The sequence below is a fragment of the Ahaetulla prasina genome, chromosome 2 (genome assembly GCF_028640845.1).
Source record: "Ahaetulla prasina isolate Xishuangbanna chromosome 2, ASM2864084v1, whole genome shotgun sequence".
NCBI lineage: Eukaryota > Metazoa > Chordata > Lepidosauria > Squamata > Colubridae > Ahaetulla > Ahaetulla prasina.
Window position 1 is genome coordinate 228,349,564 of NC_080540.1, and position 288,358 is coordinate 228,637,921.

The window sequence follows — 288,358 nt, forward strand, 5'->3', positions numbered from 1 at the left end:
GACCATTCAAATTTACAATGGTTCTGAAAAAAGTGACTTACGGCCATTTTTCACACAAGTGTTGCAGCATTCCCGTGGTCATGTGATCAAAATTTGGAAGCTTGGCAACTGGCATGTATTTATGACAATTGTAGTGTCCTGGGGTCATGTGATCATCTTTTGAGATCTTCTGGCAAGCAAAGTCAATGGGGAAGCCAGATTCACTTAATAAACCTGTTACTAACTTAACAACTGCAATGATTCACTTAACAACTGTGGTAAGAAAATGGGAGAAAATTCACTTAACAACTGTCTTGCTTAGCAACTGAAATTTTGAGTTCAGTTGTGGTTGTAAGCCAAGGACTACCGATGCTTGTGAGAAGGTTGGAGAAACTGAATGGAGATTTAAATGTTATTAGTCATCAGGTCCCATGTAACGGTTAACCAGTGAAGACAATTCAACATAGATTTTGAGAATATTATCTTTAAGCTGGTCTGGGATAAAAACAAATTCTTGAAAACTGAGATTGGCAATTTTACAAATAGGGGAAAAGTGACTGTAGAAGTAGGTAAATTGCGCTTGACCAAAGTCCTTTAGCAAAAGTTTCCAAAAGGTCCCAAATCCCTGCCTATCTGTCTCTTAGTTCATTCATTCATTCATTCATTCATTCATTCATTCATTCATTCATTTCAAATCGTTCATAGTTTCCCCTACGCCATTTATAAAATCGTAAATTAGACTCATCAGTTTTGGTTTTTTTAAACAAGTGGGTAAAACTCTCCTGGATAGCATACAAAGCTAAAAGAACTTTCTGAGCCAAGGAGGCAACAAGACAATTCAGGAAAGGAAACGCAACAGGATAATTCAAGAACAAAATAGAAAGCAAAGTCGTGCCAAGAAAGGACCACAAAGAGCTGTTTGCAGGCCAGGCAAAACCCAAGTTAGCCTTCCAATTGAGCTAAAACTCACGAACATGCCTGGTGCCTAGGGCAAAATCAGAGAGCATTAAGTGCCCATCCTCAAGAATAATGACACAACTCCAAACAAACACAAAAGATGAGATGGCTGCGCAATTGATGCTGAACTCAGGGTGGAATCAGGACAAGAGATAGAAAGTATTAATCTGGGGGTGGGGGTGGGAGGGAGCCCCCATGGAGTCCAGGATAGCTGAGTCAATTAAGGCAATACAGCACAAACTACTTGAGAAGGAAAGCTGATCTTGGCACAAGCCGTCCTGCCCATTCATTCATTCTTGGCACTTGCCTTTTAAGGAGAGATTCTCTCATTTCATGAGGGTTGTAAATCCTTGAATTCACAAGAGAATGTGCCAGATCCCTTCTACTCAGATGTACTTAGAGGCCACAAATCCTCCCCCTCTGACTGTTTAACAAAGAAGGCATCCTATACACATACAGGAGTGTTAAAAGATTCACCAGCTAATCAAAAATATCAAATAGGTAGAGCAGAGGTCTGCATGCATGAATACACACCTCACATAGGTGTGATTGTGTGAAAGGGGTCAGTTGGCACAGGGGGTGGAAGAACTACATTAACCTGTTCTAGCATGTGCCCTGCAGAGTTCACACTACAAACTGGCTGATACTTGGCATCAACCACATTTAGGCCAATCACATACAAATGATCTTAATTACATAGAACTGAAATATACTTTACCCACAACTCATTTGTCTCTGCGGTAGCACAAAGGCACATTGTTGGTTTCTGATTTGACTAGCATCCAATAATTATTGTGCAGTTTCCCAAAGGAAAATAAATATGGCAGTCGAGGCAGTAATACCTCGGAGGCTGCTCATCTCATCCCATCTGCTGTTTATTTCATTAGCAGAAAAACAACAGCCTAATCGTATATAGACTTCCCTGCCACCCCCCAACTCCTTTGCCTCTTGAAGGAATCTGTCGTTGATGAGTAGACAATATATTTCCCTCAACCGTATCATTATTTTTCAAGCATGACTTGAAATGCAGCCCACTTGGATGGCACTTAGAATTTTCTATTTAAATGGGGAGTCGTTATAATAAATAATTCCAAAACGTATTTCGTCTCACTTAACCATCTAAACCAAAGCTATACAGGGCTGAGTTCCAAAACCTGCTTTTGTTATGCAGCTTTTAATAGAAGACTAATATTCCTTCATTTGCATAGCTACCACCTACTAATAAAGAATAATTTCTCTTCCGAACCTTATTAAATCTATTCTATTGTGAATGAATTGGAGGAGAGTGGGAAACAGGCAATGCAGAACAAAATATCTCCCCCATTAACTAATTTCAGCAACCGGAGTATAATAAATTATGAAGTTTTTGCTTCTTGTGTAAACAATTCATACATTTTCAATGAGTTGTGGAAAATGCTTCTGAATTATTAAGTTCACAGGTGCAGTGATAAGGGAACAAGGATGCATCTACAGTCTAAATATCAGTTAAATCCAAACTGACACCATTTGCATCAATTTGTCATTTTTTATATACATATGTATGTATGTGTATATATGTATACATGTGTGTGTGTGTGTGTGTGTGTGTGTGTGTGTAAATATACTGTCATAAATGGCATTATTTACCTCAATTTAATTCCCTATTGATACAATAAAGCCTCAATTTTAATTGAAAGTGGATCCAGATAAACATTTTTAAGGTTGAACCCAGAGTCCACTAAACTGAAGATTAACCATATATAGGTATATATACATACTGTATATTTGTGGATAGATCCAGTACTATATGGTATTCTGATTGACATGTGTGTTGTTTGCCTCCAGACAACGCAATTAATCTTTTTAAAAAAAGAAAGTTTAGATTAGACTAAATTTTAGATTTCGTGTTATAATATGTACCGGTTATTGACTTAGCTTTGCTACCATTACTTTATTTATTATTAAATTCTTTGAATGTGGATAAAGATGACATTCTTTCTTACCTTTTTACATGCATATTTCATCTTCAGAGGATGTATAAAGAATCCTATTCCTTCTCCCCAGTTTTGCAAATCTCTGTACTGGATTACCTCATATACTTCTCAGGTGTTTTAAGCCAATATTTCTGAAGACCTGTGAACTTCAACTCCCAGAATTCCCCAGCCAGTATCCTATTACAATCTTTCAATGCCTACTAATTGGTTAACAGTAGTAATCTGTTTAACAATGGCCATATGCCAATGATATTATAACTGAACCTTTTTGTCAGAAATGCGTAGGGACTGCTTTTCAATCAATTTTCTCAACAGCAAAGAGGCTTCTGGAATTAATAAGCAGATCTCAGATCTATTGGTTTTCATAGAACTTTATCTGTCTTCAAATTGCAGTGCTGCTTATTAAATTCACCCAACTGAATTTCTGGAAAAGATCTGGAGTTAATGCAAGGATTGTAGAAGTCCTAATATCTATTTAATATATTGGAGTTTTTCCTGTGTGTCTGTTTCTGACTTAACAGAATAACAGAGTTGGAAGGAATGATGGAGGCCTTCCAGTCTAGCCCCCTGCTCAAGCAGGAGACTCTATACCCGTGATGGCAAATCTATGGCGAACACCATTGCCCCAGCTCAGCCAGCTGGTTGTCGGGTTTCCAAGGCATGGATGTGTGCCATTCAGCTGGTCATTGGGTTTCCAGCAAAGCTGGCTGAGGAACTCTGGAAGTTGAAGTCCACAAGTCTTAAAAGAGCCAAGTTTGCAGACCCCTGCTGTTCTGTTTCCCTCCCCCAATACTCCCAACAAAGAGTCAGTGAAAGGCCTCCTCTTCTACTTTATTTACATAGATAAATGTCCTGGCCACGTCTACCCACGGGCCTGCCAAGTTTCTGGAGATAACGAGGAAATTATAGATAAGGCCAGAATTACTCACGAATATATTATTCCCTCCATTGATACAGTTTGCCCGCGCAAATTCATTGCTTTGTCCAAGACAAAAAACCAGGAAGTCCCGCCTCCTATTTATAGTCTCTGCAGATGTCCATCATTCCTTGGCCTTATCCCAACGCTGTTTCTGCTGCGCGCGCCCGTCACGTCTGCGCAGTCTTGCATCACTCCAAAACTGTTCTTGGGGCGTTGCCAAATCAGAAGAAAGCTCCAGAGAATCAGGCCTTGCCGGCCCCTCCTCCTCCCTTTGAGTGGGTGCCAGGGAGGGAGAGGGCCCAAGAGAAGAAGGGCTTGCCAGGTCTTCTCCCTCACTTTCTGAATCATCCGAGTCCAGGAGTCCGGGTCCAGGAACCTGGGTCACAAGACTTGCCCTATACCATTTCAGACAAATGGTTGTCCAATCTCTTTTTAAAAGCCTCCAGTGATGGAGCACTCACAACTTCTGAAGGCAAACCATTCCACTGGTTCCACCGATACATGCCACTTGTCAACTCAAAGAGCTGGTGTGATTTAAAAAAAATGCATAGGTGCCTTTAAAAAAAAAAAAGCATCAATGGCCACTCACAAGATTTACAGGACCAGCGCTAGACAGGTTTTTCTGTGTACCAATCTGATACAGAAGGGACAGAATAAAGCTTTATCTTGAGAGAAAACCAAGGATGCATTGAGAAAACTGCGAATGCTTGCGCGTAAACCTTGTGACCCCGAAGCAATACAGAGCATTCACAATGGCCTATTTCAGCGTTCTGCCCTCTCTCACTGTTGCTTATGGAAGACAGCGTAACATTTCCCTTTCAGAATGACTTTGCGCAGATGAAGTACTGTAGAGGCGGCTGAAAGAGAGTGACTCATCTTTTTGCATTGTGCATTCTTTTGTGACATCCACTCTGTTCTCGCTGTCCCTTTTAGTGAATAGGCCGGCTAGATCTTCATGCGATTCATATTTAATTTCAGCCAATCTTGACACATCAGTCTCTCCCGTTGTTATAAAATGCTGCCTGGCAGCCTCAGGAGAAAGTTGACCCTTGGTTCTTGTTATTGTTCATTCACATTCCTTAGGCAGATGAGGTTTCTGACACACACAAAAATGAAAGGTATTTTCATGCTGGCTCACTTGTTTTTACATGACCATAGGTGGTCCTTGACTTGTGACCCCAAATGGGACCAGAATTTCTGTCACTAAGCAATGCCATTGTCAAGTGAGTCACAACAGATTTTAGGACTTTTTGCCATAGGTGTTAAGTGAATCACCACCAATCTTAAGTGAATCATATGATTATTAAGCAAATCTGGCTTCCCCTATTGATTTTCTTTCTCAGAAATACTGATGGGAAGGTCACAAATGGCAATCACAAGAGCCTGGGATGCTGCAACCGGGATAATTACATGCCAGTTGCAAAGGTCCTGAGTTTTGATCATGTGACCTTGGGGATACTGCAACAGTCGTAAATGCGAGGACCAGCTGTAAGTCACTTTTTTAGCACCATTGTAACTTTGAACAGACACTAAATAAATAGTTATAAATTGCGGATTACCTATATAGGTAGTCCTCGATATACAAGCACAATTGAGCCTAAAATTGATGTTGCTAAGTGAGACAGTTGCTAAGTTAATTTTGCCCCATTTTACGACCTTTCTTGCCACTGTTGGTAAGTGAATCACTGCAGCTGTTAATTTAGGAACACAATTGTGAAGCGAATCAGGTTTCCCTGTTGACTTTGCTTGTCAGAACGTTGCAAAGATTGATCACATGACCTTGGGACACGGAAATCGTCATAAATATGAACCAGCTGCCAGGTATCCAAATTTTGATCACATGACCATGGGGATACTGCAGTGATTGTAAGTAATGAAAAATGGTCTTAAGTCACTTTTTTCAGGGATGTAATTTCGAGCGGTCACTAAATGAATGGTTGTTAAGTCGGGGGGCTAGTGTATATGCTACAGCAGTGATGGCAAACGTTTTCAGCACCGAGTGCCGAAAAGGGAGCAGAGGTGCCAGGCGACATGGCTCCACATGCCACTTTGGGCATGCGTGCCATAAGTTTGCCATCACAGTGCTACAGTATTACATACATCGCTGTTTATGAATTGGAAATGCAGGTTTTTTGCTTAGCTGCATTTGAATCTTGTTTGTTTGGTCAAAGACCATTCATAAATATTTACAGCATTACACCATGAACCAACAAAAGGATCTCGTGCCCTAACAAGGATAAAAAAGGAACTTTTGCTCTTTGCATCCATGCATCAAAAATCATTAAGATTTTCAAAATGCATTGCAGAAATCTGGGAAAACCTGGAAGGATGTTGTGGCTCCAGCCCCCCCCCCCCCCGGCCTGGCCCCCCTGCCAGAGAGTGACTCAGAGAGTGAGGGGGAAGGGCCGTCAGGGCTCCCTTCTGCAGGGCCGGCTTCCCTGGCGCAGCTCCAGGAGCCAGAGGCCAGGTGGAAGAGGTGACAAGTCCTCTGTCTCCAAACCCAGCTGAGGACAATCAGTCCTGGTTAGACCCCAGGTTTTGTAGACAAGAGAGGCGGGAACAACAGAAGCAGGGGTGGGGCAGGCCTAGAAAGTCACTGAGTCACACCCCACAGGTTATAAAAGCAGGAGGGGCTGCTATACTGCTTTGTGACGAACAAATCAAACTGCCTAGAGAGAACTTGAGCTGAAGTGCTGTTTATTTCTGACTTCCTGGTTGACACGCCGGCATCAAGAAAGATAACAGAAAAACCTTGGCAGATGCTTGCTGGGTTGCTGCCAGAGCTGATAGCTGCCGTGGACTCAATTGCCAGCTAATTGAGTTATTTTTCGTGCCTCCCGGACTGAGGTGGGGCAGACAGAACAAAGGAGTTCTAATGGTTTCTGCATGAAAAGAATAGGAATAATGTCTTCTTGGAGACTTTTCCCCAGTAGACCTTGGCTTACGACCACAATTGAGCCCAAAATTTCTGTTCTTAAGCTAGACATTTGTTAAGTGAATTTTCCCCCATTTTACAACCTTTCTTGCCCCAGTGGTTAAGTGGATCCCTGCAGTTGTTAAGTTAGTGACGCAGTTGTTAAGTGAATCCGGCTTCCCCATTGACTTTGCTTGTCAGAAGGTCACAAAAGGTGATCACGTGACCCAGGACACTACAACCCTCATAAATACAAGTCAGTTACCAAACATCCAAATGTCCATGACCGTAGGGATGCTGTAATGGTTGTAAGTGTGAAAAAAGTTCATAAGTCACATTTTTCAGCGCTGTTGTAACTTTGAATAGTGACTTATTGAACTGTTGTAAATCGGGGACTACTTGTACGTCATTCAGAGCAGGGGTCTCCAATCTTAGCAACTTTAAGACTTGTGGACTTCAACTCCCAGAGCTGGGAGTTGAAGTCCACAAGTCTTAAAGTTGCTAAAGTTGGAGACCCCTGATCCAGAGTATTACTGAATGCTTTTTATTGGCCAATATGGTCAGTTTAATGAGACAGTGTCCTTCAAGTTGAGCTTGATTCTCACTGACTTTAAATGTGCTGTCTTCTTGAAAAAGTTAAGCCACAGGAAGGCATTAAATTAAACAGATCTGATATTTAGAGGGAAATTGATTAACGGCCATTCCTTTTCCAGGTATTGGCCTGTGCATATGGAACCGATTTATTGCTTAATGGATTTTACTTTCTTATTTTGTTTCTTCAGACACACCATGTAGAAATGTTTTTCCTCCGATGGAAATTACAATCGTTTTACCATACTTCGACATTATTCATTTGTGTATTTTGGAATGGTTGTTTGCCAGCTCTTCTGGCATTTCTAGAGCAATGATTTATCGAATACGAGATATTTAAGGTAATTAATCAGCAGAGAAAATATGTTTTCATGTCTTCTTCCTTTGGGCTTCAAGGACTATAACAAAACTTGAGCCAGTGGAGGAAAAAGGGTCATCCTGAGCATTAAAATGAACAAAATGCGATGGATATTCTCTATGCACACATATTTTGCACGTACATATTTCTTATTGTTATTAATAATATTAGTACTAAAAATATTTCAAGTTAAGCATTGTCTTCCTGCTCATTACTAAAGACATGCAGTTCATAATACATATTAAAAGTATAACTTTCTTTTTCCTGGGAGAATGCTATGAATGAAGCTATGACCATACTATATATGTTTTTCTCAAATAAATGACTGAATTGCTGTTCCTAATATAAACACAACATAGCTTTCAGCAACACAACCCACTGCTGATGTTGTAAAGTATTTGAATTTTAGGAGGGAAATTTGGGCGGGAAAATGCACGTTGCTGATTGGCTGATGCCTCAGCCAAAATACTATTTAAAGAGGGGTTTTTGCCTGTTGGCTTTTGCTGGGATCACAATAAACTAAAGAGCTGTTGTCACTTGTATCGTCTCCTGCCTCTTCATTGCCCGAACTTCACAGATGTCTCTTGAGATTTGCCGTGTGCTATTACAGCTGTCTTCAGCCGGAGTCATTTTTATAGTTCCCTGTAAACTGACATAACATCCAGATTTTCACCATGAATATATGTCAAACAATTGTTTAAAATAGTACATGTAACATTTGGATGACCAGATCTTCCAAAATGATTATATACACTTGTGAACCTTGTGCTGGATGCAAGGTTAGATTCATGTCATTTCTTTGCAGTGCTACACTGAAGACAGCTGTTCTCTATAAGGATTAAAGTTCCCATCCATATTTAAATTCCCATTCACAGGCCCAGAAAGCCTTCCTGCGTACAAGACACTACATAAATCACTAAACTTTAAATCAGGGCTATCCAACTTTGGCAACTTTAAGACTTAAATACTTCAACTCCCAGAATTCCCCAGTCAGCATGACTGGCTGGGGAATTCTGGGAGTTGAAGTCCATAGATCTTAAAGTTGCCAAGGTTGGACATCCCTGGACTAAATGATAGTCCAGGGATGAACTCGTTGCTCCCATGTAACACCAATCCTGCGCAGTTTGCACTGGCTTCCTGTGGTCTTTTGGGTGCGCTTCAAGATTTTGGTTATCACCTTTAAAGCGCTCCATGGCTTAAGACCCGGGTACTTACGGGACCGCCTGCTGTTACCTTGTGCCTCCCACCGACCCGTACGCTCACACAGAGAGGGACTTCTCAGGGTGCCGTCCGCCAAGCAATGTCGGCTGGCGGCCCCCAGGGGAAGGGCCTTCTCTGTTGGAGCTCCTACGCTCTGGAATGAACTTCCCCCCGGTTTACGTCAATTGCTTGATCTTCGGACCTTTCAGCGTGAGCTGAAAACGCACCTATTTATTCAAGCGGGACTGGATTGAAATTTTATTGGGGTATTTATGTTTTAAGATTTTAAATGGTTTTAAAATTTCGGCCACATTATAATATTTCTTTTTAACTTCTTTTTAATGTTTATATATTGAATTTTTACTTGGCTGTACACCGCCCTGAGTCCTCCGGCAGAAGGGCGGTATAAAAATCGAAATAAATAAAAAAATAAAAAATATGCTCTTGACTTTAAAAATATGTTTGTGAACATGCATTGAATATCAGCCTATAACCCCCTGCAGTTTCTTCTGTTGCTTTAACACCGGTGTTTACTAGGTCACGGTTCAACCTTTCACAAATCTCCCATAGTGACATCTGAAGTTAACAAAACCTTGGTGACCATTGATTTTATGACATCTGTGATTGATCTGAACATACTGTATACAAAGGCATTTGGAGTCATGTGGGCCAAACACTGTCTATCACTCTATCACAAGCACACGCTAGAAGAAAAGGAAGAGATTGTAACTCTTGTGTCCTTACAACTGCCAAGTTCAGGCTGCAAAAATCAGGATCACACTTTAAATCAGTGGTTCTTAAGCTTTTTCTGCACACTTCCCCTTTCTTGGTCTTGAATAATATCATTATCTCCTGCTCCCCCCCAGAAAACCCCTGCTGTCCAAAATTGAATCCTCAATCATAAACAAGCAATTAGAAATTGCTCCACTATCCCACCATAAGTCTGTAATTTTATTACCCCCACTTCAATAACCACATTCTAGATGGCAGAATGTGCCATCTTTTTAAAATCTCTGTTGCCATCTAGTGGTCATCTGTATTTCTGCAGCTCAGATTTTGTAGCTCTATGTTTCTTCATTTCCTAGACAGAAATAATGTGATTCAATATATCAGTTTTATTTCCTGTATTTTCTGATTCTGTATACTGCTGAATTCAGAAATGTTTTCAGCGTAAATGAAACTTGCAATATTGTTAGTACCCTGATAAGAATGAATATTTATGACCCTGAACAATTCCCAATCTCAAAAGGTGCCAAGAAAGGCAGCCGTTATATGCATTATTAGTTAAGCTCATTATAGAAACAGTTGTGGTAGCTCTTCTTAGCAAGAAGCAAATTACAGGAATAAAGTAATAGACAAAACTTATCTATTAAGTTTATTTGTCTGGGCCGGTGAATGGCGCAGGCTGGTAAGGCCTGTTATTAAGAACAGCCTGTTATTAAGAACACAAAGCCTGCAATTACTGCAGGTTCGAGCCCGGCCCAAGGTTGACTCAGCCTTCCATCCTTTATAAGGTAGGTAAAATGAGGACCCAGATTGTTGGGGGGGCAATAAGTTGACTTTGTAAAAAATATACAAATAGAATGAGACTATTGCCTTATACACTGTAAGCCGCCCTGAGTCTTCGGAGAAGGGCGGGGTATAAATGTAAACAAACAACAACAAAAAAAATTTGTGCATGATATATTAACTTTTTCAAATTTTGGTGACATAGCTTTGTAATCACATTACAATGGAATTGAAGAATTTGCAAAAGTATCAGGTTTATTAGTATATTTTCAAAACTTGCAACTAATGTTGTTCCATACCTGTTCTAAAATACAAAGAGAGCTAGTATTTTAAATATTCTGGTAGAAGGCAAGGATCTAAGGAATTCGTCCCAAAGGTGCTTTTCCATGAAGCAACTGTCATGGTTTTTTTTCCTTGAAAACATTTTGCTTTTCATTCAAGAAGTTCCTTCAGTTTTTGGATGAGAGGCAAAATGTTTTCAAGGAAAAATCCAAGAAAATCCAAAAAGCACCTTGGGACAACTATGACCTGAATGATTGAAAATCTCCATAGATATCTAGGAATTCATAGCACTGAAAGCAGTGGTAGGACTCAGCTAGTTCGCACCACTTCGGGAGAACCAGTTGTTAACTTTCTGAGCAGTTTGGCAAACTGGTTGTTGGAAGAAATCATTAGGGCAGAGAACCGGTTGTTAAAATACTTGAATCCCACCACTGACTGAAAGCTCAAACAAACTGCTTAATAATGATTTTATCGCAATACGAAAAGTAAATAAAAAGAAATAAAAATCTGGGGCAAGAAATATTTAAATAACATGGGTTGAACTGTAGCAGCTAAAACAATTTCTTTTTAATTTTAAACTCTTCCAACAGAAATGCCAGAGAAAATATTAATAAATTAACACTTTGACGAACAAAAATTGTACTTCATGGTTTCAACACGAAAAAACTAAGAATAGAAAGAACATATATAGTTCTCAGAAACAAGGAGAATGGGAGTTCATTTTAAAAATATTATTAGTGAGCAGATTTGGGACACATTATTGCCTTCACATTAGGAGAGCCAACTAAACAATGGATTTCATTAATTTAGTGTAAATTGTATGTGTATATTTTCTGGGTTGTTATCTTGCATTCTTGTTCTCCTTCACTTGTAGAATATTAAAGGTAATTAAATAAATGAATGAATTCCAGTGTGATCAATTCTATATCCATCACATTACCAGGTCTGGGCAATACACTTTGTCATGTACCCATTTGGACCATCTCCTCCAAGATGGAGAGATAGATTACAAAATGATCTTGGTCCCAAGTGGAACACCACCAAAAAATCAAATGAATATAAAGATCTGTTGAAGTCTTTGCTTCAGATATCAACACCATTTGGATGCATAAGAAAGCGATAAACCAGCAAGTAAAAGTGATTGGATCTGAATCCAGACTGGTAATCTGCACCTGCACTACAAATTATCTATTTTACCTAATTAAGAGAATGCGCTTCTTGACTTGTTCCAGAAAGAAACTATTCTGCATCTATAAAGGAATCTAGAGCTGATCTTGGGAAGATATGAGAGACCCTTTAAAGCAGGGATCTCCAACCTTGGCAACTTTAAGACTTGTGGACTTCAACTCCCAGAATTCCTCAGCCAGCAAAGCTTGTGGACTTCAACTCCCAGAATTCCTCAGCCAGCAAAGCTAGTGGACTTCAACTCCCAGAATTCCTCAGCCAGCAAAGCTGGCTGAGGAATTCTGGGAGTTGAAGTCCACAAGTCTTAAAGTTGCCAAGGTTGGAGACCCCTGCTTTAGAGCAAGCCCAAAGGAGCAAGTTTTTAAGGCAGGGATGAGTAACAACTCCAAACCCCCAAAATGTTAACCTTAAACTGTCTACTGTTGACCTCACCCTATTCCTGAGAGGTCTGTAAGGGGCATGTATAAGTGCACCAGCGTGCCTACCATCCCTCTCCTAATATTTTCTTTTATTTGTATCCTTTTATGTATTTATAGTTATGTTTATACTTTTACCTGTTATCTTATATATGCTTGATAAAAAATTAAAAATAAAGGCTCTTTATGACCAAGGTGGACTTCAACTTCCAGAATTCCTGACCCAGCAAGATTAGCTCAGGAATTCTGGGAGTTGAAGTCCACAAGTCTTAAAGTTGCCAAGGTTGGAGACCCCTGCTTTAGAGCAAGCCCAAAGGAGCAAGTTTTTAAGGCAGGGATGAGTAACAACTCCAAACCCCCAAAATGTTAACCTTAAACTGTCTACTGTTGACCTCACCCTATTCCTGAGAGGTCTGTAAGGGGCATGTATAAGTGCACCAGCGTGCCTACCATCCCTCTCCTAATATTTTCTTTTATTTGTATCCTTTTATGTATTTATAGTTATGTTTATACTTTTACCTGTTATCTTATATATGCTTGATAAAAAATTAAAAATAAAGGCTCTTTATGACCAAGGTGGACTTCAACTTCCAGAATTCCTGACCCAGCAAGATTAGCTCAGGAATTCTGGGACTTGAAGTCCACAGATTGTAAAGGAACTGTAGTTGCCTGCCTCTACCTTAAGGAGATTTGGGACAGAGATTAAACAGTCCTGAGATGGAAGGAAGGGCGAGATAGAAACTCCCATATCAAATGATCTTAATGCCAAAGCCCACTGCAACTACATAGCAAAAAAGGCCCTAAGAGTTGTAAACCTAATTTTATGCAGCTTCTTTTCTAAAAACTCTACACTACTAACTAGAGCATACAAAACATTTGCCAGACCTATTATTGAATACAGCTCATCCATCTGGAACCCATACCACATCTCTGACATAAATACAATAGAACGAGTCCAGAAATATTTTACTAGAAGAGTTCTTCACTCCTCCGAAAACAACAAAATACCTTATACCAACAGACTTGAAATCCTGGGATTAGAAAACTTACAACTCCGTCGACTTCGACATGACCTGTGTTTAACACACAAAATCATCTATTGCAATATCCTTCCTATAAAAGACTACTTCAGCTTCAATCGCAATATTACAAGAGCAAAAAATAGATTCAAGCTAAATGTCAACCGCTTCAAACTTGATTGCAGAAAATCAAGAGTTGTTAATGCTTGGAACTCATTACCTGACTCCATAGTCTCTACTCAAAATCCCAAAATCTTCAACCAAAAACTGTCTACTATTGACCTCACCCCATTCCTAAGAGGACTATAAGGGGCGTGCATAAGAGCACAAAAATGCCTACCGTTCCTGTCCTATTGTTCCCTTCATTATATCAAATTAATATAGTTGGTGCATATTTTTTTTACTTATATATATATATATATATATATTTTCTTCAAGATATGTTGTTTTATCTATGACAATTGTTTGTGTATACTGTTGTGACAAAAAGAAATAATAATAAAAAAAGAACAAAATTGATTTTATTCAGCCAGTGAGGAAACTGAACAGGCTTTCAACTTTCTGCTTTTCTATTTTAGTGTAATAAAGGCAACTCCTGCTATTCCTGCTTTTACAGGCCTCACTAAGCATGGAGAAAAGGGATGAGGCACTAATCACATGGCTGTCGTTGACATTGCAACCTTTTTGACCCTAGTGCAGGGGTCTCCAACCTTAGTCCCTTTAAGACTTGTGGGCTTCAACTCCCAGAGTCCCTCAGCCAGCAAAGGAACTCTGGGAGTTGAAGTCCACAAGTCTTAAAGGGACCAAGGTTGAAGACCCCTGCCCTAGTGGACTCCTTTGAGGTTACAGAGCTTGCAATTCACCATTTAAATAACTTCATGGCACTTCCTTCCTTCCTTCCTTCCTTCCTTCCTTCCTTCCTTCCTTCCTTCCTTCCTTCCTTCCTTCCTTCCTTCCTTCCTGCCATCTCAGCAAATGATTCTTGGCAGCTCTCAGTTCACAACATATGTTAAAACAATAAAAATAGTTTAAAAAAAGCACTAAAGCATTGTGTGAAAAACATAAAAACGTCTAATTCAAAGTACTTACTTGAAAACAGCTCTCAACACTTTATATGAAGCATCCAGGCCTGAGTCTTATGAATCACTGAAGCGAAATATTGAATTACAGCCTAATAACAAATAAAATTGTAGCTACTCACCTCCAGAAAGGCTGAGATCTAGTCTTAAGGGACTTCCCAAACTCCACTGCCAGGAGTGGGAGGAAGCTAGCTCCCTACAGTTGCACCTTCTTCAGTGGATTTTTTATTTCTAATTTTCCCAGTGGGTTGTTCTAATAAATGCTTTAATTGCATGAATCAACCCTGCACTGCCTTGAAGAGATGGCATTTACTTACACAGATCTTGCCAATATTATTTGTTTTATTCTCCTAGCGATACATCTCAGGGGGAGTTTGCGACGGAGTGATGATCCAACTGAATATAAAGCAATCACAATTTTGCTAGGTGGTTCCTAGCAGAAATCCAACATCTATTCTTAGATGCTGCCTGCCTTTAGGTACACCTATCCAAATGAATCAAATGCACCATTGTGGGTTTCAAATTTTTTTATCACCAGTTCTGTAGGTGTGGCTTGGTGGACATGGCATGGTGTGGTAGGCGTGGCTTGCTGGGCGTGGCAGGGGAAGGATACTAAAAAATCTCCATTCCCATCCCACTCCAGGGGAAGGTTACTGCAAAATCCCCATTTCCTCTCAATCAGCTGGGCCTTGGGAGTCAGAGAATAGATGGGGGTGGGGCCATTTAGAATTTTTACTACTGATTCTCCGAACTACTCAAAATTTCCGCTACCGGTTCTCCAGAACTGGTCAGAACCTGCTGAAACCCACCTCTGAAATGCACCTATCCAAATGGATTTAAAAAATTTACTACCGGTTCTGTGGATGTGGCTTGGTGGGAGTGGCTTGGTGGGCATGGAAGGGGAAGGATATTGTAAAATCTCCATTCTCACCCCACTCCAAGGGAAGAATACTGCAAAATCTCCATTTCCTCCCAATCAGCTGGGACTCAGGAGGCAGAGAATAGATGGGGGTGGGGCCAGTCAGAGGTGGCATTTACCGGTTCTCCGATCTACTCAGAATTTCTGCTACCGGTTCTCCAGAACCTGCTGAAACCCACCTCTGATCAAATGTGTGTGTGAGTTTTTGAGGATTCCAGAATTCTTCACAGGAGAAAATACTACAAAAGAGTGTGAGAAAGGGGTCAAAATTTGCACCGTCTCTGCTATCATTTGGGTTATTATCAATCTTCAGAAAGAGAAAAGGAAAGAAGCAAGTTTATCTCAGAACCAGGTTACTGGGCTCCTCTTTTTTTTAGTATCTTGACTATTTGTTGTACAAGTAGTCCTCGACTTACAACCATTTGTTTAGTGACCATTCAAAATTACAACAGTGAAAAAAGGGACTTACGATCGTTTTTCACGCTTACAACTGTTGCAACATCCGCATAATCATGTAATCAGAATTTAGGTGCTTGGCAACTGGCATATATTTATGATAGTTGAAGTGTCCTGGGAAAGCAGATTCATTTAACAACCATGTTACTAACTTAACAACTGCAGTGATTCACTTAACAACTGTGGCAAGAAGGGTTATAAAATGGGGCAAAACTCACTTCACAATTTGCTTAGCAACAGAAATTTTGGGCTCAGTTGTGGTTGTTAAGGTGAGGACTACCTATACAAATTACTGGCTAGGACAGTGGCCTGATGATTCTTGAGGCCACAGCTGGGGCACCAAGAAAATCACATTTTGTTTGGGATTTTGTGAGTGGTTTTGAATTTAGGAGACGCCCAGCATCATTAAATTCCAGCCTCATTATGTGTTTTGTCTGATTGTTATCGGAAAATACTTTGGATATTTCTCTTGGGGCCTTTTAGGAAGGCTGTTGCAGTTGAACCTTGATAATGGCCAGCACCACTGAGGATTGGAAAGAGCGAATCTAACACTCTGCTGACATTAGGAGTGAAGGATTTTCAGGAAATGACCTTGGAGTTATTGCCTTGGAAACCATGGCAACAGCACCGGTGCCTGCAAAATAATTTCTGGTTTCAGGGTTAGCTATTATACATCTGAGACATTTTCTTGAAACTCTGCAGTAGATTCTCTCTTTCTCTCTCTTTCCCCCACCTGCCTTTCCTCTGTTGGAATTTATAGAGTTTGTGTTGCAGGTTTCCAACTCAATTGGAGATGCCGCATGCCTGGTTCAATCTCTTCCAACTCAGTTTCAAAGGAAAAGGAAAAACCTCTGGATGGAGCTGACAAAATACCCCTTTAACAAATGACTGGTCATTGGTTTAATTAGGAGCCAATTAATGACAAGAAGTGTGTTTTTTAGTAGTTTGATGAGCAGCTTTTTGAACCTGGTAGCAACAGGCAGCAGAGATTTACCTTTAAATACATTACTACCAACCTGTCTTCCATTGAGGACTTGTATACTGCACGAGTCAAAAAGAGGGCTGTGAAAATATTTACAGACCTCTCGTATCCTGGACATAAACTGTTTCAACTCCTACCCTCAAAATGACGCTATAGAGCACTGCACACCAGAACAACTAGACACAAGAACAGTTTTTCCCCGAACGCCATCACTCTGCTAAACAAATAATTCCCTCAACACTGTCAAACTAGTTACTTAGTCTGCATTACTATTAATCTTTTCATTGTTCCTATCACCCATCTCCTCCCATTTATGACTGTATGACTGTAACCTTGTTGCTGATATCCTTAAAATTTATATTGACTGTTTCCCTATGACTATCATTAAGTGTTGTACCTTATGATTCTTGATGAACGTATCTTTTCTTTTATGTACACCGAGAGCGTATGCACCAAGACAAATTCCTTGTGTGTCCAATCACACTTGACCAATAAAGAATTCTATTCTATTCTAAATACATTACGAGATTAAAACGGAAGATTTCTGTCCTGTCTTCTTCAGATAAGCAGCCCATTTTACATGTATAGGGGTACTTTTTCATTTCAAAGTTGCACTTTGAAGTTCACCTATTATTACCAAATCTGAGGATTCAGGAGGTTTGAACCTCCTTCATTAATAGGATTAGCCTTGCTCTGTCACTTTAAGGAAATAAAAAACATGTCCTGGGCCATTAAGAGTCAGTATAGAAGTTGTGCATATTTTCCCACAAAAACAAAGGGATTTAAAATGCAAATTCAGTTTATCATCACTGAGTTAGTGTTAAATATGGAAATGAGGAGGGAAATGAAGCTAAGGTTTCCCTCTGGTCTGTCTGAACAGTGGGAGGACCAGAAGTTTAAATTGATTGGCTCTCGAGATTTGGAGGGAAATTCAAGGGAGCCGAGTGGCTGAGCTGTCAGACAGCACCCCTTTAAAGGGAGCTGCAGAACGGCTCAGTCTCTCTCTGTTACTGAACAAGCCTGAAATAAACAAGTTGTTATCCAGCCGGGAGTTTCTTGACCCACATTTAACAGTTAGAAAATCAACACAATTTTACCATAAGGATTATGCTGGATCATACCAAAGCCAGTGTTGAAATCCAATTTTTTTTACTACCGGTTCTGTGGGCGTGGCTTGGTGGGCATGGTGTGGCTTGGTGGGCATGGCAGGGGAAGGATACTGCAAAATCCCCATTCCCACCCCACTCTGGGGCCAGCCAGAGGTGGTATTTGCCAGTTTTCTAAACTACTCAAAATTTCCACTACCGGTTCTCCGAACTGATCAAAAGTTCTGCTACCGGTTCTCCAGAACCTGTCAGTACCTGCTGGATTTCACCCCTGACCAAAGCCTCATTTGATCCAACCTTGGCAACTTTACAATTTGTGGACTTCAACTCCCAGCCTCTCTATGACTGACTGGGGAATCTTGGGAGTTGAAGTCTACAAATCTTAAAATTGCCAAGGTTGGATACCTCTGGTTTTAGGGATGTCAGATATTTGGCAGATATCACAAAATATTCATCTGCTCAGTGCTATGACGCTTTAGAGTCATATTCTGTATGCTTATGAGAGAGCCCAGGGCAAAAACCATAAGCAGAAAGGAGAGTTCTATTTGTGCATCAGAATGAACTCTCACTAAACAAATTCTATAATGTGAATGAAAGCATATGTAATGTACATTAGCACAAAGCATTTTCCTGAGATAATTAGGTTCTGTTTTTCTATGTTTTTCATTGCCTGGATCAGTTTGTCTATCTGTTTAATTTATAGGCCCGCGATGGTGAACCTATGGCACGCGTGCCAGAGGTGGCATGCAGAGCCCTCTCTGTGGGCACGTGTCATGTCCCACTCCCCCTCCGACGGCCGGGTCTGGGAAGTCTGTATCAAGCGTGGCCACGAAGCCTCTGCAGCTTTGACAAATTCCTGTCAGAGTTCTCGGGGCAGGCAGGAATCCAAGGTGTGACTTCAGCAAACCAGATGAGACTTTGCTTGACTCAAGGAATGCCAAAAAGCAGATCCTTTATATAGGCCATGGGGTGTGGCTCCATGAGCACTTATCCAGGCCTGCCCCTCCCTTCCTTTTGCTGACGTCGGCTCTCCATTCTCCGGAAGCGGGGATCCATTCACTGTGACTTTCCGTCCTCCTGATCTGCTGCCGGCAATTCTAGCACGTGGCTGGCTTCGTGCTCACATGCTGGAGGCGAGGCACAACAGCACGTGTGCCGTTGTCAGCTCCTCTTCTAGGTCCCATCATGCGCATGCTGGTCTACGCGTGAAAATCTGGTCTGCGCATGTGCTCCGGCACGCGTACCAGTTTCATCACTCAGTGCCAAAAAGGTTAGCTGTCACTGTTACAGGCTGTCCAACTTCATAATACAAATGCAAACTATAACAATGATAGTGTACCAGTTCTGGGCAGAATGCAGCCAGACAGAATAATAGAAAGATGAAGGATTTTGTTCAGAGGACTCTGGTAAAGGTAGTCCTTGACTTACAACAGTAATGTTTAGTGACCGTTCAAAGTTACAGTGGCACTGAAAAAAGGGACTTATGGCCATTTTTCACACTTATGACTGTTGCAGCATCCCCATGGTCACGCGATTTACATTTAGATGCTTGGATAGCTGGTTCATATTTATGATGGTTGTAATGTCCTGGGGTCGTAATCACCTTTTGCGACCTTCTGACAAGCAAAGACAACGGGGAAACCAGATTTACTTAATGACCGTGTTACTGACTTAACGACTTCAGTGATTTACTTAACAAATGTGGCAAAAAAGGTCATAAAATGGGGCAAAACTCACTGAACAAATTTGCCACATAATTTTTGGGCTCAGTTGTGGTCATACTTTCAGGACTACCTGTATATATTTGGGGATGGTTTTATTAAGGTGCTGTTGAATTTAAAATTAAGTAAACCAATGTTTTAAAACATCTCCCAGGCTGAGTTATTCCTTAAATTTCTCAAATAGTGTCTCATCATCTCAGATATCTATTTCTGAAGTATATATACTTCCTTTTCCTGAAAGGTTCTATGAATGGTTGTTAAACAAATTTGTATTGTAAATTTCTACCTACAGCTGTTCATGTGGGTATGGGTACAAGCTGGTTCTTCCAGATATAATTCAACATCAGTTTTATATTTGGATTTTTTTAAAAATTTTTTAATTTTTTTGCAGATGGCAGAAGTTGGATGGGAGCCTATGAGAAAAACCCAGGACTATTTCTACACTACTGAAAACACATCTCAGAAAGAGGTAATGGCTAAGGCCTCCTGCGTTGTGGCAAGAAAATGACACACACACGGCTATGCAGTTACCAAAAATATAGCTCAAATTGACTTTTTACTTTTTAAAATTATAGCAAAATGTTATAGCCTTTAAAGTGAAGGTGATTTACTAATTGTAATAAATTAATACATTCTGTGGAGTAATGAATCTGCTGGAGTTTCTTCGGTGATTATTTTATGTACACTATGATAGCTTTTTTTTTTTTTAAGATTCTCCATTTTTCTAAGGAAGCTATGATTTATTGTGTTACAGAGTTCATTATTTGGCACTAAGAGGACAGGATTTGGTAGTACAGATTCCCCTGAAATTTGATACCTCGCTTCTTCCCTCTCAAATTTCTCTCTTCCAGTTCAGTTTGCTTTGTATCCCCCTGTCTGGAATTCCAGTACTACTGGTTATAGGTAGTCCTTGACTTATGACCACAATTGAGCCCAAAATTTATGTTGCTAAGTGAGATGTATCTTATGTGAGTTTTGCCCCATTCTTCCACTTTTCTGGCCACAGTTGTTAAGTGAATCATTGCAGTTGTTAAGTTGGTAACAAGACTGTTAAGTGAATTTGGTTTCCCCATTGACTTCGCTTGTCAGAAGGTCACAAAAGGTGGATCACAGGATCCTGGGACACTGCAGCCATCATGAATATGAATCAGTTGCCAAGCATCAGAACTTTGATCACGTAACCATGGAGACACTGCAATGGTTGTAAGGGTGAAAAACTGTCATAAGTCACTTTTTTTCAGTCACTTTTTTCATTACTGTTGAAACTGTGAACAGTCACTAAATGAACTGTTTTAAGTCAAGGACTACCTGTATTTTCTGCTGGTTTCCAAATAAAGAAATAAGTTTAAAACTGGGACATTGTTCATTGCCTCTTATGCTTATTTATAGACATAAATAGGCCTCCCTTATGCTTATTTATGGAACGTTTCTTCTGGAAGGAACTGATTGCTTTATTTTTCTTTCCTTCTAAACAAGATTTCAAAATTGCATTTCTGCTACAAAGATGCCAAAGTCAGCATAACACATGACAAAAACATATCAAATTAAAACCCTCAGACACGCAACAGCATTTTTGCAAAACCCCTTTTGCCAGATACAAATCAATAAGTAGGAATAATAACATTGATATAATATAATACAAAAGCCAGTGGAATAAAAAGTTTCCAGGGAATGAAAAAACAACTCCTCTAATACTAGCAGAGAAAGATCACAGCAAAAATAAATTCAGAAAATCACAGAACAGTTACACGAACAGTTCTTTTCTAGTTCACTGGAAAAAAAAAAATTTGAAAAAAGAAGGCATTCTGTGGCCGGATGGATATGTACACTGAATTAGAAACTCCAAATTGAATTACTTGTATTAGAAGGTAACTAGGTTTTGAGATATTTTCCCCATGTCAAGATTCTGTCAAGATTCTGTTCACTTTAACTAACTTTATCACCAATCCAGCAATTTCATTGTATTGAGTCATGTGAAGTTTGAAATCCATGGGTGATACTTCACACCAGTGGTGGGTTTCAAATTTTTTTACTACCGGTTCTGTGGGTGTGGCTTGCTGGGCGTGGCATGGCTTGGTGGGCGTAACTTGGTGGGCATGGCAGGGGAAGGATACTGTAAAATCTCCATTCCCTTCCCACTCCAGGGGAAGAATACTGTAAAATCCCCATTCCCTCCCCACTCCAGGGGAAGGATACTGTAAAATCTCCATTCCCTCCCCACTCTAGTGGAAGGATACTGTAAAATCTCCACTGCCACCCCAATCCAGGGGAAAGTTACTGCAAAATCCCATTTCTTCTCGATCAGCTGGGACTCGGGGACCGATCAGAATTTTTACTACCAGTTCTCTGAACTACTCAAAATTTCTGCAACCGGTTCTCCAGAACTGGTCAGAACCTGCTGAAACCCACCTCTGCTTCACACTATATATATGAGATGTAAGGGCAGTTCTGCAGCAGAGTTAGATGCCATAAAATATACGTGGCACCTGTTGCAAAATGTTGAGTGACATCATCCTTATTAAAAGGTTGCCCTTGTGACAGTTTCATCTGTGGAGTGTTTTAAGAAGAGGCCAGACAACCATGTCCTAGGAATGATTTGATTGATTTTCCTGCATATTGCAGAAAATGGGAGTAGATTATCTTGTTGGTTCCTTCCAATATTACATAGTTTTGAATCTGTGAGTCTAGATAGGGCAGCATTAATTATTTGAGGTCTGAATGTGAAAGAGTGAGGCCAGTAAAAAAAAAAAAAGTGTAATGCTGTAGAAAACATGGAAGGGGACCACACAGAGATTTACACACAAAGGTCTCAATAGCAGAAATCCTTGTAGACACAGGTGGAGAACTGACTGGCACATCACAAAAAGAAAACACCGGCTGTTCAAAGGCATGGAAAACGGGCCGCTTATCCTCCCTGGTTCCTTTAAGCAGTCAAGTATACAATCTGAAAATGAAACAGACTCTGGAACCTCAGCCGTTCAATCTACTTACTTGTTTTGGTTTAGTTTTATAATTTTAGTGGCCTTTTTTTAATTTATCTTTTTACTGTTTTTTTTAATTTATCTTTTTACTGTTTTTAAGTCATCCAGAGATGGGCCGCATTTACATTTAATAAATAAATAAAAACAAGCAAATTAAAAACTCCAAAGCAATCTTCAAAATAAAATGCCTAATCAAGGAAGAGAACTGTTCTGATGGCAAGAGTTGGAAGCTTTCCCCCATCTGCTTCTCCGAGACTCTCTGCAGCTCGCACCTCAGCTGCCACTGGGAGCTACACTGCAGCACGCCTCTTTCTTCCGATCCCCCTCCAAGGGACCTGGGACTCCACAGAATCCTGCAAATCAGTTGGAATCTGCTGTGAAAGTTGGGAGAGATCGCTTTCCACAGCTTTCCTCCTTGAAAATGACTTTCCCGCTTAAGGAAGGAGCTCTCTTCTGCCTAGGCAATGATTATGTCAAAGCTAGACAACAGAAGAGTAGAGGAGTTCATTTGTACAGGCCTGATAAAGGTTATCCAGTAACCCTGCCTACAGCCTAATCCTCAACTTATGACCACAATTGAGACCAACATTTCCATTGTTAAGAAAGGCAGTTTTGCTTGATTTTACAACCTTGTTTGCCCCCAGTTGCTAAGTGATCCACTGCAGTTGTTATGTTAAGCAAATCTGGCTTTCCCCATTGACTTTGCTTGTCAGAAGCCGGCTGAGAAGGTTACAGATGGTGATCACGTGGCGCCCGGACACTGCAACTGTCGTAAATACATCCCGGTTGCCAAACATCCACATTTGGATCACATGACCATGAGGATGCTATAATTTGAATATGAAAGATGGTTGTAATATGGCAAATGGTCATGTCACTTTTTTCAGTTCAGTTGTTCACTTCAAATGGTTACTAAGCGAATGATATCTGTAATATTGTATAGCAGTGGTCCCCAAACATTTGGGAACCAGGGATCGGTTCCATGGAGAAAGGTTTTTCCACAGACCGGAGGGAGCATGGTTTTGCATGCTGCCTGCATTCTGCAGATGGGGCTTCACTAGTTTGCGTGGACCAGTTGCTGGTATGCCGCAGACTGGTGCCGCTCCACAGACCGGGAGTTGAGGATCCGAGATGTAGAGATTCCTCTTTGTTAACTTCTGCCATCTTCCTTCTTTTCCGATCTCCACCCCATCTCTGTTCTGTCCCCCTCGCCTCAGTCCGAGCGATGACTTAATTAGCCGGCAACTATCCGCTTTGGCAGCAAACTAGCGAGCGTCTGCCAAGTATCTCTGTTATCTCTCTTGATGCCGATGAATCAACCAGGAACAAACAGTACTTCAGCTCTAGTTAAGCAGTTGATTTGCTTGCCACGAAGTGGTATAGCAGCCCTGCTGCTTTTATATCCTCTGGGGTGTGGCTCCATGACTCAGCACTTCCTAGGCCTGCCCCATCCCTGCTTCTATTGTTCCCGCCTCTCCTGCCTATGAAACCTAGGGTCCAGCCAGGCCTGATTGCCATCACAGGTGTGGCCTGTGGGTGGAAGAGTCAGGGGACGGAGGCCTTGTTATCTCCTCCACCTGGCCTGCCTCTGGCTCCTGGAGCTGAGCCAGGGAAGCCGGTGCTCCAGAGGTAAGTCCTGATGGCCCTTCCCCCTCACTTTCCGAGTCACTTTCTGGCAGGGGGCCCAGCTGGGGGGGCACAGACACAACAATCTCCTTCTTATGAGTGGTCTTTATGTTCAACTGGTACGGAGTCTGCAAACGCTTGTTGCCCACCGAGTGGCTTACTCATACGGTATGGAGACTGAGGTTATCTCTTCAACCCAGCTTCCATATCTTAAAAGTCCACACATTAACGTTGATGACAGGGATAGGATCAAGTCATCCTAGGCAAGGCGAGAATTGTGACTCTGGGCCTCTGTACCAGGGGCCGCCAACCTTGGCAACTTTAAGACTTGTGGACTTCAACTCCCAGAGTTCCTCAGCCAGCTTTGCTGGGTTGCTGGGAGTTGAAGTCCACAAGTCTTAAAGTTGCAAAGGTTGGAGACCCCTGCTCTGTACTAGGCCTTTACTTTGCTCCTATGCTTTGTGCTTCTTCCTTCCTCAGAATGACGGGAAACCACCTCACTGATTTCTAGCAATTTGTGCATACAGGAAGTCCTCAACTTACAACCACAACTGACCCCAAAATTTCTGTTGCTAAGCAAGGCAGTTGTTAAGTGAATCTTGCCCCATTTTATGACCTTTCTTGCCACAGTTGTTAAGTGAATCACTACAGTTGTTAAGTTAGTAGCATGTTTGCTAAGGGAATGTGACCTCTCCACTAACTTTGCTTGTCAGGAGGTCACAAAAGGTGATCATGTGACCCCAGGACACTGCAACCAGGACACTGCAACTGTCCTAAATACGAGTCAGTTGCCAGGTGTCTGAATTTTGATGATGTGACCATGGAGATGCTGCAATAATTGTAAGTGTGAAAAATTGTCATAAGTCACTTTTTCCAGTGACTTTATATTAGTCTTACACATTCTTATATCTCACATTTTACCTTGTGGGAAGCAGATATTTTCCTCATTTAAAAGATGGACTCATTGGGGAAAAGACTATAAATGTAATAAAAATGAGTTTCAATCTGTCATGGATTTAAAAGGATTATTTTTTTTTATTTATTTGAAATGGCATCTGCAGAGGATATGGAGAAAAATTGCAGTTTAAATTCCAACAAATATAATCAGTCACAGAAACTGATGAGCTATTTCATCCATTTTTATAGCTTCTATTCATTCATGGTTTATTGATTTTTGATTTAACTGAGCTATCATTGCTCCCTTATGTTCTTATTTTAAAAAAACACATTCAGCATTATCCCAAAGATTAGTGGATTAGATCTGTGTAGAATTGAGGTAATTAAGTTTTATAACATAAGGACAAAAATGCTGTTTGCAAACAAAATTGCAGAAGTAGCATTAAAAAGAACAGTCCTTCTAGCTAGTGTAAGAGTACCCAGGATTTATGTCTTTGAATGCAAAATTATATGCTATTAAAAGCAGTTTTAAATATAGGAACTGTTTAGTGTAGATGAATCAGGAAAATCTTATTGAATACTTACAGAAGCCCCAATAGGTTTTGTTTTCTAGCATGAATGAAATTGTGAAAACAAAAGAAATTATTTCCTAAATAGCATTCACTAAAACTCTCCCTAAACTTTTATTAGAGGCAGTAAATGGTCAATACCAATAAACTATTGTTTCTGTGATTTGAGGCAATTAATGAAAGTTAAAATCCTCTGGCTCCTATCAAAAAGTTTATGTATACCTAAGCGTCAATTTCAGAGGTTATTCCTCAAGAAAAAATATCCAAATCCCTCCCCAAATGTGGTTTTTCTCACTTAGTTTAGATGATAAAAAAATCAAATATATTTAAACAAAGCACAAAAAGATAATGTAGGAGAAAAAAGGATGCAAGAGAAACTGAATTTCATCGATATGATCTTCCATGAACTCAACAGGAAACTAGAAAGTGTTATAACTCCACCTAATGGAAAAAAGGTGGCAAAAGCTGTCATGAAATTTGTGAATTGTGGTTAATAATAGAGACCAAGGACCATTCATTTTTCCAAGGGGTCACATGAGAAATTGGTACTCTTGTGGAGGGCCGAACCAATAGGGCGGTGAAGGTGCATAGGCATGCACATATATTTGTAAATTAAAAAGAAACCAGTTGTTTTCAAAATAAAAGTAATGCAGATACTTTTATACTTGTATTGTGTGCAGACCTGATAAATGTTATCCAGTAACCCTGTCCATAGCCTAGTCTTCAACTTATGACCAAAATTTTCATTGCTAAGAAAAAAAGCAGTCGTCTTCACAAAAGTACGCTTATTTACATTTGATTTTTAATTTCCAATTGGCCTCATGTGGACTGGACTGGAAGAGTCGAAGGGCCAGGATATGGCTTGGGGCACATAAAATGCCCATGTCTGATATTGCCTTTCAGAAATCAATCAAATTCAACCAGTTCCCCTGCACCTTGCAACATAGACTTGAGTATAGATTAGGTAGCAGCGTGTCAAGCCTGGAACCTTCTTTTACATTGGATCTTCAGGCCTGCCACATTTACTGCTGTGGGAAACTGGGAGGAGGGGATTGTATGGAGCCAGGGTGATACATAGTCATAATAACATTCCTTTCTCAGAGAGTCAAGGACATCTTGCCCTACACCTAGAGGCCTGGAACTGGGAGGCATCTCCAGTTGGGATGGTGCTTTGATTGGACCATGTGATGGACATGTGGGTGCTTGGCAGGGACTTGGACTTTTCTTTGGGTGGGGAAAACCTGGAAGCTTTCAGATTCGGGTTTTCCCAGATGTGCCAATATGTGCTAATAAAATGGAACTTTGAAGAACTTCAAGCCTCGGAGTTTTTTTTTGTTGGGGGTGTTACTTGGAACTCTGACAAGTGGCTTAGTACAAAATTGCTTTATTATAATAATTATTAAAATAGTGTTTGATTTTTTTTCTGTACAGCTTATAGCACTTTGGATTCAAAGAGAAACAAGTACTTTGGAGTTGTAAGTCATGAGTGTAGTACCTGACTGACATTTCTTAAAACAAGCATGCCTTCCTCAATTCACATAGCCAGGGTCACCTTTGCAAGTCTGCTTCATGGAGCTGAAAAAGGGACTGCATATGTGCCCCCTTAATCTCCAAAGCATCTTGTTACTTTCAAAGTACTGCAGAGCCATGCTGCTTAATATTAGAAGATCACATCAATCATGATTTCAGTTCCTTATGGTGATTTAAGGATTTTAAATGTCTGTGGAGATTCTCGGTCATCCAGGTCATGGTTGTCGCAAAGGTGCATTTTCAAGAGGCAACTGGACTTTTTGATTTTTCTTTGAAGACGTTTCAATTCTCATCCAAGAAGCTTCTTCAGCTCTGACTGGATGTTGGGGAATGGAAGGATTTATACTCCTTGAAGACAGCTGGTCAATTGCATTCTTTTAGTGAGTCATTAAGGCTACTTGGAGGTTTCTTTGTGTTTTCAGGATCACCTGAGCGATGCAAATGGGAATGGAGCCTTCTTGGAACTGTTGAAAGGACTATGTTGTAGACTGGAGATAGATGATGAACAGCCCACTCTCAACAGAGGGGGAGAGATACGACATCATCAATTCAGTCAGAGCTGAAAAAGCTTCTTGGATGAGAAGCAAAACATCTTCAAAGAAAAACCAGAAAGTCCACTTGCCTCTTGAAAAAGCACATTTAAGGATTTTCTTTGTATAAAATTTGGGGCAATTGTACTTGTCTTGTTTCGCTTCTGATCCAAGAAACTTCTTCAGCTCTGACAGGATAGTGGGGAATGGAAGGATTTATATGCCTTGCGGACAACTATAAATTTGCATCCTTTTAGAGGGTTGTTGAAGCACTTGGAGGTTTATCTATGTCCTCAGGGCGACCTGAGTAGTGCTCCTGGTTCCTGTAGTGTGCAATTTTTCCTCTGGAAATCCATTCCTACTCCCACACCATTCAAGAGTGTTCATCCCAAATTGTATAGCTAAAAGTCTGTAGAGATTTTCAGTCATCCAGGTCATGGTTGTTCCAAAGGTGCTTTTTCAGGAAGCAATTGGACTTCTTTGTTTTTTCTTTTGGAAACATTTCGCTTCTCATCAATGATGAGAATGAGGATGAGAAGCAAAATGTCTTCAAAAGAAAAAAAAACTTCTTTTCCAATCCTAAGGTAACAGTAGAGGGCTGTATCATTAAGGCAATACTCTAAATCAGAATGTCCAACCTTGGCAACTTTAAGATTTGTGGACTTCAACTCCCAGAATTCCCTAGCCAGCCATGTGATTTGGCAGTTCATTGTGATTCCAATACATCTGGAGACAAAATTGATGCGTTTATCAATGCAGGCTAGCGATGTGTGTTAGGCTTAACTAGAAGAGAGTCAAATCCAGTTATTATTTTATTTCCCATATTGACGCACAAAGAGCTGGATTCGTAGTTCCTGTTCCAAGACTTTTGCATACTATAGATCCATCTGGTGCAATGATTGTATCTGATTGGGAGGCCGTCTAGTTCTCCACACCCTAGTCGCCTTATAAATGGACTACTGTAATGCATTCTACATGGGGTTTCCCTTGAAGACCACTTGGAAAACACAGGTGGTAAAGAATGCAGCAGCATACATAGTTTTGAGCATGGACACTGGGTCATCACTGCTGCACAAGCTGCACTGTTTGCCAAGAGATTTCAAAGTACTACTTCTTTTTACCCTCTAATTATTATATTTTTATCCAGCCTGGACACATGGTCATGCACATCTGATACATTAATATTTAATAAGATTCCCAGGGACTTCTTTTTAAAGAGAGGGCCTACTCTAAAATGGTTTTTTTTTTGTGGCAAAACTAATGTGAAACAAATAGAAACGAAATTCCTTTGTAATCCTCATAAAAATCCTGTGGCATAGGGGAAGATGCAAGATAAGCCAGATGTGCATGTGTGGTTTTGGGCATTTTAAAGCAACATGGATAGCAAATGTTGCAAACCATTGCACCCACCCTCAATCAGTTTTTCCTGTGGGTGGGAGGAAGCTGTCTACAAAGCTGAAGACATCTATTATCTTTCTTTAAACTTCTCCCATACAAAAAAGCAGAGCAGCTTATTTCAGTGATAATGTTGTGTTGATATTATCAGCCAAGATCTTAGAATAGAACAGAACAGAACAGAACAGAACAGAACAACATAGTTAGAAGGGATCTTGGAGGTCTTCTAGTTCTGTGATGGCGAATCTTTGGCATGAGTGAGCCTCTCTGTGGGTATGCACGCCATCACCAGCTGCTCTTCTGGTTTCCGGTGCCAGCTTGCTGGTCTTTGCGGGAGCTGGAGCGCTGGAAAATGGCCTGAAAACAGCCAAAAAAATGGCCCCAAAACAGGCCGTTTTTGGACCATTTGGGGGCTGTTTTCCAGGCCATTTTCAGGCTGTTTTTTGGCCATTTTTGACCCCAAAAATGGCCTGAAAAACAGCCTGAAAATAACCCAAAAACTGTCTGAAAACAGCCCAAAAAATGGCCTGAAAATGGCCAAAAAAACAGGCATGCGCATGCCGGCCAGCTGGACTTTGGGTTTCCAGTGCTCCAGCATGCGCACATGTTCCGGTTTGGGCACTCGGTGCCGAAAAGGTTCGCCATCACTGGTCTAGTCCAAGCCCCTGCCCAGGCAGGAAACCCTACACCATCTCAGACAAATGGTTGTCCAATCTCTTCTTAAAAATTTCCAGTGTTAGAGCATGCACAATTTCTGGAGGCAAGTTGTTCCACTGATTAATTGTTCTAACTGTCAGGAAATTTTGCCTTAGTTCTAGGTTGTTTCTTTCCTTGATTAGTTTCCATCCATTGCTTCTTGCCCTGCCCTCAGGTGCTTTGGACAGGCCCCTTAGCAGAGGTGGGTTTCAGCAGGTTCTGACCAGTTCTGGAGAACTGGTAGCAGAAATTCTGAGTAGTTCGGAGAACCGGTAAATACCACTTTTGACTGACCCTGCCCCCATCTATTCTCTGCCTCCAGAGTCCCAGCTGATTGGGAGGAAAAGGGGATTTTGCAGTAATCTTCCCCTGGAGTGGGGTGGGAATGGGGATTTTAAAGTATCCTTCCCCTGCCACGCCCACCATGCCATGCCCAAGCCATGCCTCACCCACAGAATCTATAGTAAAAAAATTTGAAACCCACTACTGCGCCTTAGGCCCTTCCTGGCACAGTGCCCAGCATGAACCCTGAGTAAGTTCCTGTTTGGCTAAGCGCAAGGACCACAGAGAGCAATTAAACCAGAGTTTAATTCTTTATTTGCTTACATACAAGAGACAAAATTCCTGCCAGCCTAAATCCTAACTACTCTCACCCTAATGGAGATGCCATGAGAGATTTCTATGGAATACCTATCCTTTCTCTTTTCCTACCCAACTTTGGCCTGGATCGCCTCCTTTGCCCCTCCCCCCCTTTTCTGGAATGTGCTTCCTTCTTCCTGAGAAATTGCCTGCTCACCATAGTCCATTGCACTCCCTCCCTTTCCATGGGCATCCTTTCACAGTTCCCCAACACTAATGTGGATATTTCTGCTTAAACCCAGTGTGCCTAACTAATCCAGAAATAACATAATGATGTCACTCACATTTTCTTTTATTTATGGAGCTCAACAATTTATTAAGAAAATGTATATGGCTGTTCAACTCACTCACGGTGACTTGGGCCAATAAAACACCAACACATCCCCACTGCCCCCTGGCAACAACAATCAAACCAACCACTTGATGGGCTCCATATCACTCTGAAGTACCCAATTGGCAACACCATGTCCTGAGGACCTTTCGAAAGAGTGTCAAAGGGGGGACTCATCTTATTTCTGCAGGGATGATATTCCACAGGGAATGAGCCACCATGGAGAAGGCCATTCTTCTTAGTCCAATCAATGGACCTCCTTAATAGAGTGGACTTGTAACATACCCTGCCTCTCCACTCTGGTGGGTTGGGTAGATATAACTGGGAAAACAGGGTCTCTTCAAATAACCTGGCCTAATTGTCTAATTGGAGAAATGATGACTTCCCATTGAGTGTTTGTTGCTTTCAACATGGGATTTTTTAAAAAAATAAAAATTCGCCCAACATTACTAGAAGCAATATGCCCCAAATGATCCTCCCTTTGATGTAGTTTCTTAACAGTTATTCTTGCTGTTATAAAAATCATTTGTTTTGTTTAAAAATATATATTTTATTTTAGTTCACTTACAACTGACAAAGTATTTGTGAAAAGCTCTGAGTAACAACAAAAAAAAAGTAATGTTGAAAAGTATGTAAGATGTAGTAAGTATGTAAGATGTCCCTAAGTACCCATAGGGACACATCTTCTGGAACAGAGCAGCAGGAATAATGAATTGAGTGAGGTTGACCCAAACTCAGCACCTTGGTTATCTCTCAGTACTTGACAATGGAAGTGGGGATCATCAGCGCTGCCTCTTCCTCCCCACACCTGCCCTGGTAAAGAAAAGGAAGGACCCTTGCTTCAAAATTACTGGAATTTTATTTGCCTCAGGCTTATGAATTGCAACCAAAGACATTGTGCAAAGAAAGCAAAGATTAAGTACACTTTGAGGAAAGGTAACAAACCATAAATGGTAGCACAAAAGAATCTGATGAAAAAAGCCATTCATTATACTATAATCGCAATATTTAACAGCATTTTAAATCCAACTTTTTATAATCAAGGGGAAAAAAAGAGGAGGGGGGGAAAGTAAAGTTTACAGTAGACATAAATTTCATGTATACAGTTTAAAAAGCATTTCTTTTTCAAGAGATCATGGAGCATAAACGGAAGCAACAAATGGTATAGGGCGGGCGAGAGACTAGCTACTGTACATTTAGAAGCTATTAAACAAAACTGGATATTATGTAGCACAATGTAAAACAGATACAGAACTAATAAAACTTGGAAAATTGCCTGATGAAAAATAAAATCACCAGTTGCTTTTAATGGCTCCTGGTTAGCAATGCTACAAAAGACTTTTTTTAAATGTTCTTGATGCCAGTTGAGAGCATCTAATCAAATATCGAACCCAGGAATTGTCAAATCATTAGTTAGCTAAATCCAACCCATAGAAATATACTATCCACCCATGTTTCTCCCATCAAAAGGGTTTTTTTGTTTTTCCTTTGAGGCCTTTTTGGTCACAGTATGTTACATTTTTTTTACACCACGAAATATGTTTGTCTGGTACTAACCCTAAAGTTAATTTATAGTTGATATAAATACAGAAGCACCCCGATGCCTATCTGACCAAGTGAATTCACTGGGTGTAAACCGAGAGAAGAAATTTTGTCTTTACGAATATTCAACTGTGTGGATCACTCGTCGTCACTTCCACTTACTTCCGACTGGTCCTAAATGTAAGAGGTACAGGGAAAAAGTTAGAATATTCTCAAAATAAAAATGAGCAAAGGAATGGCAAAAAAGAAACAAGGTGGAAATCTAGAGCTAAGTGGGCATGCAGCTTCTACTGAACTAAATGCATTTGACTCCTGATGACTACTTCAGAAGTATTTTGTTGGGTCCTTATAACTGTCTCAATCCAGAGAGGTACGGGAGCCGCTGAAGGTTATCCATGCCACTAAGCCTGTGGTTAAACCAAACACAAACTTACTCTCAGGCTTTCACACAGGAATGTGAAGGAGATTATACCTGGCACTGTCATTAATTACAAAGTTACTGGATGGAGCTGATCTGCAAGAAGGAATCTTGTTTCTGTTAGTGATTGGAGGATTCAAGAAGCACCACAACTGCAGGATTCAAAGCAGGGGCTGCTACTCCACCTCCATCTTTCAAACAGCCTGTCTTGCAATGCAGGAGTTGGCGGAACATAAAATGGGATTCCTAGTGGAGCACCAAATATTCCTGGCTCCCATTCATTAACAGCAACAAGATTTCCCTTCCCCTTATAAAACGGGATGCCAACACAGAATCAGTTTTGGAGGAAAAGCTAAGAACTGTGACTTGGTGTGTTTTCAGTTCTAGAACTGAACATAAATCCCTGGCTTGGGCTTGTATTTAACAGTAACCCGATTTCTTAATTCCAAAATATGATGTATGTATTGTATATATGTTGCCGCACCTTGGAATAGACTGATTAGATTTAGAAGATGCTTGACTCCAATTCTGAGCGTCATACACTAGTAAGCTGTAATCTAATAAAGCATAGTAAAAATATAACCTCCCGCTCACCTCTATTTCTTACACCAGTGAATTCTTAATACTTAGCTTTTGTACTGACAGACTGAGATTAGAGAGCTATTTATGTAAACTCAAGGCTTGGTCATACGCCATAGGATTTTTGAAAAACACATTGAGATATAATCCCCTGGCTGATTTGCTGTGGGCTTGAGAACTACAATCTATTTTGATGTTCAGGGCAAGCTGCACATCACTTTTGATATTTTGTCCAAATATGCCATAAATGGATAGAAAGCAGACTGCAAACTTCACTGCTTACTTTTTAAAAAAAAAATTCGAACCCCCCCCCCACCCATAATATTAATGTGCAAAGATTAGTATGTGTTAAACCAATTGCAGTGAAAAGTAAAGAAGAGAAAGGAAAAGAAAAGAAATCAGTGATTCAATAAGGCCATACTTACATTTTCATCTTGATCCTCATCAGTATCATCATCACTCACAACCGGTTTGGCTTTGACCCGAACTTGGCGTTTCTTGCCTTTCCCTTTATCTCGGTTTTTGTCCTCTTTCTTGTTTAGCTTAATTTTCACTTTCACAGATTTTGCTGAGAAAGCGGAAAAAAATGTTGAGAACACAAAGGCCAAAATTGATACTCTTAAAACAAACATGTATGTCCCACTCTGTAAGGGATTTCCTCACTATTCCTTTTTCTGTTCCATAGATTTACAAAAATCACAGCTAAGCCATAAAAATATATTACTTAGCTTGAAATAATCTGAATGGTAAAAACTCTCTTTTTATTGTTATTTTACTGGCCCAAATGGAACTTTTTCTAGAACTTTGAATGGCAAAGACAGTCAGTTTGCCAAAAAGGCAGATTGCTTGTTCCTGCTTTTGAATGAAAGACTTACATTCAGATTCTGACTCGTCTTCCTCATCATCTTCTTCCTCATTGCTGTCTTCTTCGCTTTCATCTTCTTTCGCAAGTTTCTGCCGTGCACTTTTGAAGACTGACTGAAGAACAATAGAGTCCTCATAGATCTGGAGCATGAAAGCAAATGTGTGTCAGAAATGCAAGCTGCGCTTCATCAAAACACCACAGCATGGAAGGTTATTTTCTATTCAAACCCACAGAGAGAATGGCCTCTTCTCTCCCTGAACAAGACATCATTCTTCTTACATGCATTTTATAGGAAATAGAAGTGTTAATTTTTTATGCACTAAATTAAGTGAGCTTCCATATTATAGTGCTTTTCACATTTCCAAACCTATTTTTTTATGCCTAAATTATTTAATCGTGCAGTACTAATGCTATTAAATTCTTCCATGGAAAGCTCTAATTAAGATTTAGATTATAGTCTAACTATATATTCAACATGAAATAGGCACAGTCTTTGGGTGCTAATTATGGCAGAAAAATAAAATGGCTCATATTTGCTAGTAACAGAATCTTTATGATATAAACTGTAAGTACCTAAAGTGCTCAGCCATAGTTGCTGTAAAAGGTTATAAAGTATTGCAGTATCCTAACTCCAATTCCCCTCCTGAAAATTCTTTTGGTTTATCCATCAAGACCTTGAATCACCATTTAAGATTTATATCTCTAATGATTTCAATCTAGTTAATGCCAATTGCTGGCTGGGGAATTCTAAGAATTAAAGTCCACAGATCTTAAAGTTGCCAACATTGGACATCCCCTAATCTAGGCCATGACAGAAGGGGAAAAAGGATTTTTATGCACAGAACCTGTGGGGCTAGAGGGAACAAGGACTCGATCTTACAGTCAATTCCTGATCTCTCAAATTTTTCAAAGGATTTTTAAAATTATTATTTTACTTTATCAGCTCATATCACTAAATGACTTAAAGGTCACCTTTGGGGGAAAAAAACCCTTAGTTCTGCATTAGATTACTTTTTTGTACAACTTTATTTGCAAAAGAAGGTTTGAAAATTAAGCTTCCTTCTTAAATGAACTGGTACTATTATGATGATTAATACGACTACAATAACTCAAAGCCATTTTATAGATATGAGGACACTTAACTTGCATTTCAGATGATCACCGATAGTAGGTGTAAACTATATGGTTTATTGCTTTTAAAACTAGTTTGGGATTCTTATTACTTTTAGGCTTCCTTGTGTGATAAACGTGCAAGCTATAGTGCTAAGACTCTAGAATATTCATTAGGAGTGATATAGTGTCCCCACTGTCAATAGCATTGGACAATAGTCTTCTTTGAAGACTGTAAGATTTATAAGATTTCTCTTTGGAATTCAGCATTATTCCCAAAGAATAGCAATGGCAGGTTGAGAACTGGCTATTCTAAATCTCCCTTTTGTAATGCATGTTGGGTAAGTTGCATATAAAACAGTGTTCCAGAGATTCTCAAACTGGTCACTTCAAGGGATAATTTGCTATTTTCTGAACATAAATCTTCCAAAAGTGTTCATTGTGTTCCAGTGTTGGATAACACTCTTGTAGTTCTCCAATCAGTCTAGGAAGTTGAATTGCATTTTTAAACCAAAAAAAATTACCAAACTTTCCGCTACAATTTAAAGAATTAGAGGAACAAATCATTCCCTTCCACACTGCTTTTCAACTAAACAGCAGCAAGGTATAAGATGCTTGATTCTGGGGAAGTCTACATCCTGCTCTAATTTTGCCAGAGTATAACTGCAAAACGAAAGCCGCATGCATATATGCAGTTCTCAGCCCTGCCAGCTTCAGATTCCCCCTTAACCTTCTTTACCCTCTAGGATTGTGTTCTCTTCCTGGCATCATGTGCTCAACTGATGATCTGCAATGCAACTTCACAAGGATTCTGAGGCCTTCTAAAAACCTTGCGAGAAGGCCCTGACCTTCATTCTCCAAATTGTACATGACATTCTTGCGATGTTTTGGAAGACCTGTGGAAAGCTCCAATGCCTTAGAAGCCTTCCAGAGCATTGTGAGAATAAGGTGTGTTATTTGGAGAACTGCAAAAACAGTCTTGGAAAGAAGATTCATAGTCAACGGCTGCCTCTCATAGAATTAGGCTGGTCCTGTCTTCTCAGCAGTGGGAGGAAGATGGCAAAGGTTTACTAGGCATGGCTGTGGCCTATAAAACACAGGATGGCAAGGGCTTTGTGTTGTGGCAGCTGGTTGTGGCAGCTGAGACTGCTGAGGCCGTTGCTGCCACTGAGAAGTGCCATTGTGCAGAGTGGCCAAAAGGGCAGAGATGGGGAGAGTTGAAGTATTCCTGCAGTTATAAGTGCAGATGAGTTGCCCAGTCTCCAACTTTGATTTGACACTACAATGGTTGTAATTTTAACGACTGGGCATAAGTACCATTCATTCAGCACACTGTAACTTTGAACAACTGCTGAATGAATGGCCATTAAGTGAGGATTACTTCTAAGTTGAAGCAGAAAAAAATAGATCTAAAATTATTTTATATAAAATTATTATGCACAATATAGACCTAAGATAACATTTTTAGTGCCAGTATTTCCTACCCACATGCCCACTGAATAGGAGAGTATGACAATCTAGCACCCTTCAAGTGTGCTGATTTCAGTTCCCACTAAGAGTCGGAAGTTGGAATTTCAAATTGAATGGCCCAGATTGATGAAGGGAGCCAGACTGTATACAGCATTCAATGCAAACACACACCTCAATGACCCTAGAATCAGAAATTATTTGACTCAGACCTGTGATCCTTCTAAGTTGAAGGTCTGGGCATTGTGACACAACAACATGACATCCTTCTCCAAGTCACTGAGACTCCGATATTTATGATTACGAATTCTTTCCTAGAAAGAGTAGATTTTTAAAAAGAAAGGGCAGAGAAAAAGATTGAAAAGAGATAAATCTCACGTAAAATTAATTAATTAGCAACATAACTCAGAATAAAACAGATGCAGTTTTGTTCTAAATGATTTAAGTACTATACTCTGTCAACTAATTAAATAGCACGTACATAGCAGCCCTTATTCAGAAAAAGCCAAAACACTCCACACATTGAATGAAGAACAGAGAACAACATTGAATGAAAAGAAATGATACTTGAAATGATACTTCAAGAAACTATGTGTCTAATTCAGGTAAAAATTTATACATGCTGGAAAAATAAAAATACTAGAAGCTTTAGTGGGGCATTGATGTACCTAAAGCTGCTATGTACTACAAGGAATTTAATAACCTTATAAGAACAATATTTATGTTGTTATTGTTTACATATACAGCACAATGTGAGAAAGTACAACATTCACTAAAACTAAATGTAGCTATAATGAAATCCATGGGTTAAATGCCATGTTTTTGCATTTTTTTTGCTCAGTATTTTTTTGCTCAGTAAGAGCAGTTTTTTTTTTTTGCTCAGTAAGAGCAGTTATCTGAGTTTTGTTGGTTATTTTCCATCTCACACACTTCAGCAGCGCAAGTACTACCTTCATTTCAACTGTTAAAGGCTCTCCAATTATAAATTTCAGGGGCCTCTCCAAAATGGGAGAAAGTGATAAACCATTGAAGATAAAACCACTCTTTACTGTCAGTGTAATTTTCCTGATTGAGTAGAAGCTTCAGAAGAACCACCTGCTTCCCAAAAGGCTTGTGCTGGATACTATGTTTAAGATAGCTGAAATATTCTCTGAAGTTGGCTCTTGTTTCATGCTCCATCATTCATCTCAATAAAGGTTTTTAATTAAAAAAACCTTTGAATGTATTATTAATAACCTGTCCATTTAAAAAAAAATCAAACTTCTAGAGCAGTGATGGCTAACCTTTTTGCCATCGCATGCTGAAAGTAGGGAGAGTGCCGGGGGGGGGGGATCGGCATGTTTGTGCCCACATCCATAATTATATGCGCTCTGCCCCCCCCCAAATGTATGTGTGCGTGACTCACCCTGCTTTTGACACCCGATGGTACGGTGGGCCCGGTAGGCCCGTTTTTCACTCTCCCCAAGCTTCAGAGCCTTTCTAGGAGGCTGGGGAGGGCGAAAACAGCCTCCCCCCCTCAGAGGCTCTCCAGAGGCCAGAAAGTCAGCAAATGGGCAGTTTCCGGCCTCCAGAGGGCCTCCATGGGGATAGGGAAGGCAGTTTTAATCCTCCCCAGCCTCCTAGAAAGGCTCTGGAGCCTGGGAAGAGCTAAAAACAGGCCTTCTGGTCTCACCGGAAGTCAGTAAATGGGCTGTTTCTGACATCTGGAGGGCCTCTGTGGGGGTGGGGAAGGCTGTTTTCGCCCTCCCCAACCTCCTAGAAAGACTCTGGAGCCTGGAGAGAGTAAAAAACGTGCCTTTCCCACCCCCACCCCCGGAGGCCGGAATTTTTCCTGACTTCCGGAGCGGAGCTTGCATGCCCACCGATATGGCTCTGTGTGCCACCTGTGGCACGCGTGCCATAGGTTCACCATCACAGTTCTAGAGTTTATGCAGATGCTTTCAGGATCAAACAATCAGACCCATACATGTAGAATTCAAGCTATCTACTTTATTGTTCTTTGCCTATAGTACAGGAATCTCCTCAGGCTGGCAGCTTTCGCCTGGGAAAGGCTCTAAGGTGTTCGAGGGTGGCATGTCAGACCTAGACCTCTTGTGTCAATCAATCAATCTTTAGTATGGTCAAAGACTAGCAAATAAAAGCAGTAAAACAAAAATAGTAAAAAATAAAACAGAGTAATATATTGTGATTGGTGGTGGATTAACAGTGGGCAGTTAAAATTTGCCTAATTTGACATACAACGTATCAGAATTTGGCCACATTCAGAGAAACTACTTCATACTGATCCGATAACCTCTTGTGTTTACATAATGAGTCTAGGCTGATTCCTCGCCTGAGCCCTACTCCCATTTGGGATGGCTGGTCTCCAACAGATGCCTTCAACAACTTGTTAGGCTGTTATATTCTCAAGAATTTGTGTTCAATAACTTATTCACAATTTAATATTACATATGAAGATTCATAGCAAGCAATATTTGTATGTTCATTGTGTACAAATATTTACGTAATAATTTTAATTAATGATAGAAACAAATTCAAATGCAATCAAAGTTATACCGACCTTAATTTTTTTGAAATCCACTGGTTTTCTAATTAACTCATAATATTCTGGGTATTCTTTTCGAGAAGGCAGCTGAATGAAGACTTCACTTAACTGCCGTCCTGAACTGTAGAAAGGAAGGAAGCAAAACATCAATACAGATGAGAAGCAATGCACTGATTCTATTCTCCATGGGCATTCTTAAACCATGTCCTGATAGTGATGAGAGCCAAGACAAATACTGGGAATTTAAACTACCAATTACTAGGGCCCCATTCAAAAATAATTTTCCCTGGGAAATTGCCAGACTTGGCATTTAATATGCAAAATATCTTTTTAAAAATATTTCCAATGCTATTATCATTAAGAAAAGATTCTGCTGTTTGGCATTTCATAAGCATGGTAGCTTCTCAGTCGTAATATTCATAATTTACCTCATGGATTTGTATCCTAGCAGAAACAAATAATCATTTTTAGCATCTGAAGTCACATCCAAACTATCCAGAAACTGCAGGTTTTAATGAATTTCAATGCAAGTGCAGCACAGCTGTACATCTTTATTATTTTGGCAACAGGATGTAACTGCAGACTACAGTGCCAGTCTGGGATATTTTATCTGCAATTCCTTTGCTTATTTACATAACACGCTTTGCCAATAAGCCAGATCTGTGCATGAAACAATCGTAGTCTAACAATTCCTAAATGAAGTCAATTCAGGACAGTCTTCATTCAGTCAAGTTTTGAACTTCAAAAAAAAAAAAATACTGTGGATGAACTACTATAACAGACAAAGCTGATGCAAAAGAGCCAGAATCAGCTGGGTGTTTATACATAGAGAGAGAGAAAGGTGTTTTCTATTGTAGTGTTACTTTGTGAGCTCTTTATGCTTGCTAAAAAGGGAATTCTAGCAACCAGTTTGCTTTAAAAGACAAGAAAAAAAAGGATGGTTCTTATGTTTTAATGTTCAAGAAATATATTATCAATGCAATTCTTTTGCAAGGAGGAACCTGGATTTGCCATAGGCTAGCTTTGTTTAATAATGTTTTCTAAAGCATTGAACAAAGGTATTTTGCCAAAGATACAGCAGTGACTTCCTTAATGTATGTTCTTACACCAGCATCAGAATATTGAATTATGCCCTTAAGGGACAACCCCCCGCCTCCATTGATTTCTGTGCTTCACAAAAAAGATGTTGTATCTATCTTTGTGTGTAAATGTATATAAAAGTTGAAAAAATAAATCTATTAGGCATTCTTCCAAGAAGAAAAATGTAATGGTTGCAATCAAGGATATGCTAAGCAAATTATGATTAATATGCAGGCTAATCCTATTTTAATATGTACATTTCTGTTTCAAATAACATCTTTTAGACATACACATGCATACATAAAAGAGGGAGAGAGATCTACCAAACATAAAAATCACGTTCACTATTTCTCTTTTGGTTGCCTAGCAACTACCAGATTATATGCTGAAGAGCAATAGGACCTGCATAAATTAATGGAATGTACAGAAATATGAGTGGCATTTCAGTGTTATAATTGCAGTGGGTCCCACTATTTTTCCACACAAACAAATAGACTGTGATTTATATATTTATGTGTGTTTGTATATACTATACAAATATCTTGCTATTCCGGAAGGCAATTCTCTTATTTCAAAAACACCTTATGGGATAAAAAGGAATAAATTTGAAGTTAAAATGTAGACGCCTCTCACAACTGTGCACTTAAAGGGCCTATCAGATTATTTTTACCGAAAACTCTGGTAGAATTCCATTATTAATAATTCAGTATCAATTCAAAATTTAAAAAGAAACAAATATGAATAAATATGAAATGTTTATGGCTTTGTAGAGATTAGTCCTATAGCACTATCTAGATAAAGGTAGTCTCCAACTTACAACAGTTCATTTAGTGACCATTACAATGGCATTCAAAAAAGTGACATGACATTTTTCACACTTATGTCTGCTGCAGCATCCCCGTGGTCACATGATCAAAATTCAGACTCTTGGCAATTGGTTCATATTATGACAGTTGCTGTGTCTCTATATCATGTGATCCCCTTTTGTGACAAGCAAAATCAATGGGGAAACAGATTGACTTAACAGCTATTTTACTAATTGAACAACTGCAGTGATTCACTTAACAAGAAAGATCACAAAATTGGTAAAAACTCAACAAATATCTCACTTAGCAACAGAACTTTTGAGCTCAATTGTGGTTGTTAAGTCAAGAACTACTTGTACCTCATCAAAGAGCGATTTTCAGGTTACGCTACACTGATATTGAATGGTATGTTCAAAATTGTTAATTATGATCAATGCATCATTAACTTTCTAGATTTTCTACAGAGCTTGCAATAAGCAAGTATAGAAGCAAAATTCTGAAGCAAAGTTGAATCTAAAATGCACATTTCTTATTTCCTAAGTTCAACAAAGGAACAGCTTTAACAAGTGGCATCTCCGCCTGAGATTTGAGGATTCCCAAAACTATCTTTCTCCATTTTTTTAATACATGCTGAGATGCGGAATAACTGTCCGCATAGATATCCTCAGTCTGGAATTAAGTGAATTCCCAAGCAAACACATCAAAATCTATCAATCTGTGTCAACAATTGGGGAACATGGGATACCTAAACAAAGATAATACACCAAGAATAATACTTTACTACAAAACAAACACCAACACTTAGAAACCACCTGCAATCTCTAGAAAAAATAAAGAGAAAAAAAAGAAATATTTGTTATTGTTATGAACAACCCACATGGATCCAAGCTATTAAGATAGGAACATTATTTTACTAAGTAATAACTTACTCTATGATCTGTCCTCATTAATGTAATTATGGTATTACAAAATTATTTTCCTCATGAGACAGTTCTAGCGTAGATGAGCAATCATAAAAAATTAAATTCTACACTATATGCATTTGATAATTTTGGCTTCAGTTGTATTAACACAGGACTCATATTCTTGTAACCACAATTTGAAAGGCAAAGTCAGACAAGAGACCTGAAATTTACAATCGATGGATAACAGAACAAGGATCTTTTATATCTGAGTCTTATTCCTAGGAAAGGCATGCTTAACAAAGCATTAAATGCAGTGAAGTGTGAGGTGCAATCAGGCACCATTAATGCCAATGGACATCCTATAATAAGAAGGAATGCTTTGATGTATGAAATGTGACCTACTCACTGTGCTAAGTGGAATGAGAAAAAAGAAATGGGGAAAGGGTCGATCCCTATCTTGATGAAGTTGCTTAAGCCTGAAATTTAGTTTACACTGTTCAAAGGTTAGAGAGCATTAGCTACCAAGGCAGTATTTTTGTTCAAAACGTTGCAACATTTGTCCTCTTTAAAGCACTTGTGAAAATTTATTTATGTATAAATATCATATCCTCAGACATTAATGTTCACTGGGTAACTTTGGACTAGTTAATCCACTTCTACCCAACCTCAGATTGCTGTTGGGGAATAAAAATGGAAATAGCAGTAGCCTTCTAAAATAGGTGGAAATTCACAATGGAATGAGACAACTTGCCTCAACCCATTCACCACGGCCAATTTGCTACAATCAACTCACCACAGGACAACTTGCCATGGCCAAGATGCCACAGGACAACTCACTGCAGGACAATTCAAGAATTTGATTTAATTATTTAAAATAATTTAAAACATATTTTAATTTTTGTCATTCACATTTTATTTTGTCCTTCCTTTGGCATCATTTCTTTCATGGTTCTACTTGACTATTTCTTCGATATTAGTGTAACTTCTCCTGTGGCAAGTTGGCCATATCAAGTTGGCTGCAGCAAGTTGGTTGCGGTGAGATGTCTGCGGTGAGTTGTTGAAGAACCTATGTATTATGTCTGAGCAACTGCTTAGACAGTGAAAGTGTCTGAAAGACAACTGAAAGTGACAGTTTATGGGACTTGCAAGGCTGAATAGGTTTTTCTATTTTTTATTTTCTATTCTATTTTTTTATTTTTATCTCAACCTTTATACTTTAATTTTGTGTTCATTATATCTTAAAATTACTGGGCTCTATGCCAATATCTAAATTGTCCCAATATAATACTGCTTAACTCACGTACTTTCTAGATTTGAGGAGAATTATTGGCTGGCAGGTAGGCAATTTTACAAAGTTCCTAACCACAATGAGATCATTTCTTTTTGAGAATTTGGGCTGTGTGCACATATTCCTCTGCAAAGGAAGATTAAGAAGAAAACCAGTTATGTGGCTGTATTGCCTGAAAAACTCTTCTTTCTCCAGTCAAGGCAACTGGACCTTGTTTTTCCTTGAAGACGTTTCGCTTCTCATCCAAGAAGTCAGTCAGAACTGAAGAAAGAAACTTCTTGAACGAAAAGTGAAAAAGCACATTTGGGTCTCTTTCCCCCCCACCCTTCTCTCTTTGTTTAATATAGTTTTATATCATTCACTATATATTTTCATACCATTCTAGTAAACCATCCTTAGTTGCACCACATCAGTAAAGTGATTCATTCATTGCCTTTTCCTATTTTAGCTTCTCACCACTTTCTTTTAGAGGAGTTCATAAAAGTCCATCCACCCACCTCTTTCTCAGACTTCTCCTTCCTCTTGACCTACTCACTCTTTGTTTATTTGGTTTGCGATGTCATCCTTTTGTGGTGTATTACCAAATCACTTCAATAAACTACTTTTGTACTGGTTGTTCAATTTTATACTCAATCCACATTCATTTAGCCCCCATCATTCTTTATCCTATTTCTTCTCCCTTTACCACATAGAATTCTGAAGTACTCCATTGCAACTGTATTCATATTTATATTTCTCACAATACACGCGACTCTCACTTCTAGAAACACTCTCATATAATGAATGAGCAAATGAGCAGAAACAGGGTGGTATGCCTGTTTATTTTATCCTCTTGTAACAGTTATTCCTTTCCGGAGATCACGCACATATTTCTATTAGTGTTTATATTTCTTAACATTTCCATTACTTCGCCCTTCTTTAGTAAAAATTCTACAAACGGACACACACATTCAAAAACATGCTCTTTGTTGCCATTTATGTATAACTTGTAATTGATCACTTTATTTTTCCTATCAAACAGTATTATCTTGGTCTTTCATGCAAGATACAGATTGTCATTGCATCATACAAGCTAATCTAACATTTTCTGCACATTATTTGGGTTCTCAGACAAAAATACATCATAGGTATATAATGTACACATATTCCCATTACCAACCAACACATGTTTAAGACAGCTGTTCCGTATAAATTCATACATAAATACATTAGACAACCAAGGAGACTTCACATCCTTATCTTACTGCCTGCTTCCATTTGCTAGACATTTCATCTATTTTTAAAAGCATACTTCTTTATTTCAACCATATATTACTTATAACATCCAGCAGAATTTTAAACAAAATTTAAATTTTAAACAAAATTCTGCCCAAGTATTTTCCTAGGGCACTTAACAAACAGTCTTTCCAAGTACTCTTCCTGACTTTCCCTTTGTATAGAAGAACAAGCATTATTTCATTCATCAGGCATAGGTGAAATCTTCATGAACACATTAACAGGTTGTAAATCATTCCATAAGAAAACCATTTCCATATTTACTGTATTTTTTGGAGTATAAGACGCACTGGAGTATAAGACGCACCTTAGTTTTTGGGGAGGAAAATAAGAAAAAAGCTGATTGGCAGGTGCCTCCCGGAATACCCACAATCAGCTGTTCCCAGAAGTGAATTTTAGCAACAGGTTCCTTGGTTGTGAGCTCTGTGCCTTGGTTTTTTGTTTTTTTTGTTTTTTTGCCTCTTAAACTTCTGAAACTCTGTTTCAGAAAAAAACTTTTTCTGCCTCTGAAAGCCTCCGAAACAGAGCTTAAAAAAAAAAAGCCTTTAAAGCTGTGTCTGGGGGCTTCTTTTCTGAAGCTCTGTTTGGGGGCTTCTTTTCTGAAGCTTCATTTCTGATGCTTTTTTCAGCCTCTGAAACCTCCATTTGAGAAGCTGGGCAGGGCTACATTTGGAATGTAAGATGCACCCAGATTTTCACCCTCTTTTTTGGGGGAAAAGGGTGTGTCTTATATTCTGAAAAATACGGTAATGTTTCTTCGATTATACTAGCTGCACCGGCAGCCTTGCCATTTTTGACAATTACACATTTATAATTGCCTTTTTATATTTTTTTCTTGAACCCTAATATTGAAAGCATCTGCTTCCTTTCTAGACTTGAAATCTCTATCCTTCATATTATAAACTTCTAAAACACTCTACCCAGCTTTCCCTCAATTGTGTTTCATCATTTTATTTTTAATTCCATTCACTCTTCTGAAAGCTTCTTGTTTAACCCTCTTCACTCACTTCCAAAACGATAGTTTATTTCCATCATGGCAAGTTCGTCTTTCAGTTTCTCTTAACTGTTCCTTGATCTTTTCAACCATGTTCTTATATCCTCATTTTTCACAGAAGTCTCTCTTTTTTTGTGTATTTTTTTGTTCATCTACAACTTATTTTCATTCTCTTCAGCACAAAACATGCATTTCATATTTTCCATTAGTTTAATTCTATAAGATTATTCTGTGGCTTTTGTAATATAATTCTTTTCACTGTGTGGCAAGCAGATTTCACATCCTGCTTTCTTAGCTCCATAACTTTACCAAAAAGTCCCTGACCACTCAGCCCAATTCAGCACAACCAACACAAGCCCTAAAAAAGAATTACACTGCCATACAACATCAAGAATATCTTAGAAACTATCAATAGATTGCTACAATCACATGGAATCAGCATTAGCAACATAAGCCAACTAAAGCCCTTCAAAACATCCTAAGCAAACCAAAAAACTCAACAACCCCAGAAGAAAAACCAGGAGTCATCTACAACATACAATGTAAGGACTATAATAACAACTACCCTTCAAAAAGACCTTGACTTTGTATCTGAATGGTCTAAAACTTGGCAACTCCAAATCTCAACCAGAAAATGCTCTGTCTTACATATTGGAAAAAAGAACCTAAACACTAAGTACAAGCTTGATGGACATTACCTTACAGATGACCCCCATCCTGTTAAAGACCTTGGAGTTTTCATATCAAATGATCTAAGTGCCAAAGCCCACTGCAACTACATCACAAAAAAGGCTTTAAGAGTTGTAAACCTAATCTCGCGTAGCTTCTCCAAAAACACTACACTACTAACCAGAGCATATAAAACATTTGCTAGACCAATTCTTGAATACAGCTTGACTGTCTGGAACCCATACCACATTTCTGACATCAATACAATTGAATGTGTCCAGAAATATTTTACAAGAAGAGTTCTCCACTCCTCTGAATACAACAAAATACCCTATGCCACCAGACTTGAAATCCTGGGTTTAGAAAAGCTAGAACTATGCCACCTTCAAAATGACCTGAGTTTAACTCATAGAATCCTCTATTACAATGTCCTTCCTGTCGAAGACTACTTCAGCTTCAATTGCAACAATACACGAGCAAACAATAGATTTAAGCTTAATGTTAACCGCTCCAATCTTGATTGCAGAAAATATGACTTCAATAACAGAGTTGTTAATGCTTGGAATACACTACCTGACTCTGTGGTCTCTTCCCAGAATCCCCAAAGCTTCAACCAAAAACTGTCTACTATTGACCTCACCCCATTCCTAATAGATCTGTAAGGGGCGTGCATAAGAGCACAAGCATGCCTACCGTTCCTGTCCTATTGTTTCCTTTCGTTATATCCAATTAATATAGTTATTACATACTTATATATATGCTTATATATTGTATAGTTATTTCATGCTTATGCTTATATATACTGTGTGACAAAATAAATAAATAAATTAAATAAATAAATAAATAAAAACTATGTAAGACAAAACAGGCAGAAGACTGGCAGAATGGATTCACGAACACCAGCTAGCAGTCAGAAGACATGATGAAAACTCTAATTTCACAATATATAGACAGATAAGTTTCAATTGGGAAAATGTGACCATTCTAGACAAGCCAAGTCCAAATATGCCAGGGAATTTCTAAAAATCTGGCAATCTGACAAATCAGCCATCAATAGACACATAGACATTAACATCTATAAACTCTGCAAAAGAGACACTCACCCAGCCCAAAAAAGAACAAAAAACAAAACAAAACCAAGCACCTCTCCACTAGCAATCAGCATCGATTAACTCCAACATTAACTTCAGACCAACAGTCAAATAAATAATATAACCCAATCAAGAAGCTGCCCAAAAAATCAACAGTAAACAACTCAACCAAAGACTCTCTAAGACCACCCCCACCAACACTAACAGGGCCAGCCACCAGAACATAAACTGACAGCAAATCCTACTCCTTACTAGCACTGTTGATGTTACCTAGTTAGGGTAATGAAACGTCTGTAAGAAAACAAGCAAGCTCAGAGAGCACCAAGACCCTTTGTTTCTCACTTTTAAAACCTCTCATAATAGAGATTTCGCTCATTCTCTAAACCTTTCAGCATAAATAATCAAATCCATCGTGCTTCCTTATTTATTTTCATTCTTGTAAATTATGCTTTAATCATGTATTTCAAACAAAATTGTTTCCTAACCAGATATTCACTAACCATTCTCGTTCCCACTTGGACCTCTGAATGCTCATAACTTTTTCTGTAATATCTTGTTCCAACCCATCCATTTCATTTAAGTTATCCAGAGAATTTTTTCCCTGGGATTACACTTGTTCAAACAATGAACAATTTTCCCTAAATTCATATTTGATTTTTCCACTGGAGCATAACATGCAACTATCATTATCCTACAAATTACTAGTTTTGTATATAGCCATAACAACCTATATTACAATAATTCGAACCTCTGATTTGCATTTTAGGCCTTCTATTCATAACTAATCCTCCAGCTATATTTCTCTCAATGAACTCAACTATTCCTCTCCATTAGATCATATCAAATGGTCACATGCCAAAAATATGCTGATTTGTCCATCCCTGTTGATTTTCTTTAGGATTGCAGCTAAAACTGGTTTAATGATTTCACAGAGAATGACAGAGTCATTCTTCAACTTGTGAAAACTAAGACATCAATGTACTGATTTATTATTTTATACTATGGAAAATATTATTTGTAATATCAGGCACCTTTAAACATTTATTCAAGTCATTTCACCAGAATTATTGAAAAGTTTTGCCAAAAAGCTCTTATTTGGAGAACTTTACTCTGCTCTACAATAGATCTGCAAGAGTTAGCCCAGTGAGTGAAGTTTTGTTCTCACAAAAACTAGCAGAAATCTCCTGGAAAGCGCTTACTAATTCAACACAACAAACTGAGTTATTTCACTCACAGTTAATTTTTGAGGACTCATACCTAGTGGTACCATTTTTTAAAGTTTCTATGGAAAAAAAGTAAAGTCCAAGAATATCTCTTTCTTAAATACATATAAATAACCTTTGTAATATTATCTCAAAGATGGATTTTGGAGAATCTCAAACAAAAGCCAACTTAAATAAATGCAGCTAGTTTACTCTGGCAAATATCTATATTAATATGAATGTTTTAAATACACAGCATGAAATGTATAAAATAATCATTTATGATTTCTGTGCTCTGTGGTATCTAAGGTCAGAAAACTGACCAAATGACTATGGTCAGAAGACTGAATTAGCAATGAAGTTACTAATGGAAAACAAAGTTCCCTCAATGGCAGTAAATCCATTGTTAGAGTATGTGCGTGTGTGTGTACACATACATATGCGTGCACACACACACACAAGCACTGTCTGTTTCCTTGGGTTGAAATTAGGTTGTGATGTCCAACAGATTTGCACAGTTTATACTGTAGTTTGTACAGCCTTGAACATAACCCAGAAATGCCTGCAACATGCTTTGCCACCAGAGTAGACATTATTTTTTTATTTTCTGAAAAATCAATGTGAAAATTTTAAAATCCACTATATAAACCTACAGGTAAGAGTCATGTATTTAGGGATGTGGTGGCTCAGTGGCTGAGATGCTGAACTTGTCGATCAAAAGGTCAGCAGTTCAGCGGTTTGAATCCCTATTGCCGCATAACGAGGTGAGCTCTCGTTACTTGTCCCAGCTTCTGCCAACCTAGCAGTTCGAAAGCATGTAAAAAATGCAAATAGAAAAATAGGGACCACCTTTGGTGGGAAGGTAACAGTGCTCCATGCGCCTCTGGCATTTATTCATGCCGGCCACATGACCACAGAGACGTCTTCAGACAGCGCTGGCTCTTCGGCTTTGAAATGGAGAACGACTAGCACATATGTGCGAGGAGAACTTTTACCTTTACCTTAAGAGTCATGTAGGTAAACAGAAGGTTTAGCAAATATGTCATTGAAAATCCTGAACCATGCCAATATTTCTGTGTTAATTAAAATGGGTTCTTACATAAGTAAATTTGAACAAAATAAGAAAGGGAGCTACAAGGTTTCTAGTCTTACATTAAAAACCCATGCACTTCACCCTCTGTAGAAGGCTGCTTGAAAGATGCGCAAAGCACAAAACTTTGCTTTTTGCATTATGTTAAGTCCTCAACTTAAGCGGTTCATTTAGGGACAGTTTAACGTTACAACGGCACTGAAAAAAATGACTTATGACCGCTTTTCATACTTATGACATTGCAGCAGCCCCATGGTCACATGATTAAAATTCAGACCCTTGGCAACTGACTCGTATTTGTGACAGTTGCAGTGTCCCAGGATCATGTGATCCTCTTTTGCAACTTTCTCACAAGCAAAGTGAACTGGGAAGCCAGATTCACTTAACAACTTTGATGCAAACTTAAAAACTGCAGTGATTCACTTGACAACTGTGACAAAAAGGATCATAAAATGGAGCGAAACTGCATGCATAGGATACAGAGGTTTTTTCCTAAAAGTTTCCCTTCTTCAACACCCAATTTGACAGAGATCTGTTGAAAAAAACCACATCAGACCTATCTCTAGCTTTTGCATAGGACACTTTGAGGAATACCTCAAGAAGAAAGAACAGAAAGGACCTCTTTGGGCTGAAATTTAGCTGCTGTCTCAAACATTATCGCCCTAGAACTGTATTTAAATGGGGCAGTTTTATTAGCTTGCATCCTAAGAATCATCCTCTTACAGCCAAATATAGGGGATTGGTTCCTTTGCATCCTGCTGTCGTGTCCCACTCCTCCGCTGACGGCCGGGTCAGGGAAATCCGAATCAGGCTTGCCTCTGCAGCTCTGCCCAAAGTCCTAGCAAAGTCCTCAGAGCAGGCAGGAGACCAGTAAGTGACTTCAGCAAAATAAGTTCGACTTTTGCCTGACTCAGAGACTGCCAGAAAGCAGATCCTTTATGTAGGCCATGGGGTGTGGCTCCATGACTCAGCACTCATTAAGGCCTGCCCCTCCCTTCCTTCTGTTGCCTCCGCCTATCCAGCCTTCTGATGCGAGGGTCACTCCAATCAGCTGTTGGTAATAAACCCTCCTCAGGCTCACATGCTGTGGAGGAGGGGGAGGGGTCTAGCTGCTCCGTTTGCCTGGGCATGGAGTCAGGGCTGGGGCCAGGAGGTGCTCCTTCTTCTGCAGTTTGTCTGGGCATGGAGCCAGGACTGGGGCCGGGAGGCATACATTCCTCTGTGTTCGGGAGCAGATAAGAAGGCCCCGGCTGCTCTGAGGGCGGGCAAGACACAACACCTGCCTTGATTTTGCCCTGCTGTTTTCCTTATATTGCAATGTACATATGTAAAATAGCTATGGGCGGTGGGCAGTCCCTCACAACCCTTTAGTGTCCGTGAAGTGTGCCATGCTACTCCAAGATACCATTCAGTTGGCTAAAGCATCATAGCAGTTTCTTCAGTTATGAGAGAATTCCTAAGTCAACGCTCAAATGAAAATAATGCAATTCTATGCAAAGTATCATTCTGCAGTACTGAAGAGCTGTTCGCAGATATGCAATGATTACTGAAAATGTTACCAGCTCTTGAAGAATGGGAGAAGGGCCAATTCTTTTCCCAGCCAAGTGACAGTGTTTCAGAAGCTTCTGAACTAGCCGCACAATTAAAAGACTAAAAATATGTCTCTAAATAATTCTGAGAGAATTTGTTTTTAAAAGTAAAACAAACAAATAAACTTTGTTAGGTGATCCCAAGATTACTTTAAAACGTGTCAGACGAGTCTACTTTCCTGGAGAGGGGATAGAAATAAGTTTTAGAATTCACTATTTGGACCAAGAATAGACAACCTTGGCCATATCCAGAAAGCCACATCCAGAAAGTCTATGATGGGGGAGTCAAGGGTGAAATGGGTGACCTGATTACCTGCCTTGCAAAAAATAAAGAAAAAAAACCAGCATCATCCTTTTGTGTGAGAGTCTGATGGTGACATTGGGGCTACCTTTTAAATTACATCCTTTTCTGTGAACAAACACAGAGCCCAGGGAAGTCTTGATATCTTGCTGGAATAAATAAATTGAAAGAGTCTGACTATTGTGTTCAAGGTACAGTAATATAACCAAAAAGGGCAATTCTTTTATCTGTGTTCTTTGTTGCAGTCTTTATTTTATTTATTTATTTGAACTCTTGTTTACTTCTGCAGAGTTTCCAATACAGAATAATCATCCCATAAGGAACCCACTAAACCTACTGCTATATGCAAAAGTTCCAAGTTTTTCTTTATGAAGTCCCCAGAAGAAGCGTCAACATTCACTTTCTGAAGCACTACTATGAGACAGAGAGATTATTCTTTTACGGAAAGTTTGAAATATGAAACTATTATTTAAGTTGTACATTTTTTCTGTATAACTTTATATAGCTGGCAGACTGCTTATTTTGATTGAAACAAACAAACTTTCTTCTCTGTTTATCCATCCACAAGCATATATGCAGCATGCACACATGTACACACATTCACACTTGCACCTATTTATACATACTACAAATATTTATCTTGAATTCATAAGCAGAGATACAAGAATATACACAAATGTTTGTCTTTCCAAATATGTTTGTGTGTGTGTGTGTGTGTGCGTGTGTGTGTGTGTGTGTCAGTTTATGCATGTGGGTTTGCATAAAAGTTTGCATCAAACATAAGTTTGCATCAAATTTCAAATTTGATGAAGGTTTTATATGAAACATATTTCTAGAATTCTATGCAAGGGCACCTTAATGTCCAACTGTGGCATGATGAAAATTTGGAAACGGCGATTTGTTCCAAAGAAACTAAAATGATGATTAGGAAAAACAGTATCTTACCTGTCCTTATAGTTGATTACAGTATCAATGATGGCATTCATTTGCTTCGTCAGTTTAGGTGGATTGGGTGACAATTTTTCAGCTGGAGGCCTTCCTCTCCTCTTTTTTGCCTTCTCGCCGTCTTCTTTGCCTGAATCCTTGTCCACATTTCTTCTCCTTTTGCGTTTTTTAAGCCGAACCTCCTCTTCCATTTCTTCCAAGTTGCCGTCTTCAATTGCCTATTAATTAGGAAAACAGGAAAATATATACAAATATGTAAAGATGCGTAGAATAAATATATACTCAATGAAGTCTAAATATCACAACAACTTTGTAGTGTTTATGAGCTGAACAGTTTATAAGTTCAAGTTGAACAAAAGAATTTTAGGAACCATCAACTGTCTTTAGAAACACAGCAATACCATTGTTCATAAGTAGTCTGACTGTAGAAAGGAAGGTCAACTCTAAAAGGCATTTGTTGCTGCAACTGTATACACTCAGTTAAGTAATGATCTATTGTACTCTTTAAAACAATTACCCTCAGATATAATTTTTAAGGTATCTTTATATACAGGGAAATTATAACAAAGCCAAACAAAAATTCCTTCAAAATATATTCACACACATTCCTCTTTTTGCAAAGGAGTTTACAAACAATTTCAAAAAAATGTTTCAGTATTATACATCTAAAACAACGTGCTTTTCCTTAATACAATGCCTACTCACAATGCAGAATAGCAAACAATGCATTGTTTGATATCTAAAGAATAGTATAGCATTATGGGGTGAGGAAGAAACAACACAATTCAAACACATTCAAGCAACATTTACTAATTTAAAATTTACCTGCAAATATGAACCTTAAATCACAGCCAACAACACTACACAATGAAAGAATGAAAAATGCTGCAAAACCAGATCTCATTAAAAAAAATTGTTCACACTCTCAGAAATATATATGACAATCAGGGAATTTGAACTTCAACAAAATAATAATAAATAAATAGAAGAAAAAAGCCAAAGATGTGAGTAGTTCTGCTTTACAAACAGCTTAAAATTAACAATGTGTTGAAGAGAAAAAGAAAAATGCAACCCTGCTTTTTTAAAATAAATTACATCAGCCTTTATGATGCTTTCTCAAATCATAAATGTTGACACTGTCCTTTCTGCTCCCCTTTAATACCTAAGATACATGCAAATGTGAATCAATCTTTTTCTGAGCTGAAACAGCTCTAATCGTAAGGCAATTTACCTTCATTTTTCCACAGCACCAAACATGGCTAATATTTATGATCATGTGAGTGTAACAATCAATATACAAAGAGTGATTACATCCCAGACACAATTCCTTTCACTGGGTTATGTTGCTTGCAAAACATTTTGTGAATAAACCTGGTACATCAGACAAAACAGGCTGGCATATTAAAAATGCCAGGGAGATTTCAGTCTCTGTTTCTTATTCATCCTTCGATGTGCAAATCCAACGAACAAACATGAACACAGAATCCTGAGGGAGAGACGCTAACCCAGGCCTTAATAATCAAAAGACAATTTCCACCATGCTTCCACAGCGTTCAGCAAACCACTATGAAGGAGCTTAAGCTCTGATGAGTTAGGTGGGAGAAAAGAGAATATGAATATATCTATACATATCTATATCTATATATGTATGTATATATCTGCACACACATTCATTAATATTCATTTGGCTAAAACAGGACACCCACTACACATTCACAGCAGCTTCCGAAGATTATGCAAAAGAAACTGTTCTGCAAATCTTGGAAGCTAGAAATTCTAATAATAAATACAGCATGCAGGGCTGTCAACAGTTAATGTTATCGCTTCTCCTTAAGCACTCATTTGTACACAGAAAAACACAGAGAACATCAGCTTTTGATGTGTTACACACCTACACATGCCTGCGATGTAGTTCTACTGAATCTTCAAGACGGCAATGAAAAAGGATATTTACCTTACCACTATCAGCAGGCCGGCTATCGGAAATCACAGTTAGTGGGGATAAAATTAACAAGCCAGCAAAGCAGCGAGCTGCTAGTCTCTTCATCAGCTGATCAGGAAAAAAAAGAGAGCTGGGGAAAGGCTATGTTTTCATATACAAGTAATTTTATTTTACTGAAAAGGCAACACTGAAAGGAATGTAGATACTCAAATCTGCCGTTTCATTCTACTACCTACCACAAGGCCCAAAGCCTTCTCCCTTCAAGCCTCTTTAATATTGACAACTACTTATCATATTTTCCTATTATTATTATTCCAGGAATACAAATAAAAAATATTTTTCAGCAGACTAGTTACTGACTCCTGGAAGCATTTTAATTATAGTATCAATATTTTAAAAACCCAGATATATAAATATATCTATATTTTTAAAAAAGCGAAACGGTGAAATCTGTATTTAAGGCTGTATAGCACTCAAGGCTGCTTCATTATTCACAGATAATTTTAATTTACTGGGATTGCTTTAAATACCAATTCCCTCCCCCACTCCAGTAATTTTCTTAACCTTCCTGGTTTAACATGCTTTTGAAAAAAAAAATTAAATTAAACAAATCAAGTGATCTATTTTTTTCTCTCTCTCTGCTCACAGATAAGCACACCACTGGTCTGTTAATTTTCACATGCTGCACCTGCTTGAATTTGCCTCTTCCAATATTTTTTGTAAAAATGATATTGCAATGGAGATTACAGATTTTCATAAATATTTCCATTGTACATTTGTGTGTGTTTTATAATTTTGTGAATAGCATACAAATGCTGCTAAATTATCAAACATGAGTTTTTTAAAAAAATCCAACAATTTGAATAAAAATACATTCTCTGCATTTTGTGAAACCTTTGTGAAAATTCATACATTAGCATTCATCAAATTAAAATGCTGATGCACCAACTTTATAATTTTAATCAGATGAGGTGGTGCCCAATTTTAATTTGTGATTTGTATTAATTACATGAACAATTTAAACCTTTTAAAATTGACAGTAAATGAGCATATGTAGTTTTCTACATAAGTGACACCATTTCATGTAGTTCAGTCTCCAAACCCTATATTTATTAATGAGTCTCAGCAGAATCTACACTGTTTCTCTGAAATAGATGCCACTGTACCTAATTACAAATTTCTATGAAATAGATGCTATAGTACCCAATTACAAATTTTAATAGCACTAACTTTCCATCCAGCACACTGTGAGCAAGTGTCTCTACCTTTTTCTCAAAATCTTTCCCAGATCATTTAATACAGTTCTCCAAAGCTGACTCCAGTGATGTACAAAACTGACAATGCTGAACTTCACTAATATTAATAAAACCAGTCCTAGAAGTACTTATATCTGATACAATGATATGTAACCAACATCAGTGAGACATAGTTGCAGCATACTTCCTAGTTCTACTGTTTCAATGTAACACAAAGAAATCTGTGATGTCACTGTGACAAAGTCCTACTGTATATCTCATAGAATGCACTAAAAAACAGCAAACCATCACTTATTTACTTTTGACTGGAAAGGGATGGAAACTGCCATTTGAATTTTTTCACTTGAGTTCAAAAATGTCTGTAGTTATAGAAAGCACTTGGTTGCAAGCACTAAACCAACCCTACCCTAAATCCCTTCCCTTTTACATTAGCAACCTTTTTGTTAAAATGGGGGAGGCAAAAATGATACCTTGGGTGCTTCATAGTACAAACACACATTGCTAAATTCATCTCTCTTTTTACCTAACTTTATTCCCGCAATACCAATCTCACAAAAGTTGGTTGGTTAGCTGACAGAAAGTTAAGGGATTCCAAATCACATGTTGAAACTTGAACCCGAGTCTCCTTTGCCCAATTCTACATTGGTTTTTAATATAATTAGATTCTCATTTTTTTAAAAAACAGTAATCAAAAGTCGAAAATCCAGAATCTTTCACATTTATGAACTGGTAGGAGCCTATCAGCTATTTCAGGTAGACCAAGTCAAAAACAAATCCCACAAAGACTACCAAAACTCTACTTCATTGCTTTAGAGTACAAGAAGAGAATCTTGGACGTCTGGTAAAGTTTTTTTCTCTCTTTCTCTCCCCAACTACATACCAAATAAAATCAGGGAAAGTCTTGAGTTTCTTTCTCTTACACCTTCTGTAATCTGTCAAGCAATTAAATCACTCCTCATCTTGCTTTACTATACAATACTATAACTTATTTATGTTAGATATGCAAAAGCCACTTTCAAAAATATGGAATATGTTCTCTTGTAATCTAAATATAATCCCCAATCTGTTTTAAATCTATATGTTTTTAATCTAATTTTGTAACATAGTAGTCTACGTGTATTTTATATACCCAGGTGTATATGATATCATCAAGATAGTAAAGGAATTGAAATAGAAATGGGCTGGTCACATAACAAGAAGAATTGATGGTAAGTGGACCAAGGCAGTCATAGAATGGATCCCACTTGATAAAAAGCATCCACAAAAGAGACCTAAAACAAGATGAATCGATGACATCAGCAAGAATTGGGGGCCCAATTGGCAAAAGAAAGCTCAGGATCGTATAGGTTGGAAACATGTGGAAGAGGCCGCCATCCTTCTGCAGTGGACAGATAATGACTAAAATGATGATGATGATAGATCTACATAGAATATGCATTTTAATTATTTTGCTACCTTTTAAAAATATTTATTAGATGGTAGTACTCCTGTAGGTGAGTATAAATAATCAATTTTCCTGAAAGTATACATGATTTGTGATTAGACTATTATGTAATTATTATTATTATTTACTTTATTCATTAAACATGAAACTCAGTGAACATTGAAAAATGCATCATAAATACCATTGACTGGTGCCAATGGTTGATACGGGTTGCTGCCAGCGTCCTAGGTATCAACTAAGTACCTTCTTAAGATGTACTATGTTTCAAGTAGCGCAGTTTTTGTAGTTCCACTGTTGTTATTGCAGGAAGCTGCAATTTGTTGATGTATCTTAAAAACTTCTTGGACATGGTACCAAGTGCCCCGATGATAATGGGTATCACTATTACATGTTTCATCCATAGCCGTGTAGTTTCGATGGCCAGGTCACGATATTTCATGATTTTTTCCAGTTCTTTTTCTTTGACTCTGGCATCTCCTGGTACTGCGATGTCAATAAATTGTACATTTCGGTTTTCGACAACTGTGATATCTGGTGTGTTGTGTTCCAAGTGACGATCCGTCTGTATTCAATAGTCCCACAAGATCTTCACCTTCTCATTTTCTATAACTTTTTCCACTTTATGTTCCCATGACTTTTTAGATACAGGCAAGTCGTATTTTTTACATAATGACCAGTGGATTAATTTAGCAACTCGGTCATGTCTAGCTTTATAATCAGTTTGTGTGATTTTACTGTATTCACATATTAAATGTGAAACAGTTTAGACTTTGCTGTTGCAAAGTCAGCAGTTTGGGTTGTCGGTGGATTTTTGCATCTTTGCTTTCATGGCATTAGTTTGTAGTGCTTGTTCTTGAACGGTGAGTATTAAACCTTCCGTCTCTTTCTTGATGGTTCCCATCTTAAGCCATGCCCATGTAAAATTGTCATCACATTTTCCTTCAATGTTTTTCAAGTTCTGTCCATGCAAAACTTTGGTTTTCCATCTATTTAATCATTTAATCATTTAATAAATTATATTATTATTTTTATATTATATTATTATTATTATTATTATTATTATTATTATTACAGTATACACAGCAAACAAGATAATTATGCTGGATTTCGTATCACAGATCACTAGTCGAACACTTCCCAAGCGTTTAGGACTGCTTGATGTATTGGCGAATTATGCAAGCAGATCCCAGTAAGGTGGCCTTCTGCAGCTGACCAATGGTGATCTTGTCAGCGCCAATTGCTTTTAAGTGCTTGCCTAGGTCTTTAGGCACAGCTCCCAGTGTGTCGAGTACCACTGGAACCACCTGCACTGGTTTATGCCAGAGTGTCTGCAATTCTTCATCTTATTATTATTATTTTATGACATTTTGCTGTGTATACTGTCATTGTTGTTGCTGTTGTTGTCATCATCATCATCATCATCATCATCATCATCATCATCATCATCATCATCAGATTATTGCATTGTTGGTTGCAGAGACAGCCAGTTGTTTAGATTGGATTGGGCATTTTTATCCACCTATAGTATTATTTATTATTAGCACCACCATCAGCAGCAACATGCTATCTTTGTCATAGTTAATGTACCATAAGACATATACAAGTTGTTTTGATTCCACAAGCATACACAGGTAACATCAAATGAAGAAATTTGGCATCTGTTTACTTGTATATCAAATTTCTAAGGCAGCACAATTCCATAAGGACTCTGGGTGATGTACAGCATTAAAAATAGTTTTACTTTGTTGTTCTGAGGCTAAGCACACACTTTTCACATAAATCTCCCAAGCACAATCCCTTGTTTCTCCAGAGAAAGGGCAAGAAAGTCTGACTTCTTCAGAACAAACTGCAAAAAATCTTAGTGGATGGTGATATATAGTCCAGCAATGAAGGGAGGGATAACCCTGAAGTAGAAAGACCACAATTTAATTTTTTAAAAGGCAGCTTCCTATGTGCCTAAGGGATGACAGGAATCACAAGTATTAGCTGAGCTTACAAGCAGCTATTTTTCAAATCATTTTGGATTCACTACTTCTGGAATGCTGCCATGTAGGTCAGTTATGTTATATGGCAGTTATATGGCAAGTAAAAACACTGCTTTTTATTTTAATAGCTAGCATTTCTTTGTCTTTTACTCAGCCTCTGATAAAACCACCTTTTTTAGACTTGTAATTTGGGTTGAAATTCTCCCCATATCAATCATGCAATCTACATCAAGCACCCAATCGACGCCAAGCAACTAAGTCCCAGATGTTCCATCACAGAATGCAACTGACAGGCAAGAGCATTTGGGCATATTCCAAATGACAAAAGATTCTCAGAAGAATTAAAACATTTGGTGAGACAAGGATATAAATCTTCATGGCTCATTGCAAATGTTCATATTTTTGGATTTCAGGATTGTTTAGCAGGGATAAGAAAATGGAAATACAGAAAGAATGCGTTTTCCAACTTCTAGGGATATACAGATAATTCTCGACTTACGATCACAATTGAGCCCAGAATTCCCATTGCTAAGGGATACAGTTATTAACTGAGTTTTGCCACATTTTATGACCTTTCTCACCACAGTCATTCACTGCAGTTGTTAAGTTTGTAACACAGTTGTTAAGTGAATCTGGCTTCCCCATTGAGTTTGCTTGTAAGGTCATAAAAGGTGATCACCTGATTTCAAGTTCACCTGCAACTGTCATAAATATGAGTCAGTTGCCAAGCATCTGAATTTTGATCATGTGACCACAGTAATCATGCAGTGGTCATAAGTGTGAAAAATGGTCTTTTTTCAGCACCATTGTAACTTAAAATGGTTACTATACAAACTATTGTAAATTGAGGACTATCTGTATTTATTCATACGTGATATTGTAACAATGGTTTTTTATATCACAAGAAATTGCATCCACTTAAGAGATGTAACTTATTACACATGATATAGTACACAATCCAAGCAGAAACATTTACAATGCAGACAATACAAATACCACCCTGTATCTTTGCCCAAAAGCTTCCTTGTTTCCTCTGAGCAACTATGTGAACTACTTGAAAACTACTGAACTTAACTGCAGTAACAAAACTTTTTCCTGGATCAAGTTATTTATTCATCAGCCTAATTACAGCTAACAAAAATTTCTTCCCATCAGCAATACAACAAAATGGACCATCTAAAGGCAAGAGAAAGGTTTCTTTATATCTGCGTCCATACACACACAAACAAACATGTAAACAAAACACACATAAAGGAAGAAAATTAATATGAAAATATTTGCATTTGGAAAGACGCCTGCCTGACTTTCTTTGCCTAAAGAAAATGTGAGGCACATTTAAATCCTCTGGTCACTCTGGTGCTCTACATTCCTAGTGCAGAACAAAAGAAATGGGAAAACATTCCTCCAATCCTAATTCATGACTCCTTTATCAACTCTTTAAATTACTGAAAAGGCAAAGTCCCTAACAGAATGAGTATGTTGAAGTAAAGGTAAACTCATACTCCATCAGCTCAAATGTCTCCTTCCCAATCATCCTCTACAGTTCTTCAATGCCATTCAATTTAAAGTTCTTCAGTTCCACTCAATTTTAAGTTAGACGAGCAAGTTTCTACTATTAAATCCAAAACCTCAAAGGTCAGCAATTTCAGTATTATCTGATAGGGAGGTTCCTCCAATTACTCATTCACCTCAGAGGGCAATTTCATTTTATTCTCCAGTTTGTATTCTTGTATCTTATAATTAATACCAAAAAGAATAAATTTTACATACCCTTAACCACTGTTTCTCTGTCAAAGCATCACTATAGTCCACATCCCGACGCTGACGGGACCCTCTCCCAAATATTTTTTCCTCCTCCTCTTCACATGTAAGTCTTTCCACTTCAGCATCGTCTTTGATGATCCAAGATGGCAAATCATCTTCCTCCATCAAGCGCGGTTTGCGTTTTGGGTTTCGAGCATCCTCCCTGCGCCTATCCAGGTCCATTCGCTGGAGAAGTGATAAATATGATATTTAAGAAAGGTGATGGCAAAACAAACGCTGGCTTTATATTTTCTCAATAAAATTATCTGCCATGCATACTTTAGCAAATGACCAACCTTGATTCTGCAACACCACCATGAACTAGAAATATTTGCTGAACAGGAAATGCAATTAAATATCCATTCTAAGAAGCATATCTTAAATATAGTAAGCTATATACATCAGCTGTTCTAATATTGGATTTTAGCCAAAATGCAAGCACTAAGAAACAAGAGGGAATTATCAAGATGACTGAGAAATAGAGTTTCCAGAAGTACGAAGACCCTTCAACAACAAATTTCATTTATTTATATATATTAATAGTTTTCAGCATCAGTTCTTCCACAATAATCTTCTTTTAAGGTAATATCAAAACGAAGAGCTATGACAGCTTTTGCTATCACCCAGCTTTTCAGCAATCTGTTCTATAACCTGATTTCCAAGTAAATTAGGCTACAATTTAGTAGGACACCAATTGTACTCCTTCGCTTTCCTTTTCCTGATTCATCAATTTAGCCGATGCTCAATTTGGCAATAAATGAAAATTGGGAATTTAAAAAGAAATATAAGTTTATTAAGCAAAAAAATATCAAAGCAATAATTATTTAATCTGATTTATTTCCTACCATTTTTGTTTCCATACAATAGTAAATTAAAGTTTAACTACAGTAAATTCTGCTCTTGAAGTTAGGTGCAAGGCAGAGGGGCTTTGGGTGCACACATTTCTGCCTATGTACAAATTAGTGTTGTATACTAACTACCCAAACACAATATGAAAAACCATATGGATATATTCCATTCTAACCATAGTGAAATAATTATAGTCACAGAATTTCAGCCTGGACAATGGAATTATACTTTCAAGTCCTTGTGTATTTCCTACAGCAAATTTTACGAAGAATTTTGACTTCAATTCCTTTTAATCAGCAAAATAATCAGCACAGCGACCACACTGCACACAAACTCCTAATGAGTGTCATTGTCATCAGATGTACACAGAAGTAAATTACAGAATGATATTCTTCTACTGACATTTCTATAGCAACACCACAAATGATGAGCTTATTTTTAAATGTTTTAATCACACACAAATGGGCATTTATATCTCGAAGGACCTCTGTGAAGAAGGCACAGAAGAGGCTGTACTTCCTGAGAATGCCTAGGAAGAGCATCTACTTCTGTCCTACTATTGCAGCACCATTGAGAGTGTCCTGACATACAGCATTCTTGCATGGTATGGGAACAGCTCTGTAGCGGACAAAAAAGCTCTACAGAGAATCATTAAAACTGCCCAGAATATCATCGGGCTCCAACTACCAGCCCTGAATGACATCTTCGAATCTCGCTGTTTGAGGAAGTTGCATAATATTCTCAGAGACTCTTCCCATCCTGCTTACAATCTTTTTGGACTGTTGCCTTTAGGCAGAAGATACAGAACAATTAAAACTTGGACCACATAATTTCTGAATAGTTTTTATTCCAGAGCTATAATTGCATTTAGCAATGAACTAAAGAGCCACCATCAGTGAGCTGTTGGACAGCATTACTTGGTCTGTTGTGTAGATGTTTGGGTGGTTTAGGGGCGGGGAATTTGTGGTGGGTGGGAGTGTGTTTGGGGATTGTTATGAGTGTTGAACCTGGTCTTTGGATGTTAAGTGAATTTCATTGTATGGGTATACTGTATATATACATACAATGACAATGAAGATATTATATTGTATTGTATTGTATTGTATTGTATTATATTTTCCTGAAAAAATGTTTGAGAGTAATATCAATCACCCAGGCTACGACATTGGTCAATTAATGTTTGACATTTTCATTAATAATGAAGGTGAGAGACTCTTATTTTATTGAAAAATATTTACCCAGAACACTCTATGATAATATTACACATATTACTTTTTTCTATTAAAGATAAGACTTTTTAACCCATGTATGTACATGGATCAATAGACTCCTAACTCACTGGGATTATATTAATATCCTAAAATTTTATCCAGTTCATTTTGTCCCTTCTACCATAACATTAAAAGGAAATAGAGGGGACTTTGGAGGCAGGGGGTTGTCTGATTACAAGAGTTCACAGTAGGACACACGAAAGAGGAGGGTATCTCCAATAATTCTGGTGAAAAAGAAGACTCTATCTTAATGTAAAAATGGGCCAGAACTCCCAGTATGGCTACAGTCTGTGTTATTATTAGGCTATACAAGCTACTATATACATCCCAAGTCTATCTTTAATTAACCCTAAAAAATTTATTAGCTTTAGAGAAACTGAGTATGTTCTTGACTTCTGATTAATCCATCAGTCTTAAAGTATTTCCTGTATTTATAACTAATAAAAAATCCATAAACATTAGGTCTCTAATCATATAGAGCCTTTATTTTTAAAAAGAATTTTTTATTACTGTCAATTGTCCAATGTTATTATGTTGGAACGTTCTTTTAATCTGCATATTTTTAATAGTGCTGTATAAATTTAGTAAACAAAAAGTACATAACAAACACTTCAAAGAAGTCTCATTGCTTCTTTACTCTTGCTTTCATTTCTTCTGATCAAGATCTGTCACTAAGAACTATAAGAAAGAGTAAAAAGCAGCCAACGAACAGAACAGGTGACAAAGAGGGACTAGTTGGATTAGCAGCAAGTATCATAGCAGCCTCTTGTGGCACACATAGAGAAATGCATTTCAAGACTAGTTATTCATCTAATAGAGAGATTAGTGTTTTTTAATCCAATAAATAAATAAGTGTATTTCACTCAGGTTTTGTAGAAAGACATAAAAAGAATTAATTTAGTTTATGCTGACTGATATATATTGAAAAATAGCATGATCTACTCATTTGTTTTTCAACTTGGTTAATGTATATAGTTCCAAAATTCACAAAGGGATGAATAATAATTTTGCTAGTTAAAACAATGTTTCAATTTATTCTGTGTTGAAATGCTAGAAAGGGCATCTACACTTATTATTTAACATAAAGAAGCAGTTATAAAATTTGATTATGGAAATAGACATCTTCGATAGGACATAAAGACGCAATTTGTTAGTGTCTTTTTGTTTCATACATTCCTATGTGTTAGGGATTTCACAATTTTCTACCTTAATGAGTTCATCCCTAGATTAAAAAGTGAGCTATAAAGATTATCAATGCAACAATTCAATCCACAATTAGAAACATGCATCACTACCATGAAAAGATCAAATTCCTCTTCATTTCGTGCAATCATCTGATTCAGAGTCTCATCATCAGGAACTTCATCTTCTTCCTAAAGATGGAAACAAAAATGTTTACAATTTTGTTTTCTTTCATTCAATCATGTCTGATTTTCAAGAGTCTGACTGGACAAGCCTGTGCAGTTTTCTTGGCAAGGTTTGCAGAAGTGGTTTGCTATTGTCTCCTTCCTATATTTGAGAGAAAGTGACTAGCCGAAGGTCATCTAACTGCCTTTGTGCCTAAGACAGGACTAGAACTCAGAGTCTCCCACTTTTTAGTCCGATGCGTTAACCATTACACCAAACTGGCTGTGATGACCCGGGGCACGGCACAGAGGCAGCTGCCAGTTCAAACTGCCTCTTTTTTGCTCCAAATTTCCCCAAATGCTGTCACGTTTCTGGCAAGTCCCAGAGCAAAATGATGACAAACACCCACCAACACCTCAAGCAGCCTTTGGCTGCAAGTAGTCCATCCCAGCGCTGTATACACCACGGCTACACAACAATAAAACCAGCAGGGCAAATCAAGGAGTTCAGGAAGCAAAGGATCCAGGTAATTAGTCCAGAAAGCCAGAAAGAATGCAAGCACTCTTGGAAAGTTCAAACGTTAGCACTCAACACTTCAGGAGTTTAGCGTTTGATCCTGACTAATGCCCTTCCCCACAGTGTCTCCTTACGTCTCATTGCCCAGGTATGCCTTGTGAAGAGGGGCGGGGCACTCTTCTCCCGAGTAGCCTGCTCAGCCTGTACTGTTCTCGCCTTCTCTCCATTCTCTGTGCTCTCGGATCAGGAGGGGGTAGTCCTTGCTCCTCACTTGAGCTCTGTTTCTCATGTTCCCTGCTTAGCCTCTCTTGGTCATCCTGCCTCTGTTCCTCCCTGCCTACAAGCTGTCTTATCCTGAAAGGCCCTGGCCTGACTGGCCCTTCCCTTCCCCATTTTCCTCCGAAGCCAATGGCCACCCCCTCAATCTCTGTCCAACTTGTCTTCCCCGCAGATTCAGGCTCCGACAGGGGCATGACACTGATCCTCTACTAGAAAAACCCACTAGGAGTCTCTATTAGAGAATATAAGCATGTGCATATGTGGGTAATCCTCGGGTTACAATGGCAATTGGGATTGGGATTTCTTTCGCTAAGCGATATATAGGTAGTCCTCGACTTATGACCACAATTGAGCCCAAAACTTTTGTTGCTAAGTAAAAAAAGTTCTTAAGCAAATTTTGACTCACTGTACGACCTTTCCTGCCACAGTGGTTAATAATAATAATAATAATAATAATAATAATATTTTAATTTGTATACCGCCCTTCTCCCGAAGGACTCAGGGCGGTGAACAGGCAGATAAAATATAAATACACACAATAATTAAAAACATCCCTTAAAAAACTAATTTAAATGCCCAAAATGTTAAAAAACGTACTCCCCCGTAAAATAACAAAATTTTAAAAACCCATCCAATAAAAATAAAAATCAGGCTAGTCCAGCCATACGAAATAAATAAGTTTTAAGTTCGCGGCGAAAGGTCCTAAGGTCAGGTAATTGTCGGAGTCCGAGGGGAAGTTCGTTCCACAGGGTCGGAGCCCCCACAGAGAAGGCCCTCCCCCTGGGGGCCGCCAGTCGACACTGTTTGGCTGACGGCACCCTGAGGAGTCCCTCTCTGTGGGAGCGTACCGGATGATGGGAGATAGAAGCCGGTTAAGTGAATCAATGTTGTTGCTTAGTTAATAATATGGTTAAGTGAATCTGGCTTCCCCATTGACTTTCCTTGTCAGGAGGTAGCAAAAGGGGATCATGTGACCCAGGGACACTGCAACTGTCATAAATATGAGTCAGTTATCAAGCGTCTGAATTTTGATCAAATGACCATGGGGATGCTGCAATGGCCATAAGTGGGAAAAATGGTCATAAGTCACTTTCTTTTCGGTACTGTTGTAACTTCGAAGAATCACTAAATGAACTGTTGTAAGTCAAGGACTACTTGTAGACATACAGGGCAATGTCATGTGACTGCTGGGGTAACTCCAAAATGTTGTTAGTTGCAAAGTTGTGTCCGACTCATCGCAACCCCAATCCCTTCATTTCTCCAATTTTCTTAGAGAGATCTCTGGTCCTTCCTATTCTATCGTTTTCTTCTATTTCTTTGCACTGTTCATTTAAGAAGGCATTCTTATCTCATCTAGCTATTCTCTGGAATTCTGCATTCAACTGAGGGCATCTTTCTCCCTTGCCTTTCGCTTCCCTTCTTTCCTCAGATATTTGCAAAGCTTCCCTCAGACAGCCATTTTGCTTTCTTGCCTTTCTTTTTCTTTGGGATGGTTTTAGTTGCTACCTCTTGTACAATGTTGGGAACCTCCATCCATAGTTCTTCAGGCACTCTGTCTATCAGATCTAATTCCTTAAATCTATTTGTCACCTCTACTGTATATTCATCAGGGATGTGATTTAGTTCATACCTGAGTGGCCTAGTGCTTTTCCCTACTTTCTAAATTTTGCAACGAGAAGCTCATGATCTGAGCCACAGTCAACTCCTGGTCTTATTTTTACTGACTGTATAGAGCTTCTCCATCTTTGGCTGCAGAGCACATAGTCAATCTGATTTCTGTGTTGACCATCTGGTGATGTCCATGTGTAGAGTCGTCTCTTGGGTTGTTGGAAAAGAGTGTTTGCTATGGCCATCATATTATCTTGACAGAATTCTATCAGCCTGTGCCCTGCTTCATTTTGTACTCCAAGGCCAAACTTGCCTGTTATTCTGGGTATCTTTTGGCTTCCTACTTTATTTATTTATTTATTTATTGTTCATTTATTAGCATTCTAATCCCCCATGATGATAAGGACATCATTTTTTGGTGTTAATTCTATAAGGTGCTGAAGGGCTTCACAGAACCGGTCAATTTCTTCCTCTTCAGCACCAGTGGTTGGGGCATAGACTTGGATTACTGTGATACTGAATGGTTTGCCTTGGATTCGAACTGAGATAATTCTGTCATTTTGGGGATTGTATCCCAGTATTACTTTTCCTACTCTTTTATTGATTATGAAGGCTTTCTGCTGAGGGATTCTTGCCTGCAGATGGTCATCTGAATTAAATTCCCCCATTCCTGTCCAATTCCAAAATACATGGGTCAATGTGGGAAGTAATCAAAGAACCACCTAAGGAGCATGGGGATGTTGCAGGGAGGCTGGAGTCTGAAGGAGTAGTTGCATGTGAGTGCAGGAAGGAGGGCACAGTTAAGTGTGAGCCCAGGGAGGCTGAGGGAAAGAGGCCATGGTGAGAAGGAAGCCATGGTGGTGGTGGGACTTACCAGACTGGCAACTTCCCTGCTGCCTTCCCCATTGACTTGCAATAAGCCAGCAGGGACGGTTGCAAATATCAATCACTTGACTGTGGGATGCTGCAATCATTCTAAGTGGGAGCTAGTTGCCAAATCGCAGTCATGTGACCGCAGGTGTGCCTGGATGGCCAGAATTTAAGGACCCATCATAAGTACCATTCATTCAGCACTGTTGCAACTTTGAATGGTCACTGAACAAGTGTTAAGTGAGGGCTACTTGCGTGTTTTACATCACAAATGGCCAACATTTTAAGGGTTTGATACAGCTTCAATTCAGTTGTGTCTTTTGACTTCAATTTTATTTACAGCTATGAAACAACTGCTGTAACAAGAATAAAGACTCAACTCATAGCTAAAATAAACCTCATCACCTTTAACCAGTAAGTCTCTTGAGAAATGACATATCTATGTCCCAAACACGTGCCACTTTCATAATCCATTAATCAGATTTCACACATCTCTTCTCGCAGTTTGTCAATGGTTAAAGTTAGAGCTATCAAACCTGGGTTGCAAAAATATATGTGGCCACCAGAGGGCTGCCACATAGTATCATAAAGTTTAATGTTTTGCTGCCTTCTAGAGGTCATCCAGGTTCTTGCAGCATGGTTATTGTAGCTCTAGTGAAATACTAAATATCCAACTTCTGAACTGTTTGGTACAAAATAATACTATATCCATAAACTTGGATGTTTAATCTGATCCTTTAAATCATATATCTTTCTGAACAGCAATATTAACAACAGATGTTCTGTGATTTTCTTTTATCACCATTTTGTATGCTCTAGTGAAGCTCAATTTCTCTCCCAAGAAGGAAGATCCCACATCATGGACACATAGAAGAGTGATATATAGCATGAGACAGAATCAGTCTAAGTTGTATCAGAACATACTGCACAATACCCTATTTATTTTATTTTAATACCCTGAATCCTTTGATTAAAAACACTTAAAATTAGAAGATCCATTTGATAATGCTTTCTGTTTAATCAGAAGACTTTTATTATTCAGTTTCTTAACCTTGAAACCTTGCTATCAGGTTTTAAGGAGAATGAAAGGAACCTTGCAGAATGGCCTGCTCCCTTTCCCACTAGTTACATTTCAACTTGTAGCTCTTACAATTGCTGAACAATTCCCAGGAGGTTTAGCCACTTTCTACAACTCTTTCTACAAGCTTGCATTATTAGCATGGCTTAAGGGCAATTGCATCATTTGACAAGCCTCGGATTTCCTTCCACTCTGACAGTAGCTAGCCACTTCTGGGTTTATAGGGATCTGGGGCTTCTGTTCAGAGTCTACCCCTTCTGTTTCTGTTGGTAAAGCCTCACTTCTTTTCCACTTTTGGTGGCGCTAATTGTGCTTCTTCAGCTCTGGCTAAGATTGATGGTCAGGGATGTTCCTGGGCATGATTCAATGTTCTCTTATGAACTAAAGCAAGGTGTCAAACTCGTGTTGTCATGGCATCTTCATGTGATGTATTGAGACTTCCCCCTTTTCGCTAAACTGGGTGTGACGCATCCAGCCTACGGGCCGCGAGTTTAACACCCTTGAACTAGATCATGAATCAGGAATTAAGTGAATAAGTGTAGGGATACTGGAATTGGGAAGAGTAAGAATGCAACATATATCTATTTTTAACAGAGATTTTTGTATAATACCTCATTTTCTTCTTCATGTTCCAATATGGCTTGGAGAAAAGCTCTTCGTTCATGGCTTGAAGATTTTTGGTCAAACATGCCAGCCTGAATAACCTTCTGATCCACGTTCAGTTTATATTTTGCAGCTGCCAAGATTTTCTCCTCGACACTGTTCACTGTGCACAATCGTAAGACTCGAACTTCGTTCTGCTGCCCGATTCGATGAGCTCTGTCTTGTGCCTGCAAGTCCTGTAGAAAATACGTTTGGTACACTTCTAATATTGGAGTAATTGGGCAAAGCAAAACATCATCATCAACATTTTACATTCAGAAAAGCACTATAGACTATGATCAATATTCCTAAATCTAGACCTTCTTATACATTAAGCTCTTCAAAGTTCCAATTAATGAATTCCTGGATCCATAATACAATGATTTAAAGGAAGATGAGTGTCTTGTTATATATACCAAACAAACCAAAAATCTATGACAACTTTGATGGCCTAGCAGACTATTTAGAACAATAGTAATATCAGCTTGCTTTCCTTTGAATAATTCTTTCATCTCTGATTTTGAGGAAAAGCCAAAGATGAAGCAATATGACATTTTATGTGATCAGGCGGAGATATGAAGCTTTTTATTGGCTAATTTGCGGATACTTAATCTCAAATTAGGGGATGCGGTGGCTCAGTGGCTAAGATGCTGAGCTTGTTGATCAAAAGTTTGGCAGTTCAGCAGTTTGAATTCCTAGTGTCGCGTAACAGGGTGAGCTCCCATTACTTGTCCCAGCTTCTGCCAACCTAGCAGTTCGAAAGCATGTAAAACATGCAAGTAGAAAAATAGGGACCACCTTTGGTGGGAAGGTAACAGTGTTCCGTGAGCCTTTGGCGTTTAGTCATGCCGGCCACATGACCACGGAGATGTTTTTGGACAGCATTGGCTCTTCGGCTTTGAAAGAGATGACTACCGCCCCCTAGAGTCAGGATCGACTAGCACATATGTGCGAGGGAACCTTTACCTTAATCTCAAATTGGCTTCATATTTATAAAAACAGGATTAAAATTTATAAAATTCACCTTTAACAAATGGTATTAGTGATAGTCCTTGACTTATGACAGCAACTAGGACAGGATTTTCCCTCACTAAGCAATGCAATAGTAAAACATGACTGCATTGCTTAGTGACATCAATGCCTACAGTCTCAGTTATCCTAAGTGGTGGGAACCATAGCAAATTTTCTTTTGCAACCCACAGCCAAATTGATAGTGGTTGGAAAATAAAATAAAGGGGATGAATCCAGAAAAATTATTTTGGTGGGAAATGCCTCAGCATCCTTGATGTATTTGAACACATTACTATTCACAGAATGCTTTGTTTTATTACTAGTGATTTAAAATAGCACAGGAGAACAATGAATCGTAAATTACCTGGTGAGGATTCCAATCACTGTCAAAAATTATAACAGTATCAGCTGCCTGAAGGTTCAAGCCCAGACCCCCTGCTCTTGTGCTCAGCAGAAAAATAAAGTATTGGGAATTGGGCTCATTGAATTTCTTCAGCAGAGTTGCTCGATCTTCCGACTTTGTTGTTCCTAAAAACAAAACAAAACAAAACAAAAATACTGTAAATAAAAAAGAATTCAGCAATTCCTAGCTAGCAAATATCTGCTCCAGATTTTCACCTGCATTGATCCCAGGATTTAGTTATATTGGGGACTCACCCCCTTTATCTGCAATACAGAATGAATTTGGAGAAGAGAATATATGTTTTTCGAATATACTAACCCAGGGCTGTCAAACTTGCAGCCTGCCAGCCAGATGCCTGACATACCCACACCCGGTTTAGCAAAGGGGGAAAAAAGTCCCAATATATCACATGACGCCACCAGGATGACGTGAGTTTGACAGCCCTGTACTAACCAATAGTTCCGTTCTTATTCTTTGCTTGGATAAAGCTTCAGGAACAACTATTTTTAAAATTGTTGGCATCTTAATTGAAGAATTACAATTGTTCTTGATGAAGAAGCTGACTCTAATGATTTTGTTAACTAATTACATGACAATAAAATCAGCGAAGTTCATTTCTAGGCCATCAAATTTGAAAGCCAGTCTGAAGTAGTGGCTAAAATGTTGGTCTGGGGGTGAGGAGTGCCAGGGTCCAGTCTACTTTCATCCTTAAAAACTTTGGTGACTTTGGACCAATCACTTTCTCACTCTAACCTATTTTACAGTGTTCTTTAGAGGAAAAGGAGGAGGAGGAGAGAGCAGTATGGATGGTGCTTCAAATTCATGAATGAAAGACTGGACATTAAAAGCATTTGATATTGTTGATTCTGGAATTATTTTAACAGATTAACAGAATTGGAAGGGACCTTGTAGGTCATCTAGTCCAACCCCCCATCCAGGCAGGAGACGCTACACCATTTCTGACAGATGGCAGCCCAGTCTCTTCTTGAAAGCTTCCAGTGATGAAGCTCTCACAACTTCTGAAGGCAAGGTGTTCCATTGGTTGATTGCTCTATGTAATATTTAAGTACTGATTATTGATAACACCTCCCAATAACAAGTTCTCAAAAGTGGCTTATTTTATTTACATACTCACTTTCAGCCATTTGTATGCCACCTTTGCTTATTGTTGGGAAACAATGTTAAAGTGAATTACAATATTTTTATGGTTTTTCGCATAGTAAGCAGAGGCAAGTTACTCAGATGTTCAGCTCATAAGAAAGTGAAACATCTACCTGAAGCAAATCCAAGTGATTTCAAGTAAATTTTATTATTTACATAAATTCTGATTGTCCTGAAGAATAACCACACTGCAGGAACAGCTGTTCCCCTTCCCCACAAGTGTCTATAATCAGGAGTGACTCAGATGGGTCAGGTAATGTTGGGCCAGGAGGACAAGATTGCTTTTGCAGTTCACATCTTCTCTCAAAGAGCTGATAGAATCCTCCTATTCAATAATCCCGCTACCACCAATGTCAGCGGCAGTTTGTCTAACTCCCTTTTAGGGAAGAGTTAATTTTTATTTTTCTAACAGTTTTGTTTTGCTAAACATGCTTCTCAGAAATATGTTTTTTCTTCATTTGAAATGTGTTGAAATATGTTTCAACTTCACTTTCAGCCAGTGACCAAATAGAGGGAGAATATTTAATTGAACAGTATTTTATCTTTATACATATTCATATAATCATAACCCACAAAAATATCTTCTGCCATGGAAGATCTGTAGAGACATACTGTAGCTTGTGCAATTAACTTTAAACCTTTTAATAAATTTCTCCCCTCAATCCTTTATTTAGTTAAGAATATCACCTCCTATGATGGAAATAAATGTTAATCAATGTTAATGACTAAGAAGAATCCAAACTGGATCAAGAATATCAAGGGCATTTTAACTTGACAATACAGTCTTTTAGAAAACTGGAGAAATGAATGTAAAAACTTCAGCGGAATTTTGAGATTTCTGTCACATTATTATTTTGAAAGACGGCCTTAAAATAATGAATGGATGAAAGGAACATGATATTTGAAGCATTTGTGATCTTAAGTCTTGATTGTAAGATCCCTGTAAAGTATCTCAACATCATTTATAGGAAGCTAACAAATTGAAACACCATTTCAGAAGCTGACAGTACGGTCTGTTTTACTGTAGTGATAGGGTATCAGAAAATAAAGAATGATCTCAATCACTGAATGACAATGGCAATAAGTAATAAAAGTAAAAAAATTTAAACATGGCTTTCCCAACCAAAATTTAGAGCCTTTGTTACAATAATACAAAATAGACCTTAGTTTATTAACAGCATATTAATTAATGAGAGGTATTCCTATTGTAATGTTTAAATGGACTTTAGATTCAACATGGACATTACCATCAAGTCGCAAGTAAGCAAAGTTTCGAAAGGCAAAGTAATCTTCCATAATAGTCATAAGGGATGTCATTTGACAGAAAAGAAGCACACGATGATTAGTGGCTCGCAACTTTGGTAGAATTCGATCGAGTAGCTCAAACTTCCCAGAAGCCCGATAAAGCTCAGCTCTGTGACAAAAAACAAGAACAAAAAAATCACACAAGAATTACCTTTTCTTGTGTAGGTCTTTATTAACTCTCACTAATCTATCTTCCAAAATTAAACCCAAAATCCAGAAAAAGCAAACAGACTAAATACGGTCTGGAAGGGAGAGAGGGAGGGAGGACTAGTTTCAGAAGGAAAGATATCTTATGTCTGGAAAAAATCTTTAATATATAGTTTTTATTAACAATTTTTTTAACAAAATAAAAGCCATAAGACAAAATAAACAGAATAAAGAAAACTAATGAATGACGAGAAAAAAAATAGTAAAGTAACAAAGTAAAATAAAGATTATAAAGAAGCACCCTTCAATCTCCTTGACAACAATTATAAATACATTTATATTTTACACTCTCTTTTCTCAGGTTGCATCAAAATTTCATTTATTCCCTAGGCTACCCTTTCCAATCTTCAAATCCATAAATTACATGTTTGTCTGAAAGTCTTTTTCACCTAGTTGGTCTGGGGCTTCTAAGAGAGTAAAACTTCAGAATTCCAATATTGAAATACTTCAGTATTCAGTATAAATAGAAGGAATGGAAATTTCTATTTTGTTTGTTATCCACAGATTTTCTAAGTGTTCAGAAGATTGTTTCTTCAACCTCTTCAACTATTACCTTTTGGTAGTTTGGATTTTTCTGAGGACATATTTGACCCTCTATTTTCGTGCTTTACACACAATGTTATTTCTTATTTTTCTAAAATTTGTAGACATAAAAAAGGCCATTTTCTTTGTGTAATTTGAGTGTGACATGACAAACTAATTTAAGCTTATACTTTGCAGTTAATCTCACTTTACCGAAGTGATATATTTCTGAATAAACATATCCATAATTAACTGAAGGACCATCCCTCCTGCTGTGAATCTGCATAGGTCAGCAGAAATAACCCTTCTGAAAATATTTCATAGCGCTATCTAGCATGTGGGAGAGGGCTTTTCCTATGTGACCCCTAGACTATGGAATGTACTGGGGGGGGGGGAGAAGTTTGTGTCCCTAAATGTCTCACAATTTAGGAAATGAGTGGAAATCCATATCCTCCAGCTTTGAAATGTGAATTGAGTAGTATTTTTATTTTTTGAATCAAATTTTAAGCTTCTCTTGATTTTAATTGTATTATTTTATTTTTATGTTTTTAAATTTGTATTGTTAATTGCTGTAAACAGTTTTGAATGTTTAAAGTCAGAAACAGTCAATCAGTGCCATAAAGTTTTCTTTTACTTTCAGGGAAAAAATATGAAACATATGTCTCCATTGGAAACTAAAGGAATATAATAGGGATCTAATGTGCAGTCACGCAAAATTGGGATTTTCCTCCACTTAACTGATAGATCACTCAGTATCTCCAAAAGAGTATCTCCAAAAGAATAGATACTATTCATTGCTATTACTATTGCTTCTAAATATTTAATTGGCTAAGAGTTCTAATAACTTGTTTTCCCTCAAGCTGATTTGCATTTTACTTTTGTCTTATAACTTTTTCTAATATATATGATTCTTTTGGTATTTTGATCTCTAATTATAACATCAATAAATAATGCCAATAACCCTGGGATTTATTTGGCACTTAACAGTACACAGTTTATTAATTTTATTTACTTTATTTATTTATTTATTTAAAGATTTATATTGCTGCCCATCTTAAACAACTCTGGGCGGTTCAATTTCTTTTATCGATATAATATTAATTTGGTGCTTTAGAAGTGCTTCATCATGCCTAGATCATATCTTATTTTAATTTTTTATGTCAACGTATTTTCTGAATGGTTTATGTTTTAATTTGAAACTACCCCATCTATTAATACATTGGCCACAAATAAATGAAAAAAATTACCCATTGATAACACCACTGGAATAGCCCAAATGTTCAGCAAAGGATTCCTGCAAAATGATAACAATGAATTATTTAGCTTTTCCATATTAAAAGTTCCCTAAAATCCATCAGAAGAAATGCTTTACAATGCATAGCACCATGTACAAAACATCTCTTCCAATAATTGAAACATCCACATCCTATTCTAGGCTTCCACTTTGATACCCAACAAAAAACATGGACAGTAAATCAAAGGGAACTACACAAGCACACAGGGACAATGGGAATCAATTTACAAAGCAGCAACATCAACTGCAAAAAAAAACAAAAAACCAGCTTCTGAAATGAACTGAACAGAGGTACTTAGTTCTCACATTGCGAAATACCATTTGAATTCTTCGCTTAGCTCTAGAAATGAACCACTTAAAATGCATAAATTCAGCTTTCTAGTTCCAATTTATTAATGGATTTCAGAAGTTATATTTTTCTTAACATAAATTAGCTGGCAAGCTACATGCAATTATTAAAGTATTGGGTTAAATAAATAATGGGCAACTAATTGATTAAATCCCAAAGGTGCTTTTTCGAGAGGCAACTGGACTTCCTTTGTTTTTTCTTCGTTTCTCATCCAAGAAGCTTTTTCAGTTCTGTAATTGATTAAATGATTGCAAATAATCATTTTCTTGGTAATCTATGAACAATTTTACAATATATGCATTGTGTATGTTTCATAGAAAATAATGGTTCATAACTGGGTATGTATTTGTTTGATTATGCATTTATTTATAATTACTTATTTATAACTTCTATTTATAACGTCTATTTCCATGCCAACCACTCTAATGATTGTACTAACACAACTTTACAATTGCTGGGTTGTCTCGTATTGCTGCAAGTGAATGTGTGGGACATGCACTTCTGTTCTTTTTTGGTTAGATGTGAAGTTGTGTATGATAACTGAACTTGATTTTCAGTTCCTTACTCCCAAATGAGTCAAGGTTCAAAACTGGAATAAATCAAAACATATTGAATTACCACATCATGGCTTTCAAGGAAGCAAGAAGGAAACCAGAAGTCCCATTTGCAATTACTAGTTCATTATATACCTCTCTGCAAAGCAGGAACAAATCCAACTAAGCAGTTCCCCAACAGTAAGTTAAAATAAGCCAGCAATTTTTGCTCAGTGGAATTTACACAATGGAGTTATTTTCCTATTCATGTGATTAAAAAAAGGTATAAAATATTTCATGTCAGTCAGGATGCCAAAAGTCTCTTGACTATATGAAAATGTCAGTCATTTGATGATAGGCATGGAATTTAATTAGTCATCATCAAAGACAAAGTTTCTGATGTCAAGAAATTGTTCAGAAATTCCAACGTTTAGCTGATCTATACCAAAACTGTTTTCAAAAGATCTCACTGAAAGAATAGAAAAATGCTACTTTAAGTAAGAACAGCAACTGTGTAGAATGAAATGATAAGATTAATTTACCTCAATATGTTGGAACATATATGGGTGATTGCATATTTTCCTCAGCTGCATGATGGTATTCATGAGTGTTTTGGCTCCACCTTTTCCCTGCGGAAATGACACAAAGGTAGTTATGAATTAATAAAATCAAATAAAACATTGTTCGCTTAATATATGGCATATTTTCCATATCACCATATTCACAGTATAGTATATGCTTGTTCTAATATATTATCTAGAGCCTTTGAAGGAGATGCTTTGTAACAGAAAAAATTAGTAAAAGAACACTCAACATAACCCTGTGATATTCCCAAATTGGTGAAGTTTACGGATGCTGTATTTGTGACAGCAACTACCAGCTGAATCTTTTTATGAATCTTTCAAAGCAGCTGTCTTCTTCCAAAATCTCATGGCTGTTTTGGAATACATTCTAAAATGTATTTTTCAGACAATTATTTAGGCTTGCTATTTTTTTTTATCCAAATTCTAAAGAACCTTTTGTAAATAGTCATCTATTCGTGTTAATTCACCGTGCTGGTTGTCCCCAGTTTAAAGCATTACAGATTCCCTCCATTTATTTTTTTAATCCACCAGTTATTTACAACAATCTAGGTCTCATATATAAATGAATTCTACTTTTTTTTTTTAGTAATGTTTGATTTTTCCCTAGGTATACTCAAGAAAGCTCAAATCATTTATTTGTCAGAATTCCTTTTTTTGTATAGGGGAGTTTTGTTCTAGAAAAGACAAGATGCCAGCAGTCTTCTCACCTTCTTGTCTTTCTCCGAGCCATCAGTAAGGAGAATTCCCTTGGCTTGCATGTGGCGATACAAAATCTTCTGCAGGGCTGACATATCACACTTTATCACGTATTCAACCTTGTATAAAAACAGACAATAAGTATTAAATAATGCAGCTTTTTCAAAACATTTTAATGAATTTAAAAATATATTAAAACAGGGGTATCAAACTCGCATCGTCAAGGTGGTGTCACGTGATGTATTGCGACTTTTTCCCTTTCGCCAAACCGGGCATGGATATGGCCAGCATGTGACGCATCCAGCCTGCAGCCCACAAGTTTCATAGCCCTGTATTAAAATGTCTGCACTATTAATATTAAAAATTATATTTACATAAAGATTTACAAAACAACCTATTCAAAGTTATAAATAAGAATGCAAGCAAAACTAGATTATGCTGGTTCTCAACAACTGACTTCAGGGAAAAAATAATACAGAAAAGGTTAATTCCCTTGCTACATCACCAACCTATCGCCTGATCTATCCTATCTGTTTTACTCTTACTTATTCCAAAGGTTAATTATTTGTATTTTATTTAAAATGTATATTATTTTCTATATAGTCAATGGAATAATGATTGATGATATTTGGAAGATAATTAATTTCTGAAATTATTATAATCAATAAGTACTATGCTATATTCACATACACTGGATTTCAGCTAAAAGGGCAGCAGGAAAGTTTGCTAGAAAATGTGTAATAATACACTAAAGACACACATATGCACATGCATGCACACATACACACACATTATGACATGGTAAATTGAACCAGCAAAGAACTCAAAAACAGTCTTCCTTTAATGACAGGAATTGGGACCAGTATTTCATCACCAATGGCAGGGCTGTAAAATATTTCCCTTGTGATCCTTAGCAGTGACATCACAATGATTTTGCTGCAACTTTGAGGACTGGCTGCAAGTCTCCTCCTTCAGCAGCCTCATAAATTCAAATGTGACTGAACAAATGGTTGTTAACTGAGGACCTACCTATAGTGTTTTTAAATGGGTGGATCTAGATCTAAATTAGTTCCTATTTTATATTACTGATATTACTGATAGTTAGATAAAGCAAGATTCACAACCAAGCTCAACCTTCTGAAGTTTCAGGCAGAGTTGAATAAGTTCCGACAGAGGTATATCTTGCATCATATGGCCCTGGATTTTATTACTACAAGTTTTTCAACAGAGCTTCTTCTTCACAAACCTTTTCTGGTAACTGAGATTCAACCTCTTTCTTCAACCTTCTTAACAAGAACGGTCTTAGCACTTTATGGAGACGCCGAATAATCAGAATAGTTTCCTCCTCATTTAAATCCACCTAAATGGAAAGATTAAAAAGAGAAAAAACACTTTAAAAACAACACATACATATTTCATTATTTGCAACAATACTACAAAATCAACTGTAACCATTGCAACCAATTATATGTGGGATAAACATCATGTCAATGAAAAACCAGGCTCTATGAACTGGTAGTCAAGCGACACAATCCCAAATCCTTAATCTCTACCCACACTGACACCAAACAACACCAGTTGTTGCCACCCATCATACTTGTGAGTTCATCGAAGCCTGGCACTCCACAAGCAATTCCATCAACGCATTGACTACAATCAGCCTACGAACCCTTCAGAATCCAAATCAATTGCACAGCCAAACAGAGACAGCATCGACCCATAACCAACCCATGCAAGCCCCCCCCCACAAAGAGCACTTCATCTCCCAATGACCCTCACATGATGTAACTTCCCCATCACAAGACTCTCACTGATGACTCACAGCTGACCTATCATAAGACCTATTACAAGACCCTCACTTGATACACCCACACTGAAGCCCTTATAAACAGAAGAACACTGACATTCCCTAAACTCTGCTGAAGATGTTACCTAGCCTGGTAATGCAACATTCGGAAACCAACCCACAAGCTCAAAGAATAAACCTTCACCCTCACCCTCATATTTCATCATTTTTTTAATGCTAACAAACACTTTAAGCCTTCTTATATACCAGTGTTGGTGAACCTATGGCACACGAAACTGTCCCGCGACAAATGTGCAGCTTCACCAGCTCCTCTTCACGTTCCTGTGCTCAAATGTGTGCCGGTTAGCTGGCCATCATGCGTGCGGTGCTGGCAGACCCCAGAAGAGCGGCGGTCCATTGTGCATGCGCGAGCCAGCACCCCAACTTCCGGGTTGATGTCTCGCGCATGCACAATAGACCGCTGCTCTTCCAGGGGTGCCGGCACCGCGTGCGCGATGTCCAGTTGACCGGTGCACGTTTGAGCACAGGAACGCGAAGAGGAGCTGTTGAGGCTGTGCATTCGTCGTGAGACAGTTTCACGTGCCACTTCTGGCACGCAGGCCAGCACGCGAGAACGCCAAAGGTTCGCCAACACTGTTGTATACTAAAAGTGCACTAAGAGTGCATTAATTAGAAAGTTCACTGTATCAATATACTATACCAGTTGCTATAAAACAGACTGTCCATTTAATATAATGTGTTACTATAGCATTTTTAAATAAATTGCCCAGTACCCTTTCTCCAGTCATGGCAAAAGGAGCATTGAACCATTGTTCAAAAGTGCTGCAACTCTTGAAAATTGTTGGGAGGAGAAAATTAAGGAGAGCCCAAAGTTCAGGTAATTTGTTCTGCAATGGTGTTCCAGTCAAGAGAATCCTTCTTGGTGCCACATAATGAGTATTTAGCACTTGAGTCAGCTTACAGTGATGGTTCTTCATTCGATGACCTTCATCTACAATCATATATTTCCACCGAATCTATGGAAATACATAAACAATTGGTAGGAAACTATATTGAGATTCTAACCTATGAAATCATTATGATTAAATAAAACTGAAGCCTTCAAAACTCACATTTCATTTGTATGCAATGAAATGCAATAAGTATGCAATAATTAGTACATATTTTGCACAATATTAACAACAGCCACTAAAATTGGAGTGCATCAAGTGTACCTCATAACGTCCCTCATAACGTCCACCTTCAAAGGCATAGTGGATTAATACAATCCTATTTAATAGACAATAGTCAATAAAATTTAGACTGAATTTGTGTGATTTTATTTTATTCATTTATTCGTAAATTTCTAGGCTGTTCAATTCCAACTCTGAGTGGCTTCATAAAGTTAAAAGAACAAAAGCTCAATAAAAATGAGCAACGTCCATAAAATGACAACTCAAGGGAACAAGAATCTTAGTTACAGCTAGACAGGAGCCTATCCATCCATCCTAAGCCAGTTAACCCTTAAGGATTAAATCCTTTAACTAAAGCCTAAGAGAAAAAACAGGTTTTTAAAGAATGCTCTGATACAAATTTATAAGGGGGATGCTATTCCGTAGGGATATGTGCAGTAATAGAAACACATGATGAGAGAAAATAAAAATACTGGCTTCGCATCCTTTAATTAAACATTTTTATATATGCACAAAATGCAGAGTAAGTTCATCACTGAAAGAAAATTCCAGAAGGTGAATTGATACAATTTAATGCATTCAACTATATAAAAAATATCAACCCAGTAAACTTTAGTTAGCCTCACAGAATATAGCCTCATAGAACAGAGGGCTGAAACTTGACCCATTTATTCTTACTATCACTTTGCAAGAGAAGAGGAACAATGTAAGGAAGTGAGAAACAGAGTCAATGAATGGATGAAACCATACCCTTAATATTTTATTGAGGAATCTTGAAAATCATTATCAGGAGCTTTATGTGTCCAATAACATACATATTTAATTCCAGACAACCTTTTTAGCCCTCCCTTCATGGGCACTAACATTCTCCACAGTAAATTCAACTGACTGAATTGGCAGGAAAAATCTTTCTTAAAACTGATTTGAGAGGATTGAGAGCCTCCCAATTTTCTCTCAACACAAATATAAGAAGAGAAGGAAGTGCAAAAAAAGTGGATTACAGGTAGTCCTCGACTTACGAGCTTTGACCACAATTGAGCCCAAAATCTCTGTTGCTAAGTGAGACAGTTGCTAAGTGAATTTTGCTCCATTTTACGACTTTTCTTGCCAGACTTGTTAAGTGAATCACTGTAGTTGTTAGGTGAGTAACATGGTTATTAAATAAAGGTGGTTTCTCCATTGAATTTGCTTGTCAGAAGGTTGCAAAAGGTAATCACGTGATCCTGGGACACTGTAACCGTTATAAATATGAACCACTTCCCAAGCATTTAAATTCTGATCATGTGACCATGAGGATGCTGCAATGGTCATAAGTGTAAAAAATGGTCATAAGTCACTTTTTTCAGTGATGTCGTAACTTTTCACTAAATGAACTTTTATAAGTTGAGAAATATCTGTATTTTGTGGGGTGCATTGATAGTCTATTTGCAAAGTGCCTATATTGGGTCCCAGAAAGGGAAAAAAAATAGCTTGAAATTTTTGGAAGCTTCCTAAAGCGAACACCTCTCGTTAAAAAATGTACACGCTCTGAAATGCAACAAAGTGAACTGAAGAAAGATATAACAAATTACAGTGGGTTCCATTATTTAATTATCTTTGACAAAATAATTCTTGGAAGTACTGAAGTAATTTCCAAAGAAGGACTTCCATGTTTTAGTGTCTATTCAAAAGGTTTTCAGTTACTGTGTCTTAATGCATAAATGAAATGAAACGGTACAAATTTCAATCTGGTTTCTGTTATCTTTCCACATCTGGAAAATGTTAACAAAGCCCGATTCTCTTTTTCCCCCTTTCACTGTATTCATCTCTGCTCAGAAACAAAGAACCGGAGAAGAGCTGCAGATAAAAATGGAATAGCAGGGTTCCCAGGTAAATGGGATTCAGCAGAGGGATGAGGAGGTGGCTATTCTGCTTGACAAAGAGTAACGGTGTGGAATTTATAGGATCCACAGGTAGCAAAATCTTTTCCCTCACCAGCAATCTTGAAAGGACTCAGCAGGAACAGAGACAGTGAATGGGATGCGAAAAGGCAAAAGCAATTCAGAAAAGCACAGAACTTTTAAAGACAATAGCAATTATGGATATTGTACCTGACCCTTCAGGTTTGGTATAATTCTTGCTAACTAGGAGTGGAGGAAGCCAAAAAAGAAAAAAAAAAGCTAGCCATCAAGAAACGTTTTAAATATAATAGTACCTTAGCAAGAATGTGTTTGTCCTTTATGATGTATTCATATGTAGTCAAAAGAACGTTAAATTTCCCACTACGTAGCTGAGGTACAAGCGATCGGCGCATAGCAGGTGTACCCTGAAAAAAAAAAAAGGAAAAAAATACATCAAGGTGTTATTCACTAAAAAAGGATAATTGTGAGGTGGATTTAAAAAAAGGGCAGTAAAGCATGCCTAATATATTATTAATATTTCCAGTCCACTCAAGAGGAAGCCAAAGACAAAAAGAAACGTGGATTGAATCTTTATATTCAATAGGTCTGCTGTAAGGAGGAAAAACTAAGTTCCTCCTGTCTTTCATTAACAGAACCCCTCAATGAATCTTTTCATCAGTAAGTGATCCCCCACTTGATAAACAGCAACTGGAAAACATTGCTCAGATAGCGGTCTCATGCTGCAGTCAATCTCATGCCTGTCTCCCCAGCCTGTTTTATAACAGCAACTGTAACTAAAGTACTCTGGTGTGGACTAATTCATTATAGGTAGATTGCCATGCTACAATCTGGTATCTACATTATTTATATTTTAAAAAAGAATATGCTAATGTATCGTGATTATGATCGGGATTACTTGGAACACAGCATATTGGAATGAGTATTCGCAATTTTCTTATGCATGTCAATTCCTGAAAGTACTTGTGAGATATTACAAATCAGGGGACAGAGTTCCATAGAACAGCCACACTTTATGACTGAATAAAATTGCTCAGCGAATCTGAAGTTACAATTTTACATTCATATATAAAATATCCAAACCTTGTAAGAAATTTTCACCACAGAAGGGGCCCATTTGTCAAATTCGTATGTCCAGTTGGATAAAGTCCTATATAAAAGATTAAGATTGCAAAGTATATTAAAACTGCATTAAACATAAAATTCTGCAACCTGATGTTTACTCTCCAAGATGCAAGATGTTTAACAAAATGAAACCTGTAAACCATGTTGTACCTCTTCACTGTAACAATAGCTTGCTCTCCCATCATGTCAAAAGTACTGTCTCGGTTTCAGATCAGAATTTGACCATGTTTCTGAAACTGTATTATATGCGTACATAAACTTGTCTAGTCTGTATCCAGCAAACTGATTTTTAGTGGATTTTATGAATTTCAACTTCACTTTTAAGGACCTGTTCACAAAACTGAAAGAAGCAATGACATAACATATATTCCTACTGTATTTTTATGCTTAGATCCTTGCTTCCCAGTTCTCTTTAAAAGGCAGAAACCCCAACTGACACATACAAAAAATGTGCATATTGGTCCTATATAGTCAACATACAAATAAAGCAAAGTGGATGAACTGGGTGTCTTAATACATATACTAACACCCACAGCAGTATTCCTATTTGCATGGAATAGATCAGCATATATTTAATGCAAAGACCAAAAGTGACAAATGAAGAAATTTGAAAATGTATTAGATTAAAAAAATAATCCAGAGTCAGGCCTAGGGAAGAAATTTTTATTTTACTTTTCTTGATATTCCTATTTCTTTTCAAACAGATAATCTACAATTCTACTGCTTTCTCTCCATCAATGAATACACCAAACATATGCCTAACTGTTCAATAATATAATTGCTGCAGCCTCAATAAACCATAACATGGTTCACTGACAAGTTATTTACTCTGATGCAGAATCTGAGCTGATACATTTATTTGGGAGGCAGGGAAGGCTATAAAAAAAACCCTGCAGACATATTGCAGCACATGTATAAACAGATATCAGACTTTAAAGTGGCACTGCTGATTTTAATTAAAATCACCGGCCTTAACAAGAATCTTTTCGAAGTTAACTGCAGAAGAAGATAACTGAGCAAAACTGAGTTTAAGCTTTTCTGTCAAAACCTATTTTACACTAACACTGGATTAACCGCAAAGATGGATTAGTTAAGGAAGAAAAACGATAATCGCTACAATCACCATATGAGCAGCACTGCAATTCCACAATTCTCATTCAGCCTAAGTTAACTGGGACTTTGTAGAGTTGGAGCTCCAGCACATCCAAAAATTGTGGCTGGTGGAAGCTAAAAGATTTAATCAACTCTCCAGAACAGGGGTCTCCAACCTTGGCAACTTTACGACTTGTGGACTTCAACTCCCAGAATTCCTCAGCCAGCATGTGCTGGTTGAGGAATTCTGGGAGTTGAAGTCCACAAGTCGTAAAGTTGCCAAGGTTGGAGACCCCTGCTCCAGAAGAATGTGAGGATCCTCAAAGAAGGACATTTTGGAATCTAAAAGGGCATCATATGCAGCCAATCTCAGGTAAGAAATACCTAATAATTTTCTGTCTTGTGAATAGGAGCTAGCTAGGGTGACTAAAAGATGCAATAAATTTCAATTGCTCTAAGCCATCTGTCCCAAAGGTGCTTTTTCAGGAGGCAACTGGACTTCCTTGTTTTTTCTTTGAAGAAGTTTTGCTTCTCATCCAAGAAACTTCTTCAGCTCTGACAGGATAGTGGGGAATGGAAGGGTTTATATTCCTTGCAGACAGCTGGTCATTTGCATCCTTTCAGACCTCTTAAGCCAGTGTTGGCGAATCTATGGCACGCGTGCCGGAAGTGGCATGCGAAACGGTCTCGTGCCGATTGCGCGGCCTCGCCGGCTTGTCGCGTTGCTGTGCTCAAATGCGCGCCGGCCAGCTGGCCGTTGCACGTGCAATGCTGGTGGATCCTGGAAGTGTGGTGGTCTATCGCGCATGTGCGATGGATCACCGCACTTCCAGGGTCACTGGCCGGCGCGCATTCGGCACGGGACAGTTTTGTATGCCACTTCCGGCATACGGGCCAGCACGCGAGAACGTGAAAGGTTCGCCAACACTGCTCTAAATCATCTGGTTTCCAATCTCACAGAATCATACGTAAGGAAGGAAAGACAATCGAAGATTAAATCAGTAACATGCAGGCAGCATACTCGCGGTGTGTGCTTTATCCAGTCATTAAAGGTAAAGAAAAAAAATACACGTTGTTAATGAACCAATCACAGGAAAATATCATTAGAAAGCATCTGCCTACTTACGAGAGGGGAACAATAATGAGGTAGGGTCCATTAAGCCTTTTGTGATCCATCAGGTAAGTGATGAGCGCTATCGTCTGTATGGTCTTTCCTAACCCCATTTCGTCAGCTAAAATTCCATTCAAATTGTTATTATACAAGGAAACCATCCATTCCAGGCCCTGGACCTGAAATACAATAAAATCCCCTCAGTTATCCATAAGAGTTATATTTTCTTATTTTAACATCTCTGCTTTGGAGTCGAGCACCTTGGTGCTGACTATAAGTAGCCTAATAATAAATATCAAATATCTCCCATACACCACTGCTATATCAGTGGTAGTCAACCTGGTTCCTACCGCCCACTAGTGGGCGTTCCAGCTTTCATGGTGGGCGGTAGGGGTTTTGTCTGATACTGAAGCACTTTCCCCTTTTTTAATTTAATTGACTTTTAAAAAATTTTTCATAACATTATTTAAAAACATTTTTATTAGGTTTTCATAAAATTCCCCATGACAATTTAAATTTCTGACAATATACTATTTGTATCGCCCGTGCATAAGTTTAGTTCACGTTACATAAGTGAAACTAAATGGCGCTATAGTACGACCGCAAACAAAAGAGCCACGTCCCAGAATAGCTCACACATCTCCCGCCACACCACCCAGCTGTAACCGACAAGCAGAGCTGGTAGCCAGCGCCCTCCCCCCCAAACCCAATCCACGATGCGCAAGAGGCATGCGCAGATGACGATACACGGCGCATTACTATGGAACTGGTGGGCGGTTAGAAAATTTTACTACAAAGAGAGATACAAAAGTGCTATATATTCCACATATAGTACTAGTGGTATTCTTTTGCTCTGAAAACCAATCTCTATTTCAGGCAGTGTTAAATATTAATACTGCTCATATTGTGACATAGTTCAAGTTTTTAGCAATCAGTACAGGCTTCAAATACTACAAACCAAGAGATCTGGACTTAAAGGAAATAGTCACTGAACCTTTGTCATGGTCAGATCACTCTCTTCTTCGCCTGGACTTTCTGACCGCCATTCACCACCGCAGGGAGACGGAGCCGATACGTTGGTTCCGTCCCAGGCGCCTGATGGACCCGGATGGGTTCCGGATGGAGCTTGGGCCATTTCCTGAGGGTCTGGCTCACGGCTCGGCTGAGGAACTTGTTGCGGCCTGGGAACGGGCCGCGGCGGGGGCCTTAGACCATGTTGTGCCTTTGCGGCCTCTGACCCGGCGCAGGTCCCAACCGGCTTCTTGGTTCTCCGAGGAGCTGAGAGGGATGAAGCGCCGGAGAAGACGCCTAGAGAGTTCCTGGAGGTCTAGCCGTTCGGAAGCTGATCGGACACTAGTGAAGTCCTATACTAGGACTTACCTAGTGGCATTGAGGGAAGCGAGGCGTAGCTACGCCTCCTCCCTCATTGCATCGGCAGATAACCGCCCAGCCGCCCTGTTTCGGGTGACTCGCTCCCTCCTACACCAGGGGGAGCGGGATGACCCGTTGCAGGGACGTGCTGAGGAGTTTAACGGTTATCTATACGATAAAATCGTTCAGCTTCGGGATGGTCTGGACCAAGATTGCGGTGACGCGGGTGAGATGCTCGAGGGTGGTCTTGGCGATATTGTTTGGGATGAGTTTGACCCTGTGGCTCCCGAGGACATGGACAGGTTGTTGGGTAGGCTGAATGCCACCACGTGTTTACTGGACCCGTGCCCCTCCTGGCTGGTGCTGGCCACTCGGGAGGTGACACGAGGCTGGCTCCAGGCGATTACGATCGCTTCTTTGGTGGAGGGCGTCTTCCCGGCCGCCTTGAAAGAGGCGGTGGTGAGGCCCCTCCTTAAGAAGCCTTCCCTGGACCCGGCTGTTTTAGGTAATTATCGTCCGGTCTCCAACCCTTCGCGCCGAAGGTTGTAGAGAGTATGGTGGCATATCAGTTTCCCTTACACCTGGATGAAACTGTCTATCTAGACCCGTTCCAGTCCGGTTTCCGGCCCGGTTACAGCACGGAGACGGCTTTGGTCGCGTTGGTGGATGATCTCTGGAGGGCCAGGGATAGGGGTTGTTCCTCTGCCCTGGTCCTATTAGACCTCTCAGCGGCTTTCGATACCATCGACCATGGTATCCTGCTGCGCCGGTTGGAGGGGTTGGGAGTGGGAGGCACCGTTTACCGGTGGTTCTCCTCCTATCTCTCCGATCGGTCGCAGACGGTGTTGACAGGGGGGCAGAGGTCGGCCCCGAGGCGCCTCACTTGTGGGGTGCTGCAGGGGTCGATCCTCTCGCCCCTACTGTTTAACATCTACATGAAGCCGCTGGGTGAGATCATCAGTGGTTTCGGTGTGAAGTACCAGCTGTATGCGGATGACACCCAGCTGTACTTTTCTACACCGGACCACCCCAACGGCTATCAGTGCTGTCCCGGTGTCTGGAGGCCGTCGGGTCTGGATGGGGAGAAACAGGCTCAAGCTCAATCCCGCCAAGACAGAGTGGCTGTGGATGCGGCATCCCGGTACAGTCAGCTAAATCATGCGGCTGACCATCGGTGGCGAGTCAGTGGCCCCGATGGAGAGGGTTCGCAACAGGCGTCCTCCGGGATGAACGGCTGTCTCAAGAAGACCATTTGACGGCCGCCTCCAGGAGAGCGTTCTACCAGGTTCGCCTGGTACACCAGTTGCGCCCCTTTCTGGACCGGGATGCCCTATGCACGGTCACCCACGCACTCGTGACGTCTCGCCTGGATTACTGCAATGCTCTCTACATGGGGCTCCCTTGAAGGGCATCCGGAGGCTACAGTTAGTCAGAATGCGGCTGCGGGTGATAGATGGAGCCCTCGTGGCTCCCGCATGACACCCATCCTGCGCAGACTGCACTGGCTACCTGTGGCCTTCCGGTGCGCTTCAAGGTTTTGGTGACCACCTTTAAAGCGCTCCATGGCATTGGGCGGGTTATTCTGGGACCGCCTACTGCTACCGAATACCTCTCACCGACCCGTGCGCTCTCATAGAGAGGGTCTCCTCAGGGTGCCGTCAGCGAGGCAATGTCGTCTGGCGACACCCAGGGGAAGGGCCTTCTCTGTGGGGGCTCCCACCCTTTGGAACGAACTACCCCCCGGACTTCGTCAGCTTTCGGACCTTCGGACCTTCCGCCGCAGGCTTAAAACATACCTATTTAATTGTGCAGGACTGAGCTAGATTTTAAATTTATGGGTTTTAATTGGGTTTTATTTTTATATTTTAATAACGGGCTTATAGAATAAGTTTTTTAATTGTTTTTATATTGTATTTATGTGTTTGTGTTTTTAAGTGCCTGTAAACCGCCCTGAGTCCTTCGGGAGATAGGGCGGTATATAAATATGATTAAATAAAATAAATAAAATAAAATTTATATTTTCACGGTGCTATGGATCTATTTGATAGCATTTAGAGCAATAAAGTACATTTCCTAATCACCAACTTGCACATTACAATGAAACTGTCCTGAATATTGTTTGAAAATAAAGTATGAATGATAAAGTGATTCAATATTGCTGTGTTGCAATAAAACACAGTCAATTTAACATTTTAACTGGTAGAAGTAGTCAGCAAAACACTGCAGCTAAATGAAGTGGATTTAAAAAATAACGATTAGTCCAATACAAAGTCAGACTTCAGAAAATATGTTCTCTCATACTTCCCTTCCCTAGTTTGAGTTGCCATTCATGTTTCCCAGAAGAACTAAGCAATTTTCAAACCAAGAGCTGCACTTGGTATTTGAACAGTGTGCTGGAAGCTGCCCTCCAAAAAATAAAAATAATGATATCCCAGGTCACTGGGTAGGACTCGATAGGTAGATTGACATCATGCAATTGTATAGCATGTTGCCAGTTCAAGCCCTGAAAATCCCAGACAACAGTTTTATATTCAGTCTTGATAATAGCAGTCTAATGGAGCATTACCTTTGCTTGGTAAAGCAGTTTTCTGAATTCCGATATTTTTGACATTACAGTTATGACAAAGCAACCATAATGCCAATCTGCAGTAATGCTACTGACTGGCTAAACAAAAGATTAGCATTGGTATCAATATAAAATTTTTGTTTACAAGAACAGCCTTGGGAAACTGGATGAAAAGCTGGACAATTGAATGAAGATTTCACAGCCCACAGAAGGAGAGGAGGTGTCGAAGGCACTTCAGAAGGTACCCTCCCTAGTTTTCCAGAGTAAAGGAAAAGGATGAGAGAAATATTTTCAGATTTTCAAGGTTCTATTAATTCAACCTTACAATATGATATGTCTTTTAACAATTTATGTTCAGATGGAAAGAAACATCTATTTGTAGCTTCACTAGGCATATATAATCGCTGTGCTTCTTGTATAGCAATAGCACTTAAGACTTATATAATGCTTTACAGCCTTCTCTAAAAGATTTACAGAGTCAGCATATTGCCCTCAACAATTTGGGTCCTCATTTTACCACCTAGGAAGGATGGAAGGCTGTACCTGCACCAAATCAAAGATAATGGATATCCAAGAAAGAAGAACTGGGATAAGCTTGAGCCTGGTCCATAACACACTTTGCATGATACCTGGGCTGAAATTTGCATGATATATATTGATTTTTGGCATGCTACTAGGCCAGAAGTATGAATTCATACAACCATTGCAATAAGAAGAATGGGCACTGAAGCTCTGACAAGCTTTCCAAGGAACTGTCAAAGGCAAAATGTTTTCAAATCCTGCCCTGATAAAACCTTAATAAATAAATAAAAGTAAAAGTAAATAAATAAAAGTTGAGACTTATGCAGGCAATTCAGTGGAGAAAGGGCCAGAATCTGGTAAGCTTCATAATATGGACCAGACAATGGAGAAAGGGAGGCATGCTTTTTATTGTGTTATATGTCTTAAAATATTCAAGGGTAGAATTCAAGAATTGGGCCATATCCAAACAGAATGATTTAGTAAATCTGAAATAGTCCAGCTTTTTAAAGGAGACTAATTATGGTACAGTTTAAGGATCCTTGGCATGAAGCTCCTGCAGGAGCAATTTCCAGCTAGTATACTTGCCTGGTAATGTTTCAGGGTGCCGTTGATAAGAAGAGAGGACTGCTTATCCACTCTCTCAGCGATTGCATGAGCCACTGTATAGTAAGACTGAGAGCCTCTTGCACTGTACTGCATGCTGTATTCGTCATCCACATCTTGTTTGGCTGTCCTATAAAGCAAGGAATGGTTCGTTTTTAATTTCGCATTGATGACTTGTTTGCCATTTTATTTCTTAAAATGTGCAGAAATCTGATCTAGAAAGGGGAGCGTGCCAAATACTTGGCTGTCTCTGCTCTCCCAAAATACTCACTCAATGATTTGCTTAGCGTCTTTTTCTGAAACATCTTCAGTGTTGGGATCCAGATGTATTTCTTGTCTACTTGATTCATCTTCATCTTCCTGCAGGGGGGAAAAAACACAACAATCTGTGAAGTCAATCCCACATGAAATGCTTATCAGTAAGAACTCCAAAGGCCGGTTACAATTTTCCATTATGTTTTGCTTCCCTCCCCAATTTCCTCTCCCTCGTAAAACAAGAAACTGCCCCACTGAGATTTATAGAGAAGTAGCTTTTGTTAGTTAAAAAAAAAAGAGTTTAGCCTGATTATAGGAAATCGGTTTTATAATTTTGCAATATGAATAAATAAGTTTGCAACATGTAATTTCTGATGCTTTTAAAATAACCAGTGGAGGTGAACATTCTGTTTTGTGGGATTGTTTTTTTTAAAAAAAATATTCTGACTTTATTATTTTTATTAATAAGATGAGGTGGCAAACATACCTAATATCTAACACTCTTTCCTCCTCCTATTGGAAAAACAATTTCCCAGTGAAGTAAATTGGGCTGAGAGACAGTGACTGGCCCAAAGTCACCCAGCCAGTTTTTCATGCTAAAAGCAGGACTAGAACTCAGAACTAGTCCAAGTCACTGTACATGACATCAGCAGAATATCTGACATGTATTCCATGTGTGGTATTTCTCACACAGTTTTTCTACTATATATACCTCAGTTGAGTTAAACATTTTCTATTTTTAACCATAATTGGGAAGAATTCAGAGCTTTCTAGGTGGTATAGGTCTCATTTATTGCTCTTCTTGTCTCCTTAGTCCTAAAATAAATTATTCTGCTGGGTCAGAACCATAAGCCTCTGTAATGGACAGGACTGATTAGCATATAAAACGAGGACCTTGAGATCCCAAAGCAAAAGCAAAAAAAAAAAAGGTACAGTATATAAATCTTACAGATTTAATAAAAACCCAAAGCACTTGCTCTTGTGTTGCTCTATAGCAATGCATATCTACTTCCCTAGCTATTACTGGCAGTAGTTTTAATGGCAGTTTTAAAAATTACTGAATAGATCCTTGACTGCTAACATCACAAAGCAAACACAAAAAAACCTCCCTCCCACCCCAAAAAATCCTCACACACTACCTTTCCACTTCTAAACCATTTAATGAGAAACTGATTAAAATATAATAGTTTTCAGACAAACTGTATGAAGGAAAAAATATTTAAGAAGACCTATTACCAATTATATTAAAAATTAACAATCTATATCCATTTTGATAAATTGCAATATCTTTAAACCCCCAAAAACCCCATTACTTACTGTGATTAACAACCATCAGTAATCAAAAAGAAATCTGGCATCCTTCCTTGCTTAAAGATTTATAACTAGCTATTTTTCCAGTTAGTTAATTAGGTTATAGTACTGTAATTTACGACCCAATTGAAACATTTTATTTAGACAAGAAAAGTCACACAAATTAGTATTATTATGGCTTATTATTGTTATGGTACAAGGAAACTGGGAGACTGGATGATACACGGTGGATTTTATTTTAATTAGGTTCTTTGTTTCTTTATTTATTGGAATTTCTATTCCTGCTTTAAATTAAACAACCTCATGGCAAATTAAAACAGTAAATTAAAATAATATATAACACACAATAATAAAATAAATAAACCTGATCATTCATAAAACCAAAGAAACAATATGATGCCTAAATAAACTGACCATGGACACCATCAACTTGGATAACTTCCAACTACTAAATTCCCTATGGAAGAGCTGCTTTCCAGAAGAATTGTGTTTGTTTGCAATAGTGGTGAATATCTATAGCTTGAATGTAGGATGAGGGTGGAGGTTCATTCTTTGAGCTTGTGGATTGGTTTCTGAACGTTTTCTTACTAGGCTAGATAGCATCTTCAGCGGAATTGAGGGGACGTCAATGTCGGTGTTTTTCTGCTTATAAGGGCTTTGTGCGATCACAAGACCACACAAAGCCCTTATAAGCAGAACACCACCCACACTAGCCTGGTAATGAAACGTTCAGAAACCAACCCACAAGCTCAGAGAATGAACCTCCACCCTCAATTGTGTTTGTGCTGTTTAGCCACAGTAGGCAGATTGTGTAAACTGGAGTTCATGACTAAGAAACATTACGCTTGGGCCCTCCAGCCTCAACCTTAGAGATATTAGGAATAGATAACCAGGATAAACTAATGCAATGAGTTCTACCTGAGGCTACCTTTGAATATTATTCTGTAGCTACCACTGATACAAAAGACAGCTGCCACACCACACCACACAGGATGGCTCTACCTGGAAAAGGTAGTCTTGAAGATACCTTGGACCCAGGCCAATGAAAAGCTGTAAAAGTCAGCACTCTGAATGGTACCCTGAAGCCCTCCGGCAACCAAGAGAGCGGCCACTGTCGATGAAGCTGGATGAAGATGCTCTCATTCCTCAGCATGTAGGCAGCTGAGTTTTCTACCAATTGTAGCTTTTTAGTGGTTTGCAAAGGTAACCCCATGCACAATACACTGTGGTAGTCTATTCAAGTATTTATTTAGCAGTATTACAGAGTTGTACCTATAACTTTAATAGTTAAGATTTATTTTTGCATGCTTATTTTTACTCTGTTATCAAAAAATATTTTTCTAGATAAAGAGGTACATGAAGAGAGAGTGTTCACTTACATCTTCTTCATATTCTGAGCCACTTTCATCTTCACTGTCTGACCTGGGAGCAACTTCATAGCTGATCAGGAAGAAGCAGGTGAAACAGTATGAGTAAGGGAACTCCTCCAAAATAGCAACCCTTTAAAATGTTTCTAAGAAAGAAGTACTTCAAAGAAGTACAAAAATAACTTTAAAGATATCAGAGAAATCAATTATGGGAGAAATCATTCATGGACTTCCAGAAGAAACAAATTGGCTCACAGTGCTAAAATTATTGCTCCACAGTAACTAGTCACAATGGGCAGAGTTTACTTACATCCATCGTATTCTGCTCAAAAATGTGCTCAGAGTTGACTTTCCTCAGAAAAATGCACCCCTCCATAAGTAAATATTTAAGAAAGATCCATAGGAGCTTGTGCATTTAGAAGTAAATAGATTTTAATAAACATATAGTAGTAAAGCTGCATATTATAGCATGTTGCAGATAAAAAAAGCTGCAAATTTTTGAGCAAACAGTGACCAAACACAATTCAAGAGCTGCGGTGGCGCAGTGGTTAGAGTGCAGTACTGCAGGCTACTTCTGCTGATCACTGGCTGCCAACAGTATGACAGATCGAATCTCACCAGGCTCAAGGCTGACTCAGCCTTCTATCCTTCCGAGGTCGGTAAAATAAGGACCCAGATTGTTGGAGGCTGATTCTGTAAACCACTTAGAGAGGGCTGTAAAGCACTATGAAGCAGTATATAAGTCTAAGCGCTATTGCTATGCTATACATAAAAAAACCAACAATGCTAATATGAATGAGGTTTAGAACCATTTACATATGTGTAAATTAAAATAAAAAATCTGCAAATACTTAGGCTGCATGACTGTAATGCAAAAGCATTGGGTTATGCATTAGGAGGTAAACTGATTACTTACCCTGGGTTCATTTCTAACCAAGCATCCAATTGACTTGCTTTAGGAGCTTCTGGTCCAAGGAGAACTTTGCCTGTTTCTGTATGAGTTACCTTGACCGGGAGATCACTCATCTGACTGCTTTCATCTATGAGCTAAATATTAAGGAGAAGCATATATTTGAATTTGTGTAGAGAAAAAGATTCTGTGAGACAAAGAGTGAAAATCAGTTCTAGTAAATTCAAAGTTCTTAATATCACACCATTTATTTATTTATCAGGGTTCAAAAAAAAAAAAGACAGGGTCTTATTTTCGGAGGAACACAGTAGTAAGGAAGAAAACATAGTTGGCGTATTCAGCCTAGGAAGCAGGCATGAAGAAGTAAAGTGAATTATCCGTTTTGGCCAATTTAATGATGCTTTTATTATTAATAAATTCTTCAGACAACAAAACAACAGTTATGTACATGGTTATCGCCAGAAGGAGTACACAGAAATCAAGGTACAAGGAAATAAAAGAGCTCAGTTATAACAGCAAAGACATCATCAAAGGCTGTGAAACAGATCATGTGAACTGCTTATGTACAAGTTCCGAATCAAAGTAAAGCCGAAGAACAAAGCCAGCCAGTTTCCAAGACATGAGCTTGACCACAAATGCATCATTTTCAAGAACAGCATCGGGAACTGCAACGAAGGCCTGAAGCACATTTATAGGGAGAATGAATGTGAAAAGAGACTGCCAAATACCAAGAAACAGAAGAAATCAAACTGGATATCAGAACAGATGGTGAACACTGCCAGGAAGAGAAGAGAAGCCAAGAAAGACAAAGATCTCAGGAAGGAACTTAACAAAGAATTTCAGAGAACTGTTAAAGGAGACAAAGGAGCTGTATTACAATTTTGGTAGAGAAATATAATGTGGAGATAGACCAAAAACAAGGGAAGTCCTTTGAAAGATGTCTGAAGGAGCTTCCAACCTTAAATTGGACACCGATGAATAGTGACCAATCCAAAGAGGAACAAACAGATGGAAGTAGTACAGTGAAACTGAGTGTAACCAGATGTCAACATCTAAAGATAGCTTGGAAGGTAATCTGAATTTATAAGAACTTCTAATGGAAGAAGATGAAATTAGCACTACAGCAAATCACCAAGCTGGAAAGCTACAGAACTGATGGAATATCTACAGAAATACTACAAGCAACAGAAGAATCAATAATGGGTGTAACCAAACTATGCCAGCAAATCTGGACAACAGCTGGACATTGGCCAACAAATTAGAAGTTACCAGTAGTAAAGAAAGGAGATTTACGCGATTACATAAAATTCTCTATTTCATATGTTAGCAAAGTACTTGTTAGGGCCATCTAATCATGCAATCTTGCTCAGAAAAGGTAACGCCAGATGTTCAAGCTGGTTTTAGAAAAGGCAGAGGACCAAGGTTCATTTATTGCTGATGCATCCTGGATAATTGAGAAAGCCAAAGAATGCACAAAAGAAATCAACATGTAGTTCATCAACTCTAGAAAGGCCTTGAATGAATCGATCCGAATTGTGGAATGTGTTCAAGAAACTGGGATTCCTAAAATATATTATTGTCTTCATATGAAATGTACACAAAGGATAGGGACACACCAACCAAATAGAAAAGTGGCTCCAGGTTGGCAAGAGGATGAGAAGGTACTCAGCTCTTTCCTTCCTTCCTTCCTTCCTTCCTTCCTTCCTTCCTTCCTTCCTTCCTTCCTTCCTCCCTCCCTCCCTCCCTCCCTCCCTCTCTCCCTTCCCTACCCTAATGAGGGAAATAGTACTGGAAGAAGAAGATTTTAAGATTGGGTAACATCAATAACCTGCCCTATGTTGGTGACACTACTTTGATAACTGAAAATGCAAATGATGTACAAAATCAAGGCACACAGGAAAAAACATGAGACTACATGTTGTCTTCCTTAAAATAAGGAAGACTACACTAATGTTAGTGGTAAAATAATCAACCTGAGAAGTGACCAGACACTGAACTAGTGGACCACTTTTGCCTTTTAAGATCAACTATCAGCATTAACAATTTTTTAAAAATGCTATATGCTAGGATTGGGTAAGGCTATCCCTGTGCACATTCTATGGAAGTGGAAGTTGGATTTTGAAAGCAAGACACTTTTGGATTTTGGTGTTGGAGAAGACTCTTGAGAATATCAGGAAAACAAACAAAAGGATCGTAGAACAAATCAATCCAAAATTCTCCCTTGGGAGAATGTTGTTTTGGAAATAATGTTTTCCAAATATGACAGCCTCAAATGGTCATATTTTGGAAACATTATGCAAAGAATAAGCTTCCTTAAGAATGCTAGGACATTAATAATGTTAATAACGCTAGGACAAGTGGAAGGAAAAAGAAGATGATCAGCAGCATGGTGGATGGACGAAATTACAACAGCAATATGAATGCAACATTGAGAGATATAAAAGGCCAGGTTGAGAACAGATCATACTGAAGAAAGTTTATCTATGCAGTTGCTAAGAGTCTATCTTAACTTGATGATACTTCATCAATTCAACGTTATGAGTTTACTATTGACCTTTAAGTTAGTCTCACTGATTTCAGTGAGACTTTCTAAGGAAACATGCAATGACATGTATTGTAGAATAAGCCTCTTTGACTGCAGTGGGATAACTTTCAGATATAACTGTACACCAGAATTATCTCAATGCCTTATAAAAACATCTCAGTCATTTTAAGTAATCTTGGAGCAAACTTTTAAATAGTAATGTGTGTCATATTTTTAGCATAAGACATCATCATAGAAACTTTATGGTTATTATAGTGCATTCTAGCATGCTCATTAGTGAGATAGCTCATTAAATAGAAGTGTACTCATTAAAAACTTCAATTAGATGTGTTGGACAAAGTGTCTTGCATTAAACCAATTTACTAGGCATCTTATTCCATATGACAAAAGAAAGCATACGGTAAATCTACTAATGTAAATATGCCTGATTAGATAGACTGTAATAATCCAATTTACTGATGAAGGGAAAAGCTAAAACTGTGTTTTTTCATGTTGCAAAAGCAAAATATAATTTTAAATGATGCCAACTGTATGGATGTTAATATGAAATATACTATTTCCTAGCCTATACAACTGTAACCTCCAAATTATGTATTAAGAAATCATGATCATTAGGATTTTCTTTAAAGTTTTTCTTATTTATGCTGCATCTACATAAATGGTAACCTCACATTTCAATCTATCATTTACAATCAATAGAAGGCAACATCTATGCAATTAAGCTAATGTTAATTTACATCCATCTTTTCCTACGTTCTAACCTTGTATTTACAACCTCCTTTAAATATGATGGAGGAAAATAATGATATCAAAAACACATACAATTTTAAAATAAATACAGCATATACAAGCCTAGACATAGTAAGTAAAACTGAATATACAAGATGCTTCTGCCAATGAGAAATTAAAGGCAAGTTAGTTCTCTCAGTTCTCACTTCCCCTTGCAAATCCAATATAGAGCATGTTAGATGAGAAGCTGATTCCAAGGCCAAGGGAGAACTATATGGATTAAAGTTCCTTTGTTGAAGAACTTTTAAAATTTATTTTGTATAATTGGTTTTACTACTATTGACAAAAGATGTTACATAGAGGCTTCATTATCTGCAACATAATTTATAAACAGGATTATTGCTTTCTAAAAATATCTATAATTCATGCTGAGAAAAATAGTTCTTTGTGTTAACCTTGTTGCCCCTCTGCTCCCAAATTTATTGAAATACAAAACATGACATGTTGTTTAGCATTATAGTAACAGAGGCTAATATATTTGAAATGCTTCCTCAGAAGAAAATAGAATTCTTACTTCTCCATCAGGACCAAGTCCAGATCCTATTCCTTCCGTGTTGTCTTCTACCTTCTGAAATAAAAACACATGGATTGTTAATACTTCAGCAGAAGTTCTGTTTTAAAATATTTAAATTGTGATTTCTTAAGGTGAAGGCGGAAAGCAAATGCCCCAAGTTGAGAAGATGGCCCAAGCGGGCAATTAGCTTGGACTTTTGCTACACAAATTGAAGAGGGCAAGGTCTAACTCCATCCCCACCCCACTCCAAAAATTGAGCCTTATCCAGTCTTTCCCAGCTGAAAGATGCCAGTCTGAACAGATTCCTGTGAAATGGTCACAGAAAAATAAAATAGTTAGTTTGAACTCTACATGTATGGGTCTGGTTGTTCACACCCGACACTTTATTGAATTTTGTGCAATTAGACAGGTCCCTTCAGAGTCACACTGAAGTCACACTGATTTCATATTCAAGTATAAACAAAACGATACATTTTCCAACTGCATACTGTCTCTAGACTAGTCCCCTTATTTAAAGCAGGAAATGAAATGCTATAATTACATCCTGCCTTAGAAACTGGAACTTGTGCATAATTTAATTATATACAGAAATGAACCCAGTTTATCATTTATTTCATCATTTATATCCCACTTCTAATTCAACAGATCCCAGATAGTCACACACAACATACAGAAGTCCTCAACTTACAACCACAAGTGAGCCCAGAATTTATGTTGCTAAGTGAGAAATTTGTTAAGTGAGTTTTCTCCCATTTTACGACTGTTCTTGCCACATTTGTTGAGTGGATCAATGCAGTTGTTAAATTAGTAACATGGTTGTTAAGTGAATCTGGCTTCCCCATTGACTTTGCTTGTCAGAAGGTCGCAAAAGGTGATCACATGACCCTTGGGCACTGCAACTGTCATAAATACGAACCAGTTGCCAAGCATCCAAATGTAAATCACGTGACCATGGGGCTGCTGCAATGATTGTACATGTGAAAAATGGTCATAAGTCACTTTTTTCAGTGATACTGTAACTTTGAATGGTACTAAACAAACTATTGTAAACTGAAAACTTCCTGTACGTTTTAAAACCAATATATTTAGGAGTAGTTCAAAAAAACTCTTTAAGTTCCAAATGGACTGCTCCCTTTCCGAACACCAAGACAGTAGGACCCTGACAACATCTCAGGGATAGGTAATTCCAGAAAGTCAGGGCCAACACCAAAAAGGCCTGCTTTCAGCTACTTTCTGAAAGGAAACTACAGTATCCACTTGGCAAGCCAATCACACAAAATAACCAGACCTCCATTTGAAGAATATAGTTCCATATTATGACACAAGGACCCAAGCCATACAGCTTTAGAAATAATAAACGCACTCTTAATTATAGCTGAAGATAAAATGGCAACCAGTGCAGCAGCCATAATTTAGATGTCCCATTGCTAAAGTGGATCTCCCCCATCTTCAGAGTACCACACTCTGTACCAAATGGAAGCTTCTGAGATGTCTCCAAGTAGAGAGGGCACTGTAGACATGCAAACTTTATTAGCTTCTAGTTCTGAAAGCTTTTCCCATCAATTCCTGCTGTTATCTGTGCCTTGGGATGCATTTCCCTTCTACTCAATTTCATTTCTGGATGTGCCCATGTTGGGAAGTGAAGAAGCCAGGATGGGAGGAGGAATGTTACTAATGCTCCCTACCTCTACTCATCGGTCAGCAGGAATAAACTCCTAATAAATTTGCAGAAAAAGGAATTATAAGTGTCAGGAAACTTTTCTGCTGAGTTGGAAAAAGATTATCATTTGATTTTAAAGATGGATTTGGGGTTGAGAGGCGGGCACATGTTGATGCATAGTATGCAAATGAGTTGCTTTTAGCAGTGAATGGAGGAGAAATAATTTCTATGGAATGAAAATCAATTGGCTTTAAAAAGAGGTGGGGGCCAATGATTTAAATTTGTAAGCAATCCTCAAATAATCATCTTAATAACACTGAATTAATTATCAGCTGGCTCTACCCCTTTTTGGGGAATGCAGTGCTGTCTATCACAACTGTGGCTCTTAAGCATTTTTGCAGGAGGATGCTAATTGCTGGTACCATCTTGGTGAATTTGAGTAGAAGTTCCATTTCAGTCATACCTCCTAAAGGTATGGAGGTTTGAAATGAGAGGAAAGTGTGTTTCCATCCCACTGTTTCTCCCCACTGAGCTCTTACTGTATTCAGGCAAATACCTGAACAAGCATTTTGCTTCTTCTTGCAAAATTTTAACTAGAGATCCTGCTCAGGAGCAACCTCTGGTATGGAGAGAAGTCAATGATTTGCTGGACCTCACTGAAGTAGACCCCATCAAGGTGTTGGTAGGGGCAGCAAAGGCTGAAATATTAGTTAGTTGGGCAGTGGCAGGCAAATAGGACGGAGAGTTGTGGGCATCTGTGCTGCATCAAAGACCTTAGAGAACTGTAGACACCTGAAAGGTGGTAGGTATGTGTCTCTAGCCTAATTGCTAAAACCCTATTTCTGGCTTTTATTTACTTTGTTTTCTTTTTTTCTTGGTAGTGGCACAAAATATAGAAAACTATTTACACAAAACCTGGCAGAAAGCCAACGTCAAGCAAATCCTGGTGGCAGGCAGGTGCAGAAAGCAGATAGCTCTTACATTGCCTAAAAGCTTATTTTAACAGCAAGCAGTCTCAGCAACTAAGAGGAGGCCTTCTATATATTAAAAAGGGCCTGTAATGTCACACCTCCTCTTAATTAGCTCTGTTAAAGAGCTGCTCAGAACTGAGAGTTTAAACAGGACTTCACATGCAAAGTACTGATGTTAAGCACAAAGCAGCCACATATTATCCTGCATATGAATAATGCCCAAGCATATAAAATTGCAATGGAAGACCATTAAGCCTTTGATGCAGAAATAGCAAAGAAAAAGTGAAAACAAACTAGATGAGGAAGTATTTGTAACAGAAAGGCTAGATAACACATTTTCAATTCTTTAAGGGTTTATCAGACCAGAACACTGTAATTTTACAAAAAGAAACACCTTGCTTTGAATTGCTTATAATTCTTAGACACTACCTTTCCTTGGTTAGGACGTGAATTATTAAGTTTCTACCACTGTTAGACTGTGAATCTGTCGATTACCCACAGATAATAAGTGTTATGTTTTAGGCATCATGTTATATTTGCGTATCAATGAGTTAGAACACTTCAAATTATCAAGTTCCTTATCACAGCTATTCCTAACTATATTTCTAATTAGCAAGAGTGATTTGTTCTGATAAAAACATTTCATTAGTTAGACAGTAGTGTTAATGTTTAATGATCCTAAGTTCAATCAATTATATGTCACCCTAAAGAATGTTAAAAACAACTTTAAGTATACCTTACACCTCCTTTTATTAAAGAAAAATCAATGTTTATGATATGAAAGGATAAGGGCTAATTTAAAAAGGAGTCATTTTTGCATATTAATCCATTTTAAATACTGAAAATACAGTAAAATGCTTCTTTCAGGAGCCCATTTAAAAATATGTATGGTAATTTATAAAATGAACCAGGGTCAGATTGTAAGGAAACATGAGTGTGTACAGTATACTGAAATGTGGGTCATTTCATTTCCATTTTTTTCCCCTGCCATTAGACTTGCCCAGCTTATTAAGGTCCCTTCCCCAAGGTACAGGGATATAACAAGCAGCATTCAGAAGTGAGAGAAAAATCCATCTACTAAGAAGATAAAAGCAAAAACCTTTAATATGGATTCAACAACAAACATTTATGCTTATATCACCTCAGGTTTTGACTATTTTATCACTATTTTCAGAAGACTGGAAAGACTCCCTTGAGACTCCCTTGAGTGTCCTTTTCTTTCTCTATGTCAATGTTTTCCAACCACTAAGATGTGCAGACTTGAACTCCCAGAATTCCCCAGCTCATATACAGGTAGTCCTCGACTTACAACAGTCCACTTAGCAACTGTTCAAAGTTATGACACTGAAAAACATGACTTATGACCATAGCAGCATCCCCATGGTCACATGATTTACATTTAGATGCTTGACAATTGACTCATATTTATGACGTTTGCACTGTCTCAGGATCATGTGATCATTTTTTGCAACTTTCTGACAAGCAAGCAAAGTCAATGGGGTAACCAGATTCACTTAACAACCATGTTACTAATTTAACAACTGCAGTGATTCGCTTAACAAATGTGGCAAGAAAAGTCGTAAAATGTGGCAAAATTCACTTAACAAGTTTTACTTAACAACATAAATTTTGCGGTCAACTGTGGCCGTAAGTTGAGGACTACCTGTACTAGGTTGACTATCCCCAAACCTGCTGAGGTTGAGAAACACTGGGCTATGTACATGAAAAGAACTGAGAAAACCTTCTATGAAAATGCCTTGGAAGAAAGCAAGTATATAACAGGAGATTTCTTTAAAAGACTTTTAGTAACAACTGAACTCTATATACTTGCCTTCTTTCTTCTTCTCCTCTTCTTTTTTTCTTTGGCAGCTTGTGCTTGCTTGTGTTCCCACACCAAATTTGTCAGATTGGCCACATATTCATCAGTTTGCTGCAGCAGATAAGCTAGACGTCTGTCTTTTTTCTGATCAATGAGTTTGCGGTAGCCTTCTTCATCTTCAGCCTAGAGACATGAGCAAATGAAAATTCACATAACGTACTACCTGATCACCATAAAACACTTCAAAGGGACAGGATCAATTTGTATGTTTTAGTTTAAATCAGGCATGTCCAACCTGTGGCCTATGGCCCGTGTGTAGTCCTGGATTGCTAGTATTGCAGCCCAACAAGGTTGTATAAAAATACTGTACTTTTTAGAGTATTAGATGCACTCTCTCCCCGCCCCGCCAAAGAGGGTAGAAATGTTGGTGCGTGTTATACACTGAATACAGCCATTTTTGGCCTCCCGAAACCCCGCCCCATGCATCCCATTTTCGCAAAAGGGTTTGGGAGGCCTGCAGAGTGTTCCTGGGGGCGGGGGTTGGGAGGCCAAAAACAAGGCTATTTTTCATGAAAATGGGCCCCATTTTTGCCCTCCTAATCCCCCACGTGTTGTGTTTTTGCTGTTCCCAGCCCCAGGAGCACTCTGCAGGCCTCCCAAACCCTCTGTGCGCTCCAATTTTGCAAAAAATGAGGCTGTTTTTGGCCTCCCCAACCCCATACACGTTGCGTTTTTGCAAAAAAACCACAGAGTGCTCCCGGGGGCCGGGGAGGGCAAAACCCAGACATGCAGAGGCCAAAAACTATTTTTTTTTCTTGTTTTCCTCTTTGAAAGCTTGGTGCATCTTATACTCTGGTGCATCTTATCATCCAAAAAATATGGTATTTTTAAAAAGTAAGTTTGTTATTTATATACATTAATTATATATTTTATATGTGGTCCAAGACAATTTCTCTTCCCTCAAAGTGTCCCAGGCAAGCCAAAAGGTTGGATCCCAATGGTTTCAATGGTTGCGGGAAATGCAGTTATAAATCAGGTCTACAAATTAGACTGTACTTCCTAATCTAGGGGTATCAACTGATCACTTTATTGTTATTTAAGACATATAACACAGTGATGATTCTCAAAGCCCCACTGGAGAGTCTAGTGAGACACTGTTTTCTACTGTTTTTAGAGAAGAGATGGGTAATATGGGGGCATACAAATGTTTATGAACTTCATCTTCCACAATTCCTAGCAGTAAGCAAACCAAGTTTGATTTGGGATTTGAAGTTCAATAATATTTGGAGAATAAACATACCAGGTAAAACTATCAATATACTTCTTTCCCCTCAATGTGCCAAGTTTACAGTAAACACTATCAGAAAATCTTGATTTGGCTTGAAAATTCAATTAAACACACATCACTGATAACAATGACATTCCAAAGTTTATCATGATCAAACTACTGTTTTGATATACTATTCATTTTCAAAACATGCCTGAGAATAGCAAATAACTGAAACATTTATTTTTTTAGTATGATTCAAATATATCTGAAAGGGAAGGAAAATAATAGAGTTTGAAGAATTTGAAAGAAAGGCTTAGTATGACAAAAATTTTTACTGAGCAACAATCAATCACTAAAAATGAAATACAAAGTATCAGATTTTCATCTTAGTATGTCTGGAACCAGGTTCAGATAACTATATAATAAACATTTCTCCATTTATTTTCTTCACGTAATCCAGCATAAAGATGGAAATGTGATGGGGAGACATAGAATCCCACTAACAAAGCTGTCCTTGGGGTACTCTCCCTTGAATCTTTCTTTGATAATTGGAAGGCACCAGAATACATTTTATTGCCAGGATTTTTAAAACACGTGACGTTTCGCGACATTTCCCCCCTTCACAGAATTGGGGTGGGCGTAGCCTGTGCGAGCCGCCAGTTTGACACCCCTGCTCTAAATCCAGGTGTATCATCTGCTTATCTCCTGTAATTTTGATTGAATATTTTAAGGAATTCTAAAGGAACAGGGTTACTATAATTTTTCCTTTAAGCTTCTCCTCTGATCCCCAAAACAAGAACTAATTTTGCCAGTCTCCATGATTGGTTACATCACATCTTACCATCAGCCTTCTCATTCGTTCTTTCTCAATCCTCTCTGTTTCTTTTTTCTGTTCCCGTTCTGTGTTGGCATGCCAAGTAGCCACAGCTTTGGAAAGCTTCTGAATTTTTCCAGCCACTGACCGATGGTATTCTTTAAAATCTTTAGCATGCTGTAAAATGCTATTGAGATATTCCTGTTAAAATAATAGTAATAACTGTCAAATGAGGGCAGGAAACCAACAAAATTAGCAAAATCACATCAGTACATGAGAGCAGTATTTTTTTTAATTCAATTTTTTATTTAATGCAGAACAGCAATAAGTAGCAAGCAGTATTCTATATGAGGATGAACTGAAACTCTTAACAGTCTTCAATATCAGCCATACTGGTTTCGTCTGATGGGATTTGAAGTACTATGCTGTTTCTATCTTGAGAACTGAAAAGACAAATGGCTATGTATGGTTTCTCAGAAGTATGCTTCTGGTTGCACTCCAAACATTACTGAACATAGAACTAATAAAAAGTAGGGGGAATAAAACTAAATTTATCTTAACTACTGGTAAGCTCAATTAATAGGATTATAACTCATGTATTTAGTAATATTCCCCTTTCAGTTTTAGCAATGTAATTTGGAATGGATTTGAAGTTTTGGGATATAATCTTGAGGATGCAGGCTGCAAAAAAAAATTGGCAAGTTTAGGTAGACGGATGGATGGATGAAGTTAGGATGGATACTCAAAGATATGAAGACTAAATTACATGTCTATTTTTTAAAAAGTCCTCTTTTTTGCAGTTTAAGTAAATCTAGAATAACGGCTGAATTGCTTATAATTACCCATTAAAACCTCACTGTAGTTTGTATTTTAACAGAACTGTCAAAGACAAAAGTCTGCTATTCAATTCATTGCAGAAAGCCAGTTCCATTTAGTGGCTAAAAACAGTGGACTAAAAACTGGAAAACTGAGTTCTATTCCTGTGCAAAGCCTGCTAAATTATTTCTCAGCCAATCTCTCTTAGCCCCTAGGATGCAGAAATAGCAAATCACTTCCAAAAGTCTCGCCAAGAAGATTTTAAGCTCCAGCTTCAGTTGCCACAAGTCAAGATGACTTGAAAGACTTGATGCAGAGATAGGCATATATGTTCATACATATTGGGAGGTAAAACCTGGCTCATGGCAATTTTTAGGTTTTTGATGGAGTCTTTTAGGATTACCATATTAAGTTTGCAAAAATTTAGATAATCATCACATGCCAGCAAAGAGGTGCAGGAAACTCGAATTCTTTGCTGGCATTTAGTAGTCATTGGGATTTATGAAGCCCAGTTATGGCAGCCTGAATGCAACCTTTCCTATTTTTCTGCCTCTCATGATATATAGTTATTTCAGCAGCTGCCAGTTTCTTGAAAGCCAATTTCTTGAAAGCAGAGACACTATAGATTTTTCTTACTGCAGAAGCTAAAGTATCTGACCCTCTGGCTTCTGTACTGACCAGATTCTGTGGTAACAATTTCTTGTGAGAAACAGGGCTTTTTTCAAAAAAAATGTCTCTTTCTTCAAGGGCCAGTGACTTTTGAACCTTTTCAATATAAAAGTTACAAGCTATGATATTCTGCACTTGGATTCAGTGTTTCCTGACTAGTAGTTAATAGGCTGTAACCATGATGAGGACAGATGTTCTCTTTGGTGTAGGACAAGGAAGAGGCTCTTGGTGGATCTGAATGGATCTGCATATGTGGCCCAGATCTACTATTCAGCACTTCCTGCAACTGTTTGGCTCAAAGCTTATCCAGCCTGGTGAGTATCTGAACCTCCATTCTCTAAAGGCTGCATCCAAGGAAGTAGTTTCTAATCCAGCATTGTTTCTGGAATTATAATTCTCAATGAGATCTCAAAGTTAAATTCAGATATATCTAAAATGCAGAAGAGGAAATTGTTAAAACCTTTAACAATCCCTGTTAAAACCTCCTAATGGACACAAACTATTTAGCATTTGCAAGATCAACTATAGATTGATTTTTTCAGAAAGAGGACATAACTTGTGTAAAAAAACCCATCAAAGTTCAGTTCCTGATATTTCCATTTTTTAAAAAGTCATAAAAAGTTTGCAAGTAATATCTGCTAACATGCCAATCAATGGAAATAGTATTAATTCCATTAGATACATTTCTACATCATAATTTCACATTAAAAGACTCCAAATATTGAATCCACCAAAAAGAACCAGAAGTATAAAGTGGCCTCATTTCCTGAAATGTACATCAGGACAAGCCTCAACTTGGCGCGTTACCTGAAGAACATTTCCAATCCAATAGCTGATACTTCCTAGTAGATTTGGGAGAGACTAAAAGCCTAGATATTCACTTTCTGCCAGGTTCGGAAGAACTGAGCTTCTGCATCTATCGGTTTGTTACATATCAATAACCAAAAAACACAGAATGACCCACTCTGTCATTTGGGTCCAAGGAAGAGTATTTTTTAATACGATTTATGTCAGTGAAGTGTGATGGTAGGAACAAATGTGAGCTTTCACAAAAAAAGCTGACAGATTTTTCAACCACCAGGAATGGGTTTCCACACAGCAGCATATGCGGGGGATTCTGGAAAAATGACAAAAAGTGTTGTGCCAATGCTGCGCAAGCTCCACCCCTTTTGTATGTGCATTGTATTCTCACACGCATGGGTGAATGGGACAGACCTCGCCTCACAATGGCACAACAGTTTCATTTTGATGAAAGCACTGGATCCTGTGGACACCTCTGTATCAGCAAATTCCAACTCTTTCAGATTTTTCCAACTTATGTATTGAGCTGCCAATTCATTGTGGCTCCTTCTCATTATGTTAATACACGAAACACAAAAGAAGCAGCTGGATCTTCCTCCAAGCTCTGCATGAGCATTCACTGACAAATGGACTGCCTAGTAATGAAAGCCAAGCCAGCATATTTAGCAGGATATAAAAGCAATAAGTGGGCCCTTGACAGATTATTCCATCCACTTGTAGAGGGGGAAAAAACATACAAACCAAACACTCCCAAAATCACTGAAGAGCAAAATACCTGGTGCTTCTGTCTACGTTTTCTCTCCTGCTCTATTTTCTGTTGTTTCTCAAGTTTCTCGGTCATTCGGGCTTCCCTCAGGGTCTGCCGCTTGCTGCGTTTGTATGCCTTAGAGTTCAGAGCAGTCTCCAAAGTTGTGTCCCGACGCATGCATGCCACTACTTCTTGTCGCAGCTGTGAACCCAAAGAGATAGCATTTTAAAAGGAAATCGCGCAGCAGAGAAATCGCATTGATAAAAAACAAAGGAAGGAAAAAAAGCATTTCAAAGTGTTCTTTCCATTTTGTTCTGATGTCTAATATCAATGCGATGGGACTTCCAGATTCTAAAACTAGTTTGTTAATCAAATAAAGCGAGTTAATTTGAATTTGAGAAATCTAACCAGGCAGTGCTTAGCTTTAAAAGAAAACAGATTTTATCAATTCAGTCCTGGCATTTATATGAAAAGTGGAGCTGCAGTGTCAAATTAATTTCTTTCCTGATTTTAGTTTCATAAACTAGGTCTGTATCTATTGGTCTTTCTTTCTTTCTTTCTTTCTTTTAGTTTTAGCTGCACTGTTGTTTGTTGTGATCGGGTTGCTTTGTAAAAAGAAAAAAGAAAAGTTAATAAAATGATTCTCAGCCTGAGGCCCATAATGTATAGCAGGTGGAATGTTAAGTCATTAAAATATAATAACAACAACAACAACAAATATAAAATAAAAATAGTAAACTTGGAAAGAACATTTTCCTTAAGCTTAACTTGTTTTATGAAAGGTTTTAGACAGTAAAATAAATTGTGTCAAATGTTACAGAAAGTGCTGCTGGGGTTAAGACAAGCATGCACAGAAATATATACAAAAAATAATAATTTCTGACCTAGGGAGATTCTGTAACTTCTGATAAATATATCACTTGGTTTCCAATCCACAAATTGTTCCTTCTTGTTTCATTATCAGTTTGCAACTTTTTAAAAAAGTATGTTTTGTTTGATAGATACACATATACACTAACAAACATTAATGTACATTTCCCAATATATGATTTTATATTCCCTTTTAGCCTAATGAATTTGTCTTTGCATCCTTTTACATATGGTAATGCTTTTTGTATGCTAAGATACTTTGGTGTCATATTCTCTTTCATGCTAATTGCAAGGAAAGCCCACCTCAAGATCATCAGCAACATTGAGGAGAATGTTTTTCTTCCATGGAAATGAAAACTCATTTGCTTCTATACCCTTGCAGGATAGGGAATTATGTAAAAGACAGAACAGGAATGGCAATAAACACTTAAACTTAGCATTTAGATTTATATTCGCTCCATAGTGCTTTACAGCACTCGCTGAACAATTTACAGTGTCAGCATATTGCCCCTAACAATTTGGGTCCTCATTTTACTAATCTTGGAAGCAGTGGTGAAATGCTACCAGTTCGCACCAGTTCAGGCAAACCGGTAGTGATAAAAACTACAGGTTCGGGTAAAAAAAAAATACCGAACCCATATTTCCGACGATCAGCTGTGCCGCTCAATTTAAAATCGCTAGAAAGCAGGAAATCCTACTTTCTAGTGAATCTAAATCGCGCGGCACAGCTGTTCCCACCCCTCGCTGTTCTACTTACCTTCCCAAGCCTTTTTCTGTGCAAAGCATATGTTTGGCACATATTGCGTATGCGCTTGTGTGCAACATGAATTTGATGCGCACTGGACACCCGCATGATGCACACCTGCATGGTGCGCACCACGCATGCACGCCCAGTGAACTGGTGGCAAACTGATTTGGATATCACCACTGCCCGGAAAGACAGAAGGCGGAGTCAACCTTGAGCTTGTCCCCTTCGCTGGGGACAGAGTTACTTGCAATAGTGCATTCTAACCATTGTGCCACCATGGCTCAACTGCAGCTGCTGTGCTTCTCTACTATAGGTTGAGCTCACACAAGACACATGAAATTCATTGGTACACTAATTACTCTTTAGCTTTAAAATAGAATGACTGACATATAAAGGCTGTAAGTGTCTAATTACAAATACATATACCTTTCCCCCCAGTATAATGCATTACCTGGCGCTGAAAATTCAGTAGCCTAAGGGCTTTCAACTCCACTGTCGCTTTAGTCCTCAGATCTGGAGGTAAAGAACCAGGCAAATTTTCTAATTCTTGAATTCTGTGTGCAATTCGAGCCTGAAGCCTATGTAGGTAAGGATATAAGAATTAAAAAAAAAATGAACTTGTCAGTTCCAAGTCTCTTTCACTATCTCTTGGCCTCTCTAGTTTGCTTTATGCATGCATATCTTTTTGAACTCAGCAGACCCTGAGTTTTAAAACAAATAAAGTGAACTGAGCCATGTTTTTTTTTTTACTGTTGAATACCCTCCCCCACCCCCCACACACAGGTGTGCAAACATTTTGTGTAAAGGAATCTGGAGTTTTCAAATGCTGCTTTGCCAAGCCCCACAAAGCTGGCCAATTCAAGAATGGGGAACCATTCAGATTTCAAAAAAAATTTCCTTGGCTGGTTAAAAACTGTAAAGGTTCTTGGGTAGACTTATAACAAACCACTTAAGATGGCATCTCTTTCAAACCCATGCCCCTACCCTAATACCCCTGTGCCTCTCTCTCTTTCAGTATCAAGGCATGCAGCCAAGCCCATTATCAATGGCCAGAATTCCTGGGAACAGGGATATCATATCTATATCAGTGGTGGCTGGAAGCTCTCTTTTTAATGTCTGCGGGAAATGTAAAAACAACTTGAACTACCATGAGAACTATTTTAAGGCTACTAGACCATGCAGCGTGTAAGATAAATATATATAATCAAAGAATGAAAATGCAGGAACCCATAGTTTGACGTAAACATGAAGAAATTCAAAACTGGGTCTCCTGGCCTTTGTTGCTTCACAAAAATCTTATGTTAAGAAATGTTAGAACAGCTGGTCTATATCATCACACTGTCAGTGTTCCGAGTAATGCACCCATTGAAAGCAGAACTCCGAGGCACGTAGATTCCTCAAAGAACAGGTTTATTGGATACATCATATTGGCACAGCTGGTGAAAACCAACTCTAACAGTTCCCGTGGTTTTTCACTTAATTAAAAGAGTAAAAATTCCCCCTCCCAGATGTCACCAGTCACATCCCAAGCCTCTGAACGGAGCTCTGGCATCTGATGTCTTCCTCGGCCCGGTACAAGTCCCTGGTGGTCATTGCCTCCGCTCGGACCTTGGGTTGGGTCACCGCCGAGAGGGCAGCTTCTGTCAGCATTGCAGTGGTCTTCAGGACCTTTGTAGGGGTCTGCAGGCTCTCCATGGGGGTCACGCCGGTGCAGCAACTCCTTCCCTATGCCTCTCCATCTCCGAGGTCTTCCCTGAGTCTTCTGAGTGCTCCTCTCAAAAGATCAGGTGAGCAGCCAGGGCTCAGGACCCTGGAGAGTAGCTCCGGTTGGAGCGGAGAGTTAGTAGAGTTGGTTTAATGTCAGCATTCCGAGTAATGCACCCATTGAAAGCAGAACTCCGAAGCAGTTAGATTCCTCAAAGAACAGGTTTATTGGCACAGCCAGTGAAAACTAACTCTAACAGTTCCCGTGGTTTTCACCTAATTAAAAGAGTAAAAATCCCACCCCCAGGTGTCACCGGTCACATTGTCCAATGAAGATGGATGGCAGGCTCCTCTCCTCCTTCAACAGCCACCTGTTTCAATGACCTTGGTTCCCACAGGAAAACTTTATTTTGACTATAGCCAGGCTATCTACTTCCCCCCTCCTTTCCCTCTCTCAGGCTTTGTGGCAACTATGAGGAAGCACAAAATGGCTTCAGCCAGGTTCACTTCAGAGTTGACACACATTTCTAACACACCGAGCTAGTGCAGATGAAGTGATGTTTAACTGTTATCTAGCACTGACAAACCAAGCATACAGCCTCCAGAAAAAGTTTTCCCTAATCACAGAGTCAGCTATCCTTGACAGCAGTTAAGCAGTTCAAGACAACCATCCTTGGGTCAATGTAATGTTCAGCCTACAAACTGAAAGCTGTTTCAAATGGTGTATTGAGATTCTAATTAAATGGGGAGCAACTAATCCTCAACTGTGGTTAAGATCCTTGCTAAAAGATTCTTTAACTGTGTTAGCAGCGGAGAGGCAAAATTGACAAGTAGCTATAGTGAGGAAATGCACATCTTTCAGGGTAATTTCTAGGCCGTTAAAATGGTGTTACAGCCACAATGGCTCATTTGTTTTAATAACTGCTATCAATATAAAGAATATGTTTTTAAACTAGCTGAAGCATGTGCATTGAAAGAAGCTACCAACACTACCAAATTATCACCACTGCCATTAATTTGAAACCAAGTTTAAAAATCTGTAGTCCTTATTTAGCATTTTCAAAATAAAAATAAATAGAAGTGAAATGGTCCTCTCATTATGACATTTAAAAGGAAGAGGTGCAGAGTTGCTTTTATTTAATCACTATGGCATTGTATCAAACATGGAATTATAATTTAGATGGCATTTTGGAATACTTTATGGCAATCTACTTTGTCCTAAAATGTAGGTATCCAACTGCCTAATCTTTAAAACAGATGGGAGAAATGCTATTTTTATCTTATGGGGGAAATATTAAAAGCCATTAAGTCCTAAAATTGAGACAAAGAGGAAAGCAGTTTTCTGAACCCCCCAGGTCAGGGGATTTAAGCTAACCCTGTCCAAAATTTGTTTAATTAATCTCCACAGTGTAGTTATTTGTCTTTTTCTAAGCAGAATGAGAATTCTTAAAGGGATGATAAAGATCTTCTCGCAAAAGGGCACCATCCCCTTGAACCAACTGAGCACAACTACGAATGTTATTGGATTCTAGAGTAGGTGCCACAACTGCAGAATGATAGCCCAAGGAGCACGGAGAGGCAATTAGAGAGATCCATTTGATATCATCCACTCTGCTCATCATTTCAGGACAATAACATATGCAATTTTTTAATGAGTAGTAAGAAGAAAAGTAGCTTTGCTCATAGTGGAATGACATTAAATTACACTGTACATCATTCATTTCAGAGGAATTCATTAAGATTAGAGAAGAACAAGTATTTTGTTTTGTTAAATGTTAGGAGGGCTGTTTAAGAACTTGTGCATAAATTTATCAAACTGGCCCAGCTTTAAATAGCAAAGTAAATTGAGTTGTTATCAACATGTTAAATATGTGAAGGCTTTATAGATACTTTTTCACAATATCTGTTGCCGTTCCCATAAAGGGATAACACTTAAGAATACACTATATAAACCTGTGTATGTTAAGCACAATGAATTTGACAGAGACATCATACTGCACTTTGACCTGCGGGAAATGGTTGCAAAAAAAGCATGTGAAATATTAAGCAACATCAAATACACAAGGTAACTTTTAGAACATGAGAATTTATTTTTCTTCGTTTTTCTGTTTTCATCAGACTTAAGAAGGATGAAGAGAAAATAAGAATACAATTATTTGAATTAGACATAGAGAATGGCAGCAAGGATGATTAAGGACTAGAAATTGAATTCTGTGAAAAGAGACCGAAGGAGCTGGGTATATTTAGCTCTGGGGCAAAATCTGAGTTGGAGGATATGATAGCATTCTTCAAATACCTGAAAGAATGTCACACTCGAAGAAGGTCAAGACCTATTCTCTCTTGTTCAGAAGTCCAGGACAGGGAATAATGGATTTAAAGTTACAGGAAAGCGGATTCTAATGGTGGGTTAGAAAAAAAAACTTTCTGACAGTAGGAGTACTTTCACAGTGGAACCAATTACTGTATTCAGAGAAGTAATGGCCTTGCCTGCATTACATGCCTGTATCTGGGCTACTTTAGTTTGGATTCCCCCACTGAATAAGGAGTTGAATTCAATAAGCCAAATGGCTCCTTTTGCCTATATGATTTTAAGACATTCTTAAAATATTAAAGCTTGCCCAAACAAAAATCAAATGTATTAACTAGAGACACTATTGGGACTTATTCCAATTTTAATCTTACTTAAACGTAGCTCCTTTCTCCCATTACGAAAATACAAAGCTCCAGATTTTTATTTTTATTTTTGCTTTTTATTTTTGTTTGTTTTTGTTTTGCTTTAGAGTAAAATTGTTATCAGTATAAAGCTTGGCAAATAAAAAATGCCTTCTCCTGAATCACAAACATACACATACTGTATACATACTCAGAGATTTAAGGAAAGGAAATGAAAAGATAGAGGGAAATGTAAATATTTATACCACATGCACGTAAATCAAATCTGCACAACCCTTGAGCACCAAGACCAAAAAAGCTGGCTTGGACTAAAGAAAAAAACTAAAAGGAAAGAGCTGCTCAATCAGTGGGCTATATCATTTAGAAAAATTATAAATTACATAAACTGAATGGCAAATGAATTTTGATCTTGAAAAATGGATAAATAATCTCCTATAGTATAATGGATAGAAGTCACTTTGTATAAGAGGAAAATGAGTACTCTCATGTAGAGAGGAGATCTATTTTTTGCCTATTAATCCTTCCAAATACACATATAAATACTTTTTTCATGCTTCATTCTGTCATTCTAGTGTGCCCAACTTATGAAAAACTTTTTCCAGGATATAACTGACTGTGATAGAAAAAATAGAAGAGGTACCAAATAGCATAATTTTATCATTTCCACATATGTTTTTTACAGTAATTGATTTTACTTAAATCTGGTTGAAAAACTCATTTTTTTAAAAACTATCAGAATTTTGAAGATTTCTGTTTAAATCCAAACTCCAATCCCAAATTGACTGGTAATTGTTAAGTCTATCCTATTTTCTTCCAGGATTGGAAGAATTTCCTGTAGCAATCGTTTTTTGGTTATGCCCATAAATTTTTCTCTAGTTCTGAAATGTTTACAATAGGATGCCAAAGGTTAGGGATTAAAAATTTAATTCAGCCTTCCCATGCCCTTCATTCCCCAGCCCTACTTCCCAGCTGATTTTCAGTCCTTTTCCAAAAAAAATTAAATTAAATTAAATTTTAAAAAATGCTATGAAGTTTAATTTTAAAAACTGAAATGACAATAAAAATCATAATTCACAAAGCAAGCTAATCTGAAACACTCCAGTTTGGCTATTACCTATATTCCCGTTCCTGAAGAATTTCAACAGGATCCAGCCCCTGAGGCTTTTGGATGGGGCTGATACGGTTCTGTTTTTGCTGCAGCTGAACAATAGGCGAAGGCTGACCAGCTGCAGGCTGTGGTACAGAAGGACCTGGCATTACAGCTGTGGGCTGGGTAGCAGCAGGGGCAGGTGATGGTCTTCCACTTGGAGGCGGAACAGCCAACTTTTGGGGTGTACTTGAGACATTTATATCTATTCCTTGCCCTGGACAATAAAAAGTAAGATAGAAGAAATACTGGTTAAAAATCTAAGTATCTTAATATAAAATTATTTTGTTGAACATCTAGATCAGGGGTGTCAAACACGCGGCCCATGGGCTGCATATAGCACATGTAGGCCACACCCACCCCAGCTCTGCAGGGGCAAAAAAAAATCTCACTACATCACGATACGGCACGCGATGCAATTGGGTTTGACACCCCTGATCTAGATCAAATGATATCAACTTCGAAACTTCTACAGTACTTACAGGCATTCACATCTACATACTAACAGACACATGAATAACACAATGTTTAGGTTTTTTTATGTTTAGTTTTATGCCTAAAATAAACATCCCACGTGAAAGTAACATCTCTGCCCTAATCTATGATCACATTCATTATTTTCAATTTGCTCTGATTCTCAAGTTATGGTTTTGGTCTCTTAATTATCCCTGTAATGATGTTTGTAAACTGCATTATAGAGGAAAAGGGGGGGGGGAGTTTCAAAGGAATAAAGTTAAAGGGATTTCAGATGCAAAACAACAAAACCGGGGGGGGGGGGGAACAGCTTCTATTCATTGCAGACAATTAAATTATTTTTTAGTCAAGAACCTGGAAATGCATCAGAAAAAGGTGAATAGGCTTTGAAACTTTCTATCTGCTATTCACACATCTGATAGACAACTCAAAATATTTTTTCCTGGGATTCCAGAAGCCGAGATTCAGCTAGAAAGCAGTGAAGACTCTTTCATATTCTAAAAAGAAAAGCAACAGTAGAATGGATAACTGGAAGCTAATTAAAACCAAGCTAGGAAGAAAAAAATGTAAGAAAAATATTTTTCAGAGATTATTGCCACCTTAAAGTCTAAGCAGAATATTGTGATGACTCCTTGACATGAAAGCTTGTTCTTTTCCACTAGAACTATCATTAAACCTCACTTCCCATGTGGGCATAGCATAGAACATTGAATGCTCAATCACCAGATCCTATGCTGTCCAGTCTCTTGATAACCTCCAGTGATGGTGCACCCACAACCTCTGCAGGTAAACCATCTCATTTGATTAATTATTCCCATGTCAGAACATTTCTCCTTAGTTCTAGGTTGGATCCCTCTTTAATCATCTCCCACCCATTACTTATTTTCCACTCAGGTACTTTGGAGAATAGGTTGACTCCTTCTTTGTGACAGCCATTGTTAAACAGGTCTTCACAAGAAGAAACTTTTTGTCTGTTGGAGATACTTCACAAAAGGAGCTTTGGGAGGAGAAAAAAGGGGGAAAGAGCACTAAAACATATCATGGTTATCTTTTATATCTTCTCTTATATCTGGGGAGAAAACTACCTGCTATTGTGAAGATGTGCCATTAAGACAATGTAGAAAGGATTTGAAAAGACCTTTTTTGCTTCTTCTTTCCCCTCCTCTTCTCAGATCACAACTATCATGGTTAATTGCATATGAACTACTGGTAGTTTTAGGTTATGGTATTGCAGTTTTACCTTCTGGCCAAGTTTTTGGAGCCATGGCAGCTGTATGTCCTGGCATTCCTGAAGCAACTCCGTGTCCAGGCATGGGAACAACTCCTGCAAGGAAGAATGTGCATGATCTCTTATCAGAAGTTACCAAGAACTTTTATGCAAAACAGCTTCTGTGCCTTAGGGGTGACTTTCAGGAAATTCCTTCATATGAACTCTGTCTGCCTGTGTGTGTGTGTGTGTGTGTGTGTGTGTGTGTGTGTGTGTTGTTAATTAAACATTTACATTTTAGTAGAGGTTTTTAAATCAAAACGTAGTGATGCTTCTTTTTTTTTTTTTGCTCCATTTACCTAGTTCATACTAAAATTAAACACATACAAGAAAATAGACCACAATTTTTATTTGAGGGCAGACTCTTTTATTTCACTTCAGGGATCCCTATGGAATTCAATACAGCTCTGTTTCCTTCTTTCTCTGCTCTGAGGTAAACGTATAGAAAATCTCTCACTGGGACATTACACGAAATGCATATTCCACTGCCCCACATAGAAGTTGGTTTTTCTAGTGTTCAAATTACTCAAGACCCCATAATGCCTCTGTTGTCTGCACTACTCAGCCACATTGCTTCTGCATGCATCTATGCGCTGAAGCAAAAGGGGGGAAAAAGAACAGGACTCCCTTTTATTCCTTTTCTCACAAATCACTCTTTGAATTCCGATTTACACGTAATCGAGAAAAGGACACAATTTTGTCCTCAGACTTGCGTAGGTATTATAATGTAGAAGGTAGCCGTTTTACCGGATGATTTGTACAGAGCCTGTTGCTGCTGAATCCCAGGCAGTGACCTTTTTCCTTGTACAGCAAGCTGAATGTTTTCAGGGATTGGCTGTCCCCTAGCCAGCATTTTGTATGCTAAAATCTGAGCTCGGAGCTGATGCAACTGAACAGGACTGAAAGGTGAAGGGCCTCTACTGGGTTGGCTCATCACTTGTGGGTCTCCAGGCATCATGGGTCCTGGTTGACTTGGTTGCATTTGGGGTGGAGTAGGACCTCCTCCAGACATTGGACTAGACACGTGCTCAGGTGCTCCCAGGGGAGACGGATGCGGAGACATATAGCCTGTAGCCGAAAACAAAAGAACCAGAAAATTCATGATTGTTTGGTTTCCAACTAATAAATCCTAACAACTGAGTACTGCCATTATCTGCAATAATCATACTTTTATATGCAAAATTATTCTTCCAAAAGACATTTCTAATTCTCAAGGGGAAAAAAGGAGTTATTAGACACATTTCCTTTAGGCACATTTAAACTGAGCTCTTATCGCAAATAACTTTGTTCTCCATGTTAAAAAAAAAATCCTATTAAACCAAAGTGTGGTCAAAACAATAGAAAGAAAAATGAAGAGTTAATCCATGTCACATTATTTCCTCCCATTGAGATTCAGTTGGAAATGTCACCCTTAGAGATATAACTAGTTTGATTTTGTTTCAGGATGTATATCCTGCCTTTTTTATAAGTGACCTTTTAAGACTAATTACCAAATAAAACCAAATGAAAAACCTACCAAATCAAATAAAAAAACTTTTAATGCTGCTTGCATTAAGGTCTTATTACCCATCCAAGGAACATAACATATTCAAGCATATACATATGTGCATATTTTAACATGTAGTTATTTAGTAGTGATCACTCTTCTACTATTCACCAAGTGAATAATAAATTGGGAAGAGGATTTGATGTCTTGTGAAACTTACCAATTATAAATGTACGTACCGTATATACTCGAGTATAAGCCGAGTTTTTCAGCACATTTTTTGTGCTGAAAAACGTCCCCTCGGCTTATACTCGGGTCTATACGGCTTATACTCAAGTTTTTTTTTTTTTAAGCCCCTCGGCTTATACTCGAGTATATACGGCTTATACTCGAGTTTTTTTTTTTCCTTTTTTTCACATTTTACCGGACTGAAGCCCTGCCGGTGCAGTGGGAGGGCGGGGCGGGGGAGCCGCCAGCCTTCTCAGCTGAGGGAGGGAGGGTTTCCCCAACCGGTAGGTGCCTCATTTCCCACCCTCGGCTTATACTCGAGTCCCCAGTTTACCCCAGTTTTTGGGGTAAAATTGGGGACCTCGGCTTATACTCGGATCGGCTTATATTCGAGTATATACGGTAATTGAAATTTCAAACTAAACGCACAACACACATACCGTACTTTTCTCTCACGCACACTAAGCATTTACTACTGAAAAACAGAATTTGGAGTCACAAAGTACAGTCTGGGCATCAATGACTCTTTCAGAAGAGCAAAGATAGCAATGTCTTCCATAACACAGCTACAGCATGTGAACTAGGAGCTTAAATATGGTGCAAACAGAATGGACAAAGGGAGATTCACGAACCACCAAGTTTGGAAATGATTGATTACACAAAAATTGAAGCTGCAGGTGATTTAGACAATTTTGTCTCTGAGAAAACCAAAGCTTAAAAACAAGAAAATAAGGGAAATAACCAGAACATAAATCTTAAAATAAGGGGATTCTTGACAGTGAGTGATAGTCAAAAATGCTCTAGGTATGGAAACTGACAAATACATGTTGTAAATATTATGGACTGTATCTGAGCTTGAGGGGAGGAGAACAAAACCCCCAACAAACAGACTCTATAAAGCACTCTAAGAAATGGAGCCTTGGACATGTGAAGACCAATGAATGACCCAATTTGAAACCAGAGCTATCTGGAAGCCAGTCACTGCATGAAAACTGCATGTAATGCAAGACTTAGGAATCTCAATAGTAACAGCAGCAACTCATGAGACACAGTTGAGGTGGAAAAGTAATGCACTGCTATAAAAAGCAGGAGCACACAGGAAGCTGACTGGAAGAAAACAACCCATGTACTGACTCCTTGATCAGTTTGGCAAGGATTCAGTGGGTCTGCGAGTGAAAGCGGATCTGCATGAATGTACTTAAGCAAAACCTGGCTACATGGTGCTCAATACAGCTGGGATCCTTTGTAAACAGGCTTGCCATTTGCTAACTTACTTCAATCTGAGATTATTATCTTTCCAAATGATATGTGAGTCTGGTCCCCAGATAAAATGCCAGACTGCTGCCCTAGGCTAATAAAATAAACCTCAAGACACCCGTTCCTGGCCATTCACAAGCCGTGAACAACAGCCCGGGAAGAGAACTGGTTATCTCCGCTCAAACAGTGAGTGTTTACAATATGAGTGAAATGATACAACGTGCTTTACTTATCCCAGAGTAGGCAACTATGGCCCTTTTATGACCTGTGGACTTCAACTCTCAGAATTCCCAAACCAGCCATGCTGACTCGGGAATTCTGGGACTTGAAGTGCACAGGTCATAAAGGGCCCATAATTGTCCACCCCTGCCTTATACAATACATGCTTCCACAAATAAATCCACCAATCTGTTTATTCTGCTAGGTTCCAGCTTTACCTCTCAGTCACTGCTTGAAATGTTACTGCAAGATGCATTTTTTTAAATTTATTTTTATCCCACCTTTATTACTTTTATAAATAACTCAATAGACATACTCAATGCTCCTTCCTCCTATTTTTCCCACAACAACAACCCTGTGAGGTGAGTTGGGCTGAGAAAAGAGCAATTAGCCCAAAGTTACCCAACTGGTTTTCACGTCTAAAGTGAAACTAGAACTAATAGTCTCCCGATTTCTAGCCTTGTGTCTTAACCACTAAATCAAACAGATACAAGAAAAAAAAATGTGTATTATAGAAAATGGCAGGCTGTACTCAGCTGTGCCTATCCAACGACAGAACAATGTGGGCAAAGGTTTTCACTTCCTCCACATGTATTAGCTCCATTTCCAAGAATTCCCGTTCTACCTCAACTTTCCCCTATTGTAGAACTTTCCAATCATAATGTTCCAGTCCATAATCTCCCTCAAGAAAATTTCCACTGAAGCCATTTTATTCTAGATTTCCAGATGAGAAGTTGAAAGACAATTTGTCAGGCCTGGAACCCATACTAGGCCTTAGGGTTCCAGTTACTGTTTGTCTCCTATGGTTGTTGCGAAGTGAGGAAACATTCTATGCCTCAGAAATTATGACCATACATAGCACAATCCTTTAATCAGGCATGCATGCTACATTGAAATGAACAGAACTTTTACATGTACCAGTGTTATGCAGAGCCACAAAGTTGTTATCAATGTGCAAACACTGGCAACTGTTTAGTTCTTCAGCCATGCAAGCAATTATCTACAATAGGTGTATATTGTATAAATGTAATTCTTTCTACTGAGCAGAGTAATTATGGGCTATATAGCAACATAGACACCAAAATGAAACACAATATTTTAACGTTTAATCTTCAAACATTTAACTCAATCACTTTATAGCCTTTGTTTTGAACTTCCAGAAAGTACAATAATCCACCCATACATCTATTCTACAATGGATATAAGTCCTACTTCTACAATTGCAGTAATCTCCATTAGCTTTCTTTTAACCAGTGCCTTCTATGGGCAATGGACTTCAAGTCTATAAATATCTAGCCAACCTAGAGGACATCCAATTGGGTAATGCTGATCTTAAATGTTCACTTTTGTCCTGAAATCTTAAGATCTGGTATCAAACCAGTTATTACCTGACATTTGTATAAACTCTCTTCCACATTTATTTCCATTTAGAACCAACACTGACTGTAATTCAGATCCCTCTGTTACTCCTTTCCTTCATAAACACAGTAAGTTGCCAAAATTCCTTACAACTTAATTGCTTCTAAACAGCAATCCTCTGAGCACAAGCTGGAATTAATACAGTACTAAACCAGCAATGTTTTAATGCATGAAAAACATTATTGCTAAAGCAGTGCAAAGGTAAAATTAAATATATAAAATAACAATGGTTAATTAGTAAAAAAAATATAAATTCAATTGCAATCATTTTACATTTTTAACTATTCAAGCCTTACATTTAATCAGGCCTATACGTGTACCATATGTATTTAATCTTTTAAGAATTAATTAATTCAGATAGAACAGAAGGGAGGAAGATTGAAAAACAGCTGATCAAAAACCCTGCAACTTCTATTCTGCAATGCTTACTCTAATAATGTTACACCTTCAGAGAATCGTCACAATACTTCCTGTACTTAAAATGCTCTATTGCATAACTGAAGGCAACAAAGATTTTGATACAAATATCTTTTCATAATAACTGCAAGAAACACTCATACTCTTAAGTTGTCTAAATAGCACAATTATCTTTTATTTTAGAAAGTCAATAGCACTTAGACTTGTATACCACTTCATAGTGATTTACAGCCCTCTCTAAGCAGTTTATAGAGTCAGCATATTTTTTTTATTTGAATTTATATCCTGCCCTTCTCCGAAGACTCAGGGCAGCTTACATTATGTTAAGCAATAGTCTTCATCCATTTGTATATTATATACAAAGTCAACTTTTATTGCCCCCAACAATCTGGGTCCTCATTTTACCTACCTTATAAAGGATGGAAGGCTGAGTCAACCTTGGGCCTGGTGGGACTTGAACTTGCAGTAATTGCAAGCAGCTGTATTAATAACAGACAGACTTAGTCCGTTGAGCCACCAGAGGCCCCCAACAATCTGGGTCTTCATTTTACCAACCTCAGAAGGATGGAAGGCTGAGTCAACCTTGAGCTGGTGAGAATCAAACTGCTGGCAGTCGGCAGAATTAGCCTGCAATACTCCATTCTAACACTACGCCACCACCGCTCTTGCAAAAGAGTCTGCCATAGTGTGTTTCAAGATCCCATTAAAAGCAATTGAATTAGACAATGCCGCACCAGACAATGCAATTTATTGGAAAAGATCTGCCGCCCAGGCCTTTGAAACAAACAGTCTCAATAACGCAAAACCAGTTTGCTTTCACATAATCCCCATTAGCAACAACTGGCGATATTGCTCAGCTCATGTTTTTGGATGGGGAGGTGGGAAGTACTTTATTCTAAATTCCTGACGATTAATCCAAAACTCCTCTGCAATTACCAGCCTTAATTTCTCAAACCCTTTCACTTTTGGAAGGGGGAGGGCATGCAGATAGCAAGTACGTAAAATTTGGTCTGTTCTCCCCCATCTTTCACACATCCAGTACACCACCAAAAATAGCTCTACTAGGAGAGATGAAAGTAAAATAAATTTGAATCACTCTAAACACAAGCTGAGCTTTTCTCAGATTGTGGGAAGAGTGAGATAACTTATCACAACGAGCTGTGAAGAGGAGAAATTCCTGATGAATTGTATCCCCTATTAATGAGTCGTTTGGATTTTCTGCTTCTGGACCAAACTGTTTTGTGTTGTGTGTACTACGGCATTTGTACTGCACAATTATTAGACCTGTGATACCCTTCCACTATGCACAACTCCAAACAATCAATGTGCAACCCAGGGTAACTATATGTCTAAGGTTATGGGATTTGTGTTTTATGTGCTAACCACATAAAACACATTTTTGTTTGCTGTGACTATGTATGTGACTGCAACCATTTTTTTTTTGAGAAGAACAAAAAGGAGCATTACAACAGAGTCAGGTAAATAATAAATAATCGGGGGGGAGAGGAAGAGAGAGAGAGAGAGAGAAAGAGATGAAAATTAAAAAAAAACAGTAAATCATAGAAATCTCCTTATAAAGCCCAGCAACATTGTCATATTTTAAAATAAATGTCTGTCACCCTGTTCTGTGGAGCTTCTGGAATGCTAGACAGCTGTTTAAATCATGGAACATTTGTGAATATTATATAAATATCCAAAGTGTATTGCAAATGAATGGTTTCAACTAGGAATTCCTTAGGGAAAGGGCCATGAAGGGTGTGCTCCTGTAAGTGCTCATTTGTTTTTTAAAATTGCCGGAGATTATTTAATACTAACCTTCTTTTCTGAAAGCTTAACCAGGCAGCATATGCTGCTACAAGAAAAATTGACCTTTTAGAGGCCTTCCTTGTCTTCCATAAGCATCTGAAAACAAACATCTGCAGAGGCACTGACTGGGGGATTGCGACATGAAGTTTGGGGAAAGGCAGGCAGGCATTATTAACATATGGCCCAAAGAAAGGAACTGTGGAAAAGGTTGCATATCTAGCTTGAAATGCATTTTTAAGTCTGCCAAAGCCACATCGCTTTTAGATAAGTTAACACCTGCATCATTGCTTTGAGGAGGGAAAACAAAGGCCCCTAACTATGCCCTTCAAACTGCCAGATGCCTGATGTATCCACACCTAAGTTTCTGAAAAGCCAAACACAAAACTTGAATAAGCCACAAATGATTTATATTATTTATATTTATATTATATTTGGTGAACTATAATTTGCACATACCCAATTATTGGAAGTATTTCAGTTATTACAGCACCATGAAACAATAACCAAATTACTCACCATTTCCTTAATAAATGACAAATTATAATGCCAAATATTGATCTAATGTTAATGATTGTAATCAATTACTTAATTTGCAAAAAAACCCAACTCTGAAATAGAGCTGGGAAAATAAATTTTAGTTAGAAAAAAACCGTGGGTGCAATAAAATTGCAATAGAAGAAAATGTAAGTAGGTTAGGGTTGAATTCAATTCAGAGTACAACACGTGTACAATGAGATTGGCTGAGCCTGCCTTCGTGCACTCCCCCCACCCCAACGCAATACAATTCACAGTGAAAGAACTGGGGAATCCTTGGTACTCTCTGAATTTGGTTGTTTGCTTGCAGACATTTCTTTACCTAACTAGGTAACATCATCAATGCTAATGAGCATGGAATTTTCTTCCTGTTCATATACAATAACTTGCCCTGCCAGTATTGACAAGGATGTGGTTTTCTTAATAGTTTCTTGTTTAGGGCACATAAACTGAATGAATGAATAAATGAATGAATGAATGAATGAATTGCTTTCTGCAAATTTTTTTTTGGTATAAATTCCTGCTTATCTGGGTGTTGATTGGTAGAGAGGATGTGTTCTGGTCGTTTTTATTTCCTTCTTAGTTTTTTAATTGTCTCTTTTGAATGGCATAACTTATCTCTATGATGGCTGATTTATCTAAAGTTTCCAGGAATTCCCTAGCATTTTTGGATTTAGCTTGGTCTGGATTCTCAGTTTCCAAGTTGAAACTGGGTGATGCTGCTGCTGCTGCTGCTGTTATGCATTCAGTCATGTCCAACTCATAACGATTCTATGGGCCAGGTCTCTCCACATCTTCTGATCTTGCACTACTTTGGAACTCTGTAGCAGAGTGCATTTATGAAGACAAGATTAAACATCCTTAATCTCAAAACAAATGGACAGACTCAACCATAGTTTCAACTTGCCAGGAATAACAACACTTAATTAGTATTCAGGACCAAATAACAGCAATGGTATTTAATTACACCATCATTATTTGGCTGTGGAGAACACGTTTTTCTTAGGAAGTGCACTTCTTCTTCTCCCTGTTCATTTGAGCAGAGATGTTTACTGTCTTCATCCTCCTCTTGGCACTATCAATACACCAAGTCATGATAAACTACATCCCTGAAGAATCTTAGAACGGTTACGTGTGTCAATAGCCACATGGTGTTAATTTTATTTCCAAATCATCAATGCAGCTTAAACATTCTTGAATATTTAGTATTACATTCTACCATTTGATTCAGAACAAAGAAACAATGACAAAGCTTGGGAGTTATTCACTGACGTAAGAAAAATGTCCTCCCACTTTCCACAGGAATGCAGATTATGAAGTAAATCAGCTTCAGCTTCAACCAAGCTAACAAAAAAATTATTTTGTGGCCCAGATCTGTGCAAAGTCCATCTGTATGACTGAAATCAGCCAAACACATGATCCTTAATGAGGCACTGGAATTCTGTTGTTGATGTATTTTATGACTGGAAGGTGTTATTTACTCCAAGCGCCACAGGTTATTGGATTTTAGTTTCAGTTGTTGGATTTTAAGCATTGTACGCCACCCAGGGTCAGTCTTACCACTCAATTAAATACATTTAAAAAAATTATAAAAATAAAAATGCTAGAAGTGGGAAATAGATGAAAATTACCCTCCTTAAAAACCAAGGCATGTGAGTAATGAATATATACTGAAAGCATAGGTTTGAACTTTAGATGGGGGTCAAACCTAAGCCTGAGCATCAATAGTATTGTGTTTTTAGAAAGTCAGCAAGGATAAAAACAAAGGTAAGTTTTTTTTCCTTTATATTTTTCACTTTGATGCTGGAATATGAAAAATTTCAAAGCAACTTCTTTACTTTTTTAATCTTCAGAAATGGGGAGTGGGGCATAGAGAGACAAATAACCTTTAGTCTGGAAATCAACTTTGAAAATATTTTATTATTACTGATAATGTTAGCATTTTTAAATTGGCCAAGTTTCATTTCCCACCCGCCATAAAAAATGCATCCTAACCCAGCTGAATCTCACAGTAAAGTCAGCCGCCAAAGCTTCATCTTAAGGATTACCCAGGTGATATGATGCAGTATTTATACTAAATCCAAACTGGAAAGAGCCCATGGCAGTCTTATAATATACGTTTGGCAAAGTTCAGATTGTTAACTATAAATATGACTCCAAAATCACCCTTGGTAAGTTGAGAAGGTGAGCACAGGGAGCTACAGCTCAGGCCTTGCTTCAATCCCTTTCAGAACTAATTTGAGAGAAGCCCAGAACCGGGAAGAGCATCTGTCCTGTTCCTTAAGTCTCAGGGGAGGAGTGTGAGTGTCTGTGTTTCAGCTTCTTTACGAAGGGACTTGGAAAGGAGGTGATTTTTTCTCTGAAATGGAGGATTGATCTCAAAGTCAAAAAGCTTTTGCTGCTGGAACCGAAAGATGCCAAAGACAGTTATGCTGAAGGACTTGGCTGAGGATCAAAAAAAAAATAAACACTGCAGACCTAAATCATATAATAACTGAAATCATATTTCTAATTCTTACATTTCATATTTCCCCCCCTCAAGGAAGCTGTACATTGTTATCTTTCCATCATAGCAATTGAGTTTGGCTTATACATGTAATTGCCTTTTGAATTTCCTTTTTTAAAATTCATTTGTATATAATTCATTTTTCTTTTAATATTGTTGGTATCGTATTCACCTCTGACAAATTGGAAAATGTACATGTTCAGCTACAATGGTTGGTTTTATTATGGTTGGCTGCAGAGTCGGCGAGATGTTGATTGGATTTGGCATTTTTATCCAACTACTGAGTCCTTCCCAAGAACCTAGGATAGGCAAATGTTGTTGTTTGATGGTGTTACGAGGTATATTTGCAGGATGTAAGCTGTTTTGAATAAAGCTGCCTTTTGCAATTGACTGATGATGAGTTCAAGTGACATTGTTTTGGCATTCCATCCAAGGCATCTATTACTTTTGGTACTACTTTTGCCTTTTTCTTGTTATTATTATTAGAGACAAGTATTTGTGGATAGTAGTATTTTAATAAAAAAATAGTGTCCTTCAAGTCAAACTCAATCACATGCAGTTTTTAGCAAAAAACAAAAACAACAAAACAAAAAACAAAAGCCACTGTCTTCTCAGATATAAGAAGCCCTGCTGCCGCAATGCTTAATGCAGTATTGCAGGCAAACTCAGTCCACATGCTGGAGTTTGATCCTGATGGGACTCAAGACTGACCTAACCTTCCATCCTTCTCAAGTCAATAAAATGAGGATTCAGATTGTTGGGGACCATATGCTGACACTGTAAACCTCTTAGAGAGGGCTGTAAAGCAGAGGTCCACAACCCCTGGGTTGCAGCCCACTACCGGGCGGTGGCCTATTTGTAACCGGACCCAGTGAGTGGCGGGCCAGTGTGCAGCTCTATTTGCGTGAGTGGTGGGCCAGTGCACATACACGTGTGCACAACTCAACCAAGGTTGACTCAGCCTTCCATCCTTTATAAGGTAGGTAAAATGAGGACCCAGATTGTTGGGGGGGCAATAAGTTGACTTTGTAAAAATATACAAATAGAATGAGACTATTGCCTTATACACTGTAAGCCGCCCTGAGTCTTCGGAGAAGGGCGGGGTATAAATGTAAACAAAACAAAAAAACTTGCGCAAATTGAGCTGCTCACGTGGCCTGGTTCCCGGGAACCGCTTCTGTAAAGCACTATGGGGCAGTATATCAGCCTGACTGCTAGCGCTATTAATATATTTTCCAATTTTCCAGTCAAGTCTGCAGCCATAGCCTACCCTACTCCAATATAAGCATATGGCTTTCCTTATTCAAAGCAATGAGCGAACCACATATTATTTTCTCTAGATCTTAAAGTACTTGACACTGATGAATACCTAAGCAAAACAAAACTCTCAATTTTTCATTTTCTGCATCACTTTGAACTTATCGCTTCAAACAAACATCCTCTACCAGATATTATTTATACCTTTAAAGGTTTATCTGAACCACAAACACAACAAGGCTTAAAAGCCATCAGTTCTCATGTCAAAAAAAAAAAAAAAATTCACAATTTTAAGAATAATCTAAAATAGGACAAAACTATAAACCTTGACTGTGTTGATCCATTGGACTCTGAGGTGGTCCCATGCCCGGAAGAGGTGGTCGCATGTTTGCAGCCTTCATGGAACTGTTGTGTAGATCTTCAACTATCCCCTTTTCATGCAAACCATCAATAGGCTGTAAGAGCAAAACAATTTTTTAAAAAAATTCTTATTATGTTTCTTGGATTTACATCCTGCCTTCCCTCCAGTCTCATTCCTGCCTCTAATAACACTTAAAACAATGTGCTGCTTTGGCTTGCTCCATATCATGAAGATTTATAGTAAATTACAATACTTAAAACACATTCATACAAATAAGCAAGCACAAAATAGTATTAAAATCAGACCAAAATGTGCATGAAAACATCAAAGAAAACAAAAAATCCAGTCAGCACTAGTAGGAAATGAAACTGACCTTAATATGCCATAGCAGTAATATTTTCAGAAATTATGTAATTTTATCTTTTTTTAATGCTGGCTGGGATCTATGAGATTATAACCCCCACACTTCTTGAAATGACAAGGGAAGGCTGAGTTATTGATATTTTAAATACATGCCCTAACATTCTTCTGTTTCTCTTCCCCCAATCATTTATTATATGTAGACACTTGTAGTGAGCTATATTTTGGCAGCAATATCAACAATAATCTGTGTTTTGAACTACAGAAGAATCCAGACGCAAGCATTACTAACCAGATTTTTTTTAAAAAAGAAAAGTTACCCTTCCCCAACCTTATTATCTTCCATGTGAATGGTCCAGTTTGCAGAATTTACAGCAATGGTTGTGTTGTGTTGGATGAATCTGGGAATGAAGGTCCCCCTTTTTAAATGTTTATATGTAATAGTCACTACCATGCTGAAAAAGTTGTGTTTTGTCTTGTTATAACAGTCAATCTTTTTTCAGGTACCCAAGGGACCAAAAGAAGTTACAGGTAGTGCTCAATTTACAACCATTTATTTAGTAACAGTTCAAAGTAACAACAGCACTGAAAAAAGTGAGTTATGACCATTTTTCACACTTACGACCGCTACAGCATCCCTGTGGTCATGTGATCAAAATTCAGATGCTTGGCAACCGGCATGTATTTATGCCAGTTGTATTGTCCGGGGGTTATGTGATCACTTTTCACGACCTTCTGACAAGCAAAGTCAATGGGGAAACTGGATTCATTGAACAACCGTATGACTAAACTAAGAACTGCAGTGATTCACTTAATAAGAGAGGTCATAAAATGGGAGAAAGCTCACTTGACAACTGTCTTGCTTAGCAGTGGAAATGTTGGGCTCAATTGTGGTCATAAGTCGAGGACTACCTGTAGTTAACTTCACGGAGCACTTTTCAGTTGTCATCTAAACCCAGCAAAAGCCATTCTTTACTAGCAAAGCAAGGCTGTATTCAAGAATCAGTTATCAGTGAAAGGAAAGACGAGGAAGAAGCTGAGCCACCAGATGAAAAATGAAAGGTCAGCTGCATGAGGCAGGAGAGGCTGCCATGTGAGGACAAGGTGAAGCCCACCCTGCATTCAAAGAGAAAAACGGAGGAGGAGGATGGAGAGTCAGGAAAAAAACCCTGAAGGCTTCTGAATTGAATCATCAACAGAGGGTAAAATAAAAAAGATTTTCCTCACTTGTGAGGGGAGAGCCCAGGGGAAATGCTATTTCAGGGGAAGACACATTTAATAGTTGCTCTGAGAGTGTCTAAACAAACATTATGTGCAACTCTCTAAAGACTGTCTCCTTTCCACACATGCAAAGCTGAAGGGCTCAGGTTTCTCACAACAACTCTCAGCCAAGCCCACATCATTAGCAGGTTTTAGATCCCAAAATGTGTGTGTGTGTGTGTGTGTGTGTGTGTGTATGTACCTGTGAGCACAAGTGTGCATACAGGTACACACACAGAGATTGACGGCTAGAGAAGGAATTGGGGAGTGGAAGAGGGAAGGATGGGAAAAGATAGAGAGAGATTTAAAGGAATAAAAATTGAAGAAAATTAAAAGTTTAGTAAGGAGAAAATACACAAGAATTCCAGATTTCTGGGGTGTAACTCATAATTTGCTCATTTTTGGTCTGCCACAAACACTCTTTATACAAAACTGCTGTTTTTAAAGCTATCTGTTCCTCTAACAGTGAATTATTCAATACCCTTTTTTCCACTTAGAATGGCAGAATATTCTTCCCCACCCCCACCCCAAAAAAAAACAACCCTCCCCACATGTAGTTAAAGCTACAGAGCTAGCAATGTACAAAACCAGATAAGCTTTGATCCTTAAAATAGACTGAGGAAAGTACTAATAGTTATCAAGAAAATAACAGAGGGACTCTTTCAGGAAGTCCACTTGGCTAGTTACAATGGAGACCTATCAAAGGTGAATCTGGGACAAGATATTCTAAAGTTACAAGCACAAAATATCTATTTCCTGTTTCAAAGTTGAGCTGAGATACAAAGAAAATTTGAATGGCTATATCTGTAGGGCATAAAACACTCAACCGTATATTATTCTCTGATGCAAAGAGTTTTATTCCCTTGTTTAATATGGACTCTTAAAGATTCAGAAAGTTCCGTGACAGTTAAGTAGATCAGTTAAGAACTGAAAAGAAGCCAGAAGGTGGGATGAGGAAGCCCTGAGAGATTAATTACAGGAGAGAAACTGATGCATATTAATCATTTCTTAATAGTCTTCAGCAGTTACAAAAACAGGATTAATATATCAAAAAATCAAGAGACAAGCAGGCTGTTACTTAATCCAATACCCTAGTGCTAAATTAATGAATTAAAACTGCAGTATATTTGAGCACGTGGCGCTGCGCAGCACAGAAATACAAAACATTAATTCCTACTTATTTAATATTTCGGGTTTAATCAACTTCAACAACTGGGAACAAAAGGCTGTCACCAATAATCAGTGTTGCCCTCTATCAATATTTTCTATTGTTTTCGAAATCATAATGGATGCCTGTTGTGCATGAGACATCTCAAAATAATTTAATTCAAAAGTCATCGTGGAAAACAAGTTGATGTAAAGGGAAAAAAATAAAAAGAAACAGTGCTTCAGAAAGTTTACAAGATCATGAACATTGTATTAGGGATAATCCATTTAAAATTAAGCAAATTAAAATTCCATTGATTTCAACAAGAGGTGTTTTTTTAATTAAAATCTCATTGATTTTTTTTTAAATACCTCATTTTTATTGGATAGTGTCTGCAAATCACATATTAATTATCTGCACAGTTGATAGAAGTATTATGGAAGAAAAATTCTATCCCCAATCAAGGTCATATTTTATCCATCCCATCCTTCTAATGGAGAGGGGAAAATAACAAATCACAGATTATAAAAGCAATTTGAGGCACAGTGAATACATCTTTAGAAGTGATAAATGAACTGTCTGCTAAATGCAAATGATAAAGTTAACAGGCAGTTTTCCAAGAGATAGTTAAATCCTAAAACAACTGAGGTGATTATAAGAATTTTGAAAGATTATTTTTGTCCTTAGTCTATCCCATAGACATATATGTATTTAATATTTCTAGGAGAAGTAAGAAAAGAGTTGCAACCAGAATAAAGCCATTTAAAAATTACTATTTTTATAATGCTGGTTTCAGCTTTTATACTAGAGTTTTTGTGTTTTTTCCCATTCAAATTAGCAAGAAATTGTGTTGTCAAGGGTTCAGCAATCATGGTCAGAAGAGGCTCCAAGAGCCATTAAGAAAGGTTTAAGTTCCTCAATCCAGGAGGGATGGATTGGCAAAAACTGAATAGACAAGACTTCAATGCTACTATGCTGGCATTCATTTGGGACAATGAATCTACAAAGTACGGCATCTACAAGGCATCTACACTTAAGTCTTTCATCTCCTGCTGTGTTGAGAAACAAAATTTCTCAGCAACACTTATGCTTTATTGGTCTTTCAGGAGAGCTGCCTGTTTATCTTTATAAACTTATCAAAGGAAAAAAAAGGAAAAGGTTTCATATTGATCAATGTGTTCAGTTCTTGAATGCAGACAAGACTTTCCTTGAGGCTGCTGAGTGTTGATGAAGTAGGCACCCGCCTGTCGAATTGCAGACCTAAAAGAATGCCAAAGCTTTCATGGGGAGAGTGAGAAAATGGAAGAGGATCAACTGTTATTGTCTCAGCAAAAGAAATGATACACAAGGAGTATCCTGACCATAACCAAATTAATAGGACATCCGGTGACCACAACACTGCTTATGCCCTTTATTAGAGTATTTCTGTTGCTGAGACGGTAATTATTGATTCAATGCCCCTGTCATCTGGTAGTACCTTATTATTAAGTGCCTCCATACCAAGAAAAGTATGGGAGTTTAGATCTCCAGTCATCAAAGATTCTACAAATTTGGAGGCAGGAAAAGGAAGAGACTGAAAGTGGACTAAAAGTGACTGGAAAGTGGGTAAACTGTTTTTACTGCTACTTTCTTTTTTCTTAGAACAAGAGAAGGAATCTAAGGATGACTCCTATATAACATTTTCTGTTGCTTTTCTTGTCACCATAATGAGCCACTGAGTTTGATAATTAATGTCATTTACATTCTTTCAGAGGAGGGTTATCAACACCCACCTATCTCACATGGAACACTGCTGAAGAGCAGAGCAAGGCCAAACTTGGCACAGAGTCACAAACAGAATTTTCAAATCTTGAATCGGCTGGATGAACTAACTGCTTCCTGCAAAAGTGCACGTCCCATTCACTTTATCTTTTATGTCTTATGGGAGGGGCCAATAATCTCCAAGCCTTACTCCCAAGTCGACCCTGTTTCCTTAATTGTCCCTGTCTCCTGGCAGCTCTGCACATGCGCAACTGGGAACAGGCTCACATGTTCTTCTGCCTCACTGATGTCAGACTCTGGAGGCAGCAAAGAACTACCAGATGGCCTTGGCCCCCTCTCTGCCTCCGACTCAGAGCCATCATCCAAGCCTTCCCCAGACTCCAGGACTGGCCCACGTTCCTCCCCAACCTCCTCACTGTCTGAATCTGCTGCCAGCTCTGCTGGCAGGCCACAACAGGATGAACGAGAAGCCACAGTGAAAGATTACTGCTAACTATAGTTTATAGAATAGAATAGAATAGAATAGAATTTTATTGGCCAAGTGTGATTGGACACACAAGGAATTTGTCTTGGTGCATATGCTCTCAGTGTACATAAAAGAAAAGATACGTTCATCAAGGTACAACATTTATAATATACACTCTATAACATTTATAAGCATACACTCTGGCTATTGAGGAAGAAAATGAACTTGAGCAGACAATGAGTGGTCCATACAGAGCAGATACCCCCTCCAGATATACTCTTATTTGCAGTCCAGACTGACAAGCCAGACTTGCAGGCTTTATTTTAAATTTGGGAGTGAAGATTTTGAGAAGCAAATGAATGCCATTTAAAACTCCAACTGTACACCATATCAAGCATTCTTCTGTTTTGGAGGGCAACATTTTATTCTTTAACCATCACCCCAAGCTCCTCTATGGGAAAAAGTGGATTTGAAAATTTTAGTTCAGCTCACTGATTGATATCACATTAATATCAGCTATTGATATCACATCAATAGCTATGACACTTGTGCACCACCTTGGCAAGTAAGAAGAAAAAATATAGTTCCTAAAAAAAAATAGTTCCTAAAAAATATAGTTCCTAAAAAAAAACGCGGTGGCTCAGGGCTAGGACGTTGAGCCTGTCGATCGAAAGGTCGGCAGCTCGGCGGTTCGAATCCCTAGTGCTGCCGTGTAACAGGGTGAGCTCCCGTTACTCATCTCAGCTTCTGCCAACCTAGCAGTTTCGAAAGCATGTAAAAATGCAAGTAGAAAAAATAGGGACCACCTTTGGTGGGAAGGTAACAGTGTTCTGTGCGCCTTTGGCATTGAGTCATGCCAGTTACATGACCACGGAGACATCTTCAGACAGTGCTGGCTCTTCGGCTTTGAAATGAAGATGAGCGCCACCTCCTAGAGTCAGCAACGACTAGCACGTATGTGCGAGGGGAACCTTTACCTTTTTTTAAAAAAAAAGTTCACTACTGTGCTGGAATTATAAGTTATTCTTTACATTATAACAATTGTTTCACTACATTTTTATTACATTACATCTCAAGAAGAATGAACTTTGCTTGTCACAAGTGGATATTTAGGAAAAGATTCCTATCTGTACTAGAGAACAAAAATCAGACTAAAGACTTTCCAAGGCCATTGTAGTCTTCCCCAAAGCCATTTTTTTGCTCTAGACTTTGCTCCAGATACAGCTTTTCTGACAGTTCAATTCCAACTCAAACTTTACAGCCTCATCAAGATCCATAGTATCTATCACGGTCTCATTTTCCTTCATGGTAACTGAGGCATCATATAGAGGCTGTCTACATACTATATGATGATTACAGTCTTTGTTCCATTGATTCTGATGCTGGCCATAGGCCTCTGCAAATTCTAGCTTTCAAATACGATATACAATCCTATGTATACTCTTAGTTGATCTATTGGCAGTTAAGCGTAGTATATGAAAAATTCTAAACATCTCAAAAAATCTTACAGTGACAATTTAGTATCAGAGAAAGCTAATTTTTGTTTGAACTTGACCACCTGAACATTTAGTTTAGAACGGGACGTCACTGAAGAGCCGATGGATTTGGCTGCGAACCTGGCCGCATTTAGCGTGGCGTCCGCCGAGAATTCCATTGCCGCCATGATTTTATTGAGATCTGATGGAACCTCGAATCAGTGGCCAGAATCCTATCCTGTAATTGCTTCAGCTAGAATAGTGAAGCTCTGTTAAAGAATGAAGCTGCAGTGGTGGCCTTAACTGACCAGGCAGCAGCCTAATGGCCTTTCACCAGGACAGAGGTTTTCCTCTGGAGGACCTGCCAAGGGTTAGGGCGAGGAGAGAGCCACTATAGGGGCATCTACCAGTGGCACTTGGAGAATGTTAGAAAGCTCTGGAGCCATGTTATAGAGGCATTTGTCCAGGCCGTTAGGATTGGGACATGAGCCAGGGAATGCCCACTGCCTCTGCACTACATCTGAAAAAAGTTTGGGAGTGGGTATGACCTCTGCTTCCACAGTGGGTTCTACAAATAGAGGGTTTGTTGGATCAGTCGCCTCTGGAGCTGTTCCCAGGAATGTCTGAGTGCTTCCCAGATGAGTAGTGTTCTGTGCCTTGAACAGCAAGGATCTAAAAATCTGGGCCCGGAAAAGGCCGATGAAGGTAGGCTGGTCAGGAACCAGGCCCTCATCATTAGAGAGGTCAAATTCTCTTGGTGTGTCTTCACTGGACAAAGAAGTTTGGCCGGAAGAGGCAGGGGAGTAGTCCTGTTCGTGGGCACCCACTGAATCCCCCAAGACTTGGGGTTCTTGATGGCGGTCCAGGGGTCTGGTGTAGTCTGATACCTCCGATTCGGCTCTTTGTTGCAGCCCGGCTAAAATGCCCTGCCTGATTGCCTCTGATATCAACACCCTCATGATGCTGAAATTTGGAGGTCTGGTTGCTCATCCGAGCGAAGACCAGCGGCAGTGGGCGTGAAGGTTGCTGATGGACCCCTTTGTGCCTCAGGTTGCACCCAGGATAGGTGTTGAAGCCTGGTATTTGGTATAGGCCCAAATAGCAGATCAGTGTTGCTGGGCAGATTAAGGCCCTGCTGCATAGAACCATCTGGGGACCATGATGCCCTGGGGTTCCCCTCAATTGGATCAGGCTGCTGAGAACTTTCAGAAGCAGCAAGTAGGTCAATGGCCTGGTCCATGATTTGAGACTCTTGGTCCTTTTATCTGCCTCTTTTTGGGTCTTATTTATGGCCTTCTCAATGGCCTTGTGCCTCCACTCATCAGCCTTAGAGGCCTTGCCATGCGGCTGTATTGGAGGCCGACATGCCCTAGTGTGTTTGCTATGGGGTCTCACTTCCGAAGGCCCTTCCTCCAGTTCGCTGTCATGGCATTTGTTCCCCTGGGAACCTGCCACATGGATGCAATCTCTAGGAATGGCGGCCGCTATTTTGAAAAGGCCTAGCAGCCTTGTCCTAGAGGCCTTGCTGTTGGAATAGGCAAACTGCCTGGTTGGCGCTAAGAGCTGTCCCAATGTAGTAAGGCCTGCGGGGGTGTTAAGAACACCTGCTACTCACCACCCTCCACGCAACGATCCACGGTTTGATCTGAGGCTTGTGATTAATTCCCAGGGCAGCGGTACGGAGCTAAGTTCATGAGCGCTGCCCTGCTGTTGCCAAAATCGGAGAATTGAGGTGAGGGGGGTGGTTTTCCTCTCACTTGCCCCTCTGACTCGCTAGCCTTCCGGTGTCAAGCGCAATGTAAAATCAGTGCGGAATTGTACTTCACGCTTCAGTCTAGCGCTGTGGAGCAAACGCTCGTGTGCGCAGCCGTCACCTCCATCACTGCTCTATCTCCTCTCAATCTTGGCATGCCATATGGGTTGCCAAGGGAAACCCCTGGGTCAGCGTTTCGGAGCAAGCTCGTGAGTGCTGTCCAGTCAGAAGCTGCCAGCCGGCAGTCCGATGTCACTCACGCAGTCTTTTTTTTTTTTTGCATTTATATCCCGCCCTTCTCCGAAGACTCAGGGCGGCTTACACTATGTCAAGCAATAGTCTTCATCCATTTGTATATTATATACAAATATAATACAAAGCCTTCAGCGGGTCAGGCTAAAAGCCCTTCACGCTGGTAAGATAATTGCTCAACCAAATGTCCTGGGAGCTTCTACGAAGAAATATTTCTCCTCAAAGTTGGAAAAGCAGATAGAAATGTATTACTCAAAAAGACACATCTGTCCAAGATAAACTGAGTTTAAAAGCTGGAAAGCAACAGGAAGAGGCGTGGCTTAACAGTTTGCAGACTCAGTCCTAGCAGCTGATAGACAGAGTTAACAGATTCCTGACTGCTGTTCCCACCGTTATGGAGAATAAATAAATCTTATATAACTATAATAGAAATTTATATTGAAACAAGATAGAACACCAAATAAAGAAGGAAAAGAAAGAAAATCTCCAATTTAATTATGATACCATTCTACATTATTGGATACAGTCTTATTTTCCTAAGGCACTATGGTATTCATAAACCTATATTATGAGCAGAATACTGCACTGTCCTAATTCCTGGATCTTAAATATTGTTACTCTAAAATCCCACAGGGTACTAAGAAGCTAGTGCCTATTTGAATGAAGTATGTCTTAAAAATGAAATAGTCTGTTTTTATCTTCTAAAATATTATCCTTCTTCCAAAAAGAAATTATGGTGAATCATATACATGTTCACTTCAAAGAATGCTGTACTGAATTTAAACATATGTACTCCAACGTATGCTAACTTATCTCACTGAGGAACATTAACCACAACTGCCAGAAGCAAGTCTTAATTTATGCTCTGGAATTCATACCTCAAGATTACAGTCTTAATGAATGACTTGCATATATAAAACCGACAGCAATATTTAGGATGACAAAATGATCATTTTAGTTTTTCATCACAACTGTTCAAAGAAAACATTTGGTAGAAAACATTTGGTAGTAATACTTACTTTGTGCATTTGGTGCATGCCTTCCTGTGAATAATCACCCGGTCCCATAGATGGCATTGGATGTGGTACACTTGGAGGTCCAGGACTAGGTCCCATCATGCTATGTACAGAGCTTGGTGACGGCCCAGGTCCTGGGCTGGGACCTAGGATAGGTCCTGGAGATGGCCCTGGCCCTGGTGAAGGACCTGGATGAGGCATTGTAGTAGGATCAGTTGGTGCAGACATCTACTCTGTCTCTCTTGGAATCAGTGATTGTGCTGTAGTGAAGGGAAAAAAGAACAACACATCTAAATTTAAGATGTTCGCCATTAGGAAAGAAAGATATACGACATTTAAAGAAATAATTTGTGCCCGATTCATCTTGAAACATAAGAATTTCAAGTGGTTCTATATCAAAATAAAGTACATGTCAAAATGAAGTTACTCATTTGTATCAGGAGTCCACTATGAAACATGGCTAAAATAAATTGAGTCTTTTGGAAGAAAATTATAATACCCTATTTCCCCCCAAATAAGACATCCCCTGATAATAAGCCTAATTGGGCTTTTGAGCGCATGGCAATAAGGCCAAGTGCTTATTTCAGGGTTCAAAAAAATATAAGACAGGATCTTATTTTTGGAGAAACATGGTACATGGTTTGTTTGCTTTTTAAATTGAGTATCACCTTGGGAGTCTTGCACTGAAAGGAAGATTATATAAAGTATATACCCAAATAAATAAGAATTATCAGGTTTTCAAAAGAAAGTCACTAAATTCCTTTTTTATTTAAGGTAGCTATTATAAATACCATGATTCTCAAATTCCCCATCTCCCTATTAACAATTAATTATACAGGATAATAAATACAAGGATAAACAAACAATAACAATGTCATTCAGAGTGTATGTTTGTGTCTGTCAGAAAAAGTGATTGTCTAGACATAAACAATTAATGCCAAAGCGCATGCTATTTGCCTTTTTACGTCAAGCAATATAAAGACATGCTACAAACTTAATGAATATTTGATACGCCTTGTGTTATACATTCCCAAGGACTGCAATTGTATACCATTTATTTATTTATTTAGATTGATCCCATCTTTATTATTTTTATAAACAATTCAAGGTGAACATACCAAAATGCCTTCCTTCTCCTACCAAACCAAATTTCAATTGAGAGCAAACTCTCCTAAAAGGTAAGCAGACCATCTCTTCTCTCAATAGGTCATATTTTTGCTCAGAATAACTCATCTTACAAATATTCTGCTTCTTACAAATATCCCCACCATGTAAAATTTAGCATTCCCCATTTTGGAGCTCCCCAGATGTGTTGATTTTCAAAAGTCATGCAAGTTAATGACTGAATTAGCAGAGATGCTTTGATTAGAGAAAATGGACTAGATAGTTTTATAAGAGACTGGAAGCCATTTGTGGACATGTCAAATACAATAACAGATGGTTAACAGAAGGATTTGAAGATTAGTGTAATGTTTGGGTTAACCTGTTGACTTTTTTTTTCATATATATTATGATTAGAGGTTGAGTCGATTTGATTATCAGATAGAGATCCCCTCACTTGGAACATTTGTTTATGTAATATAATATTTTTGTTAAATCAATCAAAATAATCAAAAATCAAATAATTGTAGACCCATTATGTAAAGAGGAGGAAAATTTATCAGTTTTCCTTTCTCAGCATCCAGCCAGGGTGGGTTCTATATATTTAATGTTACATTTATTTGATATTTGGGTTTTTTCTTTTTTGTACACCTTTTTTTCCTTTTTTTTTTTTGCAGCTGTTAGTGTTGGATGTATGTTTCTCTTTTTTTGCTGTTTTGCATTTTTTCTTATTGATAAAACAAAATAAATATATTAAAAACCAAAAGTCATGCAAGTTTAAGAGGTGATGGAAGTTGAAATCCAACATATCTGTAAATTACCTCATCTTTGCTGCCACATATACTAAGCCAAGTATGCAATATTCGAAGCTTAAAAGCTGCAGGTGGCATCACTGAAAGGTGATGATATTTCAAGGGTTTTACGGGAGGAAATGGAAAATGACATTTTCAGAGGCTGCATGCAGCCTAAAGGTTGCCCCTCTGCTCTAATCCTGAAGCGAGAGGCAAGCAAATTGCCTCTCACAAAGCACATGACATACAAGTTATGGAAAGGGAAATAATTGTTAGCCGGAAGTTCCTACAACTGCTAAGTGCAAGAGTTATTTTTGCCCCAAAGTTTCAGGTCAAAGGCTACTTAATAAAGTCCAATCTAGGTTCTTAGCAAGCACCCTGTCAGACCAAGCCACCTCATTGTTATTTTCATAAGTGACCTCTGACCTAGTTATGGGGTCCTCACTATTTGGGAACTAATTCCCCCAAAGCTGACAAGACATGGACCCACTGATTTTTTAAAATCAGGATTAGTGTCTTAAGAGAGCGCCTGAATATGCAACAGTACTCAACAGTTTTCCTAAATTGTTCTAAAACTTCATATTCTTATGCCTTAATACTATGCTTTTCTCTGATGAGGCAGAAAAGAGCGGTCATTCACTTCACATTCAAGAGAAACTCAGTTCAAATAAATGGCCTTGGGAGCTCATTCCTTGCAGGGCCAGATTTAAACAAAGATACAGAACACCCCAGAGACTAATCTGTCCCACCCAATACTAACTACTGTCACAAAGGGGGTCTGCTTTATATGTATATAACTGTAGCTACTAGGTTAATCACATGGAAATTTTGGAGGGGAAGGGCACTCTAAAACAACCATGTTCTTTGGCTCACAAAAGAACACCTCCTAGCAATCCCACCCAGCCTAGGCAGTGGTGAGGGTTCCTGGAAGTTATTGTACAGTAACTTCTGGAGGGCCATCAGGTTTCCTTTTCTGTGTATCAAAATGCCCACATTCTGGGGGGGAAATTAAAGCAAAAAATGGCACTGCTATCAGTTTAAATTTAAACAACCCTTTTCATAGTACTATCCTGAGAAGCAGCATGCGATGTTTGAACTAAAGCTGCAATCGGTTTTGCATTCTTGGCAAACAGTATGCTATTGCAAACTTACTCTATTGTTTTGGTAAATGTTAACACCACAGTTGAAAACTGCTTCAGCACTAAGCTGAAATCGCTTCAGCGTAACAGCTAAAATTACCATATTAGATGGCCAAAAATTGTGAGCATCTTTCGAACTGTTAGGATTGTGCTAGAATTGTATTCTGGGGGCAACTCTTCAATCTGCCCTGTCACATAAGCCCATTGAATAGAATTCCTTGTATAATTGTTTCAATATTCTTTTTGTTCATTCTCATAGGATAACATTATTTTTGTGAGGTACACAACCTACTCTTACTTTATTTAAAGAACTACTACATATTCCAGAGGCATCTGCAAAGGGATCTCGGGGGAGGGGAGCAAGGAAGGGCAAAAAAATGTAAAGGGTCATATTACTGTGGCACAAGTTCCTACCTATTTGTATAGACACGATGCCACTGCACACAATATAGAGCAGGAAAGATATTTGTACAACGAATGCACCACACTGCTTCTGTCATTTGGATGAACGCACTGGATCCTGGAGATACCTCTAAAACTACAGCGATAGCAGTAACACTTAGGTTTATATATCACTCCATAATGCTTTACCATACTCTGAGCAGTTTACAAGATCAGCACACTGATCTTGACCCCAACAATCTGGGTCCTTGGAAGGATGAGTCAACCTTGAGCTGGTTAGGACTAAACTCTTGGCTGTGAGCAGAGTTAGCTTGCAATATTCCACCACTGCACCACCACATGCAAGATTATCCATAAAAAAATATTGGGGACCATCGACTGCAAGCTTGGAGACATAACACTGTTTTATGTTCTATACACCGAGCTTTTGTTCTTTTTCTTCCCAAGTTGGATCTCTTAATCCAATGTCATGCTTGGGGACAGGTCTCAGTTGCACATAAATCTTAAATGAAAGGCATTTTTCTTGTGAAAAGTGGCATTCGGTGCACAAATGAGCACTGACAACACACTGATTCAATGTCAGGGTTCCAAGTAGCACCCCCAACAAAAGAAAACTCCGAGGCTTGAGTTTCCTCAAAACTAAATTTTATTAGAGATATCATATTGGCACATCTGGGGAAACCCTAATTTGAAAGCTTCCAGGGTTTCCCCACCCAAAGGAAAGTTCAAGTCCCTGCCCAATACCCATAAGCCCATCACACAGTCCAATCAAAGCACCATCTCAACTGGAGATGCCGCCCAGTTCCAGCCTCCCAGGTGCAGGGCAAGATGTCCTTGAACCTCTGAGAAAGGAATGTTATTATGACTATATATCACCCATGCTCCATACAATTCCCCCTCCCAATTTCCCACAGTAGTAAATGTGGCAGGTCTGAAGGCCCAACACAAAATATAGTTTCCAGGCCTGACATTCAGTATCAGGAAGTGCAAAATGTGTCTGCGTGTACATAAAATGGAACCACTGCAGTCAGAACTGCTGTAATCCTTTTAATGGAGTGACTGAATTCTGAGCTTCAGTCTCTTCCCGCAAACCATGCCTACAATATAAGTCACATTACTTTCATGCAGTGCCAGCCGGCATTGCTCCCAGCACTTACGTCTCACCATGTGCTCTTTCTAGTGTTCCCAGCACATGTTATAACCACATCTGTTAGATTATTCTGAGGAAATTGGCCCATCTCTCAGGGATAGAGAGATTTGGATGGTTTTCATTATGTTCCAGAAACCCTCCTAATACAGACATAGAGGACTAGTAAAAAAATACCTATACAAATATAGCAATTGCTCCCACTTGTGAAAATCTCCCAAGTTTCATCAGACAAGTTATTATTGTAAGAAAAAAAAAAAAGAAGCCAGATAAAAAAGAAGTCGGATGAAAATGAAGAAATAAATGTAATGGCCAGAATCACTTTGTGGCTTTTCTTTTAAACACATTTTAAATTAAGATTCTTTTTTTCTTGCACACATTTAGCCTACAGTGGCATGTCTCCCTTTGAAATAAAGACGCAAAACAGAATGTCTCAAGCTATGAACAATTCATGAGAAAGGTCTGGTACAGGTGAGGAGGCCTATCAATGCCAAAATGCCAGCATAATTTGTATTACTGATATGTTGCCAAAATTATAAAATAAAACTAATCCACTTAATGGCAAAAGATAAAAGGGCTATTTAAAATAAGATAGACATATACATATACAGGTACTCAACATACTACCACAATTGAGCCTAACATTTCTATTGCTGAAACATTTATTGTTTTTTGCCCTATTATACAACCTTTCTTGTCACTGTTGTTAAGTGAATTGCTGCAGTTGTTAAGTTAGTAACATTGGTGGTACAGTAACTCTGGCTTCCCCATTGACTCTGCTTGTCAAAAGGTCGCAAAAGGTGATCACATAACCCTAGGACACTGCAACTGTCATAAATACATGCCAATTGCCAAGTGTCCAAATTTTGATCCTGTGACCATGGGGATTCTGCAGTGGTCATAAGTGTGAAAAATGATCATAAGTAACTTTTTTCAGTCCTGCTGTAACTTTTAAGTTGAGGGCTACCTGTATCCATGATGTTTAAGTATACTAACCAGAGAGCCACTATTAAGTATTACATGTGGTTCTTGTTTAATGACAAATCATTCAACATTGAACTTGCGCCAGTGTTACCTTCGGTGACTTACCATTGGTTCTCGAAGTTACAACCATTGCAGCATCTCTGTAGTCACACAGTCACCATCTTTGTTGGCGTCTTACAGGGAAATCAGCAGGAAGTTGCAAATGGCAATGATGTGAATTCCTCATTTAACAACATGTGATTTGTTTAACAATTACAACTGGGAAGTGCAGGAACTGCTATCACTAAGCAACAGTCAATATCATCACACTTCACAACCGCCTTCACAACTACGGAAATTGCCACAGTTAACCAAAGACTACCTATACTATGCTACATATAGTAATTTATGGAGTTCTACATTCATAAATTGGCATTTCACAATGCCACGAGTACAACTTTCAGACTTTTTAAATAGCATGTAGAAGTTGTATTACAGGAGAAGACTGAAAAAAAACATTTATTAGATTTGGCCATTTGGGGGACTGAAAAGCACTTATTATTAACCATATTCTATATATTTAAGCCCATTCCAAAAATATCATCCATCAGATTTTTAAAAACAGAGATACTCTAGCAAGTAGTAGTGCTTTTACGGCCCTCTCTAAGCAGTTTACAGAGTCAGCATATTGCCCCCAACAATCTGGGTCCTCATTTTACCAATCTCGGAAGGATGGAAGGCTGAGTCAATCTTGAGCCAGTGAGATCTGAACTGCCGAACTGCAGCTAGCAGTCAGCTGAAGTAGCCTGCAGTGCTGCACTCTAACCACTGTGCTATCTCAGTTCTTGTAATAAAAATGGTTTTCTTTCTTTTTTAGTTCTCTCTTTCGCTCTCTCTCTCTCTCACACACACACACACACAAAATAAAGCCAGAGACACCATATGACTTATTAGCTTACTGTAAAATTAGTTCTTGACTTATAACCATTTGTTTAGTGACTGTTCAAAATTACAATGGTTTTGACTGTTCTTCACACTTACAACTGTTACAACTGTTGCAGCATGATTAAAATTCAAATGCTTGGCAACTGACATGTATTTATGACAGTTGCAGTGTCCCAGGGTCATATGATCACCTTCTGTGACCTTCTGACACACAAAGTCAATGGGGAAGCCAGATTCACCATACAATCATGTTAGTAACTTAACCACAGCAAGAAAGGTTGTAAAATGGGGCAAAACTCACTTAACAACTGCCTCACTTAGCAACAGAAAATTTTGACCCAATTATGGTGGTAGATCAAGGACTACTTGTATTATTAGCCTTTCTTATTGATAGCCCAATCCCATTCTCTCCCTTTCTCCTATGTACAATTCTAGTCAAGTACTTTTGTAGCAATTGCAAGTAAAAAAACCTCCAATACAGGAAAAGTAGGCAATAAGACACAAAGATTTTCCCCACTTCCTTTAAATAACCCTTTGTTACAAGATATGGTCAAGAGAAGCTGTTTCCATGCTAGGACCTAACAATAGAATCCAGATGCAATTTCACTTTTCCTTCTTGTGGTACAAAAATCATCCCTTTGCCACTTCCCAAAATAAAGCCCTCATGACATCCTCTATCTAGGAAAAATAAGAAGTGTAACTGTAAAGGATTCAAGATAAATTAGCTCTAAGGCAGAAGACAGGATGCAGTGACTCTCTACTGAATTACAGTTCAGCAATACAAGGGGGAGAAGCAGGCTCTCGGCCTAGGTAATTACAGGCCCAGTTTTGGGAAATCTACAACGTTCAGATAGATAAACTCTACAGCCTGAGTGTTAAAACCCGACATAATATGGAAAGTGACACAATTGGGAACACTGGTTTATAAGTTTAAAACCTAATTAAGGACTGGGTTGTAATTAAAAAATGGAGTATGGAAAAAGGGATGGGGGATTAACATAATTACTGCTGGCTTGAAGGAATGGAAGAGGGGACAACACACAAATCTAAGGCATGCTACTGCCAGCAGATGTATATTCATAACAAGGTAGGTCATTTATAATATAGATTCCATTCCATGTAGAATGCCACTGCAATTATGTCAGTAGAACTGCAATGATTGTACATTATTTCCCAGCCAAACCTAGAAAGTTGGTGATTTATTATAAATCTCCGCTAGTCAAGAATTAGCCTTAAATCTGTGACCTATAATCTTTAGATAATAAAGGGCACTTCCAGACAATTAGGGTGTGATAGCAACTTGTGTCATTGATTTCTGTCATTAATAGTTCAGATTTTAATTCCCTTTTGAAAACTGCTCTAAAAAGAATCACTTGAAGCTGTAATTCAAAAGTTTCTCCAGGTATTTCCCTTTCAGCTGTCCCTTCATCTACATCCTGATATCAATACATATTGAAATACAGGGGGTTGACATCAGAAAGAGTTTTCAATTTTCTTACTTGAAATGTTCTTTTTCAAAAGACTGGGATTGTTTGCACTTAAATTGAATAGCAGACTTCTAACAGTCCTTGTCTTCTTATTCTTCAGTGAATACATCAAACAGTCTAATCAATATGGATACTTTTGTGTAGTCTGACACAGGACTTTGAAGACCTGTGTCAACGTTGAATATGTGAGTTGTTATAGTATATCGCTGAAGAATATGAGAAATACAGTTAATTGTATTCAAAAGTTTGTTCATTTCCCTAGCTGCATAAAGATCAGCCACTAGGAGTAAACGTATGCTACAAGTATAAGTTTATACTTGTATAAAGGTACATGTAGGAGGCGAGGAATAAATCTTTCCAAGTGAATAGTTGGCAAGATCCACTGTACAAGCAATCTCAGGAAACAAAGCAATCAAGACCAAGACAGAACATCTTGCTGCAAAACTATGCAGAGTTCAAAGCTTTCTAGTAAAATTATGTGAAAAACTAAGAAAAAACATTAAACACACGGGAAGCTATCATATTAACTGTTACTACATGTCTTTAATTCTAAATTTAAAGGCATGCCTAGTATCTCTGTCTCCACTTTAACAGCAAACTGGTTGAATATCCACTAATTACGGTCAATCTTAAATCACAAAAGGAATAAAATGATCATTGTTTTTGAAAGCAATCCATGTATTTTTTTCAAATTGTAGAGAAGGCCCCTAGGGGGAGCATAAAACACCATGAACTAAGGTACAATATTTTGTATGTGTTATTGGCAGTAGGCAAGATTCAAATTTCCAGCATATGTGGGCTATAATCTACCTTGGGAATTGCCAAAGGGAATAAATTACAGTATACTTCTCTGCTCAACTATAAGGCCAATTACTTAAGCACTATATTATGGCTCATGTGTATCTGTAAGAGCAGGAAGGAAAACAACTAGAGATGCAAAACATAGCATGGACAGGTGCAGAAGAAACAGCACAAAACAGCACCAGTATCTAGTAAATATGGTTAATAAAAGTTTTTGGTTGTTAAAATGGTCTGAGAAGGGCAAAATAACTTTAAAAGATGAGTGCATCTGAATAATGTTCAATACTCCATTAAGGAATTAAAAATTTGCTCTCTTCTGCTTTTATTCAGAAACACATAGGTAATATTTACAATCTACAGTTTCTAGGACATAAGCAATATTTACACTCTATAGTTTCCAGTGTCCTGCAGCAAAACAACAAAGAATATTTTGGCATCTTAAAGACTTAACATAAGCTCATCTGTTGCCTATATCCCCAGGCCCATCAAATCCTTTAGGAGTCACCTGGGAGGCATAAGGGTGAGGTACAGGGGGATTTGGGGAGACAAACAGTCTGTTCACATTACATTATGTGAACCCATAATATTAGAAAGACTTACTAGTAATTTTTGTTTCTAACATAAACCTGAAGTTTGCCTAACAACAGAATAAAAAATTCCACAGGGATATAACAAATATATTACAGCATGGTCTTCTCCTGTCTGGATTTCTTCCTCTAATTCTTGTTTGTGAAGGCTATATAGGCTGGGAATGCGAGGAGTTGCAACCCAGTTGGGAGTCATTATCAAGCTGAGAAAAGCTGCTTTACTGAATGTCAGTGTACACAAAACAAATTCCAGTCTGCAAAGTGTCCTTGGATTACTAAGATTACAGCAGAAATGTTCAGAGAAAAATTAAAAGTGCAGACAAAACATCCACCTATACCTATTTGTTGTGTTATCTGAAGTTCAACCAAAGGAGTCTATTTTGTGTCAAGGGACTATTAATTTTCATTCCATTTTTGGAAAGAAAATACTATATATATTTCCAGCCCTAACCATGTCAAAATGTTAGCTACAATATTTCTTTTCTTCTCAGTTGCTAGCATCAAGTGTTGGTCAAAGCACTGACTAACGGAATGCTCAGGAACCATTTCACAAGTTAACAGAAGAAAAGATTTGAGGTCATTTTGAAAATGCTGTTGTGGTGCAAGCTGTCTATGAAGCCTATAGAATAACCAGTCCTGAAGCTCAATCAAAACTCAGAAAACACTCTTATTTAAAGAAGCATTATCTTCAACTCTGTTAAGCTTACTTTTCTTTGCCAACTGATACTTAACTACAAATTTGCTTTAAAATGCCCATAACTGATAGAACTGAATCTTTGTTATTAATATTATTAGGTTTCAGAGTTTGATGAATTGCAGATGGACATAAAAATCTGTATCCAATTCAGTCCTTCTGTTACATTATTTTTTTCCTCTCTGCAGTAACAAAAGGATTCTAGAGGAAGGGGAAAAGGGGGGGTAGGCAAATGGAAATAATAGGGCAATTAGATTCAGAAAAGAAAGTGTGCCTAAATTAGCATGACAATAGGTGGACTCCTAAAGCAAAGGCTGCCCCACCTCCAAACATGTAGCTGTTATAGTACTAAAGGAATGGAAGGCTGGCTCTTCATTCATTTGCAGACCTCAGGAGTTAGTGGCTGGAACTAAAGGGAAGGAACTAAAGCACACAGTACACAAAAGAAAAAAGGCCACAGAACAAGACTGCAAATGTCAAATGCCATGTTAACCGCAGAGCCCGACCCCCCTGCGGTCTCCACCTTCACACGCACAACACACACACAAAGTAACCTCAGGGGGAAAATGGCTCACAAACTTCGGCGACTGCAGTTACTGATGCAAATGGCCCACATTTCGAATCTGCAACATTTCCCAACTTTCAAATAGTTGTGGGGTGTTTTCTTTCTTTTTTTAAAAAAAAGAAGAAAACACAATCGTCCCAATCACATTAAAATGCAAGTACGGAAATCAGTTCGGTTTATAAAAACAAAACAAAACACCAACTACCCAGCGGACTTAATCAGTTCCTCTTGTCTGTTGCAAATTGCCGATAATCTCACGGAGCTGAAACAGTTTGCAACCGACGCTCTGAATCGCGCCTGGAACAAACGCAGGATTCGGGCCTTCTGGCTGGCCCGCTCCGTACTCGGGAGGAGGAAGCGAGCAGGCAAAAGGCGCCATGTGTTCTGTAACTTCAGATTTAAAACATCTGAACGGAGAAGCCTTGTCGCCCCCCGATCCCCACCACCACCACCACCACCACCACGTTGACATACAAAACCCGATCGCAGCTAGCAAACGCGGCTTTTGCGCCAGGCAAAGAGAGACTCTTTCGCTGGAGTTTGATTAGACTCGATAGGCCTCAAGTTTCCGTTTGCCAATAAGCCCGGCCGGAGAGTCACGAGTGGCGGGGTGCCTATCTAGCCAAGCCGATTTGAAAGTTTGCGACACCCCTCCAACCCGGTGGGCGATCCCGAGTCCATATTGAAAAAAGCCTCCCCCACGCCGTCTCTCTCTCTTTCTCCCTTCCTCCCACACCCGGTTCCCACAGCAACGGCTGCAGAGACCTTTACCTTTCTGGAGTGACACCCGAAGATGATCTAGGCACGCCCGCCGTGGGTGAGATGCCAGATGCGCCGATCGCGAGCTTTCATGGCAGATCGGGGCCTATCTCTCCCCCGTCATCATGTCACCACGATCAAACATGTCTGTGTGAGTCCTATTTGGCTGCGGTGACTTCCTGATTCTCTGCATTGCTGAGCACAGACAGGAAAAAAAAAAAAAGAAACCACCACCCCAACCAGCGCGAAACCTCGCCTCTTCCTCTCTCCCAGCAGCGAGGGAGGCTGGCTCCAGCTACCCTCCTACTTCTCCAGCCTGGCTCGCATGCTCAGCCACCAGTAGCGAGCGGCACCAGTCGGGCAGAATCCTCCTCCTCTTCTAGGCACTTAATCATCAACCCCCTCCCGCTAGACCCCACAACTTTTCCCCTCTTTCTCGGCCGAATCTTAACCAAATCCATGCCCGCTGGTTAAAAGGCTTCCCCCGCGCCAATCACGAGGTGCGGGACGACGCCTGCTTCTCCCCCCCACAACCCCCAGCCCCAAAGGTTGAGACTGGCACTCAGCAACTTTCGAAAGCAATAAATGCTCTGTGGTTTCTCCCACCCTTCGGGAGGAAATAAGGGATGGAAAAAAGGGGGAAAGCCGCGTCGTACCACAGAGGAGACAGCCCGCTTTCGGGCGAGACGCAAACACGGGCAATGCCAGACACTTTCGGGGGGGGGGGACGCACCGCGACGTGCAAGCAAAGGGGGGGCTGTGGACTTTTAAGACACTAATAAACCCCGGATATTTTGAAGAGGCCCGAACTGGGAGGAGAAAAGCGCACCGATCTCTGGATTCACTCCCGGCTTCTCAACACCCTCCCCCACTTTTCCCCAAGGCTCTCCGATCTCGCGTGGGCACTCACGGCGGCCAGTCAAAGCAAACGAGACGGTCCGGAGCTCGGCCTGCCCGGTTTTGACGGTTCTACCGCGCTCTTAACGCGAACCAATCGCACTCCCATCCCTTCTCCTGCTCTCGTGACCGCAGTGGGAAACTCTGCGGCGGAGCTGGATGAAGAAGGTGGCCGGGATCTTCCGCAGCGAAGCGCCTCCGCCGGTTCCCTTCCCCGGGGTAGGACGCGGCGCGAACTTCCAGCACTCCCAACCGGCCACATGCCTCGATTTCCCCCCCCAGCAGAGCCTTAATGCAGTTTCTGGAGCGGTAAAGACAGACTTTTCCCCCTCCAGCCTTGTTTCTAATCCCCAAAGGACAGCTCGGCGCATCCAAGAGACGGGTTCAAGAAAAGGCAAAGCTAACCTACCAGCTCCATCGCGCCGGACCTGCATATACCTGCTCGCAATCCGTTTCTGGCTCTTTCTCTTGGTCTTCGTCTCTTGCCTCTGCCTCTTCCTTCCTTCCCTCCCTTCCCTGTTTAGGAGCCAAATCCTATAAGCAGCTGAATCCAAGCCGGAGGCTTCTGGCTTCTTCCACCGCCTGTCGTCGCCAGAGCCCGGGCTTGCAACGGGCAAGCCAGCCCTCCTCCCTCGCCCGACTTTCTCCCCGGGTTCAGCTGACTCACAAAGTCAGCGCCTAGCATCCTCTCTCTCCCCGCTTCCCTCCCCTCCCCTTCCCCAGGAAATGTTCTTCACCCAACCGCTTTTTCAAATGAGGATTATTAGGATTATTAAAGAGGATCAGGAAAACTTTCTTCCGTTCGCTTTTTCGATCTGCAAAGGAGGCGCAAAGGAGATTGAGACTTGTTTGCGGCCGCAAGAAATGAAAGGAGATGGGGTGGGGGTGGCTGGCTGTTTGGCTATTATATTTTTGGCGGGGGCGAACGGAGGATGCACAGGCTAAATTCTTCTCTTCCCCTCCCTTCCCTAATCCTTCCCCCCCCCCCCACCAACAACAACTACACGGCAGGCAAATCAAAACGACGGATGATGATTAGGAAAAGGAGGGAGGAGTTGCAAGCGATCTTTACCTTGCTGGGGGAGAGTGGCGGGCTAGATCTCTCCCTCTCTATGAGTCACTCAGAGTACAGATCCAGCCAGCCAGGGGAACTAGATTATGAATATGACTTCATTGATGACAGCCATTCCCTCCTCTTCCTAAACTCCCGCCCCGCCTTCTCGGCTCCGCTCGGCCGCTTTCTCCCATTCCGACGCTCCGTACTAGAGAAAAGGGAAGCTCCTGACTGGACGGACCGAGTCTCGGGCTCCCGTCCGGAAGAGGAAACGGAAAGGCGGATTCGCTGCTGCGCGCTGTCACTCAAGCTGCAGCTTGGAAGGAAGGCGGAGCTTACCGCTGCTCAAAAATGTGGAGAGAGCAAGAGAGCTTGGTCGGAGTGCGCGAGCGCGGCTGCCCTTTTCTCTCCCCCCCTCCCTTCAGGGCAGACGCGTGCACGCGTGTGAACGCTACTAGGGTTTTTTTTTTACACCACCACCCCTCTCTTTTTTCTCGGTTCAGCTGTTTGGATCCAGAGGGGAATCTTTGGAACGTGTCGGTCCCTTTCGAAAAAGAGGGAGAGGAGAGAGAGAGAGAGAAGCCGAGGAGTTGAGGGAGGGGTCGGGTGAAGAAGGTGCTGGAATTTAACCGTGCCTGCTGGTGCAAGCTTGTCGGGGCAGAATGGAAAGGGGGGGAGGGGGGAGAGGCCAAGGCGACTGGGAGAAACAAGCTGGCTTCAGCCCAGTGTTTGTTTTCTAGCAGTTGTTTACCTGTGGCTTGGGGCAGAGGCAAGGTTAATAGGGAAGGTCATCGTGGAGTCCTTTATGCCACGGGTCTCACAACCTTGGCAACTTTAAGCCTGGCGGACTTCAACTCCCAGAATCCCCCAGCCAGCTCTGCTGGCTGGGGAATTCTGGGAGTTGAAGTCCGCCAGGCTTAAAGTTGCCAAGGTTGGGAGATCCCTGCTCTATGCTCTCTTGAGCTTGATGTTTTTTTTGCTTGCAGACTTTTCTGATAAAACCCCAAGGTGCTTTTTTTTAAGAGTCAACTAGACTTTCTGGTTTTTCTTTGAAGAGGTTTCGCCTCGTCCAAGAAGCTGCTTCAGCTCTGACCGGATGGTGCCTTCCATTCCCCACCATCTGGTCAGAGCTGAAGAAGCTTCTTGGACGAGAGGCAAAACGTCCTCAAAGAAAACCCAGACTGTCAGTTGCCTCTTGAAAAAGCACCTTGGGGGCAACCGTTACCTGGATGATTGAGAATGTCCACAGACATTACCTGATAAGCTAACATCAGTGCTAGTGAGTGTGGAGTTAGCTCACTACTTGCTCTGGGCATAGGGAAAAATACCAGGTTTGCAAATAAAATGAGGGGGGGGGGGTTTAGTATTCATTACAGTTATCTTCTCTTCCAAAGAGAATATAGGCAGCTGAGGATTGAACTGGAATCCTTGCTGCTGAGCTTGGCTGTGTGCTTGCTTTTCATTATCACGGTAGGTAACATCGTCATTGCTAGTGAGTGTGGATTTTGCTGCCTGTTTATAAATACAGGTAATCCTCTAGTTGCAACCACAATTGAATGTGAAAAAAGGTCATGTCACTTTTTCCAGTGCCGTTGTAATTTTGAATGGCCATTAAATGAACTGTTGTAAATCAGCACTACCTGTAGTAGCATGCCCAGCCAGTGTTAGTGGGAGTGGTTTTTCCTTGGCATTGCTTTCTGCTTGTCTGATATTAATTATTGACACCAATGGCTCTCTTGTCTGCTAGTTGTCTTTAATTTCTTTTCTGCCCTATACTGTGTTTTAACTGGTTTTATTACTACTTGCCATCCAGAGTTAGCGATTTGAGATGGGTAGCTATACAAATTGAAGAAATAATAAAAGTTAATCCCTGATTATTTGATTGTTTTAGAGGATGTATTCGGTTCTTCTTTTTCTTCTTAGATTTTTTTGTATTGCCTCTTTTGAATGGTTTGTAAACGTGATTTATTCTCATGTGTCTGTTGAGGGCTGATTTGTCTGAATGTCAGGCTTCCAGGAATTAGTGTTTCTGGATTTAGCTTGGTGTAGGATGTTCAGTTTTCCCATTAAAACTATGGTTAAGTCTGTCCATCTGTTGTGAGATTAAGAAATTTTCATCGTGTCTTCTGACAGCTAGTTGGTATTCATGGATGTGCTGTAGTAATCTTCTGCCTGTCCTGTCTGTTGTAGATGAGTTGTAGATGCCACACTTTGCAACACAAATTGTAGTCACACTTACCTAGATGAAGTTACCTAGTCAGATAAGGAAAAATAAGGAAACAGCCTAGCTCAGCACGACTCCACAGTTCAATCCTGAGCTGCATATATTCTCTTTGATTGGAAGAGAAGATAATTGTAATGAATAATAAAACTTTTATCTGAAAACCTGGTATTTTCCCTTATGCTGAGATTGAGTGAAGTATAGACAACACTTCAGATCAATTTGTCTGCCAGCCTTGTCTGTCAAATCTTTCAACTTCAGCCAGAGAGTAACATTTTACCAAGCAGATGTTCAAAAACATACTCTCAGCAAGGAAGACGTAGAACATTGTAAAGCTATCATAGAAATATAAGAATCAAAATAGTTGCTAGATAGTTGTTAAAACAATTTCTGGGGGAAAAACATCCAGTACTTAGGGCTAGCATAAGTAAGACAATTTTGCAATTGTCTTTCTGTGTTGCTTGCATTGTTATTCCCAATATATTTGAATGTCTCCTTGGCTTAGCAAAGCAGTTGGACAATAGGAGAGCTACATCTGACTCCACCGGTGACCCTAAGAAATGCAAGCCTCAAAGCAAAGATAAAAGTTAGCAAATTCTCTGAAAGTTAAACAATACTTACCAGAGAATCCTCTTCAGTTCAGAATCATTAATAGAAGGGCCCAGCAGAGACTATACTACCTGAGACTTCTCAGGAAACAACAACTGAATAAAAAATTGCTGGTGACCTTCTACTGCTGCAGTATAGAGAATATCTTAACTTACTGCACCTGTGTATGGTTTGCTAATTGCACAGTGGCAGATAGGACAGCGCTCCAGAGGGTTAACATCATTGCCCAGAGGATCATTGGTTGCCCTCTCCCCTCCTTGGAAGAGCTTTATAGCTCCTGCTGCCTTAAGAAAGTTCAAAACCTTCTTAAAGATCCATCTCATTCTGGGCACCCTTTTTTTGAACTATTGCCATCTGGCAGACAGTACAGAACAATAAAAACAAGGACAAATAGGCTGAAAAACAGCTTCTATCCCAGAGTAGTAACTATGTTGAATTCTACTGTATAGTGCAATATTAATGCAGTATCAGTGGTTTTCAATTCAGTTGTGTAGAATGTGAAGGATGTGGGTTTTTTTTTTATAGTTTTCTTATGTATGATCTACATTGAAGATGGCATTTAATTTCATTGGTAGGAGGTGCAATGACAATAAAGTAAACTTAAATTTAAGACCCTTCACATCAGCAGGCATATCTATACGAATCCTGAGTGGTTTGTGTGACTCAAAAACCTTTCCCATCATTCAAATCAAAGCTGGTACATTCCCTTTTAGCTAGAATACTTGTGACTTAAACCCTTTTAATATTCTCCCAATTCATGTTGGGACTTTGTGACAATGGCCTGGCAAAGGATTTAGATCACCAACATTTAAATTTGGGAGGAGAAAGTTTTAGGGTTGTGAGGGAGGTGATTTTAGACTTAATGCACCAACAGATGAAGTATGACACACAATCTGGATTGGAGGCTTTATTTGCCAAGAGTGCAAATTTTCTTGATGATTGCCTCCATCATTGGAGTATACAAGTATGGCAGAACACTTATAAAAGGGCAAAAGACAGAAGACAGACAGGGACGCATCAAATAACTCATTCACTTTCAGAGAATCACTGGCAGCAGAATTGATGATTCCAAGAATTGTTAGCATTGAAAACAGAAAAAACAAATAATTTTTTTAAAATGTGCATGTGATCGTTTTTATAATTTAAGTCCACCACACTGCATGGGTGGTTACTGTTCTAATTTTTCATGCAATGATAACAGCTAATATAAATTGTGAGGTGGATTACTTTAAGTTTCCTAATATCTAATAAATTACAGACCTGCTGCTATAACTTAAAACAAGGGTGGGCAATTTTCCTTTGGCTAATTTTTTTTTATTATGCTAGTCACCATAAGGGTGATATTTTTCTTAGTACATTTAGAGCTTAGAATCGGCAAAGAGAGAATGTTAGTGTAGTTCTAATCCTGCTCCATGCATCTGCTAAGTACTGAAAGGAAATGCAAAGAGAATAGAATTGTATGTACAATATATGTATGTATGTAGACTTCCCCAAACCAAATGGAGTCTCAGATACATACTATATGCAGATTAAATAGGCTTCAGCAGGCCTTATATTCATTTTTTAAGTAATGTCATGTCAAAATGTATTTCTTGATTAAATAAAAGGAAGAAAACTATAAGCCTCTGCATGAGACGACATTTAAAACCAAAGATTTGACCTGAAACTTGTGTACGGACATGTATGATCTAATATATTTCATGGATTTTCAATCTCTGACCCATTATGTTAATGGGAAGACTTTCAATTTTAAATCAAATTTGTGGTTTCTGAATTTTAGCAACATAATGAACATGCCCAACTGTGTTGTTAATGCAAGTTATTATCTATATTCACTCTTGATTTTCTCATAGCAATTCCATCCCAGCCTGATTGCCTCATGCTTATTTCATAAATGCTTGTAACTACTAAAAATTAGCATGAAAAATGCTGGTGTTGTGAAGGAATTCAATTCCTTGTGAAGGAATTGAACAAGATGTTCAGATTATTAAAAACAAGTTACATGAATATGAAAGATCAATCAAATTGTATTGACAGAGAATCTTAACCCCTATAAGAATCCTATAGACCAATAATGAATGAACTCATTTCACAAGTGCCAAATCTAACTATAATACACTACCATGAAGTATTTGAGGAAGCACAAGAACAGGAGCATTAAATATGAAATGATTTTTTTAAAAAAGAAAAACACTCAAAAGTGCTCAATGAAAACTGAATCTGGAACATCAAATGTCTATTGGGAGGAAAAAATAGAATAAAGTAACTTCAGTATTTGGAAAAGGGTGAAGTTGGCAAGCTGGAATCCTGACCTGGAATACAATATCAAGTCTTGGTTATAGATCACACTTAAGGTCCCATAGCAACTTTTGATTGTAGTATAATCAAGAGGAGGCATGACAGGTTCAGATTTGTCCAACATTTTGATCTGTTATCTTCTCTCAGAGGGCACAAATAGAAAACAATGGTCATCCCTATCTGTTTATATTCTGCATGTAGTATGTTGCCTCTCATCATGCTTTGCCAACCTTTGAAAGCATTGATGCTCCCTGACAAATCTTAATTCATGTGGAAGAAACATTAGAACATAAGCAGTAGAAAACTTTTAGGGATCTTAAGATTTAAGTTAAGTTCCTGTTGCGGATTTCAGGTGAAAAGACTGAAATCCCATCATATTGTAAAAAGCATACGTATCTACAGATGAAAACCCCAAAAATATAGAAGAAAGACTGCTTAAACGTATTTCGGGCTTGATTATCACAGCTAAAATTGAACAGACCCCCTGGGACTGTGGCCTCCATCAATTTTAGTCTCTTGATTTTAGAAGCATGGATTTGGACTTGGATTTGCACTTTTCGATTCCTTGATTGCTCTTTGATTCAATGAATTCTGAACAATTTTACATCTCTCCATTATTCCTCTGTCTCACTAGACTATAATCCTGAACCTGCAAGTCAGACTTCGATACTGACCCAGAAATCTGCTCTTGCTTCCAGATTTGGCATTAGGCTCAGGTGCATAACTATAATTATTGTACCTTCTAGTAGATACTGTATGACCTTACAAAAGTCTAGAATATTCACAAAGAATGGAAAAATGCATTCTTCTACATTAGACTCGGGTGAGTATTCTACCGGAATCAGGAACATTTCCAGTCACCATTCTGAAGTAGTGGTCCTATATTTTAGGCACTGTCTTCTGCAAGTCTATGTGGTTAAATAAACTGTTCATTATATTTTAATTATTATGGTTTCATGAGAGTTTAGGCCTGACTTTTACAGGTGGTCCTTGATTTACAACCACCATTGGGACCAGAATTTCTGTCGCTAAGCAAGTCACTTGTTAAGTGAGGCATGTCTGATTTTACAACCTATTTTGCCTTGGTTGTTAAGTGAATCACTGCAGTTGTTAACTGACTCCTGCGGTTGTTAAGCAAATCTAGCTCCCCACTGTACATTGTTTGTCGCAAGCCAGTGGGAAGGTCAAATGGAGATCATGTACCCACTCAATGGTAGTAAATACATTTACAAATTTTGAACATGTGACCATAGGGATGTTGTGATGGTTGTAAGTGTGTGGACCGGTCATAAATCATTTTTTTCAGTGCCATCGTAACTTGAAATGGTCACTAAATGAATGGTTGTAAGGGAAGGACTACCTGTATATTTTCAAACTAAATGGTACAGATGTGTTTGAAGGAACTGATCTGACAACCTATTTTCTGTGTGAGGTTGTGATGACTAGAGAAATCACACAGATCACTTGGCTTCTATCTGATAAAAAATAGGCCTACTAAAAATGAAATGATGACTGTGATAGTGTATGCTAAGATTAATAAACAAGACAGGATTCTACATAATTTCCACTAGTTTTGAAAATGTCTGAAAATCAACATTTGTGTTTTCATTATCTGGAGGGTTATTTCTACCATTCCGCTAATGCTTTATTTTATTAAAAAGCAGCAGTTTCCAGAGACTGCAGTAGGAAGAGGGACAGATCTCAGGTAGTGCTGGAGCTTTTGCCTACCAGCTGTTTATTTATTTATTTATTTTTGCCTTTGAAAGTGCCTTTCACCTACTGCTTTTCTTCCCAAGTGGAAAAAAATACTGTCACTTTTCTGCTTAGAAACAAAACAGGGAAAGATCATTTTGAGTGGCTGGAGGTAAAGAGAGTTAAGAACCTTCTCCCTTTGCTACTGACTCATTTCTGATTATAGCTTCCCAACGCTGCTTTTCATTTAATAAACAACAATAACCCATCAGGGGGATTGTTAAGTGCAATTATGCATATCATCTGGTTTCAGCCTGGAGACTTGCCTATGCTGTCAGATTTGTTATGTTTATGGGTAAATATTAACAGAAATGCGTGTATAAATTATGAATATTTGGTATTTCTTATTGTGTGTATACAAGATGTTGAGGGATGATATGACCAATGATTAGTGGCTAATTTGTTGAGCTTTTTTGATCATTTTGTCTGTCTAATGATATGCATTAAGGAACTGCTCATTTCTTCAACAAAGCAGAGTAGCATTTCAACAAATCTTTATCATATATTTGTAAGCTTACAGATCAGCCCAAACAGGTAAACCATGCAATGCTTTGAAGAAATGTTTTAAGATTTTTAACAATGGCAATTATCAGTCAGATTGATCTGGTGGTTAAGGCACCAGATTAGAAACCAGGAGACTGAGTTCTAATTCCACCTTAGCCATGAAAGCCAGCTGGGTGACTTTGGGCCAGCCAATCTCTCTCAACCCAACTCACCTCACAGGGTTGTTGTTGGGAAAATAGGAGGAAGGAGTGTGTGTTCATTACAGATTTGGGGAGAGGTGTATATCATAAAAAGGCACCCAAAATTTCACTATTTTATATGCCTCACACAAAAGGAGGGAGGGCATTATATACCCAACTGTTAACATGGCTAAGCTTTGAGTTCACGTACGTAGCATAACTTTGGGTAAGGGAAGGACTGCAAGTTATAAGAGCAGCATTGCAACATTGCCTATTAATACTAGGAGACTAAGGGAAATTGAAAAGGCAACCATATGAAGCCACCAAGCAGCTTTTAAGAGCTCTAAAATGTACAAGAACTTTGAACGGCCATTTGTAGCCATGTGTTATAAGGAAGCTGGAATGCTGGTAGCTGCCAAATATAATGCTAATGTCAAAAATAGCCCTGTACAAAGAACTTTCATAGCACAATTGGGAATGGTATTAATATTGTTAATAGCATTATTTAATAATTATTACACATTTCTGTTGGAAACAATTATTCAAAAGAAAATACAGCAAATGCCAACCCTAAATTATTTACTGCTTGAAGAAGGGCCAGATAATGTTCTCTTCTATGGAGGGATTTAAAAAAAAAATCTTATACCATTCAGCTGCTTGACTTTTGGTATCCCCAGCTTAGGATATACGTAAGGTATGAAATCACTTCAGGCCACTTTTGTCTTCTAACTCTGGATCAATCTGATGGTAAAATGTGCGCCCTTATCATTTTGAGAGACCATCATGCAAAGCAATGACAGAAACCAAGAAAAGCATTTTTTTTCTTGCAGTTGATAAATACAATGTTAGCCTATGATTTATATTGATATATTGACCATCATTTGTGTTGTAAATGTTGTACCTTGATGAACGTATCTTTTCTTTTATGTACACTGAGAGCGTACGCACCAAGACAAATTCTTTGTGTGTCCAATCACACTTGGCCAATAAAAAAATTCTATTCTATTCTATTCTATTTCCCAAGCCAGTGGTAAGATAGGTATGGGAAGTCTTTTGGTTCTTATCCCAATATATTAATAATAAAAACAGTACTGGATAACAGTACATAATCTCACACTGAATTCATATTGAAACATAACAAATTTCAATGTTGGCTTCTCTTTTTTGCAGGATATTTATATTCTGATGAACCTTAATGATATTTCCTAAAAATGACCTTAACAAGATTCTCAAAAGCTGTTATTTTATAGGACTTAGTAATTAAATAAAATTAAGTTTTATTTGTGGAATCCTGTGGACATCATCTGGCATTGTTGTAGGTAGTTCTTGACTTAGGACCACAATTGACCACCCCCCCTCAATTTCTCTTGCTAAGTGAGACAGTTAAGAAAATGTCCCATTTTATGATCTTTCTTAGCACAATTGTTAAGTGAATCTCTGCAATTGTTAATTTGGTAACCCAGTTATTAAGTGAATCTGGCTTCCCCATTGACATTGCTTGTTAGAAGGTCGCAAAAAGTGATCACAAGACTCCGGGCTACTACAACCATCATAAATGAGTCAAGGACCTGAATTTTAATCATGTTGACTATGGGGATGGTGCAATAGTTGTGTGAAAAACAGCCGTAAGTCTTTCAATTCCTGTTTGTAACTTCAAAAGTCACTAAATGAACATTAAGCCAAGTACTGTATATTATTGAGGACTAAAAAAAAACAAACCATTAGTACATTGACCCAAGCCTAGAACATTGGGTAGTCTAAGCCTCACCTTAAGTATTTAGTACTTCAACTCTTCTGCACAACTGTTTCTACATTTGAGAATTGGCTAGCCCTTTTTGTAAATGACATTTTTCTATAATGTTAAAAAACTGGGATTTGCTATGAATTTTTGCTATTCTAGTTCCTACACACCTGAAATAGGCTGTTCAGTTAAGATACAATATATTGTATTTCATTTCCACTAAGAGGATATCTTTCACTCATCTTAGATTTTCATAAAAATGTGAGATGAACTTTCAGTTGGGGATCCTTTGTACAACATCTAATCAGAAGAGGCCAACACATTCCCTCAGGTATCCTCTGCACAGACTATTTTACAAATGGTCTGAAGCCCCCAAATCTATTTAGGCATGTAACAATTAGCCTGCACAATTGTTGCTTGCCCTTGTTTTCTTCTTCTTCTAAATAAACATTTTGTATCTCAATACTAGTTTTGCTTTAAAAGAGAATTTGTCCCAATTTTTCTGTTGAGAACCCTTACCTCTTATGTTTTTTGCATAATGATAAGGTTTTTATGCCTTAAGTTCCAAGTTACTGGGGATTGGACAAGAACATTTCTTTTCACTTTTTTTTTTTTTGCCTAGAATTGTGTGGATTGGAAGACTTTAAAGCAGTGGTTCTCAACCTTTATAGTGCTGCGACCCCTTTAATACAATTCCCCACGATGTGGCGATCCCAACAGAAAAAAAGCGGCAAACTGTTTTTTTGAATTTATCGCGCCTGAAGCCGTATTGGCTAGCGATCTGACTCCTCCCCTATAAGTTTATCGTGCCTGAAGCTAGATTAGGCTAGCGATTGGAAGTGATTGCAGCTGGCTTGAGGGAGACATCAGAGCAAAGATTTCTTTTTTAATTCATCGCGCCTGAAGTCGAATTCGGCTAGCGATTTGAAGAGCCTGCAGCTGGCTTGTGGAGTCAACCATTGGAGCGCGATTCTTCGATTCGCAAGTATACTTCCCATATTTCCGATGGTCTTAGGCAACCCCTGGCAAATCTTCATTTGACCCCCAACGGGGTCGCGACCCATAGGTTGAGAACCGCTGCTTTAAAGGAAAGCTTAGAATTCCTCAGTGGACAGTTAAAGAGGATACAGCAGATACAACTTGACTCCTGGTAATCATTGGTGGCAAATGGGGTGCTCTTAAATATAAGTTTCTATCAGTAGAGAAACAAGGGTGCATGTTTTTCCAATTTTTAATACCCAGATTATTCAGATATTTAGAAAGCACTGACTCAATGAAAAATATAAGCCAATAAACTCCCAACATATCCCTTTTAATAATGTTGCAGCAAGTTTGAAATTTGTATGCATTATTTAATTGATATTGTTTTTCACTTAAACATAATATTAAGTCTAGGAAGATAACTAGGAGATAGCTGGTGGTTTTCTTCATGGAGGAACAGTGCAGTCCTACCCAGTCCATAAGTCAATCCTCTCCTCTGTGAGCATACATATACGGAATTACAGAATTAAAAATTCTCCTGGTGCCAAAGCATGAAAAGAAGGAATTGAAGACTTTATTCATGATTTGAATCAAATTAATTTAAATGAATCAATTTTATTGAATAGAAAGCTGGACACACTGAAATAGTTTTAATCGCTTGATTTAATATTAGCTGCGATTGCCTCAATAAACGGGGGGGAGAGAAAATACCATCAAGTATAGAGTATATCATTGTCAAGCTTTTTTTCCAAAGAACTATAAATGTGGCTGGAAAACTGTGTTTGGAATACCATGCTTTTTCAAATAGATCTTTTTCAATAATGAATTATAAATACATAAACTACATTTAAAGTTATCTGTGTATTAATTAGTATAATTGTTCAACAACTTAACGAGTTGCTGTGGAATCCCAGAAAACACATTTTGATCTGGAATTTTAAATGTCTTTTTATTGTACCAATAAAGAATATTTATAGCTCAGGTTGAAATGAGGGGTCTTGCAAACGTTTCCCAAACTAGCCCTGATAATGTTACCTAATTTGGGTAATGAAACGTCTGCAAGAAAACAACTATGTTCAGAACACCAAGGACCTCTCTTTTTATTGTCCAATTTTCTTTTATTCAAGAGATTATAACACAAAATCCAAAAGAAAAAAATTAAACAGACAAATCTACACAAAAACATTAAAAATGTGAATAAAAAAGGACAAAAACAGTAATAATCTCCCCAGCTGAACATTGACAAATCTATTGTAACAATACCTTCCTCCTATTGCAAAGGAGGCCTAAATTTATAAGCTTATACATCTATTTGCAACCCAAATGACCTGTCAAACATTACGAATATGAAGGAAACACTAGCTAACAGGTCAAATAACAGCAAAGTTGGAGCTCAAAGCATTGTGTTATCAGTCTGTTATTGTAATTTACTTGTAGAACATCTACACGGTTTCTTATTTACCACGAATCACCCCAATCATTATCTCTGAGTCAAATACCAAGGTATTTGGTCAAATACCCTCCTTTAGTTTCTTAAAACCTTGATGAAAACCTTTCATTAGGTTTTTAATTGGGAACTTTCCCAAAAATTGCATTTCATTTCCAAAGTTCATAAGACTCTATTGTAAGTATCTTTGCAACATATGTTGTTGAATAATTCTCTTTGAGAACACAACATTCCTCTTGCCAACATTCCATCCTTCATTATATCCATTGTCCCAGAATTTCTTATATTCATATTCTTTTCAATCTTTTCTGGCAGATCTATATTTTTCAAACCATACATTCACTTCTTCATGTCTAATGGCAACAGATCAGATTCCAATTCCTCAGACTGCAAATGGAATCCAACTGTTGTTTCCTGCTTTGGACATCATCTTGAGATTGCACAACTGTTTACTAAAACATAAATTGTGGAACTTTAAATGTCTTGAGCTGAACATTTAAAAATTAAATGTTATTGTCCAGCTTCAACATCAGCCAGTTTCAGATTTGCTTTTAAACAGAAGTGATTTTAGAGACTTATTAGAGGAAGCCATTTTGATTTTCCAAAGCATTATTATAATTTGTCATTATAAATTTCAGGTGCTTGTTATTCTAGCAGATAAGCTCATTTCAAGATAGTGAAAGCAGTTTGAACAATTAAATTTCTCTAAAACCATAGATTTCAGTATTGTGAAGACTGGTCAAGGAATTTCAGCTGTTGGGGTCTAGTAGAACCTTTTCTGTTGTGGCCCCAATCCTTTGGAGGATTCTGGATGTGAGATCTACCCCCACTCTTTGGCCTTACTCAAGAGCCTTAAAACTTGCCTCTGCCAGTTGGCTTGGGGCTCCAATGGGGGCACTCCATGCTGGAGAAAGCTTCTGGAGGGATAGAGGAGATTCCATCATATTGGTGTACAGTTTCTTATCAATGTCCTATTACTTTATGAATTTATGATATTGTAAGCCACTCAAAGTTGCTATGGAAAAGGAGATGAGTGGGACACAAATTTAATAAATAAGTACATTTTGGACAACGCTTTTGGATATCGTATCTCTAAATATATGTTCAATGTTTTTGTCTTGGCTCATCTAGAAAGCCAAACAGTCAGGATTAGCAAGGATGGTGGACTATCTGGGACTGGAGAATCATCCAAGAAGGCCATAGCAAATCACTTCTATTCTCTGCCCATTAAAAAGTAGGCTTTTCATATTCCATAGAAGTCCCGAAGAGTTCAGCTTGTCTGAAAAATGATACTCTGACATTTAGATCCAAGATGCTAGTAATTTTAACAAGAATCAGTTTGGTTTAGTCCCTAAAGGCAGTAGGCTAAAAACAAGGAGATGGTGAATTCTACTGCCACCTTAGGCACAAAGTTTTTCAGGATTTACATGCAACAGGCTATCCCTCTGTAAACAGCATTCCACGAGAACATGTTCAATTCAAGTCAAGTTGCCTCATATGATCAACCACACTGGATGCTGCACCTTGCTGAACAGAATAATTAACACCAATCTGGCGATTCTGAACATATTGAGCAACCCAGGCATCAATCATATACCTTTCTGATATCATATTTTTCAATCCTTCATATTGTTTAAGAGACTGAACTCCTCCTGCCAAAATTTGAAGGCGAATAGCAGTGTAAAGAATGTTTGGAAATTGCTTATTTGTATGTCCTGGCTGGGCAGTCTGAAAAATATAAGTCCATCCAATCCAATGGCAATTATTAACAGTATCTCCAAATGCAGCTGCTGCTGCCATCTCGTCTTTTCCAGTAACTCCTTTTATACGTTCATTTAACTCTGCCCAGGGAAAATCTTCATATGTTCTAATTGCTTGAATAACAGTTACTATTCCAGTCAACATTTTGTTTCTTGTTTGTTCAACCATAGTCCCAAGTATCAATGAAGTTTTAGTAACTTCTGCTTTAAGATTAGTAAACATCTCTTCAAACTTTTGTCCAGTGGTCTGCCTATCCCAAATGGCACGAAGAAAATAGAAACCCTTAATCACAGTATCTTGATCTACTTCAATATCCAGAGATCCTGTCTCTTGACGGATTTGTCTAAGAATTTTGTTCAGTCTAGCTGGACTAATACTTCCCGCACAGGTTACTATTAATACAGCTGTGGTCAAATTTGCTAAGATTTTTTCTCTAAATCGGTTTCCTTGGGGTGACATTACCATAACCCGAGCTACTAGTTCAAAAGACCACAGAGGATTGTCTTGAAGAATAGCTGTATTGTCAGTTCCATCAGCAAGGTTCACATTAAGAAGCCCTCCGAACAACCAAGGATGAATTTCCCCGGCTACAGGTGCAGGTTTAGCCGCCGCAGGTGCACCCTGAGGACAATTGTTTTGGGAACGCACAGGATTGTTGGCATCAAAAACTTGTCCCATCCAAGCATCAAATCGTTCAGCATTGAAAACAAAATTGCCCTGAGCATTAGGCACAATCAGGGCTGCATCTGGACCAAATATGAATGAATTTTGTTCAAACTGAGCATCATTTCTTAAGATGGCTGGGTCAAGTGGCTTGGCAAATATCGATCTAACCAATTTTTCCAAATCCAAATCACTGAAACAAAATTGTGGGGCAATTTGAAGATGGGATCCAATGACGCTCAAACTGGCAATAGCAGCTTCACGAGAATCGTTCTGAAACACTCTTTCCTCGTGGAGTTTTTTTTCAATAACAATCGATAGAATCCCACGAGTCATGAAAGCACCAGCAGCCTGGGTAACAACTTTACTCCACTGACTACATCTTACAGGAAGAAATGCTGCTAGGCCTGATAGATTAAAAGAAGGTTGCATTTTTGTGATTTAAATACTCCTAGCAGCAAACTTTTAAAACAATTTGTGTTTGTTTTTCTATCCCGTCAGGACAACATTTTCAAGGAAGCTCATGCCATGCATAAATTAGCTCATCGAACACCTTCAAATGAAAAGGCAATTTCTGAAAATATATTTGCTAACCCCCAATTTCAATGATTATATAAATAGTATTTTTTAAACACAGAATTTGGGTATGAGACTAGGTCAAAAACAAATTCCTTATTTGTCAAGTACAATAGCAAATGTAAAGACAAGCCAACTGCTAGACCAATTTCTGCTGCAAACCACTCCTGCTGTGCTTATTTTTGCATTTTAAAAGTTCTAGTGGGCTTTTCTCCAAGCAAGCTGTGACTGCAGTAACAGCTCAAGCCCATTTGGCACACAAGCTGCATTGCTGAAAATACTATTTTTTCGGTTTTTCACTGTCCATTGTCTTCAAATGATCAAAGCAAGCCTTAACATGATATAATCCTCCTAATGTTGATTATTAGTAATCTCTCTAATTTTCAATATGGTATTACCAAAGGGTTTTATCCTACAATAGGTTAATGTGTGCCTGAGTTACAGTCAGGAATATCTAAAAGTAAAACTCCTCTGGAAGTTACAACGAAAACAGGTTTAAAAGGTGAGACAGATGACCAGGCCAGAAGGAATAGCGATGACACCTAGCCAGCTCCTTAGCTAAGTACCAGCATGATGCCTAGAAGATCTGGGCTGAAGATTGCTAGATGAGAGAAAAGGAAAAAGAGAGACAGGTCAGATTAGAAGGTGAAAACAACTTTTAAGCAGAAATGTCAACGATGAGAGAAGAGAAATAATTAATCATGTTCCAACTATAGACTTAATGACTATTCAGAGAAAAATGCAAAATTAATAGCCTCCCAATGGAGGCCTAAAGCTGCCAGGCTTATAATATCTATGGCATATTAAATATTAAGGCACTTCAGGCATCAGAAGATCATATACCCTACTTCTATACCCTCTCCATCCCCCCCCCCCACCAACAAAAAGAGGCCTTGGGATTTATCTTGGTTCCTATACTCCATTGGAGTTCTTATTTTGTGAAATGAAAGTTCAGCCCTAAAATTCTGTATTTCTGCTAATATCTTTTTCATGCCCGTGCAATTTTAATCAAAGTCACACCCTTGATGCACCAAAGAAAGGTATTGGCATGCTCCAGTAATTCCCAAGATCTGCAGTTATTAAAAATGGACATGGAGACAGAAGAGAAGAAACAATGGCTAGAATTGTGAACAGGAGCTGTTTCTCCCTGCTGCAACTTACTTGCAGAACCTCCAACTTGTTTGGCTTTTTTGTTGTTATCTGATTGAATTTAAAATGTAGCATTAGTACTTTTTAAAGCATACAATTTGCATTTATTTAATATCTTAAACTTAAATTACTCTGTACAAGTTAATTTTCTAACATTTTAATTAGGGAAATATAATAAGCATTTATTTACAAGTAGCATTAAATTATATGACCTCATGTAGTTGAGTGTCAGCTTGGTATAGTGATTAAGGCACCAGGTTAGAAAACGGGAGCCTGTGAGTTCTATACCTGCCTTAAGCACAGTCAAGCCTTTTCTCTTTGGGCCAGTCCCTCTTTCTCAGCCCTAAGAAGCAGACAATGACAAACCATTTCTGAAATCTTGCCAAGAAAACTGCAGGGACTTGTCCAGATAATTGCCATGAGTCAACACTTGACTTAAAAGCACAAACAAAAAACAAGCAGTTACCAAATGCCAGGCAAATGCTTTTGAAAGAAGACATTTTAAAGATTAGTACCCTGTTTCCCTCCAAATAAAATATCCCCTGATAATAAGCTCAATCGGGCTTTTGAGCACATGGCAATAAGGCCAAGCGCTTATTTCGGGGTTCAAAAAAATATAAGACAGGGTCTTATTTTCAGGGGAAACATGGTAGTAATTCCTAATATATAAATATAGATTCAAAATTTTTCCAAATTGGCAAAGTGGCATATGAGAAAAAGAAATATATTATATCAAGAGTATATTCTAGTCTCTGATATAAACATTTAAATATTGCTTTGAAAGCTTTCTGTTTCAAAAAAACAGAGCTATAATTTATATTGGATTCAACCAAAAATAAATGGAAAGTGGGGAGGGAGTCCTTGCTGCGCTCTGAGCTTATTTTTTTTGCAGCCATCTCATTACCCAAACTATGTAAGATCATCAGTGCTAATAAGGAATGAGGTTTGCTGTCAATTTATATTCTAGTGGCTTGCCCTGTCAGTGTTGCTAGGAGAGATCTTGGATGTTCTTTGGTTGGGCTGTTTATTGTTACCATGTTTCCCTGAAACTAAGACATGTCTGGATAATAAGGCCAATTGGGCTTTTGAGCGCATGCAGTAAAATAAGCCCCCCTCCCCAAATAAGCCCCCCCAATACTTAGATGCATGCGCAGCTGCCACGCAAACAACACATGAGGAAGTGAAGCGGGGGGGGGAACATGCCCCACACGCCCGTCATCCATGCGGAACAGTATTTTCGGTGAGCCAGATGCACCACTGCCATTCGGGAGAAGAAGAGAGAAAGGAGGTGCTGCAAGAGGGCCCATTTCTGATGTTGTTCTTGTCCCAGGTGGCAGCAGCGCATTCAGCTCCCCAAATCTGGCTTGCCCATCTCAGCCGGTGAGGGGGAGTGGCAGGTGGGGAGGACTGGGGAAGGAAGGAAATGGAATGGTTGGATGATGGAATGTGTTTTGGCATTCCTCTTTCCACCTACAGTCCGACAAAGTGTGCAAGCAAGTTAGTGCATCTTCAGTACCTGGAACCCAGACCTGGAACTCTGGGAGCACCTGGCCCATCTCTCTCTCAAAATGCATGAGGGGAGGGGCTCTTCTTTTCTCGCAAAGCCGCACTATTCCAGATGATCCCGAAAGAAAGACACTGGGTCCTTTGGAGCCTGTGCGTGGCGGAGGCAGCCAAAGTTAAGACAGGGGAGAGCAGTCTGACCTCACCCCTCACGTCTCCATGGAGCCCCCCAGTTTGCTGGAGGCAGTGGCCTGAGTGGCACTGGCGAAGCAGCTGGTCGACACTCTGGGGCCAAGGTTTAGGGATAAGACCCCCTGATAATAAGGCCAAGGCCATATTTCAGGGGTCAAAAGAAAATAAGACCCTGTCTTTTTTTCGAGGAAACACGGTAGTTTGTTTAGCAATTCCTTGATTGGGATATTGTTTACTTCTTGATTATTGGTCTGATGTTAATGTTGGTGTTAATCTATGCTCATCTGGGTGTTGATTGCTAGTGAGACGGTGTTTTGGTCTTTTTTGTTCCCTTTGGGAGTTGTTGATTGTCTCTTTTGCACAATATGTAAATGTTATTTATGTCTGTGGGCTTATTGATGGCCGATTTGTCAGAGTGCCAGGCTTCTGAGAATTCTTTTAACATTTTTGGACTTGGCTTGGTCTAGAGTGGTCATAGTTTCTCAGCTGAATGTGTTGTGAGATTAGAGTTTTCATCATGTCTTCCAACTGGTCGGAAGAAACTTCTGGGATGAGAAACAAAGCATCTTCAAAAAAAAAACCAAGAAAGTCCAGTTGCCTCTTGAAAAAGCACCTTTGGGACATCTGCAAGGAAGCCAAGCTCAGGTAACACCAAGGACCCCTCATTTCAACTCTGATCTAATAATATTCTCCTCTATTGGTATAATTGGAAGGGGGCAGACAGATCCCAAACCACAAAAGTGGCTTGTCTACATGACTCAAATTGAACTTTGAGACTGAATGAAGTATTTGATTGCTTGATGCCCTACAGAAACTGCTACACTTTCCAATTTTGTTTAAAATGTTAAAATGGAAAGAATATGAAGAAATATGGAGTCAAACAATAACCTTATCTCCTTGCTTATAAGCAATGTTCATCAAGAGTGTTTTAGTTATAGTGCTTTACAAGAGACCTTTGTCTATAATGTATGGAGGACATAGTAAAATGGAATTTACTTGTTCTCAGAACTCATATAACTACTGAGAGGTGCATTTATTGCCACTTGATTTTAGGTGGAATGCAAGATGCTGGTTGTCAATTTTACAAGACCTTAATGCATCAGGGCCTAGATTATCTGTGAGAATAGTTTCTCCTGATAATATCTGTCCAACCTGCAACATCTAGCAGAGTACACATTCCTTCTATTGGAGACTGCCAACAACAGAGACCAGGGAAACATGTTTTAAATTAGTGCCCTCCTCTTCTGGAATACCATCTCCAGACATTCAAATGCTCCCCTCTCTCCTAATTAGAAAGTTTGTGAAGACTGGGCTATTGCAATAGGGACAAAGTTGCTACAACTATCTCTCAAGTGATTATTTTAAATTTAAAATAAAGTATCTGATTTTAGTATATGTGGTTTTCAACATTTGGGGCTAAGGTTTTAACTGTATTATGTTTTTTTTAAATCCAAATTAGATTTGGAACTTGTATGGTCCTCATTTCATTGTAAGAAAGTAAGTAAATTTAAAAAAATCTACTTTTCCTGGAAATGTGGTTGAAGGATTAAAAAGCTAGTTATTTGTGGTTTTTCCATGCTAGTGAATGGGAAGCACAAATCTTACTTCAAATTAGATTCCAAGTTGAATATTCTGAAGGTTCAAATCAATCCTCTGAATCACAACTGGTGGACAATATAGTACCTAAAAGTGAAAAGAAGCAAAATATGTCAGCATGTAAAGAATTTCAGCACTGTTTTCATTCCCCAGTCCCTCCAAAACTATTTGAAGCTTATGTTCATCTCATCTCAGTGGATCAGCAAACACGAAGCATTTTCTGAGATCACAACAGGTGCTTCCACAGAAGGACAGAACCAGTGTGAAAGCAATTCCATTTCTGCGATCCTATTGCAGAGGTGGGAGAGTTGAATCAATTTATTTTGACTTAGGTGTGATGCATTTGAAACACAGTAAACTTTTCTTTCAAAAATTTGTGAAGAGTCCCTGCCTCCATACGTTTTGATCATGGGTTTTAAAAGAAAAAAAAAAAGATTTTTTATACGTTTTCAACATATTCTGTTAAGAACAACTGGATTTTTGTTTACAAATGCAAATACCTGTAACATGATGGATGTAGATCGGATGTGTTGGTGCAATAAGTTTACTTCTATTCCATAAAGAGGGAGGTATTTTCTGGTACACTAGCATCTATGATTTTGGTCATAGTAATATACAATTCTCTTATCCCACTTCTCACAAAAGTAACAAAATAAACTGTAACCCCCTCTCTATTTTTAATTTGTTTTATAAGCATTTTGAAGCCATTTCCAAAAAAAGAAAATCTGAGCAGTAGAAGCTTCTGGCTGCAAAGTTGTATTCCCTCCCGTTTTAGCTTTTTCTGCAATGTCTAGACCAGAGCAGATACAGGTAGTCCTTGACGTACAACAGTTCATTTAGTGACCGTTCAAAGTTACTGAATGGTACTGAAAAAGGTGACTTATGACAATTTTTCACACTTATGACCGTTGCAGCATCGCCATGGTCACGTGATTTACATTTGGATGCTTGACAACTGACTCACATTTGTGACGGTTGCAATGTCCTGTAGTCATGTGATCTCCCTTTGCGATCTTCTAACAAAGAAAGTCAAGGAGGAAATCAGATTCACCTAACAACTGTGTTACTAATTTAAGAATTGCAATGATTCACTGGGAAAGCCGCCTGGGAAAGCCAAGGGAAATCATCAAAACCATAAAAAAGGGAAAGATAGAATATTTTGGACATGTGATGCGACACCTGGAAAAATATGACATACTTCACTTAATCCTCCAGGGAAAAATTGAAGGCAAACGAGATCCAGACAGAAGAAGAACACCAAGGCTTCAAAATGTAAGGAACTGGTTTGGACAAAACTCAGCAGCACTTTTTTGTGCCGCTGTTGACAAAAATAGATTGTCAACATCTGATGACAGATGAGGAGGAGGAAGAAAGAGGAGAAGGAGAAGAAGCCGTAGTAGTAGTAGTAGTAGTAGTAGTAGTAGTAGTAGTAGTAGTAACAGTGTGGCGAGAAAAGTTGTAAAATGAGGATTATCTGTATTCTAAACAATGCTTAGGAAAGACTAGGAACAGTTACACAAGCAACATTGAAAAAAGACCAACTTTACTCCTGTTTCAAATAAACTAGTTTTTAAAAATGACTTAACTTTCCAAACCAGCCAATGTGATTTGATTGCAGAGTTGATTCCAATCTAGTATAAGATGATAAAAATTAATTTAAACAAACCTGCACTAAACTTTTAGACAATTTCAAGTAATATTTCACATAAACAGATTGTTATACCCTGGTTTTCCCAACAACCTACATTTGAAACTTATTTTACAATAAAGCTTAAATTTGTAAGTCTCTGAAAATAAAAAGGCAGATTTAATTATAGCAATTATATTTTATGCAGCCTTTCTCCATACTTCACCAAGTAACTTCTATTAATATCATATCCAAGTAGATTTATTTATTTCATCGGTATTCTTTTTCGTAAGGTTCTTCTACAGATTTTTATCACTTTTTGATGTTTTTATTGTTTTGTGAACTGCCCAGGATTATGATATATGAGATGGGCAGTCACAGAAGTCTTATAAATAAGGCTTTTACAATAGCATACACAACTGCAAGTTATAAAAGTTTGTGGAGCTGATTATTAATACATATGCAAATGTCATAGCTTATTCCAAAATCTCATTTTCTTATTGTAACAATTTTATGTAATATAGAAAGAGTAACTGAAATTCAGGTAAAGTTAAACAGCTGTTAGTAAAAAAAAAAAAGAACTCCATTAGCAAACATCATAGTGAGATGGCAAGATAGCAAATTTAGGGTGGGGCTGTTTTTGTTTGGAGGGGGTTATTGTTGGCCTGTTCCTTTCTGAAAATATCACATTTTAATGATTTGCCCCAGTGCCCTGCCATTATTTAATGGCCATCATTAAACAAAGAGGTTTCAGGGGGAAAAAATAGGCAAGTTAAAGATACAGCAAACAGGTGCAAAGCTCAAGTGATAAGAGGATGATGGGAGAGGGGTAGGTTCCCCACTGGCTTTGCAGGATTTCTCCACCCATTAATAGATATTTATTTAAGTGCACTATCAAGTGTACCAAGTAATTAATTGCTGCTTTTCCCCCCCCCTCTGAGCATATTCTATCAAGCAGTAAAATTTGTTCTAGTTAGAAAAATACAAATGAGCTCTCCAGCTAATTTATTGTCGGAAAGTATAAAAATCATCCTTCTAACTTGCAGCACTAATAGCTTATACCCATTTTATGCAAGCAAGCTCTCCGAGGAGTACTCTCGGAGTATATTTGTCTTTCTTTACAGGTTTAAATAGCCTTTTCCTGTTCTAACTTGTCATTCTGAACCGAGTATTGTTAAGTTTTGTCAAGCAAAACTACCCTAAGTCAAACAACTGCATTTTCTTGTTTTTGTTTCGGAAGGGAAAAGCCTTAGGGAATAGTTTTATTACAATAAATATATAAGACATTTATTCATTTTATTATATCACAGCGACCCATCTAATCCGTTCTAAAAGGGAGAGCAAACTGCGTTATGAGTTCTTATGTTCCAGGAGTCTCCTCTCCCAAATAGACCCTTTATTTCGGCTTGGGAAATCCTGGCTTCAATTTCTCCCTAAAACCTAATGGGCGAGTCCATTCAGTCCTTTGGAAATGATTAGTTCCTCGCCCCGTCGAAGGCAGAAAGGAGAAAGGAGAGGAGAGTCCCGAGATGCAGAAAAGCGGCGGCCAAGATTTGAACGCCGCTCCCACCTCTCTCGTCTGGTCCCTCCTCGCTCTTTTTCCAGCTGACTCCGAGCAGCGATGGCGGCGGCGGGGGCCGCTCTTCCGCTACACCCCTGCAGAGCAGTCTAGGCCGCACCAGAGAAGACAAGAAACGGCCTCGGCGACTTGCCGCACTTTTTCTTTTGCAGCCGAGCAGCAGCCGGTGCGGCAGCTCCTTCCGGTTTCCGGCCCCTTTGGCAAATTAGGTTCTTCCTGAAGGGGCGGGGCTTATCCGATCCTGGAGGTGAGGGGGAAAGAGGCCGGTTGCTTTTTTGGGGGGGGAAATGGCGGCCCAGAGTGTGGTGCGGGCCTCGCCTGCCTTCTCCGTACGCATCTGAAGAATTTTTTCTTTTTGTGTGTGTGTGCTACATATTTGTGGGTTTATGTATTTATTTATTAAATTAACATGCCGCCCATTCACCTAAAGGCGACTCTTGGCAACCTAGTAAAAGCAACCTAAGGCAATTGATGAATTGCCTCAAAACATAGAGGCAATCTTGCTTCAGTGAACCGCCCTGAGTCCTTCGGGGGAAGGGCGGTATAAACATCTAATAAATAATAATAAAATAATAATAATAATAATCAGCTCAGCAGTAGTTCTTACCTGGTACTGTTTATACATATTAGTACAAATAATGCTCTACAACAATTCATTTAGTGATAGTTTAAAGTTACAAGAGCACTGAAAAAAGTGACTTATAATTGTTTTTCACATAACCATTGCAACATCCCCACAGTTACATGATCAAAATTTGGATGCTTGGCAGCTGGTTCATATTTATGATGGTTGCAATATCCCAAGGTCTTGTGATCACCTTTTGCAATCTTCTGACAGGTAAAGTCAATGGGGAAGTCAGATTCACTTAATAACCGAGTTACTAACTTAATAACTGCAATAAATCATTTAACAACCGTGTCAAGAAAAGTCATAAAATGGGGCAAAACTCATTTAACAAATGTCTCAGTAACATAAATTTGGGGCTCAATGTGGTCATAAGTCAAGGACTACCTGTACTGGTGGGCTGCTGGTCCCTCACCCAGTCATTTTGTAACTAAGCTTCCATAAGTATAATGGAAATACTTACACATCAGTGTCCCATTTACTGTGTCTGTCTTTCTACTTCATCTGTAGCTCTCTTCTTCAAGCCTCCTGTACATTCTGTTCTGTTGGAAGAAAACATCCATTTGGGTTCAGTTCCAAGTGGGGAAAAAGACACTGGAAACATGGAGGCTGCTTGGAAAGATGGTTTAATGGTGGCCAGGATCACATGGCTTGAGTTCCTGAACAGAAAAATGAGATGCTGTGCGCCCCTGGCTTTTTCCTTTCTCTGAGCTTTGAATTTCCTGGGGCACAAGAAGAGTATCCTGATTGGTTGTCAGACTCCCAGGGGGTGGAGTTTTTAGCTAGCCTTGCTGGCTGATGTAATCTTCCCAGGTGCCATGTGGTGAGTTTCTGTTGCTAGATGGGTATTGTGTTGCAGATGATGGACCATTGACAAAAGTGGGGGGGAGTGAGTTTCTGCCTCTGGCCCATTGACAAAGTTGGAGGGAGACCGGAAGCTGCAGGGAGCTGCTTTGTCTTTAAAACATGTTTCTCCATTTCTCATCCAGGGAAATACAATATTATGCCCCTTTTTAATATTTTCTAAAATATTTCATTCTTCTAGGAGAGAGGTGGGTGCTAACTTCCTACAGTTCTAAATACTGAGAATAATGACCAATTTTGTAATTAATTTAAAAGTTGTACCTGGCTATCCATCTTTAAAAAAACAACTTTGGATCCTCCTCATTTATATACCTTTCCTTTAAGCCCTGGGGGATAGCTTACTTTGCTAATGCTGCTACTATATATTTTATTACATGTATTCCTAACTATCCTTTTTTTTTCTGTAGATGAACTGAATAGGGGATGTGTGAACTACTGTTAAAATCCTTGTAGACTGAAGTTGATTCACTAAGAAATGCAAATATTTATTATGGATATCAAGGTAAGGAATTAATAAGAGCTGAAAGCCATAGAGCAATCTGAAAACAAAAGAAGTCATTCACATTTGCAGAATTCATTTCAGTGACTGCTCTAGAAAGGCACTACAACTCAGATAATTTTGTATAAAACAGAATTAAGATTTTAATTCATATCAAGCTTCCTGAATTTCTAAACCCCAGACTTCATAGAGAAATTTAACACTACTTGTCTTGGAGTCAGCTAAGGAAGGCATCTCTCCCCCACCCCCAATCCCACCCCTAAAAAAGCTTGAAATAAAGACAAAATGGATTTGTCATTTCTCCATTCCCATTTCCCTTTTGAGGTATCTTGTTGCTCTTGACTGGCTCTTTTAGCTTAATCCAGAGGTAGTTTTGTTAGTTTTCTCTCAGGAGAAGTCATACTCCCCTTAAACATCTTGTGAGATTTAAAACCCAAATTTGATACTCACAACTCCAAGACAAGTCTGATTAACAAAATCAAAGATTTATTGTAAAAAAATATGTTCTTTTAGTTGTTTTACACCTTTAAGTGTAGGAATTTAGCACCCACCCCCCTCCTAGAGAAATGAAATATTTCAGAAAATATTTAAAAAGGCAGAATATTATATTTCCCTGGATGAGAAATGGAGAAACATGTTTTAAAGTCAAAGCAACTTCCTGCCACCCCCCACCTTTGTTAATGGGTTATCATCTGCATCATAATAGAACCCATTTAGCAACTGAAACTCACCACATGGCACCTGGGAAGATTACATCAGCCAGCAAGGCTAGCTAAAAACTCCACCCCCTGGGAGTCTGACAACCAATCAGGATACTCTTCTTGTGCCCCAGGAAATTCAAACCTCAGAGAAAGGAAAAAGCCAGGGCGCGCACAGCATCTCATTTTTCTGTTCAGGAACTCAAGCCATGTGATCCTGGCCACCATTAAACCATCTTTCCAAGCAGCCTCCATGTTTCCAGTGTCTTTGTCCCCACTTGGAACTGAACCCAGATGGATATTTCTTCCAACATAAGGGTCATATTGGCAATTTCCGTCCATCCTTTGATATCTTTTCTTATTTACTTGTAATTTTGGGAAGTGGCTCACCAGGCTAATGCAGCCTGTTATTAACACACAGCTGCCTGCAATTACAATTACTGCAGGCTCGAGTCCCACCAGGCCCAAGGTTGACTCAGCCTTCCATCCTTTATAAGGTAGGTAAAATGAGGACCCAGATTGTTGGGGGGGGCAATAAGTTGACTTTGTATATAAATATACAAATAGAATGAGACTATTGCCTTACACAATGTAAGCCGCCCTGAGTCTTCGGAGAAGGGCGGGATATAAATTCAAATAAAAAAAAAAATTTCACCTTCGGCCAATGTTCCTGTCTCCTGATAGGATTTTTGGCTCAGGCTAAGTTTCTGTCTCCTGGGGAGCTCTTATCAAGTCATAATACATTGTCTCCACAATTGATTACATTACCAATTGTAGTTACTTTGCATAGTCATGTAGGAATTTAGCACCCACCCCCCTCCTAGAAGAATGAAATATTCTAGGAAATATTTTAAAAAGCAGAATATTATACCTTCCTGGATGAGAAAAGGAGAAACATGCTCTTGGAAAGCGGCCCCCACCTTTGTTAATAGCCCCAGAAAGACAAAAGACATCTTATCTACAACACAGAAGACCTTCAGCTCCAGGGTGATGGGATTAAGACATGGCCCTCAGGACATGATAGGATTAGCCTCTACCCATCTCACCACATGGCACCTGGGAAGATTACATCAGCCAGCAAGACTCAGGCAAGCTTGAGGGACAACCTACATTGTTAGCTAAGACTCCCAGCCCCTGGGAGTCTGACAACCAATCAGGATACTCTTCCTGTGCCCCAGAAAGGTCAAAGCTCAGAAAAAGCATAAAGCCAAGGAGCACACAGGATCTCGGCCCTTTTTCTGTTCAGGAACTCAAGCCATGTGATCCTGGCCACCATTAAACCATCTTTCCAAGCAGCCTCCATGTTTCCAGTGTCTTTGTCCCCACTTGGAACTGAACCCAGATGGATATTTCTTCCAACAATTGGCACCCCAGATGGGACTCCAAGCTAACCTAACCAATGGACCTGGCCCAGGTAAGCCTCCCTTGCTAGCAGCAGACCCATTGAGTCTGTGGGTAAGTTTTCCTGGACCTTGGCCATTTGGAACTAGGTTTTAAAGGGGTTTTGAGTGTTGAGCTCAAAGACTGCTTGGAAAGAAGGTGAGTACCTCTAAATTTTAATTTTAAGCATGGAAAAGCATGGGAAATATGTGTATGCCTGCATGTGTGTGAATGAGAGAGCCCTTCTCCCAATCACAGCTGGATCTTGCATCCTCTGTGCATTTCCTAACCGCAGAAAGACCAAAAGTCTGGAGAGCATGGGGGTTTTGCCAGAGCACAGGACCTTCTGTTAGGGAAGGAAGAAGTGTGTGATAGTGGGATTCCACCTAAGGAAACAGTCTGATTCCACCTCTTTGAGCAACCTCTAGCCGCACCTCTGCCTACTGCTAGCTCCACCGAGCCGTGACCGGTAGGATAGAGAAAGCAAGGGGGGGAAGCCAAACGTGGAACTTTGTGTTTATTAGGAACGGAAGCCGAGCGAGAGGAAAGTAAGTGTGAATGAAGCAATTAAGAGAGTAAAAAAAGAAAAAAGGAGAAAAAAAAAGGAAGCAGGAGATCTGCTTGGGGCCCTGGATGCCCGGAGGCTGCCAGTACTGCCTGGTATGCTAAAAAGGAAGCAGGAAGCAGTGTTGAAGAGGTGCTCGTACCTACTGGCAGGGCAGTAGGTCCTCTGGGATCACCTTTTTTTGATCCAAACTGGAAGCTCCCTTAACAGGAAGGTGCCCATACTTCGACAGAAGGGAGTCGAAGTCCTTCCCAGAACTTTTTTTTCTGAAAATTGTAGGAGGATCCACCCGGCTAGGCCAAAGTGAAAAATAAAACCTCACATCGGAGAGGGAAACATGGGAAGCAGTAGCTCGAGGGTGGAGGGAAATCCCCTGGAAAACCTGCTGGGGGCCTGGAGTGCCCGGAGGCTGCCAGTTTTACCTGGTATGCGGAAAAAGAAATTGAGGAAATTGTGTAATAAAGATGAGAATAGGAAACAAATTTGGCTAAATAAAGGTACTTAAAAGAAAAGGGAAATATATAAATAGGAATGCTTGGGTTTTTGTTGTTTGTTTGTTTGTTTGTCTCTTTCTCTGTCTTCTATGGAACCACGTGGTCTGTCTGTTAAGATTTGTGCCTTCCCTAATTTAACTGAGATTTATGGCGGGAATGATCAGTGTGTGTGTAAATCTCAGAGTTTTGTTTTCCTCTCTGTCCTCCTTGTTTTTATGTGTGTATGTCTGTCTTTGTGGGCCCTTAAAGTAATTGTAACTGTAAAATGTATCTGATCTCTAGAGACAAGAATTTTAAATTGTTAGGGAAAAACAAAAACAAAAGGTTGAAGCAATAAAATAGGGAAAAGAGAGAGAGAGAAAAAAGAAAGAAAGCCTTTGCCCTATTTTCGTGTGGCCACCGGGAATAGGGTACAGAACTTTTCATTTCTGCTTTTGTCTCCTTCTCTCTCTTTATCTTAAAGTAACAACTCAAGTTATAAGGAAACATTTTAAGTTCACTTACAAGATAAGTTTATGAGGAAACGTTTTAAGTTCACTTACAAGAGAAAAAAAAAATCAAGTCTTGCATTTACTGTGTGTTTAAATGATTTTACCTGTTCCTCTTCCTAAAGCATGTGAATCCAGTTTTTTTTCTTTCATCAGTTGTGTCTCCATTTGGTTGAAACTGCATTACCTTTTAGTAACTGCAATATTGATGTGTTGTTTCTTTTCAAACTCTGCCTGCAAGATATCTACCCCCCCCCAACTTTTTAATCCTGTTACAATGCCTTTCCTGAGAAGATTACCCACAAAAGTGGGGAGGAGATCCTGTTCTGTCTTTCAGCCCTGAAAAGATGACTCTGCAACTGTGGAAGCAGAGCACATGGTTCCAGATGCTGCCTCCAGAGGAGACCTTCCATTTGTTGGAGTCAGGAATTGAGTTTGAATCCAGCCCCCACTGAAAGTCATCACAGCAACCAGATTGGAGCAGACCTTTCCAAACCTCTGACCAACAAGCATGCCACCCAAAAGATATGAAAGAAAGGACCCTGAGATGTATAAGTAAAGACTAAAAGACTCTTTTCAATTCCTAGAAGACAACTGGAAAGACTATGGGGAAGGGTGGAAATTCCTTGTAAGGTTTTCTGTCTTGTCTCATTTACATTGTAATCAGTCTAAAGTACTCATGTAAGGATTGTATTTGAGTGGCTACCGCAGCAAGTTCTGAACACCTTAGATTTCTGTCTAATGGTAGGGAAATTTGTCCAGCATGTTTGTATTGTTTGTATTGCCTGTATTGTAAAAGTAGCTGCATACACAGGCGCACACAGAGAGAGACACCATTCAGAATTAGACTGAAACTATTCCCTTCACTTACCTGCACACAAGACCCCTAGGTTGATTTTTGCTCTGTGGCATTAAAAGCCCAAGGAGTCAGATCTCCCTGCTAATTCCATGTGGGAGGGGCATCCCCCTCAGGCAATTCCTCTCTTGAAGAGATAGCAGAAAAAGTGATATCCAAAACCCAAGCCCTGACTATGACTCACAAATGATGCTGCCCAGTTGCCCAGTAAAGCAAGATAAGTTGCACTGGTGGTCTCATGAGTAGAAGTCCCAGGGCTCATTGTGTGTAATTTTTTAAAAAAAAAAAGAAAGGAAAAAGCCTGGATTGCACACTGATTAACCTCAATTTGGACTGGAAAATAATCTTGGATAGACTTAAGTAAGAGCTAGGGCAGGTTCAGTAACCAACCCTTGGAAATGGACAGCCTGTAATTTAAAGGAAAACCATGGCTGTGAAAATTTTGGGATGTGTGCTTGCTTGACCTGACTGGAAGCTCTCAGAAAGTGATATCTAACAGCTGAAATTAATTGGCATAGAAAATTGGATACTGTAAAATTCTTACCAGAACTTTTCCCCTGGCTGCTAGACCTTCATGGTTGAAAGCTTTTGGGAGCCACTGAAGGAATCTTTTTTTCTGTTGTCTCTATCAATGGCTTCCTTTGCATCAGGAAAATTAAAAGCACCCACTGATTTGATCAATTTTAATTTTTGCCAAGAGCATGTTTCAAAACTCACGTTTTGAAAAAAAAAAAAAAAAAAAGTAGGGATTGTAGGAATTTAGCACCCACCCCCCTCCTAGAAGAATGAAATATTCTAGGAAATATTTTAAAAAGCAGAATATTATACCTTCCTGGATGAGAAAAGGAGAAACATGCTCTTGGAAAGCGGCCCCCACCTTTGTTAATAGCCCCAGAAAGACAAAAGACATCTTATCTACAACACAGAAGACCTTCAGCTCCAGGGTGATGGGATTAAGACATGGCCCTCAGGACATGATAGGATTAGCCTCTACCCATCTCACCACATGGCACCTGGGAAGATTACATCAGCCAGCAAGACTCAGGCAAGCTTGAGGGACAACCTACATTGTTAGCTAAGACTCCCAGCCCCTGGGAGTCTGACAACCAATCAGGATACTCTTCCTGTGCCCCAGAAAGGTCAAAGCTCAGAAAAAGCATAAAGCCAAGGAGCACACAGGATCTCGGCCCTTTTTCTGTTCAGGAACTCAAGCCATGTGATCCTGGCCACCATTAAACCATCTTTCCAAGCAGCCTCCATGTTTCCAGTGTCTTTGTCCCCACTTGGAACTGAACCCAGATGGATATTTCTTCCAACAGTCAGAAAACAGCAAACAGATGGTCTCACACTTTGGTATTACATTTGTTACAATTTATAAAAGAATAACCTTTATTTATTTCCTTTAATCTGAATTTCTAGGGAAGATAAAGTTTATATCTTCCGTGATGAACCCCGCCATTCATTAGGCAGTGAACCATGTGGGATCCTCAAAATGAATTAGCAATACATCTCCCAAACAAATGGGAAAATATTTGTAATTACATTAGCACGTGATGGTAAGGCCAACTATTTTATAACAAAACCATTGCTAATACATACCTACATACATGCTTGCAATTTACCAGAAAGACTCTTTTATTTATTTTTATTCCAGACTGCTTATATATTGAGCAATTCTTACTGAAAGTCTCAAGGATTCCTGCATCAACTTTGTGTGTTTGAAAAGCATAAATATTTTGCAGAATTCAGCCACGACAGAATTTTGAGACATGTGTAATATATAGTGTGCTCTGGTGTTTGGATTAATATTCACAACAAATCTGATCATGTGTATCATCTTGCAATTTGTAGTTTTTCTTTTCCAAGCATTGTGGACAATAATGATGAAATTATTTTCTTACCACACAATGACTTAACAACAGAATAAGAGTTCTACCGGAGAAGGAATAGGGAAGGGAGACTATTGTTGGTTATTTCTTTGGAAATAAAGAACTATGTAGCTTTAAGAATAGATTCTTTCTTCTATTCTTAAGAAACAGAATGCATTACCAAGGTCACTTTTTTAAAAAAAAAATAGTATATCAACTGCTCCCCCCACCTTACAATTGCAGTATGTTTATACATAATGTGAATGGCATATTGTAGACTGTTTTGATTAAAGTGTTAAAACCCGTAAGGTTTTTCACTACTTACATAATAATTACTTCTTTCACAGTGGTCTTGACATTCAAAATAAAAATCTGAAAAATATATGTGGCAAGTTAACCTTCATTTTTTGCAATATCCTTCAGCTAAATCCAATGAAATACAAAAGTTACTTTTTAAATGAAAATTATAAAACTTACTTGTATTTAACATAAAATCATTAGCCTGTAGTGCAGGGGTGTCAAACTCATGTCATAGCTGTGTCATGTAATGTATTGGGACTTTCCTCCCCTTCGCTAAATCCGGTGTGGGCGTGGCCAGTACGTGGCACATCCGGCCCATGGGCTGGGAGTTTGACAGCCCTGCTGTAGTGGCTGATGCCATTGGAAGTCATACAGCCAAGAAGCCATGGCCAATGATAACAGAATCACCCTCCGATTGTATTCCCAAAGTCTTACCTAGCAACATCAATAATTGTCAAGTGTAGCAATAGCATTCTTCAAGCTACTCGAGAAAAATCTCCACTTTGCTTCAATAATTTTACATTCTGAACTCTCTATTAAATTCTCTGTTAAGGATTCTCTGTTAGGGGGAAATGAATTTTTGTAATCATATTTTTAGCCCTCCCTGTCTTCTAATTAGGCTGTTGTGAAAAGCCAGGTTGTAGAGCAGGGGTAGTCAACTTTTTTATACCTACCGCCCACTTTTGTATCTCTGTTAGTAGTAAAATTTTCTACCCACCCACCGGTTCCACAGTAATGGTGATTTATAAAGTAGGGTTGGGGTGGGGGGGGCGCCGGTTACCAGCTCTGCTTGTCTGTTACAGCTGGGTGGTGTGGGGAGAGATGTGCGAGCTATTCTGGGATGAGGCTCTTTTGTTTGCAGTCACACTATAGCGCCATTTAGTTTCACTTACGTAACGTGAACTAAACTTATGCGCGGGCGATACAAATAGTATATTTTCAGAAATTTAAATTGTCACAGGGAATTTTATGAAAACCTAATGAAAATGTTTTTAAATAATCCTATGAAAATTTTTTAAAAAGTCAATTAAATTAAAAAAAAAGGAAAGTGCTTCAGTATCAGATAAAACCCCTACCGCCCACCATGAAAGCTGGAATGCCCACTAGTGGGTGGTACAAACCAGGTTGACTACCACAGTTGTAGAGTATTTTGATTAAAGTTAGGGCTGCATCAAAAACATCTGTTCTGATGGGAGATGACCCTCCTCACCTCACTCACAGGTACCATCTCCTGAATAAGTGGACTTATTCTCTTCTTGGTCATCTGGCATGTGGATTCATTATACTCCTGCTTGATGTTGATGTATTGCACTGAATGATTGCTTCCTGATCTTTCCTTCATTTCTGTGTGAAAGCCCAAGCCACAGCAGCCTCAGAGGGAAGGAGTTGCCAGGTCTCAGTCATAGAAGAGAGATAGCACCTGCTATCATGAGAAGGTAATTGAAATTTAAAAAATGAGAAAAGATAATGTTCATCAATTTCCCTATACCTATGGAATCCTGACTTTGTCAGAAAAAAGCAAACAGAAACATTAGGTCATTCTCTTACTAGAGAATAATAGCATTTTCTAGTTCCACATCCATTGTCACGACGATATGAAGCCTGTTCTCACTGTTTTTATAATGGCCCAATGAAAGTTGGGTGCTATAAGTAAGTATAAGTTACTTACAGTGAGGAAAGGCCTCTTCCGAAAGAAAATCATTAAGCTAGGAAGTTCATTTTTGTTCTGAAATCCTACTATTTTCTATTCAGAAAGGATCTCTGATTCTACGCCCTTTGTTTTTGCTGGGTATATTTGATCAGCTTTATCTTCTCATAAAAGACGAAAGATAGGACCCTAAAGGAAGACTCTGTGTATATGTTTTTTCCACCCCTTCTTTGTATTTGCATTTCCCTTTTAATAAATAAAAGTTATCCCTCACCTCTGTTGCAAATTTACTCTTTGCAGTTAAGAACATCGTTCCCCACCAAGCAAACACAATCTCCTTCAATTATTCTGTATTTTAACTTCTTAAAAATACCTCTGGCAGTAAAAAAAGGGATGTTCTCCAAAGCAGCTTTACCCTTTCCTGCCCCTTGAATCTTCTAGTAAAATAAAATCCATGCTACATCTTACTGCCTTAATAAAAAATTTCTAAATACAGAACAGCTGGTTCTCAAACAGGAATCAAAATTAAAAATACTAGTTAGAGCAGCATCAAAGTAATTAGCTAGGCCAAACTACATCCGTTTACATTTTTTATAATATATTATTTATTTATATATAAATATTTTGAAATATTTTGAAAACAGTGTATTGTCCAGGTATTTCATTTTAGCGAAAAAACAAATATAGTAACAGTAATAATAATAATAATAATATATGTAGTAATTATAACAATTATAATTGTATTAATTTATTTGTGCTTCTATTAATTATACTGGCATACTTATAGTCATACATAACGTTCATCTTTTACATACACATAACAATAATCTTTCTTCTTCTAACTTCTTTCTCTCATATCTAACCACTGATAAAACATATCCCATGTTGAGTAATACTCTGTATCTCCTTTATCTTTTATTTTTAATGTCAGTGTATCCATCTCTGCACAGTCCAATATTTTCCAAATTATGTTTTCGTCTGGTGGGGTATCCTCATTTTTCCAATATTGTGCAAATACAATTCTCGCTGCTGTCAATACATGAGGTATTAAGTATATAGTCCCTTTATCAAAACTTTCTGGCCTTATGCCTAACAAAAATATTTCTTACTTTAAATCTATGTGCTGCTTAATCATCTTTTCCAAACAAATATATATTTTCATCCAATATTTTCTGCTCTCATACATGTCCACCACATATGATAATAAGTACCTGGTATCTGAATGCATTTTGAACATTTGGTGGACATATTTCTAGACATCTTTGCTAATCTTGCCAATGCCAAATGACACCTATAGAACATTTTATATAAGTTTTCCTTATATGCAGTGGCCATTGTCAGCTTATAATTTCTATCCCAAAGCTTTTGCCATTTATCTAATTCTATAGCGTAGCCAATACTCTGGTTTCTCTTCAGATTATGTAAATCTTTCGTCTTTTACATCCATTTACATTGAACATGCAATTTTCTAGCTCATTGACCACAGCAAAGCATTTTGCTGCTCTTTTGATTGTGCAATTGGTGAACATTTTCAATAAGGACATATTGGCCAAACTTTTTCTTCCTTCTTCTGTTGCTCCTCTTCCTTTTGAGGAGAAGAGGTTAACACTGCCCTTCATCTGTATCTTTAAGGGAGAAAGTAACTTGCTGCCTAAAACTGTGTACTGAGTGGTATCTAAAAAAGAGGGAAGGATTACCTTTGAGGTAATCACCTTTGGCTGCATTAAAAAGAAGCTAAGAAAAATCAAGTCACTCATTTCACCTCCTCTCAACTGTGACATGAAAGAGCAAAGTAGAATGTTCCTCACTGGCTGGAGAATGGAAGTTTTGCAGAAAGCTGAAAAGTATGTCACTCACAAAGCAGATGAGAAACAGTAAAATGATATTGAAGTTATTCTGTTCTTGTCCCGTTTCTCCCCTTCCCCTAACTAGAGGGACCTGACATTTGTAAGTATTTTCATGGGACTCTTTGCTTGAGCATAAGACTTGCTTCCTCTTATGATTATTGTCGCTTCCCAGGGCTTAATCTTTATTAATTGGGAGATAAGTCACAGAAGTTTAGAGATTTTAGACTTGACCCATTCTTATTTCATTGTAGTGATTTATGGATATGTGGGGTCCTTGGTACTCTCTGAGCTTGGTTGTTTTCTTGCAGACATTTTATTACCCAACTGTGTAACATCATCAGTGCTAGAAGGGAATGGTGTTTACTCTCGGTTTATATACAAGTGCCTTGCCCCGTCGGTGTTAGTGGGAATGATCTTGGTGGGTCCTCAATTAGGCTGTGGCTTACTGTTACTGTTAACCTGAGTTACAAATGTTCTCTTCTATTGTCTATGGAGATTCTTAGTCATCCAGGTCATGGTTGTCTCATTCCCAAATGTGCTTTTTTAGGCGGCAACTGGACTTCCTTATTTTTCTTTGAAGACATTTTTCTTCTCATCCAAGAAGCTTCTTCAGCTCTGACTGGATGGTGGGGAATGGAAGGATTTATATTCCTTGCAGATAGTTGGTCATTTGCATTCTTTTAGAGAGTCATTGAGCGTATTGGAGGTTTATCTCTGTCTGTCCTCATGGTCACCTGAGTAGTGCTAATCTATATTAGAGCCTTCTTGGCTACAGGATGTTTTCTGCCCTGTTTCCCTTCACTGTTGGAGACAGGCGCAGGCTGTTGGGGATGAGTCTGTGTTGTCTGCATCTCAAACTGACGTGCAAACGGTTCCTGTAGTCTGCAATTTTTTTCTGGAAATCCATTCATATTCCCACATCGTTTGAAGGGTGTTCATCCCAAAGTGCATAGCTAAATGTCTGTGGAGATTCTCAGTCATCCAGGTCCCAAGTGTGCTTTTTCAGGAGGCAACTAGACTTTGTTTTTCTTTGAAGACTTAGAAGTTCTCTTCTATTGGCACTTATGGATATTTTCCCACTAGTTGGCAATGTCTGGAGGGGGAAGGTAGCACAGCAACAACGTTAAACCAGTTGCTTTATTTAACATGTCCTGCAGGTATCTGATCTGGAGAGCAATGAGTTACAACAGATGCAAGGGAAGCAGGCTGGGGATCAGCAGTGGCAACAGTAAATGCCACTCCAGTGTTTTCTGCTGAGTCATGGATGATTGGATAGCATTTAAACTCAGCAGAAGGAAAAGGCCCAGAGAATGACTAAGGGACATTGCTGTAATAAGAAATATAAGTAAAGGAGGAGATTAACTGGGATAGATTGAGGAGCACTGCTCCCCATAGATCAACTGTATTGAGACTTTGAGATTATACCTACCATGGCACAAACACATCCTGGCAATATTTTGTGTATATGTGTGTGTTGTAGTCCCATGACTTTGCTTAGTTTTGAGAGACGTCACCCCTCCTGGAAGAATGAAATATTTTGAGAAATATTTAAAAACGCAAAATATTATATTTCCCCTAAAAGAGAAATGGAAATCTTAAGGGAAACTCAGCTCCAGCTCCCTGCCCCCAGCAGATAATAGTGCCCATTGAGAAAGATTGGGCCAGCCTATCTACAAGACAAAAGACCTTCAGCTCCAGGATGACGGGATTAAGACATGACCCGCCAAGACATAATATATCAGCAGAGCTCAACACATCACCAGGCACAATCACCCATTGCATCACCCTCCAGGCTTCAACTAAACTTGATTCAGACAAATATGACCCCACATGGCCCCATGGGAGTCTGACTACAGCCAATAGAATACATTTCTGGAACAGGAATCTCAAGGGCAAGACCCAAGAGAGGGTATAAATACCTCTCTCTCTACTTAGTCAGCTGCCTAAAACCATGTGATTGATGGTTCTGCTTCACTATTAAACCATCTTTCCAATCAGCCTCCATGTTTCCAGGGTCTTTCTCCAGGGTTTTAGAACTGAACCAGTTGGATATTTCTTCCAACAGTTTCCTCTCAGACCATAATGACTGTATGACTATAACTTGTTGCTGGCAATCCTTATGATTTATATTGATATATTGACCATCAATTGTGTTGTAAATGTTGTACCTTGATGAACGTATCTTTTCTTTTATGTACACTGAGAGCATATGCACCAAGACAAATTCCTTGTGTGTCCAATCACACTTGGCCAATAAAAAAAAAATTCTATTCTATTCTATTCTATTCTATAAGACACAGGTGTAAGATATTCTTTGTTTCTTTGAAGAAGACAATTAAGATCCTTTTACTCAGTTCATACCATCTGCTTATCTGAAAGGAACAACCTGTGTGCTTATATGACCTTCCCAAAGAAGATTCTACCCAATATTTATAATGGTGTCTGTAAAAAATTTGTTGGAATTTTTAAGGAAAGTACTCAATTTAGGGGAAAGTTAGAAAAAATGGGCTTTATGGTAGTTGTTTTGTACAACCCAAGGTATCATAAACAAGGTGTCTATTGCAATTTTGGCTTGGCAATAAAGCTAATGGCAAATATCCAATCATCTGAAGATGGAATTATTAGCTGCTTATTTAATTAGTAAACTTAATTTTAACTTTGTGTCTGAACATTGAGTATTGTTTGCTCTGTTTGTTTACATGTTTTCTTTATTTGCAATGACTAATGATTTCTTCAGAATAAATGATACCAGTTGACTAGTGCAATTAAGAGCTGAACAGTATAAGAAAGCAGTTCTCTAGGATTTATAGAAATATTTCTTTCTATTTACATTTCAGAAATTCCTGAAGCAGAAGAACGGAATGACTGTGCTGTGAATGCTGTTTTGTTAATAAAGCACCTGTCTGTGCTTTTCCCCTTTCATATTTTAAGAAGGCTACATTTTATCTGCATGTGTTTCTCATCTATCAGTGCATCAGTAAGTTTCCCATCAACATTTCAAGAAGGCAAATGAATGAAAACCCTATTATATATGTTTTTTTCCTTATAAAGCACATTACTGGCTATTCCATTACATTAAAAAAATCTCTCACATATAGTCAATAAGGCTGATTTCAGCAGATGGTAATTCACAGTTGTCTATCTTGGAATATATTTATTAAGTGTTTGGCGTGTACCATTTCAAGTATTCTCCATATGTAGTCAGAGTTAACATTTATTATTGAAAACCTTCATATGGAAGCATTTAATTAGTATTTTTGTCATCTTGATTTTATAGGACAGCAAAGGTAGTTTAAGGCATTTATTATCCTCACCACTTCTTTCTCACATTATCTGGGAATGAGCAGTTTTATTTGATAATTAAATGTTTACAGTATATAAAGACTCTGGATTCACATCTAAAAGAGAGTTTCAACTAGAATCCTGCAAATCAATCAGCCTGTTCACAGAACCCAAGTGAATTGAGCAGATCTTGGTTGGTTTCAGTATGTACTTAAGTGATATGAAATAAAATGAATGCAGGGGGAAAGTAACAAGTCCTGGTGTTTGATAATAATATAGCAATCTCACAAGAAACAATTTTGCCTTTTTGGTTGACCTTTGATATAGGATCTAGAAATTTTTTTTTTCTTAGTTTTTCTATGAGAATTTATCACAGCGGCTTTTTTTTGGAAAAGTTGATCTCTTGCCACAAAAAATTAATCCAAGGGACAAGGGTTTATATGCCACAGAGTGTTTTCTAATACATTTTTCATACACTTGTCACTAAAATTTGAATTTTGCCATAATCTATACCTCATGCAGTTATAATAAATTTGATGCACTGGATTTTTTATCATCATTCCTATTACTTAAGCTCTGGTTTATAGTAACTTTTAATATTTATTTCTATTAATAAGAACTTAATATTGGCCTCTGGAACAGTATTCTTCCAGAGCTTTGTATGACATTTACCTTGACCTTATTTTAAACCTGGCTCTCCCCCCAGACTTTGGCTAGAGTGGGTGGTGGACCCTTTGAAGGATAATTGCTTCTTAGACTCTGCTGACTTTCTCCAGATGTTTTTTTGTATTGTTTGATAGTGTACTGTTTGCCTTATATTGTATTCTACCCAAAGTCATGATATAGCTTAAAGTTAAATAAATACTTGAAATGTAAATATAATCAAGACTTTTGAGTCGACATGAAAGTGCTGACACTATACAGTCATGGCTTTTTGTACTTTATGCACACAATAATATTGAAGTATTTATAAAGCACATATCTAATATTGCAAAACTGTGAAGGTCAGAGCACTTAAAACCAAGCAGTGCTATAGGAATATAGCAGCTTAATGCAGAGAATCAAAGAGAGTCTATCCTAAACTAGATGACAGAATAACCAACTGCTGACCAGTTCAGTACTACTTTAGGAAAGCAACTTTGCTTTTTAATTTTCTACTTGGTTTGCTGCAAAAGATCAACAGTACTTTGCTAGAGAGTTGAAAATTTTGCTAGTCAGCCCTCACAGGTACAGTAATCCTTAATCCAAAGGCATCCCAATACTGACAAATATAGATGTGCTTAAGTCCCACTGAAATAAATATAAAACTGACTGACATGCACTTAATCAATCTTTCAGTTGAATCCAGAGCAATTTGCTAAAGAAGCAAGAGCCACGCAACAAACTTAACATGGATCTGGATTATTGCTAGAGTTAGTTCAAAACACTATTAAAGTAGTGATGGGGGGACGGTTGTTCGGTGATATAAAAGATAAAGGGGAAATATGATTTATAAGAATACAATTTCCTCTTTCAGTAATAACTCATTACAAACTAAAGATCACTGAGAAAATTGGTTTTCCCCTTTTTTTTCTATTGCTTTTGTCCTTAAAGGGTTAATCCTGAAAGTGTAAACAGTACTTTTAGGATTCCCTTTTTGTTCTCTTGGCAAATAATTATTTATTGGCAAATAATTGCCAATAATGGATTAAAGGTTTTTCTTTTTCCTTTAGCAACTCTGAGTTGTGGATTTGTACCATATTGGCAAATGATTCTGAAAAAAAAGAAGGAAGAACTCGGGTTGGCCTAAAAAGCTAAAACATCTGCTGGAGTTATTAACCGTCTTTTGGCTGAGTTCAGCAGCAGGGCACCTTGCAGTTGATAGATTCTTCCCTCAGCAATTCAAAACAATGCCATTAAAGCAAATTTCTCCTTTGCTGAGACTGAGGCAACCTAATGAGGCACAAACAATTTCAAAACGAGTTTCACTTTAAAAAGATGGCTAAGCACACTAAGGGCAATCAGTGGATATCTTTTTGGGGGTGGGGGGCATATATTATCATTAGTCTGTCAAAGTGAGCTAACTCTAATAACTAGTGCTAGACCACTGTAGGAATGTAGCCTTGTTTACAAAGAGGAATGAGATCAAGGCTGGAGACATTACTAAAGGTCTCTCATCTCTATTCCACATTTTGGACTAAGTCTTTTGCCAGGCTGTTTACCCAGTAAATAGTCTAGGAAGTCTGCCATCTATAATTCTTTCAGCTAACTGCTGATTTTCAGTCAGGCTGAAGACTAACAAGCAAACCGTGATAGAAACTGGGTTGAAGTGAACACCAAATAGAGATTACATGGTGATGATTGCCTGGTGATATTTTTTTAATACAATTGCATGTACACAATAGATCTTTTTTTAAAGTCCTACATATTCTCAGAATATTTAATAAGAGAAGGTAAAGCTTCTCTTTACCTTCCCTGGCATTTCCTTTGTTTTCTGCTTTGCAAAATACTGGTGAGTATTTTAAAAATGACTCAAAGTAGTAGAGAGCCAGTTTGGTTGTAACTAAGATACCAGTTAGAAACCACAGAGCTTAATCTCTAGTCTCATTTTAGGTATAAAGCTGGCTCGGGGTTTTGGGCCAGTCATTCTCTCTCAGCCTTAGGAAGAAAGCAATGGCAACCCACTTCTGAAAATCAGAGGGAACTAGTCATCAAAAGTCAAGACTAATTCAAGGCACATTGACAGTGTAGAAAAAGATAAATAACCAAGGTAGAAATGAGCACCTCAAGCCATCAATTAGAACTAGACATTAAAAAAAAACCATGACTGATTTTTAAAATATCTAAGATGACAGAGAAACAATAGAGATGGAGCCAGGTGAGATTCCCTTTGAACTAAATTCCTAAAGTAAGGTTTCCATAACAGACAAGGCCCTATCATTTTCTTGACTTCAATATAGATGGAATAGTGACTTCAGTTGATATTTGGAATAGTTTGTATGCAGTGAGGCAGTCCATGAAACATCCTGTCTTTTTTACCTAGCTATTACTTGAACATTGGTTTATATTTATTTTAAGTGCAAAGGTAAGTTCAAAGTAAATAAAGTTTAAATAATTGCATATATTGCATTCTCACATATATGCATTACTAATTGAATTATTTTCACTTGAAAAATACATTCACATAAAAGAAAACCAGAGTAATATAGTGGCTACCATGTTGAAAATCGCATCAGAAGACTTGATTTTCAATTCCTATTTCATTAGGACTAGGTTCGCATGCCATACTAAGTCATAACGCGTTTTATTTGGTCTTGCTCAGCCTGGTATTTGAACCCAGTAGCTATGCTGTCTAAACCGTAGTTTATGGTAAAGAATTATGTGCAAAACCAGCATGTACGTGGACATAGGTGTTTATATTATAAGAATTAAATGAATCTTTCTGTGCCCAGATCCAACTGAGGTCATTTCAAAATATTTGTATGTTGAAATTTTTGGTTATCTAATAAAAAAGTGCTTATTAGTGATTAAGGAAGCACAAATATTGTGATTAGCTTAACTGCAATTCCTGCCTCTTCCAGCTTCTCCAAAGCTTTGCTGGGATGTAGGAAAAAAGCCAAAAATGGCCTTTGGTTTTTAAAAATGTCCATTCCATATACTATTGAGAGGCATTTCTTCTTTTCTCGAGTTCCAGTTTCTAGTGTCCCTACAGTCATGTGATGGCGATTTCCAATGTGTCCTACCACCTTCCCACAAACTATGTCAGTGGGGAAGCTGGTAGGAAGTCAGAAGTCATGATCACATGAGGCCCTCATTTAATGACTCACACAGTCCTCATTTAACAATAGCAACTGTGACTGCTGGAATTGCCATTGCCAAGCAATGTGTTCATGTGATGTCATGCTTTATGACTGCATTGCTTAGTGAAAGAAATTCCAATCCCAATTGCCATTGTAACCTGAGGACTCCATGTAGCATTACCCAATACTTCAATCTTAGATAAGACAATAACTTCTTTCTGTAATGTAGTCACATTGGTAAGTGCCAAAGGTAGGTTTCTCGAAGAGAAAGGGCTCATTTACTTATAAAATATGATCTGAAAAGGGACTTTAAATGTTCTATTTTTCATTCTGCAGAATGTGTTTTTCTTCCTGAATCTTTTTTTACACAATAGTCTACTGTAGTAGCATCCATTTTTCTCATCCCATATCATTCCATGTAAACAGCCCTATACTCCTACTCCAGATTCAAATAGAGAGTTGGAAAGCCAAGCCACTTTGCCACGTGTGGCAGTGGCCTCTAGTGGCTAATAGAGATACTGGGAAACCCAGCAGTTCTTTTGTAAAAACAAAGAAAAAATGCTTCAGATTCATTAGCCAAAGATAACAAATCCTGATTCTGTATTTACAAATATATATGCCTTTCTAATGGTATTGTAATAAACCAAACTGGTGGGGCAGGAGATAAATTTATTGTAGCTTAACAGATACAATAAATGCCTCAGTATTTGTACTTAAATGTTATATATGAATTTTAATCCAGTTTCATTATTTTCCTAAAAAAACCTAATAATTTCAGGTTAGAAAACACAGCTACCAGCTAAGTAGGCAGTTGAGAGAAAAAAATAACAGAAAAAGTAAAATAATATTTATTGGAGCTGTCTCAGTTTCATGGGCCTCCAATATATTTTCTGTTTGAAGATAAATCAGTTCTGATCTCAAAAGAGATCCAAGAACCTAAAACAGTCATTTGGGGCCAGCAATTTGTGATCAAGACACCTGCACAGCAGCTAATGTTATTTCTCCTCCAATAATAAAACTTCATAAAACAAACACCTCTCCTTCTTCTTCTTCTTCTTCTTCTTCTTCTTCTTCTTCTTCTTCTTCTTCTTCTTCTTCTTCTTCTTCTTCTTCTTCTTCTTCTTCTTCTTCTTCTTCTTCTTCTTCTCCTTCTCCTTCTCCTTCTTCTTCTCCTTCTCCTCTTCCTCCTCCTCCTCCTTCTTCCTCCTCCTCCTCCTCCTCTTCTTCCTCTTCCTCCTCCTCTTCCTCTTCCTCTTCCTCTTCCTGCCACATCATGTGTTCTACCATGTGTTCAGTGTGTGTAGAAGAGTATGAGCCTGGTAGCTGTAGATACTGTTGCAAGGTCAGGGATATCACAGATTCTTCTAGAAAAAGTAGAGTAAAACTACTTATCAACTACTTTCCATAACCACCTTTCTACAGACATTCCCAACCTCTATGAGTAGCCTAAGTTCTAGTGTGGATCAAACTGCTACTGAAACTCGGAGAGATCACAGGTGGCCATAGATATAGTTCAGGAAGGGTCTTATTCAGAGGTGTCAAACTCAAGGCCCATGAGCTGGATCCGATGTGTGGGGTGCTTAGATCTGGCCCACGGGCCCGCCTTGAAAACAGCAAAGAATGAGCCTGTGGTGCCTGTGCCAACGAAAACAGAGTTCAGGAGGTCCGCAGCATCCCTCCCGGGGCTTCATTTTTGGTGGCAGAGGGTTGCAAGAAGCTGTTGCAGTTGAAAACGGAGCTCAGGAAGGTTGTGTGAGCCCCTCCCAGGCTCTGTTTTTGCTGGCAGAGGGTTGCAGGAAGCCATCTGCAGGTTGCACGGGAGCATGCGTGCGCACTCGCTTCGCTCACACACACACACTCTTCTGCGCATGCGCAGATCATCCATGATGATGTCTGGGTGGGTGGGTGGAGCCTCCCACCGCTTTTACTACCAGTTCACAAGAACCAGACCGAACCAGGAGCAACACACCATTGCATAAGAGCCAGAAACACATCGTCCTCCCAGGCTTCGTTTTCGCTGACAGAGGGTTGCAGGCAGTAGTGGATTCCACTTACCTTCACTACAGGTTCAGAATCGGGAGCGCGCATGTGGGCTTGCCTTCAATGAAATTGAGTTTGACACCCCTGGTCTTATTGCTACCTCAAGTGCAAATCGAAGTCTCACCAAGCGTTCTCCTGGGAGGCTTCTGATTTCTGTGGTGTGCAAGCCGGTAATATATTTCCAAGTGTGATAGGTTCCACAAGTGTAGTGAATTCTGGGTTGCCTTCTCCCTGGTACTTTAGCAATGGACCTCTTAGAAGTGAATCCTCACGAGAAGTGTTTCCATCTATGCCTTTGCAAGATTGGAAAGAATACTGGCTAGCTAAGCAGGTTGGCTATAATATCACACCTTGTCTTACTGGCATAGTTCCACCTTACACAGGGATACCTTTCAATCCAGATGCAGCCCTGGCACATTCCACAGACCAAATTGAGAATTATGGTTATCCCGATCCAATGTTGAACTCCTCTGGCAGGCCTGCAACCAACAAATAGGGCTGGACCACATGTTGAGTCTTTATGAAGTTGCTCCTGAGATTAATGGGATGCTTCTTTCTCAATTCTGATTAAGCCTTAGCACTTCTTGGGGGACCTATTGTAGTAGAAGAATTACCTACTGCAAGCATAGGTAGTACAACACTTCTTCCTTCCCCTGATTCCCACACAGAAATGCTGGAATCCAATGAAATCAATTGAAAAACAAGTGAAAATGCCAGGACTCAGTCCCTATTTAACCCTAAAAGCAGACCATAGAACTGAATGAAGGATGGACAAAATAATTGCACGTAATGCCTGAGATGTTAAAAGGGAAGCCTTTCTGAGTTCAGCGGGATTTACCTTCTAGTACAGTTGATCCAGAGATCAGATTTATTTTAGCTCTGATTTAGCTAAGAGACACTGCTGATCAATCAGATTCTGAATTTCACTTGTATTTTTTCTATTTATGGTGGAAAGCCAAGAATTTTTATTTTACATAGAACACAATCTTGCTGGTACTGTATAAAAAACTATTCCCAGTAATTGCTTTCATTAGTGTTAAGAAGGTGTTAACCATTAATGCATTAATGGGTCAATGTCCTATATCAGCAAAAACACAATCATGTAACTATTTCTTTGGGAAAGGAAAATAAAATCCAAGATGAAGTTTTTCCTGGATAGATGAATATACTGTATTCAAATTGCCATCTTAATGAAGCTATTATCTGAAATAAGTACAATAAATATATATCATTAAACAACAAAATGTAGCATGTTAATAGCTTACTATTCCTACCATAACCTTACTATTTCTAATTGAGCATCCTGTATGTGAATTAGGACTCTAGATCCCCAGCTAACACAACCAAAATGCATGTTAGTTGGGAATTTGGAGAGTTGTAGCCTGAACACATTTGAAGAACATCAAGTTAGAAAAGGTTGTCCCACAAAACAAACATTATGGGAAATGCTGTATGTCTTCAGAGAGGCAGATCTTGCTTTGTAAATGTTTGCAATTGCTTTCATATGGCAAACCAGAACCGTTGGGGGAAAGAAACAGTTGTCATGTATTCGAAAATTTCAGAAATAGATTTGAGAACTTCAGAGCAGTGTACAAGGTTGAGCTGTAACTTGGCAGTTCAATACACAAGATCTGCATGGCTTATATTATTCAGTCAGACCCATATGTGTTGAAAACAGATCAGGAAAGGAAATACTAGTAATTTAGAAGTCACACAGGGCTCATTGGCTGAAAAGCCACACATCTGTAATCTGTCAATCATCTTTTTTTTTAATGGCTATAGACCCAAAGCTGACAAGTTTATAAATGGGTGATAATTAATCATAAAATATAACAAGGAAATGAGTGACAGGAGTCTCAAGTTGCAATTTTAATCTGAGAGTGAGTCACTACCACTCCCTTAGAGCTTTTTAATGTGTAGAATACAAACATTATCTTACTTATCAAACAGAAGCTGGCCCTTTTATTACTTCTGGTATCTAGGGATATGTCTTTTGCTATCAAGGGATATGACTTTTGGTATCTAGCATCCAAAATATAGATCTGGAAATGGCCCAGAGACCTGCTACAAAGGAAAACACTTTACTTTCCAATCTTTTCTTCCCTTCTGCATAATCAAAAGCACTGAATTCAGATCCCTCCATGTCACACTGATGAGAGGTTCTCCCCTGCCTGGAGCTGACACGGAAGATCTGAGCTCCATTCCAGCACCCTGCTGAAGGAGTTCCCTTCTACGCGCAGAGGGGAGCTGACATCCTTCGGCATGCCTCTCTTTCAACCGGCCCCTAGAGAGGAGAGCGAGTGGAAATTCAAAGAGAGAGGCAGCTTGGTAAGGTAAGACGGCTCTCAGACGGTTAAAAGGCCCTAGGGAGCCTGGCACAGGCCAACATGCAAGTGTCTCTTTGCTCAGGGACTTTTAACTCCTGAGCAGAGAGGCAGCATGGTAAGAGGAGAGCGTGTGCCTCAGGATTGTGGGGGAGGCCCAGAGAGGCTTGACACTGGCTGCTTGTGAGTGTCTCTCCTTCAGGGGCTGAAAATCCTGCTTAGATTTCAGCGTGGAGGATTTTCAGTTCCTAAGTGAAGCCATCCAGGGCTCTTGCCCCCGGAGTCCACTCAGTCCACTCTGTAACTGAGATTCCATTTGCTTAATGACCCGCACAACTGTTTAACAACTGCAACAACTGGGAGTGTTGGTGTCAGGGAATTGCGCAGCAGGTGTCCAAATGTAGTCAGAGATGCTGACACAATATTTTACATCAATATATACAGCAGACTAGCTAGCCAGGCAAAGAGGAGCATCATGAGGTAAATCACAGAGCACACAGGGTGCATGGAAGAAAAAGGCGGGGGAAAAGGGAAACTCCCCCCTCCACATCCACCACACCCAGTCACAATGCAGGTTGCCTCATGCAGGGAGCCAGCACTTTCCAATCAATCAACTATAACTGTGTGTTCTGGCTCATTGAACAACCCCATTGTTCCAGCTGCTAAATGTAAATATCTTCTTAACAGTCAGGATTGGGGTTGTTGAGTGAAGCGGTTACATGGGAGTCATGTGACACTCGATTACTGACCAATTCACGCAGTGGCCAAGATTTTAATCACAATTGGGGTAATGAAGAAGGAGACTACCTGTAACTTGCTCCAATTTCTGCATTGAGACTCTGGGTAATGGTTGCTTTTTGTGCTCCCATCTATTGGTTAGCTAGACGAAGTGCCAGTTCATTCAGAGTCAAGAAATGGTTTGATTACGGCAGTTTACTAAAGAAATGCAAGGACACAGCATGAATGATGGTGGTGAAGACTATCACAGGTGGATGGGATTTAATTTTTAAAAGATGAGGAGGGCAAAAATGCTGGCTGTGTGGAAGTGATTGCTTCAGTGATAATTGCGGCAGCTAATTCTTAGGGCAATTCCTTCTCTGTCATGGCTTCAGTATCCCATCTGAGATCCTGATCCTGTTAGCTTTGTGGAAAGATCCTGATCCTGTTAGCTTTGCCCTCAGGCGTTGAGACTAAGCTGTTAATAGAATCCAACATGTCTGGATTTTGATTGTGAGACAGTGTTTTAAGGCCATTGGCTACACTGTAATGTTGCTTTTGTGATATCACATATTTTTATGTGGTTTGTATAGTTTGTATAGTCTGGGGTCATGAGGCTGATTTTGGCAGAAACCAATACATCTTACAGCCAAAGGTGCAAGAACAAGTGTCAGATCATAGATATTGCCTAGGTCAGGAAAGTGACTGGTAATTTTGGGTAAATTTTTGAAAAGTATGCATAACACTTAAAAGGGAGATATTGTGGAAGCACAATTTGTTTCAAGGTTGTGGCCATTTTACTTCATTGCTGCTGTTGCAGGATTCGCATGAGATTTGTAAAATGTTTGTATGCAATGAAACTTTTAGGGTTATTGGGTTTAGTACAAAATCAGATACTGATTCTAGTATTCTTTTTTTCAATCAATCAGAATAGAAGTGGAAGGGACCGTGGAGGTTTCCTAGTCCAACCCCCTGCTCAAGCAGGAGAGCCATACCATTTCAGACAGATGACTGTCCTCTCTTTTCTTAAAAACCCCCAGTGATGAAGCTTCTGAAGGTAAGCTGTTCCACCGGTTAATTGTCCTCACTGTTAGGAAGTTTCTCCTTAATTTCAGGTTGCTTCTCTCCTTGATTAGTTTCCCTCCATTGTTTCTTGTCTTGCCTTCTGGTGCTTTGGAAAATATATTGACCCCCTCTTCTCTGTGGCAACTTCTCAAATACTGTAATACTACTATCATGTCACCCCAGTCCATAATTGCATAGGATAGAGCAGCTCAAAGTGGTGGTGTCTTGTCTTCAGTCCCGAGGCTCCAAAATCTGATGTTCTGATAAGGCATACATTTTGACAGAGAAAATTCCATCTCTCTCTTTGTTTCTCAGAAAGAAATATCCCCTTCTTATCTCTCTGGGTGATCTGTGTCTTCCTCAGTGTTGGATGCTCTACCAGAGGCCTGGGAGTTTGAGGGCTCAGTGCAGAATCTTAATTATTCCTAGCATGGCGCTCTTCTGGTGATTGTATTAATGTTTTATTCCAGTGCCAAGAAGCCGTGCAGGTTTGAACCCAAGAAAGACATGAAGCAATGGATGGAAACTAATCAAGAGAAGAGCCAGGCTAGAAAAAGGAAAAAAAATTCCTAACAGTTCAAACATTTAATCAGTGAAATAACTTGCTTTCAGAAATTGTGGAGGTTTTTAAGAAGAGTGGACAGCCATTTGTCTGAAATAATATAGGGTCTCCTGTTCAAATGAGGGGATGGATTAGAAGAACTTTAAGGTCCCTTCCAAATCTGCTATTCTGTTAAAGACAGAGATGCTATTTATCCACTGGGGGTCTTCTTTGGTACTATCTTTCTGAACTCCTGGTGACTCCTTTCTGAACACTAAGTGATGCCATGACAAGATGGGGCGGGGCGGGGAGGTTTGCTGGTCTTCAGTAGTAGATGCACTAATTATATCTTTACCGGGTGCAGGAGAAATCAGTAACAGTAGCTCACCCCTATAAGCTTTTGCAGCACGTTTTACATGGGGCTGTCTTTAGAGAATATCTGCAAATTACAATCAGCCATACAATAATATACCTTTATTTGAATTTATGTTTCACTCATATTCAATGGATTCTTACCAGTTCCCTTCTGAGTACATTTGAAGGATTGGTGACACCCTATGAAGCCCTTCTTGGCTTGGCAGCTACAGTTGGATTCAGCCTGGCATGTTAGAGTGTGTTGCTGACCAATATTTCCAGATGGCTTGTGGGAGAGTGGCAAAGCAAGAAGGTGCTGCTCCTGTATAGAAGTGCCATTGCTATGAAATAGGTTCCCCACTGAGATCAGGGTGGCCCCCTGCTTGGTAATTTTTAGAAAGTTATTAAAAACTGAGCTTTTCTGGAGAGCCTTTTAATAGCATCATCTATGCTCTTGTTCTTATTTTTCTCTCTTGTATTTTATTTTTCCCTACTGTAATTTTTTCTCTTTTCTATCAGAATCCATTTCTGTTCCTAACACTAGCAATGTCCTCTTCCTCCGTATTATGATATTCTCTCTATTATAGTGCTCTTAGCCTGACTAATCTGTAGTTTTATCTGGACCAGCTTTTCAAATACAGTTAGTCCTCGATTTATGACCACGATTGAGCCCCAAATTTCCAGTGCTAAGCAGGGCAGTTGTTAAATGAGTTTTGCACCATTTTATGACTTTTTGCCACAGTTTTTAAGTTAATTACTGCAGTTGTAAATGAATCATGTGGTCATTAAGCAAAACTGGCTTCCCCCATTTATTTTGTTTGTGGGCAGCAGGCTGAATGAGTAGGTTACAAATGATGATCACATGACCCTGGAACAGTGCAAGTGCCATAAATATATGCCTATTGACAAGTGCCCAAATTTTGATCATGTGACTATGGGGTTGCTGCGATGGTCGTAAGTATGAAAACCAGTCATAAGTCTCTTGTTATAACTTCAAACAGTCATTAAATGAATGGTTGTAAGATGAGGATTATCTGTACTAGATATGAACAAAGGTATTTATCTTGGTTCTTAAAACAGAAAACTTCCCTTACTTCATCTTATGTATGAATTTATTGAACATTTCAAGAATAATCCAGTCTATTCTTTTCCCATTCAGATTCATTATCTTTATAGTTTCTCCCTCAGCCAAGGCTCTTTGCAAAATATACACAGTTGTTTATTCCTGAATTTGTGGAATCCAGAAATATTGGAGCATATAGTAGAAACAGATTTATTCAATATTAACAGCAGCACAGGCATTACAGTTATAAAATACTCTATGATTAATATAGTATAAATGTCAAGTTAATTCGTGGAATTACACCAGTAATTTTTTGGGGGGAAGGGGAGAAAAACTATGAAAAGTGTTAAGTTTGGGTATTGACGAGGCAGGAGACCAGGTTAGTGACAACAGCTCTTTAATAACGGGTGACCCAGCAAAACTCTGGAGAAAAACCTCTCCTTATATACACTTCAGCCTGAGGCTGCATCCAATCAGAGACGAGATATTTCCCGCCTAAAACTCCCGCCAAAACTTACAGTAATACATTACACTCCTTCCCTCCCAGAAGGCACTTTGCCAATATTTGCATATTATTTCTCTACGTAGTCCTGCAGGTACGTGGGGCGTCTCCTGACTCTCCCGGACCTGCGCAGTTCACTTTCTGGAGTTGAGTCGAGCCTGCCGGAGGGACTTTTCGTTCCTCTGAGCTCCTCCTCCCGGCCATCCGGCCCTGGATTATTCGCCCGCTCGGACCTGCTGTCCTCTAGAGGGACCGGAGGGTGTCGCTGGACCTCGCCTGACTCAGATAAGTCTCTGTTTGGTTCTTTGCTTACGCTTTCTGTTTGTTCTCGGCTCCAGTCAGCTGTGGGGTTAATTAAATCATAGTCAGGGCTGGTTTCGCCTAATTCTGCCTTATCGCTCAATCTGTTTCTTAATTGATCTATGTGGCGCCTCCAGACTCTGCCATCGTCTAGTTCCACTAGATAAGATTTGGGGCCCGTTTTGTCTATGACTATCCCCCTCTTCCAGTTAGGGCCGTCGCTGTAATTATGTGCCCACACCGAGTCTCCTATGTTTAACTCTCGGATTCTATCTGGTTTTGTTTTGAACCCGTCCTGTACGTAGTTCGGGTGTAGCCGGTCTAGCGGGCACCGTAGCTTCCGCCCCATTAATAGCTCGGCTAGGCTGCGGCGGTGGCCACACAGGGGTCCTGTGTTGACGGTTAGGAATGCGTCGATTGTGCCTGCCAATCGCCGGGGCCGCTTCGTGATAGCGCTTCTTTCGCACTCCGAACAAATCGTTCAGCAAGGCCGTTCGACGCAGGGTGGAACGGCGCTGAGAGGGCATGTCGGATGCCCTCTTCAGCCAGGTACCCTTCAAATAATGCTGCGGTGAATTGTGGGCCGTTATCGGACACGAGGGTGTCCGGTAGCCCGTGCGTGGCGAAAAGGTGTTTTAGTGCTGAGATGACAGCTCCCGCGGTTGTGGATTTCATTAGGATGATCTCCAGCCATTTGGAGAATGCATCCACCACAATTAGAAATGTTTGGCCGTGGAAGGGGCCGGCAAAATCAATGTGTATGCGGGACCAAGGGCCTTGGGGTTTCTCCCACTCCAAAACTGGGGCCGTAGGTGGTAGTGGTCTGGATTCCTGACACACTTGGCATCGGCCAACCCTGTCACTGATTTCCCTGTCCATTAGGGGCCACCAGACATAGCTCCTAGCCAAACCCTTCATCCTCACAACTCCTGGGTGACCCTCATGCAGGAGTTCCAGAACTTTTTTCCTCAGTTTCTCTGGGACTACCACCCTATCCCCCCAGAGCAGGCACCCCCCTTGTACGGACAATTCCCCTTTTTTCCTCACAAACTCCTTAAAACGTTCGCCCGGTGCAGCGGGCCATCCCCTTTGAACCCAACCTATTACAGTCCTTAAAACAACGTCCCGGTAGGAGGCCCGAGCCACTTCCTGCGATGTGACTGGCCCCGAGTCCAAAGAGTCAATTAGTAGAACGGGTGTGCCCGGGTGGGGTCCTCGATTTCCCTGGCAATGGGCATCTGCTCAATGCGTCCGCATGCCCCAGCTCCTTTCCAGGCCGATGCTGCAGCTTGTAGGAGTATGCGGCCAAAAAAATAGTCCATCTGGTCAGTCTAGGTGAGAGTGCTACTGGCGTTGGGCGGTCGCCAGCCAGTAACCCCAATAGCGGTCTGTGATCAGTGACAATTTCGAAATCTCGCCCAAAAACGTATTCGTGAAATTTTTTCACCCCTGACACTATTGCGAGAGCCTCCCTATCTAGCTGGCTGTAATTCCTCTCAGCCGGGGACATTGTTCGTGAATAAAACGCTATAGGGGCTTCAGTGCCGTTTGGGAGTCTGTGGCTAAGTACAGCTCCTACTCCATAGGGGGATGCATCACAGACCAATACTAAAGGCAGTCTGCTATTATACTGGATTAACAGGCTTTCGCTTGATAGCAAGTCTTTGACTGCCTCAAATGCCCTGCTCTCTGGCTTTCCCCAAGACCAAACAGTGTTTTTTCCTAGCAATTTGTGTAACGGTTCAGCAACGGTTGCCTTGTTTCTTAAAAATACTGCATAAAAGTTTACCAGACCCAGGAAAGCCTGAAGCTCTGTCTTGTTTTTGGGTGCTGGGGCTCTCTTTATCGCTTTCACTTTGCTCTCAGTGGGGTGAATTCCCTTCTTGTCTATCCTATAGCCCAAAAACTCAACAGACTCGACCCCAATCTGGCATTTTTTTGCTTTAACTTTCAGGCCGGCTGACCGAAAAATGGCCAAAACTTTCCTCAGCCGCTCTCCCAGTTCCTTTAAGTTTTCCCCCGATATTAACACGTCATCGAAATAGGGCACGACTCCTGGTAGCCCTTGTAGGAGTCGCTCCATCAAATTTTGGAATAGCCCAGGGGCTACACTCACCCCGAACTGTAACCGAGTGCATTTAAAGGCACCTCGGTGCGTTACAATAGTTTGGGCTTCAGCTGTGCTGGTGTCCACGGGCAGTTGTTGGTAGGCTTGTGCCAAATCTAATTTGGCAAAAACTTGTCCGTGCCCTAGTGAGTGCAACAAGTGTTGCACCACGGGAACTGGGTAGGCGCTTTTTTGTAAGGCTTTGTTCTGGTACTCTGCCTCAATATCCCACCTTCGTCGCCAATGTTAAGTTTGGGTATTGACGAGGCAGGAGACCAGGTTAGTGACAACAGCTCTTTAATAACGGGTGACCCAGCAAAACTCTGGAGAAAAACCTCTCCTTATATACACTTCAGCCTGAGGCTGCATCCAATCAGAGACGAGATATTTCCCGCCTAAAACTCCCGCCAAAACTTACAGTAATACATTACAAAAAGATTACTATTTACCCTTAATTTGGAATTATAAATTATAAAGAATCTCTATATTTCATACATAAATCTCTTCAATAGTAAACACCCTATTCAGTTCTCATGAATCCATCTGAGTTCCTAAATGCATTTTAAAAAACAGTCCTCATTTCTTGCTCATGAGAATAAAGGGATGTTGGGAGTGGGACATTTACAATGACTTTGGAAGGTAGCAGGTTGCAAATTCCTTAGTATGGACCTCACAAAAGTCTACCATGATACTACTGACCTATGATTTTGCATTTTCTCTTCCTTGTTTGTATCCATAAACTTCCCAAATAGATCAAATGACATTATTGCACGATTGAGTCCACATGAAAATATGTGAGTGATTGGAACCTGTTTCCATATCTTTTTTGTTTTTCATACAAAAATGACTCAGAATTTGGACTTCTGCAGAATACTTATTTTAGTGGTCTCTAGTAGGCAGATTCAGATGAAATTATATTAGACACATCAGCTGTCAGCTATCTGGCTCACCGTAGGACTCCCACTCAAGAGATATGTCATTTCACTCCTGGATACAATTTTTTTTCCTAGCAACATTTTCTATTATAGCTGAAACTGCAATGTTCTGAAGGCAGGTCTGCCTCAATTTGAGGCAAGCTTTGCCTACAATTTGCTTCAGCATATGAGTCTGACCTACAGAATAAAATGCATTTATTTCATATATTACAGTACCCCAAATAGGTTTTTATATTCATCAGACTATAGAAAACAAGCAAATAAAGCCCAAACAAAAACCAAACACCAATTCAAAAATGCCTATGTTTGGCTATGTTTTTCTTCCCCTGAAATCTCTATCTCTCTTTTTAAAAAAGATTTTTGGTGGTTTCTTCTTTACCATCTTATTTGGTAAAGAATTCTCAAAAATCCCAAACTTTGTACACTGATTTTATTGAGCTAATAAAATAATTGAAATAAGGGTACAGTAAATATTCCTATCTACTAGCTGATTTGAATTACGATATATTTAAAAAAATACTCAAACTTTAAAATATCATTTTTAATTATTCTTAAAATTAAATCAGGATATATCTAGAAACTGTCTTGTAGTTCTCAGAAAATACTGAGGTGTTTCCTACCATTTTCAGGTGGAAATTTTAAAACTTAGCAATAAGCTAATGTTGACATAATATTATGAAAAACAAGGGGTACCTCTTTAAATTTGAATTTTTATCCACCTCTCAAGTTCCTTCCCAAGGATCTGAGATAAGCAAAAATTGTTTGATGGTATTAGAGATATTATTATGGTTTGTTGCACAAATAATAACCATTATTATTATTTCATTTCTGTTGTATGCCATCAAGAGTACAACTAACATTATTTGAAATGAGCAGCTTTATAAAATCCTTGACATCAAACAAATAAATGTATGGCATAGCCAACTTTCATTATCAACCCCTTACTATATTCTTTTTTTCCTCTTCCATTTCCAACAAATATTAAATGTTTGAATGGTTATCTAAAGCTTGTACCCTTGTGGATAATATAATACATGTGTTTTACTCAGTGCAAAATTATAATTGAAAATTATTGCTCTGGTTTACAATAACAAGCCTTTGCAACAAATAGGCAGCTTTGGTTTTAGCAAGCATTGGAAGAATGGAGGCTTCATAAATAAAGTAATTTTCAAGAGACAGAAGAGTTGCTAGGTGAAGATGCCTGCAAGAAAGAGGAAATGAATTCCTATCAGAAAAAAGCAGCTAAAATGACCAATCATATGTAATGATAGATCTAGGAAACAAGCATGAAGACTGGATTAAAGCTCATGTTAGAAATCGGGTATGTCAAATGAACTGTAGACTTATAAATGAAGTAAGTGCATTTTCAGAAATTTGCAGTAGACAGGAAAATAAATACAGGGCGATGAAACATTCGTCTGAACACTTTTATGGATCTTCTGAATTACACCCATGATTTACACATGTCTCAGCATGCATCTATCTGAAAGAACAGGGTTATGCAGGGGGAAAAAATGAAAGCTGTATTAGTATGCCGGCATTCTGATATGGCATCAAGAAGAGAGGATTGATCAAGGCTAGGCAACAGCTTTAAACAACTGAAAATGCCAACAAATGTAGGGAACCAGGAATGTGCAGAGTATTTCATAAAGACAGTAAACCAGAAACATAATGATAGAAGTGACAATGACCAGCGTGTTTCAGCACAGAAGCAATTGTTCCAGGGGCTGTTGTTAGAGCTGTTTCCCAGAATGAAATCTGAGAATAGGAGTGGAGAGATGGGGGTGAAGGGCAGCTGCATACAAAACAGCGATATGAAGGGTCTCGGCTGTAACAACCATGGAGTGGGAGCTGTACATTTTAATGACCTTAAAGCACCATTTTACACACCTCGGCTACCTGGCTCCTGTTTACAGTAATCAGTTCTCGAGGGTTATCATAAGAATGCATCAAAGTATAATTTATCTTTATGGAAATGCATGTACCTTGATTACTTAGCTGATCATCTTTCACCTGAATCAGGGGGGCTTGCCAGAAAAGATGTGACAGTAGAAAAGGAAATAATGTGTTTCAGTCGTGCTGTTGTCTGAGTGAAGATGTATGTGTGTGGCTGAGATATTATATTCAGAAGAGAAATGCAGGCACGCATGCATAGAGTTTACAAATCTCTGCACGAGAGAAACAGAAATCCTACTCCCAGGCTTGATTTAAAATTGAGCTTTTTTTGCAAAATACTCAAGAGAAGCTCCCACCTCCTAAAATTAGCACATATATATGGACAGTGCTCCATATGAACAAAATTATAGACTCATTCATCCATGCACTAAACTATATATTAATGCCAGATATTTGCATTCATGCATACAGTAGGGCTAAGTCATTTATACATTCACAGTGTCTGGGATCACACTTGTCTAGCTTGGCTTGATTGAAAGGGTTGTGTGAACTCAGCCATTTTATCTTGAAATGTGACTCTACAAAATAGGATCAAATGAGAGGTTCAAAAAGCAAAAGATTATCAGGTTACTGAGCAGTTAAACATCATTTGTACCTTAAATTTGCATTTAATCTTGAGTAAGGATTTTATGGTAAAGAATTTCAGTGTCTACAGTGTGAAGCAATCAACAAGTGTTTCTGTGAGAATAAGAGGCTAAAAGGAAAGGTTCTTCTTTCTCTCTGTTTCTAGAAACAGCTGACCAGAATTTTAATGTGTTAAAACATATGCAACTCATTTTACATTCTAAAAAATCAGAAGATTCATGGGAAAAATGATGCTCAATTTATATCCTTCTAATATTAAAAGGGAAGCAAATTAGTATTCAAAACCAGGCAATTATGCATTTTGGCAATTACCTTTCTTGAAAAGCAGAGGTGCTATGCAATTCTATGATTTCACTAAGTTCAGTCTGGTACTGAAGGCATCAATCTTTCAGAAGACTAATAAACTGAAGTCTCTTCAGAAAGAAATATGGGTAATGAACAATTCAGAAAAAAAGCAATGTCAGTAATATATGAGTGGGTAAAGGTAAAAAGATAGTGAAATCAAGAAATGGAGGTTGAAGAAGCTATTTTGATACATTTTAAACACTGAAGATTTTAGAGATATTTTTCCTCTATGCACCCAAGTGTAATGAAGTATATTTTCCCAAAATATAGGGAGAAGGGGATAGTTTTAAGAAAGATTTCACAAATGTGAAGCTTCGGGGAAAGGAGAATTTTCTTTTTCTTTTTTCTTTTCTTTTCTTTTTCTCTTCCTTTTTTCTTTCAATTTTGCCTTAGCCCAGAAACCCAATTATTATTTCTACAACAATAGTTTATTGCAACTTCTGCAATTGGTTTGTTTGTTTATTACATTTTACAACATAATTTATGTAATTTGCAAAGTGGCAGACTTCAAAATATGTGAAGTAAGACTTTTCCCATCAGTTTTGTAAATCAGAAACTTTCACTGTCTGGGCAATTACTATTCATTACTATTCATCAGATGGTCTTAGTTATTCCCAAACTCCATTCAACAGTAAATCCATTTATTTCTACAGTGCTTTCTGACTATGCCAACAACTCTTTTAAAAAGAGCAAACAAATGTGTAGGTTGTGCTAGAAAAAAGTGGAAAAGAAGAGTGATTTATAAAGTTGGTGCAAATTGAACAGTCTCTGGAATTGTAGTATGCTCTATGAACTACATAGACTTCATTCTTTGGCACTAATTTTTGTAATTTAGTATCTGCTGACATGATTTCACAGATAGTAACCAAAACCTAAGCTGAATATACCATTAACATTTCAGTTTCAATACAACAACATTTGAAAGGATTCAGAAAGTAATAGGTCTGTTGTATATAATGGACCTAACATTGGCCACAGTACAGGAATTAAGTCTTAGTAATGAAGAACAGAAAAAGCACCTGTCAAGCAAAACACTTAGGATCATGAACAAACTGGCAAACTGGGGTTCAAACAGGGTTAGGTAAGCTAATTTGATCTAAAGATGAAAAAGCTAAGCAAATCCATGACTAAAATGGGTCCTACCCTTAAGCAAAAGAGTCAAGCAAGTATGCTACAATTGCTTTTGAGCAGCAGAGTTCATCAGGAAGACTCTTATAAGGCTACTGTATAAATTAAACATTCAGTGAAAACGAACTTGTACATTGATTTTACCTACTGAATGAGAAGGTAGGGAGAAGTTAGAGATTGACTTACATTATTCATAAGGCATCAGGTAATTTCTTAACTATGTTAAGATAATTTAATAAATCATAAACTGTAGCTCTCATTTTTTATTTCGTGCATTTCTTCTAATTCTGATTTTAATTCCTTTTTATTTACTGACTAGTGCTGCCTGCATATTTATTCATATTGTAACAGCATGTATTTAGAGACCAAAGCTGGCTTAATAAACAAGGCTCTGGGCCGAAGATTTATTACGTTTTTTGGTGTACTAGTCCTCCTCCAGAAAGTTATTTAAGAGTAACATAATTGTTAGCTAAAGGCTTTCTTATGAGGTAATGTATCTGAAAGCCCAGCTCGCTTCTTTTGATAATAATTCAGACCCCTGAGCCCAGGAAAGTGGGTTATTAATCAGAACTACCAGAAGGTGAGGGGATTAAATTGTATCACAATAGCCCGTCAGATGCCTCTTGGGAGTTTGGCAACCAAACACAAGGTAATGGCCCTCTGCTGATATACTTTCCCTGGAGCTCATCATCAGGACTATTACGTTGTAGTTCAAATCAATACTTAGCCAAGAGCCTAGCAGGTGGCCTTGGGTCCATAACTCTTTGGGAGATGACCGTGAGGAAAATGATACACCCCTACTATATGCTGATTGAATGTTGCTTTTAAACTCTCCTTGTAAGAACCTTGGGCTCTGTCTATTTTAGATCATGGCAGGTATGGTAGTTGATCTGCCTGAGCTGTGGTGGTGCAGTGGTTAGAATGCAGTACTGCAGTTCAATTTTCACAGGCTCAAGGTTGACTCAACCTTCCATTCTTCCGAGGTAAAATGAGGATCCAGATTGTTGTGGCAATATGCTAACTCTGTAAACTGTACACAATAAAGCCACTGTGAAGCGGTATATCAGTCTAAGTGCTATTGCTATTGTTTTCTCCGATAGCTAATATTATCTAGTAGCAGCTTCTTTACCTGAAAAGAAGATTCAGATTTTGAACATATATTTTCCCCCAAAGGAAATTAGATTAAACCGAAAAAAAAATTGCTTTTTTCCTAGTGCTGAGCAAAAGTGATTGATCCAAAGTCATCTTTGTCTGGCTTTGTGCCTAAGGCAGGACTAGAATTCATGGGCTCTTGGTTACTAACCTTGACCTCTACACTAAACTGGCTTTTGATACCTTATGTAGTATTTAAATTGGGCATGAGATAATACATATGACATGTTTGGAAAACAGTATATTACCAGCAGGGAAGAAATCTACTTACCTTCCCAACCGATTCAAAAGTGCATGTACTGCACGCACGCTTGGACTGCGCAGCGGGTAAAAAACAGGTTACTTCATGGTTAAAACCAGGAAGTAATGACTACCGGATGGGTGGGCGGAGCCTCGAGCCTCCATCGCTACCAGTTCGCTGAACCACCGGCTGCCATTGCTACTGGTTCGGCCGAACTAGTCCGAACCAGGAGCATTTCACCTCTGATTACCAGCCTTCCTTAACTAGAGGCCATCTACATCTCTGGACTCTTAGATGTCTGCAGCCAGCAAATTTTTGCTGTGGATTCTGTGAGTTGAAGTTCACAGCTTGGAATGAAAAGCACCAGACTGGAAAAACACTATACAAATGTTTACAAAGTGTTATGTCAGCAGAGCCACCTTCATAGTTATTTACTGCTACATCTTATTTCCATTGGGATCTTCTGGCATTTTACATTTCACCTGATACTTCTTCAAAGTCTTTTGAACTAATAGATATCTCATCTTTGGAGTCATTTCATCTCTACGATTCTATATTGTGGCTGAACAGTTCCAAGGCATTTGAATCTGAATCGATTATGTGTGATAAGTAGAGTGAAGAAAACTGAAAATGGTAATACAGTCCCGGAGACATTTCTTGCTTCTCTTTTTTGTTTCATAACCTATAATTATGCTACAAAGAGAGCTGCCAAGATGCTTGAAAAGGATTCATCTAAACAAAACTTTTCCATATATTCTCTCATGGGAAGAAAAGCTAACAAGATTTCATTTTATGTGTTAAATATGCCAGCATAGCTGAGCAATAAATAAACTAATTTTCACAAACAAATCTTTAACATTCACTGCTAAGCCCTGAAGAGAAAAAATGGCTCATTTTGAAGAAATACTCAGCACCTGTTTTTGAGTGAACACAAGCTGCAAACACTGAACGCCTTGTTGGAACATTTCATAGTTTTTAAGATTTCAAAATACGTTACTCTTATTTTCCATTTTAAAATTATTTTTAACATTCTTTTATACTGACTTGAAAAACCCAGGGGAGCTGAAGGCTGTACTCCATCTGTGAAACATTTCTCACTTATCTATTGGTTTACTGTTATTGGTTATCAAGTACCATTTTAACAAGAAATTAGAATATACAGGTTGTTCCCATGCTAGCCTTTTTTAAAAAAAAATAACCTCACTTAAATTTTGCTCATTTCCCCTCTATATGGACTCTTTATCACATTGCTACTTCATTCCTGGGATGAATGTCATATCTTGTGTACCTTTCACTTGATTTTGGCAATCATTATAACTGACTCAAATGACACATTTGATGTTATGTAGTTTCCCTTTCCCCCAATGTTTTCCCATTTAATCTAAATCAGCTGCCCAAATGACAGTCTCCAAAGGAATTCTTTGGCGACAGAAGAGCCTATTTACTCTGCTAATTTTTCACTTCCAGATTAATTCCCCACTATTGCTTTTAGCCCACTGGAGGAAAAAAAGACAGATGTTTATTCTTTTTTTTTCCTACGATGCTCAAAAAAGGAAGTAGCACATTGCTAGGGCAACCAAAAATATTTAGCTTCCTGAGGCAGTGAATAAGGTATGTAAATTCCATGTCACATATAAAAGCCAATGTGTAGAAGGGCAGGCAGAGGTGGGTTGGGGTAGGGAGTTAAATGCATCATCAGTTTAGAATCCTTGCAATGCGACAAAAGACCCAAGTCTACCACCACCACCCCGTGAATTCCATTGACCCTTGTGGGAAGAAATTTCCTGTGTTTGTTCCCAGGGAAACGAACATAGGAAAGTTCTTTCAACAATTTGGCAACCAATTAAGGGCCTCCCAGCCAACCTAGCTACCAGACAGGCCTGGAGGACTACTACTCAGCCGGCCAGACCATTTGTCTAAGGGTGGGAGCCCATGGACCCTACCTGGAGCTAACGGGTAATAAAGGGAAATTCTGAGTCTTATGCTCAACAACTGTCAGAAAGAGGGTAAATACTGTTTTTTTAAATTTAGTAACCTAGAGAATGAAAGAGTGTGTGAATGTGTGCATGCATGAGGCTTCCACCTCTGACAACAGCTGGATCCCACTCCCTTCATGTACTCCCTAACTGCCCCCAGGCCTGCTGTTAGCCAGCAGGACCTGGGAAAGCAATGGGGGAGAACCAAAGTGTGGGACCTTCTGCAAGAAGAGAAAGGAAGCCGAGTGGGTAATGGCGGAATCGTGTGAGAGAGAAAGAAACCCCTGGTTAAACTGCGATTAGCTAGAGCCCATTTCAGGATGTGCCCTTACTCTGCAAAGGGGAAAGCAGAGTCCTCCCGGACTGAAGACTCCAAAAGCTGGTAGGCCAAGAGAAGGAGGTGCCCTTACTTTGCCAAGGAAGGCAGAGTCCTCCCTGGGACAGAGTTGGCCAAAAACTGGTAGGCTGAGGCAGCAGCAGCTGCGGCAGGTAGAGCCCAGCTAGGTCAAAGTGAACCCCACATCTGAAGGGGACTGTAGGAAACTGTAGCTCAAGGGACAGACCTGGATCACCACTATGTGATTTTGCTCACAGCATAGGATGAGCGGTGAGTGCTCATTCTAGCTGGTATGAAAAGGGATTGAGCAAAGGTAATTGGCAAAAAATGGGCTCAGATTAAGGACAGGACAGCGAGGCATATTTGGCCAGAAGACAGTACTTTTGATTTTAAAACACTGAAAGAAATCAGATCATATATAGGAACATTGGAGTGTTTGTTTGTTTCCCTCTTCCTCTCTGTCTTCCATGCAACCACATGATATGTTTGTTAAGATTTGTGCCTGCCCTCATCTGAAGTTAACCGAGATTTATAGTGGGAATGACCAGGGTGTATACCTGAGGTTCTGTTTTCCTTTTCTGTTTTCCTTTTCTTGTCTTTGTGTGTATATGTGTGTCTAAGTCTTTTTGTGCCCTCGAGATAATTGCAACTGTTAAATGTATCTGATCCCTAGAGACAAGAATTTTAAATTCTTAGGAAAAAGAGTTAAAACAATTTAAAAGAAAGAAAATGCCTTCATCCTGGTTTTGTCTGGCCCACAAAACAGGGTGAAGAGAACACATGTGTTCAATTTTTTTCTTTCCCTCCCTCTCTGTGTAGCCCAAGTTTATGAGGAAATGTTTTAAATTAATTTACAGTTCTTACATTTACTGAATGTAAATGCAAACAGCTTTTTAAATATTGCTCTTCTGCCAATTCTCTGCTGGATGATGGAAATATCTGTCCATCCTTTTTCTGAAGCATGTGAATCCAGCTCCCCCGCCCGTCTGTGTTGTCCCCATTTTGTTATAACTGGTCTGTTTAATAACTGCAGTACTGTTTTTTGTTCCTCAAACCCTGCCTGCAAGCTATCTATCCACCTACACTCTTTCTATCCATCACTTATTATAAGACAATGCCTTTCCTGGGAGGATCACCCACAAAGGGGGGAGGGGGGGCTTGTGCTCATGTCTTTCAGCCCTGCACAGATGACTCTGCAACCTGTGGAAGCAGATCATGCTAATCCAGATACTGCCTCCAGAGGAGACCTTCCATCCATTTAAGCCAGGAATGGGGTTTGAGTCCAGCCATCCACAAGAAAGTCATCACAGTGACCAGAGTGCAGCAGACCTTCCAAGCCTTATCACCAAGCCTAATGCCACTCAGCAGACTTGAAAGAGAGAACCCTGAGATGGACAAGTAAAGACTAAAGACTCTTTTCAATCCCCAAAAGACAGCTGGAAAGACAATGGGGGAGAGTGGAAATTCATTGTAAGGTTTTCTTTCTTGTCTCATTTATGTTGTAATCGGTTAAATGGCTTCTTGGAGGGATTGCATTTGGGAATGATTGGCACAGCAAGTCCTGAACACCTTGGACCTCTGTCTGGTGGGAGGGAAATTTGTCCAGAATGTTTTATTGCCTATATTGTAGAAATAGCTGCATACATAGACACACACACCCTCCATTCAGAATCAGACTTAGGCTATCCCCTTCACCTATCTCCACACAAACCTCTTCCTAGGTTGATTTTTTGCTCTGTGGCACTAAGACCCAAGCAGTCATATCTTCCTGCTAATTCCATTGGGGAGGGTCATCCCCCTCAGGCAATTCCCTCACTGAAGTAGCAGAAAAGAGATCACCAAACCCCAAACCCTGATTGTGACTCACAAATGATGCTGCCCACTAAAAGCAGGATATGTTGCACTGGTGGTAGGAGTCCCAGGGTTCATTGTGTGTAATTTGAAAAATACTTAATAGGAAATTGTTATTTGTCTAACTAGTTGGCCAGGCAATATGATCCAAGCGAGGGAGAGGAGGCACGTCTTGTTGAGCACATTTGGGATGAGTTTGACCCTGTGGCTCTCGAGGACGTGGACAGGCTGTTGGGGAGGCTTCACGGCACGACATGTTTACTGGACCCGTGTCCTTCCTGGCTGGTACTGGCCACTCAGGCGGTGACACGAGGCTGGCTCCAGAGGATTATCAACGCTTCTTTGTTGGATGGGGTTTTCCCTGCCGCCTTGAAAGAGGCGGTGGTGAGACCCCTCCTTAAGAAGCCCTCTTTGGACCCAGCTATTTTGGGTAATTATCGTCCAGTCTCCAACCTTCGCTTTGTTGCGAAGGTTGTAGAGAGTGCCGTGGCGCGACAGCTGCCCCAACACCTGGATGAAGATGTCTATCTAGACCCGTTCCAGTCCGGCTTCCGACCCGGATACAGCACGGAGACAGCTTTGGTCGCATTGGTGGATGATCTCTGGAGGGCCAGGGACAGGGATATTCCTCTGCCCTGGTCCTATTAGACCTCTCAGCGCTCGATACCATCGATCATGGTATCCTGCTGCGCCGGTTGGGGGATTGGGAGTGGAGGCACCGATATCGGTGGTTCTCCTCCTATCTCTCTGACCGGTCGCAGACGGTGTTGACAGGGGGCAGAGGTCGACCGCGAGGGCCTCACTTGTGGGGTCCCACAGGGTCGATTCTCTCGCCCTGCTGTTCAACATCTACATGAAGCCGCTGGGTGAGATCATCAGTGGTTTCGGGTGAGATACCAGCAGTACGCTGATGATACGCAGCTGTACTTTTCCACCCCAGACCACCCCAATGAAGTTGTCAAGTGCTGTCCCGGTGTTTGGAAGCTGTACGGGTCTGATGGGGAGAAACAGGCTCAAGCTTAATCCTCCAAGACGGAGTGGCTGTGGATGCCGGCACCCGATTCAGTCAGCTGCAGCCGCTGCTGGCTGTTGGAGGCGAGTTACTGGCCCCAAAGGATAGGGTGCGCAACTTGGGTGTCCTCCTGGATGATCGGCTGTCGCTTGAAGACCATTTGACGGCCGCTCCAGGAGGGCCTTCCACCAGGTTCGCCTGGTTCGCAGTTGCGCCTTCCTTGATCGGGATGCCTTATGCACAGTCACTCATGCGCCTGCTACCTCTCGCTGATTACTGTAATGCTCTACATGGGGCTCCCTTGAAGTGCGCCGGAGGCTTCAGTTAGTCCAGAATGCAGCTGCTGGTTATAGAGGAGCTACGCGTAGCTCCCATGTAACACCGCCTCCTGCGCAGACTGCACTGGCTGCCTGTGGCCTTCCGGTGCACTTTAAGGTGTTGGTTATGACCTTTAAATCGCCCATGGCTTAGGACCTGGGTACTTACGGGACCGCCTGCTGTTACCACACGCCTCCCACCGACCCGCACGCCCCATAGAGAGGGACTTCTCAGGGTGCCGTCCGCCAAACAATGTCGGCTGGCGGCCCCAGGAAGGGCCTTCTGTGGGGGCTCCCACACTCTGGAACGAACTTCCCCCGGGTTTACGCCAAATACCCGACCTTCGGACATTTCGCCGCGAACTCAAGACTCATCTTTTTATCCGCGCAGGGCTGGCTTAAATTGGGATTTTAATGTTTAAATTTATTAATTTTAAACGGGGTTTTCTTAGTATGGTAAATTTTAATCATTGGGCTAATTTAAAATAAGTTTTTTAAATCGTATTTTAAACTTGTATATTGTATTGTCGGTTTTATTATGCCTGTACACCGCCCTGAGTCCTTCGGGAGAAGGGCGGTATAAAAATAAAATAAAATAAAATAATAAATAAATAAATATATAAACCAACTACGTAAGTTTGCAGTAAGAAAGGTTTTATATTGCTTTAAGGCTGTGCTGCATCATCATGCATCCTGATTGGCTGAGCTTTGTAACCAATATATTTAAGGAAAGCTAAATGATGGCTTGGGGGACTCTAAGGATTGTTACCTGTTGATATGCTGCAACTGTATATTTGAGCTCTATGCATGATCATTGCTTGATCATGGCTATTTACTGATTCCTCAATATTTACTGACTGTTGTGTATTGAACTGTGTTCCTAAAGAAGATCTGGTTTGTTGTGCAAGTCTATGTTTGGTAAGATGGCGCAGCGGTGAAGAGTCGGCTCTGGCGTTTGAGGGGCCTCCGAGCTTGGCAAATGATTAAACCGCCGCCCAGCTGCCTGCTGCCCCCGGCCTGGACTGTTATCTGATCGGCAGCCGTGGGAAGGGTTTTCGGACTTTTTTGAGCCCACGGTTGCTGAGAATGGGGCCGGGTAAGCAGTCAGCGAAGTTCCGGTGGCCATGTTTGTTTTCGGGCCTGGGAGTGGGGCGAGTGGGGCGATGACTCGGCGTTTTCTCGGCCGTTTTTCTGGCCGATTTTTTCAGCTAATTCTTCAGTTGGCTCCTGCAATTGGCGCTGGGTCTTGGCTTGGTATGGCCGACCTCCCTCCTGATTACCATATCGTGTTACATCGTGTCGTCCTGGCTGCACTGGGCCGCTTGGGTTTTGGATTTTTTAACCCGAACTGGACAATGGCAACAGCGTCTGAGACGTTCCATCTGTCTCCTGCCAAGGCGCCTGTGGCTTTCCCTTGCTGCCAGTTGATGATCTTGGCATCCTTTCTATCCTCCAGCCTCTCGGAGAGGTTCAACCTGCGGGATAGGCTTGGCCCCTCGGAAGGAGAGGTTTGGAGAGTCCGGGCCTCTGAACCGGGTGAGGATGCACTAGGGGGTGCTGGAGTTGAAGGGACCCCTGGACTGTGTGTTCTACCCTGGCTTGGAGGTGGTGGTTGGAGGACAGCGGGAAGGCGATGGAGGTGTTGTGGACTTATCAGCTTGGAGACCCTCTTTGGACGGTTTAACATCTGCTACGCCTCTTCTGGCCTTGTTGGCATTCTTGGCCAGTGTTGGCCCTTTTGGGGCCTTGGAAGATGCAGGAGATGCAACAGAGGCCGACATTGCTTATGATGGAACATCCCCCTCCCCCTCTTCTTACACCAGGATGTTTGATTTCAGACTTCTGACAGACTACCATCTGGACTGTTTTGTGGTTTCTACTCTTGTCTACCCTTATTAGGATTATCAGCATTCTGGTTTATTTATTTGTGCCATCATTTTAGGCCTGTTTTTATCTAGGACTAATACTATCAGATACCATCATTAACTTTACCATCATTCTTGCCTTTCGGAGTCGGACCCCTTTTGCCGGTCCTATCTTCTATTACGACGCGCTACTCTTCTTATGAACTCTTGCAACTGCGAGGTGCCCCCGCCTCGCAGATATGGTCCTCCACACTACCGAGGGCCGGCCTCTATGACGGGTTTTGGGACCCACAGAGGTGGCATGCGGAAAAAAAGAACCTGTGGGGTTTTTTAAATAGGGAATTTTTAAGGGTTGGGAGGGTAAGGTCGGGTAATGGGGGTAGCCCGTCGGGGGGGGGGGTTAAAGAGGGGGAGGGTATTGCCAGTCCCAGTGCATGCTCACGGCACTATTTTATCGGGTCCGAAGACAGAGGGGGAGGGGGATGATCAGAGCGGAGTGTGTTATTCAATCTGTACGGTGAGTGGGAGAGGCAGATATGGCGGAGGCAAGGGGTCGTATCGTTCTCTGGGAGCACGTGCTCGATGTTTTAAAGCGATCACGTGCTCCGGCCCCTCAGTCCTTACTCGTTCCCCGGATGGTCAGGATCCTCAGAGCTTGGGTCTTAGGCTGATGCTGTGCAATGCCCGCTCCGTGGTTAATAAGGCTCCCTTGATTCATGATCTTATCCAGAGGGAGTCCACGGACTTTACGGGCATTACGGAGACCTGGTTGGGCACAGAGGGGGGTGTTCCCCTGGTTGAGTTGTGCCCACCAGGTTTCCGTGCATTTCATCAGCCGAGGGCCCAAGGTAGGGGTGGGAGGGTGGCGGTTGTGATTAAGGAAAGCCTAGAGCCGAGGGAGTCCACTGTGTCTCAGATAGCTGGTTGTGAATCCCTCCTTGTGAAGTGGGGCCATAGGAATCAGATGGGTCTGTTGATCATGTACCTGGCTCCTTGCTGCGTGACTACAGCCCTACCTGAGCTGCTGGAGATGCTTGCCGAGGTGGCAGTTGAGATTCCCAGACTCTTGGTCATGGGGGATTTCAACTTGCCATCGGCCGGCTTGTCGTCGACGGCAGTGCAGGAGTTCCTGGCTTCCATGACGGCCATGGACCTGATTCAAGTAACTGATGGCCCTACACACACGGGGGGAGGCACAGTAGACTTGAATTTTATCTCTGGACAGTGGATTAATGATCTGGAATTAGGAGATTTAGTGACGGAACCGGTGTCATGGTCAGATCATTTTCTCCTTTGCCTAGACTTTCGGACCGCCGCTCACCACCGCAGGGAGACGGAGCCAATGCGTTGGTTCCGTCCCAGGCGCCTGATGGACCCGGAGAGGTTCTAGACGGAGCTTGGGCCGTTTCCTGAGGATCTTGCCCACGGCACGACTGAAGAACTAGTTGCGGCCTGGGAACGGGCTGCGGCTGGGGCTTTGGACCGTGTCGTGCCTTTGCGGCCTCTGACCCAGCGTAGATCTCACTTGACTCCTTGGTTTTCTGAGGAGCTGAGGGAGATGAAACGCCGGAGAAGACGCCTAGAGAGCACCTGGAGGTCTAGCCGTTCCGAGGCTGATCGGACACTAGTGAGGTCTTTTACTAAGACCTACCTAGTGGCAATGAGGGAGACGAAGCGTTCCTACGTTTCCTCCCTCATTGCATCGGCAGATAACCGCCCAGGCACCCTGTTCCGGGTGACCCGCTCCCTCCGTCAGGAGGGGCGGGATGACCCCCTACAGGGACGGGCTGAGGAATTTAACGGTTATCTATACAATAAAATCGTTCAGCTTCGGGATAGTTTAGACCAAAATTGCGATGATCCAGATGGGATGGCGGAGGCACGTCTTGTTGAGGTTGTTTGGGATGAGTTTGAGTCTGTGGCTCTCGAGGACGTGGACAGGTTGCTGGGAAGGTTACATGCAACCACATGTTTACTGGACCCGTGTCCTTCCTGGCTGGTGCTGGCTACTCAGGAAGTGACACGAGGCTGGCTCCAGGGAATTATAAATGCTTCATTGTTGGAAGGGGTTTTCCCCACCGCCTTGAAAGAGGTGGTGGTGAGACCTCTCCTCAAGAAGCCTTCCCTGGACCCAGCTATTTTGGATAATTATCGTCCAGTCTCCAACCTTCGCTTTGTGGCGAAGGTTGTAGAGAGTGTGGTTGCATGGCAGCTTCCCCAGTACCTGGATGAAGCCGTCTATCTAGACCCGTTCCAGTCCGGCTTCCGGTCCGGTCACAGTACGGAGACAGCTTTGGTCACGTTGGTGGATGACCTCTGGAGGACCAGGGACAGGGGGTGTTCCTCTGCCCTGGTCCTATTAGATCTCTCAGCGGCTTTCGATACCATCGATCATGGTATCCTGCTGCACCGGTTGGAGGGATTGGGAGTGGGAGGCACAGTTTATCGGTGGTTCTCCTCCTATCTCTCCGACCGGTCGCAGACGGTGTTGACAGGGGGGCAGAGGTCGACCACGAGGCGCCTCACTTGTGGGGTGCCTCAGGGGTCGATTCTATCGCCCCTCCTGTTCAACATCTATATGAAGCCGCTGGGCGAGGTCATCAGTGGTTTTGGGGTGAGTTATCATCTGTACGCTGATGATACGCAGCTGTACTTTTCCACCCCGGACCACCCCAACGAAGCTGTCGAAGTGCTGTCCCGGTGTCTGGAAGCCGTACGGGTCTGGATGGGGAGAAACAGACTCAAGCTCAATCCCTCCAAGACGGAGTGGCTGTGGATGCCGGCACCCTGGTTCAGTCAGCTGCAGCCACAGCTGGCTGTGGGGGGCGAGTTATTGGCCCTAACGGAGAGGGTGCGCAACTTGGGTGTCCTCTTGGATGGGCGGCTGTCGTTTGATGATCATTTGGCGGCCGTCTCCAAGAGGGCCTTCCACCAAGTACGCTTGGTGCGCCAGTTGCGCCCCTTCCTTGACCGGGATGCCTTATGCACGGTCACTCATGCCCTCGTAACTTCCCGCCTGGATTATTGCAATGCTCTCTACATGGGGCTGCCCTTGAAGTGCACCCGGAGGCTGCAGTTAGTCCAGAATGCAGCTGCGCGGGTAATAGTGGGAGCAACTCGTTGCTCCCATGTAACACCACTCCTGCGCAGTCTGCACTGGCTTCCTGTAGTCTTCCGGGTGCGCTTTAAGATTTTGGTCACCACCTTTAAAGCGCTCCATGGCTTAGGACCCGGGTACTTACGGGACCGCCTGCTGTTACCGTTTGCCTCCCACCGACCCGTACGCTCTCACAGAGAGGGCCTTCTCAGGGTGCCGTCCGCCAAACAATGTCGGCTGGCGGCCCCCAGGGGCAGGGCCTTCTCTGTGGGAGCTCCCACGCTCTGGAATGAGCTTTCCCCTGGTTTACGTCAAGTGCCTGATCTTTGGACCTTTCGCCGTGAGCTGAAAACGCACTTATTCATTCAAGCGGGACTGGCCTAAAATTTTATTGGGTTAAAATTTTATTGGACTATTTATATTTTAATATTTTAATTCGTTTTAAATTTGGCCACTTTATAATATGTTAGTTTTAATTTCTTTTAATATTTATACTGTATTTTTACTTGGCTGTACACCGCCCTGAGTCCTTCGGGAGAAGGGCTGTATAAAAATTGAATAAAATAAAAATAAAATAAAAATAGAAGCACAAAAAACAAACAAACCCCATCAAACTGCAGAAGCTTCAAAGGGGAATTAAGCATAGAAGACTCAGAGTCACAATTCCAAGTTTGCTTGCAAGCCAGGAACGCTTGAGCCTTCCTGAATTAAAGGATCCCTTTTCTGGCAGCTGGCTTCCATGTCTATTCCTTCTCGGCATCAGTGACTGTTTCCCAGCTGGGAAAAAAACACAGGAAATTTCTTCCAACCCCCCTATCTAGCATCAATTCAGTGCTGACCATTAGTTGACTAGATTCTTGTGCATCAGTTTGAATAATCAGTTTGATGCTGCAACTTTACAAATGGTGCTGATTCTTTGTGCCTGAAACAATGGAACTTGGAGATGTCCAACAAAGTAGCCATAGCCCTACCTCTGCTTCATTGGCTGGCAGGAGGTAGTCTAGAGAAGAAAAGTAAGACAAGCTATTAAAATGTGTTTCTCTTTTTCTTGCAAGCTGCAGACTTATTCTGCTTAAGGTGATTACCCCCACATTGCCTAATGGTAGAGCCAGCCCTACCTGTGTTTCCATTTAGACACAACAACAAACACATGCTTGGAAGTTTTAAGTCAGCAATCTCCAACCTTTTCAATTTGGTGGTCTGCCCCATTCCAAGGGGGGAGGGGGGCATGTGAATGGCAGACACACACATGCGTGCATGCATACCTCCATTTGTACTTGCCCATTTCTCCTGTGGCTTGGTTTCAAACAGGGCACAGCCCAGTAGTGGGCTGTGGCCTGGGGGTTGGGGGACCTCTGTTTTAAGTTATCATATGCATGCATATCCAGTAGGAAGCTCAAGTGAACACAGTGGAAAGTTGGTGGTATTTAAAAGGGATTAAATACCATTTTGGATCAGTGAGTTAGTGTAGAATCTGGTTATTTCACCTTATTCTTGTTTATCTGGCAGTTCCAAGATAACATCTATATACTCGATCTATTCTATGGTATTGTTTTTAGTGTATTGTTTTTGTGATTATTGTTTTTGTGTTCATATTTATTTACTGGGTTCTGAGTTAATGTTATTTGATTTGTAGATATGTGTTGCTGGTTTGGTGTGCCTTGATGCTGTATTAATCATTTCATGCAGTTACTTTTATCATTGGTGATTATATGTTCATTGAAATTATTATAACTTTTGTATTTCTGGTTTGACTTTCTTAACTTATTATTATTGACCATGGTTCATTGAAATCAATTTAACTTTTGTATTTGTTGAATTACCCCATGATGAATTGGCTCCAGCACAGTGAGTTATCCCATTCCAGCTGCAACTGACCCATTGAATCCAATGAAACTTCTGAAAAAAAGACATTGGGCTGAGTAAATAAAATAACATATATGTACAGATGCAACTAAAAGAGAAAGTTAAGAAAAGAATCGGTGATACGTCCTGAGTTAATAACTAATATGAAAAAATATAGCTTGTTACTTGACAGTTGCTGAAGTCTTTCTTCTTTGGACCTGATGAACATATTCAAGATGTCAGAATCATACAAATAATGATTGCTTGCTAAAAGGTACAGTCCTCTCTTAGCTCTTGTTTTGTAGCTTGACTTCCTAATTATGCCTGCAAACTTAGGTACACTTGTATTAATCAAGTATAGAAAATGGCTTGCATAGAGATACAATTTTCTTGATGGAATCTAATGCACCAGACAAATGAGAGTCATCGCTTTTTCTACATCCCTTTCTCTCCTCATTATAATTGCACAGTGTAGGGATCATTTATGCACTATAAGGCAACCTGGGATATTAGCCTTGTGGAAGAGTTGTATGTGTCCTGAATTGTGCATCTTTTTACACTGTCTTGTCATGAGACATGTTATAAATACCATTTGGGGAACGGCAGTAATTGATGCCTCTTTCAATTTTGTTAATCAGCAAAGAATTACAACAGCCATACCTGTTATTCCATTGGCTGTAGCTGCCTTCTAGCCAGAAATGCTCTGATATTAGAAAAGTGGGATCCACCCACCTAGGAAGACAATTCCTGCAGAACAAGCAGAACTTTAGTACATATAATCTAATCTCCTTCATTTTTTTAGTTCCATTGTTTCATTGTCAAATGAATGTTCGGTGAATTAATTGCAAAAACCGCTAAAATAAGGTCCTGTTTTGTTTTGTTTTAATTTCTAATTTACTTTTTAGAAACTAAACTAATAGAATAGCACAGAATTGCTTTGGATATTGAGATGGGGGAGCATATAAATTTATTAAAAAATGGAATGGAGTGGAATGTAGAATAAAATGGATGGGATGGAACGGAATGGAACAACAGAACGGAACAACAGAACAGAACAAGCTCCTTTGGTCTAACAAATGAAAGTACAGAAGAGAACAGAGCAGGGGTGAAATGCTCCCGGTTCAGACCGGATCGCCCGATCCTGTAGCAATGGCGGGGGTGGTTCGGAGAACCGGTAGCAAAAATCCCTGCCCCCCCCATACCCAGCTGAGTCGCGCGATCATCAGAGGTCTTTTTTTTAATTTTAAAAGCATTTTTTCTTCGGCTGAAAAAATGCTTTTAAAAGTAAAAAAAAAAAAGCCTCTGTGATAATGTGGCTCAGCTGGGATCATTAGAGCCTTTTAAAAGATTTTTTTCTACAACCTCTTCAGCCAAAGAGGTTGAAAAAAATTGCTTTTAGAGGGTTCTGGCGATCAGGCAACTCAGCTGGGATCGCCAGAACCTTTTAAAAGTAAAAAAAAAAAAGCCTCTGTGATAATGTGGCTCAGCTGGGATCATTAGAGCCTTTTAAAAGATTTTTTTCTACAACCTCTTCAGCCAAAGAGGTTGAAAAAAATTGCTTTTAGAGGGTTCTGGCGATCAGGCAACTCAGCTGGGATCGCCAGAACCTTTTAAAAGTATTTTTTTACAACCTCTTCGGCCAAAAAATGCTTTAAAAAAAAAAAAGAAGTTGGCCACGCCCACCCAGTCACATTACTCCCACCACCAAGCCACACCCACAGAACCAGTAGTAACAAATTTACAACAGATATTTGCTTTGGCAATATTTGTGCCTCCTTGGTGTTGCCTGGAGTATTCTGAAAAGAGAAAAGAGACTGTAATTGCACTGTTTCCCTCTTTTCCCTCCATGGTGATGGTTACAAAGGAGGCTACCTTTATATTGTATTTTCCTTTATATACCCACAATGGAACATCTTATTTACAGTAATGAAAATACTAATTTTAATGAACCAGAAATCATCCTGAGCAAGCCATCTAGTGGTTATAGGTTTGCTTCTAGCTGTCATCCCATTATCGGCTAAGACTTTGGAAAAAAACAAGATAAATTGTTCATTCGAAGAAGGATTGTTGTAAAATAAGGAGATGGAATGGTAGAAGATCAACCCCGAGTATACTCAAATTTTTTAGGATGAAGAATGAATTAATAAGAAAGTTAAAAGAGAATATGTATGATTAACAATGGATAAGAGACGGTACATTTAAGACATGTTTATGAGAAATAAAAAAAAGAAAAGAAAGAAATTGTTCATTCAGCAGTTGCAGCAGTAACAGCTAACCGGACTTTCTTTCAGTTTCTATTACAGAAGAACACTGGATTTTACAACCTAAGCTTTGAGGGGGAGGTGCTATGTTCAGGGCAAATCTACAACTAATCACTGTAATGCAATGAGCATTTTATGCCATTGCTGTGGCATCTGGTTCAATAATTATTTATGTGATGCGTGCCCACATCTGTGCTTTTAGTGCTCTTTCCATCGCTAGCCCAGTTTTTTGGGAGAAGGCATTTCTGATATTTTTGGTTGTGGCAATTTCTAGAGGCTACAGAGTTTTTTTTAAAAATCTAGTAGGGCACAAGAACGCATATCTACCTAAAAGTGTTCCAGATGGAGACTGAAGGGTGATGGCAAGAAAGATGGCATCAGCTGGATAGGTGAAATGGACCAATCCTCCCAAATGGAAGTTTCCATTTGTCTCTCTGATTCAAAAAACACCATTGCCACTACAATATTTCCAGCATGATTAAGAGCCACGGTGGCACAGTGCTTAGAGTGGAAGTATCGCAGTTTAACTCCGCCCACTGCCAACAGTTTGATCCTGACTAGCCTTCCATTTTTCCAAAATCGGTAATATCAGACCCAGATTGTTGGGGAATGCTGACTCTGTAAGCCGCTTAGAGAGGGCGGTAAAGCACTATGAAGCAGTATATAAGTCTAAGTGCTATTGCTATTTTTATTAAAATCAAATAGGACTTAACTTTCAGACAAAGCAGCAGACCTGTTTACAAACATAAAATAACCCACATAGCAACTGAAATAGATGACTGTTGGTTGTAAATCAGTCTATGATTTATGTAGTATCTCCTGCTTCTCTCCCACTTGCAATCTTTTGTCTTGGTGCATGTTTTTTTTTTAAAAAGCACACTGGATTCTGTGATGTGTTTGATGCACATTACTATTAAGCATCACTTGTATTTTGAAGACACGGAGCTAGAAATATGTCCAGCAAATACAACGTATCCTTTGCAAAACAAAACTGGGACAAATGTTTCCCACAAAACCTTACTCTTCTTTGTACAATGGGATTCATATGCTGGTGGGTTTTTTTTTCTTTCAATTTTATTATTATTTTTAGGAACCCAAGGAACGATTCATTCCTTTTTTTCTTAATCGGAGCTGCAAAGAGCCATATAGCTTTTCAGCTTTCCCACAATCCAAAGAGAATCTAGGATGGGGTCTGAAAGACAAAAGGGGGGATAAAAAGCAACCATGTAATTCTGCACAGTGTGGCATGATTAAAATGAACTCTATCATATGTCTTGCCCCTCTGGAGGAATTGACTTCTTGTTGGGGCAAGAGATAATTCACTCTGTGTGCTGGCTTGCTCCTGGGTCTTGGTGGAGGAGAAGCTGTAAACTGTGTCAACCTTAAGTGAATTATTTATGATGAGATTTGAGGATATATTTTGTATGTTTGTGGTGGTGGACTGCCATTCAGCAGGGATGGAGACCAGGAAACTCGTTTTCACTCTAGGAGATACCACTAAGCTCTCTCTTTCTGCCGGGGTGTGTAAGTGTGTGTGTGTGTGTGTGTGAGAGAGAGAGAGAGAGAGAGAGGGAGTTCCATTGCAGTAGAAAGGAAAGCCACGCCATTTATTACATTCCTGTCTAAAATGAATCTCAAAGCAAGCATTTCATCCTCTCATGTAATCATCATAAGGTAGAAAATGAAATTTCCCAAACCTAAAAGCATGCAGGAGAGTGCTTCAGGGCACTGCATGTCAGTATTTTACTTTGATGTATAGTGGGGGGGTTTTTTTAAGAAGGAAAAGGAAAAAAAGATGTAGCAAGCCTTTTGTGATTTTGGTGCTGGCACTTAACTCTTTCGTGGCAGGCAGACAGGTGGAAGAAGGAAGCTTCTAAAAGGATTTTTTTAAAAAGCCTCGCATGATGTCTTCAGAAGCCATGTGATACCATAATGCAGATGTTAACAACTTCCAGCCAGTAGAAAAGGATGGCTTGCTATTCTTAATGGCGCGCTTTGTCTGGAGAAGACCCCTGGACATTGTATTGGAGCTTGATAAAAGAAGGACCTTTTGTTTAATGACTGTTCATAGTTACAACAGCGCTGAAAAAAGTGGCTTATATATGTTTTTCATAGTTAACGACCATTGCAGCATCTCTATAGTCACATAATCAAAATTTGGATGTTTGGCAAGTGGCTCATATTTATGACAATTGTAGCATCCTGGGGTCCCTTTTGTGACCTTCTGACAAGCAAAGTCAATGGGGAAGCCAGATTCACTTTACAACCAAGTTACCGTATTTTTTGGAGTATAAGACGCACCAGAGTATAAGACACACCTTAGTTTTTGGGGAGGAAAATAACAAAAAAGGTGATTGGCAGGTGGATCGGCCTCCCAGAATACCCCCAATCAGCTGTTCAGGTGAATTTTAGCAACAGGTTCCTTGGTTGTGAGCTCTGTGCCTTGCTTTTTTTTTTTTTCTGCCTCTGAAAACTTTTTTTCCTGACTCTGAAAGCCTCCAAAACAGCTTCAGAAAAAAAGCCTCTAAAGTTCTGTTTGGGGGCTTCTTTTCTGAAGCTCTGTTTGGAGGGTTTTTTTCTGAAGCTCTGTTTGGGGGCTTCTTTTCTGAAGCTTCATTTCTGATGCTTTTTTCAGCCTCTGAAATCTCTGTTTGAGAAGCTGGCTGGGGCTACATTTGGAGTATAAGACACACCCAGATTTTTCACCCTCTTTTTTGGGGAAAAAAGGTCCGTCTTATATTTTGAAAAATACAGTACTAAGTTAACATCGGTGATTCATTTAACAATTGTGGCAAGATAAAGAGTAAAATGGGGCAAAACTCATTTAACTGTTTTGCTTAACAATAGAAATTGTGGTTGTAAAAGGTAGGTTCAGTTTATGCCTAGTTTCAATAGTATACACAAATTCTAAGGGATTTCTTATTTGAGTTTGTATTTGTGTATGTATATGTGTTATGCATCTATAGTTTAGAATATCTAGTGTTGCCTGATTCCAAAACCAGAGCCATAGAAAATACTTTTCTCTTGGGTTTGTTTAATCTTCTGTTGATTAATATATTTCTTCCCTAGAGATGCAAGCTCCGAAATTTGATTTCACCTGATTTTTGGCCATCACAAAGCCTTTTTCTATCCTTTTTTATTCTCTTGTACTTCCCTCATGAAATCTGCTCTTTACAGACTCAGTGGTCCTTGTATATGCCAAAATTTCTTTACTAGCTCCTGTGTTGCTGCCTATTTACACTTACTCTTACAGTCACCATCAGCAGGGCTTGCCATCTGCTTCTAGCACTTGAGATTAGATCATATTTTTATGATTTATTCATACAAGCCAGAAAAATAATTATGTCAATTAGTGTTGTCCTTGATTTTAGATTTGAAAAAATGTGAGTGTCTCGAAGTCTATAATCTTTTCAAATGCTGCGTAGTACAAATGCAGACTAATCTTCCAGCCTCATTTTAGTCACAACAGGGTCTCTTCCTCTTCCACAGTCATTTAAGAAATGATAGTCTAAGTAACTCTTTTTGTCTACCATTGTGTCTCCCTGCAAGATGCAACATGTGGGTCAGAATTTCCACACAATTCCTTGGTATTAATAGGCATCTAATGTTCTGCAAGGCATTTCTGTAGAAATAGTCAGTGGCTTCTCTAAAATGATTTACTAGCTATACACATGATTTAAAGTAATCATATTGTGACCTAGAATCCTTGAATGCTGTTCTTCATAGACAAGATTCTTCTATAATGGTTGCTCCTGTTCACCCCAAACAATAATAATAGCGATGTCTCTATCCCTTTTACCCAGAACTCCTCAAATTTTTGTGATCTCTCTCTTTTTGGTAACTTGTAGCTTTTGCTGTAGGAAATCAGCTGACCAGCAAAGCTAAGTGGAATGAAAAATGGCAGCTAAGCAGACTACAAAAACAACTGAAACAAAGGCAGGAGGTGGTGGACCTCGCAGATGGGGCCAAATTGCAATTCCTTTCATCAATCACCATTGATTATGCCGATTCTGACTATAGGGTGTTGTAGTCCAACAGTAGCTACAGGGTCACAAACTACCAATCCTATTCTTTTTTTAAAAATATCCTTAATTATGAGATCGATTAAACCGATATCAAGTCATTACTTTCTTAAGAAGGAATTAGAGAGTTCGGGGGACAAATTTGCAGAACAGGGTTGTGCAAAATGTTTAAAACAGGGCCCTTAAGAAAGGGTACTAAGCTGAGAAAAATACCTCTCCTTGCAGGATTAAAACAACAGCATCCTTTAGAAGTTTCTCACAATGATTTTAAAGATAGGTCCAAATACAGGTAGTCTTTGACTTAGCATTATTTGTTCAGTGACCGTTAGAAGTTATAATGGCACTGAAAAAAGGGACTTATGACCATTTTTCACACTTACAACCATTGCAGCATCTCCATGGTCATGTGACGCTTGGCAGCTGACTCATATTTATGACTGTTGCAGTCTCCCGGGGTCATATGGTCACCTTTTGAGATCTTCTGACAAGCAAAGTCAATGTGGAAGTCAGATTCACTTAACAACCATGCTACTAAAGTAACCGCTGCAGAGGTGGGTTTCAGCAGGTTCTGACCAGTTCTGGAGAACTGGTAGTGGAAATTTTGAGTAGTTTGGAGAACCGTTAGTAAAAATTCTGACTGGCCCCGCCCCCATCTATTCTCTGCCTCCCAAGTCCCAGCTGATCGAGAGGAAATGGGGATTTTTGCAGTAACCTTCCCCTGCCACACCCACCATGCCACGCCCATCAAGCCACACCTACAGAACTGGTAGTAAAAATTTTTGAAATCCACCACTGAACCGCTGCAGTGATTTGCTTAACAATTTGGACAAGAAAAGTTGTAAAATGGTGCAAGATTTACTTAACAACTGCCTTGCTTACCAATGGAAATTTTGGGCTCAACTTTGATCGTAAGTCTAGGACTGCCTGTAGCTGAATATTCAAAGGGACCGAGGCAGCGAAGAAGAAAGAAAGAAGAAAAACAAGGGAAAACTCGTAAAGGCAAACAGAAAAAGAAAAGGCGAAAGTACATTTTTTGTGTACTTTCTTTATCTGTATTCAAATAAAATTCAGCACGGTTAAAAATAAAGTAATAATAATAATCATAATTCATTAAACTTGCATGGTGGTCAATTCTCAGTGACTCTGCATAAGATTTGTGTGGATCTTTACACTATTCAATTTGTTTATTTCATGTGTATCTAGCCTTTCTACTCAACTGAGCACCCAAAGAGGCTAAGACAGTTAAATACAGGAAAAAAAATATTGAAATAAATGTTCATATTTATACTCTTGCAAAAAAAAAAAAATCTGCCTTAGCTGCTCTTCTAAAGCTGGATGTAGAGGTGAGGACAAATGTTTCTGTCAAGTGCATTCCACAACCTTATGCTATTAGTAATATTATAGCACCTTTGTGAGCTATATTCAGGCACAATGATAATGTTGTCTTTGCATATTTACACTATGTTTAATGGACCCTATTCCCAGGTAAGGGTCCCTTGGGAGTGTTTGCATGAATCCCCTTACTATCCAGCCTCCATATTCTCCATCTGTTTCTTCCCTTGGATTCAGAGGCTGCAGTCTAACATTCAGAGACCTGCCAGAAAGCTAAATATAGCTGTGTTGAATAAACCTGATAATGAATCACACCTAGGTGGACATTAATGAGTAATCAAAATGCAACAAACAATCTATCTTGGATGCCTCTTTTTTCTTGCTTGAGTTTTGGCCTTATTCTCTCCCCTCTCCTGGAGATTTGAAGAGCAAACAATAAAAATGAATTTTGCGAGTTATGAGTTTTGGACATTCTGAGCAGCTATCTTGGCCTGTCAAAGAGACAGCTTTTAAAATATGAATGGGAACTAGGCTCTTTGAAAAATACATGCCCTTCCAATGTTTCTAAAGATTTCTTTTAAATTTCCAAAATAATATGAGGTTGGTTGGTTTCATTTGTATTTTGAGATAGTTGTTATTGATTTTAGCTAATTAGCAAAACAACTAACTAGCTGAGTTTAAATATCACACTATAACCATTTGTGCAGTTTAGGGCCACGATTCAGCAGCAAGGCTGCATTTGAGGCAAAGTTACGCCTGTTGAGATGAATGGCCACTTTATTTTTTGTTTGTTCTAAAGTGGCTTAGTGTAAAACATGCAAAGGTGGGCAAGTATTTGAACAATAATGTGTTTGCTGCAGCCATTCCTAGATTCTTCTCAAAGTTGCCCAGAATAGTTTAGGCAGTGGTCAGAGCTTTCTACTGTTGGTTGGGCAATGGCTAAAATAAATCACTGCACAGTCACTTCTATCCTTGGATCACTTCAAACATCAACTCATTTCAACACTTATAGCATTGGTCTCATGAACCTGACTTCCTTCCTCTTGATGGCGAAGAGATTGGAATAGAAAGATTAGTTCTCCTAAATATTCTCACAAAATGTAGGGCATTTTTTTCTTCCTTGGCTCCCCCATTTTCCTATGAGCGATAAAAATGCAACCACGGTGGCGCAGTGGTTAGAGTGCAGTACTGCAAGCTACTTCTTCTGCCTGCTGGCTGCCTGCAATTTAGCAGTTCAAATCTCACCAGGCTCAAGGTTGACTCAGCCTTCCATCCTTCCGAGATGGATAAAATGAGGACCCAGATTGTTGGGGGCAATATGCTGACTCTGTAAACTGCTTAGAGAGGGTTGTAAAAGCACTGTAAAGTGGTATATAAGTCTAAGGGCTATTGCTATTGCTATCTTCAGTTTTTAGAAGCCCAAAGGCACTCCTCGGATCTTTGAAGAATAGGAAAGAAAGATAAAAGCAATTCCTTTTGCCTGGCATGACAGCTGGGGAGGAACTGAAATCTGTTGGCAGTCATGCAGAGCAAGGATGAATGACATGCAGACCATATTTCAGAAATAACTTTGACTACCTGTTTTCTTCCTATATGTGTGCAGAAGAATGTCTCCACTGAACAACATCAGATCAATCTCCATACACATGGGCAACATTCTGAAATAAGGATTTTATGAGGATCATTTTTAAACAAACAAATGATAAATTTAGCACATCTGTCCTTAATTACAGTACAAGCATGAGATTCACTTCTCTTTTCCTCTCTCATATTCTCCCCTCTCCCCAGTGAAATAAAAGATAATAAAAGATTTCGCTTTTAATGCTTTTTCCAGATCAGAGACAGATCTTATAAACCAGTATTAGCTATTTTTACACTGCCGTTCCATGAAGGAGGAGGAAACAGACTCTATTGTAGAATAATTACTCAGGAAAAAATATCATGCGGGCACAATTCTTATCTATTATTGACACTATTAGGCAGTGGGGACTCTGTTTCACACTGGATCATGAGCAGTCTGTTTAGATCATCCCTAAAATCTACTGCTATCCCTAATGTAACGCTTCAGCTTTTTTGTTTTATTCTGTTCAATTGTGTCCAATCTTCGAGAGATTGCCTGAATTAGTTCCTGCAGCTTTCTTGGCAAGTTTTTCAAAAGTGGTTTACTGTAGCCTCTTTTCTATGGGTGAAAGAAGATGACCAACCCAAGGTCACCCAGCTGGTTCAAGCCCATGGCAGGATTAGAATTCAGAGTCTCCTGGTTTCTAGCCTGATGCTTTAATCACCATTCCAAGCTGGCTGTCTAATTCTTTAGCTCTATTAAGTATAAATGGATTATCTCTTTACCTATTAAGGTGTTCCATGATATTAAACAAGAGTGGCCTTTATCTCCTCTTATACATAACTTGATCATTGGCCTGTCTTATTTGGCAATCAAGAGATTGTAAATATGAATATTGCCTTAAGACCCATAGCTTTCTTAACAAAATAGAAATGCCTCAAAACTTTTATAGGTGAACCCCAGGATGTTAGGATGATCACACAATTTTTAGTTTTATTATTAGGCTTATTATCTGAAATCTTTATAAAATTCAAGTGAACTAATTCAAAAATCTCTGGGCATTATTAAGAAAGTTATTAAGATGAAAAAACATTTTAATTCTATTTCAGAATATAAACTTACATTGGCTGAAAATTGCAAGTAATTTTGTAAAAATAATAAACCAATAGAAGTATTAATACTTTAGATAAACATATTACTTAATAAATTTTCATAGATTTGAGTTATTGCAAGAGGAATTTGGTTTGTCTAACACTGGTAATATAAACAATTGAAACATCCAGATTTTGATCATCACCGTGAAAGTTTGTCTGAATAATGTTGGTTGGCCTGTTTAATTTTCTTAGTTTGAAATGGCAGTTACTTGTTTTGCAAGCTTTTCTTTTGGTCAGCTGACAGAGTGAAAACAGGGAAACAAACAAGTAATTAGGCAAGTTTGACGAATACAGGAGCTACACCCAACTAGCTCTTTTCCATAGATTTCAATAGGAATAAAAAATATCCAGCTCATCAGGACTCTGCTCTGTTGCGCCCACCACCAGTCAAGTGAGCTGAGTTGCTGCAGCTGCTGGGGAACGCTGGAGCCCTTTGCTGCTGAGTAGCTGATTGGTGGTATTCCAGGAGGCCAATCCAACTGCCAATCAGCTGCTCAGCAACGAAGGCTCCAGTGTTCCCCAGCGACTGCAGCAGCTCAGCTCACTTGACCAGTGGTGGGTGCAACAGAGCAGAGCCCGGATGAGCCATGTGCTGGGGCTGCAATAACATCCTGAAACTGACCAGGACCAGGCTGTTTGCTGTTTGCTGCAAGGATGCTAGCTAGATGAATACCGGATGGATGCTGGAAGCCAGAGGCAGATTTTTTTCCCTTGTTTTCCTCCTCTGAAGCTAATGTGCATCTTATGGTCCAGTGCATCTTATGGTGCAAAAAATATGGTATTTTGCAATACTGTTGCTTAAGGAATCCTGAAAAGTGCTGTCTTTTTTATTCTAAGTTAATTATCTTTTTTTTTTTTTGGCCAAAGAACTGCAAAGAAGTAAAACCACCAATTTACCCCGCCCCTAAATATAGGTCCTTGGGGGGGGCGTGGCCAGCATCACGGCGGTACAGCGTGGATTCCGGGACTCTGGGAAAACACTGATATCTCAGCCGAATATGATCCCTAGTGGATCATAGCTGTCCCGTAGAGACAGTGAAGAAGGGAGGAGCAGGCTGGTGCGAACAGGGAAGTTGCAAGTTCCCTGGAGCACTGGCATTAGCCTCTAACCCAGCGGCATGGGAAGACAGCCATTAGGAGCTGTCAAAAGCTGGGGCGGCCACACAAAAGACTTGAGCAAAAGACTTGAGCGGTGATTGAACGGAGTATTGTTACTAGGTGAGTGATTGGCCAACTCACAGCTATGAAGGAAATATTTCAAAGCTTAAAAGAAATCCCAACTGAAAATTAGTAACTAATTGGCAAGCGGGAATTTAAAGTGAAGGAAAACAAAAAGCAAAGAGGAACTTTAAGATCAAAGCCCTAAAAGGAAAACTTTCCATCTGAATTTAAAACTGGACTTGGAAGAAGTTAAAAATAATAAAAAGGAAAAGAAAATTGAGGAAAAGCATTTTTTACTAACAAAAGGACTTAATTGAGGAAGAGGAAGTAATTATCTTTGTGGATTAACAACTGACATTTTGTTGCCAGGGGATTTGTGAATTGGAGAGAGACATCTGCTGGTGGAAAGAAATTACATAGCCTACAGTGGGAAACCACCGGAGGAGTATTTGTTTAAACAGCTGCAGCATGACTTCAAAAAGGAATGAAAGAACAAAGATTCAAATTGGAACGGCTTAAATGAACATTTGAACTGGACATTATTTGGAAAGAAAAAAGAAAAAAGAGACATTATATGGACTTGAATTTGAACTATAAGCTATAAGCTAAAATAATAAATTTAAAAATCCTTTCTCTTTAAATTGATAACATGGAGAGTTGGGAGTATGAATATGAGGAATTAAGGGAGATGCTTCAAATGGTGCGAGAATTGTTTAAGGGTAATAAAGAAGCGGAGGACTGTAAAACATAAAGAAAAAAAAGGAAAAAGAAAATATGAGTGAGAAGCAAGAGGAACAAGAATACAATGCTGAAGAAATAATTGAAGATAAAAATATAGATGATTACACTGCGATTGAAAGTGACAGAATAAAAATGGATAGAGGGAAGTATCTCTCAAAAAAGAAGAGAAGAGGAGGAAATGGGAAAAGATGGAGGGGGAAAATTAAGAGTAGAAACTAGAGAAAGGAGGTGGAAAGGAAGATATAAGAAAGAGAAAAAGAGGAAGCTAAGAGAAAGGGAGAAAAACATTAAGAAATGGAATTTTGGAGAGGCCAAAAGAAAATGGTTAAAAAGAGAAGAATAGACAGCAGAAAGGAAATTAAAATATTAATAGGTTGATTTAAGGGAAGGATATTAGTAGTAGAAACTGTATGTAAGAAGTAAATTAGAAGAAATATGTAGATTATTATAAAATAGAAGTAAGCAAGAATGAAATGAAGCGTATGTAAGAAGCAAAAAAGAAGAAATATTAATGTAAAATGTAGAAGTAGATGAAATGTGAAAAATAAAATGGGTTATATGTTTTGTTGTCTGAGGATGCATGGATTGGAGAGAATTATAGTGGATGGTAAAGAAATATGTTTTAAATATTGAAAAGAACAAAGAGAAGGTTAGATAGGGAGGGGGAGAAAGGAAGGGGAAGTAGAGAAGGAATAGGAGAGGAGAGAAGAAAGTAGGAAGGATAAAAGAAGGGAGGGAGAGGAATGAGAAAGAGAAGAAAGTTTGCTGGAAAACGAAAAAGATGAAATGGAAGAAAGGCAACCCTGAACATATTTGAATATATCAGGATAAAAACTGAATTATTTAAAAAATAATAAAAGAGAATATATATTAGTAAAAATGAAGAAATTAGAACTTGAGGGCGAAAGAAGATGCAGCTTACATAAATAAGCATAGAAATATCAAGATATGATTAAAAATATGGAAAAAGAACATTTTGGCAGAAATTGTAACTAAGTAAAATGTACTTGGATATGTTAAGTTGTATAACTTAAGTTGTGTAAGTATGGCCAATACTCTGTTCATAAAATATGTGGGGTGTGTGAGGGGGGACCCCCCCAAAAAAAAATTGATTAAAAAAAAAGATAGTCCTTGAGGTCACAAAATCATGCTTAAAGGACCCATTTTCTCAGCTGAGTTTAACTTTACTAAACAATTTAAGAGGACTTTTAACAATTGCATTTCAAATGAATTATATTCGTAAGTTGCTTATTGTAATTAATAGGAATGCTTCTACATATCTGAAAACATTTAGCAACTGAAGAAGGGAGGAATGGGAAAGAGAGCCAGGAGAGTTTAGACAAGATAATATCATGTAAAATTCTGTGAGTAATGCAAGTGCAATAAGTATTTACTCTAGAAATATCAGAAGTAAAAGAATATGTGATTATCTAGACATTCTCACAACCTTTGATAATTATGAGTTGGTTGCTCTAATCAGGCAGTACAACTACATCATAGCATGATTTGTAAATAAACTCAGTAATAAGAAGAGTAATAAAAGCATTTCTTCAAAATATGGGGAAACTGCCTTTTACAGTGTTATTGAACTAAAGAGAATATAAGAATACTAGGATATGACTTCTCAGGAAATCTATAACATACATATGTCCCTACAGATACTCTTTTTTAAAAGGACTATTTAAAGTTTTTTTTTTTGCTCCAAGCATTTTATATCAACAAATGTACCTTTGCTGTGTTATGTACATGAACAAAGGAGACATGATCTATTCTAAAGCAAGCAATTCACCTGCAGTAACAATTGTCAATTTCTATTCAACCCTGTATGTAAAAAGACATACCTGATAAGAATATGGGGCAATCTGTGTTAGTCTGAGTACAGAGTTATGCTAATGAGTCCAGATAAAGCAAGTTCAAATCTGCAAATAGGTTTGTCCATGATGATGGTGGTGTAGTGCCTTAAAACAACTTTCTTGCAGGACTCTGGGGTGCTGGATTTTTCTCCTCTGATGGTCTATTATTTCTCTCCACAGAAACCTTGTCGAGGCTGAGGCAGCAAAAGGATAGCAGCATGGGGCTCGCTGAGACAATTTTAATTCATGGACCATTCACAGTGGTTACTGCTCAGTACAGTGCACAATGTACTTTGCATTCAAGGACAAGAAAGGGAGTGCATTAGGGAAGAAAAGAGATTTGCAGGCATCTCTTCCCTGTTCCCTTTTCCCTCTTTCAACGTCTATTTAAAAGAATGGACTGAGACTTGAGCTTGCATGCACCATTACTTTGCCAAAAGTTATGTGCAAATTTAATGCACACCTTACCTTTTGTGCTTCTGTGGGGTTTATTTGGAATCAAGGTCATTGGTTAGTAAATCACTGTAGCCCTAGATCAGGGGTAGACAAATACGGGCCCTTTATGACCTGTGGACTTCAACTCCCTGAGCCTCTGGCCTCAGGAATTCTGGGAGTTGAAATCCACAGGTTGTAAAGGGGCCATAGTTACCCATCTCTGCCCTAGGTGGATATGTATAAATGTTTACATTATATTTGGTCTAATCATTTATGCATACTTGGATGATTTTCTTGTTGATAGTGGAACTATCAATGCATTCTGGATACTTAAAATGTCTTAAATAACCTTTAATATTTTTTTTACCTCACTCATTGTTTCAGCATTGCATGTTTAAATTGTTCCTATGGCCTTTGGATAAATTTCTACAAACTTGCCTTTTCTTTCTGGATTAATGGGATAGCTGTTCATGCAGCTTAGTCTTCTAGAGCAGTGGTTCTCAACCTGTGGGTCAGGACCCCATTGGGGGTCGAATGACGATTTGCCAGGGGTCGCCTTAGACCATCGGAAATATGGGAAGTATACTTGTGAGTTGAAGAATTGCGCTCCAATAGTTGACTCCACAAGCCAGCTGCAGGCTCTTCAAATCGCTAGCCGAATTCGGCTTCAGGCGCGATGAATTAAAAAAGAGAGAAATCTTTGCTCTGATGTCTCCCTCTCAAGCCAGCTGCAATCACTCCCAATCGCTAGCCTAATCTGGCTTCAGGCGCGATAAACTTAATAGGGGAGGAGTCTCCCCTTTAATGCCTCCATCTTCAAGGCAATCGCAAGCAGTTCAGATCGCTAGCCAATACGGCTTCAGGCGCGATAAATTCAAAATGAAAATAATTTTACGGTTGGGGTCGCCACATCGTGGGGAATTGTATTAAAGGGGTCGCAGCACTATAAAGGGGTTGAGAACCACTGTTCTAGAGCTTTTCTAGCATAGTGTACTTAAATGCCATTTTTGTTCAGGAGTTAAACACATCTTCCAAATTTTGAGGATTTGGTAGAGCAATATTTAGTTACTGATCAGGTATTGAAAAGATTATTTGTGTCTCAGAGTAATGAATGTTGGGGGCTATGTACCTTTTTCCAAGATTATGAGCCTGCATGAGCTTTTGCTGGTCACTTTTTCCTTACAGTCCAGAACTTTCTTTATCCTTACCCAGAGATATAGTATGAATCTGAGCTTCGTTCTCCCCATATGCAGTTATACTCAAATTTGTTCTCCCAGTGGATTATCTCCTTGAACACATGCATATATGTGTTTATGCAAACCTACAGGTGCTCCTACCAGCACTGAGACCACTTTGGCCTTTACTTTCCACTTCTTCTCATATTGGTTCTTTCTGATGGTGCTGTCACTTGGCACCACTAAAAGTATCAATCACCACCTCTATCTCTGGTCCTTGTCCACTTTCACAATGTCTGATTGACTGTCCATCTGTCTGGATCTGGAAGTCCCACAGGATCTTAGCTTGCTTATTCTCCATGATCTGCTGTGATTATCTCCCATCTGGACTTAGGACGGGCTAGCTCATATTCTGTGCAGATGTTCCTATACACAAAGCCAGATACTTGATTGTGCCATTCAGTGTATACTTCTGTTCAGTGGTGGGATTCAGCCAGTTCGCACCATGTCGGGAGAACTGGTTGTTAACTTTCTGAGCAGTTTGGTGAACTGGTTGTTGGGAGAAATCATTAGGGCAGAGAACCGGTTGTTAAATTATTTGAATCCCACCATTGCTTCTGTTTTTCTGTCTGTCTGTCTCCTTCTCTTTCATTTATCTCACACCTTAACTCAGCAGTCCACTTTACAGCTTGGTGGCCTGGGGGTGGGTGGGTGGGTGGGAGGGAACTGGCCTGCTTATGCAAGTCGAGCTGTGCATGTATGCACTGGCTAGCTGCTCACGTGATCCAATTCCAAACAGGCTATAGCCTGGTAGTGTGCTGGTGCCCAAGAGTTGGGGACCCCTACCTTAACTTACTCATATATAGTAAACTTCACTGGGAGGTGTAGAGATCTTTTTGTTCTCGGCAAAGGAAGGCACTGACAGATTTGGAGGCGGTAGCCAAGATAGCCTTTCTCCTCTTCTATGCTGCCACCTGTTCCTCCAATGCTCTTGCTGAAAGTTCATGTTGCTCCAAACTGCAAAGTCTTTCTGAGACCAGTTTTTTCATTAGCCAAATGAGCATTCAAATTACTTTTGATTGCACAAGCTTTAGATAAGAAAGCTGCTTATGTTAGTAGAATGTGTTGCTAGTGGTTGGTCGCTTCTAGCGCTTTGTGACCTGATAGATTTGACTTTACTCAGATTGTCTGTCTATGTTCTTCTGAGCATTCTTAAGGTCTTGCATTTGTCATCTATAAAAGCATATATTTGTCTTATCTTCTGTCAACTTTTTTGATTGCTTGCCATTTTTTCAACCCTCAGGGTGATTTTTGCATTCACATTAGGTGTGCAAGATATTTAACATTGTTTATTTTTCCTGTGGTCTAACGTATTGTCAACTATTTTCCTCAGCAGCATAATTCAAAGCCTTTTTTTTTTCTTCCTTCAGCATTTCTGAGATCCTGCGTCAGAAACAGGTCTTTCTAGGCTTTTGTTCTTTGCAGCAATGTTAAATGACACGACTTTCTCATTAACTGTGTTTCCTAAGAGCATTTGACAATAAGTTATAATGGGCGGGGATGTGGGGGGGGCAAGTATCTTCTTTATTTGTTGCTGATAAAAATAGATGTCTGCTGTAGAACTTAAATAACTAATTTCCTTTTGTAACACACTTCCTCTGTAACACATTCCATGAGAATTAAGATCCATAGTAGCAATCTAGAAGCTGACATTCCTATTTATAAATACCAATAAGTTAACTATAAGTGCATAGTTATTCAGTGCCTGAAAGATATCCTAACATATCACGGTAGTTTTGCCTTCTTAGTGGTAAAAAGGATTAAAAAAAGTATATGTGAAAGTACTTAGTCCCTTGTATTGCAGCCTAAGACAAACAGTTTGGGGAAAATTCAGATAATGCGTAAGTGTTACTGTACATTAACTGGAAAATTAAGACGATTCTCTTAAATGCAGACATCTTTCCTTCTCAGTGCTGCTCCAGAAAAAAAAATTGGCTACCTGTTATGCTTGATTTATGTCATCTTGCTCATCAGCATGACCATAAACACATGCTGGTATCACAGACAATATTACCTGAGTGTGAATAAATTTATATTTTTACTTTGTACCTAACCAAAACTAACCTATAATCTCAACCGTTTCATTCCCAATTTGACTGATGTGTGGTGATGAAATTGAGTAGGTCATGCTGAAGGACAGCAAAATGTATGTAGGGCAGGACAGAAACCAATATTGTGGTCAGAGCCTAGGGGTTGCAATACGTCCAGTTATCTAGTCTTATCTTCGCTTAGTAGATTTGAATATTGCCATACTTAAGAAAAAAACCCATTCTTAGTAAACTTGATCCTCCAATGGGTATATCAATTTGTACATGAAAAGATTGGACTATAATTTACTGAAATATTTAAACCATTTATGTCTGAGACTAAGTAAGGTGAGAGGAAGATTCATACCACAATGCATAAAAATGTATTTTAAGAATAACAGAGTTGGAAGGGACCTTGGAGGTCATCTAGTCCAACTCCCTGCTCACACAGGAGACCTATATTAGGGACTCAAACTGCCAAACTGCCGACCTTCCTGATTGACAAGCTCAGTGTCTTAGCCACTAGGCCACCTAGCCAGGCTCAGTGAATTTTGAATTCACAGACAATGGGAATCACAGAAAAAGTGAACCTTTGAGAGATATCTTTCCTGAGTAGTTAACTGTTTGCATCTCTTATAAATATAATCATCATTATTACTGTGTATTTATCATCCATAGAGGTTTAGCTGGCATGTGTTTTCCCCCCCCAATCCTTATTTTAACCTCCTACAAGCTCATTTAAATAGAGAAGCTGATCAGACTCTACTGATATGGCAAAGTACCTCACTTAAGTGGATTTAGTACAAGTCGCTGCACCAACTCGCCCCGGTCAACTTACTGAGAGACCACTTGCCATGGTAACTGGACAACTCACTGCAGGACAGGGGTTACTATAATATCGAAGAAATGCTAGAATGGAAGAAAGGATGGACAAAATGAAATAGTAATGACAAAAATTAAAATATTTTTAAAATTATTTTAAATAATGAAATAGAATTATTGAATTATACTGTCAGGATTCCACGTAACACCCCCAACAAAAGAAGACTCCAAGGCTAAAAGTTCCTCAAAGTTCCATTTTATTAGAGATGTCATATTGGCACATCTGGGAAAACCCGAATCTGAAAGCTTCCAGATTTTCCCTACCCAAAAGAAAGTCCAAGTCCTTCCCCTGCACTCACATGTTGTCCAATCAATGCACCGTCCCAACTGGAGAGGCCTCCCAGTCACGCCACTCCAGGTGCAGGCAGAATGTCCTTGACTCTCAGAGAAAAGAATGTTATTATGACTAGATATCTCTGCAATTCCATGCAATCCCCACTCCCAGTTTTCCACAGCACTAAGTGTGACAGCCCTAAAGATCCAAAAAAAAAGATGGCCTCCAGGGCTGACATATACTGTGCCAAGTTGTCCTATGGTGAGTTGGCCATGGCGAATTGGCCAAGGCAAGCTGTCCCATTCTGCACTTAAGTCATGCATGTATGCTACACAAAAAAATTGCCTTTCAGCACCTTGTTAAGCAAGGATTGATAGCATATAGCTACCCTGTTTCCCCCAAAATAAGACATCCCCTGATAATAAGCCCAATCGGGCTTTTGAGCGCATGGCAGTAAGGCCAAGCGCTTATTTCAGGATTCCAAAAAAATATAAGACAGGGTCTTATTTTGGGGGAAACACGACTTGGGCTAATTTGATAAATAAGGTTAATTTTTTTATTGATAAATTATCTACAATTCCCTTCTGGATCTCAATAATAATAATAATAATAATAATAATAATAATAATAATAATAATAATAATAATAATAATAATAATAATAATAATAATAATAATAATATTTTAATTTGTATATATTGATTTATATTATCCCAGTTTTGATGTCAATTTTATATGGTAAGGTGGCAGTCTACATAATATAATTTCTTTACAATTTGCTAGTTTTCTGCTTCACAGTACAGCAATATTTTTCATCTTACCAAATTGTAATTAAATCTCTTTGTAAATATACCAAGTTCTGGTTAAATGTGGAAGGGAGGGAGAGAGAGGAGAAGGAAGGAAGGAAGGAAGGAAGGAAGGAAGGAAGGAAGGAAGGAAGGAAGGAAGGAAGGATCTTTTTTAGCAGGAGAATTTCTATTAGGGAAACCCAGTAAGGTGCCAACTTTGCATCCACTTCCATTGGTATGCAGGCATTCCTCCATGTTCTGCTCTGTGAAGCAGAAAGCTGCACTGTTGTCTATTACATTACGTAAATCACAGATAAGAAGAGGCAGGTGGGGGGGGGGTTCAGCCTGCATGGACAATTTTCTGAAACAACTTTTCAAAGAACGATTTGCTCATCCACTTAGATGTCTCAGTTGTGTAAGTGTTTAGTTCCCTTCAGGGTATGGTGGGGGGAGTGCCAGCTAGAGCTTTTATGTAAATTTCAGCCACTAGAGGGCATTTGAAGGACACCAGATCAATGGGTAGGAGGCCTCCTATGGTCTTCTGCGAGCAGCACAATTTCTTTGACCTGCTGCGTTAAACTGTGGCATGCCACAATCCATTTTCATTTCCTCCTTGTGATTCCTTTTTTTCTATTTGGTGCCACTTTGTCTCCGCTTGCCTGGTTGATGATCCCATATTGGTTATTGGTCATATATTCTTTTTGATATGCTGCTGGTGGAGATGCAGTGCCTATAATGGATTGGGTCTATTATGGTTTCAGGAAAAGAAGGGACACCACTGAACAAATATCGGCAGAATCAGATTTGTTAATCTTTCACATTAAAACTAATATGGAGTTTCATGAAGGTAAAAGATGCTCCAAGTCACCTCTAGCAACCCAGATTTTTCTCACCTTCAGCTTCAAAATATTCATGGAAACCACTTTTACAACAACTGCAAAGTTTGCCACATACAGCATCTGTCCCTAAGTCATTTTCTTCATCTCAATCACAATTGCATAGGTCATAACACATATCCTTGTGTTTTCAGGGGTGGGTTGTAATAGGCAGAATTCTCTTCTGGTCTGTGTTCTATTTTTATTCTTCATGTTTCTGATTCATATCTCCCATTCCCAGTTGGTGCAGCAAGAAACATATTCATTGGTGTAGGGAAATTGTGAAGGGGAGCCAGTTGAAAAGGCAAAATATCCTGAGAAGAGACGTGAAAAGGCAGAACGTTCTAAGAAGAGACACAAACTTTTACAAAAGCCCAGTTCCTCACATTTCGGGTTCGTTGTATTTCTTATACAATCTGGGGAGCAACGCCGAATGAATTCTACTTAGCTCTTCTGGCACTATGTTATCCTTCCCCAAGGCCAACTTATCATTTGGTAGAGAGAGCTGGGCCATGGATCCTGTGGGCCTGTGGCCCATAGTGAGACTGGGAACACAGAGGTACACATCCATCACACCGCCTCCTTTGCGGTTCATAAAGTAACCAACATTTCTACTGTATAGCAAAAGAAGCCAGTGTGCTTCTGCAGACAGAAAAGGTAAGAGCAATTGTGGCATATTTTTTCACTTCGCCTTCCTTATCTCTTTCCTCAGATATCTTGTTCTGTCCCGCAAAAGGAGAAATAATTACTGCAAGAAGTGAAGAGTGAATTGTATCCTGGAGAAATGACATTGCAACACGGCCACTTAGGGAAGGACTGCATGTTATCCATAACTGTTTTAGAGACTTGCTTTCTTTTGTACAGTATTGCTATTAAGACTGCTGGTTGAAGGCTCTCTCCCCTCATCTCTTTTTTAACTTTCTGCAGAAGTAATACTCTAGCACAGAGAAACAGTGATATGAAAGGCAATTTTGAGAAAACAATAGCAACAAGGAAAATATAGCTGGGCTGGGAACTCCCCAGATGATCACAAGAGGGAAGCAAATCAAATCAGAAACCTTCTTTGCTGCCATCTAAAGGGTCATACACTAAGTGGCTCAGGGGCTAAGACAGCTGAGCTTGTCGATCGAAAGGTCGGCAGTTCGGCGGTTCGAATCCCTAGTGCTGCCATGTAACGGGGTGAGCTCCCGTTACTTGTCCCAGCTTCTGCCAACCTAGCAGTTTCGAAAGCACATAAAAATGCAAGTAGAAAAAATAGGGACCACCTTTGGTGGGAAGGTAACAGCGTTCCATGCGCCTTTGGCGTTGAGTCATGCCGGCCACATGACCATGGAGATGTCTTTGGACAGCACTGGCTCTTCGGCTTTGAAGCGGAGATGAGCACCGCCCCCTAGAGTCGGCAACGACTAGCATGTATATGCAAGGGGAACCTTTACCTTTACCTTTAAAGGGGTCATACAGATCTTTGCAACCCAGCTGTGATAGTCCTAGGTAAGAAAATCTCCTTTTGGACTTCTTTAAATTGTAGCACCAATAGCAGTGTTGGCTATAAGAAGCACAAAGTCATTACTAACAAAAGTAGCTTGTGAATTGAAGGCAGATGTTTGTATATACAAGTCTCCGACTTACAACCATTCCAGTGGTGGGTTTCAAATTTTTTTACTACTGGTTCTGTGGGTGTGGCTTGTGGGTATGGCATGGCTTGGTGGGCGTGGCAGGGGAAGGATACTGTAAAATCTCCATTCCCACCCCACTCCGCGGGAAGGTTACTGCAAAATCCCCATTTCCTCCCAATTAGCTGGGACTTGGGAGGCAGAGAATAGATGGGGGCAGGGCCAGTCAGAATTTTTACTACCAGTTCTCAGAACTACTCAAAATTTCCACTACCGGTTCTTCAGAACTGGTCAGAACTGAAACTGTTCTGTTTGCGAACAATTCGAGGGTCCAAGGCTTGGCTTAAAAACTGCTTTATTAACGACTCTTAACAACTTCTCACTGGAGGCAATAAAAGGAACGCCGCGCTTGGCTCGGCAGCTGCTTAAGTATAGCTCGCTATCAAGCTGCGGAACCAATCAAACAACCCCCTTTTCCGCTCTTTACACTAGCCGTGCTTTAACCAATCAGCGACGGCTAGCAACAGACATTCTCTCCTCGGGTCGTATTCCCGAGGACATAACACCCTTCACCCTCCGGATGGCGCATGCATAATCTGAGAGATATGCCGGGCGCCGTCGGCTCCGCCCCGATTGTCTTAGTTCTTGAGTTGGTGGCGCTGGAGTGGGAGGAGCCGGACTGCCATCCTGCTCCGAGGGTGGAGAGTGCACATCTGGATCGGGAAAAGGCCCTGGCGACGCTGCAGCAATGGGAACCGCAGGTAAGGCAGCTGGCGAGACCGCTTCGGGGGTTGAAGTACGTGGTGTGTCTGGCTGGGCCACCGGACCCCTGAAGAGATGGTCGGGTGTTGGAGCAGCAATACTTTGCTCAGGGCATGGATCGGCCGGCCCTGCGATTCTTCGGCACAGCTGATTTATATGTCGGCGCCACTGGCGTCCATCTCCCAGTTGGACCCTATAAGAATAGGGTCCGGTTAATTGAATGATAGTGCCGGGGAGCCACCGGGTGTCAGCCCCGAAGTTTTCTGCGTAGACCAGGTCCCCCACCCTGAAATTCCTATAGTTGGAATCTGTGCATCTGGGTATATCTGGAGTGAAACTCGGATGCAGACGATCTAGAGTGGTTCGTAAGCGTCGACCCATCAACATCTCGGCCGGGCTGCAATTGATATCTGGGCATGGGGTTGAATGTCGTGCCAATAAGTATTGGCAGATCTTGTGGTGCCAGTTAGAGGGGCCCAGGCGGCTTAATGCTTCTTTAGCTGCCCTAACGGCCCTTTCCGCCCGGCCATTTCCCGCCGGGTGGAAAGGAGCCGTGGGGGCATGGCGGATGCCCAGCCGTGCCATAAACTGCTGAAAATAGGCCGATGTAAATTGGGCCCCATTGTCAGTGACAATGACATCGGGAAGTCCATGGGTGGCAAACAGGGTTTCCAGGACCCTGACGACGGCTCCAGCCGTGGGGGAAGGTGTCAATGCAATGTCAACCCACTTCGAGTAGGCATCGACTAGAATTAGGAAGGTTTGTCCCAAAAAAGGTCCAGCGAAATCCACATGGATTCGCGCCCAAGGGTTTCTGGGGTTCTCCCAGTTCCTGACGGGGGCGGCGGCTGACGCTGATCTAGAGGCTTGGCACTGGGGGCAATTTGCCACCCAGGCCTCGATCTCCTGATCCATCCCCGGCCACCAAACGTAACTGCGCCCTAAGGCTTTCATTCTTACCATTCCTGGGTGGGCGTCATGCAAACAACTCAAGATGCGCTTACGCAAGTCGGGGGGGGGTACTACTACCCTATTCCCCCACAACAGGCACCCCTTAAGGACAGATAGTTCATGCTGCCGGCGGGAGTATGGAAGGAATTCAGAAGCTAATGATTCCCGCGGCCAGCCCCTTTTCACCCAATCGATGATTTTAGACAGAAATGGGTCCTTAGCAGACAAACTCTCGATATCGACAGCAGAGACAGGAACGTCCCAGTCCTCAACAAGAAGGACAGCGGACGTCGGGGCTGGGTCGGCCTCCGTTATAGGTAAGGGGCAGCGGCTAAGCGCGTCCGCGTGCCCTATAGATTTCCCGGGCGTATACAACAGTTGGTAGGAATAGGCGGCAAGGAATTCCACCCAGCGGGACATGCGTGGGGATAGAATTTGGGGGGTTTGGCGGTCGCCTGCCAGCAACCCCAGCAATGGTTTATGGTCGGTTACAAGATAGAAAAACCGACCATAAAGGTAGTCATGGAATCTTTTGATTCCAGCTACTGCGGCTAGGGCCTCCCGATCAAGTTGGCTATAGTTTCGTTCGGGAGGGGATAAGGTACGTGAATAGAAAGCGATAGGGGCTTTGGAGCCATCAGGAAGAAGGTGGCTCAGAACGGCGCCCACACCGTAGGGGGAGGCATCACACGTTAATGACAGTGGCAAGCAGGGATCATACTGCACTAGGACAGCCGCCGACGTAAGGGCATCTTTGACAGCCCGAAACGAGGCGGCCGCAGCATGGTCCCATCGCCATGGGGCTTTGGAATCTAACAACCTATGCAAGGGCTCGGCTAACGTGGCCTTATGGGGCACAAAGATGGCATAAAAATTAAGAAGCCCCCAAAAAGCTTGAAGCTCCGCCTTATTTGCAGGCGTCGGGGCATTCTTAATCGCCTCTACTTTGGAGAGCGCAGGGTGGATTCCTGAAGAATCCACCAAAAATCCCAAGAATTCTACCCGCGGAACCCCAATACAGCACTTCTCTTTTTTTAGCTTTAGACCCGCAGCCCGGAACCGGCTAAGGACGGCCCTCAAGCGTTCGACGAGTTCTGACCTGTCCCTGGCGGAGATCAGAACGTCGTCGAAATAGGGTACAACCCTGAATTCCGTGGAGCAATCGCTCCATCAAGCCTTGAATAGCCGGGGCTATGCTGACCCCGAACTGCAGGCGGTTACACTTAAAGGCACCCCGGTTGGTGACAATCGCCTGGGCCATGGCGGTCGCCTCATCCACCGGGAGTTGCTGATACGCCTGGGCGAGGTCTAATTTAGCAAATATTCTGCCTTGCCCCAATGAGTGAAGGAGATGTTGTACAACTGGGACCGGATAAGGATTATCCTGCAGGGCTCTATTTATGGTGCATTTGTAGTCGGCACAGATCCTAATGGATCCGTCCGGCTTTAATGGAATCACAATGGGGGTTTCCCAATTAGAATGGTCTATAGGTTCAAGGACTCCTTGGGAAATAAGTTTATCTAGCTCTTTGTCTACCCTGGGACGGAGCGCTAGGGGAACCCGTCGGGGCTTAAGGCGCCTGGGAGCTATCTGAGGGTCCAGATTAAAAGCGATAGGGCGACCAGTGTACTTGCCCAGACTGCCGTCAAATACATCCCCAAACTCTGAAAATAAATTGTCTGGAGTATCTAGGACATTAGCATGGACTCCGGACACTTCAAGATGTAGGGCAGCAAACCAGTCCAGCCCTAAGAGACTTGGGAGGTTATCCCTGACTACAATGAGAGGTAATTTCCCCAAGAAGGACCCATAGGCGACCCGAAAAACCCTGCATCCCACAGTAGGAATTTGTCGGCCCTGATAGTCCCTTAACGAGATCTGACAGGACTGAAGGCAGCGTTTAGAGATGTGGGGCATCAACTTCTGCAGCGTCGGCCACGCGATGAGTGATCTAGAGGAGCCGGTGTCAATCTCCATTGAAATTGGTACATCCTCTAGAAGAACTCTAAGGAAGATCTTTTGGACAGGAATACCAGAAGAGGCGTGGTTGACGTCAATCGTTGCAACATCATAGCCCTTGGAGGTGGGCTGGCATTCGTCACGGCGACTCAGCATTCGTCTTGCATCGCGCCTCGGTTCGAGCGGGGTCGAATATGTGGTTGGGGCTGGAAGTAGGGCCCGGCAGACTCTCGATAGTGACCCATTCGGCCACACCGGCAACAAATCGCGGTTTTAAATCTGCAGCTCGAGCGGTTGTGGTTTCCCCCGCACCCGAGGCACATCTCTGGTTTTATTTATTTATTTATTTATTTATTTATTTAATCGTATTTATATACCGCCCTATCTCCCAAGGGACTCAGGGCGGTTTACAGGCACTAAAAACAGATAAATAGAATATAAATACAATATAAAACATTTAAAAAACTTATTCTAAAGCCCGTCCAATTAAAAATAGAAATAAAACCCAATTTAAAACCCAAAATTTAAAATCTAGCTCAGTCCTGCACAATTAAATAAGTATGTTTTAAGCCCGCGGCGGAAGGTCCGAAGGTCCGAAAGCTGACGAAGTCCGGGGGGTAGATCGTTCCAGAGGGTGGGAGCCCCCACAGAGAAGGCCCTTCCCCTGGGCGTCGCCAGACGACATTGCCTCGCTGACGGCACCCTGAGGAGACCCTCTCTGTGAGCGCACGGACGGTGGGAGGTATTCGGTCGCAGTAGGCGGTCCCAGAATAACCCGCCCAATGCCATGGAGCGCTTTAAAGGTGGTCACCAAAACCTTGAAGCGCACCCGGAAGGCCACAGGAAGCCAGTGCAGTCTGCGCAGGATAGGTGTCATATGGGAGCCACGAGGGGCTCCATCTATCACCCGCGCAGCTGCATTCTGGACTAACTGTAGCCTCTGGATGCCCCTCAAGGGGAGCCCCATGTAGAGAGCATTGCAGTAATCCAGGCGAGACGTCACGAGTGCGTGAGTAACCGTGGATAGGGCATCCCGGTCCAGAAAGGGGCACAACTGGCGTACCAGGCGAACCTGGTAGAACGCTCTCCTGGAGACGGCCGTCAAATGCTCTTCTAGAGACAGCCGTTCATCCAGGAGGACGCCTAAGTTGCGGACCCTCTCCATCGGGGCCAATGACTCGCCACCGATGTTCAGCCGCGGATTTAGCTGACTGTACCGGGATGCCGGCATCCACAGCCACTCTGTCTTGGCGGGATTGAGCTTGAGCCTGTTTCTCCCCATCCAGACCCGTACGGCCTCCAGACACCGGGGTGGTTCGGTGTAGAAAAGTACAGCTGAGTATCATCCGCATACAGCTGATACTTCACACCGAAACCACTGATGATCTCACCCAGCGGTTTCATGTAGATGTTAAACAGAAGGGGCGAGAGAATCGACCCCTGCGGCACCCCACAAGTGAGGCGCCTCGGGGACGACCTCTGCCCCCCTGTCAACACCGACTGCGACCGGTCGGAGAGATAGGAGGAGAACCACCGGTAAACGGTGCCTCCCACTCCCAATCCCCCCAACCGGCGCAGCAGGATACCATGGTCGATGGTATCGAAAGCCGCTGAGAGGTCTAATAGGACCAGGGCAGAGGAACAACCCCTATCCCTGGCCCTCCAGAGATCATCTACCAACGCGACCAAAGCCGCCTCCGTGCTGTAACCGGGTCGGAAACCGGACTGGAACGGGTCTAGATAGACAGTTTCATCCAGGTGCAAGGGAAGCTGATATGCCACCATACTCTCTACAACCTTCGCCGCAAAGCGAAGGTTGGAGACCGGACGATAATTACCTAAAACAGCCGGGTCCAGGGAAGGCTTCTTAAGGAGGGGCCTCACCACCACCTCTTTCAAGGCGGCCGGGAAGACACCCTCCACCAAAGAAGCGATCGTAATCGCCTTGAGCCAGCCTCGTGTCACCTCCCGAGTGGCCAGCACCAGCCAGGAGGGGCACGGGTCCAGTAAACACGTGGTGGCATTCAACCTACCCAGCAACCTGTCCATGTCCTCGGGAGCCACAGGGTCAAACTCAGGTTTTCCCCTCCCCTCGCGATTGCACTCATTTCTTCGTGCTGCATTGAGGCGGCGCACAGCTTCATCAGCAGGGAACGGCGCATCACCATCTGCGTCTTCATGGTGGACTGATAGCGGCTTGACGGCAGCAGCAGCCGCAGCGGCTCCGACATGGAACCGCTGGATCTCTGCTGACGACCGTTCCGACATTTCAGAAGCTCGCGCCTCTTCGATAGCCACCTGGAGTGTCACTTCAGAGCGGGCCAGTAGGCGGCGCTGCAACCGCAGGTCCTTGACCCCTGTAACTAGTTGATCTAACAACATGTCTTCCAAATCGGTGAACTCGCACTGTAGCGCAGCATCGCGAAGGGACGCCATAAAATCATTGATAGACTCGCCCTCACCCTGGAACCGCTGTCTAAAAAGATTTCGTCTGGCCACGCGGGAGGGTTTCGGGGAGTAGTGGACCTGTAGTTTCTCCAATAGTGTGTCCCAAGGGACGGACGACACTGCTTGTGGGGCGGTGAGAGCCCGAGCCGTCGCAAAAACGTGACGGCCACAAAAACTAAGGAAGTAACCACGCTTCCTAGCGCTCGAGATATCAGATAAATTGTTCGCCTGCAGGAAGCATTCGAAACGTTCTAAATACGCTTCCCAGACTTCATTAGCAGGCTCAAAAGGGGAGAAGGTTAAAATGGCGGTTGACATTTAGGAAATTTTGCTCCTACTGCTAATACGGAAACCGTCGCCTCACGTAGAGTTCCACTCCTCGTCGCCAGTGTTCTGTTTGCGAACAATTCGAGGGTCCGAGGCTTGGCTTAAAAACTGCTTTATTAACGACTCTTAACAACTTCTCACTGGAGGCAATAAAAGGAACGCCGCGCTTGGCTCGGCAGCTGCTTAAGTATAGCTCGCTATCAAGCTGCGGAACCAATCAAACAACCCCCTTTTCCGCTCTTTACACTAGCCGTGCTTTAACCAATCAGCGACGGCTAGCAACAGACATTCTCTCCTCGGGTCGTATTCCCGAGGACATAACAGAAACCCTCCTCTGAACCAGTGACTGTTCAAAGTTAGAATGGCACTAAAAAGTGACTTATGGCCATTTTTTTTTTTACACTTAGAACCATTGCAGCTTCCTCAGGATCACATGAGTAAAATTCAGACGCTTGGGAACTGGCGTGCATTTATTTATTTATTTATTTATTTATTATTCGAATTTATATACCGCCCTATCTCCCAAAGGACTCAGGGCGGTTTACAGGCATATAAAACATCAATATCAATATACAAATTAAAATAATCCTTAAAAAACTTATTCTAGCGCCCGAATTATTAAAAATAGAAATATAAATATCAAATATAAATATTAAAATCAATTTAAAACCCCTCTAAATTTAAAAATCTAAGCCAGTCCTGCACAGATGAATAAATGTGTCTTGAGCTCGCGACGGAAGGTTCGAAGGTCAGGAAGTTGACGGAGTCCTGGGGGGAGTTCGTTCCAGAGGGTGGGAGCCCCCACAGAGAAGGCCCTTCCCCTGGGCGTCGCCAACCGACACTGCCTAGCTGACGGCACCCTGAGGAGTCCCTCTCTGTGAGAGCGCACGGGTCGGTGAGAGGTATCTGGTCGCAGTAGGCGGTCCCAGATAACCCGCCCTATGCCATGGAGCGCTTTAAAGGTGGTCACCAAAACCTTGAAGCGCACCGGAAGGCCACAGGTAGCCAGTGCAGCCTGCGCAGGATGGGTGTTATGCGGGAGCCACGAGGTGCTCCCTCTATCACCCGCGCAGCCGCATTCTGAACTAACTGCAGCCTCCGGATGCCCTTCAAGGGAAGCCCCATGTAGAGAGCGTTGCAGTAATCCAGGCGAGACGTCACAGGCGTGAGTGACCGTGCAAAGGGCCTCCCGGTCCAGAAAGGCGCAACTGGCGCACCAGGCGAACCTGGTAGAACGCTCTCCTGGAGACGGCCGTCAAATGATCTTCTAGAGACAGCCGCTCATCCAGGAGGGCGCCTAAGTTGCGCACCCTCTCCATCGGGCCAATGACTCGCCACCGATGGTCAGCCGGATTTAGCTGACTGTACCGGGATGCCGGCATCCACAGCCACTCTGTCTTGGAGGATTGAGCTTGAGCCTGTTTCTCCCCATCCAGACCCGACGGCCTCCAGGCACCGGGACAGCACTTCGATAGCCGTTGGGGTGGTCCGTGTGGAAAAGTACAGCTGGGTGTCATCCGCACAGCTGGTACCTCACACCGAACCCACTGATGATCTCACCCAGCGGCTTCATGTAGATGTTGAACAGAAGGCGAGAGGATCGATCCGCGGCACCCCACAAGTGAGGGGCCTCGGGGCCGACCTCTGCCCCCCTGTCAACACCGACTGCGACCGGTCGGAGAGATAGGAGGAGAACCACCGATAAACGGTGCCTCCCACTCCCAATCCCTCCAACCGGCGCAGCAGGATACCATGGTCGATGGTATCGAAAGCCGCTGAGAGGTCTAATAGGACCAGGGCAGAGGAACAACCCCTATCCCTGGCCCTCCAGAGATCATCCACCAACGCGACCAAAGCCGTCTCCGTGCTGTAACCGGGCCGGAAACCAGACTGGAACGGGTCTAGATAGACAGTTTCATCCAGGTGTAAGGGAAACTGATATGCCACCATACTCTCAACAACCTTCGCCGCGGGTTGGAGACCGGACGATAATTACCTAAAACAGCCGGGTCCAGGAAGGCTTCTTGAGGAGGGCCTCACCACCGCCTCGTTCAAGGCGGCCGGAAAGACACTCTCCACCAAAGAAGCGCTCGTAATCGCCTGGAGCCAGCCTCGGGTCACCTCCTGCGTGGCCAGCACCAACCAGGAGGGGCACGGGTCCAGTAAACATGTGGTGGCATTCAGCCTCCCCAACAACCTGTCCATGTCCTCGGGAGCAACAGGGTCAAACTCATCCCATAAAATGTCACCAAGACCACCCTCAGCCGCCTCACCAGATCACCGCAATCTTGGTCCAAACCATCCCGAAGCTGAACGATTTTATCGTATAGATAACCGTTAAACTCCTCAGCACGTCCCTGCAACGGGTCATCCCGCTCCCCCTGGTGTAGGAGGGAGCGGGTCACCCGAAACAGGGCGGCTGGGCGGTTATCTGCCGATGCAATGAGGGAGGAGGCGTAGCTACGCCTCGCTTCCCTCAATGCCACTAGGTAAGTCCTAGTATAGGACTTCACTAGTGTCCGATCAGCTTCTGAACGGCTAGACCTCCAGGAACTCTCTAGGCGTCTTCTCCGGCGCTTCACTCTTCTCAGCTCCTCGGGGAACCAAGGAGCCGGTTGGGACCCGCGCCGGGTCAGAGGTCGCAAAGGCACGACACGGTCTAAGGCCCCGCCGCGCCCGTTCCCAGGCCGCAACAAGTTCCTCAACCGAGCCGTGAGCCAGACCCTCAGGAAATGGCCCAAGCTCCGTCCGGAACCCATCCGGGTCCATCAGGCGCCTGGGACGGAACCAACGTATCGGCTCCGTCTCCCTGCGGTGGTGAATGGCGGTCAGAAAGTCCAGGCGAAGAAGAGGGTGATCTGACCATGACAAAGGTTCAATGACTATTTCCTTTAAGTCCAGATCTCTCAACCACTGACCAGAGACAAAAATCAGGTCCAGAGTGCCACCCCCAATGTGAGTAGGGCCATCAACTACTTGGGTCAGGTCCAAGGCCGTCATGGAAGCCATGAACTCCCGAGCTGCCGTTGATGACGAGCCGGAAGATGGCAAGTTAAAGTCCCCCATGACTAAAAGTCTGGGGGTCTCAACTGCCACCCCAGCCAGCACCTCCAGGAGCTCGGGCAGGGCGGCTGTCACGCAGCAAGGAGCCAGGTACGTGACCAGCAAGCCCATCTGACACCTATGACCCCACCTCACAAAGAGGGATTCACACCGCAATCTGAGGTACAGTGGTCTCCTCGGCTCTAGACTCTCTTTAATAACAACCGCCACCCCACCACCCCTACCCTGGGCCTCGGCTGATGGAATGCACGGAAACCCGGTGGGCACATCTCGACCAGGGCACGCCTTCAGTGCCCAACCAGGTCTCCGTAACGCCTATAATATCCGCGGCACCCCTGAATCTGATCATGTATTAGGGGGCCTTATTGGCCACGGACCATGCGTTGCATAACATCAGACGAAGGCCCAGGCTCTGAGGGTCTTGACCATCCGGGGACGGAGAAGGAGGGGATCGGGCGCGCGATCGCCTGCAGACATCGAGCGCGCCCCCAAAACGATGCGGTCCCCCTTCCGCCATATCTGCCCCTCCCACTTACCGTGCAAATGGAACCACCTCACCAAAAGGAACGTAATCCCCCTATAACCTCCGAACCCATTACTAAACCGCCACGAGCGCGCAGGACTGGCTCCCCACCCGCGGGCTACTCCCAATACCCGCCTAACCCTCCCACCCCCTCCCGACGGGTTCTCTCCCCTACCCGTGAATCCCTCCCCTCCCAACCCTTAAAATCCCCATTAAAACTCCCCTTAAAAAATTTCTTAAAACAACTAATTAAAAAGCCCCTAAGCCTCCTATTTTTAGCATGCCACCTCTCGGGGCTCCAAAGCCCGTCCTCAAGGTGGGCCCTCGATAGTATGGAGGGCCAAACCCGCGAGAGAGGGGCGTCTCGCAGGGCAAGAAGGTCAGCCGCCGTAAACGTTCGCATCACCAAGAAAGTCCGGCAGGAGGCCCATCCTGGGCCGGTCAAGATGGTAACAGATGATACAGTGACCACAACCGGTTATGATGGTTGCAGTGTCCCAGAGTTATGTGACCATCTTTTGGAGGGCGAGGAAAAGAGGAGAGGACTACGTTGGAACAATAGAGAGATAAAATCTATAAAAATTACCAATCCACCAACTGCCGCGTGGATGACACTTTTTCTTTTGTTCTATGCATGTGTGGTTACAATATGAACATACTGACTGACTGGTGAGGAGGTGATGGAAAATAAATTCATGCTAACTTTTTTTGTGTGGGGGGGAGCATGGCAAGTGTACAATAGATGTTTTGAATACACATTACAAATCATTAGCAAGCCTCACTGCTTGTAAATCTTGAAAGTGTTGGATTTGTAGAAGCTCACGAGATCTGTAAGTTATTTACCCTTTGTGTAGCTTTTTTTTTTTTTTTGAGCCAAAGGCTGAACAAATGCCAGGCAAGGTGATTGCATTTATTATCACTAACACTTTCTGGAAAGGCAAAAGGGCATGTTGAAGAATGAATGAATAGCTTCCAGGAAATTGGGAAAAAGAATCTCACACCTTCCTAAATAGGAAAAATGTTCTTAAGCAAGTAAACCAGAATAATGAGAAAAAGAAAAAAAGCCCACACATTTTAGGACAGGGGTGTCAAACTGGCAGTCTGCGGGCCAGATACGTCACACGCAGGCCATGCCCACCCAAGCTCCGTGAATGGGAAAAATCTCCTGAAACGTCACGTGACGGCAACTTGACGCCGCAAGTTTGACACCTGTGTTTTAGGATGTGCTTCCATTCCAAATAGAGAGTTGTTTCCCTATTCTAAGAGATAATATTGAAGATGTAGACTGTCTTCTTTGGTGCTCTCCGAACTTGGTTGTTTTCTTGCATACATTTCATTATCAGCCCTGATGATGTTACCTAGTTTGGGTAATGAAGGACCCCTCATTGCAACTCTGAGCTATAAATATTCTCATTTATTGGTTTAGACTTAGTTCAGCTGAAATTAGAACATAGCAGCTCCCTGAATGGTGACACAGTAAAAATACCTTCCCCCACTTTCAAAGGCAACAAGGTTTAGCTGCCCAGAGGCAACATGCCCAGAGGCGACATGATGCTGCCATCTGAGGAGTTACTGGTGACAGTCCTGTAGTTGGACACTTGTAGAAACACCAGCATTAGAAAAAGGCTGTAGGAAAAAGAAAGGGAACACCAACTATCCCCAAAGAACCTCCCAGTTGCAGCTGCTGAAGGAAACCTACAGGAGGCACTACGAACAGGGTCTATAAATTGAAGAGACAGAACTCAGCACATATGAACAACTTGTGAATCAGTTCAAAATGTTTCCTTACTCATAAAATTTCAAATACTTGACATGAATGGAAACTTATTCAATGCACAATTTGCCTGTGTAACATTTCAAACATCAAAAGAAGTTTAGTTTCTTTTTCAGCCGTGCAAGGCTAGCTTTGTAAAAAGCCTACAAGCCAATCCCTCCTGCTTCTGACTTCAGAAAAAAGTGACAACTTGATTTATAGCTTAATTGCATTTAGAATTAGCTATCTCCCTTGCAGGAATAAAGATATTACTAGTAGGTCAGGATGCCTACCTGAAGCTATTGTTAAGTATGCAGTTATTACTACGTCCCCCAAAATGATAATCAAGGACTTTAGTTAAAACTTAGCTGGCAACCTCTCACATTAGCAGAACTTTGATCTTCTCAGATCAGCAGACCTTCTAAAAGTTCTACGTCAGTCCTTCAAATATTTGAAACAATTATTATGTCTCTTTGTGAACCGTAGTGGCACAGTGGTTAGAATACAGTACTGCAAGCTACTTTTGCTGACTGCCGGCTGTCAGCAGTTCACAGTTCGAATCTCACCAGGCTCAAGGTTGACTCAGCCTTCCATCCTTCCGAGGTGGTAAAATGAGGACCCAGATTGTTGGGGGCAATAGGCTGACTCTATAAATTGCTTACAGAGGGCTGTATACAGTAGTGGGTTTCACTTACTTTCACTACCGGTTCAGAATTGGGAGTGCGTGCATGCTTGCGCTTGCTTTGCTCATGTGCATCACTTCTGTACATGCACAGAAGGTTCTGCGCATGCGTAGTGTGTCCGTGATGAGATCCGGGCGGGTTGGTGGAGCCTCCTGCCGCCACTACCGGTTCATTCGAACCGGGGCAAACTGGTAGAAACCCACCACTGGCTGTGAGGCAGTATGCAAGTCTAGTGCTATTGCTATTGTGGATTCCCAGAAACATCCCCAACCGTTCCTCATACATTTTTCCACCTCTTATCATTTTGGTTGCTGATTTGTGACATGCATCCTTTCTAAAATGCTGTAATTTCTGCCTATGTCATTTTGACCAGACCAGCAAGAGTGATTGGCACCAGTAATTTCTCTACGTAATGCCTAACTAGTACTTTGCAAAGTATTGGACTTTATAACTTGGGGAATAGAATAGAATAGAATAGAATAGAATAGAATAGAATAGAATAGAATAGTTGGAAGGGACCTTGGAGGTCTTCTATTCAGTGGTGAAATCCACTTACCTTTGCTACTGGTTCACGAACGGGAGTGTGCGGAAGCGCATGTGCGCTATGCATGCACATGTCTCTTCTGTGCATGTGTGTCTCTTCTGCACATGTGCAGAAAAGGTCAAAAATGGGACGTAATGATGTTCCGGTTGGTGGATAGAGCCTCCCGCCGCCAGTGCTACCGGTTTTGCAAGCCAGATAGATCTAGCTGGATTTCAACGCTGCTTCTAGTCCAACCCCCAGCTTAGGCAGGAAACCCTATAGCATTTCAGACAAATGGTTATCCAATCTCTTCTTAAAAACTTCCAGTGTTGGAGCATTCACAACTTCTGGAGGCAAGTTGTTCCACTGATTAATTTGTTCTAACTGTCAGGAAATTTCTCCTTAGTTGTAGACTGGTTTTCTCCTTGATTAGTTTCCATCCATTGCTTCTTGTCCTGCCTTCAGGTGCTATGGGAACTAGGCTGACCCCCTCTTCTTTGAGGCAGCCCCTTAGATATTGGAACATTGTTATCATGTCACTCCTCATCCTTCTTTTCAGCAAACTAGACATACCCAATTCCAGCTACCGTTTTTTATATGTTTTACATAAAGATTAGTCCCCTAATCATCTTCGTTGCTCTTCTCTGCACTCTTTCTAGAGTCTCAACATCTTTTTTACATCGTAGTGACCAAAACTTGATGCAGACCTTACCAAGGCATTATAAAGTAGTATTAACACTTCATGTGATCTTGATTCTATCCCTCTGTTTATGCAGCCTAGAATTATATTGGCTTTTTTGGCAGCTGCAGCACATTGTTGGCACATATTTAAATGATTGTCCACTAGGACTTCAAGAGCCCTCTCACATTTACTACTATTGAGTAAGGTACCACATATACTGTAACTGTGCATTTTGTTTTTCTTGCCTAAATGTAGAACCTTACTTTTTTCACCATTGAATTTCATTTTGTTAGATAGCGCCCAATGTTCAAGTCTGTCAAGATCCTTCTGTATCTTGAGCCTATTTTCTGGAGTGTTGGCTATTCCTGCTAGCTTGGTGAGTTCCCCATCTATCCCCTTCTACAAATCATTGCTGAAGATGTTGAAGAGTACTGGGCCTGAAAAAGAGCCTTGGGGTATCCCACTGCATACTTCCCTTCATGTAGATGCAGTTCCACTGAGGACTGCAGGTTGAGTGTAGTTGGTCATCCAGTTATGAATCCATATGGTGATAATGCTGTTTAACCCACATTTTTCTTATATGCAAAAAGATCCTTGGGTGAAGGACATTTTCTGTGGCAGAGCTGCATTCTCTGGAGCAGCAATTTTAGACAATACTGATTAACCACAAACGTTGGCTGTTAGGATAAAATTCTTAAAAATGGAGTTTGATAGAGTGGTTTAAGGCACCAGGCTAAAAAACCAGGAAAGGGTAAATTCTCAAACATAAAAGCCAGCTGGGTGATCTTGCACTAGTCTTTTTCTCAGCCTAGCCCACCTCATGGGATTATAATTGTGGGGAAAATAGGAGGAGAAAGAAATATTATGCATGTTTTCTGCTTTGAATTACTTATAAAGTAATACAGGTGGTACTGGTATTAAAAATATATAATAAATAAAATCAATGGTTTGTCAACACTTGGTCCTCTTCAGGTTTACCCCTTAAGAAAAGTGATCGGTGGTAGATTTTACTTTCACATTACCTCACATTTTAAGGGTACTTTTCCCATCATATCCCAAATTAAGTGGTAAATTCACTGGTTTTTGCAGCTGATGCAAAAAAAGGAGACAGAAACCAGATCATTTTCAAGTAGGGTGGCATTTCTTTGTGCCATTTCATAGTCTGGAAGGAAGCCCTTTAAAGCTTTTCCACAAGGTTTTTTACACCTTGAATTCTGATTCATTGTTCGTCCAATTCTGTGGCAGACAAGTTATGTTCTCCCCTTCTCTGTACAGATAATGATGAGTAACTTTCAAGCTTTCCTGATAATAGCCTGAACACAGTGTGCGTGTGCATATGCACATACGCATGTGTGCACGCGTGGGTGTGTAGAGAGATTTAATTGCCTTCAAAAAAATCACTGCAATATGATTTTACCCACTTCTCAGCAATAAATCAACACAGTGATGACTTATAAATCTGACATTAACACACAGCACAGCAGCCTAACTACTGTACTGACTTCCTCCCAATATCTTGATCATACAAATATTATTATAGTTTGACCATCTGTGTACAAATGAAACTTCAGGGGATGAAGCTAGCTGCAGAAGCAATATGTGAGATAAATACAAGGTTGCAAAAAACAAAGCAAAATTAAGGCTGGATTTGGTTTTTAAATAAAGGAATTGATGTTATCCAAAATGGTAATTGTAGGTCAATACTTTTCATACAACTTAGTCACGTCTGCAGTAGACAACCTTATCTTCCTCAGTTTCACGTTGCTTTGACTGTTGCTGGGGTTGTAAAAATATTGTACATAGTTTTTTTGAATATCTTATTATATTGCTAATGACAAATAAATCAGGTCACTTTTACTAGGTTTAGTTGTTTTAGTTCATTTGTCTCAATACCAGAACCATTTTCTACACTATAATATTGATCCCCATGGAAATGTGCCATCTGGGAATGCAAATCACCTACACAACGTTTTAGGCATCTATAAACAAATGTCGATTTGCACAGATGTAATTAAGAACAGAAAATACAAACCTCTGGACAGAAGCATGATTTATAGTCAAATCTGCCTGCCTTGACAGCTCAACATGGAGAATGTGTTTGACTATTAAGCTAGTCCTGTTTTACAAAAAAACAACACCCACATGAATTTGGCTCACCTGTTCAATGGATATTACGTAAAACTACCTAAAGACTTTATCTTGAACCTTTAAAACAAGTCTAGCAGCAAAGACTTTTAAGACCTGGTAAAAGAGCATATAATAACATGACCTTATTTTAATGAGCCTAGGAATCCAGAGTTGAGTTGGATGCATATTGCCAGACCTAACTTGAAGTCACTGATCACTCATTCTTTTATAATGCTAAACCAAAGGAAGATGTCCACCCAGTTCCCTGCTCCTTTTAAAGGCATTCTGTATTTGATGTGAGTAAAAAGAAGCAGAGAGATTATATAGTCTCTGCAGGACATCATATGGCAACTATATCTTTTCTTAAATCTAGGATAAGAAAATTGCAATCCAAAGATATAGCTGTAAGCTATATCTTTTAGGATCACAACCAGTGAGTTGTGGATTTCAAAAAATTTTACTACCAGTTCTGTGGGGTGGCTTGGTGGGCATGGCTTGGTGGGCATGGCTTGGTGGGTACGGCAGGGGAAGGATACTGTAAAATCTCTATTTCCATCCCACTCCAGGGGAAGGATACTGTAAAATCTCCATTCCCACCCCAATCCAGGGGAAGATTACTGCAAAATCCCCATTTCCTCCCAATCAGCTGGGACTTGGGAGGCAGAGAATAGATGGGGGTGGGGCCAGTCAGAATTTTTACTACCAGCTCTCTGAACTACTCAAAATTTCCGCTTCCGGTTCTCCAGAACTGGTCAGAACCTGCTGAGACCCACCTCTGATCACAACAGTATCCTAATCAGGGAACTCCATAGGATATGGTTTAAAGAAGACAGGATTGTGTCTTTTTAAACCATATCCTGGTTTAAATAGGTAATGCCCATAAAACCCAGGTAGATCTTCAATCAGATTGCCATGGCCACAATCTTGCTTTTTCAAAAACCACACCATGATCACCCCTGATTCTTTTTTTTATTTTTATTAAACATTTTTTTAAAAACAAAAAAGAATCTTTAACAATTTTTCTAATTTTTCTAAGAATTTCTTCTTATTGTAATCTAATTTTATTCCAATACTCTTTTGCTTTGGGACATGTCCACTACATGTGGTAGTACATTCCCCTGTTGTTTGCATTTCCAGCATGTTGATGGGCTATTGAGAAACATCTTAGCCAGTCTTGCTGGTGGCAAATGCCACCTATAGAACATTTTGTACCTATTTTCTTTATAGGATACAGACATTGACAACTTATAATTTTTATTCCATAATTTCTCCCATTTTTCCAATTCAATGTTATATCCAATTTTTTTGTCCAAATTATCATAATTTCTTTAACTACTTCCTTTTCCAATTTGTATCTTAATAAATAGTTATAATTTTTTTAATTAATTTATCTTCTGTGCCTTGAAGAATTTTATCCAATTCACATATTTCTCTTTGGAATCCGTATTGTATTGAATCTGTCTTATAGCTACATTGTATTTGCATGTAAGGCCAACAATCAATGTCTGTACCCTGTTCTTTTAATTCTTGCCTTGTTTTCAATTCACCTTGACTATTAGTAAATCCTTGTATCTTTTAATTTTGTCAATGTCTAGTACAGGGGTGTCCAAACTTGGTCCCTTTAAGACTTTTGGACTTCAACTCCCAGAGTCCCTCAGCCAGCAAAGCTGGCTGAGGAACTCTGGGAGTTGAAGTCCAAAAGTCTTAAAGGGACCAAGTTTGGACACCCCTGGTCTAGTACATTCAGATAAATTAGCGCCTCCATTGTAAATAACCATTCTGGAATTTTGTTGTAATGATTCTTTTTTATCCTTTGCCATGTTTGTAGTAATGCATCTCTAGTTAAGTGTCTCTGAAAGTAACTGTGTTGTCTATTTTTTCCTTCCCATAAAAAAGCATGACACTCTCTCTGTAAATCGTGTCCCTCTAATGTTAGGATTCTTTTATTTCTTAATTCCATCCAGTCTTTGATCCAAATAAGTGTTGTTGCTTTGTAGTAAGTTTTCCAATCTGGAAGTCCAAAACCTCCTTTTTCCCTACTATCTTGTAATTTATTTATTTTTTTAATTTGCATTTATATCCCGCCCTTCTCCGAAGACTCAGGGCGGCTTACACTATGTTAAGCAATAGTCTTCATCCATTTGTATATTATATACAAAGTCAACTTATTGCCCCCAACAATCTGGCTCCTCATTTTACCTACCTTATAAAGGATGGAAGGCTGAGTCAACCTTGGGCCTGGTGGGACTTGAACCTGCAGTAATTGCAAGCAGCTGTGTTAATAACAGACTGTCTTAGCAGTCTGAGCCACCAGAGGCCCTAATGATTGTATTTTAATTCTTGATTTTATTTTCCCTCCCAAATATAGTTCACTATTAATTTATTTAGATCTTTAAAGACATTTTTTCCTAATTTTATGGGTACTACTTGAAACAAAAATAATGTTCGTGGTAAAATGTTCATTTTGATCGATGCTATTTTTCATGAGAGGGATAATTGTAATTTTTTCCAAATTTCCAAATCTTTCTTTATCTATAGTATTAATTTGTTATAGTTATCTTCTTTAATTGACTAACCTTTATTTGTTAACCATATTCCTAAATATTTTATTTTTTTAGTCATTTGGATGCCCATTTTATCTTCTAATCCCTGATTCTAATCTATAATTTCTCTTCCCTAGAATGGTGTTTCACTATTGCCAGGCTACAAAAACCAAGAGAGACACACTGAGTTTCTTCTACCATAAGCAGTTTGCTTCTAGGAGCTGTTTTAACACTCTTCCTCTCACACAAGCTATCTAAACTTTGCAGTCTCTTGAGCCTCATGAATGCAGCCCCTCCCTCCTGGAAATCAAGACTACATTCTCCACATATACAATAAATCATAGTTAATTGAAAATACCGTGTTTCCCCAAAAATAAGACCCTGTCTTATATTTTTTTGAACCCTGAAATAAGTGCTTGGCCTTATTGCCATGCGCTCAAAAGCCCGATTGGGCTTATTATCAGGGGATGTCTTAATTTGGGGGAAACAGAGTAGGAACATATGAATATAATGGAATCTGAATTTGCTTTTGATATTTTACCCTGCACAAGTTTAATCCTATATTATTAGAACTGGTTTCTAATTTTTCTACTTTTTATGTGCTTTAATAAGATTCTCTTTATTATGCTCACATAGAAATTAGTGTGGATTAGACAGTCTACTATTCAGTTTCATGTTTTTGTCAATAAAATAATTTATTAATTCAAAGATATGATTGTTTTTCTAGGTGAACTTCCACAGTACATTTCAAGAACATATAAATGTACTTTTTTTAAAAAAACACAACAATAATGACCACTAGAAAAAATATTAAATTTAATATATTTTAAAACTTTAAAGTTTATTAACTTTTGCCCCAAATCACAAAAGAATTAAACATCCTTCATTGTTTAATACTTTTGCAAGATTATTTTTTCCCCATGTGCACAGAATATAATTACAACAAAGCTATCCCAGATCAAAAGTTTAGAAAAATTCTAAGCAAAGATTAGACACCGAAGTTGATAAAATCCCAAAAGACTGAAATAATAACTCAATGTTAGAACAGGACAAAAAGAAAGTTACTATAAATACAGATATTTCATTCTGCCATGAGACAGGAGATTAGGGTCTATGAAGTAGAACAATAAGAAGGAGTTTTTAAACACTATATACCAGTGTTTCTGAACCTTGGAAAGTTTAAAATATCTTCATTTCAATTTCCAGAATTCCCCAGACAGCATGAATTCTGGAATTTGAAGTTCAGACATCTTAAAGTTGCTAAGTTTGAGAAGCACTGCTGTAGACAAATGGCAGCATAGACATAGGAGCCCAATCTCTCTAAAACGGTGGCCACATTCCACTTCATTTATTTACTTATTTATTCAAACATTTATAAAGCGATAATTGCCCATCTTTCAACCAATCCTGGACATCCCCCAATTAATGTTTAATTAATATTACAGTATTAAATTTGAAGTTAATATTTAATTGGCATTTTACAATCTGCTAAATTGATCACAGAAAGAGAGACAAATTATGTATTTGAGAAAAGGTATTATAGTGGAAGACAGATTGGATGTTTTATTGCTAAAGATGTGTGGGTATTCTATAACTGTAGGTGTGTTTTGGAAGATACTTGCTTCATTCATGGATTTTTTCCTAAAACAATAGCACATATCTCTAGTCAGATGTTCCTGTACTTACTTTATCAGTGGGGACAGCATAGATAGTTGGACATTTTAAAAACTTGGGTAACTTTTAAAATACACTTTTCCCAATGTAAAAAAAATAAAAAACACAAGGCAGCATTCTGGTCAGTGATGAAGTTAGAAGCAGGACTAAAATACCAAAAAATGAGACAGTTGTGAAGTGAATTTTGCTCCATTTTATTACCCTTCTTGCCACAGTTTTTAAGTGAATCACCACAGCTGTTAAGTTAGTAGCATGGTAGTTAGGACGTTGAGCTTGTCGATCGAAAGGTCGGCAGCTCGGCGGTTCGAATCCCTAGTGCTGCCGTGTAACAGGATGACCTCCCATTACTTGTCCCAGCTTCTGCCAACCTAGCAGTTTCGAAAGCACCTAAAAATGCAAGTAGAAAAAATAGGGATCACCTTTGGTGGGAAGGTAACAGCATTCCGTGCGCCTTTGGCGTTGAGTCATGCCAGCCACATGACCACGGAGATGTCTTCAATAGCGCTGGATCTTCGGCTTTGAAACGGAGATGAGCACCGCCCCCTAGAATCGGGAACGACTAGCGGGTATGTGTGAGGGGAACCTTTACCTTTTTACTTAAGTGAATCTGGCTTCCCCACTGACTTTGCTTGTCAGAAGGTCGCAAAAGATGATCACATGCCCCAGGGACACTGCAATCATCATAAATATGAATTAATTGATAAGCTTCCGAATTTTGATCACATGACCATGAGGATACTGCAACAGTTGTAAGTGTGAAAAACAGTCCTAAGTCACTTTTCCCAGTGCCATTGTAGGTATCGAATGGTCACTAAACAAATGATTGTAAGTTGAGGACTACCTGTATTATGTATATTTCCTGCCTTGAGTTTTTTATAAGAAAATAATAAAGGTGGGTTAAAAATAAGTAAATGAATAAACAAATAAATTGTATCTCCAGATAGTAGTAAGGTTGGGTATTTGCTTAGGCTATCCAACAAGGTGGCATTTCTTTGCTGACATCAAGATGGACTGTCTTAGTAGAAGGTGTCAAGAGCAGCATCCTATCAGTAGGTATATAAATGGTCTCCTTTCTCTCCCTGTTTTCCCTTGCATCCTCTTGGGTAATGGGGAAAGGGGAAGAGACGCAAACCTTCTGGAAAAGTAGGAGGGGGCCTCCAAGTGTTGGGAAGCACACATTCTGGCAGGGAGGAGGGATCAAGTGCAGAGTAAGCCTGGAGTCATTGCGCAACTGCAAAAGGACTAGGACCAGTCCCACCCCAAGTTCATTGGAGCTTTATCTAATTGTTCTTAAAGGAAGACTGCCAGACTGGGAAGATTCCTGTATTATAGGCAGAACAAAATAAAGTAGTTAGCCTGAACTCTGCGAGTCTGGTCGTTCGTGCCCAACAAATGCTACATTAAATGTCATGTTAAAATGGTCCACAAAATTCTGGAACCAATCCTTGACAGAAATCTCACAAAAAGTCTAACAGGCAGCCAGACATGAAACTCCACTGCATCCAACTGGGCTTTTTTTAATATTAAACTTTCTGTGTGTTCTGTTTCCCTCCCCCAATACTCCCAACAAAGAATCAGTCAAAGGCCTTCTTTTCTAATTTATTTACATAGATAAATGTTCTGGCCACGTATACCCATGGGCCTGCCAAGTCTCTGAAGATAACTAGGAAATTATAGATAAGGCCAGATTACTCACAAATATATTCTTCCCTCCATTGATACAGTTTGCCCGCACAAATTCACTGCTTTGTCCAAGACAAAAAAACAGGAAGTTCCACCTCCTGCTTTTATACCCTCTGTAGATGTCACTGCATGACTCATCATTCTTTGGCTTTGTCCCAACGCCTCCTCTGCAGCGTGCGCCGGTCACATCTGCGCAGTCTTGCATCACGCCAAAATTGTTCTTGGGGCATTGCCAAATCAGAAGAAGGCCCAGGAGAATCAGGCCTTGCCGGCCCCTCCTCCTCCCTTTGGGTGGGTGCCAGGGGGGGAGAGGGCCCAGGAGAAGCAGGCCTTGCCAGGTCTTCTCCCTCACTTTCTGAATCATCCGAGTCCAGGAGTCCGAGTCCAGGAACCTGGGTCACAACACTGTGCTTTAGGGAGACTCAACACTATAGTTGGCCTTTCCTTGGCATAACAAGAACCACACTCCCCAAAAATAGATGGGACAAATTCCAGACTAAATTTGATTAAACTTATATTAGCTGTAATTACAGCTAAACTGAACCATATATTGTAAATTATTTCCACGTCTTTAACGATTTTCCATTGTTACATATTCCAATCTGATGGAAGTATTGGTGGATTTTCTGGGATACCCCCAAGGTTTTGGGGTGTATAGGTTCTGCATTTCTGTACTGCACCCGTAGTACATACATATTTCCATGGAGACATACATATACCCTTTTATAATGAAGGGCATTTTGATACCTGTGAAGAAGGCCCATTTAATACAGATTAATTTCCTTCAGAGCTTGTCACAACAGAAATACAATAACAGAAATAAGAAGAGTTTGTGAATTGCCTATTCAAAGTACATTAAATGTGTTTCTTCTTTTAAATGTCAATGGTGGATTATTGCTTTATACAGAGGTAAGGACCAGATGGTGTGGGATGTCTTTAGTTTATCCAGTAAATAGTCTTGCGTATTTCCCTCCACCACTGCTTTCCTTGAACCCCATCATCTTCCTTTTTCTGTTGTTTGTAACAAACAATTAGCAAAATTTGTCTAGATTTATAAGTCATGGTATGAGAATGTTTAATGATGCCCATGATATACGATGCCAGCCCAGGAAAACTAGCTAGTGTTGCAAGAGGCCTTCATCTTAATTATGAACATTTTTAAAATTTAAATGTAGGGCTGAGCATACAAAATAAAGTAGAGGACCATCTGTTGGTTTTCCATCTGTGCTCATTTACTAAATACATACTGGCCCGCCAATCCCCCCTCACTATTTATAACCTTCCCTTGAAAACAAATGACTAATGTGTTGCAAAAGTTGTTAGTCTATGTGTATGTGTATCTATGTGTTCAAAAATAAATTGCTGCATGCTTTTAGTAGCTGATAACGTAAGTGATTCTACAGGCACTTTTATGGCTTTGATTGTTATGAAAGCATTCAGCATAAAACAATTGCACACACACACATACACACAAGCATACACATGCACACAAATAGCCATTGTGTTGCAGACAATGGACAGAGACAAAAGGGTGCAGTTGATGAGATGAGCATATATAAAACCAAATATGTCCCATTGTGAGCTGCCTACTAGTCTCAGAAGGTTTCTTTGAAAGAAAACACAGAACAGAAATATTTTATGTAAAGTGTAGTTCCACAACCAAATGAAAAATGGAAGAATAACAGTATAAAACAAAACAAACTTCACACTGAGATATATTAGTCCATGTCTATCATTACTAGAGACCTACAGAAAATAAAATCCCAAATTACAATCCCAAATTACAATCTCCATCTTGTATTTAAAAAGTCCTTTCCCTCTTTTAGTCTGGAACTTCTCCGTTTCAGTGATTTTCCATATAAATTGTTCTGCAGTGATGTTCCATATCAATTCTTTAACTCTTGGAGGGAGAACAGTATGGCTTCTTATTAGCTCACCTTTGCTTTCCAACTTGAGCTCAGCATCTCCTTTCGATTCATTGTCAGGCTCACTTTTCCATAACCTGGGACTTAAGGAGGCAGAAATTCCTCAATAGTCCTGTACTTCTGTTTATAAGGGCTTCAAGTGTGGGTGTGTCAAGTGAGGGTCTTGTGATGGGTTTTGTGAGGGGTTAGGTGTGAATCATCAGTGGGAGTGTTGTGATGGGTCTTGTGATAGGGAGGTTATGTCAGGTCAGGGTCATTGGGAGGTGAACTGTTGGGGAGGTTGCATAGGTTGGTTTAGGTTCAGTGCTGTCTCCTGTGGAAATGCTGTGGATATAGTTTACTTAGACTTCAGTAAGGCATTTGACAAAGTAGACCACAGCCTACATCTTGGTGACATAGAAAAATGTGGGATAGAGAGCATTACCACCATCCAGTTGGATTTGTAACTGGCTAACCAACAACACCCAGTGCATAGTCCTCAGTGGAACTACATTTACATGGAGAGAAATATGTAATGGAGTATCCCAAGGTTCTGTCTTTGGCTAAATACTCTTCAATATCTTCATAAATGACTTATGATGAGGGGATACAAAGGGAATTAGCAGATGAAACCAAGCTGGAAGGAATAACCAACAATTTAGAAGATAGACTCATGATACAGAATGATCTTGGCATTGGATCCTATCCAACAAAATGCAGTTCAGTGGTGAGAAAAGTAAAGTCTTATATTTAGGGAAGAAAAATCAAATACACAGGTATAGAATAAGGGGTACCTGGCTTAACCACATTAATTGTAAGAGGGATCTAGGAATCATAATGGACAACCACTTAGAAAGGTGACAGCCCAGTGATGGGTTGCTACCAGTTCACCCCAGATTGGGCGAACCAGTAATGGTGGCGGGAAGCTGTGTCCACCTGCCTGGACGCTTCTGTGCATGCGCAGAAGCATTGTGTGTGCAAGTGCAAGTGCGCCCACAAACAAACCAGCAACGACGGGTTCTGAAACCTGCTCCCATGAAAGCCTATCATCATTGCCTTTTATAGGGGAATTCTTGAGAAAGGAATCTGCTTAAATGTTCCTCCTCCTAGTTCCCTTGTATTGACAGTCTTTTCCTCACTGTCCCTTCTCATCTTTATTAATAGCAGCATGTTTAAAAAATGCAATATTCCTTGATCATCCAGTTTGGATATAAAATTAAGCCACTGTTCAGTACTGTGTGAATGCAGCTTGGCAGAATTGGCCAAGAATTAATTAGCAGGCAATGACCTCAGATGGGAGATATTGAAGGCAGAGGGCCAATCTCTAAAGATAGTTTCTGAGAATCCTAGCCAGTCTTTTGTCTTGAGGACTGCGCAGTTGCCACTTCATGGGCAGCTATATCCTGAATTAATATTTATATTATCTTAATCAATATATATCCTTAAATTAACCTGCTGATGTCAAATTTAATGGATCCTCCTTTATCAATAAAACTGCCAATCCATTTGTTTTTTTTAATATGTGAAATGGAGAGATGACACCAGCTTGTCTTTTTCTTATAAAGTGTACTAAGCCTTGCGCTAAGCTTCTGGCCACCCTTACTCTGAGGTAGCCACTAGGCAAAACATCTAAGAACCGCAATCTTAAATAAACCAGAGTTGCTCCTTGTATTCATGGGGTTACTTAAAATTATGGGATTGTTTTTAATTGAACATAAATTTGATCACGGCTTGTTTCAGTAAACTAAGCCTCGTAAGGGCCGGCAATGAATGGGAGAGGAATCAGAGTTGCTACTAGCATTCTACTAGTTGGTGAGAGAAGTGATAGAAAATGGTGTAGAGTGCCCAGCATGTGCTAATTGTGTAATCATCTATGACAGGGGTCTCCAACCTTGGCAAATTTAAGACTCGTGGACTTCAACTCACTCAAAAACTTTGTTAGAATTTTCGTCAAATTATAGATTAATGGATGAAATAGATATTCACGAGGAGAAAAAATGCTAACCCAAGGCCAGAAAACCTTGTTTTTGATTGCTGAAGATCACTCCTTAAAAACCAGCAGTTTCCTAAGCCATAGAAAAACAGGAATGAGTTTCACAACAACCGCTTTGTAGACTATACCTTTAATTTCTGCCACGAGCCACAACAGACACTGCCAGGCTTCAGGATATGGAGTGCATTTAGAAAGAAAGACAAAAGCATAACAGATGTAGGAGATATAAAAAAAAGGGTCCTACTGAGTCTGAATGCTTCCAACACAAACAGTGGCAAGTATTTGCTAACAATTAAATCCTGCTGCCCCCCCCCACTTGCCTCACCATTAATTTTAGCACTTCCGCTATTTCCACACCAAATGGAGTAGCTGAGATATTCAGTTATTGTACATGGGGAAAAAAAAAGAAGAAGAAGAAGAACCCTATGGTGCCATAATACAGAATTCTGTTACAGTACTCTATTTCTCAGATTGATTACAAATTTATGCACTGCAGACCCCCTACAGCAGAGGTCTTCAGACTTGGCAGCTTTAAGACTTGTGGACTTCAACTCCCAGAATTCTGCTGCCAAGTTTGAAGCTGCCAAGTTTGAAGACCTCTGCCCTACGGGATCTGTTGAATCTCTTTGAAGGGCTCAACACCCAGGGCAATCCATCCTTTCTCTAAGACTTCCACCAAACAAGTCCCATCATTCCAGCCAGCATAGACTCTCTGTTCTGGGAATCGTGGTTGTTGTGAATCACTTCCAACTGGGATGGCAGAAGCTACAGTCCAGCCTACTCTCTGGAAATTTCGACTTCTGAAATTAACCCTCGGACTCTTGACATCTACAGGATCTGGTCCTCTTGGGGATTGAAAGGCTCTCCTGAGTTAATTCCAGCATTAGTTTCTCATATCTATCTCTCCCCCCCACCCCGCCTTTCAAAATACGCTGGCTGCTGCTTCCTAATCATCCTCTTCTTCCAGATGACCAGCCTTTCCATCTCACAAGCTTCAGAACCTCATTTAAAATACACACAAGATTATTTTAGGCTGCTTTCTCTCAGGTCTGCGCCCAAACACACATCAATTTTCCATGTAACAAGAATGGAAGGAAATAAATTGTAAATGATCCTTCATGCCTATTGTCTATAATAAGTATTGAATGCCTCTCAGAGCATTCCCCGAGCCACCACATTGCTAGGAGCTGGGAGGTAGAAGAGTTAAGCATCCCCTACAAGGCAAATACAAGCTGTCCTTTTAAGGACAAGACTGCACTATGCTGTGATTTCTGCCTTGCTGGCTGAGAAATTCTGATAGTTGAAGTTCATGTTTCCTAGAGTTGCCAAGGTTGAGAAACACCGATCTAAGCAGGAAGAGTGCTATGAAATCATGACATATTGGACACAAAAATTTGATTTTTATCCTTTGATTATGGGGCTGTTTTCAGTTGGTTCCATTGTCAACTTTGGCTTTACTATGCTGAATGAATGTATACTTCACCAACTATTGATACGACTTATCAGAAGTTATATGAAGTATGGTATAATTCCCAATCCATACATCATCAGTATGGCTCCATAGCTAGAGCAAGTTCCTTAGGATATTTTCTCTTGAGATTTATTTATTTATTTATTTATTTAATCAAATTTTTATACCACCCTATCTCCCGAAGGACTCAAGGCAGTTTACAGCCCGATAAAATACAAATATCATACAAGGTAAAAACATTAATTAAAAAACTTATTTAAATAGGCCAAAATTTAAAATTACAATTAAAATGTTAAAACCCCATTACCTAAAAAATTAATAACAAACCCCAGTTAAAATTAGGTAAAACTTTTAATCCAGTCCCGCTTGAATAAATAAATGCGTTTTCAGCTCACGGCGAAAAGTCCGAAGATCAGGCACTTGGTGTAAACCAGGGGGAAGTTCGTTCCAAAGCGTAGGAGCTCCAACAGAGAAGGCCCTACCCCTGGGGGCCGCCAGCCGACATTGTTTGGCGGACGGCACCCTGAGAAGACCCTCTCTGTGTGAGCGTATGGGTCGGTGGGAGGCATGAGGTAACAGCAGGTGGTCCCGTAAGTACCCGGGCCCTAAGCCATGGAGCGCTTTAAAGGTGATAACCAAAATCTTAAAGCGCATCCGAAAAACCACAGGAAGCCAGTGCAGACTGTGTAGTAGTGGTGTTACATGAGAGCAACGAGTGGCTCCCGTTACTATTCGCGCAGCTGCATTCTGGACTAGCTGCAGCCTCCGGGTGCACCTCAAGGGCAGCCCCATGTAGAGAGCACTGCAATAGTCCAAACGAGATGTAACCAGAGCGTGAGTGACCGTGCATAAGGCATCCCGGTCAAGGAAGGGGCGCAACTGGCGGACCAAGCGTACTTGGTAAAAGGCCCTCCTGGAGACGGCCGCCAGATGATCATCGAACGACAGCCGCCCATCCAGGAGGACAGATTTGATAGGAATATGAGAAGCTAGGAGTCTGTAAATTCTGGAGCTGGATAAATGGAAGATGAGACATCTTTGCACAGGGGTGAAATCCAGCAGGTTCTGACAGGTTCTGGAGAACCAGTAGCGGAAATTTTGAGCAGTTCAGAGAACCAGCAAATACCACTTCTGGCTGGCCCCAGAGTGGGGTGGGAATGGAGAGTTTGCAATATCCTTCCCCCAGGAGTGGGGAGGGAATGGGGATTTTGCAGTGTCCTTCCCCTGCCACGCCCACCAGCCACAGCATGCCCACTAAGCCATACCCACCGAACCAGTAGTAAAAAAAATTAGGATTTCACCACTGCCTTTGCACTTCATAGGATCAAAATGTGTCCCTCCACTGGTCCTTCAAAGAAAATTTACTTAGAAAAAGCTGAAGAGCAATTCCTTTCCTTCACATTGAATAACAATATTAGAAATGAAAAGCAAAAGTAATGTCTAGGACCACACTCGTAAAACCTGTCTCACAACATGGCTGCAGTGATAAAGTAGGGGATGTTAATCTGCATACCAAAAAGCAGCAGCTCCCTCTCAAAGCAGTTAATGGCATACATTTTAATGTGGCAAAAGGAAAAATGGTTAACCACATAAGAAAAATTTCAAGGACTATCACAAGACCTGTACCTGGCCTTGAAGTGGAAGACTGGGGATCTCTAAAGGGAAGCTTCTTTTGGGGCTCTCCAAAAGGAGAACAAAATTTGGATAAGGAAGTGGACAGGATAAACACTATAACCTGAATTAATCCTGTTTTAAATGAGAGGGTTTCTTTCCCATATTTGATGGCTTTATCGTCTCCAACACTGAAAATGACAGTACAGGGACAGACTTTGGAGGCCTGTGTGTAATGCACTTAATGCTTTGAAAGAGGGTCAGTGCAGTTCCAAGACCACAGATACCACTATATTATTTTTTGTGTATGCCTATGAATCAGTGATGACTCCTGGAAACTCCCAGGATAGGTTCTTGCAGTTCTCTTGGCAAGATCTCAGAAACGGGCTCTTTCCTAGGGTTGAGTGTGACTGGCTGAAAGTCATCCAGACAGCTTTCAGGCCTAAAGTGGGACTAGAACTCATGGTCTACCTGGTTTCTAGCTTGGTTCCTACATCAGATCAGTTCTCCTAGCATACAGTAGAGCAGTGATGGCCAAACTTTTCGGCACCGAGTGCCCAAACCAGAATGCGCATCCATGTATGTGCACCAGAAACCCGAAGACCAGCTGGCTGGTGCATGCATATCTGTTTTTTGGGGCATTTTTTGACTGTTTTCAGGCTGTTTTCAGGCCATCTTTCCACTGTTTTCAGGCCATTTTTTAGGCCAAAAACAGTCCCAGAGACAGGCTGAAAATGGCTTGAAATGGCCTGGAAAACAGCCCCCCAAAATGGCCTGTTTTTTTGGCCTTTTTGGGCTGTTTTTCGGACTGTTTTCAGGTCGTTTTCTGGCACCCACAAAGACCAGCTGGCCAGTGTGGATATGTGCGCCAGAAACCAGAAGAACAGCTGGCGATGGTGCATGTGCCCACAGAGAGGGCTCTGCGTGCCAACTCTGGCACACTTGCCATAGGTTCGCCAGCACAGCAGTACGCTATAGAGGAGAATAGCATGTGAAGTATACATTATTTGATTCTAATTTGTTCAGGGTTGTTTATTAGGAGATTGAAAAAGAGAAGATGGTGCCTAAGCCTCACGTGATCCAATTCCTGCTCTTGTTTTCATGCGTAATGTGTAACATGTAACATGTAAAAATGTAACATGTAAAAATGAGGTGAGCCTTCATTTGCACAGTCACAAGTGCCAAATTGCCTTTTAAAACAAAGATCTTTACCTCTGAATGTGTCTCTGAATATACTGCAGTAAATTATCACACAGTAAACGGAAGTGTATACCAGTAGTATATTTCCACCCATCCCAATATAATCTGTTCAGGAAATTTTGCATTCTTAAAAATCTCACTTGGATGAGGGTGTTCAAACTTATTGTCATGTTTTCTGATAATGTAGCTTGCATTAGGATCCTCTTTACCAAACATGTGTGTCCCTCCCCTCCCAAGTATTATCATAATGTCTTGCTTCGACATGAACCAAGATAAAGCTAAGCCATGTTGCAGCATTGTCAGGGCTGGGTTTATTAGTATGATTATAATTATGCTTCAGATAAGACGATGCTCTCGGAATTATGTCTTCAGTTATTGGGATGTTTTATATATGAGAAATCCAACTTCAGAATCATGCAAATCTCATTATATTTTAAAGCATAAAAGCCTTCCACAAGAAATATTAATCAGGCAGGCTGAGGTATGTGGGGTATTGGATTTGCATTATTACTTTCTGGCTTATATCACTTCATTTTTCAATGTGTCTATTCCCTATAATTTACCTCTTGACACTTTTAACATTTTCAATCATTTTGGTTGTTTTAAAATAAACATTGATTAATGTCAAGTGTATCAGCACAGCGTTATTAACTTTTATGCAATCTTTTAAAAAAAATCCACTACCCTGTTTCTTTGTGATGTACATTTATTCAGCAGCTCCTGTCTGGAGAATTAAAAACAGTTTCTCACCCCACCCCCCTTACTAAATAGAAGCAGTTCATGAGCAGAAAGACTGATCTTCAAAGATATTACGCAGGTGGAAGTAATGCATTTTAATGTACTGTCTGGAATTTAGTCTTGAAATAATTCTAATATTGCTTTAAATAATGGATCCTAAACCTATTAGAGGTAATCCAGTAATATAGAATGCGGTCAGGCCTTTATTATTATGGCTATCATTTCTCTTGATTAAGAGAAACAGCGTCTTGAAGAGGAACAAGAAATATGTCTGTAATTATTCATAGAGCTGCTGAATCCATCACGGGGTTGGAAAGAGACATCTGAACCAATCTAACTACTCTCTGCTCTGTGAAAGAATCAAATTGAAATATCTACTAAAATAACTTTTACTTCAACACATGCAGTGAAAGGGACCCCACAACATCTCTCAATAATTATTTCTGTTATCAAAAAGTTCTGTTGTGAACTTTTCCCCACTATTCAGTTTTTCTAAGACCCAACCACAGTTTGCTTTCCGGCATTTCGAAGTGACAGTGAAACAGATCTTGACCTTCTTCCACATGACATCCCTGCAGGGATTGAACAAAGGTAGTTCTCGCTTAACGACTGCCATGTTTCCTTCACAACCGCAGCATTTACTTTATGGCTGCTGCAAAAAAGGTCCTAAAATCGTGTCGGTCACGCGCGTGCCTCAGTGGTGGGTTGCCCCCAGTTCGGTCCGGTTCTTGCAAACCGGTAGTATAACCAGGGGAGGCTCCACCGACCCACCGGGATGTCTTCATAGACGATCTGCACATGTGCAGAAGCTCAGTGCATACGTTGCAATCCGGTAGCAAAGGTAAGTAGAACCCACCCTTGGCGTGCTTCAACGTACAATCATCAGAATTTATGACAGAAATTATGGGCCCCATTATAATTGTAGGTCGAGGACTACCTGTAATGCCTATCAAAGCTAGGGAGATCAGATCCCTCCCTTTCCGTTATAGGATTTTGTTCCAAACTCCCGGATCCTCCTGTCTCTACACTTGTCCTAGTTTGTTTGAAACCTTCCTGAAGGATAGTGCCCCAAAAGTAGAGTTTCAAAGTGGGACCTCCTCACCTATCTATGCAGAATAGAGATTTTTGAGATATGTAAATATCACCAAATCAGTGGTGAAATCCAAATTTTTTTTACTACTGGTTCTGTGGGCGTGGCAGGGGAAATATATTGCAAAATCTCCATTCCCACCCATTCTGGGGCCATCCAGAAGTGGTATTTGCTGGTGCTCAAAATTTCTGCTACCGCTTCTCCAGAACCTGTCATAACCTGCTGGATTTCACCCCTGCACCAAATTCTTTGTTGGCCACTTCACACTGCTTGATTCCACAGGACTCTGGGCATTTTACAAATTGCTAAAAACATTTAAAAACATGGAAGCAACATAAAGATGCCAGAGATAACAAACAGGGATGAGAAACAAGAAAAAAAAGGGAAAGGAGTTTCACCCCCCCCCCTTGCCCAGGGCTTGGGCAAAGAGCCAGGTCTTCAAGGCCTTTTTAGAGTGAAGGCCATGAGAATCTGAGGGAGGAGTCATTCCGGAGGGCAAGTGTAATCCTCTTGTTGGAGAAGAAGGATCCCAAACAGGAGTTGAATACTGTAGATGCTTCTCCTCCTCCTCCTCCTCCTCCTCCTCCCTCTTCCCCTCCCCCTCCCCCTTCCTTCATTCTGACATCTTCACTGAGCAGCTAGTATATTGATTTTCTTCATTTAATTTTTATTAGATCAGGGTGGGAGGTCCCTTATTACAATGCTGCTGTTCGGCTCGTTCTGAGCCTCAGTACAAGCAGTGAGCCCTAAGTGCAGAAGTAAGAGCAGCTTGTTGCACAACGGGATTTTTCACCATTGGCAGCTTCCCAGCAAAGGCGAGGGTCTGCAGCAGGAAAATGGGACGTGCTGTTTTAAGCTGCTCCTGCTATTTTTCACCCTGGGACAATGTGAGCAGTTTAAAATGGAGGCTCACTTCCCCAAACACCTGATACGAAGAAGCGCAGAACAGACACAACACCACGGGTTCTCCCCGAGGTATGAGACTAATTAGCTATCTAAGAATTGCAGTTGCTGACACCAGGCTGACCACGAGCTGCCTTCCCGTCTCCTTGCAAATAATCTCCCTGCTCTTCAGCTGCATTAATTTTATCCCCTGAGCTGGAACGACAGTGCCCCTGGTCAGAACGAAAGACTTTGTGCAGAATGCAACTGAAGTCTCATTAGATAAGTTTCCTTTAAATGGCCTAACTCGGTCGTGGATTCAGAACTCTTTAATTAAGCGTGCTTCCATTAAGCAGCCGTCTTCTGCTGTGTTTGTGTTCCCCACTCAACATTTGATGGTAACAAGGATGGGGCTTTTGTTTCTAGAGGGCACTCTTTAAGTTGTGCCATTAACAATCAGAGACAAAAGGCACTTCCAAACCATCTCCATTTTCCTTCCGCAACCCTCCAAAGCGGTTTGAGGCCAACCTGTGGTTTTCTTTGCTGCTGTCAGCTTCAAAACAAGGGGACCATGCTGAGATTATAATAAGGAAATAAGTGTTCCCTCCAGCAGACCTGGACAAAACTGCAAAAATCATCATCCTGCTCCCTGAACTATTACGGGCTCTTCATGCTAAAAAGGAAATACATTTTTATGACCCTCTCCCTGTGCCCATGTTAAAAAAACAAAACAAAAAATACGTCCAAATTGTCTTGCCACTATCATTAAAGGTAAAGGTTCCCCTCGCACATATGTGCTAGTCGTTGCCGACTCTAGGGGGCGGTGCTCATCTCCGTTTCAAAGCCGAAGAGCCAGCACTGTCCGAAGACGTCTCCGTGGTCATGTGGCCGGCATGACTCAATGCCAAAGGTGCACGGAATGCTGTTACCTTCCCACCAAAGGTGGTCCCTATTTTTTCTACTTGCATTTTTATGTGCTTTCGAAACTGCTAAGTTGGCAGAAGCTGGGACAAGTAACGGGAGCACTAGGGATTCGAACCACTGAGCTGCCAACCTTTCAATCGACAAGCTCAACATCCTAGCCCCTGAGCCACCACGTCCCCTGCCACTATCATTAGGTCACACCTAAAAGCGGTATCATGTTGCCCATTAAAACAGATCCTTTCCCTGATTCTGTAACCATAGCATGCTGCTATAGAGATTGCAATGAGGAACCAAAGCTCTACGCAAGGCCAACAGGAACCAGGTTTTCCATGTTAAAATTTAGCCAGTGTTGAAATCAATCTGTTTGGGATATATATATTTTTTTGTTGCAGATCCTTGGAATTTACAGCAAAGAAATTGGGATAAAATGGTCATCTGAAGCACCGGGGCTGCTTGTTCCCTTCCTCCCCAAGAAACAGAGAATCATGCTTGAGGCATGGATAGGCATGAGCTCCCAACAGTGCAAACCCAGAATAGATAGCCTTTTCTTTAATCAAAACAGCCAATTTTGCCATTTCAGCTAACTCCATCAACTTCTGCAACCATTCATCCATGGTAGGAATCGAAGTGTCCCTCCATTTTTGCTATTTTGATTAAAGAAAAGAACATAAGTACTTTTGTTTCCACATGGAGACCGCTTTGGAACTTTGTGCCTGAAGTGGAAAAGTGTCAGGGTTCCAAGGACACATATTTTAGCTGGGGAAGTTGGGAGGGGGTTGTTGTTATGACTAACTTTCTACTGCTCCAACAACAACCCCCTCCCAACTTCCCCAGCTACAGTAAAATATGTGGCAGTTAAGAAGCAAAAAAGAAAATTGTCTTTTATTTTATCTTATTTTATTTTTATTTTTTTATTTATTTTGTCGAGTACATATTAGATAATATATATAAGTATAAGCATGAATTGAATACATAAAGTGAATACAATTAAAAAGAACATTAGGACAGGGACGGTAGGCACTCTGGTGCTCTTATACATGTCCCTTAAAGACCTCTTAGGAACGGGGTGAGGTCAAAAGTAGACAGTCTTTCTACTGTATTCGTGTCTTAGAAAGCAGCTCTTGAGGAATCACCGTGAAGACATTTTTACAGGATCTCCTCTGGAGCTGCAGAGGGTGTAATTGACGTTGGTGGGAACCCCTGCCCTGTCTCTGCAACCAGTTTGCAGCTCCTGAGATTCCTCCCAATTTTATTTTATTTTTGAAATTGTGATCCCTTGCCATCATTCAATTCTGCTTCTTAGGTGTAAGGGGAACTTCACTGCCTCTTCTCATACAGCCATCTTTCCACCCCACCTCCACCCCCTTGTTGCAGTGACTGGGTCTCATTCTTTTGATCTACCCCTGATCAGCCCAGCTGAGCTAGTCCTCAACCACAACTGAGCCCAAATTTTCTGCTGCTAAGCAAGACAGTTGTTTAAGTGAGTTTTGCCCCATTTTAAGACCTTTCTTGCCACTGTTAAGTGAATCACTGCGTTTGTTAAGTGAATCATGCAGTTGTTAAGTGAATCTGACTTCCCTCATTGACCTTGCTTGTCAGAAATCCGCTGGGTAGATTACAAATGATGACCATGTGATCCTGAGACATAGCAACCATCATAAATACATGCCAGTTGCCAAGCCACTGAATTTTGATCGCGTGACCATGGAAATGCTGCAACGGTCATAAGTGTGAAAAACGGTCATCAGTCACTTTTTCAGTGCTGGTGTTACTTTGGCCTAGCAAGTCTGTATTATTATCTTTATATGCTTGTATTTTTTTTTTAAAAAAATACATGGAGTGAGTGAAAAAATAGTGAAAATATCGAAAAGTGTTTAGCTCAGAATTTTTAAGGTTTAGGGCTGCTCTTCTACAAATCACATACAATGCTCCCAAAAGTGCTTTTTTTCAAAAGGCAACTGGATTTTGTTTTGTTTTTTCCTTGAAGATATTTCATTTCTCGTGGAAGAAGCTTCTTCAGCTCCGATGGATGAGAAGCGAAACATCTCCCAAAAAAACCAAAGTCCAGTTGCCTTTTGAAAAAAGCACCTTTGGGACAACCATGCCCTGGATGACTGAGAATCTGCATGGACAAATATAATGCTCTTAACAGCTCAAGAAAAAGATCTACCCCGGGAAATCTGGAAAAGATAATGCCTCCCACAAATAAAAAGAGAAGGACAGGGGTTGGAGAAGAATGAAGAAAAATCTGTTCAGTGAAACAGATTTGCCTAAACCCAGTTATGAACTGTGCTGAATTCCTCCAGCTTCTCTCAGAGGATTATTGGGGAGACTTGAAATGCCGTTTTTCTTTAATTTTTTTCAGGCAGAACTGAAGTTGATTTTTGAGAACTGCTTGCCCATAACTTTATATGTGTATTTTAATAATGCCTTATGTATAATGTTCTGATTTATTTGTCTGGAGATCTTTACTTCAGCGCTGTGGTGGCTTCTTTAAAAAAAAAAACAACTTTGAAATTTATATAGCCGTTTGTTTAAGCTGTCAAAACATTTTTAATTTTAATTACCGCACATCATGCCTCTGGGTGTAAAGCTGTCAGATAAATCTGAAACTTTGCATAAACACGTGGCATTCTTATATGTGTTACAGTGTTTCACAGTTGCTTGTGGGCTATTCAGTGAATTCCCGTTAAAGACACACAGACACACATGCGTTGCTGATATAGGACCTCACTGGTACACAGGATGGCTGATTACTTGTCAGGCTGCACCAGACAATGTCCTTGACTGCCGAAATGGACAGGTGAAGCCTGTGCAGAGCATTACAGCCGCTGGATGTCAGAATAGAAAATATTTCTGTCGAAATATTTCACAGTCACAGAGAAATGGCCCAACTGTTGGATAAACTCCTTCTCTCCCACCCAAAGGAACATTGCATTTGGCACAGAAGCAAGTCAGAACAAACAATTACACTAGGTTCACTATGATAATAGGACCCACATAGACACCGACTTTATTATGGGGTCAATATTCCAACATGAAATATTTTCTTCCAATCCACCTGCAACCGTGTGCCCTTTGGCTTATCCATAACCATCCTCTGATTTATCACCCTTAGGACAAAGGATGGAAGAATGGAAAAAAACATCACGAGGGTATGGTGCGGCTGCTGATTCCACATACTTTTAGTAACAGTAGCAGAAATGGAAGGGACTTTGGAGGTCATCTAGCCCAACCCGCTGCTCTCGCAGGAGACCTACGCTATTTCTGATAGATGGCTGTCCAGTCCCTTCTTAAAAGCCTCCAGTGTTGGGGAACCCACTATTTTCAAAGGCAATTTGTTCCACTGGTTAATTGTTTTCACCGTTAGGAATTACCATATTTTTCAGAATATAAGACACACTTTACCTCCCAAAAAGCGGGTGGAAATGTTGGTGCGTCTTATAGACCGAATACGGCCCTGTTTTTGGCCTTCCGAAATTCCGCCGCGTGTCCCATTTTTGCCAAACGCAGGCTGGTTTTTGGCAAAAATGGGACGCATGGGGGGTTCGGGAGGCCAAAAATGGGATGCGCAGAGAGTTTGGGAGGCCTCCAGAGTGCTCCTGGGAGCCAGGGAGGGCAAAAACCGGATGCACAGAGGCCAAAAATTATTTTTTTTATTGTTTTCTTCTTTGAAATCTAGATGTGTTTTATACTCTGGTGCATCTTATAGTCCGAAAAATATGGTAGTTCCAGGTTGCTTCTCTCTTTGGTTAGTTTCCATCCATCATTTCTTGTTCTGTCAACAGGTGCTTTGGTAAATAGGTTGCCCCCCTCTTTCTTGGGGCAGCCCTTCAAGTATTGGAAGACTGCTATCGTATGTCACGCCCTGATCTTTCTTTTCACTAGGTTAGATATAGCTAGTTCCTGCAATCGTTCTTCATGTTTTAGCTTCTAGGCCCCTAATAATTTTTGTTGCTCTTTTCTGGGCACTTTAATAAAGAGCCCAGAGAAGACTCCTTTTCACCCATTTTAATAAAGGGAGTGCAAAGGAGTCGAATAAGTGAAGATGGAAATACCTTTGCTTCCCAGAAGAACATTCCCGGCTGATCGAATTCCTGTTTTCCTTCATTGTAGAAGATGAGGCAGTCCCCAGTTAGGAGCAGAAGGCAGATCATTTTTCTCTTCTCTGGATTATTTTCTCCTCTGCCAAAACCTCCATCCAGTAACCAGTTCTCCTGCCTGTGCTGTCAGCTTGGAGCAGCAGAGAATTTTCCATCCGTGTTAGAAACCCTTCTTTGAATTTGCAGGTGCATTTATCACTTCCTCAGTCCTCAAACATCACAATTTTCTTATTCTCGCTTATTTATTACAAGCAGAATAATTTCATTTTAATCACGCTTTACATTTCGGGCTTATCTTTATTAGTCTTGCCGGAGTCCTTTTACCTCCGATGATGCCATTTTGCATTTGTCTCGGTGCAATAATTGCAGCCATGTGCTAACACTTCTCGACTGCTACAATTTTCTTAGCTTGATTTTCTGCCTCAGGTGCTCACAGCGAATGAACTTTACTGCCATCTGGAGATGTAGCTGTGTTTGTCATTCCGCCTTTGAATTCACAGAGATCCCATTTCAGAGCTCTGCTTAGGAAACAAACAGGCATTTTATTGTTATTTGCTTTAACGCAACACACATCTGCAGAGCAATGGGACACCGCTGGCAATTAAAACTAATATACCTTAAAATGGGCTCGGAAAGAGAGGCAAAGACATTGAGAGAAAAGTGCGGGTAATTCTGACTGGTTTCAAGGCAGTGGATATACCTGAGTTCATGTGAAGAAGGATAAACCATTTGAAGAACAGCAGGGGGGCCGGCGGGCGAGGCTATTCCCAAAGCAGCCTTCTACCTCTCAAGGGATAATTGTGCTTTAACAAAAGGATTTCATTTCCTTAGCTGTGGAGTTTCCTAGCCCAGCTACTGTCCCAGTGGTGGAATGCTGCCAGTTTAACAACCGGTTTGGTGAGCGTGCACTGCGTGGGGGTGTGCGCACACACTTTGCGCGTGTGCACACGCACTTTGCACACGCACACACACCTTTTGTGCGTGCGCTTAAGGGGTTTGCACGCAATCCTGAAAATGGAGCATTTAGAAGCTCAGCTATTTACCTTCCAAGTCAGCAACGGTAAGTAGAACGGCGAGGGGTGTGAATCAACTGATAGTCAGAGCTACTGGTTTGTCCGAACCGGTCCGAACACCAACTCTGTAGTGCCCCCTTTCCAGATACATTGGACCAAATTCTTATCAATGCAAAATGATCTGAAAAAAGCAAGGCTGATAACATAAGTGGAAAACAACAACTGGAACAGCATAAAAACACTAATATGTATCAAAGATGAAAATGTACAGTAGGTATCTATAGAGCCAGTCCTTGACTTACGACCACAATTGAACCCAACATTTCTGTTGTTGAGTGAGACATTTGTTAAGTGAGTTTTGCCCCATTTTCTTGCCACAGTTCTTAAGTGAGTCGCTGTAGTTATTAAGTTAGGAACCCGATTGTTAAGTGAATCTGGCTTCCGCCTTGACTTTGCTTGTCAGAAGCTTGCAAAAGATGATTACATGATCCCAGGACACTGCAACGGTCATAAATATGAATCAGTTGCCAAGTGTCTCAATTTTAATCGTGTGACCATGGAATGCTGCAATGATCGTAAGTGTGAAAAGCGGCCATAAGTCACTTTTTTCAATGCTGTTGTAAACGTTGAACGGTCACTTAAAGAACTATCATAAGTCAAGGACTACCTGGAAGTGAAAACTCTGCAAATGCATCTCCCTCTAACTCAGTGGTGGTCAACCTGATCCCTACCGCCCACTAGTGGGTGTTCCAGCTTTCATGGTGGGCGGTAGGGGTTTTGTCTGATACTGAAGCACTTTCCTTTTTTTTTAATTTAATTGACTTTTTAAAAACATTTTCATTAGGTTTTCATAAAATTCCCCGTGACAATTTAAATTTCTGAAAATATACTATTTGTATCGCCCGTGCATAAGTTTAGTTCATGTTACGTAAGTGAAACTAAATGGCGGTATAGTGCGACCGCAAACAAAAGAGCCTCGTCCCAGAATAGCTTGCGCAGCTCCCCCCACACCACCCAGCTGTAACAGACAAGCAGAGCTGGTAGCTGGCGCCCCCCAAACCCAATCCACGATGCACGAGAGGCATGCGCAGACAACAATACACAGCACATTATTGTGGAACTGTGGGCAGTTAGAAAATTTTACTACTAACAGAGATACAAAAGTGGGCGGTAGGTATAAAAAGGTTGACTACCCCTGCTCTAACTCAACCTCACGGCTTCAGTATGGCTACTTAAGTCTAAGTACACCATATCAGGGTAGCCACCATAGCAGTAGATCCAGAGCAGTGGTGAAATCTGAACTGATTTACTACTGGTTTGCCGGCTGTGCATGCGTGCTGCATGTGTGTGTGTGCAGTGCGTATCATGCACCAAATGCGAGGTGCACACAGGCAAGTGCAGTGCATGCCAAAAGGAGGCATGGAGTAAGTAGATCAGCGCGTGAGGGGGGTGATCATCTGTGTCACACAATCTTTTTTTTTTACATTTAAAAGCATTTTTTTACAACCTATTCGGCCAATAGGTTGTAAAAAATGCTTTTAAAAGTAAAAAAAAAAAGACTGATGATCAGGCAGCTCAGCTGGGATCGTCAGAGCATTTTTTTAATCTTTTAAAAGCAATTTTTAAAAGAAGCGGCAAGCGGGGAAGTGGGTGACTAGGCGATCCAGTCTGAACCGGGAGCATTTCACCCCTGGTCTAGAGTAGGACTTGTTCATGAGTTGGATTCCAACCCTATGACTTTGGATTCATGAGCTGGATTCTAGTCCTGTGACCTGAATGTTTATTTTGTTCTATGTCTCCTTTTCTGTCATATAGATATACACCCTTTTCATTTCATGGCTCAAATTTTGTCAGCTAATAGACAGTGTGCGCAGTCCTTGCCATCAGGGATTTAATGTGTTTGACCATTAATTTCTGGTTATTACTTGTTCAAGGGTTATCAAGCTTGAGCCTTTAATTAGGCAACAAAGATATAAACAGCAATTTCCTTCACAAAGGGAATCCAGTGGGAACTATATGAGGAGCCAACTGCAGCTCTATAGTAATTGGGCAATGGTTTAAGATGTACATTTGTAGCAGAGATGTGAAAGATTAGCATCATTTATCAGGCTAAAAAAAAACTCCAGTGCTATTTATTATCTCTCTCATTCTATGATGCTTCATGAAATTATTATGAAAATCACAAGACTGAGGCCAAGATTTTGATAGTTTACTCAATTATGTAGATCTGGTCAACAGACTCTCTACTTCCAACCACCATAATAACAGAAGTGTGGTGAAGTTCAAATATTCTCCATCATTCTGAATCCTTGAACAAACTTGGGAGGAGATTTTTGTTCATCTCTGGTTATTGGGATAAAGCAATTGATTGGATAAAGTAATTCTCAAGAGTAAGAAGCCCAAAATTTTATTTTATTTTTTTATTTATTTTATTTTATCACACAGTATATATAAGCATAAGCATGAAATTACTATACAATATATAAGCATATATATAAGTATGAGTATGTAATAACTATATTAATTGGATATAACGAAAGGAAACAATAGGACAGGAACGGTAGGCACGTTTGTGCTCTTATGCACGCCCCTTACAGACCTCTTAGAAATGGGGTGAAGTCAATAGTAGACAGTTTTTGGTTGAAGCTTTGGGGATTTTGGGAAGAGATCACAGAGTCAGGTAGTTTATTCCAAGCAACTCTGTTACTGAAGTCATATTTTCTGCAATCATCTCATAGACATCTCTTCCATCTGCCAGAATTGGTGTATGCATGTAATAAGGCAGAGGAGATGGAGCAATGGTTGGTCCTCTGCAGAGGTTGGGACAAAAGGCAGGATTAGACTATAATTCAAATCAAAGAACACACAAACTGTGATTTTTTCCCCCAAAGCTGTTCTTCATCAAAAGATTCCCACGAGTTGTCTTCACCTGAATTATAGAGCAGATGAGACTTTTTCATTGCCCTTAGAGCTGACTGCCTATGCTCAATACAAATTTTCACTACTGCTGGAAAAAAATAATTAGATTCATGGAGAGCAACATGCAACTCACAGCAAATCACCCAGGATTTTTCCAAAAGTAGCAGCAGGATCTCCAAATTTTGTCACAAGTATTTGCTTTGACTTAATTTGGCTCATATGATCTTTGTAGAATAGGTATGCTCCAGATGAGATGATGAATCATCACCAATTGACCCTGTGTGTCAAAAAGATCTGCAAATGTGTGTCAGTGGTATATGTGGTCTAGGCACTTGCTTGGAAAGAATTCTAAGACTGCTGCCAACGATTTGGAATACCTGGTTTTGATAATTTCTCTTTTTTTCAGTGCATTTTTCAAGGTGCATGCTTAATTTAATAGAATAATTTAATAAAGGTTAGTTTTCCTTTTGAAGTCAAGCAGTGCCCTCTCCCCATCCTCTCCTCTTCCCCCCTCCCCTTCTCCTCTCCTCGCCCTTCCCCTCCTCCCCTCCCCTCTCTCCTCCTCTCCCCTCCCTCTCCTCCTCTCCTCCCCTCCTCCCTCTCCTCTCTCTCCTCTCCTCTCCTCTCCTCCCTCCCTCCTCTCCTCTCCCCTCTCCTCTTCTCCTCCCCCTCTCCTCTCCCCTCCCCTCCTCTCCTTCCTCCTCTCCTTCTTCCTTTCTTTCTTCCTTTCCTCCAAACACTCATTTTAAGCACTGTATTGATGCAGTAAAGTTCCAAATAGTTTGGAACTAGAGTTGAGGGGGGTCCTTGGTGATCTCTGAGCTTGCTTGGGTTTTTTTGTTTTTGTTTTTCAGATGTTTTATTACCCAAACTAGGTAACATCATCAATGGGGTTTGCTCCCAATTTATATTCTAGTGCTTGCCTTGTCAGTGTTTTGGGAATGGCCCCGGATATTCTTTGGTTGGGCTTTTTACTATTGGCTTAGGGTATTGTTTATGTCTTGCTTGTTGGTCTGATATTAATCTTGTGTTTATAGATACTCATCTGAGTATGCTTGAATTCTGAAAACTTTTTCTTATTTAATTTAGGTATTGGGAGAGAGGCATTTATGGAGGCTGGAGCTTTGTACTTCTTCCTGCTATCTCACTTAGTGTTATTAATGCTGGTGAAAGGTTAACATAAGAACGAAGCATTGCTGAAGAAGTGCAGAGATACCACCTTCAAAGCGCTCCATGGCTTAGGGCCCGGGTACTTACGGGACCGCCTGCTGTTTCCACATGCCTCCCACCGACCTGTATGCTCTCACAGAGAGGGTCTTCTCAGGGTGCCGTCCCCCAAGCAGTGTCGGCTGGTGGCCCCCAGGGGAAGGTCCTTCTCTGTGGGAGCACCTACCCTCTGGAATGAACTTCCCCCCGGTTTGCCTGACCTTCGGACCTTTCGCCGGGAACTGAAAACTTATTTATTTACTCAAGCGGGACTGGCCTGATTTTTAAATTCTAAATTTAAATTCTTAAATTTTAATTGTAATTTTATTGGATATTTTATATGGTCTATTAAGACGGTTTTAATTTCGGCCTTTTATTGAATAAGCTTTTTAATTGTTATTTTAGTATGTATATTAATTGTTTTAAAGGAAGGCTGTACACCGCCCTGAGTCCTTTGGGAGAAGGGCGGTATAAAAGTTTAATTAAATAAATAAATAAATAAATAAGTTGTTCTCTGGGTTTGAGAGTTCGGAGGAGGGCTTGCCTACAAGGTTTTCAAAAAACAAATAACTTGTCCAAACTAGCAGCAATGGAAGCTTGCACTTACAAACAAATAGGAAATTAATATTTCATTTCTGCACAGATAGGCACGTTCACCAATCGTGAACGTATCTAAAAGAAACATAGCATCTTACCACTTTTTGGTTTTGCAGTGGTATGTATTGGCGTGTACCTTGTACCTGCGTTTTAACACAACAAGTCTAGCACTCTGCTCATTGCATTTGAATTCCGCTGCTGCCTTTTTCATCCAGTGTAAAGTAAGGATTCTCCCAAATGACTTTCTTCCTCCCAATTCTTCTGATTTCAGAATTTTGATGTGTCCAAGATGAATCCGGGTTCTTTTGACTGTATTTTTAATTCCTGTCCTTGCAATTCTTTGCGTGCAGCAGCCAAGGTGAAGTGAGCA

The 288,358-nt window shown here is 40.0% G+C and overlaps 2 protein-coding genes and 1 long non-coding RNA gene across 11 annotated transcripts; 1 reads left to right on the forward strand and 2 right to left on the reverse strand.

The window, feature by feature from the left end:
- Positions 1-31,690: 31,690 nt before the first annotated feature.
- Positions 31,691-151,356, reverse strand: SMARCA2 (SWI/SNF related, matrix associated, actin dependent regulator of chromatin, subfamily a, member 2). 6 transcript variants are annotated; one of them, XM_058166432.1, is made up of 34 exons: positions 151,215-151,356; positions 137,868-138,124; positions 128,339-128,468; positions 117,632-117,952; positions 116,858-116,941; positions 115,111-115,360; positions 110,071-110,197; positions 108,029-108,202; positions 104,995-105,168; positions 102,896-103,066; positions 98,434-98,487; positions 94,592-94,722; positions 93,688-93,748; positions 91,014-91,102; positions 90,725-90,872; positions 85,696-85,859; positions 83,436-83,502; positions 82,649-82,759; positions 80,056-80,298; positions 78,722-78,835; positions 77,487-77,594; positions 76,738-76,824; positions 75,267-75,313; positions 73,233-73,399; positions 70,786-70,949; positions 69,380-69,607; positions 64,366-64,443; positions 60,918-61,136; positions 52,521-52,738; positions 39,301-39,406; positions 36,953-37,054; positions 34,174-34,303; positions 33,724-33,866; positions 31,691-32,475 (listed from the first exon to the last, which is right to left on the reverse strand). In XM_058166432.1, exons 2-34 carry the CDS (start codon positions 138,090-138,092, stop codon positions 32,440-32,442), a joined length of 4,671 nt encoding a protein of 1,556 aa, XP_058022415.1. In that variant the 5' UTR covers positions 138,093-138,124; positions 151,215-151,356; the 3' UTR covers positions 31,691-32,439. The 6 variants fall into 6 exon arrangements, with proteins under 6 accessions (XP_058022415.1, XP_058022416.1, XP_058022414.1 ...); XM_058166433.1 differs by lacking the exon at positions 151,215-151,356 and adding an exon at positions 150,581-150,788; XM_058166431.1 differs by lacking the exon at positions 151,215-151,356 and adding an exon at positions 150,552-150,788.
- Positions 151,357-161,888: 10,532 nt separating this feature from the next.
- LOC131191050 (uncharacterized) lies at positions 161,889-173,721 on the reverse strand. Of its 4 annotated transcripts, XM_058168771.1 has the most exons (6): positions 173,566-173,721; positions 171,333-171,999; positions 170,378-170,455; positions 168,594-168,731; positions 167,090-167,128; positions 161,889-166,529 (listed from the first exon to the last, which is right to left on the reverse strand). In XM_058168771.1, exon 6 carries the CDS (start codon positions 165,782-165,784, stop codon positions 164,402-164,404), a length of 1,383 nt encoding a protein of 460 aa, XP_058024754.1. In that variant the 5' UTR covers positions 165,785-166,529; positions 167,090-167,128; positions 168,594-168,731; positions 170,378-170,455; positions 171,333-171,999; positions 173,566-173,721; the 3' UTR covers positions 161,889-164,401. The 4 variants fall into 4 exon arrangements, with proteins under 4 accessions (XP_058024754.1, XP_058024753.1, XP_058024755.1 ...); XM_058168770.1 differs by lacking the exon at positions 168,594-168,731; XM_058168772.1 differs by lacking the exon at positions 167,090-167,128.
- Positions 173,683-197,122, forward strand: LOC131191051 (uncharacterized). The gene is made up of 6 exons (XR_009153409.1): positions 173,683-173,821; positions 174,710-175,022; positions 175,471-175,565; positions 183,567-183,647; positions 188,544-188,683; positions 196,929-197,122. It is a non-coding gene; the product is annotated as an uncharacterized LOC131191051 (long non-coding RNA).
- The last annotated feature ends 91,236 nt before the right edge of the window (positions 197,123-288,358 follow it).

What these genes read in the sequence shown, in the direction of transcription:
- SMARCA2 (XM_058166432.1), bottom strand. Translation starts at nt 138,092, where the DNA reads ATGTCTGCACCAACTGATCCTACTACAATGCCTCATCCAGGTCCTTCA. An exon ending in GCTCAGAATATGAAGAAGAT is followed by an intron (nt 91,103 to 93,687) that starts GTAAGTGAACAC and finishes TCCCCCCTGCAG; the next exon opens with GAAGATGAAGATGAATCAAG. An exon ending in TGCTTACTTGCGACTTGATG is followed by an intron (nt 70,950 to 73,232) that starts GTAATGTCCATG and finishes TTTTGTTTTTAG; the next exon opens with GAACAACAAAGTCGGAAGAT.
- LOC131191050 (XM_058168769.1), bottom strand. Translation starts at nt 165,784, where the DNA reads ATGCAACCTTCTTTTAATCTATCAGGCCTAGCAGCATTTCTTCCTGTA.